The 260,683-nt window shown below is 49.7% G+C and overlaps 5 protein-coding genes, 1 long non-coding RNA gene and 1 other non-coding gene across 9 annotated transcripts; 2 read left to right on the top strand and 5 right to left on the bottom strand.

Annotated features, from left to right (window-relative positions):
* Positions 1 to 53,076: 53,076 nt before the first annotated feature.
* Positions 53,077 to 57,563, bottom strand: LOC116857621. Of its 2 annotated transcripts, none has more exons than XR_004380777.1 (4): positions 57,535 to 57,563; positions 54,906 to 54,997; positions 53,605 to 53,672; positions 53,077 to 53,261 (listed from the first exon to the last, which is right to left on the bottom strand). It is a non-coding gene; the product is annotated as an uncharacterized LOC116857621 (long non-coding RNA). The 2 variants fall into 2 exon arrangements; XR_004380776.1 differs by lacking the exon at positions 57,535 to 57,563 and adding an exon at positions 56,878 to 57,237.
* Positions 57,564 to 57,761: 198 nt separating this feature from the next.
* Positions 57,762 to 60,370, top strand: CEBPA (CCAAT enhancer binding protein alpha). Its single transcript, XM_032841874.1, has one exon. The coding sequence runs from the start codon at positions 57,905 to 57,907 to the stop codon at positions 58,970 to 58,972; it is 1,068 nt and encodes a 355-aa protein (XP_032697765.1). The 5' UTR covers positions 57,762 to 57,904; the 3' UTR covers positions 58,973 to 60,370.
* A 58,052-nt stretch (positions 60,371 to 118,422) lies between these two features.
* On the top strand, positions 118,423 to 133,360 carry SLC7A10 (solute carrier family 7 member 10). The gene is made up of 11 exons (XM_032841998.1): positions 118,423 to 118,673; positions 127,530 to 127,734; positions 129,650 to 129,801; positions 130,003 to 130,128; positions 130,198 to 130,351; positions 131,044 to 131,167; positions 131,249 to 131,352; positions 131,692 to 131,788; positions 131,957 to 132,106; positions 132,718 to 132,895; positions 133,140 to 133,360. Exons 1-11 carry the CDS (start codon positions 118,523 to 118,525, stop codon positions 133,268 to 133,270), a joined length of 1,572 nt encoding a protein of 523 aa, XP_032697889.1. The 5' UTR covers positions 118,423 to 118,522; the 3' UTR covers positions 133,271 to 133,360.
* A 1,193-nt stretch (positions 133,361 to 134,553) lies between these two features.
* LRP3 (LDL receptor related protein 3) lies at positions 134,554 to 146,291 on the bottom strand. Its single transcript, XM_032841872.1, has 7 exons — positions 145,875 to 146,291; positions 143,886 to 143,933; positions 138,687 to 138,825; positions 137,221 to 137,435; positions 135,720 to 136,830; positions 135,421 to 135,553; positions 134,554 to 135,206 (listed from the first exon to the last, which is right to left on the bottom strand). The coding sequence occupies exons 1-7, from the start codon at positions 145,945 to 145,947 to the stop codon at positions 134,622 to 134,624; spliced, it is 2,304 nt and encodes a 767-aa protein (XP_032697763.1). The 5' UTR covers positions 145,948 to 146,291; the 3' UTR covers positions 134,554 to 134,621.
* Positions 146,292 to 164,574: 18,283 nt separating this feature from the next.
* Positions 164,575 to 164,648, bottom strand: TRNAT-AGU. Its single transcript has one exon. It is a non-coding gene; the product is annotated as a tRNA-Thr (tRNA).
* Positions 164,649 to 166,393: 1,745 nt separating this feature from the next.
* Positions 166,394 to 211,210, bottom strand: WDR88 (WD repeat domain 88). Its single transcript, XM_032841957.1, has 11 exons — positions 210,869 to 211,210; positions 197,815 to 197,925; positions 193,029 to 193,117; positions 191,628 to 191,691; positions 189,205 to 189,343; positions 188,010 to 188,139; positions 182,826 to 183,013; positions 181,032 to 181,114; positions 179,699 to 179,767; positions 168,918 to 169,010; positions 166,394 to 166,772 (listed from the first exon to the last, which is right to left on the bottom strand). Exons 1-11 carry the CDS (start codon positions 211,172 to 211,174, stop codon positions 166,599 to 166,601), a joined length of 1,446 nt encoding a protein of 481 aa, XP_032697848.1. The 5' UTR covers positions 211,175 to 211,210; the 3' UTR covers positions 166,394 to 166,598.
* A 1,213-nt stretch (positions 211,211 to 212,423) lies between these two features.
* On the bottom strand, positions 212,424 to 256,563 carry GPATCH1 (G-patch domain containing 1). Of its 2 annotated transcripts, none has more exons than XM_032841832.1 (20): positions 256,453 to 256,563; positions 250,705 to 250,839; positions 248,724 to 248,809; positions 246,178 to 246,338; positions 245,208 to 245,305; positions 242,852 to 242,910; positions 242,232 to 242,474; positions 241,066 to 241,213; positions 237,242 to 237,321; positions 234,360 to 234,564; positions 232,078 to 232,374; positions 230,487 to 230,665; positions 229,677 to 229,804; positions 228,787 to 228,923; positions 228,095 to 228,261; positions 221,816 to 222,032; positions 220,116 to 220,223; positions 217,592 to 217,689; positions 216,311 to 216,459; positions 212,424 to 212,705 (listed from the first exon to the last, which is right to left on the bottom strand). In XM_032841832.1, the coding sequence occupies exons 1-20, from the start codon at positions 256,523 to 256,525 to the stop codon at positions 212,675 to 212,677; spliced, it is 2,799 nt and encodes a 932-aa protein (XP_032697723.1). In that variant the 5' UTR covers positions 256,526 to 256,563; the 3' UTR covers positions 212,424 to 212,674. The 2 variants fall into 2 exon arrangements, with proteins under 2 accessions (XP_032697723.1, XP_032697724.1); XM_032841833.1 differs by lacking the exon at positions 256,453 to 256,563 and adding an exon at positions 252,551 to 252,782.
* Between the last annotated feature and the right edge of the window lie 4,120 nt (positions 256,564 to 260,683).

Here is a 260,683-nt window from a genome sequence, read left to right as displayed (position 1 = left end):
ACTGGTAAGGGCTCTCTTCTTGGAACTAACCACAAACCATCCCTGACTAGCCTTAGCAGAGAGAAGGACTTGGTCAAAGATTTTAGGCCCCTCTTCATGAAATACCCAGGCCATATCAGAACCAAGAACTAAAATGCTCAAATGTCTTCATGTCTGTCTCTGCCTTTCTCTCTCTCTCTCTCTCTCTCTCTCTGTGTGTGTGTGTGTGTTGGTTTCATTGATCTTTTGCTTGCATATCAACTTTCTTCACCTAGTCACTGATAGCCTCAATGTCCACAGTTTTGGTCACTAAAGAAAGCCAACTCTCTTTTTAAGTCCCTATTACCAAAGTCTTAGGCAAGGACTCTGGGATCGCAATGCCCAGCTGGATCAAGTGTTCATCCCTGGAATTATCAAACAGCCAGGAACAGGTCACCATGCACTGACATGGCAGCTCAGGGAGGGCGCTACGATGCTGAACGGTTGTCCTAGAACACCCTAACCTTAGTAAGCAGGTCCAATGCATGAAAGAGAAAAATCTCACATGGTATAAACTTGAACAGTTACTAAGTAGTGTGAATGTCCATTATAAAGCACTTCACCCCATGTCGGACTTCCTTATCCCGTGAGTAAGGTGTCACCTGTGCCCTTAAGAAAAGTACTTATCATCTGTGTGCACAGGGGTGGCTGTGTACCATGAGAGCACAAGAGGATAGGTACAGACCGACCACACCCAGGAGAGCTGCATGCATCTGTGGGCCTGAGGCTAGGTACCTGCCATCTGTGCATATAAAGGTAGGTAAGTGCCATCTATATACATAAGAGAAGGCTATGGTGTCATGCATATCAGGAGAGCTCATCTGTATCTTTTGTGGGCCCAGAAGGGTCCTGTATCTTCCCTCCACTGAATATGCACCAATTACCTGCTACATAATAATTGTAATGCAAATTATTCCAGTGCCTATGAAGCACCAAACTGAAGCTAAATGGGTATTTGTTTTTGTCTTTTGTTGTTGGCTTATGTAAAATCTATAGGACACCGGCAGTGGGATGGGCTTTGGAGACCGATGACAGTGATGTTGGCTGTATCGGAGGTAGCTAAAGCTCTGTTCCTCATCTGTAGAGAAGGTGGGCAGTACACACCTCATACAGTTGCTATAACGATTAAGTAAACTGACATGGAAAGAAGCTAGCAAGGTGTCTGGCACATGGGAAGCACAAAAATAATTTGTCCTTCCAAAAAGCATTTGCTACCTGGGACCCAACTCTTGGTTTCTTTTCCAAGAGCGAGCATGTGACATGTTCATGCTGGGCAGGGGAAGGAGCAGAGGGAGAGGGAGAGAGAGAATCCCAAGCAGGCTCCACGCTCAGCTCTGAGCCCGATGCAGGACCAACCTCATGATCCTGAGACGGTGACCCGAGCCAAAATCAAGAGTCGGACACTTAATGGAGTGAGCCACCCAGGTGCCCCATTGTTTTCTTTTTCTTTGCAAAGGCTTCTGGGGAAACATCTGGGATTGGGAGAGACAAGCACTATTTAGCAGTCTTTATGAAGACAGGGACATTTCCCCCCACCGCTGTGAGTGACCCCATTTCTTCAGCCCTGGGGAGCTGCTTTGAGGCCTGGAGGATTTGTGTTTTTGTAAACATCAGGAATCTGCCCCCTTGGAGCGGGGGGCGGGGGGGGGTGGTGGATCAACTCTGCAAAGAAGAAGCCAAAGTAGCCCTTGTGCCGAAGGGCCTGTCTTCAAGAGAACTTGATGGTGGTCAAGGGGCCGTGTTAGTGGTGCAGGGCCTCATGGTGGGGCTCCAGGAGCTGGCACGAAATACTTGGTGAGGGCGGTTGGAGACTTATTCTCCTGCTGTTAAAGAGACCCGAACAAATCTACAGATGGCAAGACTTGGGGAAACTTGAGAACCATACAGAACATTTTCTCTTGCTTTATCTTGGCTAAACTACCAGTGAAACCAAGGGTACAGCAGCCAGAACAGCTTGTGGGGTCAGAGCATGTCTAGGACAGAGAGGAAAGAGGAAAGGAAGTGGGACATGATGGAGAAAAGCTAGAAACGCCCAGTATTCCTGCCTGCCACCACAGTGACCACTCCTTCCCTGTTCCACGTACCCAGATCCTCCCCACCCCTCAAGCCCCAGGCTGCTCTCAGTTTTGCAAACTCTTCCAATTCCTGCTGGCCCTCTTCTTTCTTCTCCGTGGCATAGGATTTAATATTAAAATGCACACTGTGGTGTTTTTTGCTATTCTCCCATCTGCTATACTCTGTTCTGATTTTATAGGAAGAGAAAGTTCTGTTTTATGCACATAACCCTGTGCCAGGTACTTATGAAGGATTAGAAAATGCATTGGGGGGCAGTGAGGGTATCTACGACGTCTACTGCAGTCCCCCTCTTACATGGCTTGAGTCCACTTATTACGTACAATAAATTAGTCCCACTTGTGAAGAGCTTCTCTAGGATTCTGAATGGTCCCATTTCCTGGAAAGATTTGCTGCCACCAACCTCAAGGCTACATCCATATTCGTCACTGGCCTTCCCTACCAGCCATACTAGAGTTTCCATACCATTGGCTAGCACCTCTTCTGGTCTAAGTATCTCACCCTCTGAATGGACCCACACCTTCCACCTTAAGAAATCTGTACTCTTCATTACCATGTCCTTTTAAGCCCTGGCTACCATGTTTGTCCATTTGCCATCAAGATTTGGCAGGGGATCATTAATGCAAAAGAAACACAGGACGAATAAGCCAAAAACTAGTGAGATTGGTTATCTACAAGGGTGGATGGAATTGGAAAGAAGGTAGAGTAGATGAAGGGGAGAGTAAATGTACCTTTTTGAATAGCTCTGACTCTGAGGACCATGGTCAAATTTCACACACCCCAGAAATAAATAGATAGTTAACACCAACCAGGATGTGGGAGGGACCCAAAGTAAAATACAAATAGTAACCAATGAACCTAACTGCACTACAAATGAACAACATAACCACACTGTGGCTAACCTGAATTTCTAAACTCAATAACTTTAGAAAATAGTATTTGGATTGGATAAGGGTAATGGCAAAAAATAACTTGACACAATTAATATGCACTAGTTGCTGATTTTTTTAAAAAGGGGTAGGATAGCAATTGTGCAACTATTTTATGTACATGCTAGGACCAAGCAAACAAGTAAATACATTTGGATAATGAGATCGAGTTTCTCACTGTTGGAGAAAAGTTACAAATAAGAGGAAAGGAAGGCTAGAATCAATCGTGTGGTGTTGGGTTGGAATCTGAGATTAGTAGCATGAATTCATGATTCGTAGTATATACACAGATGGATAGAAAGAGAAATAAATACAGATGTGTGTAGGTGTGTGTGAGAATGTACTTATGTGTGTTCTCGAGCCTTGTCCACTGAGAGGACCCAAAAGCACAAACAGCCCAGTAGTAATAATGCCCCCTAGGGACCAAATCATGGTTTCTAAATATCTTCCTTCAGTGAGCAGAACTAGGGTTTGTTGGTTAAGTGGTTGATTCCAGAATTGGGCAGGAAAACACAAGAATCTGGCACATCTCCTGGTGCCAGGAAGTAAAGAAAGGCTCCAAAACTGACGGAGACACATCAGAAGAACTTAGGAGTTAATTTGAAGGAGTTCCCAATGGCCAAATCTGGGACAACTGAGTAACCAAATAAATAATAGTAATGAATTGTAAGTTGCAGAATAAAATAAATAGCTATGAGTTAATATTGACATAAGTAAATAATTTGAATAACCAAATAAATCACAGAAAAGAAACAGCTCTTCCTCATAACAAATTCCAATTACTAAATGGGGGAAGAATTATTGAAATAGCAAATCACCTTTAGACAAGTACCACCATAATAACTGGTGGGAATGAATCATCAATGAAGGTTAAAATCAATGGGTGAAAATGAGAAACAGGATGTTTGCATATTCTCAAAGTATCTCCTCACAAGATACTTACTAATAACATAACTGACTGGTACTCTTAAAAAATGGTCAGGGGTGCCTGGGTGGCTCAGTCGGTTAAGCAACTGACTTTCAATCTCAGCTCATGTCTTTTTTTTTTTTTTTAATTTTTTTTTTTTTTTTTTTTTTTTAAGATTTGACTTAATTATTTGAGAGAGAGCATGAGAAGGGAGAAGGTCAGAGGGAGAAGCAGACTCCCCGTGGAGCTGGAAGCCCAATGCGCTACTCCATCCCGAGACTCTGGGATCATGACCTGAGCCCAAGGCAGTGGCTTAATCAACTATCCCACCCAGGTACCCTCAGCTCAGGTCTTGATTTCAGGGTCACGAGTTCAAGCCCCGTTTGTGCTCCGTGCTGTGCTAGGAGACTACTTAAAAAAGAAAGAAAGAAAGAAAGAAAGGAAGAAAGAAGGAAGGAAGGAAGGAAGGAAGGAAGGAAGGAAGGAGGAAAGAAAGAAAGAAAGAAAGAAAGAAAGAAAGAAAGAAAGAAAGAAAGAAAGAAAGAAAGAAAGAAAGAAAGAAAGAAAGAAAGAAAGAAGAAAGAGAGAAAAAAGTTAAGGTCATGAAAGACAAAGAAAAGCTGAAAGATTGTCCCAGATTAGAGGAAACTAAGGAGCATGATAGCTAAAGGCAACAAGGAATGCTAGATTGAATTTTAGACCAGAAAAAAGACATTAGTGGGCTCACTGGAGAAAACTGAACTGGATCTATAGATTTATTGCTAGTACCAGATCAATGTTAATTTTCTATTTCTGACCACTGTTCCGGGATCAGATCAGCTTTTGCTGGGGATTTGGGAGTAAGAAACAGCCACGGTGCGCAAGAGACTGGCGCCCCTCCCTCATCCCCTGTACCACCCACTGCATTGCTTAGGCAGATACCATTGGTTATCATTGGCAGGAAGGAGCCAATGGCTAACAAGAGGTAAGACTTCCCAAATACAACAGACAGCAAGAAAAATTTCCCTGCCCTACAACTCTCACAGAAGTTAGCAAGTTACTTCCCTGTGGGTTAGGAACCTGCTACGTAGAGGTTATTTAACTTTGACTTCCAGGTCAAAAACAAAGGAAATGACTGACAAAATTGATCACATAAAAACATATAAATAAAATTAGTAACAAATGAGAAACTAGAGAAATATTTGCAATATATAAAAGGTATCAATTTCCTTATCATATAAGAAACTCTTAAAAATCAATAGTCAGGGGCGCCTGGTTGGCTCAGTCGGTTAAGCAGCTGACTGCTGATCTCAACCCAGATCTTGATCTCAGGGTCTTGAGTTCAAGTCCCACATTGGGGTCCATTCTCTACGTGGAGCCTACTTAAAAAAAAAGAGAGAATCGATAATCTGAAGATGAACCCCACAATATTAACAAGGATATCAACAGGAGTTTCACAAGAAATACTAATGGCCTGAGACATGAAAAAATATCTTTTATTAAACAAATGCAAATCAATTCAATGAGATGCCATTTTCTATTTTGATTATAAATAATGAAAAAACATGTTAATAAATGGCAATAGCGGGAAGGTAAATTGGTCAGGGGAAAAACAATTTCATAGAATCTTTCTGGAAAGCCATTTGGCCATTTGCAATAAAAACCCTAGAAGAGTGCACATCATTTGACCTAGTCATTTCAATTCAATCATTTATTCTGAGAAGATCATCACACATGCAGGCAAAGATACAAGGAAGTACATTATATCATTGTTAACAATAGCAGATAAAGAACTGATCTAAATGTCCATTTTAACTAGCCCCAACCAGTGGTGACCAAATTCTCAAAACTCAGCAAGAAGAAATGAAGGTGATGCTTGGAAGAAAAGATATGCCTAACGTGGGTAATTGCTTAAAGGAACAGGATGATGACTTGAACTATTACTGGGTTTTGTCTGTATTTTGTTTTGTTTTGTTTTGTTTTCAGTCACCTTTCTTTCTTTTGTCTTTTTTCCCTTGAGGAACTGAATGCCTGTTTGTATGGATTGTGCTATAATTTGACCATTAGTGCACAGAACTCTATCCATCCCCACCTGATCTCAGGTGTTGATTAAAAATGTTCTCCTCTGGGCTGTCTGTTGTTTGAACAAAATCAAGATTAATTACTTGTGTTCTTCTTTCAAAGAGAGATACATACTTTGCTTTGGAAGAGATACATATGTTGTGAATTCTATATGAAGCTATGTTCCCATTTATTGAATTAGTTTATACATATATGTTATATATAGTTTTTATATATAGGTGCAGACTCTCAAGTAAGAATTTTATACTTCTAAGTTAATTTGACCTTAGAAAGATGAATCTTATTAGATTCATTCTTCTGTATAAATTAAACTGATTGATACCTAGTCTTATATAAGTGTTTTTACTCTTAACAAGGATTTACACAGTGAAATACATATGAGTTACATATGCATTCTAATGATAAAATTTTTATTAGAAAGAGTCGAATAACTTTATAATAACAAAATACTATATTTAATAAAGCCTCTTGTATTTCTAGAAAGCATATGTTTGCTTATATTATCTGAAGTACTGTATTTGAATGTTGTAGGGTTGGAAACTTATAAAAAACAGAATTATAAATACTATAGAAAACCATAAAAAGTCACCAATGGGTGGAAGCAACCCAAAAGTCCATCGGTGGGCAAATGGATAAACAAAATGTGTTATAGCTACACAGTAGAGTACTCTGAAGCCTTAAAAAGAAAGAAATCAATCAGAGTCAATCTGAGAAAGACAGTTATGGTAAGATTTCACTCATATATGGAATTTAAGAAACAAAACAGAGGAGCATAGGGAAGGGAGGAGAAAAATAAAACCAGACAAAATCAGAGAGGAGGACCCTTAGTCATAGGAAACACGTTAATCACCTTCTGTGATTAAGAGACCTTTAATCACAGGAAACAAACTGAGGAATTCTGGGCAGGAGGGGGTTCAGGGCATGGGGTAACTGGGTGATAGGCATTAAGGAGGGCACGTGATATAATTAGCAGTGGGTGTTACATAAGACTGATGAAGCACTGAACTCTACCTCTGAAACTAATAATACACTACATGTTAATTAGTTGAATTTAAATAAAAATAATAGTAAAAAGAAATAAAAAGAAAGGAAATTCTATAAACATGCTACGCGGATGAAACTTGGAAATATGACGCTAAGTGAAACAAGCCACTCACAAATGACAGAATCTGAACAATTCCATTCCATGAGGTACCTAAAGGACTCCAGTTCACAGATGCAGGACATAGGGTGGGGGGAGGAGAAGAAAGAGTAATTGTTGTGTGATGGGTATGGGTTCTAGCTCTGCAAGAGAAAACATTCTGGAGATCTGTTTCAAAACAATGTAAATGCACTTTAACTCTACTAAGTGGTACATTTAAAAATGGTCAAGATGGTACATTTTATGATAGATGTTTTTTTCACCACGATAAAAATAAGCAGCCTTCTTTAGTTACAAAAAAAAAAAAAAAAAAAGAAAAGAAAAAGAAAGAAAAATCACAGATGATGCTGACCTTCCAGGCTATTACAGGAGCTATTTATTCACTTATTTTAAAATCTATAGACCATCTGCCATGTGCTAGGCACTTTGCTCAGTGTCATTGTTGGATGGTGATTAGGAAATGATCCCTGCTCTCAAAGAGTTTTCAGTCTAGGGGCGCCTGGGTGGCTCAGTGGGTTAAGCCTCTGCTTTCGGCTCAGGTCATGATCTCGGGGTCCTGGGATGGAGCCCCGCATCGGCAGGCTCTCTGCTCGTCGGGGAGCCTGCTTCCCCCTCTCTCTCTGCCTACCTCTCTGCCTACTTGTGATCTCTCTGTCAAATAAATAAAATCTTTTAAAAAAAAAAAGAATATTTAAAAAAAAAAAAGAGTTTTCAGTCTAGTTGGAGACAGAGAGAAATACACAGTGTGATATGGTAAGTACCGCATAGTAGGGATAAAGCGCCAGGTGCCAGAGAAACACAAAGAAGGGGGCCTCATTTGGTCTTGGAGTGGTGCAGGTCAGGAAACGCTTCCCATCTTCTCGCTGGAGTCCAGGCAGTAAGTATGAGCGAGCCAGACAAAGGTGAAAAACGAAAGACCAGGGGAGGCACAGAGAGCCAGTCGCGGACATTGAGAAGCAAGGTGTGAGCAGAGCCTGGGGTTGGAGAGGGCTGAAGAGATTAAGGAAACTGACCACAGAGTCCTTGCCAAGGAGTTTAGATCTTATCTGAGATCAATAAGAAGTCATGAAAGCTTTTCAAGGAGAGGAGGAATGTGTCCAAATTTGCAACTTCAAAGGATTGTTCCGGCTGCTACAGTGAGAAACAGATTGAAGGAGGGCACGATCAGAGGCAAGAATATTAGTAAAGATTTAACAGGTGACAGGCGACCTTGGCAGCAGACAGAGAAACGAGTGGGAGGAGAAGAAATGATGAGTTTAGACAACTTTTTCTACAAGCGTGGCTTTGAGCAAGAGGAGATAACAGGATAGCTGCAGGAAGTGTGGAGTGAAAGTGTGTGTGTGTGTGTGTGTGTGTGTAAGGGTGAGAGGGACAGGCATGTTTAAACACAGATAGGGAGGATGGACAGGAGCAATTCCCTAAGGGGGATGAAGGGCATAGGACCACATCTTGCTTAATAGAGCCTGGGAGGGAGAGGGAAGGACTGTCCTCCCATTTTAACAAGAGGAGGAGAGGAAAGAATAGATTTAGATGCAAGTTTGTAAGTTTGCCATTAGGAAGTTGAGAAGTTCTCATATTATGGTTTGTTTTTGCAAATTAGAAGGAAAGTTCATCCCAAAGGAGTCAATGGAGAGATGGTGGTTTATAGAGATGCTTAAATGTGAAATTAGAGCTAACAAGAATTTAGGAAAGAGAACTGACTCTGGAAAAGTGAAACGTCAGAGCGTCATGGGGCCCAGAGGAAGCTGGAGGCAATAATTCTGTCCAGTGTATTTTCATGGTCCTTGCTAGGAAGGCTAGTACCAAAGATATTTCTGTAGAATCTATATGCTCTGCCTGGCCTTGGTTTTTTTAAGACTCAGAAGACCTTAGAAGGTACCCTCTGAACTCACCACAGGCCTAGGGAAAAATACTGAACAGGCACTTGTCCTACCCAAAAAATCAAAATATACCCTTAAGTCATAGCTATTAAAACAGTGGGATACTGGTCCAAGACTAGACAAACAGACCAGGGAAATGGAATAGAAAACCCCAAAGCAGCAGTTAAATGTGGGAATTTAGAAGATGCAAATGGCCCTTTAAGTTCCTGGGGGAAAGAAAGGATCAGTCAACAGATCTGAGAGTGACGGCTGGCTGTTTGTTAGATGCCTACCACACACTACTCACAAAAGAAGTTCTGGATGAGTCAAGGATCTAAGTGTTAGAAAAAACTTTTTCAATCATTACAGTAAAGCATTTTCCTATATACATGGATCAGGGAAGTTTCTCCTAAATAATTCATGAGACCTAGAATTTAAAAAGAAAATATCAGCAGATTTGACCATGTACAAATTAAAAAAAAAAAAAAGAAATTTTATAACTGAGAAAAGAAAAATTTAAGCTAAAGGGTTAAAGAATGATCTGCAAATGGGGACAAAATATTTGTAACATATATAACTCACAGAGGATGACTGTTAATATAGGAGCTTCTACAAACCAAATCCACTACTCTGTATTTGTCACTTTTATTATAAATTAAGAGTCTATATATGTGTGGATTTATTCCCAGACTCCCTGTTCTGTGCCCTTGGTCTGTTTGCCTATCTACCCTTGAGCTAATACCACAATAACATATTATGTTGACATAGTAATATCTTTATATCCGGTACTGTGAATCCTCCAAATTTGTTCTTCAAAATAAAAAGTGAAAAAATTAGTGATATGTTCCTTTGCTTAAATTTGATGGGTACATATTCTGATACTCATTATGCCAAATATTAATTTATAGCTGCTCAGTGTTTAAAAAACACCAAAATAGGGGCGCCTGGGTGGCTCAGCCATTAAGCATCTGCCTTCAGCTCAGGTCATGATCCCAGGATCCTGGGATCAACCCCCACATCAAGCTCCCTGCTCAGTGGGAAGCCTGCTTCTCCCTCTCACACTCCCCTTGCTTGTGTTCCCTCTTTCCCTGTCTCTCTCTCTTTCTCTCTCTCTCTGTCAAATAAATAAAATCTTTAAAAAATAAAAAAAAAATTTGAAAATAAAAAACACCAAAATAGAAAATAAACACCAAAATCAAAAGCTTTTATGCACCTAGTGACAGCACTGAAATTTGGAAAGCTGAAAGTTAGAAATATAAGGGGAAGAAAGCACAAAACCTCATTTTTAGTGGGATATTTTAATATAACTCTTATTTTTTTTTGACAGGTCAAGCAGATAAATATTTCAAAGGCATGGCATTGAAAGGGCCTACGTGGTGAAATAGACAAAAACTTCAAAGCTGCCATTACAAATATGTTCAAAGAACTAAAGGAATTCATACTTAAGGAATTAAAAGAGAGGATGATAGCAATGTCTCATCCAATAGAGAACAGCAGTGAGGAATAAAATTACTTAAACAGCAACACAGGGGCGCCTGGGTGGCTCAGTGGGTTAAAGCCTCTGCCTTAGGCTCAAGTCATGGTCTCAGGGTCCTGGGATCAAGCCCCACTTGGGGCTCTCTGCTTAATGGGAGCCTGCTTCCCCCTCTCTCTCTGCCTGCCACTCTGCCTACCTGTGACCTCTCTGTCAAATAAATGAATAAAATCTTAAAAAAAAAAACAACAGTAACAGATATTCTGGAGTTGAAAAGTATAATAATCAAAATGAAAACTTCACTAGAGAGACAGATCAACAGGAGATTGAGTTGGCAGAAACAACTTGTCGAAAATAAAGACAGATCAACATCCATCTACAGAGAGTAAAAAAGTAATAATAAAGAAGAAAACAAAAAAATAACAGAGCCTTGGAAAAAGTAAGATTCTATTATATGCACCAAAATACACATAAAGGAATTAGCTGGAAGAGAAGAAAGGAACATTAAAAGTATTTGAAAAGGGGCGCCCGGGGGGCTCAGTGGGTTGAGCCTCTGCCTTTGGCTCAGGTCATGACCCCAGGCCCCTCATCAGGTTCTCTGCTCAGCGGGGAACCTGCTTCCCCCTCTCTCTCTGCCTGCCTCTCTGCCTGCTTGTGATCTCTGTCTGTCAAATAAATAAGTAAATAATCTTAAAAAAAAAAAAGAGTTCACCATCTTTATTTAAGAAAAAAAAGTATTTGAAAAAGCACATCAATCTATCAGCCAAGAAGCTCGAGAAACTCCCAAGTATGATGACCAAAGAGATCCACACCCAGACACATCACAGTAAAAATGTTGCAAGACAAAGGCAAAGATAAAATCATTAAGGCAGCGAAAGAAAACAACTCATCGCACACAAGGAGTCCGCCGGAAGATTAACAGCTAACTTTTAATCAGAAAGAATGGAAGCCAGAGATAAGTGGGATGACACAGTCAAAGTGCGGAAAGTGAAGTATTGTCAAACCAATAATCTCATATCCACTAAAATTATCTTTAAAAACCGAAGGCCAAATAAAGACATTCTGAGATATACAAAACATGAGACAATTTGTTGATAAGCCCACCTGCCTGACAAAAAATCATTCAGGAAGAAAGTAGGTGACCTCAGACAGTAATTTGAATGCTCAGTCATGCACACGCACATGCACGCACACACACACACACACACACACACACACAGAGCTTCAGTAAAGCTAATTATGTAGTAATTGCAAAAGACAGCACATAATTATATATTTCTTTTCCTGTTTTCCCTAAACTGATTTATAAAGCAATGTGTATATAATTGTATTGTTGGGTCTATAATAAATAGACATACAATATATTTGACAATAACTTTACATAGAAGGAAAGTAGGAGAAAAGCTATGTGGGGGTAAGGAAAGGACACAAGGTGGTAATCTGAATCTGCAGTAATAAATGAAGAGAACCAGAAAGGGTTAACAAGAAGGTACTGTAACAACTCTAAAAATATACACAGTTGACCCTTGAACAATGTGTGGCTAGGGGGCATGGACACGCCCATACAGTTGAAAATCTGCATATAATATTGATTCCCCCAAAACTTAGCTACTACTATCCTACTGTTGGCCAGAAGCCTTATTGATCACATACGCCATTGGCTAACACCTATTTTGTATGTTCAATGTATTATCTGCTATATTCTTACAATAAAGGAAGCTAGAGAAAAGGAAGTGTTGTTCAGAAAATCATAAGGAAGAGAAAATATGTTTGCAGGACTGTACAGTAAAAAATATCCACATAAAAGTGGACCCATGCAATTGAAACTCATGTTGTTCAAGGGTCAAGTGTACTTGCTTTCCCTTCTTCTAAGCTCCTTGAAAATACGTGAGACTACATAATGCATTAATCGTAACAGTGCATTATTGAGTTTTTAACATATAGAGGAGTGATATTTATAACAATAATAGCATAAAGAGGGGGCAGAATGGAGTTTTTTAGGATTAAAGTGCCCTTTACTGGGACTAAGTCATTATAAGTCTGAAGTAGATTTCAACGTTAGATTAAAATTAGAATATAGTGGTGGTTGTACAGCCTCTTGAGTAGACCAGAAAACTTTGAATTGTATGCCTCAAAATCAGTGAATTGTATGAAATGTAAATTGTGTCTTTTATTTTTAAAAGATAAGAAAGTTCTGCATAGGAATATCTAACTGTGATTTAATGCATAAAATATATTAGTGCTGTATTGCTCAAAGAACACACATTCTTTTCAAACATTCATGAAGCCTTCACACACACACAAATTTACATTAGGCAATAAAGGACATGTGAATATACTCCAAAAAAGTAGAACATCTATTGTCTGACGTGCAATAAAGCTAGATATTAAATAAGAGGATCAACAAAACAATTGAATAACTTACAAATCAAGAGAAAAATTGTCTTTAAAAAAATCTTTTGGGTACAATAAGTCTTTCAGATATAATAAAAATGGCAATTTCATTTATGCTCAGAAAATAATTATGAGAACAGCATATAATAAAAATTGAGGATACAGCCAAAGCTTTAGTTACTCAAGAGAATTTATAGTTTTAGGCTCCAGTTCAAGATTAGTCTTGTATTATTGGGAAAGAATAAATGGGCCATCATTCAGTTCTGGGAAGTAAAAAATCCAAAGCCCGATATTTACAAAGTTGCTCAAAGGATCCAAGATAATCATAACATGAGAATATGAATGGCCATAGATGATGAATTTGCCATGGTCGAAATTAATTCTCCCTTATACATCTCCTGAGCCAACAGGGGAGTGATTTCGCCTTTCGTGTGACTCTCTCGAGGGGTGAGTCCTTTGGGACAATGGACTAGCATCCATGTACAATAAATCCAACCTGGTGTGAGATTGTAAAAAAGGGGGGGGACAGATTTCACAGTCTGTGAAAGTCTAGTGATTGCTTGTATCACAAGCAAAGGGCGAGATTCGGACAGGTGGCCAACCGAGGAAGGGAAATTGCAGGACAGAGGAAACGGACATGCAACAGAATGAGTTTAAAGCAAAGGGAAACTCTTGGGAAAATGAGTAAAGTGACTCTGTCATCTCACTGCCACAGTCTAAGGGCCAATCCGCAGAGTATCACCATGCACCATAAACAGAGCCTCGCCCTTCAACACCTGACACATTCTTTGTTCGTTTTAAGAACTGTACATGACTACGGTTTCACCCCAGGTTTTCTGAAACAGAAAGCAAAATTGACTTTTCCTGAACTATAAAAGAAAATATAAACGAAATGCTTGTTTAATATTCCAGGCAAACCCACAATCATAGCTTTTTTTCACTCTATTATGAAATTTTGATTCCTGTTTTCAGGAATTTTAGAATCACCCCAATCTTTTGTAGGGGTTGGCTTGGGTGGCATGTGATACTCTTTATCCTAGGATAATGAGGACCTCCCCCAAATTAACCTTTCCTCCACAACTGGTTGTGTAGTGTGAATTTCTTTTTCAGATTGTTGTAAAGGCAAGAGGCTGGGTCACTTTGGGAATATCTCCCCCATCAGAAGGGCTTGGTGCTGGGGCCACGGGCCAGTGGGCAGGAGTGAGGGGTTCCTTCGTGGTCCACAGTACACTGGAAAAAGGAAGATCAGCCCTAGACCATCCCCAGCGCCATTGACAGTGTGGCCTGTGTCGGACACGCAGGTCCAAACACCGATTTCCCTTGAATCATCAATGATCTTCACATGGGAGTCCATCTTTCGCCCCTGTCCATCTTCTGCATTAATACTGCCTTACTGCTCATCTCTCTCTCACCTTACACGGGCATCCTCCTTGGGCGAGACCAAGGATCACAGCTGATCGTAGGAAACACGGCTGGAAGATGCCCCATTGACAATAGCACCCGAACCCCACAGGGAAAAGCTCTCTTGCCTTTAGAAACCACTCGGTTCACACATGAGAATTATCGCGGAGCTGACTCCCAGTGTCAGGATCCAAAGTTTGGACTGACACGCAGTTCTTTCCCTGCGAGCCGTGAATTCCAAACTTCTGTGCCAAAGAAGAGATGCGTCTGATAGTTCCCGCGGCATGCTGTGGCCTGTTCTAATACTTCTTTTTGTAGTCGTACTCCAGACCTACATACCACCACTCAACTTTGACTTGGACGGAATTTATGGTGTTATTTTTTAACCTGGTGGACCAGGTCTTTTTAGGGGGTAAACTGTAAGGGTTTGGCTCTCAACTGGGAGAGACATACGGCTGCCACATTCTAACTTTTTAGGTTTTAAGGTCTTTTTTTTTTTCTCTTATTCTATTTTTAAAGTTTATCAATGCATGGAAAAATCAAGTATTTTTTAGGTTAAGTGCAAATATGAGTCATAAACGCTGCATTCCTTTTTTGATGCATGCTCTAATGCAGTCAGTTAGCTCCAAGTGAATGCCACTGGGCATGGGGGCATCTCTCCCATGGCCAACAGTCACTGGCCTTCGGCTTCCTGTGTATCATCAACTGGGAGGAACCCACCTCTCAGCTTCACCAGGTTCAGTCACCCATGATCTCTGAGCTGTACCATCCTTGGGACCTCCCCCGCTTGCTTTCCCCAGCTGTGGGATTTTCTAATCTAATTGGGGGTACAAAAAACCTCTCACATGATTGGATAACCCGACTTGTGTATTTTTGCTTCAACGTACTACCTCAGGATTTTAAATGTTTTACATCAGATATTGAATATTTAATACATGATTAAATTGATGAGTCACTAACAAACATAACTTGATTTCCCTCTGGGGTGCGCCTTCCCTTCTTGTAATTCACCCAGCACATATATCTGTCATGACCCAAAAGGGTGTATGCAATTATTTCAGTGTGGGAGAATTTCAGATGATTAGCTACAACCTCAGTGTTTTGAAGGTGTGACTGTTGTGGGCAAAGCCAGATCATTAATTAGATTTGAACAGTCTGTGTGCCCCATGTTTGTCCTTGAAATTAACTGAACCGTTTCCAGCAAGAAAAAAGGAGAAGAAGAAGAAGAAGAAGAAGGAGGAGGAGGAGGAGGAGGAGGAGGAGGAGGAGGAGGAGGAGGGGGGGGGGGGGGGGGGGGGGGGGGGGGGAGGAGGAGGAGGAGGAGGAGGAGGAGAAGGGATTACTTATGTCCTTTGGAAAATAAATCAAAAAAACTTTAAAATGTTTCAATAATTCTTAAAATGTCTGTAATTGCCCTAGTTCCCTGTGCTTAAAGGGATTTATTAAGAATTATTTTCCCATGACAACTTAAAATAAAAAAAAATTTTAAAAAAAACCCTGAGTTGAAAAAAAGGAACTGGGAATAATTGGCTTTGATGAATTCAAATTACAGTTGTACACTGTAGTTATGGGTGCAGGGAGGTTAAAGGGGTAGATGTGTCCAGAAAATACACTCTGGGAATTAACACGTGACACTGTGCAAGGTAATGAAGAGTGCTGGGGCGTGCAGCCTTCATTCACCCAATAAATGGGTCATGCCAGGCTTCATTCTTTGATGGTTTCAGGACCGGGCAGAGTGATGTGGTTTTGCAGATAAGATCTTATGCTCTGGGCCAAAATATAGGAAAGCCTCTCCCTGCATCATCCCACAGAGCAAGATGGGCAGGGTCCCCAGCGCCCTGGCGTTGCCCTCCTTACCACCCGAGCCGGAGCCCTGTTCAGCCTGGGGGCCTGAGCTCGCTCATGACTCCATGACTCCTGGTGGCTTCAGGAAACTTCAGAGGAGAACAGAATTCTTAGGTAAGAATCAGGCACACTCCAAATGATGGAATAAGTGAATACCCATTTCCTAAAAGGAGACTTCACCCTCTGATTCAGTGATGGGCATCCCTAGAATGGTTTTTCTCATGATCTATACCCATCCATGTTAAGTTCTAGATAAAGGGTAAAGGGAAAAACACACCTTTCCAGTCAAGACTGGACAAGAAATTTAGCACTTGTCACCTGCAAAGGTGATCTTTGCAGGTGGGAAGATCTCGCAGGCTTCAGGACTCGGGAGGGGTTGAACCTGTTCTCAAGGGCCTGTATCACTGACTCATCCCAGGAGCAGCCAATTGAGATGAGGTCCTTTGGTTTCACCTCTATCCATCATCGTCATTGCTGCCTACCCGTGGCCTGCCATCTTTGTGTCACTCACGCAAGACCCAAGGTGCTGGCCACTGGCTCCACACTTGGTTGTGCCATGCCTCCTCACACCCCACCAGAATCTAAGAGAGGAAGGATTTGCATCCCTGGTTTCCACAGAGGCTGGGGAAGGGAGGCGGGCAGGATACAGCGGCCTACAGTCACTCCTGTGCCGAGACCACACGGTGGGGAAAGGTCACTTCTCACAAAGACTTGAGGTGCCACTATGAGGGGGAGAGAGAAGCTGAACTCCAAACTCAACCTATGGCCCTGCCTGGCCGAGAAGGCAAAGGGGCACACCATGAGAGGGCCAGGAGCCCAGCCCATGGGGGTTCCTCCCTCTTCAGAACTCCCCTAGCATCCATGTGGGTCTCACTCCTCCGTTCACATGGTCTCCCTGGGGTGCATGAGTGCCTCCCAGTGAGATGGCAGGCTTCTTAGAGCGATCTCCAAGGAAGCCAACACAGGGCTAAGAACATAACAATTACTCAAAACATATGTGTTGACTAAGAATACGAAACCAATGACATATGTGGATATCACGTGGAATGGCATTGGGTGCTTTTCTGGAGAGCTAGCCAGCGTCTGTGGGGTAGACCCTGGGGCTGAGATCATGTGAAATCCATGTGACCTTGGGCCAGGTCGTTCTCCTTTTGGGTCCTCGGTCTCCTTATCTATGGTTGTGGGTGGTAACACTATCTTGAAGGGTTATTGGGGGAAATTAGAGGTCTGGCACACACCGGGCATCTTCTACACGGTTTTACCAATCGTAATGGGACATGTACTTTTCATATGCTGTTCCTCACACAGACACTTCATGCCGTGATTAAAGACAAATGTGTTGTGTCTTTGAGTTTGTCTTCAGAGAATCTTCAATTAACCCCAACTTTGCTTGACATCACAGAGGATGTATTTTTACATATGTAAGCTTTTTTTTAATTTCCAGAATTTTTATGACCTTCATATTAGATTAATATTTGTTAATAATGATGTATTTTAAATGGTGTTATAAAAAGGTAGGGTAGTGCAACCTGATCCCATCTCTGGAAAATGTTAGCATATCCTTTGGATAACAGCAAGGACTGGGTTTTTTTTTTTTCACCGAAGTAAAATTGACACACATGTTAGTTTCAGGGGTACAATGTAGTGATTGGACGGGTCCTTACATTATACTATTCTTGCCCCAGGTGTAGCTACCTTCTGTGACCATACAACACTATTACAATACCATTGGCTCACCTCCCTACGTCGTACCTTTCATCCCTGTAACTGATTCATTCCAAAACTGGAAGCCTGTACCCACCCCCTTCCTTCACCCATTTTGCCCAACCCCTCTCCTTCCCTCTGGCCACCATCAGTTTGTTCTCTGTATGTACGGGTTTAGTTCTATTTTCAGGAAAGACTGTGTAATCAAAGTTTTCAGTTTGAGCTGAGGCAAGATTAGGAGGCTTGGCATTTGGTTAATGAAGGTACTGAATTTTCAAATTGTCCCCAAGCATTTATTGAGTGTTTGTTATGTGCAAGGCTTGGTCCTAGGTGTTTAGTATGTACCAGGGAACAAATTGGAAGGAGATCTTTGCCTTCCTGGGGTCACATTCCTCCCTGTACTAAAAGGTGGTAAATCTTGGGGGTGGGGGAAGAGTATAAGGAGGAAAGGCTGTGGCACTGAGTACATTTAAGTAGGATGGTCAAGGTGGGCCTTGATGTGTGGAAGCAGATTTGTAGAGTAATTAAGATAATCAACTCCCCCAACCCCAATGTGCCAAGACAACACAATTATCTAGAATGGCTGTCCACAGGTGTCACATTACTCTGAGAGCTGTGAGGTTCATTTTTCCTCTTAGGATGCCCTATTGTAGATATAATCACAGTCATTCTTTGGGGAAATGTCTTCTCCCTTCCTCCCAGCCCTGCTTTGCAAGGATTATATGCGGACGTGTGCTCAGAGAGGCAGTCTACTTAGACTAAGGAAAAATTTAGTCCCTGTCTCTTGACATGAAATTTGTCCCTTCGGGGAGATTTTTTTTTTTTTTTAATTTGAAGTTTAAGTAAAAGCCACCCAAATGGCATACTAAATGAATTGTGTTTTAAAAGGGACCTATCGGTCCATTTTGTGTCTGAGCAAGAGTGAGAGGGACACATCTGGGAGTAGAGCGTGTTCTCTCCTATGGGCTTAGGAAGCACCATACTTCTTTCCTTTTTTTTTTTTTAAGATTTTATTTATTCATTTAACAGACAGAGATCACAAGTAGACAGAGAGGCAGGCAGAGACAGAGACAGGGGGAAGCAGGCTCTCCGCCAAGCAGAGAGCCTGATGTGGAGCTCAGTGCGGGGCTTCATCCTAGGACCCTGGGACCATGACCTGAGCCAAAGGCAGGGGTTTAACCCACTGAGCCACCCAGGTGCGCCCACCATACCCTTAACCCCTGCCAGGATTTTGTTCTCCTTAACATGAAAAAGCAAAAGACTTGTGGCCTTGGGCCAACGAGGCACATGTGTAGGAGGAAATCCCTACCAGCGATTCCTGGGTTTTTCATGAAACTGAGATTGTCCTGAAAATAATTCTGGTTTTGATACAGAATTGAATGAAAGAGCCAGATACTTCCAGAATCACATGAGGAACACAGATGCCAAATTTTAAGCATTCCAAAGGTAACTCAATTTTTTTTTTTCCTATTCTATCAAAACTAGAGACCACAGCTCCCAGCGCTCAGCTCTGCCCTGTGGGGTCCGGAAGAGGCGGGGAAGAGAGGGCTTTGGGAATGGGACTGCAAACTAATGCCTAAATTCAGCTGAATAATCAGTTGGGAATAAGGCATCTAAGCCCTTAAAAGGGATCCATGCTGAAAATTAGTTTTAGTTCCTTCGGGGATGAAGGCACCGCCTGGGTAAATTTGTTGGACTCTATTCTTGTCTTGTTTACCCAAGCTCTTTTCTCTCCTGAATCCTTTCTCAATGCCGTCATAAAAAGTAGTCCCCTTGCCTAAGCTCCCCTTTCTAAGAATAGTCAACTTAACATTTCTTTGTCCATTGGAGTGGTAGTCTCTGGGGAGAAATTTCCCAAACCTGCCGAGGAACTGAATTCAGAGTGGGGTCAGCACCTAGGAGAGAATAATGCCGATTTGTCCTCGCAGCCTCCTGCCTGACATGGACGGAAAACAGGGAACGTGGTCCTTGTTCTGATAAAAGTGGCTTTTTAAAAATCTGTTGCAGATGGGCACCTGGGTGGCTCAGTGGGTTAAGCCTCTGCCTTCAGCTCAGGTCATGATCTTGGGGTCCTGGGATCGGGCCCCGCATTGAGCCCCGCATCAGGCTCCCTGCTTCCTCCTCTCTCTCTCTCTCTGGATGCCTCTCTGCCTACTTGTGATCTCTGTCTGTCAAATAAATAAATAAAATCTTTAAAAGCAACAATTAAAAAAAATTTAAAAAATAAAAAAAATAAAAATAAAATCTGTTGCAGAGCGGGCTCAGGTTGGGTTAGGGGCTTTATCCTTATTACTGGGCTAATACACCGAGGAAAATTGCACAGACTTAAGTGCCAACTCAATGGAATTGCGCCAGGTGAGCACCCAGATCAAGGGACAGAAGCCCCCCTCGTGTTTCCCAATCCCTAGTCACTTTTCGTCTCTCTCCTGAAACACCTGAGCCATCCAGTTGCCCCTGAAGACAGGTTCTTTAAAGAGGTAATTAAATAGTCATCAGAGTGGCCTGGGATCTGCTATGACTGTCCTTATAAGAATAGGGAATTGGGGCCCCTGGGTGGCTCCGTTGGTTAAGCGACCACCTTCAGCTCAGGTCATGATCCTGGAGTCCCAGGATTGAGTCCCACATCAGGCTCCCTGCTCATCAGGGAGTCTACTTCTTCTCCCTCTGACTCTCCCTGCCTTGTGCTCTCTCTCATTCTCTCTTTCTCCAAACATAAATAAAATGTTTTAAAAATTAAAAAAAAAAAAACAAGAAGAGGAAATTAGGACACTGATATACACAGAGGAAGACCATGTGAAGACACAGAGAGAAGATGGGTCCATGCAAGCCAAGGAGAGAGGCCTTCGTAAGAAACCAACCCAGCGGACACTTTGATCTTTCACTTCCAGCCTCCAGAATTGTGAGAAAATAAATTTCTGTTGTTTAAGCTGCTCAGCCTGTGGTGTTTTGTTAGAGCAGCCCTACCAAACGGATATACTCCATTCTACATCCTACCATGTTGTATCGTCAGCCATTGTTATTTTAGCCATTCGGTGAAGATTGGGGGTTTATAGAAACAATTCATTACCCTGTTAGTTTGCCTTTCCCTGATACCTGATGAAACGGAGCCACCATTGCCAACATATGGGGTTTGGGCATTGTTTTTTTTATTATTGATTTCTAGCTTAATTCCATTATAGCAAGAAAACACATCCTGTATGATTTCAGTCCTCTAAAATTTGGCCCACGATATATGGCCAATTTTGGTAAATGTTACCACATTCTTAAAAAGAACGTGTACTCTCCGGATGTCAGGAACAATATTTTATAGACGTTAATTAGATTAATTTGTTAATCCCATTGGCATGTTACATATTCTTATTGGTTCTGTGTGTCCTCTCAGTTAATGAGAGACATGTGCTAAAATGTTCCCACTACGAATGTGAATCACCTTTTAGTTCCATTTCATTCGCTTTAAACATGGTGAGGCTATGTGACTAGATGCATACAAATTTAAATTGTCATATCTCCTTGGTGACTGACTCTTTTCTCATTAATCCTCTTTTTTTTTTAAGATTTTATTTATTTGAAGAGAGAGAGATCACAAGTAGGCAGAGAGAGGCAGAGAGAGGAAGGGAAGCAGGCTCCCTGCCTAGCAGAGAGCCCAATGTGGGGCTCCATCCCAGGACCCTGGGATCATGACCTGAGCAGAAGGCAGAGGCTTTAACCCACTGAGCCACCCAGGTGCCCAATCCTCTTTTGCTCTTGTAATGCATTCCGTCTTAACACAGATTTTGTCCGATATTAATAGAACTGCACCAAATTTGTTTTGGATGTTGTTCACAGTGCCATATTTCCCATCTTTTTATTTTTTAGTTTTTCTGGATCTAGATTGAAGGTGTGTCTCTTGTAAACAGCATTTTTGGGCGCTCTGTTTTTCAATCTGATCAGCTTCGTCTTTCAACTGGAGAATTTAATTCTTTTACATATTTTGCAATTAATGATACATCAAGATTAAAACCTACCATCTTAGTATTTGTCCCCCATTCATCCCATTCCTCTACGCTCATCTTTTCAACTTTTCAATCTTCTTTTTGATGAATCCAGCCATTTTTATCAATCCTTTTTCCCTTCCACTAACTTGTCAAATACATATAATTTGACTCTTTGACCTCTGAAGTTAACAGTGCCCATCTTCTGTTTACTAGAGTCTCATATAAATTCGTTCACTTATTTTTTTCCTGGATGATTAAAAATAAATTTTGAGGTTGTGAACTCCCTTGTTTTCTGTAGTACTTTCTTTGTCCCACCTAAACCCCCTTGGCATTTACCATTTCCATGCCCGTTGGCTCAATGTACAACTTCCAGCATCCATGACTTAACCTGGCCTGAGGGCTTTTTTGGGTGCTGGGGGCAGAGGAGACTAAAAGTGCCATGAAATTTAAAATTCCCTGAAGTAATCCTCAACCAATTACTAGCCGGAGAAAGTAAGCAACTATCCTAGCTCTTTTGCACCTGAAGTGGAATTAACTCAGGGGTGCCTATTCTCCTCTGGTCCTAGAGTTTCCAAGCACGATTAAGCTCCAATTACACACAGTGATGAATGACTGGATTATGTACATTTCATTGGTTTTTTTTCGCCTTCCCCACCTCACTTCCCCAGTCCCACAGTGATATTACCAGGCTAAACTTCCCGAATCAAATATTTGAACTCAGATCTTTGTTTCAGATCTGCTCTGATAATTTCCCTCCCACCTTTCATGATCTTGTGGCCATATGTTTTTATTCTACGTATATATAAAACTCATCAGTCATTATTATTTTGCCTTATGCAGTCAGTGTCCCCTTAGACGTAAACATGCATCTTCTCTCTCTGCCGCTCTTTGATCCTTCCTAAATTTCCACCCTTAACTCTGGGACTATTTTTCTCGTACTTCTTGAATTCTTCACCTTTTACCATTTGTACTACCGTGAGTCTACGTGTGATTAATTCTCTCTAAACATTTCTTATGGTTGTTTGTCTAAACATTTATTCACTTCACCTTCATTTTGGAAGCATATTTTCATGGGATGTGGAATTCTATGTTGGCAATTATTTTCTTTCAGTGTGTTAAAGATATTATTTTGGGGTTTCCCCACCCCCGGCTTTTATTCTTTCTATCAAAAACTAAGCTATGGGGGGGGTGTTGGCGCTGGGTGTCTCAGTGGTTTAAAGCCTCTGCCTTCAGCTCAGGTCATCATCCCAGGGTCCTGGGATCAAGCCCCACATTGGACTCTCTGCTCATCAGGGAGCCTGCTTCCTGCCCCCCTCCCCCCGCCTGCCTCTCTGCCTACTTGTGATCTCTGTCTGTCAAATAAATAAATAAAATCTTTATTAAAAAAAAAAAACTAAGCTGTCGGGGGCGCCTGGGTGGCACAGTTGGTTAAGTGTCTGACTCCTGATTTCAGCTCAGGTTATTGATCTCAGCATTGTGAGATCAAGCCCCATGTTGGGCTTTGTGCTGGGCAAGGAGCCTGCCTAAGATTCTCTCTCTCTCTCTCCCTCTGCCCCCAACCCCTCCTTAAAACAAAACAAAACAAAAACTAATCTGTGAATTTGGAAGATAATATGTCCTTTCTTTTCTCTAGATACTTTCCAGGTTTCTCATCTTCTTTAATTTGAGCATTTTCACTATGATGTGCCCAGGTGTGGCTTGCTTTGCAAATAGCCGACTTGAAATCCATTCTCTCATTCCTCTTGCTCTGGGACCCCAATTATATGATGTTAAACATTTTCAATATGTCTTTGACATCATTTGCTGTTTTCCCTCCTTCCCTATTTCTGCCCCTTGTCAATGTGGCAGCCACGCCATCCCTTAAACTGAGTGAATCTTCAAATAAAAACAATCATAATTCAACCTAACATGATACAACCGCTCTCCATACCACTGAAAACACATTAACCCCTTTCCCAGAAGAGGGGGTAAAGTCCTTGAGGGATGTTGACTCTTCTTGATATCCTGTAACTTAAATACTATGACTTCAAACGAACACTACTTAAATAGTATAATAGAAAGTCAATACACTTTACGTTACATTAAAGAGAATAAGAGGGAAGAAAACAAAGACATTTGCTACACACACATACACACAGTCACGCTCACACGTATTCATAATAAAATCAGGAGGAAATACTCGTGAAGGTGACAGCCTTCCTTTCTGTAACCAGCTCTATGGTTTTAGCGGGTGTTTGTAACTACCTTCTTCTGCTACTGTTTTTATACTACCTTTGCCTTCGGCAAGCACCTCAGCTGGTCCTGATTCTTTACCTGGTGGGGTGACCTGAACCCTCATTTCTGAAGGCTCTGCGCCATTAGTAATTCTGCCTGGACTGGGCTGTAGTTTTCCATTGACCTTTTAATCACAGGGCATGGTAATGCTAGGAGATGCCCTAAGGGATCTCCTTTATTCCGGACATACCCTTCCTTACCGCCCTGGTGGAGTACAGCCCAACTTCCCCTGGTGATCGGGACCAGTCACCCCAGCCAACACAGTAACTCCTTTCTTTGCCTGTTGATTCAGAAGAACAAGGAGTCCAAAGTGGCCAGGTAGCAGTCCTAACATCCAGATCAATGGAATCATTGTGTGTCCTGGTAGAAGCTTTCCCCTCTTCTGAACGAAGACCTCTGGGCCGGCCGAGCATGCCTGTGCAGAGCAGGAAACAAACATTTCACTAGTAGGTCACCAGGGGTAATACAACGTGGTGCCACTCCCATTTCCTCCCCCTAATTCCTGGACAGGTGACTCCTGGCTGTGGGGGAAACGGCACTGTATACAGGATGCTGATTCCAAGTACTCACACTCTTCTTGAGAACCTTGCCCCAGCCCTGCGAGATTTGCCATCTAGCTGGTGCTGTGACTGAGTCTTCAAAGGCCATTCTACCATTCTGTCAAACCAGCTACTTCAAGATGGTGGGAAAGCATGGCAAGGCCAGTGAAATCAACCAGCATGGGCCCATCGCTGCACTCAGGTCGCTGTGAAGTGAGTTCCTAGATCAAAGCAGTGTTGTGTGGGACACCATGATGGGGAATAAGGCATTCTGTTAGTCCACAGGTGGTTGCTTTGGGGGAAGCATGGTGCACAGGGAGAAAAAAGCCATATTCCCAGAGAAAATGGGGGAGAGAGAGAGAGAGAGAGCGTGAGCAGGGGGAGGAGCAGAGGGACAGGGATAAGCAGACTCAGGGCTCCACCCTAGGTGGAGGATCATGGGATCAAGGGATCAAGGCTTGATCCCTTGATCATGATCTGAACTGAAACCAAGAGTCTGACACTTAACGGACTGTGCCACCCAGGGGCCCCCATACCGGTAAGAACAAAACACGGCCTCCTCAGTATTGAAATCAACCCATCATCAGGCAGCCAGCTGACCACCCTGGAGGGGAGGGTGGTAGTACTGCCCATCTCTGCTGCTGGCAGACTGGGCACTCGGGGGCGGCCATGGCCAGTTTGGCCTTGGTGAGTGGGAACCCACGTTGCTGAGCCCAGGCATAACAAATTAACCCCAAATTTTGGAACTTAAAACAAGAAACACTTATCTCACCATTTCTGCGGGTGAGGAATCCACATGCGGTTTAACTAGGTAGATCTGACTCAAGGTTACCTCCTGAATTCAGACGGTCAGCTTTGATGGTGGCCTCATCTGAAGGCTCAGATGGGAAAAGATCAAAGTCCAGTGGGAGATCGTTCACGGGATTCAGATCCTTGGACTGAGGAACTAAGACTCCCCTTAGTTCCTTGCCGTATAAGCCTCCACACCGTGCAATTCACCATATGGCACCAGCTTCCTTCGCAGTGAGAAAATAATAGGGAGCAAGAATCTGGGAGGGAAGCCAGTCTTTTGCAACCTAATATCAGAAGTGACATTTTTACCACTTTTGTCACATTTTATTTATTAGAAGTGAGTCATGAGGTTCAGTCCATACTTGGGAGAGGAGAGGTAACTAACCAGGGACGTAAATACCAGAAAGCAAAAAGGACTGAGGGCCATCTTAGTCCCTACCTATTATATATGTCTTCTTTTGTCTCTGGCTTCTTTTGCGCAATATTATTTTTGTGAAATTTGTTCATATTGTTTGTCTGGTTATGGATAATTCATTCTTATCATGGCATATAGTCTTTCACTGATTTATCCACTCAGTGGTTGGGGGCATTTGGTAGCTTTCAGCTCGGTTGCAAAGAGTGCTGTTAGGAAATATTTTAGTGCATACCTTTAGGTGAACATTTGTGGGTATTTCTGATGGGTATATAGCTAGGCGGAGAATTGCTGGGCCATAGGTATGCACATGTTTGGTTATACCAGATATGGTCAAGCTATTTTCCCAAAGTGGTTGTCGTAAAGGATATTGAATGAGGTTGGGCATCTTTTCATAAGTTTATTGAACACTTGGATATCACCTTTTAGGATTGTCTTTTGCCCACTTTTCTATTAAGTTGTCTAGGTCTTTCTTAGTGGTTTGGAGATCTTCACATCCTCTGTGTATGAGTCTGTCCGCTGTACTGATGGCATCTATCTTTCCTCACTTTTGTGTGTTACCACTCTCCTGATACGGTCTTTGTTTCAAATTTTAATATAGTCAACTTTCTCAAGTTATTTTCTCTTACGGTCACTACTTTTTATACCCATGCCTACTCTGAGGTCATAAAGATACTCTCTTACAGTTTCCTTTAAAAGCATCATTGTTGGGGCGCCTAGGTGGCTCATTGGGTTAAGCCTCTGCCTTTGGCTCAGATCATGATCTCGGGGTCCTGGGACTGAGCCCCGCATTGGGCTCTCTGCTCAGCGGGGAGCCTGCTTCCTCCACTTTCTCTCTGTCTAATAAAGAAATAAAATCTTTTTTTAAAAAGCATCATTGTTTTACATTTGCATTTAGATAACCAATCGGTTTGAATTTGATTTTCATATAGGTAAGATAGAAGGAAAAAATTTTTTTTTTCTGTACAGGTATTTGATTGGCCCAACATCATTTGTTGAAAAGATCATTCTTCCTGGGGAGCCTGGGTGGCTCAGTCAGTTAAGCATCTGCCTTCAGCTCAGGTCATGGTCCTAGGGTTCTGGGATTGAGCTCAGCATCAGAAGGGAGTCTGCTTCTCCCTCTCCCTCTCCCTCTGCCCCTTCCTGCCACTTGTGCTCTTGCTTGTTCTCTCTCTCTCTCTCAAATAAATAAATAAAATCTCTTTTTTAAAAAAGAAGGGATAATCCTTCTTTCCTCACTGCACTACTCCATAACCTTTATCATAAATCATTTGATGTATGTGTGGCTGTTTCTGGATCTTACATACTTTTCCATTGGTTCATTTGTCTTTGTGCCAATACCACACTGTCTTAAGTATTATAGCTTTAGATAGGATGCAGGACTCCATCTCAGGACCCTGGGATCAGGACCTGAGTCAAAGGCAGGTGCTTAACCGAATGAGCCCCCCAGATACCACTAAAGTTATACCTTTAATTTCTTTTTCTTGCCTTATTGTTCTAGCTAGGACCTCAATCAGTTTTTTTAAAGTTCATTTCTGCTTTTCAATATATGGATCCCTTAAGGATCTGCTTATACTACTTCCTATGTACTATTTTCTTTTTCTCTCATTTTAAAATTTTACTTATTATTGTCTATTTTTCTATATGCTATCTAATTTGGTTATAACACATAGACATCCTGGTGATATTAGACTGACTACAAGTTACTATGTATGACAAATAATGTAAATAATTTGGCACTGTGGTGAATGTTATCTTCCTTCAAAAAGGGTTTAATTTTTCCTCCTAGCAGGCAAGTAGATAAGAGCTAATTACCTTAATCTAGATTGGGATTGAAAGACGTCTTAAGTTTTTGTTCAGTTTTTTGAGAGGGGTGTCAGTTTCCAGTTTACCCTTTTTGAGTGTAGCCCCTCCTGGATTTTACCTGACAGTTTAAATTTTTGGTTTCCCAGATTCCTAGTCACTGATTTCTGTTGGGCAGCCCACCTTCATATGACCTTGAATCAAGAAATGCTTCAAAGAGCAAAGGACTGCAGAATGTTGGGCTCATCTCAGCCTTCTTCCTCCTCCCTAGGACTCTGACCCACATTATCAGAAGTGGAAAATGACTGATGCGATTAATTTTTTAGGTATATGCTCAGTATGCTTACTACAAATAGAACAGCAAAGAGTATAAAGTAAGATGGTGGCCATATGCCCACAAATCAAAATCACCTATTAAATTACATTTATTATAGACATGATGCACACCTATTGAAATATGAATATAATGCAGAAATTTATAATGCAAAAAGTGAAAATTTTCTGCCCCTTTATCCGAGCTCTTCCTCCACAGGGGTAATTACTGATTTAACCTGGGTTATGGGAGTACATGTTTGCACATAGTGTTCTCAATTTTTAAAATGAGAATAAACCATTCTGTAACTTCATTTTCAATTAGCAATATATCCTGGATATACTTTCATGTCCTTGTAGACTGATCGACTTCATATCTTTTAACAACTGTACAGTGTTTTTGGGTAATGAAGTTATCATAACTGATTAGAACATTTACTGATAGACATTTACAATATTTCTGATATTTTGCTCCTACAAACAATGCTGCAGTGAGTATCTTTGAACATACACAATTGCTATGATGTGTGTGCTTGTGTGTGTGTAATTGTATTTTTTCTGTAGAATAGATGTATAGAAGTCGTATGTGTGGGTCAAAGGGTACATAATTATATTTGAATATGTAATGGAAAATTTGCCTATAAAATTCATGTTATCTTTTTTAATTACCTTTGTTTGTCATAATGAGAATATACCAGATAACTGGGTCACCAAAAAGGACTACAGATTCTTTTGTTCTTTTATCAGTTTTGGTCTAGATAAGGATTAGCAACTATGGCCTGTGGGTCAAATGTGACCTGCACCCTGTTTTTACAGACCCATAACTGAGAATAATTTTTATATATTAAGTTTTTTTTTAAATAAATAAATAGGGGCACCTGGGGGGCTCAGTGGTTTAATGCTTCTGCCTTCAGCTCAGGTCATGATCCCAGGGTCTTGGGATTTAGTCCTACATCAGGCTCTCTGCTCAGCAGGGAGCCTGCTTCCTCCTCTCTCCCTCTGCTTGCCTCTCTGCCTCTTGTGATCTCTGTCAAGCAAAAAAATAAAACCTTTAAAAAAAAAAAGATACTGTTTTTTAAAAAATAAATAAATAAGAAGAATATGCAACAGAGACTATCTGTGGCACACGAAGATGGCCCATGATGGGAAAAGTTTACTAACCACTCATCTAGTCCACGAAGTAGTGTCTGAACAGAGCATCACTTACCACATAGGAGAATCTCACTGTCACAACCACTGCTTACAAAAGAAGAGTCAAATGTAAGGACGGCAACTTGAAGATATATTATATTTTAATTTATAAATATATAATTATATAATTTATAAATAAAATAGTAGGAAAGTATAACCTGATTTGCCAGAAGAAATTTACTTGCATGTAGAGTCCAAGCATTTTAGATGACATAGAGTGAAATAAACTTGGGGAAATTGGGATTAAACATGGGTGGTGTGGATTTTCTACTCTTCTGGACCCGATCTGTTCTCCAAAAGGTCAGACAGGACAGGGAGGCAATATCCCAGAAGATAGTAGTATCTTGGGGTGCCTGGGTGGCTCAGTGGGTTAAGCCTTTGCCTTGGGCTCAGGTCAAGATCCCAGGCTCCCGGGCTCTCTGCTCGGTGGGGAGCCTGCTTCCCCCTCTCTCTCTGCCTGCCTCTCTGCCTACTTGTGATCTCTGTCTGTCAAATAAATAAATAAAATCTTTAAAAAAAAAAAAGATGGTAGTATTATAGGGATTAGTTAAAAACTACTTAACATTTTTAAAATCAAAGCCATATCCGAAGCCACTTAAGACGAATTAAATTCACAAGACACCAAGCTGGACGGTGCTGTCAAGAAGTGTTAGTGGGCCTTTGGGTGAACTCTGCTCATCCTTGTAATCCCTCATTTATTCTTTTGATAAGAGTACAGGATTCTTCTCTGGGGAACCAGCCTGGCCAAATTAGAGTCATAGTGATTGACTGCACGTGCGCATGGACACATGACCCAGGCTAGAGTGAGCAATCGACATTCTCTCTTGGGAATTCAAAGGGAGATCACATCTCCTGGTAATTCAAGCGGTGACAGGAGTGACACGCAGAGAATGATGGGAACTAATTCATCTGGACAGCAGCAGCGCCCTGCATGGACTGTCAGTGGGCTCCTGCTCTCCAGAGTCCTGGAGTTGCCCTGCTTGCTGTCCTTTACAAGGCTGTCCAGTTTTTCCTTGGGTTCCCTGAGCTCCTCCATATCTTTTCAGTAGGTTGTTTGCTTTAAATCAACCTGACTCGGGTTTTGCTGCTCATAAACGAAGAGCCCGCAGCATTCTGGGCTTACACGATGGGAAAATACACAAAGAGGTAATTTGATAACCCATCTCTGGATTATTATTCAGCAACATTAGATATAAATGAACTCAGACAGGTGAAATCTGGCCCATCTGTGCAGAAATAGTGTACTCCACACCGTCACCTATGAGGACGCTGAATGTTAGGCTCAGTAGGTTAAGTGTCCAAATCTTGATCTCGCCTCAGGTCTTAATCTGAGGGTTCTGAGTTCGGGCCCTGCACTGGAACCTACTTAAAAAAAAAAAGAAAAAGAAAGAAAGAAAGAAAGAAAGAAAGAAAGAAAGAAAGAAAGAGCGAGCTGAATGTACCTACCAAGAAGTTCTTCCATTTAAATTTTCAATTTTTGAACTAAATTCATTCAAGGTTATTGTCTCATGGCATATTTATTAAATGTTAGGGATCAAGAGTGGTAAAATATTGACAGAACGAGGAGTGCATGAGTGTTCATTATACTATTTTCTCTACTTTCGTCAAGTTTGAAAATCTCTACAAGCTGTTCTTGTTTAAATGTTTACTATGTGTATAAACATGATGGTCATATTGTGGGAAGCTGAAGACAAGGTCCTACCTTCAAAGGATGCATAAGGTAAAAGAATGAACAGAATATTCTGGACCTATGCAGAAAAGCTTTCATGAGCACAATCCTAGACTCAGGCTCGTGCAGATGCAGATGAATATCTTGGAGGCACTTAGACTGGCATGAGGAAGCCAGACAAACACACAGATAATAAAGATAAGTGCATTTTGTGAGGTGGGTATAGGGGCTGTGTGTTAGCTACTCACAACACTCCAACTTTATTTTTTTTTAAGAAATTTATTTATTTATTTGATAGACAGAGATCACAAGTAGGCAGAGAGAGAGAGGGAGAAAGCAGGCTCCCTGCTGAGCAGAGAGCCCAATGTGGGGCTTGATCCCAGGACTCTGGGATCATGACCTGAGCTGAAGGAAGAGGCCTTAACCCACTGAGCCACCCAGGTGCCCCAGCCACCCAGGCATCCCTCCAACTTTATTTTTATTCATTTTTATTTTTTGAGGGAGCGAGCACTCGAAAGCAGGGGAGGGTCAAAGGGAGAGAGAGAATCCCAAGCAGACTCCTCTATGAGCACAGAACCCAATGCTGGCTCAATCTCAAGACTCTGAGATCATGACCTGCGCTGAAATCAAGAGCTGGACGCTTAACCGACTGAGCCACCCAGGCACCCAGAGCCTCCAACTTTAATAATAGAGGCTGTACTTATGTTAAACGGATTGAAGGTGGCCCAGCCAGCAGGCTGGAGGGGCTATGCTCCTGAGGGTAAATGGAGTTACAGAAATCGCTTACGAGAGCATCTCTGGGCAGAGATGGCTCCAGGGGCGGGGTGGTGGTGGGGGGAGATGTGCTCTGAATGTACATTTAAGGCATCCCCCAGTAAGCTGCTTGGGTTGGGGAATGGCATCTCCAAGGACTTGCTCTGGCAAGAGCGGGTGACAGATAACCTGCCATCTGAAGTGCAAGGGACCTCTCACCTATAGGGCTAGCATAACCTAGTGTTAAGAACAGGTATTGTCATTGGAGAACATGGATTTGGATCCTGGCTCCACTCTTTGTTGCCTTTTTTAAAATTTTTCAAAGAAATTTTTGATTGTAGTAAAATGCACATACAGAATTTACCATGTTTGCCCTTTTAAAGTGTATCATTCAGTAGTGGTAAGTACACTCACATTGTTGGGCAATGGATCTCCGAAGTCTTTTCATCTTGTAACACAGAAACTCTACACCTATTAAACAATTGCTTTCCACCCCTGCCTCCCCATAGCCCCTGCCCACCAACCCTTCTACTTTCGATCTCTCTAAATTTGACTACTCTAGGTTCCTCGTATAGGCAATACCATACATCGTTTGACTGGCTTATTTCACTTAGCATGATGGCCTCAAGGTTCATCCAGGCTATAACACATGTCAGCATTTCCTTCTTTTTTAAGGCTGAGTAGTACTCCATTGTATGGATAGAAATACATCCTGAATACCCATTTGTCCATCAATGGAGATGTGACTTGCTTCCGCCTATTGGCTACTGTGAATCATGTTGTTATGAATATGGGTATAGAAATATCTCTTTGAGGCCCTGCTTTCAATTCTTTCGATGCTGTGCCCGGAAGTAGCATTGATGCATCATGTGACAATTCTATTTTTAATTTTTTGAGGAACCATCGTTCTGCTTTTCACAGCAGCTGCACCACTTGACATTCCCACCAGCCATGTGTCAGGGTTCCAAGTTCACTACATCCTCGATGACGCTTGCTGTCTTCCTTTTTTAAAAATGGCCATGGCCACCTGAGTAGGCAATCCTGGATGTTCTAACACTCACATCTGATTTGGGAAGGGTAAAACTATAACCTGTAATCTTTTCAGAGGGTTCTGAAAGTAGCCATAGTGATCGGGAGAAGGTCACAGAGCAGCTAGTGTCAGAGAACCCGAAAGAGACAGCCAGAGCCATGGCTGCCCAGATGAGGGAAGGCTAGTGGAGCCACACCCAAAAAACCGTGCTTAGCGAGGGCTGCTTTCTACCACAAGTATGTAGGGAAAAGGCTGACGGGGTGTAAAGAGGAACCAAAGTTATTAAAAGAATGGAGGAATTGGCCCATAGCAAAGACGAAAGCTCCAAGGGGGAGTTTGGGTCATTGGTGTCCCCTGTTTACAAACACACGATGGGCAAAATCAGCAGGGAATTCTTTCTTGAAGAAAAGAAAGGCATTAAGGAGAGGGGGGAAATGTCCTCGTGTAAGATCACAAAGCCTTAAAAAGAAGAATCTGGGTTCCATATTAGACGAAAATACTAAGATAGAGCTGTCCCAGAAAGTGAGGAAGTGCTATTTTTGGAAATCCCTCTGCTGAAAGTAGTTTTGTCTTATTGGAGGGAAAGTCAGTCTCTCTACAGGTCAGTCAAATTGCTGAAGAATGTTCCATCTATGGCTTCTTGAATCTATATTTTTTAAACTTTGTCATTCAAAGCAAACAGTTCCCTGTTCCAAATTAAGTTCAGAAAACCCTAAAATTCCAAACTCAGCGTGTCTGAAATCAAACTCATACATTTCCTCCCGTCCCACTCTACCTCTTTAAAAACTCCCACTGGCCACAAGGCTTTCCCTGCCCACATGAGGCACCTCCAGTCCTCCTCCTCACCTACCCAGTTGAGTGGCTTCTTCCAAATGGCTTTCTGAACCTGCCTCCTGCCTTCCTTCTCCCCTGCCCCGAATCTGATCCTGGCCAAGCCTGATCTATATATAGAGTGGCAGTGACTTCCCCTCCCGTGAGGATTGCCCTGAGTCTCCACCCTCACACCCTCCACCTCCATGCTCACCTCCTGCACTCCCAAGCCCCAAACCCATCCACCACTCACGGCTTCCCAAAGAATAACTCGAAAACCTTAAGATGGCTTTCAAAGTGAATTAACCTTTACCCCCTAAATCACCACCACTTCCAGGACTCACTCCAGGTGTTTTTAAAAACTTACACTATTAGGGCACCTGGGTGGCTCAGTGGGTTGAAGCCTCTGCCTTCAGCTCAGGTCATGATCCCGGGGTCCTGGGATCGAGCCCCGCATCGGGCTCTCTGCTTGGTGGGGAGCCTGCTTCCTCCTCTCTCTCCTCTCTCTCTCTCTTCCTTCCTGCCTGCCTCTCTGCCTACCTGTGATCTCTGTCTGTCAAATAAATAAATAAATCTTAAAAAAAAAAGTTACACAATAGGTAAAACGATATTCTAATAGCAACAAACATTCAAGGCAAAGATCTCCCACAATGCCATCAGCTCTCTAAACCACTATTTCTATACATTCTTGTCCATAGGCTCAGTCCATGTTGGCAGGTTCGCAGTCATGTCCCTAGAATTTTCTATCTTCCTATTTTACTTAACATGACATTGGGAACAATTCTCCATTTTGTTACAACCTTTTTCTAATCTCCCCTTTGATTTCTGATATTGCAAACAGTTGCTAAAATACCATCTTGGGGGTAAATATACTTCCAGGCTGGTCATTTTATACCTATAAGATAGATTCTTAATAGTGTCATTTCTGGGTCAAGAGGGACATGCATGTTAATTTTAATAGATGTCGCCAGATTATTTCCCCGGAGCATCGCTGCAATTCATGATTCTACCAACGACGTGTGAGAGTATCTGGTTTCATACATTCTCGCCAGCCACTCTTTTATTTGTCCCAACTTCATGAGCTTAGAGAAAGGAGAGTACCTCCGTTTCTGCACATGCTTATTAGCTCTGTGACTTTCTCGTCCTGTGGAAATCCCGTTAGATCCCTTGCTCATTTTTCTATTGGATTTTTTTTGTGTTTTTCCTCCCAAGTTGAGGATCTTCCCACTTGGGGATCTTCACTTTTCATCCACCATGTGTATTCCAAGGACTTTTCCGGCAGAGATCTCTGGGGCCCCTTTTAGTCCTAAGTCAAGAAACTAAATACCCCTCATCATGTCACAGGAGAATGCGTCCGATCTGCTGCTTCCTTGGGCACCTTGTTCCATTGTCCATCTCCTCTTCAACAGGTAAATTTCCCACAAAATGGGGTGATGAGTAAGTCCTTGCTGGTGTGAAAGGTGGGAAGTAAAAAGGCTAGGGGGTGGGGGGTAGAGCTCTAGATTGGCACCATGTGTCATTAGAGGGATGGAAAGGAGCCGGACCAGGCAGGAACTTGTAGGATTTATTTTAAGAGTAAGGGGAAGCTATGAGCTGGATTGTGTTTGGGGGAGGATGTCTGTAGCCGCTGGATGGAAGATGCATCGTAAGGAAGCAGGACAGGAAGCAAGGAGCCCAGCTGGGGGGATGTTGTGGTCCGTGGGAGAGTCCGTGGTTTGGACTAAGGTAGTGGCCCTGAGCATAAGGAGAGCTTGATACATTAACGCTGAGTCATAATGATATGGTCCGTAGATGATGCTACGGGATCAGACATGGAGCAGGAAGAGATAAGGAGGCGTAGGGATCGACTCTGGGATTTGGGCTTAAATAAGTGGAGAGAAGGAGCAGAATGGGGGGGAGGGGTGCTCAGAGGGAAAGCAAGGTCCAGACTTAGACCCCACAACTCTGAGATCCATGGACAGGCAAGATGATAGAAGATGGAACTCAGACTTGGCACCGGGCTGGAGGCTCAGATCTGCAATTAAACAGCAAACATGGTGTTGAACACCAGGGGAGAACCTGAGGTCGCCCAGGAAAAGAGCGTAGAGCGAGAAGATGGGGCTGCTGCTGCCTGAATCTCAGAGACGAGGAGCCGGTCAAGGAGATGGAGAAGCAGCAGGTGGAAGCCGAAAGAAGAAAGTGCTCCGGCACAAGAGGCCAGAGATGCCTTCGGGAAGGGAAAGCAGGTGAGGGCTGAGGGCTGACTGCAGAGCGCGGCTGGAAGGCACCTGCCCAGAGCGGTTTCAGGGACACACCTGCTCTGCGGGGAGTACTCTGGGCTGTGTGAGCAAAGTGATGACAGGCGAGGAAGGAGAGTGGGGACATGGAGACACCTTTGTCAAGAAACTAGTTGTGAATAAAGAATTGAGAAATAGGGAGGTGGGTGGAGAGGGTGTGGAGTCAAGAGAGAGGCACTTGGTTTCCTTAAGTGGGAAGAAGAGCACGTGGCTGAGTGTTCATGGACGGGCCCCTGAGAGGGGAGCAGTGGGTCCAGAGTAGGAGAAAAGGCCTGGACCCGGGCAGGAGGGGGCCACCTGCCTGGTCACAATGGAGGGGAGGAGGGCGAGACAGGTAGGTGAGGGGGTCCTATCCAGTGAGACTAGAGTGGGGTGCTGGCACAGTTAAGGGACAGGAAGGGGAGCAAGAGGGGAATGGAGAGAGGGGGGGTTTCGGAGAGAAGCATTTATAGAGCAGACGAAAGGACATGGCCCTTAGGTTGCTAAGAAGAGTGAAGAAATAGCCCATCTCATGAAATTCAGAATACCGAAAACAAAGATAAAATCCCCCAAAACGGAGACGAAGGAGAGGGATTACTGGAGTCCCCACACAGGAGTGACCATCGTATCAGGCTTGTGTCTCATTGGCAACACTGGCCACTATGAGACAATGGAACACCACATAGATTGTTCTGGAAAAACTGGTTTTTAAACCTAGAACTGAGTAGCACCCAAATGGAAGACATAAACTAAAGATATCTTTAAGTCATCCAAAGATTCATAAAGTCACTCCCAGACAGTTCTGAAAATTTGCTAGAAGATGAATTCCAGCAAGTCAGAAAATGAATCCACGAGAAAGATACGTGATACTAAAACCAGTGATAAGCAAAGAATCGGGGGATAAAGGATGTGCTTATAATTAAATATAAATAATTTTTAAAATTTAAAGATTTTATTTATTTATTTATTTATTTATTTATTTATTTATTTTAGAGAGCTAGAGAACATGAGTGGGGGAAGGGATAGAGGGAGAGGGAGAAGCAGACGCCCCGCTGAGCAGGGAGCCCCATACAGGACTCAATTCCAGGACCCTGGGATCCTGACCAGAGCCAAAGGCAGACACTTCACCGACTGAGGCACCCAGGCCCCTGTAATGAAATATAAATAATTGCTGGCTATTTTTTTTTTAAGACAGTCTGAAACTCAAGCTCAGATCAGTTAACATGAAAGATGGTGGGGAAGAGAGGGAGGAAGGAAGTGAAAGTTCACTAAGTTCTTCATCTTGTTCGGGGAGGATATAGATACTGATAGAAAATGTGAGTTAGAAAATGTAATCGTAATCCTAGAAGAACAGAAGATGTATAAATTCTGTATATTTCAAATACCCAGAGGGAAAAGAATGAGACAAAGGAAATTCTATTAACTCAGAGCAACGAAAAGTTTTTTTTAATGAAAAAAAAAAGAAAAAAATATATATTTCTATTCAGAAATATAAAGATAAAACCCAAGAGAAGATGGTATAAACCGTTCTAAACATATCTCATTGAGGAACGTGGATGAGTGACTTACTACAAAAACATAAGAGAGGGGCACCTGGGTGACTCAGTGGGTTAAGCCTCTGCCTTCAACAGGTCATGGTCTCAGGGTCCCCGGATCAAGTCCTGGGATCAAGTTCTGGGATCAAGCCCCGCATCGGGCTCTCTGCTCAGCAGGGAGCCTGCTTCCTCCTCTCTCTCTGCCTGCCTCTCTGCCTACTTGTGATCTCTATCAAATAAATAAATAAAATCTAAAAAAAAAAAAAAAGACAGTTTCTGAGCTGGGTTGCCTTCTCTTTTCCATCCCAATTGGATGGTATCGAGGAACACTGCTAAGCCTATTTTTATTAACAAATAAACCAATGACTATGGCTGCATAATAAATTATCCCCAAACTCAGTGGCATGAAGCAACCTTTATTTTGTTCATAGGTTCTGTGAAGCAGGCACTGGGGACAGGACACAGCGGAGATGGACTGCCTTTGCTCCCAATGTTTGAGCCTCAGTGGGAAGACTCAAAAGCTGGGCTGGCAGTCGGTGCGGCCTGTGGCCCAGGAGCCCCCTTGCCCCTCATGTGGGCCTCTCTGTGTGGGCTGAGGCTGGGCCTCTCACGTGGCCTGGGCTTCCTCACATGAGGGCTGAGTTCCAAGGGAATCATCCCAACAGGAAAAGAGCCAGCTGGAAGCGGGAAGGGACACAGCATCACTTCCGTCTGTTAGAGATGAGTCTCTGAGGCCAGCTCGTGTTCTAAGGTGGGGAAATTAGACTCCACCTCTCATGAGAGAAGGGTCAAAGAATTTGGGGACGTGTTTTTCACAGTGGAATTGTTTATGATAAAAATTTTAAATGTTCTATATAAACAAACTTTGTTTTTTTGAAGATTTTATTTATTCATTTTTGCGAGACAGAATGTGCACGAGTGGGGGCGGGGGTTGGGCAGAGGGGGTAGCAGACTCCCTGCTGAGCAGGGATTCCCAATAAGGTACTGGATCCCAGGACCCTGGGATCATGACATGAGCTGCAGCGGACGCTTAACCGACTGAGCCACCCAGGTGCCCTCTATATAAACAAACTTTAAAACTTTAATTTTGTAGCAAAACAGAGATAACATACAGTTAGCTGTACAGACAGACATATAAACATTAGTCTTAGCGATTTGTCATTAACAAACTCTCGTGAAGTTTTGCAAGTCTCCTTTTCTCCAGCTCTCAGATCAGGCAAATCGATGTAATCTGCAATCAAGAAAATCTAACTATTTGTTATTTACAAGAGATATGGACGAAATAAAATCCAAAGATAAATGAAAAGGATAAAAAATATTTTAAAGGGTTGTTAAAAAACATACCAGATCTCTTAGGAAAAATAACTCAGAGTGAAAAAACATTAGGGAATTCAAATTCATTAACCTTACAAGTATCAGGAAAACAGAAGTTAAAGCAACAATGAGATATCAAACAAATAATTTTTTTTTAAACTCTCTGATTTTTATTTATTTATTTGACAGAGAGAGAGGTCACAAGCAGGCAGAGAGGCAGGCAGAGAGAGAGGAAGGGAAGCAGGCTCCCCGACGAGCAGAGAGCCCCATGTGGGGCTCGATCCCAGGACCCTGGGATCATGACCTGAGCTGAAGGCAGAGGCTTTAACCCACTGAGCCACCCAGGCACCCCAAACAAATAAAATTTTAAAGTACTAACAATGTCCGTGGTTTGCGTGAGTATAGAGAAGGAAATATATATATTCACTACTGGCGGGCAGGTGAAAATTTTCAGCTTTTTCAGAGGACAAATGGCAGTATCCGCCAAATTTCAGACCCCATAGCTTTCAACCCAACAATTCCCCTATTACATGTTCAGCCTACCTATGTCTTTACTGATGCAATACTTTACAGGAGGATCTACACATAATGATATGGAAGGATTTCCAAAACACAGTGTTACATGAAAAAAAAGCAAGCATCAGAACAATACATAGAGCATGAATCCTCTTATTTTTAGATTCCAGAAGTAAATTATGAATCTACATCTTGTTTATGTTCATGCATGTGCAAAGACAAAGAAACATGTGAACAAGTATTTGCATTAAGCTGATAACAGTGGGGGCACCTAGGTGGCTCAGTGAATTAAGCACCTGCCTTCATCTCAGGTCATGATCTCAGGGTCCTGGGTTCCAGCCCGCATCGGGCTCTCTGCTCGGCGGGGAGCCTGCTTCCCTTCCTCTCTCTCTGCCTGCCTCTCTGCCTACTTGTAATCTCTCTCTGTGTGTGTCAAATAAATACATAAATAAATCGATAAAATCTTTTTTAAAAAGCTAATAACAGCGACTTCCTCTCAGGACTGCAATAGGATTAGAATTTGGGGTTCAATGGCAATTTGGTGTTTTGTCCCTTTACATCCTGCTCTATTTGGAGTGTTGTAAGTGTGAAATATACATATATTAGCTGTATAGTTTTAAAAATTGTAAAAACTATTTTAAAAAAAACGAACTTTTCCCTCATTTTGTAATGTTATCGATAACTGCTTTATTGAGATGTAATTCCCCTGCCATACAATTCAGCCATTTAAAATGTGCAGTTTGGTGATTCTTACATTCACAGAGTTGTACCACCATCCTCACAATTATAGAACATTTTCTTAAGACTCAAAAAAGGCCACATACCCTTTAGCTACTACCTCCAACCCCATCCTCCCATCTTCCCTGTCCTAGGTAACCACTAATCTATTTCACATCTCCATACATTTGCCTAGTCTGCACACTTCGTATAAATGGTATCCTGTAATATGGTCTCTTGTAACTGGCTTCTTTCCCTTAGCATAATGTTTTCTCCTTTTTAAGATTTTATTTATTTATTTGATAGAGAGAAAGATCACGAGCAGGGGGGAGTTATAGAAGGACAATCAGACTCCCCGCTGAGCAGAGAGCCCCATGTGGGGCTCGATCCCAGGACCCTGTGATCAGGACCTGAGCTGAAGGCAGAGGCTTAACCCACTGAGCCACCCAGGCACCCCTAACCTAATGCTGTCCAAGTTCATCTGTACAGTAGCATGTAATAATACTTCATTCTTTTTATGGTCAAATAACATTCTGTCCTGTGGACAAACCACATTTTGTCTATCCATTCAGCAGGTGAGCATTTTGTCTGGTTCCACCTTTGGGCTATTATAAATAATGCCACTGTAAACATTCGTGGACAGGTTTTTGTGTAGATGTATGTTTTTAATTTTTTTAAAAAATTATTATTATTGTTTGTTAAGATTTTATTTATTTGACAGAGATCACAAGTAGGCAGAAAGGTAGGCAGAGAGAGAGAGGGGGAAGCAGGCTCCCCGATGAGCAGAGAGCCCGATGCAGGGCTCGATCCCAGGACCCTGAGATCATGTCCCGAGCTGAAGGCAGATGCTTAACAACTGAGCCACCCAGGAGCCCCTGTTTTTAATTCTCTTAAGTATATACAAAAGTATGAAGTTGCTGGTCAAGGGGCAGACCTGTGTCTAACTTTATGAAAAACTGCCAAGGTTTTCTCATTGGCTGCATCATTTTACGTTCCCCCTGAGCAGTGTATGAGTGTTCCAACTTCTCAGCGTTCACACTAACAGGGGCACCTGGGTGGCTCAGTCGGTTAAGCATCTGCCATCAGCTCAGGTCATGGTGTTGGGGTCCTGGGATTGAGTCTCTCACAGGGCTCCCTGCTCAGCCGGGAGTCTGCTTCTCCCTCTTCCTCTGCCTCTCCCCCTGCTCAGGCACTCTTTCTCTCAAATAAATAAATAAAATCTCCTTTTTTAAATTTTTATTTTATTTTTTCAATGTTCTAAGAAGAAATAAAATCTCTTTAAAAAAATTCTCACCAACGCTTATTATCTGCCTTTTAGATTTTAGCCATCCTAATCTTGTGATCTGCTTTCTCATTGAGGTTTTTATTTGTATTTCTCTGGTAATTAATAATATTGAACATCTTTTCATGTATAACTTCTTTAGAGATATGCTTATTCAGATCATTAGCCCATTTTTAATGTATTAATTTCTAAGTTCTAAGAGTTTTTTTTGTATTCTAGATACAAGTCCCTTATCAGACATACGATTTGCACATATTTTTTTTCCAACATGTATGTTGTCTTTTCACTTTCTTAATAGGGTCATCTAAAGCACAATTTTTAAAATTTTGATGAAGTCAGGGGGCCTTGGTGGTTCAGTCATTAAACGTCTGCTTTTGTCTCAGGTCGTGATCCCAGGATCCTGGGTTCGAGCCCCACGTTAGGCTCCCTGCTCAGCAAGAAGCCCTCCCTCTCCCGCTCCCCCTGTTTGTGTTCCTTCTCTCGCTGTGTCTCTCTCTGTCAAATAAATAAAATCTTTAAAAAATAAAAATAAAATAAATAAAATTTTGATGAAGTCAAATGTATCATTTTTTTGTTGTTGTTGCTTGTGTTTTTAGTGTCATATCTGAGAAATCATTGCTTAATCCAAGGTCATGAAGATTCACCCCTGATTTTTATTTTCCTTTTAGCGTTTTTGCTCTTTCATTTAGGTATTTGATCTGTTCTGAGTTAATATTTGTATACGGTATGAGGTAGGGGTACAACTTCATTCTTTTGCATATAGATATCCAACTGTCCTATCACCATTTGTTGAAGAGACTGTTCTTTCTCCCACTGAACAGTCTTGTCACACCCTTATCAAAAATCAATTTACCATAGATACTTGGGCTTATTTCTAGTTCTCAGTTTTATTTTATTGATCTATCAGTCCTCATGCCATGACCACACTGTCTCAATTACTTTTGCTTTATAGTAAGTTTCAAAATCAGACAGTGTAACTCCTCCAAGTGTTATTTTTCTTTTCAAGATTGTTTTGGCTACTCTAGGTTCCTTGAGTTTCATATACCTCAAGGATCAGTGCATCAGCTTCTACAAAGAAGCCAGCCGAGATTCTGATAGGGGTTGTATTGAATAAAGCAAACTTCTAGGGGCGCCTGGATGGCTCAGTGGGTTAAAGCCTCTGCCTTCTGCTCAGGTCATGATCCCAGGGTCCTGGGATCGAGCCCCACATCAGGCTCTCTGCTCAGCAGGGAGCCTGCTTCCTCCTCCCTCTCTGCCTGCCTCTCTGCCTACTAGTGATCTCTGTCTGTCAAATAAATAAATAAAAATCTTAAAAAAAAAAACTTCTAAATGGCGTATTAATTACTATGTTGCTATTATTATTTTATCAAAAATGGGAGTGGGGTAGCATTCACCAAGTGGCTTCATAACACAACTTCGAGAGTTAGTAGATGTCAGTGTGTCATCTGGATCCAGAATTGCCGAATTCTCACTATAGTGCTTCTGAAGGAACCTTTCAAAGCAATACTTCTTCTCATTTATCTTCTCCTCTCCCAGTTTAAGCTTCTAGCATTTCTAATCTGCATTACTGAAGCATCTTCTAGAAGTCACTCTCCCCTTACTCTGGTCTCCTCTAACCCATCCTCCAACTTGAAGTCAGGATCTCAGAAATGATCCTAATGACCCTCCTTCCCCCCCCCCCCCCCCCCCGGCTCTCTCCTTTTGAAAAACACCTCAATGACTACCCATGGCCATAAAGATAAAGCTCAAATTCCTTAACATACATATAAGGCTCTTCTAAGTCTGGCTTCTACTCATCTGCTTCTTATCTTCAATCCCTCCTCAGTAATTCCAACCCAACTCTATATTTCAGGCATGCCAAAAATCTATGGTTCCAGAACACACCAGGTGCTCTTCTGCCTTCCTCACGGGCACACACATGACCTTTGTCTGGAATGCCTTTCCCTCTCATCTCTCTGGAAATCTATGATGATGGTCATGATGATGATAAAACAGGCATGTATTTGGTATTAAAATTTAAACCATAAGAATTATATGAAATTGAAAATAAAAGATCTCCTACTCTCAACCTTCAGTCACATCATTTTGTTCTACCAAGTTTTACTTTATGTATTTTGAGGCTCTATTTTCAGGTGCATACACATTGATGATAATCATATCTTCATAATGTATTGATCTTTATATCATTATGGAAAGCCCCCTTTTCTGATAATACTCTCTGCCTTTAATACTATTTTATGTATGTTTTTATAACTCTACCTATAACTTTATCACTCTAATCTTCTTATGTTTAAGGTTTACACAATATATCTTTTCTCACCCATTGATTTTTCAACCTGAGTCTTTCTATTTAAAGTGCATTGCTTCTAGACAGCATATAATTGGGCCTTGCATTTTTATCCATTCTGACAGCCTCTGCCTTTTAATTAAAATACTAATCCTTTTTATTTAATATAATGATTTATATAGTTAATTTAAGCCTATAATTTTACTCTTTGTTTTCTGTTTACCCCTCCTGTTTCTTTTTCTGTTTCTGTTCCTTCCTTTTGAGTACTGAGTATGTTTTAGAAATTCCATTTTAACTTGTTTCATAGCTATATTTTTTGAGGATTTTTTTTTTTAGTTATTGCTCTAGAATTACAAGATACATCCTTAATTTTTCAATTGTCTGCTAAGAGTTTATATTGCACCACTTCACATAAAATGTAGAAAGCTTGCAATCATATAGGTCCATTTATAGCCCCTAAACTTTATGCTATAATTGTTATAATTATTACATCCGCATACATTATAAACCCCATAATACCATGTTATATTTTTTTGCTTTAAACAATTATTTATATTTTAAAGAAATTGAGGATAAAACTATATTTTATAGTTCTCCACGTATTTATCATCTCAAGTGATGTTCATTTCATCTTACAGATCTGGGTTTCCATCTGGTTTTAGTTTCCTTCAGTGTGATAGACTTTCTATGGCATTTCTTGTAGTACAGGTCTATTGCTGAGAAATTCTCTTAGCTTTTCTTTAATCTAAAAATGTCTTTATTTCACCTTTATTCTTGAAAGATATATTCACTAGATATAGGTTTCTGGGTTGACTTATTTTGCCTACCAGTATTTTAAAGATGTTCCACTGCCTTCTAGCCTCCTTTGTTTCTGATATAAGTCCAAGGTTGTTTGAATGTTTGTTCCCCTGTATGAAATGTGTCATCTTATCTGACTACTTTCAAGATTTTGTTTTCATCCAGTTTTCAGCCATTTGACCGCAATGTCCTAGGTATGTTGTTGTTTTCAAGATCCCTCTTTGGAGTTTTCTGAGCTTTTTGAATCTGCAAATGTATGCCTTTATCAAATCTAGCCATTTCTTTAAATTATTTCTTCAAACATTTTCTTACCCATTTTTTTCCTCTCTTCTCCTTCTAGGACTCCAATTACATGTATGTTAAATCTTCTGGCATTTAACCATGGTCTTTAAGGCACTGCTCATTTTTTCCCAGTCTTTTTTAAAAATGTAATCTTCGGGATGGATAACTTTTATTGATTTTTTTCTTCAATCTCACTGAGTCTTTCCTTTGTCATTTCTTTTCCTCTCTTAAAACCCTCAAGTGGATTTTAAAATTTCTAATACTGAAATTTTCCATTTCTAATATTGACTTTTTATTTCTAGAATTTCTATTTGATTCTTCTTTATAATTTATATTCTGTTGAGATTTTCTATCATTCTATGTATGGACAAACATGTTGCCTGTATATCCTTGGGCATAGTTACAATAGCCACATTAAAATCCTTGTCTGCTATTCTAGGGGTGACTAAATGTCTCAGTTGAGTAAATGTCCAACTCTTGATGTCAGCTCAGGTCTTGATCTCAGGGTAGTGAGTTCAAGCCCTTGCTGGGAATGGAGCCTACTTAGAAAAATAAATAAAAACAAGTAAATAAATAATTAATATAAAAATAAAATCCTTGTCTACTATTCCAGCATCCGAATCATACTGGAGTTGGTCTCTAATGGTTGTTGTTTTGTTTTGTTTTGTTTTGTTTTGAATGACTGATGTTTTCCTGTTTCTTGGTATGTTAGAGAGTTTTGATTATATCCTAGACATTGTGAATGATACATTGTAGAATTTCTGGATTCTGTTATGTTCCCTTGGGGCAAAAAAAAAAAAATTGATTTAGATTTTAGCTTTGTGGTAAATCTGACTATATTCACACTGTAAAATCTGTCTCCTCTTTGGTGGGTGGCCTTAGCTGGCTGCTTGGTATCTGTCCCATGCCTGTGCAGCTTTGGAGTCAACCAGAGATTTAAGTAGAGTTTATGCACAGAATTTGGGTATCACCCATCCATTCTTGGATCCCTTTCCCTACTTTCCAGTGACTGTTGTTGTCATGAATTATGTCCTCAGGTTCATCAAGCCAATAATATTACAGGCTTCCTATCAGAATTTTAGCTGCTCTGCATGCACAGACTGGGGCCTGCCTTTAGGCTAACTGCTTCTTTAAAAGAAAGAAACTCTCTCTGTAATGTTCTTCTCGTCTAAGTGTCAACCTTCCTCCAGGATCTGCCTGCTTTTTTCATTCTCCAGTATCTCTAGTAAGTGATTTCATATCTCCAGTAGTTGATTTTTAGATTTTTTTTTTGTCCAGAGCTTGTAGTTGGATATATTATTTTATTTTTGTTGACTGATTGTAAAGAAGTCTATGGCCAGGAAAAAAAAAAAAGTGTGAGGAATCCTTGATCTCATTGCAAAAAGGATTTTGGTGTTTAGTACTTATAATAAGGAATTTTCTAACACCTCACATTAGTCTTATTTTGTACCTTTACTGAGAAAGTTGATCCTCGACATTTAAGTGCTCTTAATGGCTTATTGTATTTAGTCCTCACAACTCCTCTGTTGGGCAAGATGGCTTTATTACCCCATTTTAGAGATGATAAAACTGAGCAAGAAAGCTTAAGCTGCTTGTCGAAGTCACTGTGCATGAATGGCATTCAAACCAGCAACTTATTCCATTGTTGTCCTTCTCCATCTGGCTATGAGACATGGCTCGGAAAGAGGGCAAGGTACCAGGACCAAGCCATAGCTGGAGAGAGAAGGTGGAAAGAGCCATTTGCGACTTTGATCTTGGCCCAGTTCTCGTTAGTCATCCAAGGCAGAGACTTATCCCAGCTGGGCATAACCAACAGAATCCACACTAACTAGCTAGAGAGAATGAAATTACAGAAGAGTTCAAGAAAATATTAGGAAGTTGGCAATATCTCTAGAAGGACCAGAGGATCCAGAATAGAGGCTGTGTGGCCAGCTTCCATGTCCATAGCCCCCTAGACACTATTGGTTGTTCTCCCAGAGTGAAGTCCAACGGCACCTGTTCCTTCACACCTCTCAGTCCATGCCCATGACTCTCACCAGTGTGTACGTTGTGAACTCTTCTTCACGGGCCTCATCCCAGCTGTGAGAGGGCAGTTCTGGCTTCTGCGTGGGGAGGTGGGACATCCCCAGATGTTGGAAGGGTGTTCTAATGGTGCTGGGGAACCAAAGAATTCAATCAATGTGCACATTCCATGTCAGTGAGCCATTGGGCAGATCCCGTGTGACCTGCTTTTCTTATAATAATTTCTCCCAGTAAGAGGCCAGAACAACCCCTTGCTATGCTGCCTGACTTTGAGTTTCCCTCATTCAGAGAAAAGCCAAACTCTGTAAGCAGACAGTTTTATAGGAGCATGACTCATGCTGGTTTTTGTTTAACTGTTATTGTACTTGACTATGATAAAATGCCTGCATTTGGAATGTAAGCTGGATTTTCTAATCGATTATAATAAAAATCAGATTCTAAAGATACACTTGTTGAAAGGCTCCTTTTGCTCAGGGTCACTTCCAATTATCGACCAAGTGGACAAGGCTTTGTAACAGCATTCCCCTGGTTCCCAAGATTCTGTGCTGGGATCTGGGCCGTGGGGGGTTATCTAGCCAAAAGGGAGTGTCTGGACAGCTTAGTGGCTTATGTGCTTTCCAAGTGACCTTTGGAATTTTGACTGAAAATGGCAGAGACGGAACCAATTGGAGCGATGGGAAGGGATAACCCTACCCCGCCCACAGGCCCTGAACTGCTTAAATCAATATGGACAGGAAGCGCAGCTCCATATTTGGGGTAAATGAGTTCATGTTTCATGAAAGAATTTTACTGTAACTGATTGGTTTATAGATTTTCTGGGGGACAGCAATGAAAATAAACTATGGTTTGAGCTGTTGCGGTCATTTAGTTCTCTTCAATTTTGTAAAAGCTAAATCAAACTCCCTTCTTATTATCCCAAAACTACTGTTTTGGGGGAATATTCAGCAATCATGTTTTGCAATTTTTGGAGCAATCCCAATTCCTCATTATGTAATTGTTGTTTAATTCTTTTATATATCTTAATGTATAATAAAAATTTCTCACCCACTTGCAAGTCCTTCTCTAGTCTCCCTGTTTATGTGTCCTTCCTGAGATGTACTAGGCCGAGATGAGCCTGTATGGAGACTTTCCCCCTTCTTTTTACACAAATGGGGACATATTATACACATTCTCTGCGCTGTATATGTAAATGTATATATTCATATCCATGTTATATGCGTAATTTATATGAATCATTGTGTATGCATGTATGTATTTTATGTGTACGTGTATATGTATTATATGTATGGATAAATGAATGTATCAGCACTTTCCCATATGTGTTCCTACAGATTTCCATCCTTTTCAACTGAGACATAAAGGTTTTTCTTTTTTTTTTTAAGATTTTATTTATTTATTTGACAGACAGAGATCACAAGTAGGCAGAGAGGTAGGCAGAGAGAGAGGGGGAAGCAGGCTCCCGTCTGAGCAGAGAGCCCGATGCGAGGCTCAATCCCAGGACCCCGGGATCATGACCTGAGCCAAAGGCAGAGGCTTTAACCCACTGAGCCACCCAGGCGCCCCTGAGACATAGAGGTTAATTAACCACCCATCTGTCGTCACTTAACCAGTCTCCTATTATTTTTTTTTTAGATTTATTTATTTATTTTAGAGAGAGAGAGAGAGAGAGCAGCACAAGCAGGGGAGGGGCAAGGGGGGAGAAAGAGAAATCCTCAAGCAGACAACCCACTGAGCTCGGAGCCCGTGGTGGGGTTGGATCCTAGGACACTGAGATCATGACCTAGGCTGAAATCAAGAGTCAGACGCTTAATCAACTGAGCCACGCAGGCACCCCAGCCAGTCTCCTGCTAATGGACAGACATTCTATCGTTTCCAGCCTTTTGCAATTATAAAGTGTTTTGGTCAATATCCGTGTATGTAACATATATGTACATATGAGAGTTTATGGGATTAAATTTCTATAAGTGAAATTGTTAAGTGAAAGGAAATGTCACTTTCAAATTAGACAGGCATTTTTAAGTTGTCCTCCAAAGAGTTTGGATCAATATATAATGCTACCTGTTTGCTCCATGTAGCTGAACAACATACTACCCAATGTTTTTCTCTCTTTTCATATTATCCAATGTTTTCCCCAACTGACTGGTGTAGCTTTAATTTGTGTATCTTTTATTCAGAGAATTTGTATTTTTAAACACGTTTTAAGATGCATTTGCACTTACTGGTTTTTTTTAATTGATAAACTCTCTGTATATGCCCATTTTCTTTTGGACTGGGATTCTCTGTCACATGGATTTATAGAAGTTTATATACAAATACATGCACTTTTCTCATTTAAGATAAGGCTGACTTGTGAAACACAGAAATAACGTGATTCAGGGTCTGCAACTAGGTATGGTTCTCTGTATGAGCAAATTCACAGATCACACCATAATTTATGCTTAGAGCACATGTCTGGATTTCTCAATTTGGAAAATAGGGCCATTAAAAAGCATTTTGAAGTTATTTACAAAACTCTGCAATCCATTATGGCATTATATATTTGTAGAGTAAATTAAGGTGACTTTAAAACCTTTTATAGTTTATAAAACTATAAAAATTATAAAACTGTAAAATTAGGGCGACTTAAAATATTTTTATAGTTTATAAAACTATAAAAGTAATAAATACATACTCCTCTGTTTAAAAAGTCCCATATACACAAGTGTATAAACAAAAAGAACAAGTTCTCTCCTGTCTTACAAAGGAGGAACCACTTTTAACAGCTCCGTGTGTATCTCTCCTGACTTCTTTCTGTACACGGACTATACATAGATATTTAAATAATTTTTCCCCAGAGAAGTAGAGGCAGCATACTATTCCCAACCTTGCTTTTTTTTTTTTTTCCAGGTAAGGATTAATCCTGGGTGCCAAGAAGGGTAACCTCTGCAACTCCTTTTTTTAACTCCAGAAGCTGACAGTACCTTACCGCAACCCGGAGCTGATCTCGGCTTTTTTGGGGAATCATCTAGTGGGCTACACCGGAGGGGGTCTTTGGAGAGCCTGGGTAGCCCCACTGTGTGCAGCTCGCTTCTCCTGTTAATTCAGTGTCTGTTTTACCCACAGTGCAGAGAGGCTCAGACTTGGGGGGAAATGGAGTAATAACCACAAAGAAAGAGGACTAAAGTTGAAGCCTTCATGAGCCGGTCCCTAAAATCTCTTTCTTTGATTTTCAAAAGATTTCATTTCTCTCCTCGTTTAAGGGTTTGCCTGTTTGTTTGTGCTTAAAGATGCGCCTAGGGGCGCCTGGGTGGCTCAGTGGGTTAGAGCCTCTGCCTTCTGCTCAGGTCATGGTCCCATGGGATTGAGCCCCACGTGGGGCTCTCTGCTCAGCGGGGAGCCTGCTTCCTCCTCTCTCTCTGCCTGCCTCTCTGCCTACTTGTGATCTCTCTCTGTCAAATAAATAAATAAAATCTTAAAAAAAAAAAAAAAAAGATGCACCTTGAGGCTGATTCTTGGAATCACCAGGCAGAAGAAATGGGGTCAAAGATGTAGGTGCGTGGGAGAGTGGGGGGAAGGGTACCCCATCTCCTGGGCTGTGGGGTTGTCGGATCTACATGCTGAAGTCGCTGCTGCCTTCCATGTGAGCCCACAGGGACGAAGGTCCGATCTCCCAGGTGGATCTGATGTCTGCTCATGCCCCAAGGATGATGCCTTGCCCTCCTGGGGCGCCCTCCCCACAGTGACGTGCAGACAGAGGGTGCTCAGGAGCCAAGGTGCAGGGGTGATGGAGGGCTGAGCATTTGTACTACACAAAGGAGCCCAGTCCAGGAGGCCCCCATGCACCGAGCCTTGTGTCCTGGCTGAGCTGCATCTCTCCAGAGAAAGGGGCCCTTTTCCCTCCTGGCAAAGGTACTTTCTGCTTGGCCAAGCCCCTGGGGGGCCACATCTGCCTGAGGGGCTTCTGGCCCTGTGCAGACTCTCCAGGCCTTGACAGTCTTGCCTGGCAAGCCTTCAAGAAGCTCTATATGGGTCTGCCCTGAGGGGAGCCCTCACTTAGGTCTTCCCAAGCATCTTTGGGGACCCCTGCTGCCCTCCTACTCTTGGTAAGGAACCGAGTTCTGGGAGGGGTGGCCGGGTAGCAGTTTTCTTGAATAGAATCCATTCTGTGTTCATTGGACAAATATTTGAGGCTCTCCCATATGCCAAGACCTGTTCTAGCTCTGGAAATAGGCAGAACAGGACAGACAAGGTCCTGTCTTTGTGGAGCAGGCATTCTAGTGAGGGGGGAGGGGAGCCAGACGGGGCACAAGTAAAATAAGTAAACAAGACCATTTTCCAGAGAGTCAGCAGAGGAAACAAGAACACACAGTGGCCTCAGGAGGGACGGGAGGGACGGGGGAGGGTTGGCTCGTGTGCCACTTGTACCTCAGAGGAATCTCTTGGAGAAGGTGAGACACGGATGACAGGAGAGGAGTGGCTCCAACATCAGGGAGCAAAGTGCAATGCCCAGAGGCTGGGAGATGCTCAACTTGGCAAACAGGGTAGTGGGGAGCCAGGAGGAGTATGGAGCATAAGGAGAGGAGGAGAGAGCCAATTTCTGCAGGAGCTCGGGGCTAGGTTGAGACATTCATTGCTGTCTTGTCCCACATTCGGTGGGAGGGCACAGGGGTTGGATGAGGTGAGTGACACAAACCAAGTGCCTGTCTAATGGGGCACTTGGGCTGCTTTGGGAGAGGTGGGAGAGCTGGAGGTCAAGGAGGCAGGGAGGGCAGCAGAGAGACCAGTTACGGGCTACCACTGTGGGACCAGTGTGGAGGTGGGAGCCAGGATAATCGGAGGGAGGCAGAGACAAGGGGCAAACTGGGGATGCGGGTTGAAGCCTTGTGCTGGGAATCTACTCCCACTCAACAAAGGACCTTTCCAGTGGGCGATGGCACAAGGGGTGGGCAGAGAAGGGGATTGTTGGCTCTCCCAGCACCACCATGTCCCGGAGATTCAAATTCTAATATACTTTTTTTTTTTTTATTTATTTGACAGACAGAGATCACAAGTAGGCAGAGAGGCAGGCAGAGAGAGAGGAGGAAGCAGGCTCCCCACGGAGCAGAGAGCCTGACTCGGGGCTTGAACCCAGGACCCTGGGATCATGACCCGAGCCGAAGGCAGAGGCTTTAACCCACTGAACCACCCAGGCGCCCCCCGAGAGATTCAAATTCTAAATGTAAACCTGGCCTTCTAGGACATGACAGAGATGTATTTGTCAAGGCAGAAAGGTAGAACATATTGGATCTAAGAATTTGTTCATCTGACTGATAAGTTTTAGTGTTTAAACAGATGGTATGTGGGCTACCATTCGATTTCTTGTCCCGGATCCCACAAAAATGTGGAGTGGGCCTGCCCACCTCACCCACTGTTTGCTTTCTGGAGTGTTCTCTGAATGTGGGTGGGGAGTTCTGGGGTCCATCATCTACCAAGGGCGTTTTCTAACAAAATAGAATACGAGACTTTCCCCCTAATTTGCTAAATAAACATTAAGGCAATGGATAGAATTCTCTGAATTTTAAATTTTTTTAAAGATTTTATTTATTATTTGTCAGAGAGAGAGAGAGAGGGCACAAGCAGAGGGAGGGCACAAGCAAACTGCAGGCAGAGGGAGAAGCAGGCTCCCAGCTGAGCAGGGAACCTGATGTGGGACTCGATCCCAGGACCCTGGGATCATGACCTGAGCCGAAGGCGGCCACTTAATCGACTGAGCCACCCAGGCATCCCTGAATTTTAAATTTCAGCTCAGTTTTCTCTTTCTAAAATTTATGGTGCCTGCTACTGTTATCTGCTAGCAGTTGCAAGCAGATGAGATAAACAAACAAGGAGGGGAAAAAACATACACACATCACAGTCAAAGAAAATTAAGAGAAAACTGGAAACCAGCTGATTCTCATGAACCTGACAGCATAGGTCTTCTACAGATCAGAATCCTCCCGGTTACGATTTCACCTGGTATACGTATAATCTAGTTACAATTCCTAACAGCTCCATAATTTCTAGCTCCTGCTGATGCAGTCAGTTATGCCTCGTGTGACTTCTGTGTGCTTTGCCCTAGAACAAGCTGAGAAATGCATGCGTGCACAGAAGTAAGACAGAGGCTCAGAGATATTCAACTTGCCCAAGGTCTTCCAGCTAGGAAGTGGGGAGGGAGGGATTGTAACAGGTCTGAAGGATCCCGCATATCACCAGGCCTCCTGCTGGGACGGGGTGTATATAATCTAATAAGGGATAAAAATGGTTTCTCCAAGTGCCCAGAGACTGTTGGTAAGAACACTAGACTCTTGCTTGACTGTCCCTTGAGTTCATACACTGTATCTGCCAATATCTAAAACATAAAACGAATAAGTGTAAAACTCATTCACCAGTGCATTTGTCCATAAAGTATCCATAGAGTAAATTGCGCTGTGTTTTGCATGTCTACATTTTATTCTTTTTTTATTTTATTTTATTTATTTATTTGACAGAGAGAGATCACAAGTGGATGGAGAGGCAGGCAGAGAGAGAGAGAGAGAGGGAAGCAGGCTCCCTGCTGAGCAGAGAGCCCCATGCGGGACTCGATCCCAGGACCCTGAGATCGAGCCCCATGCGGGACTTGATCCCAGGACCCTGAGATCATGACCTGAGCTGAAGGCAGCGGCTTAACCCACTGAGCCACCCAGGCGCCCGCGTGTCTACATTTTAGGAGGATCTTTGGGGGTATTTTACTGAATCTCTGTGTTAGACATATTGTATGAGATACTCATGGCCCCTAGTCAGAGCACAAATTGTCCTGGAAAGTGTAGTTCTTGTCTTTTGTCTTATCTTCATTAGGCCTCATAATTATCTTAATTAGTCCTGCTTCCAGTGACCGATCTTACATCCATTAAGCTGTTGATAAAAGAATCAGAAGGGTTGGGTTCCAGTCTCGCTCTTCAGAATGTGATTAAGTTTCACACTTACATATGAATTCTTTTGTGTGTGTTACATTAGGAAGCTTGACTCAGTCAACCCAAAACTTCCCAGGGCTCTGTTTGTCTTCTCAGAATGGTCAGCATTGTGAATGACCCTGGACTCGGGCTCCATCCCAGAGCACCCATCACTCAGCACCACAATATGTGGAGGGGAGGGCTGTCCTCACCCCACCCAACCTTCTGTCCCCCAGCTCCAAAGAGCCTCCCTCCTCTTCTGCGCTCACTGGAGCACAGTTCACACCTATGAAATGCAGTTTCACCTCTGTTGCTGATTTTCTCCCTTGTACAAAGGACAGCCAGGGACAGAGCCTCTTCTCTCCTCTGGCCCCTGTGAGGGCGGAAGTCAGGCGGGGTGAGCCTGTGGCATGTCTGATTGGGGCTGGGTCCCTGTCCCCTCGGCCTCCCTGCTGAGGGCATCCATGCCAAAGCACACTGGAGAGTTCTCCTTCGGGTTTCTCCTTAGGAACTGCCCAGTGTCATCGATTACGACAAAAAAGAATAGTAAAGGTGGTCGGAGATTTCCATGCAGCTCTTATTACTGGTTCTGTCTCGATTCCACACGAGCCATGCAGCCATCTCCCGCCCGAGTGATTCCAGCCAAGCTCTGACTGCACACACGTCCTATCAGGCCACAAACCCCTGCCCCCCATGGGCACCTCCCATGGAAAGCGACTCCACCCACCCCGGGGTCTCACCCAGGAGCTGTAGCCAGGTCTTGTCAGGGCTCGGAGAGCTCCAAGACTCCTGCTCCAGGCTCCTGGACGCTCCCACAGCTCAGCCCCACAGACCCACCCAGAGACCACGACTGGCTTTCTCCTGTCCCCACGTGTTCTCTTGCAACAGGGAAAACTAGAATACGGCCCGGTAGATCCTGAAAGCCATTCCTGGGCGACTGTCCTCTTCTCCAGAGCCACAAAGCAGACAGGTAGGTATCCCTGAGGGGTTTTTGGAGCAGCCACTCTATTTTCCCCGCATTGCATATGTTGGCAAATGGTAGCCCCAGCCAGAAGCCAGGCTTTCAGCTCCTACCCAGACTCGAAGTCCTGACATTCAAATCCATCATTTCCTCCACCCTCCTCCCAGGGCCTCCGGCCTCAGATCTCCATTGTTTTTCCTGTGGTCCACCCTCCGGTCTCTAGCTCCTACCACAGTCTCCTTTCAGGAGTCCAAAGTGGATCACAGTGCTCACCTGCTAAGAGCTGAACAGCAAAAGCTTTTGAGATAGGCTCTGTCCTTACCAGAAGCGGCCTTGGCCGTGAACCCAGCCCTGTCTGTGGATCCAGCCTTATCTAGGCCCCTCCCTAACAATCCCTGCACTCCGGCCCGCCACACATCTTGTCCTTTGTCACCAGAGCATGCCATGCACTCGCAGCCTCTCCACCTTTGCACCTGCCATCCTGTCTGCCCATCCTTCCAGCAAATCCCTGCTCATCCTTCAAGGTGCAGCTCAAAGGTCTACTTCTGCATAAAGCCCTCTATAACCACCTGTCTTAGCTCGGGCTGCCATCCCCAAATACCACAGACAGGGGGGGTTTTAACAACAGACATTGATTTTTCTCACAGTTCTGGAAGCTGGAAGTCTGAGATCGGGGTGCTGGCATGGTCAGGTTCTGGTGGGAGCTCTGTTCCTGGCTTGTACATTCTGCCTTCTCTCTGCGCTCACATGGCAGAGGGAGGAAGGGAGGCGGGGGGGGGGGGTGCAAAGAGAGAGAGAAATAGCTCCTTCTTTTCCTCTTCTTATAGGGCCATGACTCCTATCAGATTAGGACCCCAACCTTATGATATCCTAAAAACCGCATCACAGAATACAGTCATATTGGGGGTTAGGGTTTTATCCTACGAATTTGTGTGGGGGGGGACAGTTTAGCCCAGGGTAACTCCCCAGACAAAAGTAGTTGCTGCCTCCCCGCAGAGACCCATATTCACCAGGGGAGGGTGTCCCTTTCTTAGAGCACCCGAGCCCTCATCCCCATTTGTGTCTCCCAAACCGAAGGACCAAGTGCTCCTGCCCCGTCCCATCCCCTGTTCTTTTGGGGTCGCCTACTCTGTGGGAAGGCCACTGTCTCATAGCACTTTGTGTGCTGACCTGTCTCCCCAGCTGCACCTAGAACTCTGAGAGGGCAGGGCCGCCTCTGTCTTCTCTGGGCACTGAGCTGGCAGGGGGAGAATTCTGGTTCCACTGTGGGTGGACCGGGGGTACTGGGAGTGGGCCCCACTTGGTACCTCTGCCCCCCCCAACCACACTCCCTTATTATAGAGCCCTTATTCCTCCCCAGTGCAGAGAGCATCTGCGGTGTCCTCCTGTCCTAAAAGGGGACATTCCTGCTGCCTATCCTGGCGACAGCAGCCCTAGGAGGCAGACCAGGTGTGCATCTGAGGCACAGGACACCTTCCAGAGCCTGTGCTTTCCTACTACCCTGTGACGGGCCATGTTTCTGATCGCAGAAAAAAAAAAAAAAGAAGAAGGAGAAGGAGAAGGAGAAGGAGAAGGAGAAGGAGAAGGAGAAGGAGAAGGAGAAGGAGAAGAAGAAGAAGAAGAAGAAGAAGAAGAAGAAGAAGAAGAAGAAGAAGAAGGAGGAGGAGAAAAGAAAATTACGCTGAGCGTTTTTGGGTTTCTCTCCAGGTCCCCCCACAGGGGCATGGTGTAGAAGTGGGTCCTGCCTCTGGCCCAGAGAGCGGATCCGGGAGCACAAAGGTTATTTATTTAATATATTTACTTTTACTCCCAGGCCAAAAGCTTAAAATACACTGCGTATGAGCTCTGGACCAAAAAAATAAAAAATAAAAAAATGAAGCAGTTGGGCCATTAATCATTGGGAATATGTTGAATAGGAACTTGATTAAAGCACAGTATGTGTTCGCCAGACGAAGCTACTTCTTTACAGTGACCACAGTGGAAGCCTGGCCTCCCGGGGCCTGCTGCGCTTTTGCGGGGCCCCTCCTCGAGGGCTCCTGGGCGGGCTCTGGCGTCTTGCCAGGCTTAGGAAGGCCGTCGGCAGGGAGGGGGTCTTGACCTGCGCAGCCCGGCTTTTCTCAAACAGGCACACCTCCAACCCGCACCGAGGCGGTGTCCGGCTCCAGCTCACAAAGTCGTAAGGGGTGGTGGGAGGGGTAGAGGCGGGGCGACCTGCCGACCCCGGAGGCCCCACGGGAGCCGGGCGGCGCCCCCCGCCCCCGCCCGCGATCCCGGGATAGAACCGCGAGGCGCCACGTGGCTGGGGAGACGCTCTGCCTTAAACCCATTCCCCCAGCAGCAGTGAATGCGGAGGCGGCGGCCAAGGGGCACCCGGGCCTGGCCACCTTGCTCATCAAGATCGCGGGAACCAAGCACCCCGCGAAGCAACGGCAGGGTCTCCCAGTAGGTGCTCGGATTCTGGGAGGCCGAGATTCCCGAGGCCCCGGTTCCCTCCGCACCCCTCTCCCACCAGAAGGGGGGTGGACAGTGGATCCCGATCCCGTTGACCGCCAACCCCCGCTTTGGGATCGCTGTCCCGAGTCAATTTCGCCCTCTCCCTCTATGAGCCCCATCTCACCCCGGTACTCTAGCCCTGGAATCCAGCTCGGCCCGTCCCGCCAGGAAGAAACTGGCGGCCCAGGGGCGGGTGGCAGCGCCAGCCCCGCGCGCCTAGCAACCCTAGCGCCCCGGCTAGGAGAAGTAATTAAAAAGAAAAAGTTTTCCAGCCCAAGCGGAGGAACCGGCCGGGTCCTCCTGGATCCCCGGCCGCAGCCGCCTCCCAATTCCCTCCGCTCCCCGCGGGGTCCTAGCGCCCGGCAGTGCAGAGCCCGTGGGACCCCAGAGGGCTGGGAGAGGCGGAGCGGGAGAGATATACTTCTTCGAGGAATCTGTGGGGTCCCCTGCAGATCAGAGATAAAGAAGCAAAATCACCCGCGCTCCGGGACGCTTCCCTCGGCCTCCCTGTGCCGCGTCCCAAACTGTTCCCTACCTCCCACCCCCGGCTCCGGCCCCTTCTCCACGCCGCCGCCTAGCAGAGACGCAGGTTCCGAACCGAACTAGTTCTAGAGCCTCCGTAGCTCAGAGACCAAGACTGGCCCTCCACCTACCCCCCCCCCGCCACGCCCCCCCCAGCCCCGCCACGCCCCGCGAAGCGTCTGGGTGCTCCCGGACTCCCCGACCGTTGGCTGGAAGTGGGTGCCTCGGGGAAGCTAGAGGAGGGGGCCCAGTCACCGACCACGTGTGTGCGGGGGCGACAGCTCGGCCCAGGGTGGGGCATCGCTCGCGCCTCCGGGTCCGGCTGGCGGGGCAGGGGGTTAGTGGGCGTTGCGGCGGGGCCTCTCTGGGCCAGCGCTGCGCTCCGGCCCCACTCACCACCCCCTCCGAGAGGCAGGCGCTAAGACCCAGAAGGCGCCGCTCCGCCGTCGGACTCTAAAGGGCGACGCCCCCGGTATAAATGCGGGGCCCGCGCGGGCCTGGCCATTCGCGACCGGGAGCTGCGCGGGCGCGAGGGAGTCGGGGCTCCGGGTGGGCGGTGGCAGCATTGGCGCCCCGCGCAGGCTGGAGGCCGCCGAGGCTCGCCATGCCGGGAGGACTGTAGCTCCCCCATGGAGTCGGCCGACTTCTACGAGGCGGAGCCGCGGCCCCCGATGAGCAGCCACCTCCAGAGTCCCCCGCACGCGCCCAGCAGCGCCGCCTTTGGCTTTCCCCGGGGCGCGGGCTCCGCGCAACCCCCCGCCCCACCTGCCGCCCCGGAGACGCTGGGCGGCATCTGCGAACACGAGACGTCCATCGACATCAGCGCCTACATCGACCCGGCCGCTTTCAACGACGAGTTCCTGGCCGACCTGTTCCAGCACAGCCGGCAGCAGGAGAAGGCCAAGGCGGCCGCGGCCCCCGCAGGAGCCGCCGGCGGCGACTTTGACTACACGGGCGCCCCCGGGGGCCCCGGCGGCTCCGTGATGCCGGGAGGGGCGCACGGCCCCCCTCCTGGCTACGGCTGCGCGGCGGCCGGCTACCTGGACGGCAGGCTGGAGCCCCTGTACGAGCGCGTCGGGGCGCCGGCGCTGCGGCCGCTGGTGATCAAGCAGGAGCCGCGCGAGGAGGACGAGGCGAAGCAGCTGGCGCTGGCCGGCCTCTTCCCCTACCAGCCGCCGCCTCCGCCGCCGCCGCCGCACCCGCACCCACCGCCCGCGCACCTGGCCGCCCCGCACCTGCAGTTCCAGATCGCGCACTGCGGCCAGACCACCATGCACCTGCAGCCCGGCCACCCCACGCCGCCGCCCACGCCCGTGCCCAGCCCTCATCCGGCGCCGGCTCTCGGCCCCGCTGGCTTGCCAGGCCCGGGCGGCGCGCTCAAGGGGCTGGCCGCGACGCACCCCGACCTCCGCGCGGGCGGCGGCGGCAGCGCGGGCAAAGTCAAGAAGTCGGTGGACAAGAACAGCAACGAATACCGGGTGCGGCGCGAGCGCAACAACATCGCCGTGCGCAAGAGCCGGGACAAGGCCAAGCAGCGCAACGTGGAGACACAGCAGAAGGTGCTGGAGCTGACCAGTGACAATGACCGCCTGCGCAAGCGGGTGGAACAACTGAGCCGCGAACTGGACACGCTGCGGGGTATCTTCCGCCAGCTGCCCGAGAGCTCCCTGGTCAAGGCCATGGGCAACTGCGCGTGAGGCGCGGGGCGGCGGGACCGCCCTGGGCCGGCCGCTGGCTGTGACCCAGGGAGTGGTTTCGGGTCTCCGGATCTCAAGACTGGCCCCGCGGCGCAAGCCGGGACTAGGAGATTCCGGTGCCGCCAGAAAGCCTGGCCTGCAGCGCGCGCCCCTTGCCTTCCTCTGCGCCAGATTCCGTGCGTCTAAGAGAAGGGTCAGGCGGTGGTTTCTCCCTGCAGGAGGGGAGAAGTGCCATGGGGCTGAGCCGGAAGCCCCGGCAACTCTAGTATTAAGGAATAACCTTGTGCCTTGGAAACGCAAACTCACCGCTCCGATTCCTACCGAGTAGGGGGAGCAAATATGTGCCTTGTCATTTTATTTGGAGGGTTCCTGCCTCAATCGTGAGGCTGCAGGGCCCCAGGAGAGAAGGCAGTGTGCAGGCCCAGGGCAGGAAGGAAGGTCCAGGGAGCAGAGATCGTGACAAGCCGGCCCTAGCCGCTCCTCCAGCGCCTGTCCTTGGAAGGGAGGAAATACAGGGACTTGGAAGGCTGTTTCCCTAGTTCTGCACGAAGGTGGAGGGTGCCTAGTTCCTTGCCTCTAATTTCCCAGCCTACAACAGGCTGGGCTTCCCTGGGCAGAACTCACTTAGATGGGGGTCACCGGGTGACCCGTGGGAGCCCCCTGCCCCCAGTCAGACCAGAAAGCTAGGACATGGGTTACCTCTCCGGACATGTGTTCATGGGAGTGGCGTCCTGGTGGCGCAGGGAAACCTAGAGCTCTGGTCCGGGGAGGGGGTGGGGGCTGGGGTGAAGGGACCCTGGGACAAGGCGCCTTGTCCTGTGTGTTGCCAGCATTGCCATGCAAACACGGAGCACAATCTGCCCATCCCAGAGGGACCGAAGTTATGAGAAGCTTTCCAAATATTTTGCTTTATCAGCCGATATCAACACTTGTATCTGGCCTCTCTGGGTCCCAGCGGTGCCTTGTGCAATGTCAATGCGCACGTCTATGCTAAACCACCATTTTATTTGGTTTTTGTTTTGTTTTGGTTTTGCTCAGATACTTGCCAAAATGAGACTCTTTGTCAACAGCTGCTGCAAGGGGGGTCCTCGGCTCTCTTTCCTTTTGGTTTTGGGGGATTGCTTTTGCCCCCCGGGGGAACCAAAGAGGTGAGGTGGGCTTCCTCTTTCCCTGGGGGGAGGGGACCTGTGGGCCTCGGTGCCCTCTGGCCTGGGCCGCCCACAGGCCCGTCCCTGCAGAGGCCCTGGCTCCTGGTCTGGAAGGGAGGCGGCCTCCAGCCAGATCGCCGGGGCCGGGAGCAGGGAAGGACAGCTTGGTTCTCTTCTTTGGGGGAGAACGTAGAGTTTCATGCTAGATGTTTTATGTATTATATCTATAATATAAACATATCAAAGTAAATTTTGGTGTCTTTTTAAAACCAGAAAAGCTACTTCCAAGGTTTTCTGTGGGCCAGGTCACATTTGTAAGTAATCACAGCATATCCCCTGGCTGAGCTCCTGACTTTCATTGGCCCTCCCATCCTGAGCCCCTCTGTACATTAAGGGGGTGACTTCTCCCAACCAAGGCAACTAAATGGCAGAAGGAAGGCAGGCTCCCAGCTGAGAAAGCCCAAAGCCGGAAGAGAGAGTCTCCCAGGGGTTGGGGGGGCACGTTTGAGGGGGGTTCACAGGGCCTTGGTGTGGCCTCCCCTGGGCCCCTGGGAGGAGCAGGGGGGGCTCAGAGAAGGATCCTCCTGCCTGACGTGGCCACGGGCTCTCTGGGACTTGAACAGGCCTGGTCCAGTGGCTCCAGGCTCCGGGGGCCCTTCGGCCATGTTTGCTTCTAGATCATTCACAGCTCCAGCCTCTGTAGCAGCCTTGCTCATACCTTTCCTGCCATCCCCACTGGCAGGACCCTGAAGGGCAGGGAGAGGCTTCAAGCGGGCGCCCCCCCCCCGCCCCTCCCCACTTGCTCTGGGCTGTGTGGCTGTAGCCTACCCCAGCAGGGCCCTGAAGGGCAGCCTGAAGGCCAAGCACCCCTCTGCCCCACTTTCCATTCCTTCTCCAGTCAACCCCGGGAAGTCCTTCACCCAGACCACCCGGCAAGGAGACAGCTCCTGCACCCACCCTCCCCACTGTGCCCACCCTGGACCAAGCCCCCCACTCAGACGACTGCCCTGTGAGGACAGGCGCCCCCGGTGCCCCCTTGGCAGCAACAATAGCCAACCAGAGGGGTACACGCTCACGCCTGATAAAACAAGGCCTGGCAGGAAGTAGCACAGGGGGGCTGGCTGGCCTTTCAGCGTTTACTGTCACTGAGGGTAAAAGGCGGACACTCTTCACCTTCTATTTTCACCCCCAGAGGACTCACTGGAGCAGCTTACGGTGTACGCCACTGTGGGCTGGGACAGTTTCAAGAAATTACACACTCCTTTTCAATTCCGACGGCTTTAAGTTTACCTGCCCAGTGTGGTTAACAGGGGTGCCTTGCCCCCTTCCCGCCCCGGCCCCCGCCCTCTCTGTCCTGTGTCTTGCCGCCTCCTCGCCTATGGCTGCTCTTGGCAGAGGAAAGGCCACGAGCCCAGTGTGGAGGCGGCTGCCTGCCCCACCGCCCTGGGAACCAAGGAGGCAGAGCCCCACCACCTGCCTAAGGCCTAGGGCAGGCCCTGGCTTGCTAGGCCCCAGCAAACCCTCTCTGAGTTCAGTGCTAATTCCAGTTTTTCTTGTTTGAGGGGGCCAAACCTCAGCCTCCCCCTTTGCCCCCAGAACGAATCCCAGGATGAGCAGGGGAGGGCCACCCCTCCGGCCTGCCCTCCTCCCTCTCCCCTCCTACTGCCTCTTCTCCCAGGGTTTCCTCTTTCAAAGCTGTCAGCCAACTAAGAGGCACCCCTCCTACTGTAGACCCTGAGATCCAGGGCAAACTTTGTTGGGGACAAGACAGATCTCACCAAAGCCAACCCCAGGGAAGGAATGAGGCCAGCAGGGCACCCCCGGGGACAGAGAAGCAGGCGGAGCGGAGGGGGCAGTGTGGGGTGAACCTGCCAGCCATGTGCTCTGTGCCTGGCCAGAGGGGCCTCCCGGGAAGAGCTGCTCCTAGCCACCCACTGCTTCCTGCAGGGCCCCCATGGTTCCCCTCCCGATTGCAGCCTTTGTGAAGAACCCCTCCAAAAGCCTGGCACTGAACACACCCCAAGTATTTATTGGATGCCTACTGTATGCCAGGGCCTGTGCTAAGGATGGGTCACTCAGCTGGAGATAAGCAGACTTGACTCCTACTCCCCGCAGCTCACAGTCTTGTGCTCCCAAAATGTGTTTTAAGGGTGACAAGTGCAGTAAAGGGAAGCTCGAAGTGTGACTAGATGCCATCAGGGAAGGCTTCCTGGAGGCAGCGGTCTGATCCAAGACACGGTCATGGACCCAGTCCAACATACCCGGATGCCTCTGCCTCATACTCTCTCGGGAGAGGTAGCAAGGACCTCACCCCCTCGGTGGGCCATCTGAGCCTGATGGCCCCTGAGAGCACTCTTCAGAGGAGCCAGGCTCCAGGGAAGAGGCAAAGGTAAAAGGGAGAGAGGGAGGTGTTCCTTTGCTGCCAGATGCCTCCTGATGGTTTAGCACTGTCATGGATGTCAGCCTTATCTCCTGGATCTCCTGGGAATTTGTGAATATGGGGTTTGGCCCTGACACCTGTGATGAGCCACTGGGACTGGTGAGGAGTGTCTGCCCCTCCCAGCTCTCCCGCCCCCTCCTTCCCAGGCAGGAACCTGCCAGGCCTCCTCCAGAAGCTGTTGATTTCATGGGAGGACAGGGGGCAGTGGGGAGAGAAAGGGAAGCCGGTGGAGGAAGAGCAGAAACCCTGACCTTGCCCATCCATGAGGCCTGTCCTTCCAGGCACCCACAGCCTTTCTGCAGACACAGGGTAGGGTCCTTGCCTGGACAGCGGCTCTGCCCCATCTGTCTAGTTCCTATACTGGCGGGTGGGGGAAGGCCTTTCTCTTCCTTAAATAGAACTAAACCACCAGCACCTTTGAAAGATCTTTCTTGTCTCCGTGCAAGATTATACAATCCCTCTTCTATCGACACCCACCCCCCCCAACATCTCCCCTCCCCCAGCCCCTCTCTGTGCGTGGAGCATTTGACGTAAGCAGGGACATAGGAAAGATACCAATTCACTATCAAAGCATCCTAGCCCCATCCCAGAGCAATTAAAAAGCCAGATGGAATCTCTGGGAAAACGGCATTAATAACGCAAACAATCTGTGCAGGCCGGCAGGGACCCAGGAGCTGCGGGCGGGGGCGGGTGGGGGGGGGTTGGTGGAGGCTGAGATGCAGGAGCGTGAGTTCGCAGCAACGCGTCAGCCACGTTGTGGCCGGCCGGGGATGGGGCCATCTCAGGGGTATGCCTAGATCTGGCCGCAGCTGGGCTCTCCCCTCCAGCCCTCTGCAAGGCCCGCTCTGCGTCCGGAATCCTGGTGGCTGCAGACAGAGCCAGACAAATGTGGAACCCATTACTCAGCCAGCCACAGCCTCCGCCAGCCCCATTCTGGCACCCAAGAGCTTTGCTTCCCTTCACTTTTGTTTTTATTTATTGTTTTTCTAGCCTTCTGGCCCCACCCACTGGGAACAGGACTCTCACACGATAGTTTCCAAAGATTCCCCCTTTTTCTTCATTCGCTGTGTCCAAGTCCACCCCATGCCCGACAACAGCAGAAGGTGATGTCGGGCACCCCATGGGGCCTGAACCCTAGAGATTCCCCTTTGATCGCAGAGTGGGTGGGCACTTAGGGCAAGAAGACCTGCCACGTTCCCAGAAGGAGGCGCAATTGCTAGGGGAGCAGGGCACCGGGGTTCACACTGCCTGACTGCCTTGGGGGGCCCCAGGGACTGGACAAAAACCACAGAAAAAGGATCTTCTGCTGTTCAGAAGCCCTTTCTAGGCAGAGCCAAGAAGTAGGACCCTTTTTTTTCCCTTTGGGTAATGGAAGTAGTCCTGTTTATTTTACTTCATTTAATTTAATTTATTTATTATTTTATTTTATTTTATTTTATTTTATTTTATTTTATTTTATTTTGTTTAATTTTATTTTACTTAAGACCCTTTCTTATCCCCATACTCCAGACCATGGCTGAGGGCCCACCTGAGCCCAGCTGAAAGATATATCGTTTTCTTCTAGCAATCAAGCTGGGATAGAAAATGGTGGTGGTGGTTGTTGTTGTTGTTTTTTAAACATCCTTTGTGGTTTTTAAGTACCCAGAGAGCCACTTTCTGACCTTCATCATCCCTGTCCCCACCCTCCACCTTCACCCTCACCCTCCCTGGAAACTTCTCCCCAAGGTCACCATGAATTCCTGCAGCCAAATGACATGAACTTGCCTGGGATCCTGCCTTTCTTGGCTTCCTGCTAAATTTGGCCCGCGTCTGGCCCACCGCAGGCCTTCAACACATGTGTCTGAATGCATGGATCTCTCTGCAGCTCCTCTCTCTCTCCTTGCTTAAGAAACAACCTCATCCCCTCCTTTCCACGCGAGGGTCCACTGGGTTGGCCTGTGGTCCACTCGAGGGACTCAGGGGACCTGGGTTCACCATTATGGGAGCAAGGAAAGGTCTAAGAAAGGTAACCTATCTGATTCTAGATAAGCCTCAACATCTCTGTGTGATTAGCTTAGCACCAGAAGCAGCAGCTATCGAGGCGCCAAGAGATGGTCAGTTCCATAGGGAGGGTGCAGAGGAGGAGGCGGGCTTTCCAGAAGGGAGGAGAGGGCTGGGGATGGGCAGTGCAGTATTCCCCAAGCTTGCAGAGCTCCTCAGACACATGGGCACCTGGGATCACGGCATTTCTGCTATAAAACTCTCAAAGGTTTCTTTGTGTTCTTCCTCTTGTCCCCACTCCAGGATGACTGGCAAAGTCAATATTGAGGGACCACGGCCTGAGGACAGGATCACTAGTGGCCTAACATGGTGGCCTAGGGCCAGAGCATGTCACCCAGTGACCCAGACAGGGCCTCAAGGGAGCCATCACAGCCTGTCCCAGGCCTTCTAGATCTGATACTTCTGCTCCTTGGCAAGTAGCCACCAACCTCTCACCAGAAAGAAAGCCTCTCCTCCCGAGCAGCCTTTGTCCCTTATCCTGCCCAGCCATGGAGGCCTCAGAGTACCCCCTTCCTCCCTCCCTCCCAAGCCAACCTGAGCACTCTTCCGCTGCCCCCCAGGAACCCCGGCCGGTGAGGAAACATGGCTGAAACATGGCAGCCCTGCCCTCCAGTCCGTTGGGCAATGGTGTCGGCTGGACGTGGGGCATAACCCCTGCCCAGAGAGCAAGCTGGTGTCAGAGGTGTCTGCCTGCCCCCAGAGAGGTGCTGTGACCTTCCACATCAGGTTCGGACCCGTCTGAAGTAGCCTCCTGGAGTGATTTACAATTTGCAAACACGTTTTATTTGATTCCTCCGTTTTGCTAGAGCAATTACAGTGACTAAGCATGACAAATCAGTCCTATCACGGTGTCTACTTGCTGTTAGGAAATGTGTTTGCTTCACTATTTTGCCTGGTGCGGCAACATTTTAAAAATAGACTCATTCACTGTACTTGAAGGCAATTTGTTCCAAATTTTCCCACTAATTTGATTTTAATCTGATATTTAAAATTCGTGTGACCACATTCCCACTGATTTATAGGGAATAAGCCCTACCTGGAAGCAGTTTAATTGGCCTTAATCCAGAAGTCCGCAGGACAAAGGCTTTAGCCCCGAACAATTTGGAAACACCATGTCAGTGACCCTTAAATGTCTGTCTAATTCAGCATATGGCAAGTGCCACTGGCCTGGGGCCACTAGCGATGAGTGTGGGCCAAAGACCTCTGCCGCTCTCTTGCAGGACCCTGGCATGTAGTAGGCCAACAGTCTTCTCCAGGGAGATGCATGGAGCCCAGATGTCCTGGCATGGTACATGCCTGGCGGATACACAGAATTGGGGTCTTGGGGAAAGCCCTTGTTCCCAGGTGATAACCAGAAGTTTCCTCTTTCTCCCATCCCATGGTCAGGTTGGGTCCCGGGAGAAGGGCCGCGCAGCTCGGGCAACAACTTCGTCCTGGCTTTGCCTGGTACTGACTGACCCTATGGCCCTCACCACGTCTGTTGATTTGTCGAAGCTTCCGTCCGCTTTTAGGCAAAATGCATGCAAAACTAGCACCCCGTCATTCATCCAATTGTTGTGAAAGGTAAACAGGCAAAACTTGTGAGACACTTGGCAGGAGGCAGGGTGGGTGGGGGAAGACACACCTCGGTCCCTGAAAAGTCCCATGGAAGGAGACAGTCGGAATAATTAGGACAAAATCCTCGTACCCAGAGTAACCAAGCTCCTGAAGTCATTTTAATGTTGCTTCGATTTGTTTCGTTTTTTGTTTTTTTATTTTTTCCAGGGGTGCCTTTTATTTGCTTAGAAGCCACTTAATGAGATTCTCCCAAGTCCAGAGTCCTCCTGCCTGTGACCTTGAAGGCTGAGCACGGTGATCAGACCCTCCTTCACTGAGAGCCCCCGGGCCAGCAAGGGTGTCCCAGGAGAAGGTTCTTGATCCAAGGGCAGACTCCTCAGTAATGACTTCTGGTCAATGAGAACATTCTCCCTGGGGCATCAGCCTCCCCAAATCCTGAAAGACCACCGCCCCCCTCTCCCTGCCAACCCTACAGACCTCCTGTTAACTCCTTTCTATTTGGAAAGCTGGGACCTCAGTGGGTGCAGTGGCCCTGACTCCCTCTCAACGGTGGCAGGAGAGAAGGAGGACACGCCATGCGTCTTGGGGAGACACCTCCTGGCCCTTTGCCACCCTCTGTTCCCCACTGGGTCCTCTCAGCCCTTAGCCAAACAGCTGGTTCCCATTTGCCAACCCAGCTCGAGCCCAGGAAGTGAGGAGGGAGGCTGCCCTCTGCCCTGTGGGGAGAGGCCTGACTGGGATCCCAGAGGGGTGAGGAGGGGCCGCAGAAGCAGGTGGGAGGAGGCCTGGGCCAAGCTTCCTGGGAGCTGGGGCCACCAGCAGCACAGAGCTCTGGAAAGTGGCCTTGCTTTTCCCCTCGCTGCCAGGAATGCCAACAGGAGAGTAGCTCAAGTTAAAGAGCAAACTCCTCAGGCAAGGAAGGCAGGCGGCTCTCAGGCCCCTGCCCCCCTCACCCCTACTCAGGCACAGATAGCAGCTGGATGGCACTTGCCGAACCAAGGGAGGACAGCAGGTATGGAGAGAGGCCAGGAGCCCTGAAATCATTGGCCAGCTGGGCTGGGAGCAGGGCAGCTGCTGGAGAAAAGGCAGCCACGGGCTGCCGGCAGCTCCCAGGGGAGAGGGGTACCGCCCGGGCACAGGTGCAGGGGTGTGCGGGGTACGTACGAGCCCAGAGCTGATACCGAGCCTTGGGCTGCAGGAACGTTTGTGCCCGGGAGAGCAGAAGGGTCCTCCCAAGAGCAAGGCCCAGGTTCACCAGCGCTGGACCTCTATTTGCGGAGTGGTCTCACCTGGGAGAAGTGGAGGCCCGTGAGTCATGGGCCAGGCCGCTGAGCCCCAGGGAGGAGGGAACGATGGCTCCCAGCCCCAAATGTGTCAGGAGTGCGATGAGCATCTTGAGTGATACGCAGTTTATGTAATTAAGTGGGGCAGTGCTCTTCGGCGGGGCGTGTCAGAGACAAACGAGAGAGCAACATCGTGCCTGGGTCCCCTACCACCCCGGTGGTGCCCCAGGCTCAGAGAGAAGCCATCTCTCAGGACCGGCAACGAGACAGGGCAGGGGCGGAATCAGCACCTGGGCTCCTACCCATGTGGACTGGTGGGAAGAGTTTGATCCTCTCCACCCACACATCCACCCAGGGAAGGGAAACACTCATGTTTTCCTAAGACTCTCTTCTTTGGCTTTAGTCCACGACACCCTCCGCCTCCCCCGCCTCCACCCAGCATTCCTCGACTTAATTTATTTTCTTTTTTTTTTTTAATTTAAAAAAATTAAAATCAACTGCATATTATTTGGAACATCTTGGAGATGTTCAGAAATTGGAATGTCATGTCGGAAACATTGCAGAGCCGGATCTGGGGGTGGGGGGGCCCACATGACCCCCCCATCTTCATGCATCAGGGGCTGGGAGATGGCTGCAGCTGGTGGTCTCTGCTTTCCCTGCGAGACAAGCCTTTGTGGCTGGTACCCCTAAAGCAAAGCGGTTTGGAGGCACCTGCTACCAGAGATGCGGGAATCTGGGGCATCCCAGAGGGCCAGGGTGGGACTGCGGCCTCAGTGAGCCTGCACTAGGGCTGCTCACAGAACTCAGGTCCCGATGCTAGTTACACAAGGGCTTGGCCTGCATTCCCGCCCACTGGAGGCGTGAGACCATGTGTGTCCTGTCCTCGCCACACACCTGCTGGGTGACCAGGCGCAGGTTGGGCAGCCTCTCTGTTTGAGCATGTCTCGGAGGAGTGCCGGGATTCCCAGAGGCAAGATGATGAATGGGTGTCCCTCCAGAGCAACCACAAGAACCTGATCCCGGGACGAGTCACACTGAGAAGGACCGGCACCAGACCTCCTGGAAGGCAAGAGGGGAGCATGAGTCAGAAACAAACTACCCACCTGCCAGCCCGGTCACTCTTCTGCTCAAGAGAGCTCAGGGGTGGGAGCCAGAAGCCTGTAGGACCCAAGCTTGGGTGATTCCTCTCCTACCTCTGGAGCCCAGCTTCTAGATGCTTGCCATCCAGATCATAGGTGGTGCTGGTGGGCTGGACAATGAGGGACATTAGTGCTCCTTGGCCCATGTTAGAGGACCTTCAGGTGGGGCTGGCATCATCATCAAGCCTTCTTCAGCTATGGCAAAGAGACATTCTAGCATCCTCCTCTTTAAATCCTCCTGCCCTAGCCAGGACTGGACAGTATCTGCCAGCTGGTCAGTAAGTCTCCCCCAAGAACCCCTGAGAGCCCAGACTGGAGAGCAGGTAGACTAGGGTTAGAGAAGAGAGACGCACATTATCTAGGAGGAGGATGTCTCCATTTGTACTGAATCAGGGAGGGACAGAGGCCTCCCTCATCCCACCCAGCCATGCCACTGCACCCCCCAATCGACTGTAGAGGGACCCTGGGGAATGGCATTCTGCGTTGTCCCAGTGACTGGGAAGTAAGACCTGTGGGAGGTAGAAGGAAGAGGAAGATGCAGCTGGGGGTAAGCTGCAGAGGCAGAGACAGGCAGGAGCTGATTTCTCACCCTTTTCTTGTGTCCTTGTGTCTTGTGTCTTGTGTCCAAGAACAAACTGGGTCCAGAATCTCCCATGAGTATCTTTTGAGCTCTGGATTGTCTGAAACATGGAGTTCTACCACCAAACCATAACTGACCATTAAATGGTTCAATGCATCCCTTCAAGTATTCATTCATTGGTTCCAGAAAATTCTTGCCTATTAATGCTTAAAATACTGCCTCTACTCCATTTCCTCTCTCTCCTCTCCCTCGGGAATAACATTAAGCATACATTAGACCCTCTCTCTCTCCTTATCCCATGTCGTCTCTTCCTTACTCTCCTTTTGTCTCTACATTTTTGATCATTTCTTCTGACTCCTCTAATTCTCTAATTCCCTGCTCAGCTATGCTAACTGTGTTATTAAATCCATCCATTGAGGTTTTTACTTTGGTCATTGTAGCTTTTATTTCTAGAAATTCAACTTGATTCTTTTTTCAGATCTGCAATGTCACTTTTTATGGTTTCCCATCCTCTGCAGTTATTTCTTTTTCTTTTTTTTAAGATTTTATTTATTTGATATACAGAGAGATCACAAGTAGGCAGACAGGCAGGCAGAGAGAGACAGGGGGAAGTAGGCTCCCTGCTGAGCAGAGAGCCCAATGCGGGGCTCGATCCCAGGACCCTGAGATCATAACCCGAGCTGAAGGCAGAGGTTTAACCCACTGAGCCACCCAGCCAGCCGCCCCTCTGCAGTTATTTTTAAGCATGTCTTATTTCTTTAAACTTTATTTGAATTGTTCTTTTATATTCAATAATTTGAAGTCTTAAGGGTCTATTTCTGTTTTCTGTTGATTCTTCTAGTTTCAACGCATATTGTCTTATTTTTCTTGTGTGTCTGACCATCTTTGACTGTGTGCTGGTCATCATTTTGGGGGGGGGGACATTTGAAAGAAAAATTTGAGATTTAGGACAAAAGCACCTTCCACCAGAGAGCAATTTTTACTTTCTCCTGCCAAACACTGAGGAATACTGCTAGTCCAAGACCACCTTAATCAACCTTAAGGCTTGAGTTTCCCTGACCCATCCAGATGAGAATTCAGATTGCAAGATCATATGAGGGCTGGTCTTCTTCTGGTTCACCCTTATCCTGAGGGTGTAGCCCTTTGGAGTTCCACATCTATGTGGGATGGTATCTTATTATATGCCCCACCTGTGTGTGCCCTGGGGTTTGATATCTATCTCTTTCATTCCATGAGGCTGTCAAAATAGATCTCAGTTTCACTGAAATCAGAAAACACCTCAAGAAAAAAAGTGGCTTTTCTTCTTGCCTACCTGTCTGGATTCCTTTTCCTACTCTGTTTTGACCCGGCGATTCCCTTTGACACGGCCAAGCCTTCAGTGCTTAGAATATATATATGTATTTTTTAAATGTATGCAGCATTCTTTATCTGATTTTAGTGCAAGGTAGGCCCAAATAATCTGGCCTGCCATCACTGGAAACTGGAAGCTCTCCCTTCAGTCATTTAGTATTTTGGAGTGCCTACTATCTGCCAGGCACTGTGCTGAGGCAGAGAAGGAAACCAGACAAAGCAGGCTCTTGGGGTACTCACAAACTCTCTGGGGAGACAGACAATAAACAAACAGTTACTCAATTGATTATTTCATTCCAGTTGTGACGCATACTGTGAAGTAAGGAAGTTCAGGGGTGATGAGAAAAAGACTTTGCCTACTTTGTGGACTCAGGGAAGTTGTTCTTGGGAATGTGACTTTTAAGCTGAGATCTGAAGGACCTATAGGGATTTGAAAGTCACTGGGTGTTGAATCAAGAGAATCCATGCAGAGGGAGCAGCAAACACGAATCTCAGAAGTGGGAAGGGACAGGACATTCTAGGTATGGAAAGATGTCCAGTGTGGCCACAGTGCATGGAGCAGGGCAGGAGGTGGAGGCCAAGAGGTGAGGCTGGAGGTCAACTGCGTCAGACTATCAGACTCTCATGAGCAGGGTTTCAGACTTCAGTCAACATCCCAGGAGCTACAGTAGTCAGAGAGGGCACTGGGGTCGGGCTTGCTAATGAGGATCAATGTGCGAAAGAGTTGTGGGCAGACTCCAGTGGGCAGCAGGACATTTGTGAGGCCAGTGAGGGGGCTTAGTGGTACAGAGGTAAATGGATTCAAGAGATGTTTACAGGATAAGATGATTCACCACCAAGCCGGACCACAGAATTGTTCCAGAAGGCCTCCCCCAACCATGCTAACTAGTCTCAATTTGCCCTCTGGATTCACACCATAACTAGTCTCTGCCCTAGTCTAGGAGTCTGGCTCGGGTGGGCCACACCGAGGGCCTCCTGTGCCTCTAGGGCCCTGTTGGGTTAGGCCAACGGTAGGCACCAGCAGACCAGAGGGAGGAGAAGAGAGAGGTTGGGTGTTCCTTCTCTACTCTCTGCTTGCTTTAGTGCCCCAACTGCACACCCCCAAGGCTACAGTCTCTGTTGGGTAGTCTGGCCTCTGCCCTCCGTGGGACCCATTCTCACGAGGCTCTGAAACTCCTAGTGCCTTGCTTTGCCCCTCGAGCTTGATAGTGGTGACGGTCGCTCCTGTGGCTAGTCTCTGGCGACTTCAACATTCCTTCTTGATTCCCTCAACCCTCATCACACCCCCACAAACTGTTCCTTTGTTAACCTCCCTTCACTGGAACCATCAGGGGTGAGTTTGGTTTTCTGTCAGGGTCCTGAGTGATCACCAAACTCAGTGTTGGGGGGGGGAGGTTTGTGGGTTTTTTTGTTGTTTTTTTGTTTGTTTGTTTGTTTGTTTGTTTTAAAGAATCCAGGAGGCAAATCTGTCGGAGAACCCTGGAGGGGGGGCCAGTCCCTCGTGGCAGCCAAGGGGGTGGCGTCAGAGCCCACATGAAGGCCCGCTGCCGTCTGTGTTCCGTAAACAAACACCCGCGTGTGTGCACAGTGAGCCGGAGCCAAATGACAAACACGGCTGTGAGGATTTTATAGAGCCCCAGTATCAGAGAGGACAGAGGTGATTAGGAATATTATAAACATAGCCGGTGTCTTCTGTCTGGCCACACAATTCGGGTGTGTGTCTGCTGGGGTGCTGCTCGGCATCCGCCTTCAGAGTCGGGGTCCAGGCATTCTGAGAAGAAGTGTCCGAGGGACTAAGGTCGAGGGGGTCTGGTTTCTGGGGTGACCTGGTGCCACGCATGGTTCTGGGAAGGACCCCAGCTAGGCTTGGCTGCGAAGCTCCATTCCCTCTCTCTCCTCTGCCTTTCGCTTCCCGCCTCCTGAGAGGAAGTTCGTTTCCCTTCACTTTCACTTTGGAGATGGGAGCTGCGAACACAGGCAGATGCCAGAGATTCGTGTTCCCAAAGCCCGTGGGTTCATTCCCTCTCTCTCCCCATGCCTGCCTCCAGGCTGAGGCCTCAGGCACAGAGCCGAGCTGGGGGAGGAAAATGAAGCTTGACCCAATGGCTGAGGTCACCCTGGTGGTCAGGGAAGGCACCCACCCGCAGTGTTCAGTGGAGACCAGGGTGTCGAGAAAGATCCTGGCACTCCAAGAGCTTCTCCAGGTAGGGAAACAGAGCAAAGTCCCAGGGGAAGGATGGAGGGGCTGTGGAGGGGGAGGGGCAGAGACCAGCTCCTGGTTTGCTTGAGGCGGTCCTGGTTTACTCCCACTGTTTTAGCATTACCGTTGATAGCATGCCTTTTAACCCTCAAAAAGGGTCCCTGATGGCTTAATAAATGACATGGTTACCCTCCTTCAAGGGCACAGGAAGACATCTAGGTTTCATTTTAACTGCAATGGAAGCCATTGGAGGATTCCAACCCGGGGAGTGAGGATACCAGACTTTTCCTTCATTCAGCAAATACCGACTGAGTGCTGGTGTCTCCTTCACTCCAGGACACAGTGGTGAGCCACACTGAGACAACATCTGCTTATATTCCGGTGCTAGAAATGCCAACAAACACCCAACAAAATTACCTGATTCTCTGCCATTCTCAGTGGCCCCCGGCAGGTCAGGTTGCCCGTGAGACAGAGAGAAAGACGAAGGCAAAAAATGCCTTGCTGGTTCCTTTTCTAAATTTAATCGTCCGAACATCATAGACTATTTCCCGGGAAGCCTGCTTCCAAATTCACCCTCAAGGGTAGTGTCCGCAGGGAGTCCCATACAGCCTGGGTCTCCCCTGACCCCCTCTCACCCACATATCCAGGCTTCGGTGGTCAGTGAACCCAACTGTGTGCTGGCTGCTTGGACGGGGTCTTCCTGCCAGGCTAGGCCTCAGCTCTAGATAACCGGTCACCCACGCTTATAGAACCCCCGCTCGAATGGCCTGAGCAGACAGGAGCCCCTGATGCTGGCACATCTCACCGGAACTCCTGCCTCTGTGCCTGGGACTCAGGCATAGAACTGAGTGCAGTCGGGAAGGCAAACCATGAAAGGGTATGACTTCAGGCATGGCTGGATCCATCAGCCAGACTATGTCATCAGGAGTCCTGGAGCACCTGGGTGGCTCAGTGGGTTAAGCCTCTTCCTTCGGCTCAGGTCATGGTCTCAGGGAATAGAGCCCCGCATCGGGGTCTCTGCCTGCCTGCCTGCCTATTTGTGATCTCTCTCTCTCTCTCTGTTAAATAAATAAAATTTAAAAAAAAAAAAAAAAAAGAGTCCTCTGTCACCCCTGCCATCCTTCATGCCAGCTCAGTCTCCTGCTGGAGGTTCCCAGTAACTCAAGGCCTCCAGATTGACACCCAGCAACCCAGAACAGAGCTCCAGTCTCTGAATGGTCCCATCTAAAGTCCTATCATTGCATTCTGTTGGGACCATAGGCTCGTCATGGAACCAGCCACCGTACCCTGGAGGAAGAAGGAGGAACTGGCCAATCCTGAGTCATGTCCTTACCAACCCCCCTCCCCCAACAAATAATTTGGCAGATGGTCAGCCCCACCCACAGTGCCTGGAATGAGAGCAGGGGAGGGGAGGTTCTCCAAGGAAAATCCCGGTGCTGTGGCTAGAAAGAGAGAGGATGAGGCGGGAGAGCAGCTTGTGTCTGCTGTGCCAGCCGGTGGCCCTGGGAAGAAATAGAACTTGTGCAGAGTAAACCTTCTTTACCATTGCTTCCAAAGGAAAAAAGCAAGTTCACGATCCTGGTGGAAGAAGGTGGCAGGTTTCTGCAATCGGCAAAGCCCAAGTGATTCAGATCCCACATTTGTTCCTGACTTGTGCCCTGCCTCAGGCTTCCAGCAGTCTCTTCCCGAGGGCAACACCACTCCCCGGGGCCCCAGGTTGTCCACAGGATCTGTAAGTCCAGCCCGAGGAGGTGGGGCTGCAGGGGACACGGTGCTGCAGGGGACACGGAAGAGACTTCAGAGGGGCTCTAGGCAGAACCGCTCCTTGCTGTTCCCGCCCAACAGCTGCCTGGGAGGAGATAAGGGGTGGACAGCTGTAAACTGAGGCCTCGGAAGCTCCTCGTGGGGCTTTGGAGCTCCATGGCCCTAACCCTCTGAGTCCTCCAACCCTTGGGGTGGGGATTCTGCCTCCCCTAGGACCGGAGCTGGGGGAAGGGTCCTGGGGGGGGCGGGGCTTGCTGGCCACAAGGGAGGTTAGGAGAGGACCCCTGCCCTTCTGGCTTCTAAAGGAACAGGTTGACCCTCGTGCCCCTCATCACTTGTACTCAGGGCTGCTGCTTGATGGTGGGGAAGGAAAGCCTGCCGCTGAGCCCCAGTGGCATGCTCCTGCTCTCTTAAATCTCTCCTTGTACTCCATCTGCTGCTCCAGGGCTGGTCTCACACCCTATGCAGTCCTATGGATGTGGGGTGGGAGGCTCCCTGAGCACCCCTGGACCTTTCCCAGATTCTCAGACGGTGAATGGCGGCTGGCGAGGGCAGGACCCACCACGAGGCCACCACCCTTCACAGCCGCACTCTAGGGCTCCTAAAAGAATGGGCAGCGAGGTTAGTGGGGGAGAAGGGAGAGGCCTAGGGGGTGAGCAGCAAGGCCTCCAAAGCAGCCACAGCCCTCACCTCTTCTGGGAGGCTGACAGCCCCCAGCTCTGGGAAAGGAGGGAGCTGCGGCAGCCCAGGCTGGCGAGCAGGGAGCCCCGCCAGACACCAGGAGGAGGGCTCTCTCAGTGTCTTCATGCCACAAGATGTAAAATAATCCCCTCGGCTCAGAAAAACAGAATTTTATGGCTGTCTGACTCATTTCCCACAAAGCTAGGTTCAGCGGCCCCCCCAAACCCCACGTATAGAGCTTTTGTTTTGAAAAATAAAAAATATGTTGAAAATTTCAAGATGACTTTTAGCCATAAATAGTTCCCTTCCTCACCCTAGTCCCAGGCCCCCCTCACCTAATTTCCCAAACGCTGGCTGCCAGAGCCTTGAGGGGAACCCAGTCCAAGTGGGTGTGAGATGACTCTGGGCAACACAGCCCCTGGGGCTGGGCCAACAGATGTCCGCTGGGCACTGAGATGGGCTAAGGGGCCCTCCAGGGAAGTGGGCCTCCCTGGCATCTGCTGCTATGTCCCTGATTCTCAGTTTTGGGGTCCCAGGTGGGCCCCAACAGCACCGCCACCCACTCCCAGCCTTATAGTCTCTCCAGGCCTGGGTGCCTTTCCATAGCTTCCAAGACGCAGGTAATATCCGCTCTGTGGCTCTCCATCCTGACACTCTAGGCTGGGGGGGAGTTCAACCGAGTGACCTCAGACACCCATCTGGGACATACCCCCAGGCCACGCTGCTGCATTTCCCCCCACCCCCAGGTCGGTGAGGAGTGACGTTGAGTCTCACTTCCCCTGGAACCCCACAAGGGAAACATAGAGGTCCTCCAGTCCTACAAATACATCAGGATTATCGATTGCCTGCTCCATACTGGGGCTTGTCCTCCTAGCTGCCCCCAACTCTGCCATTCCTTTACTTTCCCAGCAATCCTGGACCATGGGTATCAGCATCCCCATTTCTCAGGCAGGAAACAGCAGCAGACGGCACATGACCCGTGTCAGCTGAGGAAAGCCTCATGCTTCCTGCTGACTCCCCAACCACCCAGAAAGAGCACCCAGGTCGGAAGCGCGGGGCTCAGATGGAGGGCCTTCCCAGGAGGTCCCGGGCTTCTGGCGCACCGCATAGACATGCCTGGAGCACACAGCCCCCATAGAGCCGGCCTCCCCTCCCCGCTACACAACTGCTACAACCTGGTGCACTCGAGGCTCTCCATGCTGCGCCCAGGTGACCCCCATGCCTCATCCCCCCTTTTCCCAGAGGACAGCCTCCAGAAGCCTCCGGAAGGCTCCAGAAGCTTTCTAAGCGTCACCAAGGGAGGGGAAACAGCCTGCAGCCAGGCAGGGACACTGACCAACACCAGAATCCATTGAACTGGGAAACCTAGCCAGGCAGGAACCTGCTACTCCCCGGCCAGTCACCCCAGCCCATGGACTCAGGCTCCTCAGATCTGGGTTGAGACAAAGTCCCCATCCCTGACTGTAGTGACCCCCACTTTGGCCCAAGACAATTGGCCTGTGGGCCCCCAGAACAGGGTGCCCAGAGATCTGCCTAGGCCATAGGTCTGCCCATGGTCCGCTCTGGGGTGCAACCCCGGTTCCTGGTTCCCCAGGGCACCCGACCTCCACCTAGAAGCAGGAAGTGGCTGCAGAAAGCAGCAGGAGGGCAGGAGGGGGGGGGGGCGTGGGCATCTTACTGTCAAGGGCTCTGCCAATAGGACCCTGGGGGGAGCTGGGGACAGACATGGGGGTGGTGTGGATTGGGGTCCCCCAGGCTGGCTGGGCCACGGGCATCAGGGGAAGGGCCAGAGGTGATCTGGACTTCCTTAGCCACGAGAAAAATGACTCAGCTAAATTGAGGAAGATTTCCGTTTCGGCGGACTACTTTTTCCACTATGGTAAGAGCTTTTACCCACAAGCTCCAGAGGGGCTGGGTACCCCAGAGAAGGGTTTGGGGAGTTTCGATTTGAATAGTCAATGCTGATTCTTAATCATTATTTTGAAAAGACAGCTCTTGGTTTTCCAGCAGGTGGTTGGGTCCTGGGGAGCAAAGCCAGCTTGTGTGTGTGTGTGTGTGTGTGTGTGTGTTTGCAAGCAAGTGCATATTTGTGCCTTGAGGATGGGGCTGCCCAGGAAGAGGGAGATTTACCAAAGCCTTTCTCCGTGCCTGCTGGCAGGCCTGGCCCACCTCTGCAGGAATGACCTGGATTCTCCAGCCCTCCGAGCTGGTTGACCAGAAAAGGGCTATGGACTACCCTGATTGAGGGCTAAGTGTGTGCCAGGCAGCAGGCTGGGCACTGAGCCCCATTACCCCACACCTCTGGGAGGTGAGACCCTCTCCAAATATCAGGGGAGACTCTCAGAGGGAAAAGCCGCCATCAGACCCCTGGCCAGATGTGAACCCAGGCTGCCTGACACTGCCCCCTCCCCCAGCCCGCCGCCCTTCCTTTAGTTCTTGGCATCTCCTGACACTGCCCAGAGTCACCTGCTGTAGCAGCTAGCAGCCCTGGATTCAGCGAGGGCCAAAGGCTTCTTTCTAGGGGCCTGGCTCAAACCCCAGCCCACGGTGATCGGAAGCTGGGCCTGGCCCCTGTCAGGGCATCTCCACTGCAGCCCCGATTCCCACCGTGCAGCCCAGCCCCTCGGCCAAGGCAAGCTGGATGGCCGATGGGACCTTCCAAGAGTGGGGCCCAGCTCTGTCCCTGCAACTTCCACCCTAGGGAGGATGAAGGCCGGCTGCTTTGGGCTCCCCTCACTTCTGGTCCAGCCCAGGAGAGCTTCCTGGAGGCAGGTGCCAGCAGGCTTTGGCCAAGATGGCAGCAGTGAGCACAGTGAGGGCCCCCAGGACAGTGACTACCCAGGCTGGAAGGTGCTTCTCCCATCCCACCAGATGGAGGCCCTTGTGTCTGCTTCCATTCTGGCAAGATCCACGGCTATGACAAGTTCCCTGTTTCATGCTCCCCCTTACTGCGCAGGATCTTCCCAGAGGCCTCACTGAGGGGATGACAGGATGTAGGGTTTCTCTTCCCACCGCACTGCTGGCTGGACCAGGCTTCTCCTGGGGGCCCCTCCACCCCCTGCTTTGCCCTGACTCTTGCTCTGAGCAGGGCTCAGTTTCCCAGCCTGAAGGGAGGTAGGAGTCCACAGCAGCCCAGGGCTGGGGGAGGAGCTTGGCCCTGGGCTCCAGGGATTTCAGGGAACAGAGCTGGTTCTGAGAGGTGTGGCTCTGCAGCCCGGGCAAGGGTTCTGCCTGGGGCCAGGACATGTGTCCTGGCTCCGTGGCCTCCCCGCAGCCCAGCCATCTGGCCAGCCTCCAGCCAAGCAGCAGGGGCTGCAGCAGCTGGGGGGCGGAGGCAAGGCCTGCAGCCCCCCTGGGTTGCTGGTAGTTCCAGGGCAAAGGGCGAGAGGGCTGTGGCCAGACTGGGGAAGCAGGGCAGGGAGCAGCTTCAGGCAAGGGCCGGGTGGATGACTGTGGGACTTGAGGTCCAGGCCTGGCTCCTCTCTCTGGTGCCCCTTCCCAGAGACAAAATGAAAGCATCGGAGAGAGGAGAGGTCAGGAGGCGGAAATGGGGAAGGGGCTGTAACAGTCCACAGCCAAGGCAGGGAAAGGAAGAGGAACAGAGAAAGACACCAGCAGAAGAGCCACTTGGCAAAAACTCCTAACCAGCTGCGAAGAAGGTAGAGCCCCAGGGGTCAGTCAGGACCTTGGAGGTGGGCTTCCCTACGGATTACCCCTGCTCCCCACCCATGCAGAGGGCCCCTACCTTCCCCGCCCCCAGGGCTCACAGCTGATAGTGATCCGAAAGCGCGTCATGCTGGTGCCGTGTGTAAGCACACCCGTGTGTGTCCTCATGTAAGCATGGTTCATACCTGTGTCTGAAGCCCTCTGCCTCTGGGACTCACAACTGCCCAGGCATAGAGGCAGCCTGGACCCCAGGACAAGGACCTTCCCTGAGCCCGGCCCCATGAGCCCTACCCCATGAACCCCATGAGGCCAGCCCTCCTTGGGCGCCGTGGGGATCTTCAGTGGGGCTGAGTCTCGGCTCCTCCAGAGGCCCAGATGTCCTATCTACCCTAGAGTGGAGTAGAGGAGATGACCCCTTCCCCTCGGGTCTTCCCTGCCTGGTGTGGCTCTTGGGCTCCCAGGAACCACGCAGTCCCAGGTAGACAGAGGGCTCCACTGACCAGAGACTCCCAACTCACACGTTTGCAGAAGAAGCTCCAGGCCTCTGCAGGGGACAGACAGCCCAAGGACTCCCACAGTGGACCACAGAATGTTTCTTGCATGCAAAACTCAAGTGTGTGTGTGCACGTACGTGTGTGTGCAAACACAAGTATTCACAATCCCCCCTTGTTGTCAGCCTCTACCATTTACCCACCATCTCCTCATTCAAAAAACCCTCAGTGGCTCCCAAGGGCCCAAGCTCTCTGCCTGACACTGACCTGGCCTGGCCTGGCCCTTCCCCACGCTCACTGACTCCCCACTTTGAGCCCCTCACTGCAGCCAGCTTTCCCCACCAGCCCTGTTCTTCATTCCTGTTTTCTGTGCCCACGTGAGCAGTGTGTGTACCTGCCGTTACCGTGTGTGTGTGTGTGTGTGTGTGTGTGTGTGTGTGTGTGTGGCATCTTCTCCCTGCAGGCTGAGTATAGTGTGAGAAAGTGTGAATGAAGGAAAAAACCCTTCCGAGTGCCCCTTGAGCAGGAAAGGCACATGACAGCTCTTGTAATGGAAAAGCCGGGGGATGGGGTGCGGGTTGGTACCAGCTTCAAGCACTGCTCCATCCCAGTTGTGGAAATCCGTGCTCTGTATCAGCTTTTCTTTCCCTTCTGTCCGTTTGGCTTTCCTACAGGCCCCCAACCAAGTAACCACAAGGCTCCCATTCCCCTGCTTTGCCACCTAGGAAAAAGAAACCCATTTCTCCAGGTAGTTCTAGCAAAAGTCTCGGGGCAAACATCCATTGGCCGTGCCTGGGGCACGTGACCCAATTCCGGAAGCCCGGGCTACAGCAGCCTTGCCTGTGCAAACCAGGTGACCTGAGAGAGGGAGAGGTCTGGTGCACCAAAGGAACACCAGTAAGGCCCTAGAGGAAGGAAGTGGATGCTTGGCAGCCAGGGATGCAGGGGTCCACAAGATGACAGTCCATGAGTCCTTGGGGTAGTGTGGGACGTGTGCCGTTCCCGTCCCGGTCACCCCAAATGGGGTCCAGAATCCTGGAGCTGGCAAGCCCTGGATAACTGCCATTTTTTTTATTGTACAGATGGGAAAACTGAGGCCCAGAGAGTCAGAGTGTCGGCCAAGGCTCACACAGCCAGTTAGAGGAGAGGTGGAGCTAGAACATGGACTGTTGATGGGTGATCCTGACTGTCCCTGGGGCCGCACACTGGAACCCCTTACCTGGCCTGCCCCCGAGAGTCTGACCCGTCACGCATATCCTGGACATCAGAGTCCATAAGAGTGACGGCGAGTCCCGCTCCAGCCACAGGAGCTGTGCTGAGCCCCCAGATGACACACCCGTTGGTAAGCCCCCATCCAGAAGAGGCACTAGCCCCCAAGGCCATGCAGAGGCAATAGGGTCTGAGGTGGGCATAGGAGGGAGGCAGACCCGGCGCAGGCCTCTGAGAGGCCAGAGCATCCAGACCACTGGTCATTGCCCCAGCGCCACAGCTGAAGAGGGGGAAGGAGGCCTGGACCACAAGGTCAGAAAAGGTCAAGGGGCAGAGAGGCCATGAGGGGCCCAGCAGGCTCCAAGAGGCTCAGGACGCTTGGCCAGAAAGGCCTGTTTGCTCAGAGGCCCACGAGGTCAAGGCCCAGGCCCAGGGTTAATTATTAATGAACAGCTCCGGACTCGTGGCTGCCCAGCGTGGTGTGGCCAGAGCCAGGAGCCCCGGCACCACCCAACCCCGTCGGCCTCTGCCCCGAACCCTCCCTGGGCCCTGGCTTCCCAAGGCACCGATGCTCTGCAGCCTCCTGGGACTCTTGTACCCTCCTCCCCAACTCAGGGCAGACCTGGGCCCAAATCCTGGGGGCCCCTGAGGTGGGCAAAAGGGGACCCCCTCAGGTTCCTGTTACCTCCCACAGCCTAGCTCCTGGGCTACCACGCACCACAGGGGTGGAAATGGGCAGAGGAAACCTCTTTAACAAGGAGGATCAAAATGGGTGCGAGGGGTTGGGGAAGCCTGTTTTTCTGGCAGGGGGCAGACTTAGTGGCAGTGCTGTTGGGGACAGGCACCCTAGGCCTGAGCTCATGGGGCCAGGACTAGAGGTTCTTTGGGGAGCCCCGTGGGCACCCTGCTCAGGAACAGCTGAGATCCAAATCTTCGGCCTGGTTCGCACCACCTCCCAGGAGAGCAGGACCTCTGGCTCCCCACCCCTTGGGGAGAGTTTCTTCCCAGTCCTGGGAGCTGGTGCTGACAGACAAGCAGAGCCCAGGCGCATTAGAGGCCTTTGGGCTGCAAATCCCCACTTTGTCCTGCAGATTAGGGCCTCACCGCAGGCGGGCTGGCTGCCCACCTTCTCCAGCCTCCTGAACCCCACCCCTTCAGCCTCTGGGAGCAGAGGGAAGGCCACGCCCCCCTCCTGGCAGCCTTGCCCTCAGCCTGACCTGAGATGGGGCTTCTGCAGGATGGGGGAAGGCTGGGGTGTTGGGTTCAGCGGTTCCTCAAGGGGACAGTGTTGAGGGCCCGGGGCTGACCCCATGAGTCCACATGGCCCAGGACTCTGCATTTCTCCAGAGCTCCTGCTGGAGCCAAGGTTCTGAGTCTTCTTGAAAGAGCCAGGGCTTCAGACGGCCTCCACAGCATGGAGCTCTCCTCCATCTTTCACTCCCTCTTAGATTGACAGCCTGGAAGATTGTCGCCTTATCTGTTGAGGCCCTGTAGGGTAAAGGGCAGGAGGAACCAGATAACCTGGGCTGGCCCCGTGGGGGGGACGAGGGGCAGCCAGTGGGGAGGTTGGAGGACTGCCTTCACTCATGCCTCGCTGTCTGTGGGGTGTGCTGGCCTCCTCTTCACACCTAGAAATGGGGCTCCAGGCCAGGCCCTCTCATCCCCGCCACCCCCAGCTACATGGCTGTGGTAGGGGGGGCGTTAGGAAAGGACTTCAGGGCACGGCCTGTGGGATAGCTCATGGGAAAAGCCTTTCTGTATGGCCTCTGGAAGCCCAGCCTAGGCGGGCACATGGCCTGGTGGCCTTGGACAGCACAGGGCCCTGCACAACCCAGGCCCTTCAGCATCCACTTAGGACACAATTGTTCCCTTTCCAAGGCACCACTTCTCCCCAACCAGGAAATCCTGAAAGAAGGCTGCCCTTCCCTCCCTGAGTCAACACTTGCTGCAAAGAGGGTGGGGGGAGCAGGAAAACAGTCCCCGGGACTCTGCTCCAGGAGTGCGGGCCGCACATGCACACACACACTCGCCGGCACAGCTATGCACCCAGGTATGCACACACACAGACGTACGCACGCACAATGCTCACGGCCCCCCACGCCGCTCACAGTCACAGACGCACACACGTTCCGGCCCAGAGGTGCACGCACACACACACACGATCCCACACCTTGTCCCAGTGCTCATTCAATCACACACGTCCACACGGACCCGTGCATGCCCAGCCCTTCCTGCCCCCAGAAGCCTGACACCAGGACTGGGTCCTCAAACCTCACCCAAGTTTCTGTCTTCGGGGCCACATGCTGCCCAGGATGTCCTGGGGCCCCTGGAAAATGGGGGTGCTGGGAGGAGGAGAGGCAGCAGCTGACGTCCCTCAGCCTGGCCAAGCCTGGGCTGGGGCTGGAGGTGCAGGGGTGCAGGGGGGCTAGACCCGAGGCAGATGCTGTTCCCTATAGGTCTGCAAGGCTAGATGGACCCTGGGGCTGGGCTGGCGCACAGTAGGCCCTCAGTAGGGAGTGGGTGGATGACAGAACAAAAGCCGGGTAAGGGTGAGAGGTACTCTGTCCCCTAGGCTGGCTGGGCCCAGCGAGGTCCCTGCCACCCTGCACCCGCCGCGCCTTCTCATTGCTGAGAGCCGGGCCCAGGTGAGCCAGCCTGCCTGTGGCTCCTATCTCCGGGCGGCGGGCAGGCAGCCCCGGGACGTGCCCACACATAGCTCCCCCGCGGCCACACGCCAAGCCAACGCCAGAGTCAGGCCAAGAGCAGCAGTCTCTGGGCCTGCCCACCGCCCACGGCCTGCCCGGCCTTCTGCGCCTGCTCCAGCAGGGAACCCGGCCCTCCACTCCCCGGCAGACTCCCGTCTGTGCGCTGGCCTCCTGGCACGTCTGGGGACGGGAGTCTTACCCTGCAGTCCCGTCCTCGGGTCCTCACACGGACAATGGCAGCGTCCAGGAATCTGGGCAGACATCAGTGGGATCCCATTCCCAGGCTGGCTCTGCCCCTCCCCACCTCCACACTCATCACTCTGCCCCTGTCTCGGGCTGCCGCTCAAGCGGCTTGCTCCTGCTCCAGGACTTGGCGCTGGCGCCCCGTGGATCTGTGTGGGGCTGGGCTCTGCCGCTAGGGAGGCTCTCGGGAAGAGGCCCCAGTCACTGCCCAGTCACCGCCCAGGCCCTCACACTCTTCAATATGGCCCCACTCATGGCCACGCGGACGTACCCATCGTTCTGCTTCCCTGTTAGTCCCAGGAGGCGGGAGCCATGTCTGTGTCTTCCATAACCTCCACGGGGCCTGATGGGCAGGTCACTGGGGGTCCAGCAGTGTTTGGTGGGTGAATGACGGTCTGAGAGGGAAGGCCACCTGTTAGAGGTGGGAGCAGGCCTCTATGAGGCACGTAGGGGCCTTCTGGGGCCCATGGGTTCACTCCCGCCATCCGGGAGTGGGGTAGGGTTTAACCTGAGTGGATTAGCACTAGAGTTAGGACTTGGACTCACCCACTTTGCTCCCTGTGGGATTAGGCTTGGCCCTGGCTTCAGTCAGCCGGGACAGAGAGGGGCCCGTTGTATCTAGTCTCCTGGGCTGTGGTCCCAATACTCGGGCATCCTACCTCTCCACCTTTGTCTAATACATTCTGATGCCTGGAATGTGTCCCCTGGCATCCCTGACAATCTTTCCACTGCCCTAAGGTACAGCCAGGTCCCCCCCTTCTCGGCCTCAAATCCCCCACAGCACACACAAGCCTGAGGCGGCTCCCTGCTCTTCCTCCCGGCCGCACCCTTAGCCTGGTAGTGATGACTGCCCGTGAGCACCTTCTAGGCACTCCGTGGGTTTCTCTCGAAGTTCTCATCACCTTGGGCTCCTTGGGGGGTGGATGAGGGCCTGGCCAGAAGTCAGGAGGGCGACAGCTGGGCAAGAGATCAATGAGACTGGTCAGAGGACAAGGAGTCCATCGGGGCTAAAGAAGCCCAGAGATGAGGCGCCTGGGTGGCTCAGTGGGTTAAAGTCTCTGCCTTCAGCTTGGGTCATGATCCTGGGGTCCTGGGATCAAGCCCTGCGTGGGGCTCTCTGCTCAGCAGGGAGCCTGTTTCCTCTTCCCTCTCTCTCTCTCTCTCCCTGCCTGCCTCTCTGCCTACTTGTGATCCCTGTCAAATAAATAAATAAAATCTTAAAAAAAAAAAAAAAGAAGAAGAAGACCAGAGATGGGAAGGGGTAACTCCAAGCCCAAGAGCTAAAGGCTTGGTTAGCTGGTGACTTGGTTAGCTGGCAGGTTAGTCAGCCCCCTCATGTGTTCGCGTCCTTCATCTGTTGAGTGCACAGCACGTCCGAAGTGGGGGCCGCAAGGAGGACTGACCAGGCCCGGCTCAGACAGGGTGGGGGAAGCATCCGGAGCAGGCTGGCCGCCAGGCTTGGCACAGCCGGGGCGATAACGTTGATTTTTACATTTTTTTTTAAAGATTTTATTCATTTATTTGACAGAGAGAGATCACAAGCAGGCAGAGAGGCAGGCAGAGAGAGAGGAGGAAGCAGGCTCCCCGCTGAGCAGAGAGCCCGATGTGGGGCTCGATCCCAGGACCCTGAGATCATGACCTGAGCCGAAGGCAGCAGCTTAACCCACTGAGCCACCCAGGCACCCCGATTTTTACATTTTTTTAACGGTGAGAACAAGTCAGAAGAAGAGTCGTATTCCATGACCCGTGAAAATGATGTGAAATTTATAAATAAAGTTTTATTGGAACGCTGCCACGCCTGGTTGTTTATAGACCGTCTGGATGCTTGTGCCCCGAGATGGCAGGTGATGGTCACAACAGTGCCTGAGTGACAGAGAGCAGGGTGAAGAGCCCTCGGAGAATGGGGGTGAGGATTCCGGGGGTTGCAGGCTGTCGCTGGGTGAGGCAGCTGTCCTCTTCTAGCTCACTCGTGTCCTTCACTGCCATAAGTAGGAACTGAGCACTTTCTCCGTGCCAGGCAGGTGGCTGTCCCGATCCCCAGGACCTGCTCTCAAGGACCACACACGGGGCGGCGGGGGGGGCGGTCATGGGGACTATTTTGGGGTGGAAGGAGCAGAGTTCATAGAGCACAGAGGAAGGACAGAGAACCTGGCCTGGAGGGTAGAGACACCTCCCCGGGAGGCGTGAAGACCCAGCGACATCTTAACATTTCAGTAGAAATGTGCTAGGAAGAAAGGAGCAGGGAAAAGTATTGTGGGTGAAGGGAACAGCTTTCGCAGAGGTGAGAGCGACAGGCCTAGAACTGGTGAGCGTAGAGGGGAGCCAGATAATGGGGGGTTTTGGACGATCAGAGGTCACCCCTCATCACCAGCGCCCCCTCACCCCAGCCTGGGTTTGGCTCCAGGCTGGCAATGGTGCCTGCCAAGGGAAGGATGCCAGGATCTGGCAGGTGAGGTGGGGCACTGAGGACATCCTTAGGACCTCACTCCTGGCGCCCTGCCCACTGCCAGGGTGTGTGTGGGCGGGGGGGGGGGTGCGGAACCACAGCAGTGAGAGCAGACAGCTGGTGGGTGATCTGGGGGCTCAGCCCAGGAGCGTGGGGGCTGCTGGGGCAGGGGCCGCCTGGTCCTGCCCCCGGCCCAGGGGAGTCCAGGAACCAGGCAGGCTGCCACAGGAGGGGAGCTGGCAACAAAGGCCTATTCTTTGGAGTTTAAAAAAGTCTTAAGACCCGTCCAACTTTCTTTTGTTAGATGCTCCAGGATGATTCCCCTTTGGAGGCTGCTAGAGATACCCTTGCTGATAAGGGGCTGATTTGTGAAGACTTAATTATGGCCCCGAGCCCTCGCTGTAAACAATCGGTGAGTGTTTGTTCGACTGCCTCCCCTCCCTGCTCATGGGGAGCACACACCAGGTGCTGAGTAGTGGGACTTGGTGACCCCGGATTCTGGGGTTCCCTGAGCTGTCTCCCCTGTGGGAGGAAGGCAGCCGGGCCCAGAGTCTGGCTGCCCAGCTTGGGATCCAGGCACCGCAGATCCCCGACAACTTGCTGTCCACCTGTAAGGGACAAAGATGGTCATCGGACATTAAAGGAGACGTCAGGCCCACAGCAAGTGCTCAGGAAATGCTGGATAGCAGTGCTGGGGAGGTAGCACTCTCCCGACCTTGACCATGGCCACAGCCCCTGGGAAGAAGCATCTGGATCCTCGGGTCCAACCTGGGCCCGCTGGGTGAGCGGTGAGGTGGCGTGAATTGAGGTTCTCAGCAGCCCTGCCCACGCGTGCCCCCATGCCCCATCCCCAGACTACCCAGGGGTGTCTAGGAGGTACCCAGGCCTGCATGCAGCGGCCCTTTTTTACTGGCCTTACGTCCCCCGGGGATCACGGTGGTTCCAAGGCGGCACGTTGGAGGACTGCCCTGTGTACCCTACATGGCACACGCCAACATATCCTGCCTCCCACGCCCTGGGCCCTGTGCAAGGCTGGGCCCCACACCCACCTGAGGCACCCCTAAGGAGTCAGCGGGGTCAGGGAAGCCCCCTCCCTTGAGGGCGGGCTCAGGGGCTCTTCGAGACACAGCTTACCTTCATTTAAGGGGCAAACTCTGCACAGGGTGCTGGTTAGGAGGAGAGAGGCGGTGCCCTCTAGACACGCAGGAAAGCACGCTCACCCAGACGTGCACGTTCCACAGGATCCCACACGCTCACTGGGGCACGCACGCACCCAGGCACTCCCTGGGCCAGGCCACCCTGCAGCTCTGCTCCCAGTGGGGCCATGCTGCATCCACACCCACAAGGCCAATGCCTTGCTGCCCACGAGCAACTCTGTCAAGTTCTAGTCAAGTTCTAGTACGCCTGAGAGGAAGCAGGAAGACAGGGAGAGCGAGAGATCCTCCTGGCCCTCCGTCTGAGGCAGGAAGGGGACACGGGGGCTGCTCGAGGTCAGTCCAGCAGGACCCAGCCCACCTGGGCCCTGAGCAGCACTCACGCCAGAAGCTGCATCCAAAGAACCAGCAAAGTTTGTTCAGGGAGACCTGTGGGAGGGGCCAGCTCACACCTCCATGGGCCCACCACATCCGGGGATACAGAGCCCCTCTCTCCCTCTCTCTCCAGCTGGCTGTTGGGCTGGGGTGACCAGCCCCCCACTGGGCCTCCAACTGAGACCAGCAAGCCATTTTGAACTATGATGAGAAGAGGAAGTTCCTGTGGCCCCAAAACAGAAACAGGAAGCTGGGAGGGGGTATATGGATAGGGAACGGGAAGGGGGACACGAGCACCCAGCAGATGTACCCAGAGCACCCTAGCCTGCCTGGGCCCGGCCTGCCCAGCCGTGTCTGGGCATCTCTGCCTGACCCCCGCACGGTCATCCTCGTCCATGCGTAGTTTCAAACCCCTGAAGGGCAGACTCAAGGAGGCTTTCTCAGACGCTGGCTAATTGTCCACCTCCCTGTGTTCGACTGTCCACGCGCATCTGGTTCTGCTGAGGGGGCTCCGTGTCACCGCTGGAAACTTCCCGTCCACCCAAGCGTGTGTCTCTGGCCCCACACCTCTCCCTGGCCCCTGAGTGTTGCCTGGAGGACTCCCATCCTGCAGGGCCGGCCCGACTCTCCTCCACCCACCACGTCTGTGTGATCACAGGACCACTCCCCTGACTGAGCACGCGACTGTCTATCTCCCTGGCCATGAGTCGGGTGACTCTGAACCCCGGCTCTGTTTTCCCAGCAGCCCCATCCCCAGCTCCGCCCTTGCTAGGTAACCGCACACAGGACTGTCCCAGCACCCTCAGCAGAGGCAGGAAGCTGGGGCTCTGTCCCACTGCTTCACCCTGCCCCCTGGAGCGGGAATGTCCCCCCTCTGCTATGTGGGGTGGGAAACGGAGGGTCTGAGGAACACGCAGGACCCCCGCCCACCAAACCCGACCAGAGAGATGGCGGGTGAGGATCTCACCAGCCAGGCCAGAGTGGGTGGGGGTATGAAAGGCAAGAAAGCAGGGCTCACCCCGGGAGGACATAGCATGCTGTTCCTCCCAGGTCTGGAGGCTCCTGCAGGATGACTCTGGGGTGAGTGGGCGGGGGCCAGAGCCAAGGGGCCAAAGAGACAGATGTCACCAATTTCAGTTCTGCCCCAGCTGGCCTGAGGGTGCTTGGGACTTCCCAGGGTAGAAGGACAAGCTGGGGGGCCAGGCCACGCGGAGGCACCTTGTGGGGCTTGGAGGACCCCTTCCCCAGCCCAGCTGGGTGCTATCTGTGGGAGAGGCATCGGAAGTTCTAGGGATCCATGGTGGGTGGGTATGTCCCCCTCGGGTCCCTCCTCTCTCCCTGAACCCCCACAGTAAGTCCCTCTAAGTACCACTGCTAGTCAGTTCCAGCCCAAGAATATGGCAGTAGAAGAAGTTTTTGGCCTTTTTGTCTCCACAAAGGAAAGCTTTAAGGGGACAGCTGCCCCAGGGACATCTGAGAAACATTTCCAGAATGGGAGTGAGAGGGGCCAAGTAGATACCTCATCGGATGCCACAGCCTGAGGCAGAAACCCCAAGAACCCCCCCAAATGTCTCATCTTCGAGCCCCTTGAGCTCATCCCCCAGGGAAGGAAAGCGGGGAGCAGGTGGGGTGGGCGGGTGAAGGCCCTCACCTCCGCCTCGGCCCTCCCCTCTGGACCCGGCAAAGGCGGGGGGTCAGCACCGGAGCCAGCGGGGAACCGGGCCCCCGGGCGGGGAGCGCATCTGACTGGACCATGTTCTTGGGAGATCAGTTGTGAAACTTGCTTCAAACCCCCAAACCACAAAAACGGCCGATTTTCCCAGCCCTGTTCTCACGTTTCTCAGATCAGCAGAGGAGTCTTCAGCATTTCCATCCAAGAGACGCCCGGCCAGCCACTAGGCCTTGTGGGGGGATGAGAAAATGGTGTGAGGAGACTTGAGCCCCGTGGAAACCCCTCCTGCGTTCACAGGAACCCCACGGTCCTCACCAATGTGTCTGTAAACGTGGGGTCTGGGAAAAGGGCGAGGCCTGGGCCTGATCATGAAAGCTGGAACTCAAGACTGAGGGACCCTAGAAGACGCTAGGACTGCCTTGGAAGGAATATTTGAGAGCACCTTCTGCAGGGGAAGACGGTACAGGGCTGGTGGACGGTCAGAAGCCAGGGAACTGGGCGATGCCCTTCCGTTTCCAGAAGGGGCACAGAGCCATCCCCCATGCCCGGTGGACAGCGGGCACACTGGGCCCCAGTTCTCTTTGTTCAGGGGCCGGTGAGAGCAGATAAGCAGCCTCTCACCAAGCAAGCATGAATCAGGGGACCGACCCCCAGAGATGAACAGAAACCCGAGGAGGGACTCACCACTTTTCTCAGCTTGGGGGTAATGACAGTAAAAAGCATCTTAGAAAATGAAAAGCTGTTGGTAGGTTCTGGGGATGAAAAGCTGTCTTGAAGCTTCCAAGCCCTATTCCTGCTGCCAGAAGTACAGGCCACCTCGTCTGGCTTTTCCGACCAGACGCCCGTCCACCTGCCCTCAACTGGAGCCAGGGGAGGCCCCTCCACGTTCCACCTGGGGGCCCTGCCCCACCGCCCTCCTGCCTCCCGTCCTCACCAGCCACTCTGCCTGAGGGCCTGTCCTCTGCAGAGACCACCGTCCCTCTCCAAGGCCTGGCTCTTCACCCTCGTCGGCTGCCTGTGTCCAGCTGGAACCTCGTGGGGCTGGGACAGAAACGCTGACTCATGTTCACTTCGGCGCTGAGGCTGCTGGGAAAACGGCCACCGTCGGCACTGTGCGCGCTCGCCTGATCCTTCCCCTGAGCTGTCGCGTTTCTTTCAGATGCTATCCAAGAGGTGCTTGATGCCGCTGCACTTGGCGGACCTGGGACCTGGGACTAGTTCTCCGAGGCCAAGGCCACGGCAGCCGAGTCCGGGAAGCCGGCACTGACATAGATCCTACCTGAGGGGCAGGGCTGGGGGCCCACCAGCTGGTGAGGTGCCTGGAGTGCCCGGAAGACAGCAGGAGTGCGTGCATGCGTGCATGTGTGTGTGCGCGAGTGCATGTGCGTGTGCGTGTGTGTGTCCTCCTGTCTGTGCGTCCACCTGGGCGTCTACTTGGGAGTTTCTGCACATGGTCTGCAGATGGGTTTGTGTGTCTCCGTGTGCACACCTGGTGTCCATGTCTCTGGGTGTGTTTGTACGTCTGTCCACACCCCTGTCCAGTGTGGCCAGGTCCAGCCCAGATACTGGACAGGCGGGGGAGGCTGTGATCTCGGCCTCATTGTCCATAGTCTGGAGGGAGATGGCCAGTAAGGAGTCCCTCCCGGAAAAGCTTAGTCTCTGCGGGGAAGGAAACCCCGAGCTGTGAGGGCAGAGTGTGAGGGGCCAGGGCCCGGAGACAAGGGACCTGATGGGGACTCTTTTTTTTTTTTTTTTAAGATTTTTATTTATTTATTTGACAGACAGAGATCACAAGTAGGCAGAGAGGCAGGCAGAGAGAGAGAGGAGGAAGCAGGCTCCCCGATAAGCAGAGAGCCTGATGCGGGGTTTGATCCCAGGACCCTGGGATCATGACCCGAGCCAAAGGCAGAGGCTTTAACCCACTGAGCCACCCAGGCGCCCCTGATGGGGACTCTTGATGCTCTGAGGGGGTGACATGAAAGCTGGGTGAGCAGAGGTGTATGTGTGTCAGCCAGGTGGGAGGCAGAAGAAAGTTTTACAGGCAGAGGGAAGAACACGTGTTGAAGCTGGAGCACTAAGGGGTAGTAAGGAGACCTCAGCTGTGGAACCATGACAGTTGAGGGGCAGAGGGGCGGTGGCAGGGGTGGGACAGAGTGGGGGCCGGAGCTAGACACACAGGCCTGGAGGCCACAGTGACAACGGTGGGCTGATCCTGAGGCCCTCTGGACGGCTTGGATAGGAAAGTGGCCAGTCCCGTGGCTGTTTGACGGGGCCCCTCAGTCTGCTCAGAGAGCAGGGCCGCAGGGTGCCCGGGACGAGGACTGATCAGAGCAGCCACCCAGGGAGGAGTGAAGGCAACCAGGGCCCAAGGATGGGCTTGCAAAGGCAAGACAAGGATGAGGTGTGAGGCTTGATGATGGGTGAGATATGTGAGCGTCCCAGAGGCTCCCCTGTGTGTGCACGCCTGTGAGTGTGCACACACCTGCAGAGGGCTGAGGGCCAGGCCCTCTCCAGCCTCATGCCCGTGTCCCCACAGCCTTGCAGCGGACATGACAGTGACGGTAAGAAGGGTCCGGTGTTGCAACTGCATTTCCTCTCGAACCCAGGGCCGCCCGAGATTAGCTGAGAGCCCTGTGTGCACCGGGCGATAACACCCCCACTCCCCCGTTTCCTAATCTCTGATTCATTTCCAACTGATAACAGGATGAGGGCCCGTGGGCAGCTAAGAAATGCCCCAGCGGGGTCCCGCCAAGCGTGGAGCCGAGCTGCCCGGTGGGGGGGGGGGGCTCTGGACAACAGAGACAGGAAGATCAGGGACAGGGTGAGCATGGGGGTGGGAGACAGGGCAGGGGGACAGGGAGACAGACACAGACTCAGAAGAGCCGGGGTCAGGGTCGGGTGATGAGGGAGAGAGATAAGGAGGGAGAGAAACACGGACAGCAACAGCCAGCCAGACAGATGTATAAATATAGACAGAAAGGAGATGGGGGTCCTGGGGTTGGAGGAACTTAGTGAAAAGAAAGAAAAACAGAGAGACAGAGAAAGAGAGAAGAGGTGACCCAAGGTCAAGAGAGATGAGGAGAGTAAAAGGAGGGGGCAGAGATAGAACGTGGGGGTGGGGGTGTGGGGAGCCGGGCTGACCTGGCCCTCCCTGAGCACAGCCCCAGGTCTGAGCACGGGGGGGAGGGCAGGGTGCTGGTCCTGCTGACTTGACCCTGCCAGGCACAGGTCCCCAGTGGGACCTGGGAGGCAGGAGCAGCAGCTCCATCCCCTACACCCCACCCCACACCCACCCTCACCTTCCAGGGAGCCCCGTCCCCTGAGACCCTCAGGAAAAGAGAAGCATCCTGGGGACTTGATAGAGCCAGGCTCCTGTCCACAGGGTTCAACCAGAGCAAAAGGGACAGAGTAGCCCCCACACCCAGGGTTTCTTTGTATCCCGATGGGGTCTGGTGGGGCCAGGATGAGTCTGCAAAGTCAAGGTGGGGTGGACCGAACTCAACCCAGAGGAAGACAGCAGGGACTAGCAAGCAGAGGGCCAGCAGCCCTCCTGGCTGAGCCTGGCGGGAAGCCAGTCGCCCCTCTGTTACCCTCCTGGACCAGGCACTCCTCTGGGCTCAGCACCTGGGCTCATGCTCTGCGGTGCTCAGAGGAAGGAAGGTGGGCGGCGGGGACTGTGGAGTCCCGGCCACCTCCCTCACAACTCAGGCTCTGCTCTAGTCCTCTCCCTAACAGGGGACTGAAGGTACAGACAGCTGCCCGCTCTCAGGGGCACAAGGGGCACAGAGCAGGCTATGGGGCTCAGGCCTTCCTTCTGGGAAGGATGGGGTCCCCAGAGCAGCCAGATCAGGGGCAGAAGCCTCCCCAGAGCAGAAGTGGCCATGGGCCTCCCCTCGGCGTCTAGGGGCAGGCAGAAAGAGGTGTGTGAACAGGACAGGCAGCATCTAGAGATCATGAGAGGCAGGGAGCAAATACCCAAGCTCTGGTGGGCAGAAAGGAGCTCCAGGAGCCTCCCCGACAGGGGCACCCGTGGTCCCATGGGGTTTCAGGGAGTCCCTCAATCCCCAGGGCCCCCAGCCCGGGCTGTGAAGGACAGCAGGAGAAGTGCCCCGCCTGGGTCCTCCTGGCCTGCGGACCAGGGAGGGCTAGCCTCGCCTCCTCCCTGGGGTAGGCCAGCCACCCCTCTGATTTGCCGTGCCCGCCCTGATGCCCTGACTGCCAGCGACCACAGGAAGCGCTGCCCCAGCGCAGCACTTCCCTTTTCTGAAATCTGTCCCCAGCAGCCTGGTGGCCAGGGAAGGCAGACTTCCCGCTGCCCCCACCCCTGGGCTCTTCCCACCAGTCACAAGTGGTTTGTTCCTGAGTTTCCCTGGGCAGAGGTGACCTTCTTGCCTCAACCACAGATCAGTTATTTATCAGAACAGGAAAGATGGCACCAGAGATATATCGTCCCCCAACCCAGGAGGGCCTGGCCTGCTCCAACGACCGCATGCCTGCTCCCCACATCACACGGGGCCTGCTCCCCACATCACACGAGGAAGTGTGCCCAGCGCGTGCAGGCCGCCCAGGGGAGGGAGCCGAGCAGGAGGGCTCCTGGGCAGGTGGGGCAGAGTGTGTGACTGAACCTAGCCCCAGGCCCAAGGAGGCTCTGAGTGTGAGCTGGGAGCAGTGTGGGCCTGTGGTGTCCTTCCGGTCCCATAAAACTCACCCCTCCACAGACGTGCTCTCGGCCCGCGGCAGGTCCTAGGGCTCCTCTGTCCTCCCCCAGCGGGGAACACCTTGGGTCCCGGGTGTCAGGCTGCTCTTCTGCCCATAGCAAACATAGGGCTCATCCCCTGAGGATTCAGAACCCACTAGTGAGTGGGTTCCAGTAGCAGTCCTACTCTCGTTCTAGGCTGGGTCATGCTTCGGTATGGTTAGGGTTGTTCTCAGCTTCAGAGAATCTTTAGCAGCGACCCTGGGCTCTGTTCACTAAATGGCAGGAACATTCCCCTTCCTCCACCACCATCACCAGTCACAACGACCAAAACTGCCTTCAGACATTGCCAAATATTCCCTGGGAGGACAACGTCCCACGTCAAGAACCACTGATCTAGCTACAACGGAAGGCCCCAGCTGCTGAGGCTAGAAAGTGTCAGGGCCTCTTAGAGTTTTGTGCTCGAAGGTCATGGTCTGAAGGGATGGTAACTGGTCAGAGTCTGGGGATCTTGGAAGCAGGAGGGTGTGTCTGAGGAATCTGTGTTTCGGGGCTCCCTCTGGGGTTCTGGGTATAACTGCATCACAGAAAGGGGGGGCTGGAGAGGGGAGCCCCTGGGACTGGAAGGGAGATGGTGACGCTGGGAGGTTTCCTTGAAGGGGAGATAAGATGTGCTACTGGAGGGTGTGAATTGAGTCACCTTAGCCCCATGGAGGCAATCATTTTTGATATAGGACAGAAAGAGTGGGAAAGACTTTAGAATCAGGGTAGGTGTCCTGGATTCCCCGAAGTGGCGAGCTGGAGCTGACCCCCTTCCAGAAAGCCCAGGGCTGAAAAGACTGTCCCATGCAAAGGGGACTTGCAAAGCTGGCCCAAGAAAGTGCATTGAAGCCTTTCATCCGAAAAAGTCATCACCTTTGAGAAATCAAAACCCTAGCCAGAGCCATGAAGAAATGTGGGATTCAAATGACGCAATCCAAGCCTTCTAGAACCCCAAACCTAGAAAATAACATAAAAATAGATATAAGACCATGAAAGAAACTTACTTTCACCGACTTTGTATGGGTACTTACATAGCCCAGGACAATGACCACAGCGGGGAGGGGAAAATCCTGATAAAGATGAGCTCACAATAAAAAGAAGTCACGAATGACCCCAAAAAGCAAATCACTATGTCAGCAGGAGATCTTAGATCTAAAGATATTAGTGCAATTTGAAAAAGACGACATAATACATAAATTTTAAATTATCCAGGAGATAGAAGAGGGAGTAGGAAACATAATGAAAATATTATCTAAAAATAAAAGGCAGTTAGATTACTAAGGAAATGAAATAGTCATGAAAGCGTAAAGTAAAAATTCAGGGGACAGATTCATCACAGACTAATGGTGGGCAAAGGGGACTGGAAAACCGGATAACACTTTTGAGGAAATTTTGTGAAATGCAGCACAGAGACATAAAAACAAAGGAAAATGAGACTGTAAGGATCTTTGAGGAAAAAGTCAAGTGGTCCAAAGAAGTTCAATACATATAATAAGAATTACAGAGGTGAAAACAGGAAAAATTCAAGATGTGATGACTGAGAAATTTCCAGAACTAAGGAATGAGTCTTTACAAGGGACCTTAAGAAGGAGAAATAAAAATAAACTCATACCAGAGTAAAACTGCAGAATACTAAAAACAAAAAGACAATCTTAAAAGCGCGCGCCATACTGCAGATATATTGCAGTATATTGCAATAAAGCAAGTCAAATGACATTTTTTGGTTTCCCAATGCATAGAGAAATATGTTTACACTATGCTGCAGCCTGTTAAGCATGCAATAGTATTATGCCTTTCAAAATGCACATATCTTATTTTTTAAATTTTATTTATTTATTTGACAGAAAGAGAGAGAGAGAGACATCGAGAGAGGCCACAAGCTGGGAGAGTTGGAGAGGGAGAACCAGGCCTCCCGCGGATCAGGGATCCCAATGCGGGGATGCATCCCAGGACCCTGGGATCATGATCTGAGCTGAAGGCAGATGCTTAACGACTGAACCCCACAGGTGCCCCCAAAATGTATATATCTTAATTAAGAAAATACTTTTTTGCTAAAAAATGTGTACTATCATCTGAGCTTTCAGCACATCGTAATCACGGATCACCGTAACAAACATAATAGTAACGAAAAAGTTTGGAACATTGTAAAAATCACTCAAGTGTGACCCAAAGATTAAAAAGTGAGCAAATGCTTGGAAAAATGGCACAGACAGGCTTGCTCAACACGGCGTTGCCACAAACTTTCAATTTATTTATTTTTTTTAAATGGTATCTCCACGGTGCAGGAGAGTGAAGCATAATAAAATGAGGTAGGCTTGTGAATGAGGAAGAAATGAGGGATTGTGCCAAAGGAACGACATCTAGACTGACAACAGACTTCTCCTCCACAGCAATGGGATGCCAGCGAAGTAGAGACCATCTTCCAGGTGTTCAGGGAAGTAACTCTCCACAAAGAACCCTCTATTCCACTAAACTAGAATGGCATAAATAATTGGGTACAAAAAAGTGGGTTTGAGGCACGATCTGGGGTGAGAAGTTTCTGTTCATTAGGTCGGGAGTAGGACTGATGATCTTCAAACCAGGTTGTGGGTGGCGGTGCAGAGTGGGAAACGTGGGCTAATCTGGTTTTTTGGAGGGTGGCTTCACTTTCCTTAGGTCAGAGACTGAGATCTAGTCTGGAGAAGAACAACATCAAGTGGCAAGAGAAGCCCAGGATCTGGCAAGATCAGGAGGAGTAGGGTCAAAACTACAAGTGACCCTTTTCACCCTGGAGCCATACTGGCTTCCAAGGAGAGCCACATCTTCCCTCATCTCCATGTGACCCATTCCTTAGACTCCACTTAGATGTTACCTTCTTTGGCGTGTTTTCCCCAACCCCTCACCAGACACACCTTCTCTCCCTGTGAACTCCCCTATGAACTATCTTAGATAATAATATCTGGACTTCTATGTTCTCTTTCCCTATGAGACACCCACCCGGGATCTGTGGAAACTCACCTGTACACCCCACACAAACTCCTCTGGCTCACCTTCCCTGGTGGGCAGGCAGGAAGTGTGCACACTTCGGCCACACTCTAGCTGCCTTTGGTCCAAGGAAGGCTTCCGTGGAGCCAGAGAACCAGAATGCCTGCCACTGCCCAGGGAGTGCTCTGAGAAGCTCCCATCTCAGTGCCTGAGACACGGGGTCAAAGGGTCCTCTGGGTTGCCCTGGAGAACGGAGAGTAAAGGGTCAGCAGCCCATTATGGCCTAGGCCAGCTGTCATCACTTCCTATTGTCCCCAGCCTGTCCTCCAGGAAGATGTGGGGAGGAAGTCCCAGTCCTACAACATACCAATCCTTGGATGCAGAAACTGTCCATTCACTGCAAGGTCCAGCACACCTTTTCTGACTGTAGCTGGAAATGGCAACATAGGCCTATGGACTGACACCCAGTCCACTTAGATCTGGGGACTCAGATGACTCAGGTCACCTAGTTGGTGTGGCCTATATCTTGGAAGCACTGTTACCTGGCTCCTGTCTGTTCTTGAGACACTCCAAATCTATTCCTGCCACAGGGCTTTTGCACTGGCTATTCCCTCTCCTGGTACACACTTCCCCCTTATATGGACTTGGTTGGCTCCTTCCAAGATTCGGGTCTTGGCTCAAGTTATCACATCTCAGGGCTGGGCCTCACCCTCCTTACAATTGGTTCCTTGGCTGAAACAGTCCTAAGTTCAAGTCCTTAAACTGCCAGTGATTGGCTGTGGGACCTTGAGCAGAGCTCTGGGCCTTGGCTTCCTCATCTGTAACCTAGGCCTCCCTGGCAGGGATCCTAGGGAGATTAATTGGAACAAAGAGCAGATGCCTTCTGCAGAATTAAGTTCCTAAGGGTGCCCCATAAGAGGGGAGGGTCAGGAGGCAGCTGCAGACTGACAGGGCCCCCGGGGCTGGAATGGGCTTTGGCGGGGTGGTGGGGGGGGTAGTCCAGCTAGGAACGCAGGGTTCCCAGCAGCCGTTGGCGGGTGACTCAGGCCCTCCAGGAGCAGCCACCCCCACACCCGGGAAGAAGGGCAGGCAGCACCCGCCTGGCACCGGAGACCACTTCCTGTTTTCATCCCATCCCGGCTGTGTGGACAGGCTGACCTCCATAAGGGCCAGAGCTCAGGGTCTGCAGCTGACCAGAAAGGGGACCAGGGACCTATCAGATCCAGGCATGGGGGCTTCCTAAGAGAAGAGGCCTCTTGCCTTCAGCACCCCATGGGGCTGTGTCCCCTCCTGGATCTTGTACCTGTCAGGGGGCTCCCCTCAGGAACCCTGAAGACCTTTCTATCTTTGTGTGTCCAGCTCCTTACTCTAGAGACCCAGCAGCTGCTACCACTGCCATCATTGGCCCCCAGCTCTGCCAAGAGGGCGGGGAGGGTGCCCCGAGAAACACCGCATCAGCTGAAGCCCAGCATCTGCTCCTCCTTTTGCAAGTCTGGGCCCCAGGCAAGGAGGGGATAGCAGGCTTGATGCTGCAGAATCCCACTGCCCGCCACGCCTGACCTCTGGGAAGACCCCCACGGACTGATGAAACCCAGATCCTCCTGGGACCCAGCCCACACCAGGCCCCACCTGCCTTTAGCACCCCCGGCCCTTCACCTCATTCACGTATGGCCCTGGAGGCATTCACGTTGTAAAGGAGCCTTGGGTAATTTGCAACAGAAGAATCTGGCCCCGGTGGTGGAATGTCCAGCAGAGGGAGTGGGCCAGAGGTCTCTGGGGCCCTGCTCTCCAAGAGGGACCTCTGTCTCCACCAGCTCAGGCTGGCCTGGCCATGGGGTCTGGGAAGGGCCCTCTTCCTGTCCTGGAAGCAGATGGTGGGTCTTTGCCCAGGACCCTCATTCTGCACCCAAGATGTGGGGACACCTCCCCCTGGACGCCTGTGTTCCAAGCCGCGTCAGCAGGGTGGTGGCTCGGGAGACCACCTCAGATCAGCTATGACAAAGTACGTGGGGAGTCAAAGACAGGGACTTTTTTGTGCCCACCTGCCCCCCAGCGGAGTAGAGAGAGTTATTTAGCCCTGGAGGGGGCAAGAGGTCCCTCAAGGCAGGCCCAAGGAGGTGACAGCCCCCACCCTGAAGGATGCAGGGGATCCTTCATCCCTCGTCCCAGGCCTCAGCACCCAGCTGCCCACCCCCAAAGTATGCCCTAAGCCTGCAACCACCCCATCCCCACGCCGCCAGACATCCTTCCTGGAAGCACCCACTTCCCCTTGAATTTCTCCCATTGGGCATTCGGCTGGGCCCTGAGCTCCAGGTTCTGCCAAGTGGAGGCTGAGGAACCTCTGGGACAGGGGAAGGCCTGTGGAGCCCCAGAGCTCCCGCAGGGGGACTGGGCCGCTCTGAGTCTGCGTGACAGACGTGGGCCATCAGAGCTCCGTCCGTGTGCGTCTGGGGGCCAGGGCAGTGTGTGGTGTGTCTGTCGGTGTTTGGTGTGTGTGTCTGAGTGTGATGTGTGTGTCAGTGATGTGTGTGTCAGTGTGTGGTGTGTGTCAGTGTGCTGTGTGTGGTATGCAGGGTGTGGGTGTGTGTGTGTGTGCGTGCGTACCATCTGTGTGCATAAGGCAGACCACGGGGTTGACCCCCTGGGCTGGGTGTCTTGTGCCAACACCGGGACTCTGCAGGGAGCACCAGGGGCCCTGGGGGTGCTCGTTAGAAGGAGGAAGAGCTGAGGTTCCCCATGTGGCTGCCGAGCACCCCCCCGCCGGCCTCACGTCCTCACGGGGGTGCAGGGCATGATGGGCACACCTCAGGGGCCGGGGCTCTGGCTGTTCGCACCCCAGTCGTCTTCTGTCCACATGTCCAAAACCCCAGGGGCCCGGCGAGCCACATGTGTCACCTCTGCAGCCCAGACAGGGTCCTGGGCTCCGAGCAGGGAGAAGAGCGCGGCTCACGCCCACGCCCCACCCCGTGACCCTCCACCCTCGTGGCTCGGTCTGCTCTTCCGGCGGGATTTCCTACACAGGGGCCTGCGACTCCCAGCCTCGGGTTCGAGCCCAGCTCCGTCTCCGGGGAATCTGTCATCCTTCCTCCGAGGCTGCGTTCCCTGGGCCTGGGTGGGGTCACCAGGCACCAGGCTTAGCCCAAGGCGGGCAAGGAGGCCTGGCTCAGCACAGGGAACTCGACTGTTGTTTTCCTGACCTGAGTCCGGCACCCCGGGCTGTTCCCGCCTGCCTGGCCCAGGTCCCAAGTACAGAAGAAAGTAGGCCCCCAGACAGCACAGAAAACTGCCTGGCGTGGGACGGGAGTGACAGCAGGATGGCCAAAGGCCTCAGAAGGCTGTGCTGGGAGGGGGGCGGGGGACGCCTGGGTGGCTCAGTGGGTTAAACTTCTGCCTTAGGCTTGGGTCATGGTCTCAGGGTCCTGGGATCGAGCCCCACGTCGGGCTCTCTGTTCGGTGGGGAACCTGCTTCCCCCTCTCCCTCTGCCTGCCTCTCTGCCTACTTGTGATCTCTCTCTCTCTCTCTCTCTCTCTCTCTCTCTGTGTGTGTGTGTGTGTGTGTGTGTGTGTGTGTGTGTGTGTTAAATAAATAAATAAATAAATCTTTAAAAAAAAAAAAAAAGGAAGAAGAAGGCTGTGCTAGGACCTTCTGGATGCCCCAACCCCACCCACTGACCTCAGGGTCTGCTGCCCACACACCCACCCAGCCTGTGCCAACATGACCAGTCTTCTGCCTCAGGCCTGGTCATCCCTCCTGGCTCCTGAGCAAGGCCCAGGGTCCCTGCAGGGGGTCAGAATCCACCCTCTCTGCCCCCGGGGCACCTGCTGGAGGTCAAAGGGGAGGCAGAAGGAGTCGGGGGAGAAGAGAAGACTCCATGACCCGGGGGTCAGGCACACCTGAGCCCACTTCCCAGCTATTCTCCTACATGCCTCTCTGTCCCTCCTGCAGATGCAGATAGACCCAGGCCAGAGGGCTGCTGGGCCCCATGGCTCTCAGAACACCTGAATGGGGTTCGGGGTCTCCTCTTAGAAGCAGGAGCCCTTAGAAGCAGGGAGACACTCCAGGTACCAAGAAAGGCCCCCAGGTAAGGATGACACGGTGTGTGACCGGCCCATCCTATTGTCCTGGCCAGACCCTCTAGGACCAGAGTCTTGGGACACTGGTGGCTGCCTAGGAGCCCAGGACCCCCCACTCTGCCTTCCAGGGTGGTTCGGAGGATTTCAGTGGGATGACAGGTTGCACCAGGCTGGAAGGACAGGCCAGAGAGCCCAGAGCAGTGATCTTCCGGCTGAGCTAAAGGGGTGGGGCTGCTTTGGGGGCCTCTGCGCAGCCCCTTCCTCTTTCTTGGTTCAGGGCCGCTGAGACCATGACTGGTCAGGGGGACTGGCTGTAGGGAGGGAGCCCATGGGATAGGAGGCAGGCTCCCTCCCACCCCCCAGACGCTTATGGGCTTGTGCCCTGGCTATGGGGCCATGCCTGGGTACATACTCCCTAGCCTGGGGGTTCATCTCAGCCAGGACTGTGCTAAGGGGGGGACTTCTGAGCCTCAGGCCTGTGGCCTGGGGCAGAGTAGTTTGTGGGGGGTAGGGAGGGACACCTTTGTCAGCCTCAGATAGGCGATAGGAACCCCAGAGTCCCTTCTCTGTCCTCCCAAGGCCCCCGGGGCCCCAGAAAGGACCCAGAAGGGACCCAAAACCCTTCATGAACAGCATTCGGCTGTTTGGTACATTTGCTCCAGGGCCCAGCCCATTCCCCTGCCAGGGAGGCCCCAGGGGCAGCCGCTGACTCCGGCCCTGAGTGTGGCGTGAAGAGAAGAGGCTGGGCCTTGGAGGCTGACAGCCTCACTCCCTTCCCCTCACAGCCTGCGCTGCTGCTGGGGGTCACCTCACCTCAGCCACCCCAGAGACCGGGGCAAGGATTGGTGGAAAGGCAGATGGGTTCAGGGGTCACAGTGTGTGGCCGGGTCAGAGGTCAAAGATTTGCTGACAGCAGGCTCAGAGGTATTGATTCTATGGGGGGAGGTGACCGAGTTCTACCAAGGGCTGTGGGCACGGGCTGGTGTCAGCGAGCTGGACACAGCAGAGCCAGAGCAGGCCCCTCGGGATGAGGGCCCGAGGGCTACAGAGCACCCCTCTCATGGCTCTAGGTCCCTCGACACACAGGGGCTCAGGGGCTACACCACTGGGGATGTCAGTTATCACTCTTGGGCTGATGGCCCAGCATGCCTGGTCCTGTGTGGCCAGGGTACAAAAGAGACCAGAAGGTCTTGTGCCCCAGCCCCCAAAGCCCTCAGAGGTTTGAGGTGACCATCACTAGGGCAGCTTCCCCTTGGACAGGACAGCAGGCTGAGGGCTGGACTGACTTCCTGGGGGGAGGTGGTGACAGCTGTAGGGACCCTCAGAGCCTCCTCCATCTTCCCTGCCCCAGGGAATGGGCCTGGGTGCTTCCAACACGACAGCACCTCCAGAGTCAGGCAACCCCCACCCCACCTCAGGCCCCACACCCTGCTCAATTCCACGGGAGGCAGGCGCAATCTCAGAACCCTTCCACTCCAGAGAGATGTCCCCGAGGTGGCCAGACGCTCCAGGGGCCCCTTCCTCCTCCCACAAACATCCAGCCACAGGCCAGGCTGGGACAAGGCTGACCTGGAGGGGAGGAGCTGCTGTCACTTGGAGGGAGAAAAGACACCTCCCCCAATGGAACTCACCCCAAAGGTGTGGGGAGTGGGTGACCGGGCACCAGTGCGTGTGGAGTGTGTGTTCTGTGTGTGTGTGTGTTTATAGGCACCAAGGACACGTGTGAACACGTGGTTGTGTGCACATGTGAGCTGTGTGATTCTGCGCACACACGTGCACATTCTGTGTGTGTGTGTGTGTGTGTGTGCGCGCGCAAGTGTGAGTGCACTCACATGTGCTTGGCCCGAGCCCAAGGCTGGGCTGGCCCCCTTCCAGGCGCTGACTGGAGAGACACTCCAGCTGTCCCTTGGAATGGCTGGATCTGGGCTTCGCCAGAAACCCTTACCCGTCCCCGTGGCCCCAGCCCTGGCAGCTGTCCGAGAACTGAGGGCTCCTGACCAGCCCTCGCCAAGCTGGCTGCACAGCCAGAGGGCAGCTCTGTCCTCTGGGGAGGCATGCGGTGGCCCCTGGCACAGAGGAGACCTGGGCAAGAGGTCACTGGCACCGAGGCAGAGGTACATGCCCCTCCCCCAGGGGGGGCGGAGTCTGGAGCTGTCCTTGCCGCCACCAGGCCTGGCTGAGACCCACCTCCCAGCACTGACCCTTCCTGGGAACATCAGGTAGTGCAGACGGGCTTTAGAAGCCATTGCCAGGAGAAAGGGCACCCTTCACTGCAGAGCTGTCCCCCACTCTGCAATGAGCAGAAGGTTGAGGTCTATGGTTCCAAACCATGCTCCCTGGAATCCGTGGGGGGAAGTCCCTTCAGGTCCCTCCAAGAACTCCCAGAAGTTGATGCTGCCTCATCTTCCTCCTCGAAAGAGCACTGTTTTTTAAATATTGGGCTTTTGAAGATATTTCCCCCCAAATATTTTTAAATTCCCAGGTCAGGTTTTGCCCTTTCGTCTCTAGGAGTCCGTTTATGAGGGCATAGGAGCCAGATCTTCTTTTAAACAATTCACTGAGTTTTTACCCCATCACCTCCTGCTAGGTGTTCAATACTACCTTGAGGTGGTGGTGGGGGGTTCCAATTTAAATACCTCTTGGAAACCAGCCATCAAATGCGATTTGCAGTTCACAGGAGCGTAAAACCGGGACAGATCCTCTGTGGTTGGTGGGTCAGTCAGCCACCCTGGTCCCAGTCTGACCTGCCACTTCTGGCTGAGGTTGGTCCTAGGAAGCTCCTTAGGGAATGGGGGGCCACCTCGCCCTCTCCTATAATTCCCTCCAGGGAAGGTGGCAGGACCCACAGCAGACCTGGCAGAGCGTGACAAAACCTGGGGACCGCCGGGGCCCTGCTCGAGGAGGGTGGATATCCCGTGATGGCCAGACGGGGTCAGGAGGGATGGAGACAGGCTCGTCCCCACTCACATCCATGAATTCTTTCATTCAATCATTCCTCAAGGATTTGTCGCTATGTGCCCGGGGTTGTCGCTCCAGGGGACAAAATGGATCATTTTGGTCAGGGAGAAAAGCAGGACTTCAAAGGGAGGCGATGTGATTTGCAAAGGAAGGGACAGAACGTACTTCCCAAGAAGAGGCTATTCGAGCAGCTCTGAGGGAGCTGAGGAAATGAGCCAAAGATACCCGGAAAGAACATTCTAAGCAGAGAGCACCCCGAATGGAGGGGCCCCGAGGCAGGCATGCTTAAGGAACAGTGTGTCTGGAGCCAAGCAGGTGGCAAGGAGGACATCGTACAGGGTGAGCAAGGTTAGGGGGCTGCATATAAGGCCATTGCCATGGTAAGGTCTTTGGATTTACTCTGAAGGGGGCAGAGACACTGCAGGGTGGTAAGCAGTCAAAAGACTTAGGACGGGAACCCTGTCACCTTTCCTTCCACCCTACCTAACCCGTCCCTTTGCTCCCAGCCAAAAAGACTATCCAGGAGCCTGGGAACTGAGATAGATCAGCCCTGCCCTTGTCTGCTCTGGGGAGACCTCGACCCGTGGGAAAAGGCTCTCCTGGGGTTTTAGCTGCTCCTCAGACCGCCGGGATAGGAGGGCTGGGTCCTGTTAGATTCCCCCTTGGGCTGTGGTGCCTATACTTTACCAGCCACGAGCAGGTCCGGATGGAACAGGCCCTTCAGCCACATCCCAGCAGGAAGATGCAGAGGGGGTGGCCTCTGGGTATCTCGCCCCACCAAGTGTCCTTGGGGAGAAGAAGGCATTGTGGCCAGGAGCCCTTTCTGGTCTCTTTCCTCCCACCCTCCAACCTCTGTCCCTGCACCCTGCCCACACAGGCCTCCATGTTTCACTAATAACAGGTTTGGCTTCTTCATGCCTCAGGGCCTTTGCACATACCGTTCCAGCTACCCTGAATGTTCTTCCATCTGGTGTTCACATGTGTAACATGTGAACATGAGTCTCCTCTTTACCTGCCCGGAACCACCCCCCAACGTCGCCATCCCCACAGCTCTCCCAGTGACTTCATCATCTATGTCCTCTGTGACTGTGTCTCCATCACAAATTCTCTGGTTAGTTTATTTGGTGACTTTAACATTCCGTAGCTCCCAAGCTCCCTGGGGTGGAGTCCAGTTGTCTTGTCTGTGGCTGGATCCACAACGCCAGGCACACAGTAGGTCCTTGCTGAGCGCCGCGTGAATGCGCCGGTGAGTGGGCGAACACATCCCCGAATGCATGGCGGGAGGGTGGGGCCTGGGTCTGAGCGGGCTCGGGAAGGCTGAAGAAAGCTGAGTGGGGCTTGGGGAATCTAACTGCCACGCCAGCAGAAAGCAGGCCCTCTGCAGCAGGGCCCGGTGAGGGTGAGGGAGCCGGGAGCTACTCCCCACCCCAACCCCCCCCCCCCCCCCCCCGCAGCTATGCCCTCAGCCTGCCTCTGTGTGGGCAGGAGCCACAGGCAGGGCAGCCTCCATGGAAAATGTCACCTCCTGGCTGGGGCTTTGCCACCCCCTAGCTCGACACTGCTAGTGGATGATTGCACAGACCCGGGAGTGTCCCCACTCTTTGGAGTGGACATACCTGGGAGGACACGGGGCTCGGGCCACTCACTTGGAGCCCTTCTTCTGTCCCGTGAGCTGGTGTCCTGGTGACACCTAGTGGCCAGTGTTCCCGATGCACTGTTTCCCTGATCCTCAAACTCCTTCCCCAGATCTGTCCCCCTCCAAAAGTAAGGACACTCCTGCCCTGAGTCTCCACCTACGCACGTTCTCACGGTCCCCAACCCCCCCATGCGGGCTCTCCGGGGCTCCCACCCACACATTCACTCTCACACCCTCTCTCAAGGCTCATCCCTCCCACACACCGTGACAAAGCCACATGGGGCCCCTTGGGGGGACCCTGAGTACCTCTAGGCTGAGGGTCTTTTTCCAGCGCCTGCAAGGACCAGCTCCTGCCCTCCGTCCGCACACCATCCCCAGGTACACCGTGACCAGCTAGACCACCCTCGGGAGGGAGGCCCAGAGGACAGACCCGACTCTGCCCATCTCCTCCCGCTGGGCCTCAAAGACAATAAAAACAAACGTGGGGCAGAGGCACAAGACCAAGGTCAAGAACCAGCGAGAACCCAGGAGGCTGGCGCCCTGACTAGAAGCCTAGGGAGAACCAACCCCCAGGCAAAGCCCACATGAACAAGGAAGGGGACCCTTGAGGACAGCAGGGAGGGCAAAGAGGTCTGGGAACCAGGCCTGGCCCGGGAACCGGCATGTCCACATCGGCCAAGAACAACTTCAGCCAAAGCCAGGGCTGGGCTGTCTGCGTCATCAAGAGGAGCCTTAGGAACTAAGGGAAAGGCATGGTAGGCGGGGTGCCTGGAGCCAACTGAGGCAGGGGGCACGCATGATAGAGCAGTGCCTGGAGCCTGAGACCCCAGATTTCACGGGCCTGAGAAGACCCAAGGCAGGTACACCCCCAGCCTTCTCAGTGCCACCGGGAGAGGAAGACCAAGGTCACTTTCCCATTTCCCAGTTGGGGGCGCTGGGCCTGGCAACAGAGACAGGACTCACTTCCCGGGCAGCTAGGCCCCAGGGTCTCCACCATCTACATCCTCCCAGGACCCCGGCATCCCTCACCACTGTGCACCCAGCCCTGCCAGCTTAGAGGTGGCCTTGGCCACCAATGCACCTATCCCTGACCCTCCCCCCACAACCGGCCTCCAGTCCCTGCACCGCACTGAGAAGCTGGTCCAGCCAGCAGATACCCACAGGACAGGACGGAGTCTCTGCCCAGGGCTGAGGAGCGGCGTGACCCAGGTTGGGGATGCGCAGGCTGGTGGGCGGATGACAAAGAAGGTGAAAGCCAGCCCAGGGCCCTTGAGTCACTGCCTGTGCCCAGTGCTCTGTACCCCGGGGACACCTTAGTTGCTGGGAGTTCAGGCTCCACAAAGGGTAGGCACCAGGGGCTGGACTGGAGGCCAGCCTCCTAAGGGGTCCCCTGGGTAAGAATTGGGGTGCCCCTCTGCCTCCCTAGTGGTTTCCCTCAGCCCCACTTGGATTGGAGCCAGTCTTCCCCAGTGGGCACTTCCCCCTGGAGAAATCCCAGTGTCCCTCTAAAGCCACTCCCCCCCCCACCTCCATAGGAGAAGGGGGCCAAGCACTGGGCAGGGAGACAAGATTCCAGTCCCCCCCACCCCAGCCTGCTGTAACCCATCGCTCTCCCAGACCTGCCCCTTAGTTTGAACCCCCTTCCGATTCGGTGGGGGGACATAGGAGTCCTCAGTGAATGAAAATAGAATGGAACAGAACCACAGCCTCAGTCATGCCCCCTTCTTGGAGCCAGACTCTGATGACAATGGTGGGGATGGGGCAAGGGACCTAGGGGAAAGTGGTTTAGGTGGATGACACCATGGGGACCGGGACACCAGGAAGGAAAACCTGCCCAGCTCATTGCAGGGAAGGGGGCAGCTCAGGGAGGGTTCCCCAGAGAAGGACGCCTCCTTCTGGAAGAGAAAACTCCTCCAGATTCTGACAGAGAAACTCAGACTCTGCTGAAGAAAAGACAGAATCCGATCCCAAGCCGCTAGAAGGGGGAGGCAGGACTTAGGGAGCAGCCAGAGGGGCAAGGCAGGCAAGGACGAGGCGGGAGCATGGAGACAATGGGGGCTGTGGCAGCCATGGGCCAGTTGTCCCTGCAGGAAACGGTGAGGAGGTGGCGACAGGCCCCACGGAAGAAATCAGGACAGCAGGGCTTACAGAGTGGGCAGGGAAGGGTCTTCTGGGCATGGCTGCCCGGACCCCTGGATTGGAGAACCAGGGAGATGAGAAGCTGGTCACAGGGGCTTGCTGCTCCCCCGGGGGAATTTCAGAAATGGCGGGAAATGTCACCATGGAAACGGGGTGCTACAAGCATTCGCTGGCTGGGGGGGGGGGGGGGGGGGGGGGGGGGGGGGGGGGAGTGCTGGGAAGCTAGCGGCATCCTGCCCAGCAAGGGTGATTTTGCCAGCTGGGGGTCTGGAGATGGCAGGGAAGCCACCAGAATCCTGGCGGCAACAGTCTGGAAGCTTCCTCCACTTTCCAACACAGAATTTCCTAGGGATACAACACACCTGAACGTCTAGTGGAGATGGAACCTCATTTCCTTTGGAAATGTACCAAGAGATGTTTGCTGTTTGGAAAAATCAGGTCCCTGAGACGGCACAGTGGCCTCAGCAGGCATGCGAGCCTGTCTTTGCAGAGGCTACAGTCCGGCAGCTTCTGTGTGCCCAGCATTGGGTCCTCTGGAGGTCAGACCCAAGAGGTTTTCAAAAGCAAATAAATACACATTATGAAGTTACATGTTACTTTCCTTTTATTTCTCCCTCGTTTTAAAGTTAGGACATTATATTGATTTTTTTTTTTTTAATTATGAAGGCAAGTTATAGTGGCTACAAATTTTATTTTGGCAAGAAGACATTTTAAGATTCTTTATAGAAGGGGCAACGAGTCTGATTGGATGGACCAGATTGAGGTGCTCCTGGGAGGTGAGGGATAGGGAGATGAGGAGAAGGAACACCCCAGGGTTCTTGCCTGAGCAGTGGAGTGAGGAGGTGTCTGGATAAAGGTAAGAAGGGAGGCCTAAGCCAAATCCATGCGTGGAAGTTCCCCAGGGCACTCTGGGCCCCGCCCCATCTCCCCCAGACAATGCCCGGTTCCCAGGGGCAGGCTGGAGCTCCCTGAGGCCCTGAAGACCCTTGCTTCACATTCCTCTCTCCCTGTGAGATGAATCCCAAGCAAACACACCGTCTCCATTTGGGAAAGTTCCCAACAGACTGAAGGGCCCTGGGTGACGGTGCTGGATGGACCGGAGGCTCCCAGCCCCGCCAGTATTGCGGGTCAGGACGGGGGCGGAAGGAGAGATTCGCAGCCTCCTCTGTTCGAGATCTCAGCCCCACCCACCCGGAGTGGCCGGTGCCTGTGTTCAGAGAGGTGGTCCCAGGAGGGTGGCCAGGGGCCAACAGTAGGATGACCCTTCTGACACTGAAATCGTTCCTCTTCAGATCCTTCCGGGGGGCACCCAGGGACAAGATCCCTGGAGAAGTGGGACCCTGTTTCTCCGGAGTGGCTCAACACCACAACCCAAGGCAGCCAGACCCCCTTGCCCTCCCTCCCAGCCCTGACACTGGTCAGCACAGCAGACATCCCCACAGGAGGGGGACCTTGGTGTGGGTGGGCGGTGGGGGTAGCCCAAGGGCCGTCCTGTCCAGCGCATCATGCTCAGACCTTCCGTGTGGTCCCCGGGTGACGTTCCACACACAGTCCCCAAGTCCCCCGCAGGACTAAGGACAGTCCCCACCTGTGGAATGACACATCCCACAGCGTCCTAGGACCCGATGCATTCTCAAATCCGAACAGGACTTGGGGATGTGCAGTCTCGTTTTTACATTTAAAGTGCTAGTTTGTTCGAACTACGCGCTAGAGGGCCTCCATTTTTTACAACTGGTGTTTGACCTTTCTTGGTGTTTTGAGACACCAGAGCTCCTCGGAGGGGCCTGCCGGGCACCCGCTCCCCTCCAGTGGTACACATTCCGCCGCCCGCGCCTTTCCCAGGCCCACGGTCTCCCTGCCTCTTGGGCAGGTGGGGAGGCTGGGCCTTCGGGGCCTGCAGAGCCCCTGCCCACCGGGCCATGGTCGGCCTGTCAGGGCGGCTCCACTGAGCTGTGAGAAAGGCCGGGGCCCATCAGATAAGGCTCTGGGCCCTCCCCACGCCACCTCCACGGCAGGCTGCTCTCTTGCCTTCCAGTCCCTCCCCAGCCCCGGCCCAGGCAGGTGCGCTGCACGGAATGAATTTCACTACAAGATGTCTCTGGTTTCACTATGAGTTTCCTGACCCAGGCCAGGGCCCACAGCCCTGGGGGCCTCCCCTGTGTCTCTCAGGCCCAGGAGGCAAGCGGCAGGAGGGAGCCTGGGCAGCCCTTGGGAAGGACTTCCCTGCCTCCAAGATGACTCCAGTGGTCCCAGGAGAAGCTGGGTCCTGGTCCCAGGAAGCCTGTCCTGCCCTGCCCAACCCCCTAGGACCAGGCCCAGCAAAGGCTTGGATTATTTGACATCCGAGAAAGGCGGCCACCACCGGGGTTCATCCCAGGGAGAGGGAGGCTGCCCTCTGGTGGCACCCTTTTGGAATGGCAAGTGTCCTTGAGTGAAGGCCTCCTGGCTGGCCCCCAGGACCCTTCTGGGAGGACCAAGAGAGAGAAGAAAGCCCAGTTCCACAGCAAGCAAAGACCCAAAGCCCCAACTTTTCATGTTTCCAGCTGGTCCCTGTTCCCACACCTGTCACCGACAGGAGCTACACAGGGCCAAGCTTGTAGGGACCTCCAGGGAGAACAAGGATGACATAGGAAGACACAAGAGTCCCAGACTCCCCCAAAGATCACCTGTCCCCTCCATTTCCCTCTTCTGACCAGGGGGCCCAGGAACCCCAGGGTCTGGACAAGTTTTCTCCCCACTCCCACCCCCAGGACAGCTCTGGGCCCTGAAGGCTCCTGTACCTCTCCCACTCCCTTAACCTCACAGATGCTAAATGTCTCATTCGGTTTAGAAGTCAGGGCCACAGCGGGACCAGGTCAGACACCAGGCATCATCGTGAAAGACCTACTGCGTGCTGGGAGTAAGGCCAGGCCTCTGCCTTCTAGGAGGATCTGGCCCAGTGGGGGAGAGAAGCAGCACACAGAGTTGGCCACCTGGGCACAGAATAGGCCCGCCATCCAGCCTGAGGACCAGGGTGGGGTTCCTGAAGAAGGCGACAACCAGGCTGACTCACAAGAGACAGATGAACATACAGGTGGGACGGGGGTGGGGGGGTGCAGGCCTGGGAGACAGCGTGGGCCAGGCCAGCGAGGGGCCAACACCTACACAGGCCCAGCTGGGGTCAAGGGCCTTAAAGGCACCGACCCCACACTCCGGCTTGCTCGGCCTCCCTGGTTTACACCTGTGATCCTGGTGTACACTCACAGAACCTCCTTTCATTTTTGAAAGTGTCCCAGGGCAGTCTCCCTGCTGAGGTAACAGCGTGAAGGACTGGCCTGCACCCCAGCTGGATGCACTGAACCAGGCCAGCTGAGTACAGCGTCGGGGGCAGGGGGCCCTCGATTTGCCCTCTGGAGATATCCTGGGCTGGCAAAGAAGCTGCTGTCAGCACAGAGGAAAGGGTGGGTGGCGGAGAGTGTCAAGTGCCTGGGTTACGTGGTACGGAGTGGTAAGGCCCAAGGTGGGGGCAGCCTGAGTTCGGGAAGCAGAGACAGCAAGGAGTGGGCGAGGATCCTATGGGGCAACACAGCCTTCCTTGGTTCATTCTAGAAGCCCCACATGCGCAAATTGACCCCTTAGTCCTGGGCAAGGGGATCCCTCGCCATAGAGCCCCCTGACACACACACACACTGGCCACAATGTCACCAGCATCAAATATGAAGATTTTTGTTGTAAATTCAGTGTCATAGGACATTTGAAAGTGTGGTGACTCTAACTGAACAAAGGTCAATTGTGGGAGAGGAACAGGTGTAATACAAGCACCGCCCCCCCCGCCCCAGCTGGAAGATGCTGGGCTAAGAGCAGTGAGTGTGTGTGGGGGGGGTGAGTGTGAGTGAGTGTGAGTGAGTGAGTGTGAGTGAGTGTACGGACATAGCCTCTGCCTGGGAAACCAGAAAAAGCGATGGTACTTTCACAAAGCTAGCTGCCCCAAATCACCAGGAAGAGCCATCAGGCGGGCACACTCCCCGTAACTGTGCTTCCTCCACTCTCTGCCCCTTGGTGATGTCTGGAGAAGGAATTAGAAACGTCTGGAGTGGAGGTGGAGAAACGAGGTGGGGGGAAAGGGCGCCCAGGCCAGCCCCCATCCCAGGTATGGCCTCCTGCCCAGTAGCCTGGGGCACTGCCCTAGCTCCTGCCTTCCCCTCCCTCAGTTGACAGTGGCCTTCAGGACTGGCCTGGGGTGTGAATGAGGGCTGGACCATGGCAGAGTTTCATTTATAACTTCTAAATAGGTAGCCATGTGAAGGGGCGCCTGGGTAGCTCAGTTGGTTGATTTCGCCTCAGGTCTCATGGGTCACGGGACCGAGCCCTCCACTGCTCCTGACTTCCTCCCTCTCCCTCTCCCTCTGCCCCTCCTGCTCATGCTTTCTCTCTCTCTCTCTTTCTAAAATAAATAAATCTTAATATACATATCATTTGTACTTCTGCCCAGGGCCTGCCATCGTTAGACATGAGTTGGGGCTGTCCAGGGAAGGGGCAGAGGAAGGAGAGAGAAGGCAAGAAGGGACAGCCACGATGTCTGGGGCTGGGAACCCCATGAGACAGAGGCAGAGAGAGGTCCCCAAGAGGTGTCATTGAAAAGATGCTTGAGACTGGGACAGGGAGAAGGGAGATCAGGGCAATCAGGGAGAAGCTGAGGTTGCACAAGAGGATCCTGGGCTGGAACGTGGAAGCAAAGAGGGGTTGAGGCTGGGACAGCTGTGGGAGCCCTGCGAAGGCTTCAGTGCCCATGAGGGGCAGGCAGAGAAAGAACAGGCTCAGAGACACCCCCCAACACACACACACACCAAGCAGATCCTGTCCCACCCGGGGACCCTGCCTAGGACACGCTGAATGTCCTATTCTTGTAAAATGAGTGGAACCTACCTACAAAAATATTGCACAAATCCTTAATGTTCTGCTCGACGAGTTTTCACTCACTGAGCATACTTTTACAATCAGCACCCAGAAAAAGACATGGACTGTGACCAGCACCCCAGAACCCCCCTTCTTGCCCCTCCCCCAAGCCCTTACCTCCAAGGGTGACCTCCACCTTAACTTTTAACAACATGCATTTATTTTGCCTGTTTTAGAACTTCATGTAAATGGCATTACCTCAGAATATAATATCACATTCGGCTTCTTTTGCTCAACATTATATGTCTGAGATTTATGGACGTTGTGACCTGGTAGCCATTTGTTTATCTGTCCATCTGCTCGATGCCCGTTTCCTGTGTTCATCTATTCCGGAACCTGAATGTACTTGGAAGTGTTTATCCATTCTATGGATAATGGTTCAACAGGTTTCCAGTCTGGGGCTGCTTGGAAGAGCACAGCCATAAATACTATTGTAGACGTCTTTCAGTGCACTTATACATTATTTCCTTTGAGTATGTCCCTGGGAGTGCTTCTTAGCCAGGGCCCTCCAGAAATAGTCTCTGGCAAAAGTTTAGTTGGTGTTTTTTAATTAAGGGATGCAATCACGGGGAATCAAGAGGGAGGGGGAAAGGGAGTGAGGAAGGCAAGAGAGCCGATATGGAGATGAGTTTCAGAGCTGGCCATCACGGGGCCCCAAAAGTATCCCCCTCTGGGCCGGCGGGACCCTCTCACACGAGACTTTCTAACGAATATGATTTGTGACAGTCCATTGAGACAAACGAGGACTGGGAAGCATTTATCCGAGGGCTCCCGTCTGTCATCACCAAAGATTAAGCCCAAGTGTGTTAACTCCCCTGCACTTTGGTTACAAGTTTGTGGGCACTGGGGGAGGTCCTTCATTATCTCACACCTCAGGGCTCGCAGAGAAGCCCCAGGGCATGAGGGGAGGCGGCAGGAGGTTGTACTGGAAATGGGAAACAAAGTAGCAAGGTGAGGAGAGAGGATTGGAGGTGGTACCCACAGGCAACTGATACAGAAGAGAGATGCTGGGCCATGGGCACTTGGAGATACAGCACATGGTGCCGGGCATGGGGGCGCCAATGGACACCCTCCCCCGGCACCATATGGGAGTCCTGTGTTTCTCCACACCCTTGCCAACCGCGGGGCTGAATTTTAAACCCTCTGGTGAATGTGCAGTGGTAGCCCTTTCTGGTTTTAAGTGGCATTTCCCTGACGACTAATAAGGTTGAGCACCTGTTCAGGCCCCTTGGGGATCCTTTTTTTTTTTTTTTAAATGAAGCACCTACTGACTACTGATTTGTAGTGACTTTCATATTTTTTATATACAAGCTCTTTATCAGATCTACAAATTGAAATGACTTCTCTCACATGGGATTTACTTTTCCCTCTTTAATCACACTTTTTTTTTAAAGATTTTATTTATTTATTTGACAGAGATCACAAGTAGACAGAGAGGCAGGCAGAGAGAGAGAGGGAAGCAGGCTCCCCGCCGAGCAGAGAGCCCGATGCGGGACTCGATCCCAGGACCCCAAGATCATGACCTGAGCCAAAGGCAGAGGCTTAACCCACTGAGCCACCCAGGCGCCCCATAATCACACTTTTTGATTAACAGAAGTTTTTAATGTTAACGGAGTCCAATTCTTTTTTTTTTTTCCAGTAGTGCTTTCTGTGCCTGTTTAAGAAAGTGAATCTATTCTCTCCCCTATGTCTTCTTCAAGCTGCTTTGTTGTTTTTACCTCTCAGGCGCACACTCCACTCACACAGCCAAGGACTTTGTGTTAGGATGTGGTATAACATAGAGATAAAGGGTATTTTTTTTTCCAACATGGATACTTTCTCCATTGCTCAGCAATGTCGGCTTGTGGTGGTACACCAGAGCTGAATGGGTTTATTTCAACAATGTCTGCTTGGTGCCACTGGTTGATTTGTTTATCCTTGTACCATTAACACAGTTGTTAGCGGTAGTAAGTCCTCCAACTTTGTTCTTCTTTCTATGTATTTTAGAATCAGCCTGTCAAATTTCACCACCCCTCCCCCCTTCCCCAAATCCAAGCAAATAACAGCAAAACCCCTTGGATGAATGAGTGCTTTGGGTCTCTAGATCAATTCTATAGATCAACTTGAAGAAAACCATCTTAAATTCTAATCCACAAACAGAGTATACTTCTCAATTAATTTATATGTTTTACAATTTCTCTCAGTGATGTTTTATAGTTTTCTGTGTAGAAATTGTACACACGGGGCGCCTGGGTGGCTCAGTGGGTTAAAGCCTCTGCCTTTGGCTCAGGTCATGATCCCAAGGTCCTGGGATCGAACCCCGCATCGGCTCTCTGCTCAGCAAGGAGCCTGCTTCCCTTCCTCTCTCTCTGCCTGTCATCTCTGCCTGTCAAATAAATAAATAAAAATCTTAAAAAAAAAAAAAAAGGAAATCATACACATAATTTACTACATTTGTTTTTAGGTGTTTTATTTTTATGCTGTTACAAATTGTATTTTCTAATTATTGTTGGTACAAACAGATACAATTAGTGGGGTGCCTGGGTGGCTCAGTTGGTTGAGCATCTGACTCTTGGTTTCGCCTCAGGTCATGTTCTCATGGGTCATGGGAGTGAGCCCCACATGGAGCCCTTCATCGGGCTCCACACTCGACAAGGAGTCTGTTTGGGATTCTCTCTCTCTCTCTCTCCCTCTGTTGCTCCCCCTCTCGTGCTCTCTCTCTCTCTCTCTCTCTCATGCTGTCTCTCTCTCCCTCAATAAATAAATAAAATCTTTTTTTTAAAGAGATATGTTTTTACCCATTGAACTAGTATCCAGTGACTTTGCTAAATTAACTAATTAACCTTAAATTTACTTGTTTTTTATTTTTTTACCCAATATTGTCATATGTGAGAGATAGCTTTATGTCTTTTTTTTTAAAGATTTATTTATTTTGAGAGAGAAAGAGAATGAGGGGGGCAGGCAGAGGGAGAGAGAAAGAAAATCTAAAAGCAGACCCCCTGCTGAGTGCGGAGCCCAACGCAAGGCTTGATCTCACAACCCTGAGCTGAAATCAAAAGTTGGACACTTCGCCAACTGTGCCACAAGACAGTTTTATGTCTTCCTTTCCTATTTTCATGTCTTCCTATTTCTTTTCAGATTAGCTTCTTTCCCTTAATAACATGAGCTTACGTTTCTTCTCTCTTTTCGTAGTTTAACAACTCATTTCTTCTTAGCACTGAATATCGCTCAACTGTGTGAACAGACCACAGTATATCCATTCACCTAGTGAAGGGCATCTTGGTTACTTCCAAGTTTGGGCACTTTTGAATATAGCTATTATAAACATAAACATCCATACACAGGTTTTTGTTTTCAATTCCTTTGGGTAAATACCCAGGAGCGGGACTGTCAGATTGTAGGCTAAGAACATGGTTTGTAAAAAACTGCCAAACTGTCTTCCAAAGTGGCCATACCATTTTCTGATACCCCCACAATCAATGAATAAGCATTCCTGTTGCTCCACATACTCACGAGCATTGAGATATGTTTTTACCCATTGAACTAGTATCCAGTGACTATGCTAAATTAACTAATTAACCTTGAGTGTGGTCATTGTTCTAAATTCTGGCAACTGAACGGTGAACCCTTTTACTTCTTTTTCTTGCCTTATTGCACTGGCTAGGACCTCCAGCGCAATGAATGAGTTAACCCTCTGGAAGCTAACGTTCTTCCTCATGTCCAGGCTCAGTGGAAAAGTATTCAACATTTCAGCATCAAACGTGATGTTACCTGTAGGGTTTGGGGGGTTTCGTTTGTTTCCTGCAGGGCTTGGGGTTTGGGTAGAAACCTTTATCAGTATGAGGAAATTCTCTTCTGTTTATAATTTGCTAAAATTTTTTTGTTTAAATCATGGATGACTGTTTTCTGAATCTATTGAGAAGACGTTATGGTTTTCCTTGCTTTATTCTGTTAATGTGGGGATTACTGATTGAGTACTGGGGAGTACTGATTTAGAGGCAAACCAATCTTGCCAACTTTTTATTCCAATTGGGATTTGCAGATTCTAGTTCAATTCCACTAAAATGTCCTCTTGAACGGTGGGTCTGGACAATAACATGCAAATTCCATCCTACCAGTGCCCTAGAGTCACTCCTTCTCTCCAAACACATATTCTACATTTCAGGATCCAGGCTCAAAACCCACAGGCTCCTGGCCCGTGCGTGGGGTTCGCGCCAACCCCTGAACGCACTAGCCCTGGCTGGACGCTCTCCCAGCAGACCCTAGCGTTGCAAAGGCAACTGGGTGGGGAGAGTGGAACCAGCAGGTCGACACCCCAACTCCCCCACCCCACCCAGCGACACCAGGCCTCTCCGGAGCCGTGCCGCCGCCCCCACCCCTCCCCTGCGCGAGGCTCCTTTAAGAAAGCCGGCGGCTGAGCGCGTCTCTGGGGCGGGAGGCAGAGGGCGCCAAGAATGCCGGACTCCGACGGGAGTGCGAAGGCTGAAGCTTCGCCGGTGGCCTCCCCGCCGCGTCCCCCAGCCCTCCACCCGGGGTCGTCCTGCTCCTTACCCCCAGATCCCCGCCCCCAATTCGAAGTTCCCTCGCCCGCAGCCAAACTCCCTGCACCGCCCGGCTCACACCTGGATGCTCCGCCCGCAGCCCGGGACCGGACCCCAACCCCCACCCCAGCCCGGGGGCTGCCCGGAGGCCGTCGGACCCAAGCGGGGCCTTCCGCCAGCCCCGAGGCCGCGGGCTAGGGCAGGGGGGGGGATGGGGGCGCCCGGAGCAGCCTCATCCACATGCAGGGGACGGCGCGGCGCGGCGGCCGCCAGGAAAGGACAAAGGCTGTTCCGCCGCCGGCCGCACCGTGCCAGGCTCGCCCCGCCCGTCGCCCCGGTGGCCCCCGACGCCGCCCCCCTTGTGTCTGCTTCGCGGGCCCGGGCTGCACAGGCCGGAGGGCTTCCGGGAGGAGGCGGCCTCCTTGTGACCCTGCACGCCCGACATCGTCCGTGACCTCAGGAGCCACAGCCCCGGGTGGCACGGTCTCCTTGAGCCGGGCTGGACTGGTCTCTGGCGAAGGCCCCAAGTTCTAGTCCACCGAGCCCCCACTCTCACCTGTGACCTGGCATCTGCAGATGGGACCTGCCCGACGCAGCCCAGAGTGCAGCAGGACGGGGCTGGGAGATAGGTGGGGGAAGGGTTGGTCAGAACTTCTTCCAGGTCTCCCTAAAGGGCTCTGAATGAGGGTTAGAGGTCAGACTTGTGATGGTGGGTGCTTAGGGTCTCCTGACCTCTCCCAGAGCTTCCTGGACGCGCCCCTCCTAGAGCGATATCTCACGCCCCCCATCCCGTCTAGAAGCCAAGGAGGCATCAGAAAGGGTTTGGTTCTGGGCCTTGCCACTAGCTCTGTGATTCTCCTTAAGTTATCTCTGGGCCTCAACTTCCACCTGTAGAATGGACGCAACCTCCACCCTTCCGTCAGCCCGCGAGCACTCGGGGCCCGCGCCAGGATTTAAGAAGTTTGGAAGCGCCAGCGCGCAGAGGGTCCCAGCACACAGACAGCTATTATTCTGGCCAGCTTCCTCAGTCTCCTTGAGGGCAGGGACAGTCTTGCCGTTGAGCTCTGCTCCCCCACCCCTACCCCACCCCACGACTAGATGTAACTCAGGCAGTGAGAGGGCCTCTTCCTTAGTTCAGCTAGAAAGTTCTTCCTAGGTCTGCCCCAAGTCCTCTCCTTCCTCCCCCCCCAGGCAGGGGGGTGGGGGCAGTTCCCTTTAAGGGAGGTGGGGGAGGGGGGCTGCCAGCCGGTCCTCCTTCCGCCCCTCTCCGGCCGCGCAGCCTGGGGCACTTGGTCCGGGCCCCGCGCCAGCGCATGCGCCCGCCTGTGGGCGCTGTCCGGGCTGCGAAGGCGGCGAGAGCCGACAGACGGACTGACCGACGGACCCGCGGCGGGTCGGACAGACTGGGCAGCACAGGGAGCGGGGACGCGGCGGTTGAGCGACATGGCCAGCCACACGCAGCAGCCGAGCGGACGCGGGAACCCTGGCCCTGCACCCTCGCCCTCCCCCGGCCCGGGCCCCGGCCCCGGCCCCTCGGAGCGGGTGGCGCTCAAGAAGGAGATCGGGCTGGTGAGCGCCTGCACCATCATCATCGGTGAGAGGGGCCGCGGCAGGCGGGTGCCTGGGATGGTCGGGCTAAAGGCTCGGGGTGCACTGCTGCCCAAAACAAGGGGCACCCCCGCTCCGGGTGCTCCTACCGATCTGCGACTGTGGGACACGTGAGGGGATGGCCAGAGCACCTATGGGTGTCTCCCCTCAGACAGCGGCAGGAGGGCTTCTTGTTCCCACCTCCCCAGGTCCCCCAAAGTTCTGCACCTGAGGGAGGTGAGGGCCCCATCCACCGCTGGAATTCCCCTGCTGCCTTTATTTTGTTGTGGGTTTCAGCAAGACAGAATGCTCTTGGTTTTCTCATCTATGAAAGGGAGGTGAGGATAATCCTGCCTTGAGTGCCAGGAGCCCTGTAAGTGTGGGGACTGGATAGGCTGACCCAGGTTAAGGCTCCAGGTTCTGGACTGTGGCTCTAGTCCCAGGTGCCATGCAACGAGGGTGATTAATTCTTCTAAAGCAGGAGACCCCCAGCCCACTGGGTACACTGGACAGGTAGAGCCAGCCCCAAGGGGGAAGAGGTTCAGAGTATATGATTACTGCAGAGTTTGGTGGCAGGACCCTGGGGAGAGGGTGGAGCCGTCAGTGACTGGAAGCCAGCCACCGGTGGGCACAGCAAGCCTGCAGAAAAAGCCAACCTGCTTCCTGGGCTGGAATCCCAACAGGCACTCACATCTTGTGGCCTCCTCTTCCCCACTGGAGAATGGGTCCCCCATATGGGGACTTCTGAGTAGCCACAGGACTCGGGACAAGGCGCAAGTCATGGATGCTGACTCCTCAGGAACTAGGTAACCCAGATCTGTGTGTCCACACCGAGGGCCTCAGAGACCCTCCTGGGAGTGGTCGGTTCCATACCGTGTCCCAGGAGACACAGACTGGGTGGATGGATCCGGGCATCTTGACTGCTTTATTCTATTGCCAGCCGGGTCTTCTCCTCCCCAACCAGTAGGATCTCCTTGTGCACCCACTGCCCACCCATCCTCAGACCCCTGGAGATGGAGAAGGTTGGAGACTCAGGTGGGAGGACAAGGGTCTTCCCCTCCTCCTCTTCTGCCCCCAAACTGGGAGCTCCTGCCCTGGGGCTGGGATCTGGCTCTGAGCCACCCCCACACTCACACTGGAAGTTGCCCTAGAACACAGGCCTTGTGCTGGTAGCATCCCTGCTTCACCCACTTGCCCCTGGAATGGAGTCTTCCAGGAGTGGCTCCTGCAACCTTCTTGGCGTTGGACATCCCTGCTCCATGATCTGCTGGGAGGAAGGGCTGGGTCCAGGGCTTTAGCCAGGATACTGGTTAGAGTCTTGCCCTGGCCCACACCCTCTCCAGGATCTGTGCTCCCAGGGACAGGAGGCCCACACATGATGGAAGGACCATGGAGTCAAGAAGCTGGCCATGTCTGAGTCAGCTGCCGTGCCAGCAAGGTGCAGGGAGAGACACAGTTCTTCTGGGGCTGTCTCGGCTAAGCAGCCATCCTTGAGCTGTATTTCTGCTCTGCTTCCTCCCACATCCTATCAGCTTCAGGTCAGGTGGAGGCTGCTGGCTCCTCTCTCCTGGAAGGAGAGCCCCGGGTGGTGGTGGTAGGAAAGGAGGAGGCCTAGCTGCACCATCCCCTGCAGCCTGCGGGACAGACCCGCGCGTCCCAGCTCGGCCCTTGCCGCCCCCCCATTCTTCAGCCCATCCCTGCTGTTCCAGGTCCACTGCTCCCTTGGCCTCCAGACCTTGAAGTCTGAGCAGGGGTAAGAGGTGGCTTGGCCGAGGGCTGCAGACTTGGGAAGGGAACCCAGAAGACCTGACCCCAGCACGGGACACTCAGGGGTGGTCCGACGACCCTGCTGAGGGAGCTTCGAAGAATTCCAGCTGGCAAGAGATGGACAAGGGGAGAATGGATGTGGACCAGAGGGGACAGGACATGAGGGAGGAAGCATCTGTGGGCTGAGTAAGGGTCTGCCCAGCCCTTCCCACCTTATGCCCTGGAGGCCCCGCTCCCCACCCACTGTTCCTTTGTTACCAGCTCCTACAGTTGCTCTCTGCAAAACTTCAAATAGCCCCTCCCAGAAGGTCCTATAATTCTCTCTCCTTGTACCCTCTGCCCCCTCGTAGACCGAGGAGTGGGGCTTTCTGGAATGGGATGATTCGGAAGGGCTTTGGGTTGGAGGAAGACTCCACCTGAAGTGTGTTTGGGGCAGCACCTGCTGGCCCCAGCCAGCACACCTGCAGGGAGATGGGCCAGCCTTGGAGGGAGGGGAGCCAGCTGAGCAGGGCTCCATAAGACACTGCTGCATCTCATACCTCTTCTGAAAAACACTTCTTATTACATTATGAAATCATGTTCTCCCTTTATCCCATTTGATTCTCATGCCCACCTTGTAAGGCGGGAGTGTTTATACCCATTCTACAGACATAGAAACTGAGGTTGGAAGTTAAATGGCACTTCTGCAAGCAGTAGACCTTGGGATTTGGAACCAGATTTGGACCCAATCTTCCAATTCAGTGCCCTTCCCCATACTATTCTGGTGCTGCCAAAATTGGGGCCAGGTTCAAAGCCCTCAGTGGGGGAGGGTTGGGATTGACCCAGCTCCCCACTTCCCATGGTTGGATGAACAAACAAAGGGACAAAGGAATCTCCCCGACTAACCACCCCCGCCTAGGGCTGTATGTACAGAATCTCTTGTCCTGACTCAGGGCCCCCAGCCAGCGCCCTCTCCCAATCCACACCTAAGGAATGGGTGTGCCCAGGTCCAGCAGAGTGAGAATCACCCTGGATCTGCTGACCAGGCTGCCCCATCCTCCACTCTCTCCCTTCAACTCAGGGATCCCACATATGCTGGTCTTCATGTGTCAGGCTCAGGTATGTTTAGAGACTCAGAGGTCTGCTTTGTGAACCCCATCTCCTTAGGTGACAATCCCTGCTCCTCCAAGGATGGGCAGGCCCCTCTCTGTTGTCTCCAGGGCTAGAGGTGGCTGGGCTGCTCAAAGGATGGCTCTGTCCACAAGCTCGGCCCCTCCTCATAGGGACCCTGAGAAAGACCCTGTCTGTGTCTCCCAGCCCTGATGTGCAGACGAGGAAGTGCTAAGGTGAAAAAAAAATAAGGTGGCGGTGGGGAGGATGGTGGGGAGGAAATGAGTCAGGAGTGGGATGGGGCCCAGTTGGTGGGGACTTTGCCGATTGCAGTGAGAAATTTGTCTCTTTTCAAGGTGGAAGAGGGCTTTGAGCAAAAGGGGGTGGGAATGGACAGGATCAGACAGGATGGCATGAGGCGACATGGGATAGGGTAGATGGGATGGGATAGGATATGGGATGGGATGGGACAGATGGGATGAATAGGATAGGATATGGGATGGAATGAGAGAGAATAAGATGGGATGGCATGGGGTGAGAAGGGATAGGATGTAATAGGGTATAGAATGGGATGGGATGGGATGGGACAGGATGGGATGGGATGGATAGGAGAGGATATGGGATGGCATGGGATAGGATGGGATGGGATGGCAGGGGGTGGGATGGGATGGATGAGATGGAATTAAGTGAATGGAATGGGATGGGATAGGCTATAGGATGGGATGGAAGGATGGGCTGGGACGAGATGGACGGGACGGGATATTTGGGATTGGACCTAGGATGGCATGGGATAGGCTATGGGATGGGATGGGATAGGATAGGATGGCATCCACCATAGAGAAGAAGCTGTGGGCACCAATGGTAGAAGCAGGAAGCTTGGTCAAGAGTGTACCTGAGTCCCTCGTATAAGAGATGATGATGGTTGAGAGCAGGGTGGCTGCGATGAGGTGCTGAGGGGAGGTTCAGTTCTGGGTGTGTTTGGAAGACAGAGCCAAAGGATTTGTAATGAACAGGGTGTGAGGTGTGGGAGAAAGAGAAGAATCAGGGGCGACCCCAGGTTTGGGCCTGAGCCTCTGGAAGCCCGGTTTGCTGTTTATTGGTCTAGAAAGAATGAGAGGAGTAGGTCTTGGGGGCAGGGGGTTGAAAGTCGGGGATTTCATTGCAAACATGTGAAACTCGCAATGCTGTTTGCTGAGTAATCAGCTGGATACCCAGGTTTGGTTCAGGGAAGAGGTCCATGCTAGGCATATAAATTTGGGAGTTGCCAACAGAATCTGGGGGTACTGGTGGAGGCCTTGAAGGAAGGGTGTGTGGAAGGAAAGGGGCAGAGGCCCCAGGACTGCGCCATGGGCACTCAACGTCTGGAAGTCAGGAAAGAGAAGGACCAGCAGAAACATCCAGAAGGAGCAGCCCACAAGGTGGGAGGATGGGCAGGAGGCTGAGTGTGGAGGAAGGGCTTAACCTGCCAAATGCCACTGATGAGGCAGGCAAGATGTGGTCTGCGGGTGGACGGTTGGGTCCAGTGGAGTGGAGCTCATCGATGACCTTGACCCAGCCTGAGACTGGGCACAGGCGAAATTTGCTTGGCGGGCCGGGCTGGGCTGAGCCAGGCAGAGCAAGCTCCACACTTCTGCTCATCCCTCTCTTGAAAGGAAAGTGGGTTAGGCCGGAGGTGCCCGCAGGCCAACTGGCAATTCCAGACGTGTCCTGGAGGCATCCCCACTCACCTCCCTGGGGTTCTGCCAACACCCTCAAAGGGCACTTCTCTCTCCTCAGAGGGATGCCCAACACATGCTCATTAAGGACACATGTGTGTTTGGGGGACAGCAGGGCCCCCAAAGCGGAGCTCTGGCCGTTGACCCCAGCATGTTTGAGGTCCCTTGGGGAGTCTGGTTTCCAAAGGCCCGATTGGGTGGCCTGGGGTTTCTCCAAGCTGGAAGACAATAGTGAGATTAATAAGCACTTCCTGGGGCCTCTGATGAGCAAGGCAGAGTGGGAGCGCACCCCCTCACTGCCTCCTCTCCCCACTTCACAGATAAGAAGACTCTGAAAGGCCAAGTATCTTGTCCACAGCACCCCACCACGAGGTATCTGGGATTCGAACCCAGATCTAGGGAACCTCAACTAGCACCATAGTCTGTGGCCTCGGGGACCTACTGATGGGAATGTGGAGCTTTTTCCCAGAGGCCTCATGGGTCATTCCCTAATGAGAAGGTGCTGGGACTCGTTGCCCAGAGCAGAGGAAGGAGGCCTGGCCTATGGCCAGCCCCTGATCAGACCCGAGAGCCCTAGAGTTATTCTGTCTCGGGCCAACAGGCCAATGTGACAGGAAGAATCCCCATTGTGGGCCTGCTAGCTAAAAGAGGCACAGCTAGGCAAGGTGTATGTAGATGACTTAGGCCTTATGGGTTCTCTGTCCTCTGGGGGGCTCCGGCTCCTCATTGCAGCAGGCCGGGGCACCCATGCAAGGTGGCCAATGTGGAATCCCTTCCTCACCATCCTCTCGGTACCATGGCAGTGGGCCAAGGTGGGAGGTCAGTGAGGGCTTCCTGGAGGTGGCGCAGCTTCTGGGAATCCAGTGAGCTGAGGAGAGTTCTGCCACCATGTGGGACAGGGGCCCGTAAGCAGACTGTGTTTCCTTAGGCCTTCTGCAGATGTGCAGAAAGTGTCTGCCCTGCCCAGCGGGGACTCCACCAAAGTCAGGGTTGAACCAGCCCTCTGCTGCCCCCTAGCTCAGTGGCCCTACCTCGCAAATGGGGAAACTGAGGCCCAGAAGGGCAGCGCTGGCCTGAGATCACACAGCTGACTCCCCAAAGTGTTTCTAGCAATGAGGGGTTGTGCCAGCAGCCTGACCTGCCAGGACCTCCCTGCCCACTCCCAAATCAGACTGCACTTTGCCCCCATCCACACCCAGGGCAGCTGGCTCCTTCCACCACCATGACCTCCACCGTCTACCCTGTGACCTCCACGGTCAGCCCCTGAGTCCCAGAAATAGGTCAGCACACACCGAAACAGCCAGGAGAACAATGGCCCTTTCTTCGTTCCTCTGTGGAGCCGACTAAGCCCCATCAGGCCAAACATCTTAATGTGATAAAAACCACCCAGTGTGGACTGAGGGGAGAGGGATGGGAGGGGACTAGAGGGGCCTCCTGGTGGGCGCTCACCTCCTCACCCACCTGTGTGGGAACTCTGGCCCTGCAGGGACCACAGAGCACCCATGCCACTGGGTGAATGGGACTGCAGAGGCCTTGGAACCTGCATTTCTCCAACCCGCTGCCCTCAGACACCTGACTGGGCGCTCAGTAGTATCTCACAGCCCATCCCATGTTCCCTGATTCCTGCTCCTCCTCTTCTCCAAGAGCAGGTTCCCCAAGGGCTGGGCTTTCCCACTGCTGTGTCCTGAATCCAACAGGGCTGATTCCACTGGACTTGAGCATGAGGGCTGAGAAGGGAGGCCTGAGCCCACAACCACTGGGAGGGCTGGACAGGCCCCCCTGCCATAACCCTTACAGCTCCGTGGTCCCTCCTCCAGGCCTCCTGTAATCATTCAGATGCTGGATGTCCCCACCCCTGTCCCCAGTGTCCTCGTCCTGCCCTCTGCCACTCACCCAAGCTCATGGCCCCTGTGGCTCCTTGCAGAGCCCCACTCAGGCCACGTGGTCCCCAGAGCGGCCAGTGGACCTCAGTGGGGTCTTCTGCCACCTTCCGGCACAAACCTGGGGCAGATGCCAGAAGTTGTCCAGGGCCAGAAGGAGAGGCCCCCAAGGACCTCAGAGACACCAACTGGCACACATGTTCCTTTCAGCCACATGGGCCTGCACTATAGGCCAAGGCCATGTGTCCACACAATCACGATCCCCCGGCCCATCCCCCAAGTGCCAGCATTGGCGTCTCCAGCTCCTGGGCACAGGCTAGTGACACGTCCCTTCAGACCCCAACCTGGGAGGACAGGATGCTAGGTGTGTCTTTCCCAAGGGCTAAGCCCATGAGGCCCCGCCATGCTGAACTCTAGAGAGGGCCAGGGTCCCCATGGGCTGGGTTGCTTGGGTCCCTGGATGCCCCAAGCCTGAATGCACCCGGCTCCTTCCAAGGCCACCCAGCCCCCGCTGGCTTCCAACCTCACTGGCATTTGGCAAATCCCACTCCACCGAGCCCTGAGAACAGAGGCTGTGCTGCTGGATAGCGCGAACTCAAAGACCCTTTAGAAAGCAGAGCCAGGCCCCAGCCCCTCAGGGTAGATAAGGGAGGTGGCCCCTCTCCCGCTGGAAGCAGGCTGACGGCTCAGCTTACCTCTGGGGGCTGGGGGACAGGAATTCTTTGGTCCTTATCTGGATGTATTTAGGGCTCCTGGGATGTGACTAGAAAACCAAGTGGGGCACCGTGGCCGTCCAGACTGGAAATCTGTGTCGGCCGGGGGTGGGGTGGGGGGTAGCACCGTGGACAAGGAATGCATGCAGATTGGCAGCCGCGGCCGTGTCCTTGGCCAGGCCCGCCTGTGGGCCTGGCAGGTGGAGCAGGCAGGCTCTGCCTCGATGGGTGTACATTCTCTCACCGGACCTGGCAGGTGGGGTCATCCTGTCGAGGGACAGAGCGTCCGCTCCTAGCAGCGTTGCTTTTTTATTCATGGGGCCTGGGCATTCTGGGGTCATTTCCTCTTGGGCAGGTCCTCGTGCAAACCACCAACGATGAGACCTCATTTGTGTGCACAGAGGGTGAGACCCAGGTCCCCCAGAGCATTGCCCTTTTTACCCTAACTGCCAGGGAGCTTACAGCTCAGTGGGCACTCAGTCTTGCTCACCCTGAGAACCTGCTCTGCAGACCATGGCTTGGCCCTCTGAGCATTCAGACTGCACATCCCCAGATGCTGCGGATCAATGGAGTACCCCCAACACGTGTCACAGTCCGCAAGACTCCGAGTCAGCCCAAGGACAGGGCAGGCCTCCGGTGACCCTGGCAGACTCCCTTCACGTCTGAGCCTCGGAAGCTGTGACCACCCCCCTCCTCCTCTTTGCAGTGCCTCTCTAGGAGAGCTGAGCAGAGACGGCTGCCCCCGCTTCACAGATGGGAAAATCAGTCTTTCAGGTTAGGACTTCGGTGCCGCTTTGGGCATCGGGCCATCCGTGCACCCATTCAATTTATTCGACAGATGTGTAGTGAGCACCTACTATGTGCTGGGGGTTGGAGGTGAGTGAGACCAGGTACAGCAACAGACGCACCCACAATCACGCAAGGATGCCGAGTACATCTGGGTCGAGAATGAGCGGATGGCTTCCTATATGGTATCTTGCCGATGCCTCACAGAAACCTCTCGTACAGGTAGATCTTGAGAGGTGACCTGAGCCCCAGCTGAGGTTTCCCACTGTGGTGCTGGGATTAGAGCATTGACTCCTCTCTGCATCCAGCAGGCTGTCTCAAGGAGACAGGCGGTCTTATCCAGACCGCGGGCTGGCCGCGTCTCTTATCAGCCTGCCATTGCCATCCTTCCATGATGGCTGTTGACCTTCCCCAGCTGTATAAATGCACTCGTTCCTGTCCCTCTCCCTCAAGGCCCACCGGTCCTTGCCCAGGACTGGAAATATTTCAGCGGTGCCAGGAAACAAGGTCCCTTCAGCATCTATGTCTGCAGTCTGGGTCCTAGATCAGGGAGGAGTCCAGCAAGCAGGTCCCCGAGCTGCTGAGCCCCCTCCCTCATGCTTGCCCACCTTCTGGGAGGAAGCAGGGGCGATAGAGAAATGAGAGCAGGACTCATGTCCCCGAACTGGGTGGACGAGGTGCCTCTTCCCATGCCAGGGCCTGGGGAAGGGGAGATAATGAGCCCAGATGGGATTTGCAGGGTCTGAGGCCCCTAGTGGCATCCACAGGCCTGTAGGCCCACCTTCCCTCTCCTCGTCCTCCTCCAGGGAGCAGCCGGGGTTTCCTTTCTCATTGTAGCATCTGGGAGCCTGAGAAGGCTGGGCTGTCTAAGGGGATCCCAGACCTGATGCCTCCCCATCTCTCCCCACCCCAGGAAACATCATTGGCTCGGGCATCTTCATCTCCCCCAAGGGGGTCCTGGAGCACTCGGGCTCTGTGGGTCTGGCTCTCTTCGTCTGGGTCCTAGGTGGAGGCGTCACTGCCCTGGGCTCCCTCTGCTACGCGGAGCTGGGAGTCGCCATCCCCAAGTCTGGTGGGGACTATGCCTATGTCACTGAGATCTTCGGGGGCCTGGCTGGGTGAGTGTGGGGCACCAGCGGGGTCGGTGGGGGAGGGGATGACAATCTGGAATGGAGGGTCACTTGGGCCCTGGACTTCAGTTTCTTCTTTTTCTCACATCTCAGGGAGGTCATGGGATGCATAGAGGAAAAGAAGGTGGGGGTGTTGGGCAATCTTCCAACGCCAGAATGGGCTGGACACTCTGGCTGGCCCCTTGACCTCTCTGTGCTTCCTTCTAAATGTTTCTTGAAGCCTACTCCCCACCTGGGTGATTCCCGCAACAAAGGAAGGGCAGCCTTGATTTTAGTCAACCCACATGTGTGTGTGGGGTGCATATAATTCCTACCAGCGCCCTGCAAGAGGTTCCCTTTAAATAGCTCCACCCCCCACATTCTTTTATTCACCGATCAACATTAGCTGAGCACCTACTGTGTGCTGGGGACTAGAGATAAAAGGATCTATCCCTGTTCTCAAATTGTTCACAGGGCAGAAGGGAGAAAGCCCCTCTGTACTTGGGGAAGACCTAGAGAATTCTTGCTCTGTGGTGTGCGTGAGGGGCAGTGGTCCAGCGGCCAAAAGAATGGGGTTCCATCACCTAGTGAAGGCTTCTGGGAAAAACAACATTCACACCAGGGCTTAGAGGGCGAGCCTGATGTCTCTGGTATGGCCAGGGGCAGATCAGATCCACGGCAAGTGCCAGGGTTTGGAGGCCCTGGGTCTGCCTAGGGCCACGATGGGGGATTAGAGCTATTGCAATTAACCCCCTGAGCCATGCCGAGGGTCTGAATAAAGGTATAGGAAGTTTCTAGAATCATCCAGAAGACATGATAGCCAGGGTGGCCCGAGGGAGAGGTGGGGGCAGGAGGTGATAGCCACTTTCCCACTGGATGGACTCCATGGGAGGGAAAGTGTTGGGGTTGGGTTCCCATGCTGGTGGGGTCTGTGGCATATCTGGGGAGATGGTCTAGTCCGGTCTGGGCAGGAGGGTGTCTGGAGCTCAAAGGAAAAGTCTAGGCTAGAGTATCCAAAATTTGGTTCTGGGGAATGTGGGGAGGGGCCTTAAAGGGGTAGCAGTAGATGGGGTTTCAGGGTGTGTCCATGAGTGCTCTGCTCTGGGGAGAGGGTCCTCAAAGGAGACTGGGACCTGAGAAAGCAGAAAAATTGGGCTATGTGGTTAAGAGAATACTTGAGAAGTAGGAGCCAGGGAGGGCCCAAGGCCCAACCCTGGGGGGCCTGTCTTCTAAGGCTGACAGAATGGAGCAAGGGGTAGGCCACCAAGTAAAGGAGAGGACCAAGAGGAATCTACAAGCCCAGTGGTCCAGGGGTCACTGTGTCCCTGGATGCGGCAGTCCCCATCCTCAAGGTCTAGGAGCGTCCCCACAGACAGGTCCTCCCGAGGGTGCAGGCAGAGCCCCTGGGAAGAGGTTGGGCCTCACAACATTGAGCAGAGTCCGGGCTTGCATGTGGGTACCCCACAGTGGCAATATTTGGGCAAAAGGGACATAAATCGCTCCCTAACCCCTGCCGGGGCTCCTCGTGAGGTCTTATCCCCCAGGGGCCACGGCTCAGAGCCAGCTACCTGCAGCCATGGGCTCTGCTGAGAGACCCCACTGAGACCATAACCCAAGGTCCCGGGACAGCCTGCCCCAGCTCAGCAAACAGCCTGTGGCCACAGCTCATCAGCTATTAGAAAGGTGGCTGCTTCCCCAGTGTTTTTCGACACCTGCCCAAGGGCAGCCTGGAGCTCTTTAACCGTGCTAAATGTCATCTCTGTTGCAAAAGTCCATTCTTAGAACAGAATCGGCCCTGCCTTCCTGGCGCATCGCGCACCCTCGCCAGCCCCGGGTGCCGCGGCCTGAGGGGCAGCCCCCACCTGGGCTGGTTTGGCTGGGAGGGCGCTGCTGCCTCTGCCAGTGGGGCCCGTCCTCGTTCCAGCTTCCTGCTGCTCTGGAGTGCAGTCCTCATCATGTACCCAACCAGCCTGGCTGTCATCTCCATGACCTTCTCCAACTACGTGCTGCAGCCCGTGTTCCCCAACTGCATCCCCCCAGCTGCCGCCTCCCGCGCACTCTCCATGGCCTGCCTGAGTGAGTGCCTGCTCTGAGCCCGCGTGCTGCTCGCTGGTGTGGGAGGGCTGTGCATGTTCGGGAGGGGGCTTCCCTCCACCTGCCGGCCCCCTGGGAGCTCAGCCTCAGGGGGTGGGCTGCTGGGGGTGGGGGCTGCCGCTCTCCTGCAGCTTGGGCCAAACTTGGCCATGGCCTACCCGCCCTCTCTCCCTTCCTCCCCAGTGCTCCTGACCTGGGTGAACAGCTCCAGCGTGCGCTGGGCCACTCGCATCCAGGACATCTTCACCGGCGGGAAGCTGCTGGCCCTGTCCCTCATCATTGGCGTGGGCTTTGTCCAGATCTTCCAAGGTAGGGCCGGGGTGGGGCCGTGGACAGGGCTGCGGCGACAACACTGACCCCTGACCTCTGGACCCCCAGGACACTTCGAGGAGCTGAGGCCCAGCAATGCCTTTGACTTCTGGATGACGCCCTCTGTGGGTCACCTGGCCCTGGCCTTCCTCCAGGGCTCCTTTGCGTTCAGCGGCTGGAACTTCCTCAACTACGTCACTGAGGAGCTAGTCGACCCTCGAAAGTGAGTGGGATGCCTGGCCGAGTCCTGGGAAGGGAAGGGGTGCAGCGGTGGGAGAGGCAGCCTCCCTGTACAGGTCCGCTGCCTCCCGGGGCCCCGTCTGGTCATCTGCCTGACCGTGCTGCTGCTGGGACACCAGTGCTCCCTGCGAGGCTGTGGGCGGCCATGGCCCCTTGCCGTCAATGCAACCAGCCATCAGCCTTTAGCCAAAATTTATACGTGTGCGCACGACATGCCCTATGGATGAAGCCGATGGCTCCCTCTGATGCTTAGCCAGGGATCTCAACAGTGAACCGCTGGGAGCTGGGGCTGGGCTGATAGGGCGTTCGTGGGGGGGGGGGGGGAGATCTATGCACAGGACTCTAGGGGCACTTTGCAAGGATTTTTGAGGATTTTCAAGGCTGAGTTTGGCTGTATGCACTTTTCTCTTTGTGTACCGACAGTAGAGGTGCCCCTCGGGGTTTGATGTGGCCCTCCCCCCATCAGTCCCTCCTCCCACCTGCCTGTGCCCAGGCTCGAGCTGGGGGGCAGCAGGGGGACAGTAGTGCTGCCCCTTCCCTGTCCCAAGGCCCCCAACAGACCCAGAGTCTGGAGATGGAGACTCCAACTGCTCCCTTGCTGGGTCCTCTGGGTCCCACCTCACAGCCCCGCCACCCACCGGGACTGACGCTGACATACTGCACCGCTGCCCCCAGGAACCTACCCCGTGCCATTGTCATCTCCATCCCGCTGGTGACCTTTGTGTACACCTTCACCAACATTGCCTACTTCACTGCCATGTCCCCCCAGGAGCTGCTGGTCTCTAACGCGGTGGCCGTGGTGAGTGGGGTCCCACTTGTGCCTGGCTCCTGCCCACCCCTCCCTGCCTCACGCATGCCCTCTTCTTCTGTGCCCACTCAGACCTTCGGGGAGAAGCTGCTGGGCTACTTTTCTTGGGTCATGCCCGTCTCCGTGGCACTTTCCACTTTTGGAGGGATCAATGGCTACCTGTTCACCTCCTCCAGGTGACTGGATTGGGGAGGGGCTCAGTCAAGGTGAGGCAAGGCAGGTGCATGCAATCTGGCCAGGGGCCAGAGGGAGACAAATCCTGCCTGGTGGGTCTCATGTGAAGCTGGGACGATGAACTCCCCAGTTACAGGAGTCGGACCCCAACTCTGAGGTCCAGAAAGCAAAAGGGAGGTGGGGCAAGACAGGGAGGAACTGCCCCGTGGGGCTGCTGGGGCCCAGAGCAGGGGTCAGAGGCGACAGCTCAAGAGGGACATCACGTCTGGAGCGGAGGTCCAGGATCTGGTTGGTAGGAGGCCCGTGGCCGGACTCACGGCCGCCACCCATCTCTGTCCCAGACTGTGCTTCTCGGGGGCCCGAGAGGGGCACCTGCCCAGCCTGCTGGCCATGATCCATGTCCGACACTGCACCCCGATTCCTGCCCTCCTCGTCTGTGTAAGTTGTGGGGTCATGGCTGGCTGGGAAGGGAGCCGGAGCCACCCAGCAACGTGGGGAATGGTGGGGATTTGTCTCGGCCCTAGGGGGCAGCCCACAGAGGCAGCGGGGAGGGCCGGGACTGATGGAGGCAGGTGGGAGGCCACGCTCAGCCCGGTCCTCTCCCAGTGCGGGGCCACAGCGGTCATCATGCTTGTGGGAGACACGTACACGCTCATCAACTACGTGTCCTTCATCAACTACCTCTGCTACGGCGTCACCATCCTGGGCCTTCTCGTGCTGCGCTGGAGGCGGCCGGCATTGCACAGGCCCATCAAGGTAAGGCCCGGGAGTGGGGCCGGGCTGGCACATGTGGTCCAAGCCCCACGGTCATTTGTGCTCAGGGAGAGGGGGAGGGGAGCAGGTGAGGACAACGACTAGGATTCCAGTTTTAGCCACGTGCCTGGCCCTGCTCGGGTTGTGTGTGCACTGATGTATCCAGCACCCCCAACAGCCCCACGAGGGGTTGCTGTGTGCACTCTCAGCTTCCAGACAGGAAAGTCAGGCTCAGGTGCTTGCTCCCCGTCACATGGAACCCCAGGAGCACACACAGGACAGGAGACAGGAGAGCCTAGCCCAAGCTGAGTGCACATATTCTGTGCGTATAAATCCTGGAGCCGGACAAGGGCTCAGTGCCTAAAAAAGGTGACACACCGAAAAAGACAGAGACGTCAAGCCAAACAGCCAGGGACACATCGTTGCTGTGTGCAGCTCAGGGCCACGGAAACTTCAACAAATCCTTAACCGTTGGGCACCCTGGCCATCCCCTGAGGTGGCTTCTAGCTTGTTGGGCTGGAGGGGGGGAGCCCTCACGCCCCAGCAGGTGGGAAGCACGCGGGACCCCCCCCGGGGTGGGGGTGCCATGGGCAGTCCGGCTGGCTCTCCCCCAGGTGAACCTCCTGGTCCCCGTGGCGTACTTGGTTTTCTGGGCATTCCTGCTGGTCTTCAGCTTCATCTCGGAGCCCATGGTGTGTGGGGTCGGCGTGATTATCATCCTCACAGGGGTGCCTGTTTTCTTCCTGGGGGTGTTCTGGAGAAGCAAACCAAAGTGTGTGCACAGACTCACAGGTGAGCCGGGCAGCCTCCCCACGGCGGTGGGACCCAGGGATGCGACCCTCTTAGGGGCTGGCCCTGGAGCAGGTCCCCCCCACCACCCCGGCAGCTGCGGTGGCAACAGGATCCAGCCACCACCGGAAGTCTCCCCAAGAGGTGACCCCAGAGTCCAGGATCTGCCTGAAGGGAGCAGCTTCCTGAAGACCCCTGCCCCACAGAGTCAGACCCAAGGTCTATCTATTTGTCCATCTGTCCTCAGAGTCCATGACACGCTGGGGCCAGGAGCTGTGTTTCGTGGTCTACCCCCAGGGTGCCCCCGAGGAGGAGGAAAATGGCCCCTGCCAGCCGCCCCCACTGCCCGCCACAGACAAGCCTTTGAAGACACAGTGAGACATTCGCGGAGCCCGAAGCAGCTGTTTCTGTTTACATGTTGTTTATTGAGGAAGTGTTTTTGCAAAATAATTTTTTTTTTTTTGGATTTTTGTTCTGTTTTGTTTTGTCCTGGAAAAAAAAAGAGAGAGAGAGAGAGAGAGAGCGATCCGACATTTGGAGGCCTAGGCTGAGGGAGCCCTGCAGACGTGGGCTGGGCTCCCGGTCAGCACTGCCCCACTGGCTTCTCCTGCAAAGGTCTATGAATAAAACAGGGCTGGTGGGTGGTGTGCTTGTCTCGGGTGAGTCCCTGGTGGTCATCACTCAGCGGGGCTCGCATGGTGCTGGCTGCGGGCGGGGCCCCAGCAGGCTCTGGAGGAGGCCTTTGGTGTTTGGGGACTCCGCCTCCTGAGCCGGACACTTCATCTCTCCCTCGTGGGGTCCGGAGCCAGCCCTGCCCCAAAGGAACGCCGGGATCGGGAGACCCACAGGGCCAGCCCAAGGGTCAGCCACTCAGGAGGGTCTGGGCTTTTCTGTGGGAACTGCCTTTTGTTTTTGTTTTTTTCCATAAATCTCCGTGGAGTATCAGGACTTGGGAGCCCGTGGTCTCGCTCTGGTTTACAGGGAGAAACTGAGATGGGATGGAAGATGGGATGGAAGTGGCCACAGTCAGTTGGTGCTCAGCCGCTGTCCCTCGAGAAAGCATCCAGCAGCCTTTCCCAGGTCGGGGTAGGGGGGTTCGGGGCCTGCAAGAGACCGTAGGCTTCCTCTACCCTGTGCCCACATTCCCAGCCATGCCCTCCTGCCCTTGAAATTAAATCTTCAGCCACAGGGCAGAGGGCAAAGGGATCCTGCCTGGCTAGGCCCACACTGACACCACAGGCATGAGGACGGGGACAGAAGCCTCTTTGCCTCTCCTCTGGGCTGGCTGGGGGGATGGAAAGAGGGCTGAGCACCGGCCGGGGACCCTCCCCGGACTAGTCCATTACACCCACGGTCCTCATTTGGTCTGGCACAGCTCTGGCACCCCGGAGGGTGAATGAAGTGAGAAGCCACAGAAAACTCTCCACAGAGCCCTGCCCTAGCCCTCCTGCTCCCCGGAAATAGATTCCCAGAATGGAGGAGAAGGAGGGAGAGGGAGACCCCAGGAGGCCTGCCTCAGGGATCCTGACCTTACCCGCCTCCTTGCTCCAGCCCTGTGTGGCCCCGCCCACCATGCCCACCAGGGCTGGGGCTGCCGATGCAGCGAGTGGGCAGCTGGGCTTCCAGGCAGCCTCTCTGCAGGAAAGAAGGACGCGGAGGCAGGGTAGAAACGACTGTGTATTCCCTGGTTACAAAGCGGGGCTGTGGCGGTCACCAGCAAGTCCAGCGGTCAGCAGACCAGCAGGGCCTCATCATCACTGGCCTCCAACGTTGGGGAGCAGGGCGGTGGAGGACTCCTGCAGACACCCAGTGGCTCTGGTGGGTGGGGGCCTAGGGTGCTGCTGGCAATGGGAACCGGGGGATGAGGGTCCTGGGCCGAGCAGGGGTCCCGAGGCATGTCCCCAGGGGCCGGGCTGTCCACCAGAGGGTCCCTGCCGGCTTTTCTGTCCTTGTCCACCAGCCTGCACTCCGGGTCCCGCAGGCCCGAGGAGGGTGGCACAGCGGATCCCACTTCTGGCCCGTGGCCTGGGGCACTGGGGGGCCCATCCCCAGCCGCCACGGGGCTGCCTGTGTCCGTGAGGGCTGCTGGGGGGTCCGGGGTGGTCCCTGATGCAGGCTGGAGGAGCCCATCACCCAGCACCGTCTGTGAGGTGCGTGCGGCCGTCAGCAGTGGGATCTGTCCCCGCGGCGCCCGCGGCCGGTGAAAAAGCCTGTTCCAGAGGCGGCCAAGGCGGCGGCGGGAGGGCCCTCGGCGGGAGGCATGCCTGCGCATCTGTCTCCGCATGGCTGTGCGAAGGTTCTGTAGCACCGAGGCCTGGAGGGCAGGGTGGATGGCAGACAGGGCAGAGGTCAGTGCCACCCCAGGAGACCAACTGATTTCCCCCAACCTGGCCGTGGCACCCTCTCCCGCTTCCCTTGAGCCTTGGGCCATGCAGTGTCCGACCTGGTCCTGCGGTCTGCCCTTCTGGCCGTTCTCAGGGGTCCAAGTGGGAGCCTGGGTCTCAGGGCTCTCACCCTCAGGCACTCACCTGGGATGCACTGTAGACCGGGAAGTCCTCCACGGGTGGAATGAGGCCCTGGGCGATGAGCTGCCCGTAGGATGGGGGAGCCTCCCGCCGCACAAACTCAGCCTCCAGGCGCGTCATCTGGGTCTCGAAGGCCCTGACGGCAGCAGAGGGCGGGAGGGCGGCATGGCGGGGCTGGCCAGCACCGCACCCCGCCCACCTCCCCGCAGGCACCACCGCCCTCCCCACCCCGCCCTCCAGCCCCACCCCGCGATGCCCCGGGGAAGCCCCACCCGCGGACCGCGCAGCCGGCGCCCGCCCACCTGTACTCCTGCGTGCGCAGCGAGTAGAGCTTGAAGGCGCAGCCCAGCGCGATGACCAGCAGCAGGCCGCAGACCAGGCTGCCGATGAGCGCCGCGGTGATGACCTTGCGGGGCACGGCCGCCAGGCAGCCGTGTTCGTCGCTGCCATCCTGGCAGTCCTCCTGGCCGTCGCAGCGCCACGTCTCGAAAATGCACAGGTTGGTGCCGCAGTGGAAGGTGCCGGGCTGGCAGGAGAAGCAGTTCTTCTCGTCGGCGCCGTCCGGGCAGCTCTTCTGGTTGTTGCAGCGGTCGGCGGGCGTGTAGCACAGGCCGCTGCCGCCCTCGCAGGGGTACTGGTCCGGCGGGCAGGCGGGGCAGCCCTGCTCGTCGCGGCCGCTGGCGCAGTGCCACCAGCCGTCGCAGCGCTGAGGCTCGGAGAAGCAGCCCTGCTCGCCCGCGTCGCCGCCCTCGCCGCCGCCCCCGCACGGCTGCTCCCACGGGAGGCAGTAGCCCTTCACCTGGTAGGTGGCGTTGAAGCCGTGGCCGGCGCTGCGGGCGCGCGCGTGGTAGGCCACCGTGAGGCGGCCCTGCGCGGCCTCGAGGCTCACGGGCCGGTGGTTGCTGCGGTAGGACAGCGTCTGCAGCAGGCGGTCGCCGCGCTCGCCCAGCCCCTCGTACACCTGCACGTAGTCGTCGTAGCCCAGCCGCAGCTCCAGCTGCAGCAGCACGCGCCGCGGGTCCTGCGTGTCCACCAGCCACGTGCAGTGCAGGTCTGACGGCCCGCGAGCCGCGCCGAACAGGTCCGGGGAGGCGAAGGAGCCGTAGAAGCTGCCCAGGCGCCGGCCGCACGCCAGGTCGGGGCAGCCGGCCTCGTCGGAGCCGTCGCCGCAGTCCTGCGTGCCGTCGCAGCGCCGCTCGGCTGGCAGGCAGCGCGTGGAGCGGGCCCCGCTGCAGGGGAAGGTGCCCCCAGGGCACAGGCTGCCCGGCGGCTCAGAGGCAGGCGCCGAGCAGTTGCCCTCGTCTGAGCCATCGCCACACTCGTCCACGGTGTTGCACTGCCACGGGCCTGGCAGGCACTTGCCGTTGTCACAGCGGAACTCGTCGGCCTGGCAGGACGCCTGGCCCAGCTTCCCTGTGGGGTGAAGAGTGCGGGGTGGACAGTCACGGGAGAGCAGAGCCTCCCTCCAGTGGGGACCGGGGCCAGGAACAGGCAGGTGGCTCCCCTGTCCCAGCCCGGCCTCTGCAGGGCCTCTCCATGCCCACTCGAGGGGCGGAGACCCCTCAAACGCCAGGGTGGCTCCTCCCTGACTTGAGCCAAGGGTGAGGGGTGAGCAACCCGCTCTAGCCAAGTCTGTGAAGTGGGGTCCATGAGCTCCAGGGGCTTCAAGGCACCCCGAGGCCCAGTCCCCCAATGGATGGGGCTTCTGGGGGAGACCCAGGAGGGAGTGGGCCAAGAGAGGGTGCTTGTGGGGACCTTGGGAGTCCATGCACCCATGGTGCCCTGCCCTGCCGCCAGCATCACCTCGGATGTACGACAGACGGAAGCCCTGGGCCTGGCCGGAGCTGGAGGCATCAGAGTGGAAGAAGATCCAGACGTGGTCCCGGGCCGAAATGAAGGCAGGTGGGATGGCGGAGCCGCAGAGTCGGAAGGCCTCCTGGCGGGGTGGGGCTGCTGGGCCCAGCATGAGCCAGTCCAGGGAGCACTGGTGGGACTCCTCCACGTCAAAGTTGCGGAAGCTGCAGGGACACAGAATGAGGACCGCTGGGGTGGGCGGGCAGGCAAGGAGCCTGAAGCCCTGAGCTCACAGCAAGGGTGGCCCGAACTCTGGGCCTCTCAGTGGGACCCCTGCCGCCACCCAGGGGTCCAAGGGTGGCTCCAAGAAGCACCAGCACAGCTGTGGACAGCCCCACTGTAGCTCTGTGAAGGTCTCACCTCGTCCCTCGCTGCCCTCCATCAGCACACTCAGAGCCCACTCCAAAGCCAAAGTGGAGGGGGCGTCAGAATCCCCATCAGGAGCAATGCCTTCCCCAGACACTCCAGATCCCTCCCATGCGGGCTCTGCTGGGCTAGACCCAGCACACACTCACAGGTCTATGCAATGAAGGAGTAGATGCCCACGGGGCTGGCCTAGCCTGCAGCTGGGTGACAGCTTGTCACCTGGGGAGAAACACCAGGCCTGGGTCCCTCAGCCCAGGTTGGGGGGCAAGGAGGCTACGGGACCAGGGAGAACTCTATAAGTGGCGAGTAACGGTGGAATCTTTGAAGGGAGAGTGCTTGGGAGCCATGGCCCTGGGGCCACAGGGAAGCAGGCACAGAGACCAAGACAGCCCCTGTTGGCGCCCATCATGCCCCTGTGCTTTAGAGCCAGGGAGAACCCGGGCCCTCTGGGCTTTGGCACCCTGACAGGATACCCCACAGCTGTCCCAGGCCAGGGTTCCAGACTCTGCAACCTGGATCTTGCCACCTGATCCCAAGCCCCCTCTGCACGTCCCTGCAGCTGGAGCTCCTGGGCCCTTGCCTGGCTCCCTCCGCTGCCCAGACTGCCCTGAGGCCCCTGGGGAAACTCTGCTCCGGGCTCCATGCCAGCCTAGCCTCAAGCCCCTGCCGGACGAAGAAAACGCTTCCACCACCTCCAAGCCACCAGGCCACACCCCAGTCCCCACGGCTCATCTCCCTGGCCAGGCTGAGGGGATCCATGGCCCCACGGCCCCTCAGAGAGGCTCACACAACAGAGGTCCAGCAGGAGAGGTGGCCCACTACAGGGGCTCACAGACACCCGGGGAGTTGGGCACGCTCACATGCTCACACATGTGTACACGCAGACGCGCACATGCACCTGTACTTACACACACACCTGCCGTCGGCACCTGCTCACGCACGCGCTCACACACAGGCGCCATTACACACGTGTGCACGCTCTCACACCCACACTTCCTCAGCACGTGCCGGCCCACGGAGCTCCCTCCTGACGCCCTGGGCCCCCTCACCTGATGGTGATCATGTCCCCGCGGTCACCCTGGATGTACCAGCTGCAGTTGGTGCCCGGGGGGTAGTTGAGGGGCCAGGCCGGGCTATAGATGACACCGCGCCTCTCCGTGTGCTGCTCCAGCTTCCCACTGCAGGCGGCTGTGGGAACAAGGGGAAGTGCTGGCCTCCCCTCTGGGTAGGAAGTGAGGTGGGGGTGCCCTGGAGCCCTGCCGTGGCTTGAGCGCAGGTCTTCCCCGAAGTGGGATCAAGACAAGGGCCACACAAGGGTGGCCATGGCCAGGGTGAGACCAAACGTAAGACTTCACGGAAGTGCGTATGGGGGGCCGAGGACCCACAGGGGCTCAAGGCAGCCTTGGGCCCAAGCCCCACCCTGTGCACCGGAGGGTAGGTCCTATCCCCCAGCCCCCCTGGCCCCTCCAGGATGCAGCCTCCTGGCCTCAGCTCAGTGGAGAACTCTGCACCCCTGGGCCTGTCGGGCCTGCCTGAGCAGTCCGCTGTGGTTCCCTGCCTGCCCGCAATGGGACAAATCCAGGCCTCAGCCCCGGGAGGGGAGGGGCTTTGCTCCCCCAGCACGGATTGACTGAGTACCTACTAAGCGGCAGAACAAGTGCGAGGCATGCTGAGTAAGAGACTCAAAAGCCCCACTCCAGGAGGCTGCAGGGAGAGCAGACGTGCTGATCTCCGGCGGGGAGTGAAGATCATGAGACAGGCCTGCACGGAGCCGACGTCCAGTTGGGGCTGGACACTCATCAGTGGGAAGCCACTGGACGTCGATGTCATAACCAGACAAGGAAACAGGCTCAGCGAGGGTAAGGGCCTGCCCATGGCCACACAGCACTAAGTGACAGAGTCAGGAGCACCCGTGGTCCCCTGGTGGGATCAGCCTCTCCCTGCTGGCCTTGAACCAGTGCATTTATGAAGTGTGGACCATCTGCTGCATCAGCGACCCACGCAGGCTAGCATCCCAGCCAGTGCGATCGAGGAATGCCACCAAGCCCAGCCCTGCGGGCCTCACTTTACCCACTTCATTACTCATGCCTCTGCTTCCTGGGGAGCCAGTCCAGCCAGAAGACTCCAGAGCCTATGCTGGTATGCCCTGGCATTCCCAGGACAAGGCAAGTCCTCTGCACTTGACCACACCTGCCCCTTCCAGCCCCTACAGCCACCTTCACCACACCATCTCGTCTGATCTGCACAAAAGCCTGTGGTAAAGGCAGGGTCCATTATACAGATGGAGAAACTGAGGCTGCTGACACCACATCTTCACTGTCCCCCTGCCTGGCCCCTTCCACAGTTGCCCTGCAAGCAGGAGTCTCTCTGTTGGCTCTCAACAAGACTCTTTGGGACCCCAGCCGGCACGGCTGCAGAAAGGAGACTGGGGAGTAGAAATCCTCAGCTGCCTCCCGTCCTCTTAGGACTGTGACGATGGAGGTCCAGGTGATCCAACACTCTTAACAGGGAAGGAGAAGCCCCTGCCAACAGCGCATGAAAGCATCGAAGGACTAGAAGAGAAAACACCCACACTTGACCCTAAAACAAGGCTGGCCACCCATGGGTTGCCATCAGAGCTTCGAGAGTCTCTGGTCAGCAAGGCACCGGCCAGACTTCCTGCTTGGCACTCACCCGTGGCCTGGAGGGCCGGCCTCCCCGGCCTGCAGATCTCTCCCCCGTCAAACAGGAGCAGTAAGAGCACGCACGAGGGGAAGGACTAGAGCCCCTTCCCTCTGACACGTGAGGCCATTGGCTTTGTGGACCTCACAGAGACCCTGGGTGCTGCCTGGGGACCTGGGATGTGTGAGGTTACAAAAGCCAGAAGAGGCTTCTCCTCCTAGATGGTGCTGGGCAAGAGGTTCATGGGCCAGGGAGCCTGGCACAGCCAGGGTGCCTCTTCCCCCCACATCAAATCCACACGGTAAACCCAAAGTCAGGAGACTTGATCAGCCAAGGCAGGAAGCACCCTTTGCTGCCCTGTCCTCTCAGCCCCTAGGACAGGGCCAGGGGCACAGCAGGGCCTCGTCACATGTACCCTGGCTGGGAAGCCTTCCTCAGGCACAAAGAGAAAGGCCAGTTTCCTCACCCGCGAAGCCTACGGGCATCACCTGCCCCAACCAGAACAGGCTTCTAGACCTATGTCTGGTCCTACTTTCCAGGTCTCTTGGACCAGCAGTCACGTCAGGAGCAGACGACTAGAAGCTGCCAGCCCAGCTCTGCCTCTCAGCAAAGCCCCTGACAACATGTCCCTCCAAACAGCCTCCTCCTGAGTCGCCCCCAGGGCTGCCCCAGAAATTCGCACATAGGAGACAGCGAGAGATCACGATTTCTGCAGTCATCAGCCTGGACCACGTGGAGTGCACATGCAGCAGGAGAAAGAACAGAGTCCCTGTGGGGCGCTGGGAGCTCTGGTCAGGGCCTCCTGACTGGATACCCGCTTGGCCTTGAGCCTGGAGGCGGTCCCCAGCTCACCCTCCGTGTTGGCAGCCTCGCTCCCAGCCCAGAATCCAGGCACAGGTGAGGGAAAGGCGTCACGAGTGCACCCCCAGGGCCCACACAGCCAGGCACGCTGTTCCACGCCAGGCCTCAGCTTGTCCCAGTAGTAAAACGGAGTCCCTGGGTGCTGCTTTTCTGGGCAGGTGGTTGGGAAATTCGAGAAAAGAGGCAGTCTCCAGGCAGACACTCATGTGCCAGGGGCAGTGGGGGTCCGCCCTGCGGAGGTGCGGCTCTGACGGGGTGTGTGATGCTGGGTGGGCAGTGAAGGATGCTGGGAGGACTGTGTGTTTGCAGGACAGGATTTGGGGGTGTTTGGGGGCTCTAACTGCTGGTGACCTGTGTTACTCCAGCAGAAAACGACTCGGCCCTCCGGTCAAGGTGCGCTGCTCAAGGGGGAAGGGATGACCAAGCACTTTCAGACCAGTAAGCACCCTTCTTTCGTGGTCCCAAGAGTCAGGAAATACTCCCGAGGCAGCATGAGCAAGGCCTGACAAGAGCACAACCTGCAGATCCGCTTTCCAGAGGCAATCCATGCTCTAGACAACCTGCCTGCCGTAACTACACGGCCGGGAGCTGGGAGCCCCAACCCAGCGCACCTGGGGCAGGACAGGCGCTGGGAGGCAGACCTCATGAGGTCTCCAGGCGGTCCACCCGGGCCCTCGGGAGTGTCTGAGCGGGCAGCTCAGGCAGCCAGCAGCTGGTGTCCACTGCTCTGAGCAACGCTAGAGGCACGGAGCCAAACTCTGGGAGAGCTAGGGCCCCAGACCACTGCCCGTGGCCATGCAGGCCGTGCACATAGCTGAGGCCACGGGGATGCCTCGCATGGACATGCCGGCATGAATGGCGGTCCCAGAAGTTGGGCAACGTGGGCCCTGCTAAGAACGACACCGATGCTGGCTAAGACCTACTGAACGTGCAAACCTGAATGCTATCTTTCTCTCCCTGACTGTCTTTCTCTCTCTGACTCTATGAGCAAAGCTTGTCCCTAGAACATCACTTTCTAAACCCAGGGCACAGGCACGTGGCAGACATCTCAAGGCCACGTGGCCACCCCCCCACACCAGCAGGAGGGCTCTCCTGGGGCTCACATCTGTAAGACCTGACCCCCCCACCCACAACCCTGCCAGGTCCCTACCCTCCCACTCTCTACCTAGGCCACAGACCCCTGACTCCAGTCCGTCTCCTCCTGGAAATTGGGACGGGGCGACTGGGCAGTTCACTGCGGGGGCCAGGACACCAGGTGGCGCTGAGGCTGGCTTGGCGCTGAGCAAGTCAGGGCCCTGGGCCAGCTGCGTCAGCAGAGGAGGCCAGACTGCTGGTAGCAGGAGCCGAGGCACAGGGGAAATCAAGAGGGAGCCCGAGGAGCTGAAAGTGAGAGATGGGCCTGCAAAAGCAGCTTCTGTGGGCCCCAGGCCTCCCCATCCCAGAGACCACGGCCCACAGAGATCCCTCTCCCTGAGCCAGCCACAGTGGCTTTTGGCTACAAGGTCCTGAGAGGAATGAGAAAGCCCGGGTGCCTCCAGCCCACCAGGCGGCACCAGCAAACAAGTCGCAGGCCTCCCACACCAGAGACTGCACATTCTCCCCAGCTCCCTAAGGCCCTTCTCAGACGTCTCCCGGTGGCCCCAAGGGCCACGAGGCCAGGGCTTCCCCATGGCAGTCCCCTCAGCAAAGAGCAAACCCCCTTGGATGGACTCAGTCGCCCGTCCCATTCCTGACAGTCTTCGAGGTGCCTGGCACAGGGCCCAAATGCAAAGATGGTCTATGGATGGTTGGACCCACTGAGACAGGCAGTGGGAACGGGTGGAGTTTGGCCCGTGTTTCTTAGATCCTGCGGGCCACCACTAATCCCAGGGCCCAAACACCAGCCAAAGTGTGAATCTCTGTCCAGCACACCAGCTTGCCTGGGGCCTGGTCTTGCTCAGACAGACCAGCTGAACCCAGGCTGAGCCACCTTCTTTCCTAATTTGCATACCAAGCTGGTGTTTCCCCTGCCCTACGTGATCCCAGGGCCAGGTACCAGGCAACCAGAGACCACCCCTGTAGCCTCAAGCCAGGCCAGAATTCTTCAAACTAGCCAGTCCTGAGCTGTTTCCCCAGCCCTGCCTTGCCTTTCCCATGGAAACTCCAAGAAAGGCTCTGGCCTGGGCCTTCCCCCGACTCCTGCATCTGCCTGACCTGGCGTTCTCCCTGTGTCTCTTCCTCTCAAGACACATAAAAATCAAATTCTTCTGTCAATGGCATTGGCTTGTGTGTGTCATTGCTCGGCCATACCTTGATAAGCTGAGTTCCAGGTATAACTTTAAAACAGGCCAGCATCTCATGGTGCCTCGTGGCCTCGGGGCACCCCACAGCCTACAGGAAGCACAATGTGTCAATTACGCTAGACCCGTGACAGTTCGCTAGTGCCATTAAGCCACCAGGTGTCATGGCCATGCTGAACACCTTGCTTTGCGTGCCCATTTGACCCTAATAACCGGGCTTTGAGGTAGGTCCCATTATTGCACCCATTCTACAGAAGAGGAAACTGAGACTCAGGGAGGTGTAAACTTGCCCAAGGCCAAATGACTCCTTCATGATGCAGGAAAAATGCACAAGTGCTGAGGTTGGAAGGGGGCAGCTGACTGCAGGGGTGGAAGGGTCCTGAAGGCCCGTCCTCAGAGGTCACGAAAACCAGAAGGGCAGGGAGGAAGGAGAAGTATCTGACTCACCTAAGGCAGGAACTGCGCTGCTGAGTCGCCCGGTGAGAACGATGTTTACTGTGGGAGACACAAGGAGGTGTCAGTGGTGGGGGGCAGTGGCACTTGGGGCCCAGACACCTGCCGTGGGCCAACAGCAGCCCTAGATGGGCAAGCCAAACTCTGGGCCGCCTCTCTTCATCTCACAGGGCCGGGCCCAGAGTGCTGCCAGAGAATTCCACTCCCACCCGGTCCTGCTGGGATGGGCAGAGGGGAGGACCCTTGAGGGTCTTGGGACCCCACCCTCTCCCAAAGACAGCCAAGGCACAAGCCTGGCTCCAGCAGACCACTCCTGCTGCCCTCTGTGGCTGCCGACTCTGACTTGTGTGGGAAGGGGTGTGTTTCTACCTCGCCTCTCCAGCTTGGAAACTCATGTGTGGGCCACCCTGGTTCAGCCTGGGTAAGGGCTCTGCCTTCAAGGAGGCCCTGACCTCTTGGAGGAATCCCTCTGAGGGGCCTTGCCAGCCACCTGGTCTACCGGCAAGCCAGGGAGGGAGGAAGCAGTTCTGATTACCCCATTTTATAGGGACGCACAGATAGCAGGATTCAAGGTCCCCCTCGCCATGCCATGCTGACCTTGAGAAGAGGGGCAGAGAACTTCCCTGCCACCCACCCCCTCAAGTATCCACCTCCATGAGCTTTGCCCTTTGCTTTCATCCATGGCTTTCCTGCAGCGGTTTACAGGACCAGGACGAGGATACAGGCAAACTCAACTTCCCAGGGTTCAGGGTGCCCCCTTCCCCCAACATCAAGGATACCAAGGGAGGCAGAGATCATCTCTGCAGGGTCAGCCCCCACCTGGTGAAGATGCAGGGGCAGATGCCCTCTCTGAAAACCCCAGGCTCTGCTAGGCAGAGCCCGGGGCCACATCTGGGAAGTGAACGGGCCTGTCCTCCTGCCCTGCTCACCTGGGCAGCCCAGCACCCAGCAGCTCAGAGCCCAGAGCACATGACCACTAACAGACTGGGCAGTGGGCACTTCACCGGGGGTGGGGGTGGGGGGTCCCATCCATCACTAGACTTTCCCACACCTGAACCAAGGGGCCTTCCACAGGACTCAGAGCTCCCTGATTCTGCACCCAAGAAGAGGGTGTAGCTAAAAACGGACAGGTTTCTTTTTCACTGTGTCCTTTCAGTTGCTTCAAGCAAACTTATTGGGCTTACAGAATCTTCACTAGTGTCACAGTAGGGTGTCCCCTAATGACCCCAAGCTAATGGCCTCCCTCCTTCATCATGGTAAATAAAGGAGCCATGTGGGTTGAGGATTTAACTCCTTTCTTCCCCTCTCCCCCAAACAGGGCCCTGGAAAGGTCGACAGAAAAACTCCTGGACAGGGCAGGCATCCCTCCCACCCAGATGTCAGGCCTAGACAGGTCCCAGCACCCTCCCCAAACACACCCCACTGAGCTGAACAGGCCTGCCCCGCTGGGTCTAAGAGACACAAAGGGAAGACAGGAGTCCCTTTCGCAGCAGCCTCCGGCCCCGGCATCCTGACCGCGGCTCCCGCTGGCACCCGCCCCCACCCCAAGTCCCAGCAGGAAACAGTTCCTTCTTCAGGGGACAGCCGGCCACAGACCCGCCCGCCTCGCCTTTGTCCGCAGCTCCGGAGGCCCTAACCCCGCCAGGCCCGGCGGAAAGCCACCGCCTGCCCACCCCGGCCACCCTCACCGCCCCGCCGCCCGCACCGTCCGGCGGTCCCGCGCCCCGCGCCCCGCTGCCCCGGGCTCCACGCACTGTTCCGAGCCGGGCGGGAGCCGGGGCTAGGCTGCCAGAGTCGCCTCCCAGGCGGGAGAGCACGGCAGGCCGGGGGACGCGGGGGGCCGCCCTCTCGCGCAGGGCCCGCTCCGGGAAGCCCCGGCCCGAGCCCGGGGGAGCAGAGCGGGGCAGGTCGGGGGCCGTCCCGGGCGCGGCGCGGAGCTCGGAGGCGGGGGCCCGACCCGCCCGGCCTGCGCGGCCCACTCACTCAGGCAGACGACGGCGAGCTGAGCCCGGGCGCCCGGCGCCCCCTCCGGCCCCGCGGCCGCCCGCTTCTCCATGCCGGGGCCGGCCGCCCGCGGGCGCCGCCTCCTGCCTCCCCGGCTGCGGCAGCGGCTGCGGCTCCGGCTCGGGCTCGGGCTCCGGCTCGGGCTCCCGCGGCGGCCGCCGGCCGGGTGCGGGCGGCGGCTCCGGCGGCGTCTTTGTGAGGCGGCGGTGCAGGCCCGCAGCGCGCGCGGGGCCACATCGGCCGCGGCGTCACGGGCCCCGCGGGGGCTCAGCGGCGGCCGCCAGGGAGGACCCCCGCCCGCCGCTGCCCCCGCGCCCCGGGCGCCTTGCCGCCGCCGGCCTGTGCCCGGGGGCCCCCGGCGCGCCCATGCCCCGCGGCGCGCAGCCGGCCCGGCCCCGGCGCCCCCCGGCCCACGCGGCCGGTGCCGTGGCTGGTGCGTCGGTGGGTCTGTGGGTCCTCGCGCCCGCCGGGAGCCAGGAGGCCGCGCGGCGCCAGCCACGTGACGCGCCCGCCGAGCCGCAGTGGCGCTGGCCGTGGGCGGGGAGGCGGCGGGGCGGGCCGGGGGCGCGCGCCCCGCCTGGGTGCTGGACAGCTCCGCGCGGCCGCCCCGGCCGGTCGGCGCCTCCAGCCGTCCTTCGCCCTGGAGCCAGGGCCTCGTCAGCTCCGGCCGGGTCTGCTCCCGGGCCCACGAACTGGTCCCTCCCGGAGCCCGCGGGGCCGCCGTGCCCGGGAGGGGAAGAGAGTGGAGGGGGGAGAGGACTGGTAGAAGGCGGCTGCTTAGAGGACCCCAGGGCAGGACGGCGCGAGGTGGCGCAGCGCGCAGGGCTGTCTGCCCCGTGAGGTGTCCCTGTTCTAGCCGGGGGGGCCCTGGCACATCCCTGAAACGCATCCTTCTGTGCAGAGTAAAGCTTGTGAGGAGGGGAACACGTTAGGCCTATGGAAACTCACCCCTTTGGGGACCCTGAGCCCACCTAATCACCCCATCAGGCCCCCGCGGAATGGGAAGAAGACACCAGGCTTGGGGCTGCCACCTGGGAGTGGTGTCAACCAAGGGGCTGGTCCCGAAGAGGCAGAAACCTGGGACAGAGACAGGAGCCAAACAGGGTCAGCCCTCCTTTCTTGAGACTAATGTGAGATCAGAGGTCCTGGCCTGGAGGCTTGGTATGAGCCCCCATGCCTGCCCCGAGCGGAGGCAGGACCTCCTCTTCAGTTACCACCACTCCGTTCCCTAGTCTCTTCTGAGAGAAGGTATAAAGGAACTGATATTGTATTAGTGAAAGTTGTAGACCGTGTAACTCGCTAACTCATTTTTACTGTGCAGGCCAACTGGATTTTAATTTCAAAAAAAGGGGGGGCCGGAGGGAAAATACCTTTTAGTTTTTCTGGGTGGGTGGTGTGTGTTCTCTCTCTTCTAATTTCTTTGGTGATTTTTCAAAAGACGACTTCTTGAGAGATGTAGCAAATGATTGAAGAATCAAATAACAAGATAAATGACTCATTTATGGTAAAGAGCGCGAGCCTACCATAATCTGGTTTCAGAATTTCCCGAGACTGCTGACTGCTCAAGTAATGGGCACTTATGCGTGGCAAAAATGTTCAACAGAATTGCAGAGCTGGCAGGGAGGGTCTGAAGTCTGAAATTTTGTTTCTATTTGAGGATGCTTTCTAGATGCATGCTTTCCAAGCTATGAGAGGGATCTATGTTGAACACTGAGGCCACGGGGAGTCCTACTGGAGCCTGAGGCAAAAAAAAGAAAAATGTAAACCCCTGTAGATGTTTATCAGAATAACCTCTCATATTCTGAACTGAGTGGAAAGATCAATAAAACCTCTACAATCACAAAGTTGCCCAATTTGTCCACACCCCATTGTCAACCCTCCTAAGCCCACGCGGCAGGGGACAGCCCAGCTAGCTACTGGGAACTTTGGGCTGGTTAGAAGCAAGTGTCCATGGCACAATAGTGCAAGACCATAAAACAACCAAGCACCACTTACCTGACCTTAAGCTTTTGATATTTTGCTCACTGTGAATTTTTTGCATATATTTTTTTTTAAATAACTTTAAAAAAATGGTTTGTCTTTATTCATGAGTTTTTTGGCAGAAAGCTACTCCTTGCTCATTCGGAGATCTGAACCACCTGATGCCCCATTTCCAGTTTAGCTCCCTCTAGAGGCTGCCAACCCAGGCAGAGGCCTCGCTCAGGTTCCCCAATGTAGCCCTGTTCTAGTCCTCATCCCCAACCGAACCAGCCACCTCTGGAATGGTTCCTGGCAGCCCAGTCTCTGCTGCAGGACTGGACACCCCCGCTCAGTGACCCTGCAACTTTTTAACAAACATGTACCCTCCGCTCCAGCATCAGTTGTAACCACGAGTTTTCAGTCTATCACAACCCAGACTCTTCCAACTAGGTGAGAATTCAGTGCTGGAAAGAGGGTGATGTCAGTAATAGCCCCAAGAAGTTGCACACCGCTAGGGCAGATGAGGGAGGTACAGGGTAGAAGGGCCGAGGCAGGGGCTCAGGGTCCTCCTGGCAGGAAGCTGGTCTTCGGAGATAGGAGGAAGCAAAGCTGCATGTATTTCATGACACTCACGTGTATTTCATGAGACGTGGACTGTGGACCACTGAGGCCTTCAGCTGATCTGCTCCAGGAGTGAGGAGAGGGAAGGGGCACAGAGTTGTCCCACATAAACCTCCATCCAGAGCAACGGGGTCATTGCCAATACTCACGTGCCCCAAGACCCCTACAGGACAGGGAGGCAGCCAGGGAGGAGCTGGAGAGCTCCACGTATCTTCCTCCATCATTTGCCTGCAGGAAGACTCAAGTTCAAGCCGGCTTTTATCCAACTGGTTGCCAAGGTGGATGGTCATTGTCTTTCTTGATTTCAAATAGTTAGAATTTACTTGGGGATCAAAGGCTAAACATGACTTCGGCAAGTAAAGCCAAAGCAGGTGTCTTCCAGAAGGGCAAACCCTTTCTTGTCCAAATTCACTGTAGACTAGATACTTCTCACTCTGCAGTCTACACCTTCCCCTTGGGCCCCACTCCGTTCATGGTCACATCATTTACTGAGTCGATAATCCCTACCCCAATCTCCCAACACCAATTCATCACTAAGTCTGGATGGCTAATCCCTTCCATGTACCTCAAATCTGCTCCTTCTCTCCATCACCACGGCACCTTCCTGGCCCCAGCCATCATCTATTTCCTCTCCCGTCGATCTCTGCAGAAGCCTCCTACATGCAACCCTGCATCCTAATCAGCACCTCACATTTTCAACGTGCAAAATGGATCATGTCCCCTGCGGAAAATACTCCAGAACAGACCTCAAAGTTCTTAACCTGAGCTTCATGACCCTGTGGGACTAGCTCTGTCCATCATCCTCTCCAAACAACCCCACCTGCCCCCAGCTCATCCTGGCCTTAGGACATCTCCACTCTCCCCAGAGCGAATTTCTACTCTTCCCTCGTTCTGCCAGGAGGACAGCCAGGAGGCAGAGCGGAGAGCATTTGGAGAGCTGCGCTCAGACCTGTGAGCAGCCTATCCAGCAAGTGGACATACTGACTGACCCACCAGGCTTCAGGCCCCCCTTGGGGAGAAGCATTCAAACCCCCAGGCCAGCTAAATCACTCAAGTGATGAGAAGACAGTTGGGTCTGCATTTTGAGCCAAACTCTCCTTAAACAGAACCTGTCCTTGGGCCCTTTCCAAGACCCCTTTCTGGGACCCCAGGGGAGCCTCACAGGTCAGTGTCTCCTAAATGGCTATTTCGCTCCCATATACATTAGAACCCATGTTTCTCAAATGGCATTTTGAGAACTCAGCCATTTCGGTAGAAAGTAGCATGAAAACCCATGTCTGAGGGATTTCTGAATGGTATGACTTTTGGAACAGGATGACAGGAGGACAGGAAAAGAGGTAAGAGCAAAAAAAAAAAAATAGCTTTAAAGAGAGGGAGTTAAATGGTTTATTTGAATTTAAAATACTAAAAATATCAGGAGCACCTGGGGGGCTCGGTCCGTTAAGCATCTGACTCTTGATCTCGGCTCAGCTCTTGATCTCCAGATTTTGAGTTCAGGGACTGCGTTGGGCTCCATGCTGGGCATGGAGCCTACTTAAAAAAGAAAACACTAAAATTATCAAAAGCACAGTAAAATACCACTTTCTGTACATTAAAATGACTATAGTTCAAAAAGGGAAAGGGGCACCTGGGTGGCTCAGTTGGTTAAGTATCTGCCTACAGCTCAGGTCATGATCCTGGGGTCCCGGTGATCAGGGATCCAGCCCAGCACTGGGCTCCCTGCTCAGCAGGGAGTCTGCTTCTCCCTCTCTATCTCTCTGCCCCTCCCCCTGCTCATGCTCGCTCTTTCTCTCTCGCTTGCTCACGCTCTCTTTCTAGTAAATACATGTTTTTTTAAAGATTTTATTTATTTATGAGAGAGAGAGAGAGAGAGAGAGCGAGCACAGGCAGACAGAATGGCAGGCAGAGGCAGAGGGAGAAGCAGGTTCCCTGCAGAGCAAGGAGCCCGATGTGGGACTCGATCCCAGGACGCTGGGATCATGACCTGAGCCGAAGGCAGCTGCTTAACCAACTGAGCCACCCAGGCGTCCCAGTAAATACATTTTTTAAAAGGGAGAAAGAAAGAACATAGCAAGAATTGGCGAGAATGTGGAAAAGTTAGAACCCTTGCACACCGCTGATGGGGACGTACGATGGTGCAGCACCTTGGAAAACAGGTGGGCCGTTTCCCAAAAGCTTCAATATAGAGCGGCCACGGAACCCAGCAATCTATCCCCCAAAGAATGGAAAGCAGGAGCCTCAGGGGGTCCTTATACATGTTTATAGCAGTGATAACGCACGATAACCACAGGGCTGGAAGCCACGCGGGCGTGGACTGGATAAACAGGACGTGGAGAATCCACACAATGGAATATTCCTCTGCCCTAAAAAGGAAGGACATTCTTTTTTTTCTTTTTTTTTAATATTTTATTTATTTACTTGACAGACAGAGATCACAAGCAGGCAGAGAAGCAGGGAGAGAGAGAGAGGAGGAAGCAGGCTCCCCACTGAGCAGAGAGCCCGACGCAGGACTCGATCCCAGGACCCTGGGATCATGACCCCAGTGGAAGGCAGAGGCTTTAACCCACTGAGCCACCCAGGCACCCCAAGGAAGGACATTCTGACACATGCTGCAGCACGACTGAATCATGCCAGACGCAAAAGGACCAATAGACAGCATAATTCCACCAATAGGAGGGACGTGGAGGAATCAAATTCATAGAGACAGCAAGTAGAATGGTGGTTGCCAGGGGCGGGGTTGGGAAGAATGGGAAGTTGGTGTTGAAGGTGTACAAGTGTCTCAGCTTCAGGGGAAGGTCGAACAACCACATATACCTATGTCACTGACCCGCACAATGCAAGTGGTTAAAATGGTAAATTTTGTGTTATATATATTTTACCGTAGCAAAAAAAATCGCTAAAAATAAACTGGCAGAAGAAAAGTCAGGTTTGTGACCACTTTTCCTCCTGTGCTTCATGGGGTGCAGCGGCTAGTCTGGGTCCCGTTTTGGATCAAGTGTGGCTTCCTGGTGCCAGGTGCCCCCCTAGAGCCTTGGTCAGACAGTGGATACAGAAGGAAGAGCAAGGCTAGGGTCCGAGTGCCAACCCCGCCCTGCAGGGTCCCCAGGCACCAGCCCCAGCCAGCCTGCTGATCCGGCCCCCACCACACCTGCAGACGTGTCCCTGGGGATGGGCTGGGCATGGACACAGACACTCTCCAAGGCAGCGCTGATTCTTATGACTTTAATAGACCAGCGGCAGTAAAACCATTTTGCCTTCAGCATTGAGCAGTAATTTAAAAATTATAGGCCTGGAACAGTGATGGTAAGTATGTCGTAAAAGCACCACTCCAAAAAAAAAAAGTAGAGGAAGACTTTTATTGCAATAAAAATGTTAGCACCAGGTCACCCCTCAGTTTACATAACCCTCTCCACAGTAATTTTGGATGATGAGTGCAATTCCAATTTTCAATCAAAGAGCTCCCCTCGGTCTTGCTGAGCACTCAGAAGTGCCCTGAAACAATAATCATTTGTGTATTGATTTGGGGGAGAATCAATCCAATTCAGTCCACCTCACTGAATTATTAATGGAGCAAAGCACATCAGAGCCCGGAGGAGGGTAACGGATGAGGTCCATTCCTTTAACCCTGTGGCTGCCAGAGGATACATATGACAGGTTGCAAGAGTCTGAGTCCAGAGGGAACCCCAAGGCTGCAGGGATGGATTAGGAAAACCAACGGGACAAGCCCTCACACCCCCAGGCGTGGGTCCAAGTCGGGTAGGGAGGAGGCCAAGCTCACTTCCATCCTCCAGGTGAGGGCCCTCGTCCCTGTTAGAGCTCCTAGGACCTCCCCCCCACCTCGGGGGACACAAGACAACTAGTGCAGTGCTCCCCACTCACCAGGGCTTGGAAGCGCCCTCCTCCACATGGTGGGCAGCAAACCTTTATTATGGACTTAACGGTTGTATTTCAATCAGCTCATTTTACCCTATGTAAGCCCTTCTACCTCAAAAGGAAATTCTATGTCATCACCTTGAAAGCAGATCCAGACTCTTGCTGTAAATAGAGAACCAGAAATAGAAGCGGGACCCTAACAAAACATTGCACACTTTCTTGCCTGCATCCCTGTTTGTCTGTCTGTTTCTGTCTGTCTGTCTGTCTCTGTGTATGTGTGTTTATCTCCACCAAGGAGATTTAAGAAGTAGTCGGGAGCATTCAAGGCACAGCTAGCATTAAAACTGAGAATTTCTCCTCTGTCCAGTGAGAAAAACTAGAGGAGAATTGAAGATCAAATAATGTCCTTGTATTGCGGCTTAGAGGTATTTTCTGCAAGATGTGACAGTCTCGACCCAGATCATTCAGGTCCCACTGAAAGTCACCTCAACCATCCCACAAGCAGGAAAAGAGGCCTGATTAGGCACAGACACTGGAACTGACCAGCAGAGGATTCGATCTGGCTCCCCAGCTCACTCTCCATGTGGCAGGCTTCTGAATTTTTATGAGCCTTGGCTTCCTTACCGTTTAATAGGGGCACGACAGGATCTACCTCACTAGGTCACGGTAAGAACTGAAAGTGTTAATGCCCACAAGGCGCTTACAACAGCGCCTGGCTCAGAAGTAAACATGAGCCATTATCCAAATGCGCCCCTCTGGGAAAACTCCCATTCAGTCTTCAGAACCCAAGCCAGTCATCTCTCTGCCTTCCCCACCTCACTGCTCCTTCTCTACTTTGAACAGGCTTCTGGGGCTGCATACATCATCCTCTTGTAATGTACAGGCTCATTTTCATGGCCTTCTGTGTCCTTCAGCCATCAACTCCTTCCTAGAGGTGTTAGTATGCCCTCTACATCCCCATCATCCAAGGCAGCTCTGCTCACACCTAGTGGGAGATGGTCAGCAAATGTTTACCTACATCAGTTGAAGCAGACTATCGCGTGGCTCTGGCTGTGTCCAGAAATACCGTTCTTTCTTCCTGCCTTTCGTGGGAAAGAAGTCCCACCAGTGTCCCTGAGAATCAGGGGACACTGCCAGTGAACCCCATCCCATCCCATTCTCCCTCCCTGACTCAGCCAGAGCTCAGTTCGCATACTTCTTCTTCTTCATTGTTATACTTTTACTACATACGATGTACCCACGGCCAATGAATCATAAGGCTTTGTGTGCTTTAAACTTGGATGTAAGGGGCGACATACAGCTTGTATCCTCTGATAACTTGCTTTGCCCACCCAGCATTTTGTCTTCAAGCTTTATCCACACTGATCTGCGTGGATCTCATGTATTCATCCAGGAGCCATGAAAATGCATGACTCCCAGTCACACTCCTGTGCCACTCCCAGCACGCTGCTGAGCATGGCAGGGGTTCAAATGTCAGCCCACTGCTGCGAGACTTGGGACCCAGCTAATGGCTGGCTGACAGCTCAGCCAAACCTTCCTTGAAATGTGCCATGGTGGGAACCTCTTCCTACCTGCTCCTCTTCTCGGGCTGGGGTCACGTCCACATCAGACCGGGCGGCTATCCCTCCTTTATTGTTCAGGAGTTTTTCCCCAGAAAATCTCTTACAGATCTAATCCCATTTTAGTGTCTGATTCTCAAAGAATCCAAACACACGATTCCTTTTACATTTTCATTATTACTTCACTACACAGAATGCCGCCCCCTGTGTATGCAGTATACCCTGAGGACATTCACTGTTTCAGTGTTTTGCTATTGCCAGGAATGCTGGTACCATGCGATGGTGTCTGAGCCGTGGAGATGCACAAGTGGGCTTTTCCTCTTAGGCTGGTGTCAGGGGGTTGGTGGTCCACAATGGCCCTCATGGATCCCAGACTCCTGGGGGTCATGCTGCTGTGGCCACCTCTCCTCTTGAGCATAGGCTGTGTCTAGAGATTCTTGTCTATGAGTAGCAGAAGTGATGGATGTCACTTTCAAGATTAGGTTCCAGAAAATCATGGGCTCCGTCTTGGGCTGCTCTCTCCCGCCACCTCTCACCCAGGCACTTGCTCACTCTGCAGGAAGCCATGCTGTGAGCTGTCCTGTGGACTGGTGGCAAGGAAGAGGGAGGTTCCCGGCCAAAGCCACCGAAAACTGAATCCCACCAACAGCCAGTGCGTGAGCTGGGAAGACGACCATCCCCCAGTGGAGCCTTCGGATGAAACTGCAGCCCCTTGATTGCAACCTCCGGAGAGATTTTGAAACAGAGGCACCCAGAAAAGCAGCTTCTTGACCCACAGAAACTCTGAAAGCTAAAAACATATCAGTTTTGGAGCCACTAAGCTTTGTAATAATTTGTCATGCAGCAGTATGTAACTAATACCAAATCTAAATGTATTCATAAGCATCTGTCCAACATTCCAGAGCTAGTAATTGCTCCTAGGCTCTTGTCTGTGATGAGGTATGGCCACTATCCTCTTATAATTAAAGTTTCATTTCATCCTCACCCAGCCTCAGAGGTTTCTGAGGACAGCACCACCACCCTGCTGGACGCACCTGTCAAGATCTTAACTCCATTGGTGCTCGCCCTCCCTCCTTCTCTTTCTTTCTTTCTTTTCTTCCTTCCTCCCTTTTCTTTCTTTCCTTCTTCTTCGTTCCTTCGTTCCTTCCTTCCTTCCTCCCTTTTTTCTTTCTTCCTTCCTCCCTTTTCTTTCTTCCTTCCTCCTTCTTTCTTTCTTTCTTCCCTTTATTCTCCAAATACCTTTGAACCTTTCTCATGCACCAGGCAATGTTTTAGGCACTTCCTCTCTTCCACACAATGGAGGAGAGACCCAGAACCCTGCTTGAGGACTGCTATGGGACGAATGGTGTCCTCCCCAAATTTGTATGTTGACATCCTAAACCCCAAACTCAGAATGTGACTATATTTGGACATAGGGTCTTTAAAGAGGTTTAAATTAAGTTCCACTGAAACCATTGTGATGGACTCTAATCCAATGTGATCTGTGCCCCTCTAAGAAGAAATGTGGACAGAGATGTGTGAGCCCGTAGACAAAAGGGCCACTTGAAGATACAGTGAGAAGATGGTCTCATGCCTCGGTTTTCTTTTGAGGCTGCTGTGCCCCTTGCCATTGCAAGAAGTCCAGAGGGCTATTGATCAACATGTTCAATCCTGCTCCCTGCAAGCACTGACATGCATGTGACCAAGGTCAACCAGTCACCCTCTTTCAGGTGCTGGCTCCAGAGCAGAGAGAGCAGGGGCTGGAAGTGGGGACAGGCAAGGGGACAGCTCGTCCTTGGGACCACCCATTGGTTCTGCCAGTGCCATGCTGGTGGTGCCAAGCTGGTTGCTGGGAGTTTTATGAACTGCCCCCCAAATGTCCTCCTCTCCCCAGCAAATTCCCCCAGTGGCTAGGACAGGGAGTGGTGCCCACGTGGGTAAAGGCTGTCTCCAAAGGCTGAGACTGAAGATCTCCTGGGCCATGTGTCGGGACCCATGCCCGAGTCTGTCCCCTCAGCCACTCTCATGTAGAAGTTTGGGGAGGGCATGGAAAGGTAAGGGGGAGCAAGAATTAGATATTTGCATTGCAGGGTGAGTTTGACAAACAGAAACACCTGAGGGAAGGTGTGGAGGCAGGATCCAAAACAATATAGAAAAACATATAAACAAAAAATACAGCCATTCGATGAATTCACAGCTCACGGAGGGGCCAGGAGAGGCTCACAGAATACAGAAGTAATAGAGGCTTGTTGTAAAGAAAACAAACAAAAACTAACCACACAGACAATAACACTGTTATTTTGGCAAATATCCTCTCACCTACCTACAAAAAATTTCAGGATGGTTCAGTTGGTTAAGCAACCAAATCTTGATTTCGGCTCACATCATAATGTCAGGGTCCTGGGATCAGCGAGCCTCGAATTGGGCTCTCTGCTCAGCGGGAAGTCCACTTCTCTCCTCCTCCCTCTTCCTCTGACCCTCCCCCACTCACACACGTGCGCTCTGTCTCTGTCTCTCTCTCTCTAAAATAAATAAGTTTTTAAAAAGATTTTATTTATTTATTTGCCAGAGAGAGAGAGCATGCACACAAGCAGGCAGAGTGGCAGGTAGAGGCAGAGAGAGAAGCAGCACTGAGCAAGGAACCCAATGTGGGACTCGATCCCAGGACCCTAGGATCATGACCTGAGACGAAGGCAGCGTCCCAATAAAAAGTTTTTTAAAAGATTTTATTTATTTGACAGAGATCACAAGTAGGCAGAGAGGCAGGCGGAGAGAGAGGGGGAAGTAGGCTCCCTGCCAAACAGAGAGCTCAACACGGGTTTCAATCCCAGGACCCCAGGATCATCACCCCAGCTGCAGGCAGAGGCTTTAACCCACTGAGCCACCCAGGCGCCCCCCCAATAAAATTTTTTAATTGTGGTAAAATCTACATAATATAAATTTACCATTTTAGCCATCTGTAAGCATCAGAGGCATTAGGTACATTCACATCGTTGTGCAGCCGTGACCTCCAAACACCTCTAGTACTTTTCTTCTTCGCCCCATGAAACCCTGCACCCATGAAGTGAAAACTCTGCTTCCCACATCCCCCCAGCCCCTGGAAACCATCATTCTACCTTCTGTCTCTATGAATTTGACCCCTCCAGATGCCTCGTGTAAGTGGAATTTGTCATTCCGTGCCTGGTTGGGCTACCTTTCTAAATGCACGTACAGGTTGCTTGATGGAAGTGGAGTCACAGAGAAGCACAGTTTTGGAACTGCTTTTGCTTGTCAGTACAACAGCCGTCGCCACATTCGCATACAGAGCTCTGCCCCCTCATTCTTTGGTGCCTGCCCCGCACTCCGAAGAGAGCCCTCCGTGTCATTTGTCCAAACCTTCCCTGCTGATGGACATTAGGTTGTTTCTAGTCTCTTTCCCAAGCCATCTCAGTAAAAGACCTCAGTCTTCATCCCTACAAAGGGATCCGGTCAGGTCTTTAAAATGCATGCCCACAGTGATAGTTTCTGAGCCAAAGGGAGCAATTGAAACATGGATGACCATTGCCAGTGTACCTAGAAAGCAGAATATAAAAATGCTCATTTTCTCAGTATCTCTGGGAGTTACCATCAGCCTTTATATAACATTTTCTCGTATGGCTGGAGAAAAAAAAAATCTCACTGCTTCAATTTGCTTCTATTCAACTGAACATCTATTCATATGTTTTCTTGGCCATTTGCCTTTCTTCCTCTGTGAATTGCCTATTTCTACTTTTTACAACTTTTTCAAGGAGAAAAAAAATATTCAGAAATAGAGGGGTATGTGTGCTACCCTCCGGGCCAAGACCAAATAAAACTGTGCCTCCTAAAGCTTCTCATGAGGGCACATTTGTCAAGAGAATGAACGTGCCTTGAAATTCCTCCTTTAGCTGGTTTCTGGGGCATTTTATTTGTTCAATATGTGAATCATTAGCATCACAGCAGCTGAAATCATCAGAGCCAAGAAGCTTAAAGGTTTCCTTCCAGCTCCTAAATCTCAGATAACAAAGAAAAAAAGGCAAGTTATCTACACTGGAAATACAAATTTACATTTTCTCAGGTAGCTGAGGCCAAGTGCAACTTCACATCATGTGGGCACCTCATGAGCTGTGTGCAGAGAGGAAGTCACTGAGATCCTTAGGTGCGCTTTCTTCCACTTGAATCCCTCTACTGTCGACAAAGGAAATTGTGTAAAACACAAGGGAGGCATGTGGGTGGTTTTTTGTTTTTTGTTTTTTTTCTCAGAGAATGAGAATCAGAAATGCCCATCACAAAAGTTCACTCAAATATTTATTTAGATAACATTCTATGTCACTTAGAAAATGAAGAAATAATAACTTTTACATTTTCCTTTGTTGTTTTTTCCCCCATTTTTATAAAGAGGAGAAAACAAGCCCAGTTTTCCTAATTTTGTTGGCAAGAGCCAAAGTCTCACTGGATTCCATCTAAACTGTGGCCACAGGTAGCCGTGTTTGAAGTAGTCAAGTGTAGGAGGCAGAGAGAACACGGACACACTCAGAAGCACCACCATGAAGTCAGTGTTCTGTCAAATCTAATTGCAACAATCACAACAATGACAGTAACAGTAATATTGTTCTCAAGGGAGTTGTCATGACTTCAAGGCAACAGGTGCATTTTCTGCTCCAAGGTAGGCAAAAATCCCAAGTCATTATCCCCATTGTCATTGTCACTCTTTGATACGTCTCAGCCCCAAATTCAGATCCTCTCCAGGCGCGTCTTGGTGTCCTTCCTTACAACAGCCTTGTCCTGGATGCCCTTGGAGCACCTTCCCTGTGCAAGATCCCTGCAGGCAGGAAGTCAGAAAGGCTTTTCTTCACTTTCTGAAAGATAAAAGTGAGGAGCACTGGGGTGTGACTTGGTCACAGCTGCCCAGCACTTAGACTAAAAAGGAAGGAAAGTAGCAGGTGATGTCGAAAAACTCCCCCTCTAGAAGAAAACAGGATGGTTTCTATGGACATTCATTTGAGCATTAGAATACTTTCAGCAGCAAGTCACAGAAACCCAACTCAACTCTTCCTCAGGGACTCTGGCCTGGGGTGTGTCCCAAAGCCTAACACGGGAATGTATGAGAAACCTGGCAGCAAACTGTGGCCTTTGGGTCTCTCATCCCAGCCTCTCTCCCTGTGCCTGAGCTCACAGCACCCGGGTCTGCACATTATAGACACTCAAGTTCCAAATTCTATGGAAGGGCTCTGATTGGCCCAGCCTGGCTAGCTGCTCTCCTATATAGGTAATCCTGGGTCAGGTTCCAGCTGTGGGCAAGGGCTAGCATTGTCTGGTCTTGAAGTCCTGGGAATTGGCATCAAGCAGGAGTCATTCCTTGATACCCCTGCAGTGTGTCCTACAACTTGCCATGAACCTCTGAAACGAAAGTTTTTGGTGTGAACCCAGATTTTCAATTCACCTGGGTAAGACTGGCAGGCTGTTTGGTAAATGTATGTTTAACTTTGTAAGAAGCTACCAGAGCTCACTGAAGAAGAAATGGATAAAGCAAATAGTGTTGTATCTATCAACAACATTGAATTTTTAAGGGAAACTTTCCAACAAAGAAAGCTTCATGCCCAGATGGTTTTGTTGGTGAATTCTACTAAACAATTAAAGAAGAAGTCTTATCAATCCTACACAACTTTTTCAGGAGCATAAAATAGGAAGGAAACTTCCCACTTCACCGTATGAGACCAGATTTATCCTGATACCAAAACCAGAGAAAGACCTGCAAGAAAAGAAATATGCTATACATAGATGCAAGATTCCTCAGCAAAACAGTAGCAAACTGTCCAGAAATATATTAAAGCAATACCATGTCACAACTAAATGGAGCTTATCTCAGGATCGCAAGGCAGGTTCAACACTGGAAAATCAGTCTGTGTGATTTGTCAAAAATCCATAGATCTTTATACCACAAAGAGTAAATTTTACTGTGTACAAATTTTTAGAAATCACCCATAATGTCAGGGGAGTCCAAGATGAGATGCACACAGTGACAAATGACCTGTTTACAAACGGATGGCTTAAGCACACTCAACCCGGTGAGAAAGGTAGGAGGTAAGATGGTCTTTTGACCAGATTCTCTAAGGAGAAAGAAAAAAAGAACTACACATAAACTTGTGTTTCAGTTGGTAAGTTTGTTTCTCAAACAGATACAGGCTATGAATTCCAAAGCTATTTTACAGGTACAGTAGAGTTGAACAAATAAGTAGATATTTGGAGATGATATTGGAGATAATAAGAGGTTTTTAATTGACTGAGAAAGAAGTTCCCAAGAAAAATCAGTGGGGGAGGGGATGCCAGAATGAACACCATGGTGCTGGATTGGAGTCAGAAATATCAATATGAACTCACTTGTTGAAGTACGCACACAGACAGAAATAGAGATACGTGTATTTGCAAGTTTAGAATACATAGCTAGACGTTCCTAACTCAGGGAGCCTGGGTGGCTCAGTGGGTTACGCCTCTGCCTTTGGCTCAGGTCATGATCCCGGGATCCTGGGATCGAGCCCCACGCTGGGCTCCCTGCTCAGCAGAAAGCCTGCTCCTCCCCCTCCCTCCGTTGCCCGCTCTGCTTGTGCTAACGCTCTCTCACTCTCTTCCTCCACCCCCAACAAATAAATAAATAGAATCTCAAAAAACTAAAAACACCAATAGAAACCAGTACACACTTAGAACGGCTAAAATAAAAACAATGGCGATACCAAATGCTGGTGAAGTCGCAGGGTAACTTGAATTCTCAAAACTGTTGATGTGGCATTATGGAAAACAGTGTGCAGTTTCTCATAAAGGTAAACATACCCTTGCCCTGTGATTCAGCCATCCCACGTGTAGGTATTTTCCTTGGAGAAATGAAAACTTAGGTACACACATACCTGTATGTGAATATTCATAACATTTTATTCATGATGACCCCAAACTGGAAATAACCCAAATCTTCTTCAATAAAATCAACTGTGGTACAAAACAAAATGGAATATTACCCAGCAGAAAACAAGGAACAAACTACTGATACATAACAACATAGGTGAATCTCAATCTGGAGGAAAGAAACCAGATTCAAAAGGGTATGTACTGTATGAGTCCATTTATATGACACTCTCTGACAGAAAAAACTGTGACGGACAGTAGATCAATGTTTTCCAGAAGCTGCGATTTGTGGAGGGGTTAACTCCTAAGGGGTTCACCACAAGAGATTTTGGGGGCTGATGAAACTGTTCTTGATCATGACGGAGGTGGTTATATGACTTTGTGCATTTGTCAAAACTCAAAACTACACACACACAAAAGGTGAATTTTATTATATGTAAACTATTTTTAATTAAATTTTAAAATTTGTCCAGTATATTGGGACGCCTAGGTGGCTCAGTGGGTTAAAGCCTCTGCCTTCGGCTCAGGTCATGATTCCGGGGTCCTGGGATCGAGTCCCGCATGGGGCTCTCTGCTCAGCAGGGAGCCTGCTTCCTCCTCTCTCTCTCTCTCTCTCTCTCTCTCTCTCTGCCTGCCTCTCTGCCTACTTGTGATCTCTGTCAATAAATAAAACCTTAAAAAAAAAAAATAAGGGGCGCCTGGGTGGCTCAGTGGGTTAAAGCCTCTGCCTTCGGCTCAGGTCATGATCTCAGAGTCCTGGGATCCAGCCCCACATCGGGCTCTCTGCTCAGCAGGGAGCCTGCTTCCTCCTCTCTCTCTGCCTGCCTCTCTGCCTACTTGTAATCTCTGTCAAATAAATAAATAAAATCTTTTAAAAAAATAAAAAATAATAATAAATAAATAAATAAATAAATAAATAAAATTTGTCCAGTATGTATAAAGCCAAAGCCCTCTTGACACCTCATCCCAGTCTCTTCCCTACCCTTCCGGAAGTAACCATTAAAATGAAATTAACATAGGTGGTGGTGGTTGTTTTTTTTACATACTTACATGTATACGCATCGATAATATACTATTTGTGGTTTTTTTAAGCATAATGAACACGGTCACATTGTATATATCCTTCTTCCTCTAGTTTCTTCCCTTAGTAGTCGAGGGGATTTTCAAGGGTCCCTTCGGAGCTCTCTGAAGTCAATGGGGGGAGCAGATGCTGAGGAGGACACTGTGAGATCCATCCACCCTCCCTCCTTCCTCTGGGCCTTCAACACCTTCCTCTGGGCCTTCAACACTCAGCCCAGGGGGTAGGGGGAGCTGGCCAGCCACATCTCAGGGACCTGCCTGTGCGGCCTGTGCTGATCACCGCACATTTCATATGCCTTCCCCTGGTCTCCAGAGAATACATTCAAGGAAGACCTGAGGCCCCACCCTGCTCTCAAGACTCAGCCCAAGATTTCAGAGCCATGGAAAACTCTCTACCCTGAGTTACTGGGGCAGTGGGCTGTCAGTCTAGAGCCACCAGCAGCCCGTTGCCCCCTGACATGGAGCCAACCGCAATGGAAGCAGAGTCAAGGGTTGGAGAATGAGCTCATGGGTCCTGAAAACATTGCTGGAGACCATGAAGCCACCAGCAGGAAGCCAGCACCACCTTTGGACTTCCCAGTGTCAGGAGCCAGTGAAGGGCTCGTTTTCTTCAGCTGGAGGAATCCTGAGGAACACGCATCCCATGTACCAACCGCAGAGCCCCAAACCAAGCTTTGGCTCCTGGTCACCTGTCCCCCACCCCCACCCCTCCCACCCTGCCCAAGAAGAGCCTGGCTTTAAGCCCTTCTCCCAGAGCCTGTCCCCATGCCCTCCATGTGCCTTGACACCCTCCCCTTGGATTGGACCCGCCTCCAAAGCCACTGATGGCAATGCAATGATGTTAAATAGTCAGTTACACCTCAAGCAAAAATGGCACTTTATGAAAATTGTGGCCGTGTCCGCTAACAACTCAGTCACGAGTACTGCTTCTCGAAACAACTCCTGTACCTCAGGACTCTCACAGACGTGCTTTCTGCCTACGTCTCATTTCCTCACGCAAAGGATTAAAAAATTGTGTTCTCAAGTTTCTAGATTTAATAAAACTAATAATGTTTACTGCTTCATAAAAGACATTCTCAAGGGAAACTGGCTTTTTCCTTTTCCCACAAAAGTGGTGGTGAAGAAAAAACACAGTGACAACTGGGGCCCTCTGGTGCCGCTGCCTTGATTCCTGCTAGGGTGCCAGAAATTTTCCTCACCATTGCTTTCGCACACCAGTGCGATTGTCAACATAGTAAAAAGGGCAACAAACATCTGTGTATCATTATGAAAAAATTGATTTGACCACCTGAAAGGGTCTTAGGTGCTCTTAGGGACATTTTGAGAAGTGCTGCCTTACACTATTTGAAAAGATGGAGTAGTTGTCCGAAAACCTCAGATTATGTAATCCAATCAAGATAATAGGATCCATTTTTTTAAAGTCACATGTCCACAAATGCCTACCATGTTTCAAACACCATTCTGTGCTGGGGGTACCGAGGTAAATATAGGCATATGTGGCTCCCTACGCTTTAGGGCTTAATTTTATTTGAGGAGACAGACAATAGACAAAAAAGACAAGTTTAGACTATGAAAAGGCTATTAAAGGACAGAGTCAGTACAATGTACTGGAGGCTGGCCTGGGGGAGTCTTTGTCTCCTCCAGGAGAACGGCCAGGGGAGGTTTCCCAAGGCATACCCTTAAGGAAGGCTAGAAAATGAGAAAGACCCATTCCTGCAAAGGGCCCAGGAAACAGCATTCCAAGTACAAGACTTAGAAAACACAAAGGCCCTGGGACAGAAATAGCATGGCATTTTTAAAGAACAGGAGGGGTAGAGTTAACCCTATTTCTCTTTCCTGACTTTTCTCACTGCCTAAGGGTGCTCACCCAATCCGATGGGTTCAAAGTCATCCGCTGCACGCAAGGCTGACGGCCACAAATGCTTTTCTTCCACTGACCCTCCCCAGTAGCCAGCCTTACGCACCCAACCAACATTGGCCACCAAACAGGCCAGTGCTCAAAACTGACAGGCATACCTCAGGCTAGCAGTAAAGATGCGCCAAGGAAAACCACAATCCCACAAAGACCCAAGCCCTATTACCACTAAACTCACTTCTGATTGGACTGGGGAGAAGGCGCCCATCAGAACTGCAACTAACGGACCCCCAAAACAAGAGAAGAAACAGACAATAACCTCAGACGCATGGGAGAGATAGAGAGAGAGATGCTGCTTCTGGAGGAGATGAATTTGGCTCTTAGGAACACTGGCTGATCCCGGAACTGCCATCTCTGCAGCTCCTTGGGACTGTCCTGTTGCTTCTGACATGAATTTTGTTGAGTCTGACCTGCGTGTTCCTGGGTAACTGTTCAAAATTCCGATGCCTCGCTGCACCCCTAGGGACTCCAGTGCAATCGATCAGGGTCAAGGCCTGCAGCCCTGTATTTGTGCAGCAGCCAGAGCCCCGGGCCTCAGGGGTGTGCTTCCCACCTGGCCCCCTGGAGATACCGACTCTGATTGCCCTGCTCAGTCCAGCAGCGGGGAACGCTTGCCCTCGCTCACCGCGGACGCGGACGCCACCGCCCGCGGAGACCTGAGGAAAAGACTGCGGCGGCAGAGGGCGAGCGAAACTGGCTTCTCAGGTTCACCTTCACACACCCAAAGTGATAGGGGCGCGGGGTAGGGTAGTAGAACAAAAATGTGCAGCGGTAAAAAGAGAGCCGGGACGCTCGGTTGAGGCACCGCTGGGATTCGAACCCAGGATCTCCTGTTTACTAGACAGGCGCTTTAACCAACTAAGCCACGGCGCCGCCCGCACGAATACCGCGAGAATCTGCGCCCCATCACCATTTATTCCATCCGCCGTACGCTTGCGCATGCGTGCTGCCTGCAGCTGGCGCATGCGTGGTATCCAGTTCGGCTCACACCCGGGGCTGAAGCGAAGGGGTCGGACGCGGAAACTCTGGAGCAAGTGGAGCGAGAGACGCCGGCGGGCTGGTCTTCCCGGTCTCTGCAGCGTCTGCCCGCAGGCGCGGAGCCCCGTGGCCAGGTGTTTGGGGGACGCCCGCGCAAAGTCGGACCTTCTGCCCTCCAGACCAGGCGCGGGAAGCCCCCCAGCCCGTCCTGCGAGGCCGAGCCCCGGGGATCGGGTCGGGGCTCACACCCCGCGGTGGCTCCGCGGTGACCACGCCCCGCAGTGATCTCTCCGGCGCCCTGAGCCCGGGAGGCGGCGGCGCTCCGGGGACGCCCTCGGGGTCGGCGGCCCTTCCCGCCCTGCGGGCGCCTCCAGCCGTCTGGCGAGACCGGCCCTTCCGTCGTGCCGCTTCTCCCAGGACACCGCGGGCGCCTGAGCTTGCCCTGTGGGACCGGGAGCTTCGAGGGGGCCCCCGACGCGGCCCGTGGGGAGGTTTGTGCTGCAGGAGCAAGCGGGGCCCTCCCCGCCCAGGCCTCTCGCCTGCTGCTTCTGGGTCTCCTCTCCCGGACGCGGTAGCCACCTCGTCCCAACACTCGTTAGAGGGCCTGCGAGCAACGACAAAACCAAACGCGGCTGCCCCCTTCACCCAACGGCGCCTCCGGCCGGAGAGCCTCAAACACGGAAATGTAAGTTTCTGCAAGTAGGGATGCACGGGCCCGGTCACCGGAATGACCTGCAGTAGCAAAACCCGAGAAGCCACGTGTGTGCCCATCAGTGGAGCGCTGTTGGCACCTGCAGCCCGGCCGCGCCCCACAGCGGAGAGGGGGACGGCATCTGTCCGGGGCCAGGGAGACTGCTTAGCAATGGGACTTCCCTTTCAAAGACAGCCCGGTTGCTGGGAGGGCGCAGAGTGGAGCTCTGACATGTTCATCCATCATGGACGTGAATAAATGGAGACATCCTGAACAGCCAGCCCCAGTCTGACCAGTCACCAGGGTGACGACTGAGGAGGGCAGCACCCAGCCCAGGACCTGCCCAAATAGTGACCAGCTTCTGGTGCCCCTGGGCAGAGTTATGGGATGCCAGTCAGTTGACACGAAATAAACCAGGCCTGTAGTTAAGTTTTTAAGACAAACCAAGGGGCATACTCCTGATTGATGGAAATCGCGTGAGCCATACCAGATGGGAAAGGAAGCCCTTCCTGTTAACTGAAACCTTTGTGCCTTCCGAAGTAATTGATTTGTGGAGTGTGGGGTGCACTGTGGAAGCAGGGGGAGGACTGTACATCCGCCTGGGCATTCTGGAAATGGAAAAGTTTGGGGTGGAGAGCATGAAACATTCTGTGATGGCAGTGCCCTCCACCCACCTGCCTCTGACCTTCCTGTGTCCTGAGTCGATGGCCATCTTGGAGCACTAGCCAGTGAGGTACCCACAGTGCCTTGCCTCCTCCGCAGAGGGTCCCACATATCTTCCTATTCATTTGACCAATCTTTCCTCAGGAGCTGTGGGTGCTGGCCTGGCTGCCTCACAGCGCAACACCAGAGTCCAGAATGTGTTCGTAAAAGGAGACAGAATGAAAACCAAGACATGAAAGCTTAGGGGCAGGAAAAGTGCTTCTAGAACTCACATGCACACTTGTTTTCTAAAGGAATCGAGATTTATTCTGCATGAAATCTAAAAACAGTGTTTGATCCCCAGGGGGGCTGTGGAGCTGAGGCCATGCCCCTGCCCCAGTCTGACACGCTCACCTGGGCTGGGTCTAGCCGTAGAGAAAGGTTCCTTCAGAGCCCCAAAACCTGCTTCACACGGGACCCGAGCTCAAGTCAGTCAGCAAGCCCAGTGAGCATCAGTCATTGGCGATCGGGCTGTACTCCTGTGACGGTGAGTCTTCCCCTCCTAATGATGATGAGGCCTCTGTTAATGAGCCTTTTGCATCCATCCGGCAGAACACACATTTGGTGACCGTTTCAGAAAAGATGTCACTTTCATAGTTGGAGAAAGGCCTGTCACATACTTCACACTGACATGAAATATTTAAAAAGAGTAAAAGCAAGTGCTGGTCACAGGGAACCAAGGCATCCAGGTAGGATTCTCCCACCAGAGCCAACCCCTCTGGCCAGGCCAAGGCAAGAGCTGCCTCTCCGCTCTGTGGTCTCTGCCCCCATAAGCGTGGACATTGCAGGCCACTGAGAGAGAATGCACGCGGGCTTCTCCCTCTCTTCCCCCCACAGAAACTATGCAGGTACAACCAGCCCATCCCCTGCTCTGGGAATCCTGGGGGCAGGAGTGGCAAGCCACTGGACAGTGGAGAGGACGGGGGTAGGTATCTAACCCCATCCTCTGCCCTTCACAGAGCACAACTCTGGGGCTGAGGGGCTATCCTAACCCCCTGACATCCCGGGGACCTAACTTACAGAACCATGAGAAGCAAGTAGGCAAGATTTCTGAACAAAGCCGTACTTTTTACTAGATGATGAGGGTTCTGAGCCTCCTCCTCCATCTCAGCCTGTTTCTGGCTACAGCGCACAGAGAATAGTGGCTACAGTGGCACAGCTCACCCGCCCTGCCTGCTTCCCACACACAAGTGAGCAACACCACAGGCCAGGCTAACAGGCCATGGGCAGGGGTCTCAGGGATGCCGCCCGCAGCAACATCCCCCTACAAAATGGCATGCCTCTGCCCTGGCACGCCAGGCCTCCGTGCTCTGCCACCTTTGTCTACTCAGGGCACTAAGGCCTTTGGGAGAGGCAGCCACATCCCACCCAGGGCAGGCCCTCTGGGAAATCTGGCTTCTGAGGTTTCTTATATTGATTTTGAGCAAGACAAACGCAGAGGGCTCATCTGTGGAAGAGCTTCAAGTATGTCTCTTTCTTTGTTTTGTAAGAAAGAAATTTGTTCCTTTACCTACCTTATTCTGCAGCATAATTTCCCATGGCCCAACCCCAAAATGGCAGGGCTCAGAGCAGGCAGCCACTGGGGAACCTGTCCCAGGGGATAGGTGGAGGACACGGGCAATCACTGCTCTGTAGCCAGTCAGCTTCTAGGGTCCAAGGGCCAACATGGCCACACAGGCCCTGAGGACCAGCTGGCCACAAAGACAAAGTCCATGTTGGTCCCACCCCTCATCTCCCTGCCCTACAGATTAGCCATTTCTAGCAGCCCCTCCTGGCCGGGCCTTCTAAGAGGAGACAAGCCTAGGTGGCTCCCCCTGCAGGGAAGGAGGACTCAGAGGACCAACCAGGGACTCCGCAAGCCTCTCAGGGTGCAGCCAAGTGTCTATACTGCAAGACCCTCATAGGGACTGGCCTCCAGCACCCAGGGATAGACTCTGTGGCCATCCCTGGCCAACACCTGGTGAAGCAGATGTGTCCACCCTACTACCACCGTCCTCCACTAAAGAAAAACAGGCAGCTGAGCCCCTTCCCTGGGAAGGCACTGGGCAGTGGGGGCCTGACCAAGGAGTCTGCTGCTCAAGCATGGGAGGCTAATGCCGTGTCCAGCTGTGTGTCCAGCCATGCCCCTCTGACTCATTTCACTCCTCAGATACCTCAGGCTCACTCCTGCCTCAGAGTCTCCATACTGGCTCTTCCCGATGCTGGGAAGTCCTTCCCCTAAACATCTGCACAGCTCACTCCCTCACCACCTCAGGTCTTCATCAAATGTTAACCTTCTAAGTGAGAGCTATCCTGGCCATCCTTTCAAGTGTGACCAGCAGGAGCACCTGAGTGGCTCAGTGGGTTGAGCCGCTGACTTGATTTCAGCTCAGGTCATGATCTCAGCATCCTGGGATCAAGCCCGGCATTCAGCTGCCTCCCCTCTCAGCAGGGAATCTGCTTGAGGATTCTCTCTCCCTCTGCCCCTCCCCCACCTGTATGTGCTCTTTCTCTCTCAAATAAATAGTCACCCGCATTCCCATCCATTCCCCTTTCCCTACGTTATTTTTCTCCAAATTATTTATTGCTATGGGATGTAGGACATATTTTTCTTGCTGCTTTTTTCATGGCCTCCTCTTTTAGAACATAAGTTCCCTCAGGGCAAGAATTTCAGTCCGTTTGTTCATGGTTTTATCCCCAGTTGCCCAATAAATGTTGGTTCAAAGAATAAATTCATTTGTGGAGGAAACTAATGAAAGCCTTCGTTGAGCTTAATATTACCCAGTACCAACCTGTTTCACCTTTAAGCCCAGGGCCTTTTTGCACTTGATTACCAGAGGAATTTCGTCAATTTCTTCAATATTCCATAGTCTCATGGTTTTGTCCTAAAACAAGTTAAACAGCAAACCAACAGTCACAAGATGGGCCCCTTCAACTGGGAGGCCCCAGGAAGGCGCACTGCATCCACGTTACAACGTGAAGAACCCCATCGTGCAGAGGAGCAGAATCAGGGTGACCTGCTTTCTCCAGGACCATCCCGCCTTTCGCACCATCAAGTCCCACATCCCAGCAAACCCATTCCAGGGTGCAGAAGATCCCACTTTTCAGCAATGGATGTGGAAGTTTGAGGAAAAAGGACAAAATCCCTACAGTGGCCCCAAAATAGGAACTGAAGGCAAAACTATGTTTAATGACAAATGGATATGCATAGCTACATGATCCACCTTCCATAGTTGCTGTCCGTTTTCCATGGCTTGCAGTTCACCCTGAGTTCCTGCTCATGGGCCATCCATGACTGCGAGTCCCACGGCAAAACTGCACTGTAACCACAAGTGTTAATGGGCTGCCTTTGATTTTACCTATGCAACTGGTGTGCTGTGTTTCAAGATCTTGCTAGCAAAATTTTTAACATTGTGAATATTATCATGTTTTCTAAGAGTTCAAATCGTGAAGATGAGAATAATTACAAGACAAACGCCACCATGACACAGACATCACCAGAAGCAGAGGCTGAACAGCTGTGTTTAATGACAGATGGCCAGACAAATAAAACTAGATTGGGAGCAGGGGCAAGGTGATAATTAACCAGAACATGTCATACTGCAGGATATGAGGAAAAGAATTTGGAATTGGGTATGGTGGAGAAGAGAATGTGAAAGTACATATGGACACTGAATTTCACAAGCCTGGTATGAGACGCGCAAGTTCTAAATCAGTTTTTCCATATTCCAAAAAGACACCAATGTGAAAGAAAATAAAATGTAAGCCATCCGGATTGGAAAAAAAGTAAAACTATCTCTATTTGAACATTACATAACCTTGCATATAGAAAATCTTAAAGAATCAACTAAAAAACTATTAGAACTAATAAATAAGTTCAGTAAGGTTGCAGGATACAAAATCAATACACAGAAATCTGTTGTACGTTTAAAGACTTGCAGTGAACAATCTAAAAGTGCAATCAGATACGCAATTCCATTTAGAATAGCATCAAAAAGAAGAAAATGTTTAATAATAATTTTAACAAAGGAAGTGCAAAACTTATAGACCAAAACTAAAAAAAAAAAAAAAAAAAAAAGTTGTTGAAAGAACCTAAAGGTGTAAATGAACAGAAAGATATCTCATGTTCAATAAATCAGAAAACTTAATATTGCTAAAATGAGAATAGTCCCCAAAATGTAGTACAGATTCAACACAATCTTTATGAAAACCCTAGATGACTTCTTTGCAGAAATAAATACACTGATCTTAACATTCATATGAGGAGCACCTGTGTGGCTCAGTCATTAAGCATCTGCCTTCAGCTCAGATCATGATCTCAGGGTCCTGAGATGGAGTCCCACATTGGGCTCCCTAATCAGAAGAGAGTTTGCTGGGACGCCTGGGTGGCTCAGTCAGTTAAGCAGCTGCCTTCGGCTCAGGTAATGACCCCAGCGTCCTGGGATCGAGTCCCACATCGGGCTCCTTGTTCGGCAGGGAGCCTGCTTCTCCCTCTGCCTCTGTTGCCACTCTGTCTGCCTGTGCTCTCGCGCTCTCTATCTCGGACAAATGAATAAATAAAATCTTAAAAAATATATATATAAAAAAAAGAAGGGAGTTTGCTTCTCTCTCTCACTCTGCCCCTGCCTGCCACTCGTACACAAGCGCTCTCTCTCTCTCTCTCTCTCTCAAATAAATAAAATCTTTAAAAAAAAAAACTGAAACAAAAATTGATTAGTGTTCCTAGCTAACAAGAAGAAAAGGTATACATAGTGGGAAAGAAGAAATAAAACTCTTTGCTCACAGATGATATGATGGTCTATGTATAAAATCAAAGAACCAACAAAAAAATCTTGGAATTAATAAGTGATCACACTGGGTTGCAGGATACAATGTTAACACACAAAAGTCAATTACTTTCCTATATGCCATCAATGAACAGCTGGAACTTTAAATTAAAAACGCTACCATTTACACACACCTCCAAATGAAGTACTTAGGTATATATATAGCAAAATATGTACAAGATCTATATGGTGAAAACTACGAAACTCTTCATTAATATGAAGATTGAATATTGTCAAGATCTCTGTTCTTCCCAACTTGACCTATGGATTCAATGCAATCACAATAAAAATTCCAGAAAGTTATTTTTTGGATATTAACAAACTGATTCTACAGTTTTTAGAAGAGGCAAAAGATCTAGAATAGATCTTATATTATAGATCTTATAATGACGAAGACAGGAACAAAGTTGGATGACTGACACTACCCAACTTCAAGATTTACTGTAAAGCTACAGTTATCAAGACACTGGTATTGGTGATAGAACAGACATATCGTTGGAACAGAATGGAGAGCCCAGAAATAGGCCCATATAAACATAACCCACTTAACAAATGAGCAAAGGAAATACAATGGAAGAATTACAGTCTTCAACAATCAATGTTCGAACAACTGAACATCCACATGCAAAAAAAAAAAAAAAAAAATCTAGGCACAGACCTTACATCCTCCACAAAAATTAACACAAAATGGATCACAGACCAAAATGCAAACTTATGGACGCCTGGGTGGCTCAGTGGGTTAAAGCCTCTGCCTTCAGCTCAGGTCATGAACCCAGGGTCCTGGGATCGAGCCCCACATTGGGCTCTCTGCTCAGCAGGGAGCCTGCTTCCTTCTCTCTCTGACTGCCTCTCTGCCTACTTGTAATCTCTGTCAAATAAATAAATAAAATCTTTTAAAAGAATGCAAACTTATAAAACTCCTAGAGAATAACATAGTAAAAAATCTAGATGACCTTGGGTTTGATGATGACTTTTAGCTATAACATCAGAGACATGGCCCACGAAAAAGTTAATAAGCTAAACTTCATTAAAATTTTCTGCTCTGCAAAAGACACTGAGAGATACTATCTGCAAAAGACCTATCTGATAAAGGACTATTATCAAAAATCTATAAGGAATTCTTCAAACTTAACAATAAGAAAACAAAAAACCAAGTTAAAAAATGGACCAAAGATCTTAACAGCCTCCTCACCAAAAAAGGCATACAGATGGCAAATATACATGTGAAAGATGTTCCACATAATATGCAAATTTAATCTGCAAATCAACGTAACAAGATACCACTAAGCACCTATTATAATGCCCAAAATTTGGAACATAAACAACAATAATGCTAATGAGGATGGGGAACAAAGGAGCTCTCATTCACTGCTGATGGGAATGCAAAAAGGTACAGCCACCTGGTGGCTTTCCTGCAAAGCTAAACATCCTCTTACCATGCAAGCTATCAATCAAACTCCTTGATATTTATCTAAGGGAATTTAAAACTTATGTCCACACACACAAAAAATAACCCTCCACAAGGATGTTTATAGCAGCTTTATTCATAATTGCCAAAAGGTGCAAGCAACCAAGGTGTCTTTCAGTAGATGAACGGATAAACAGTGGTACAACCAGACAATGGGCTATTTGTACTAAAAAGAAATGAGGTATTAAGCCATGGAAAGACCTAGAAGAAGAAGACATTAAGCCATGAAAAGACATCAAATGCATATTACTAAGTGAAAGAATCAGTCTGAGAAAAGCCATATACATACACATCCAACTATTTAACATTCTGGAAAAGGTAAAACTATGGAGACAGTACAAAGATCAATGCTTTCCGGGGGTTTGGGAAGGGAGGGATTATAGTCTGTCAGTGTAGGTTCGTCAGTTATTCTAAATGTCTCACCTGGAGGGAGATACTGATAATGGGGGAGGGCCACATATTTGTAGAAGCAGGGAATATATGAGAAATCTCTGTACCTCCTCTCAATTTTGCTATGGACCTAAAACTGCTGTAAAAACACGGAAGAGGGGTGCCTGGGTGGCTCAGTCAGTTAAGTGTCCAACTCATGATTTTGGGTCAGGTCATGATCTCAGGGTCATGAGAGCTAGTCCTTCACCAGGCTCTGAGCTTGGTGCGGAGCCTGCTTGGAATTCTCTCTCCCTCTACCCCTCCCCTCACTCGTGCACTCTGTCTCTCTCTCAAATAAATATTACTCAGGCACCGAAAAGAATGAAATCCTCCTATTTGCAATGACGTGGATGGAACTAGAAGTTGTTATGCTAAGTGAATAAGTCATTCAGAGAAAGACATATCATTTGATTTCACTCATACGTTGAATTTAAGAAATAAAACAGATGAACATAGGGGAGGGGAAGGAAAAATAAGATGAAATCAGAGAAGGAGATAAACCATAGGAGACTCCTAACTATAGGAAACAAACTGAGGGTTGCTGGAGGGGAGGCAGGTGGGGGGGATGAGTAACTGGGGGATGGGCATTAAGGAAGGCACACGATGGAATGAGCACTGGGCGTTATATGCAACTAGTGAAAGTGATCACTAAGTATTATTAGGACCTGTGAACCTAATAATAAGTAAATATCTTTTAAAAATAGAAAAATAAAAACACAGTCTATTAAAAAGATTAGTGGTTGCCTAGGACTGGGAAGGATAAGGTGATTGGAGGTGATGGCTCAGTGGTGCAGGGTTTCTGTGGGGGGTAATATGTTCTAAAATTGATTGTGGGGATGGATGCACAATTCTGTATGATAAGAAAAGCCATTGGGGGGAAAAAAGAAAAGCCATTAGGTTGTACATTTTAAATTGTATGGTAGGTGGATTATATATTAAAGAAACTGTTTAAGAGAGAAAAGGACACTTGGACAGTTCCTTACAAAGCTACACATGGTCTTACCATGTGATCCAGCAATCACACTCCTTGGTGTTTACCCAAATGTCTTGAAAACTCACGGCCACACAAAAACCTGCACACAGATGTTTATGAGCAGCATTATTCATAATTACCCCAATCTGGAAGCAATCATGATGTCCCTCAAGAGAATGGAAAAACAGGGGCACCTGGGTGGCTCAGTGGGTTAAGCCTCTGCCTTCGGCTCAGGTCACGATCTCAGGGTCCTGGGGTCGAGTCCCACATCGGGCTCTCTGCTCAGCGGGGAGCCTGCTTCCCCCCTCTCTCTCTGCCTCCTTATGATCTCTCTCTGTATCAAATAAATAAATAAAATATTTTTTTTAAGATTATTTATTTATTTATTTGGCAGACAGAGATCACAAGTAGGCAGAGAGAGAGGAAGGGAAGCAGGCTCCCTGCTGAGCACAGAGCCCGATTCGGGGCTCGATCCCAGGACCCTGGGACCATGACCCGAGCCAAAGGCAGAGGCTTTAACCACTGAGCCACCCAGGTGCCCCATAAATAAATAAAATCTTTAAAAAAAGAGAGAACGGACAAACAAACCATGGTACATCCTGACGATGGGATATTTTCAGTGATGTTTAGAAAAATGAGCTGTCAAGTCATGAAGAGACATGAAGGACCCTCAAATGCATATTGCTAAGTGAAGGAAGCCAGTCTGCAAAGACCACAGACTTCATGCGAGCAACTATATGCCATTCTGGAAAAGACACAACTATAGACAGTGAAACGTTGCCGGGGGTTCTGGGGATGAAGGGGAGGGATGAACAGGTGAAGTACAGGGGATTCTGAGGAAGGGAAACTTCTGTATGACACTGTCATGGCGGGTACATTGCATGCATTTAGCAAAACCCATACAACATAAAGAGTGAAATGTAAATTACGGACTTTGGTTCGTAATGATGCATCGATATTGGTTCTTTACTTGTATCAAATATACCACACTGAATGCAAGACATTATTACCAATAGTGGAAACTGGGGAGAGGAAGGGACTATATGGGAACTCTCTGTACTATTAGCCCAACTTTCTGTATACCTAAAACTGCTCTAAACAACAAAATCTATTTTTAAAAAAAGACACCAATACTCCTGAGACAATGGTAACGGATGAATTTGTTTGGGAATACTGCTCAAATGATCATCCATTATCCTATCATTCCTCCGACTGTTTTTATGGAATGGAATGTAGGCAGCAGAACAATGCCCAGAAGTCCTCACCCTAATCCCCAGAACCTGTGAACATGTTAGATGACATAACAAAGGGGAATTAAGTTCGCTGACCAGCTGATCTTCCAATAGGGACGTTGTTCTGGGTTATCCAGACAGGCTAGACATAGTGATAAATGTCCTTAAAAGTGGACAACACAGGGACGCCTGGGTGGCTCAGTCATTAAGCGTCTGCCTTCAGCTCAGGTTGTGATCCCAGGGTCCTGGGTTCTAGCCCCGCATCGGGCTCCCTGCTCTGTGGGAAGCCTGCTTCTCCCTCTCCCACTCCCCCTGCTCGTGTTCCCTCTCTCATTGTGTCTCTCCCTGTCATATAAATAAAATCTTTAAAAAAAGAAAAAGTGGACAACACAGTGAGAGGAGTATGTTCTATGGAAGAAAGGCACAGAGAAATACGATGTTGTTGGCTTTGAAGATACAGGAAGATGAACAAGCCGAAGAATGTGGTGGCTTCTAGAAAGGGTAAGGAAATGGATTATCCCCTAGAGCTACAGAAAGGAATACAGTCCTGTGGATGCCTTGATTTTAGCCCGGCAAGACCTTGTCATACTTCTGTCTCACAGAACTGGAAGATACTCGGCTTTTGTTGTGTAAGGGGTAAAGTGTATGTGTGATTTATTATAGCGGCAATAAGAAACTAAAAAACTGAGTAATGTTCCATTTCCTGAATCCGCATATGCAATTAAATGCAACTAAATGACATGTGGGAGAAGAAAAGGGGCCAGTGATCCCATCGGTGTTGGCCCCTTGCTGTGTGGAGCTGTCAGAGGCCACCAACAATCCCTCTCCAGGCATTGTTGGTGATTTGCCAAATCCCCACAACCTAGTCCTTGAATATTCAGAAGTTGGGAGTTTCAGATCATCTTCTTGATTTCTATGAAGATTTTAGTGAAAATGCAGAAAACATAAAAGCGTGTTGACATCTTATCTGAATACAAACTAGACATTGCTCATCTATCCACATGTTCAGCAGACAACACAGATGTAAATTCTGGAAAATTCCATTCAGCCTATTAACTTCTTTCCAAAGCAAATGAAAAGAGCTCACCCGCTAAATGGATGGCACGTCATGCACACCACACTGCACAAAACTGTGGGATTTGCTCACCTGTGATGTTGGGTCTTTTTTTCTTTCTTTTTTTGGGGGGGTAGAGAGAGAAAAAGAAAGTGTGGGGGGGTGGGCAGAGAGAGAGGGAGAGAGGGAATCTTTTTTTTTTTTTTTTAAGATTTTTATTTATTTGACAGATCACAAGCAGGCAGAGACTGGAGGGAAGCAGGCTCCCCGCTGAGCAAAAAGCACGATTCGGGGCTCGATTCCAGGACCCTGAGATCATGACCTGAGCTGAAGGCAGAGGCTTAACCCACTGAGCCACCCAGGTGCACCAAGAGAGGGAATCTTAAGCAGACTCCCCACTGAGCATGGAGCCCAATTCAGCTCAATCCCATGACCCCAAAATCAGGACCAGAGCCAAAACCAAGAGTCAGACATTTGCTCTACCGAGCCACCCAGGAGGCACCCCCGAGGTCTTTCTTAATAGTTTTTAGTCTCCTTTCCTATTCCTCAAAAAGTAGAGAAGCACTTTATTAAAATGATGACTTTGTGGAAATGGAAGAAGGTGTGTTGCTTAAACATTTACCTCCAAGATGGCAGTTATCACTGTGAGCTCTAAAGAAGATATTTAAAATGTGGGCCTGCCATAAAATTGTATGTTTAATGTGTGGCATAAGAAGAATGTCCTCTGGTTTTGAAATGCATTGAGGATGAGAGTGGAAGAAAGGGATTACAGCAGAATTACAAGAAAAGGTATGGGGCGTTTGGGTGGTTCAGGTCAGGATCCCAGGGTCCTAGGATGGAACCCCACATCAGCCTCCCTGTTCAGTGGGAAGACTGCTTCTCCCTCTCCCACTCCCCCTGCTTGTGCTGCTCTCGATGTCACTCTCTCTGTCAAATAAATAAATGAAATCTTAAAAAAAATAATTAAAAAAAAAAAGGTATACCCTGTTTCTCCAACACCGTTTCAGGATCTTCGAAGAGGCCACAGTGAGCCTAAAGAAGGATGAAGTGACCGACTGCCCCTTGGATGCAGGTTGTGACAAAAATTCATACAGTGAAAATAGGGGTCACTTTTTTTTTTTTTTTGAAATAAGACCGCTTCAGTACTTTATAAAAAAAAAAAAAAAAAAAAAAAATCACCAGAAAATGGCAGTCATGCCAAACAAGACATTCATTCTCGGTCTCTGTATCTGGGATCCAACGTTATTATCCCAAGTTCAAAAGACCTCTGTGCTTTAAGGCCATTTCCCAAAAGAGAGGCTGGAGTCACGACGGCGTGCACTGTACTTCAGAGCCTTTTACAGTAATGGCCACTTCAGTCACGGCCGGCCTACACCATCCACTCTTGTGGCAAAGGACCCGGCTGACTGACAAAATGCCTTGGCCACTGAAAGGTTTGCAGACTGAGTACCTTCGGACAGCTTTGGAGAGCTGGAAGTGAATTCCTGCAAATCTGAAAACCTGTGAGCTCTAGAGAGACCCTGAGGACTCCATGACCCGCGGCTGTTGCTGAGAGGATGTTTTCACCTGGTGGCCTCCCAAGGGCTGACACAGGAATCGGTGAGAAGTGGGCTTGGTACGAGCAGAGCTGCAGGCCCAAGTGGGGCTCACAGTTGTCAAGTGTGTGGTTTTGTTGCTACCTCAGCAAAAAGAAGGGTGTCCGGAGGTTGGGGCAGTCCAGGGCACACCGTGCACCCCCTAAACTTAGGCCATGTTATGTGTCATTTATAGCTCAATAAAGCTGGGGAAATAAATACATGAATAAATAGAAATATGTTTATTGATTCAATCGTATTATATCAATCTTATTGTACTTGTATTCTTTTCTTTAAATCTTACATTTATGTATCTTCAGCACACATGAAGTCCAAATAAATTGCCATAAGAAAGAGATATTATAAAATATATTATCAAATACATAAAAACATTATAAAATATAAGATATATAAAAGAAACACAGGGTGCCTGGGTGGCTCAGTCAGTTAAGCATCTGCCTTTGGCTCGGGTAATGATCCCAGGGTCCTGGGATCGAGTCCTGCATCGGGCTCAGCAGGAAGCCTGCTTCTCCCTCTCCCACTCCCTCAGCTTGTGTTCCCTCTCTCACTGTCTCTCTCTCTCTCTCTCTCTGTGTCAAATAAATAAGTAAATAAAATCTAAAAAAAGAAAAGAAACAAAATGTTTTATATAAAAATAAAAACATCACAAAATATAAAACATTATAAAATATAAAAATAAGGGCGCCTGGGTGGCTCAGTGGGTTAAGCCGCTGCCTTTGGCTCAGGTCATGATCTCAGGGTCCTGGGATCGAGTCCCGCATCGGGCTCTCTGCTCAGCAGGGAGCCTGCTTCCTCCTCTCTCTCTGCCTGCCTCTCTGCCTACTTGTGATCTCTCTCTGTCAAATAAATAAATAAAATCTTAAAAAAATAAAAATAAAAAAAAATAAAAATAAAATTAGTTCTATTATGAATTACTCCTAATTGCTGCCGTTAAGTAGTTCAATTATTACTGTTTCAATACTAGCATTGATGTAACAGAGAAGTAAAAAACAATGAGACATGCATTTCAAATAAACATTCCTTTTTCTTATTTTGGTTTGCACTTTCAATTTTCTCCAGCTTTACTGAGATAGAGTTGTCATAATCATCTTTCATATTTTTATATTAAAACAATAACACGGGCGCCTGAGTGGCTCAGCGGGTTAAAGCCTCTGCCTTCGGCTCAGGTCGTGATCCCAGGGTCCTGGGATCAAGCCCCGCATCGGGCTCTCTGCTTGGCAGGGAGCCTGCTTCCCTTCCTCTCTCTCTGCCTGCCTCTCTATTTGTGATCTCTGTCAAATAAATAAATAAAATCTTAAAAAAAAATAAATAACACATCAGCATAGAACTTTTATTAGGTGTTCTGTTATTATGGTATTGGGGTCGTGTGTGGCAGTGTCTGGGTTGGCTAACACGTTGGTCATGGCAGGCTGAGTCTTACTCATGGTCCCATGCACCCAGAAACCCCCAGACCACAGAATGGCATGGTTCTAATAAAGGTCAGCAGGGAGCAAGGTGGGACCCCCCCCTTCCACCACTCTTGGGTTCACCACACCTGAAGGACAGCTCTTGGGATACCCTTGGGCTTGCTCTTCTGTGCCACTGGCATGGGAATTCCAGGATATCGTGGTGCAGAGAGGGAAGGCCCACCTGGGAGCTCAGGGTGGTCTCTGCTGCTTCCCAATGAGCTTGACGTCTTCCCCCCAAAGGCCCCCTGTTGGCTCCATCACTCACTGGTCTGGGCAGGCCCTTGCTCCAACAAAGCTCAATGTCAATGGTCGCAGACACAGAAATCCCTGGCAACTCCCCACTTAAGCAGACATAAGGACCTGCTTCCCATGGTCCCGGCCACCTCCCTGCATTGAGGATGGCCTGGCGTGGCTGGGGGTGGGGGAGGGGCGGCGGCGGGGCCCAGACTGAGGCAGCCCAGGAACTTAGCTTGACAGTAACACTTCCGTGAACACCAGTTCTGAGCGTGGGAGAGACTGGAAGTCACTCAGAGACTGGCCACTTTTACCTTTGAAGCAGACAGGACCCATTTCTTGTTGTTGCTAATGGCAACGTCTGTCACCCAGTCACTATGGCCCTGAAGAAAAATAGAATTTTAACAAGCACCTAGAGGAAAAAACCTTGGTAAGCACAACAAAGACAAAAAGGCAAAGTCAGGATCCCAGGGATGCCTGCGTTTAAGAGCAACTGATTGCGCTTTCCGGACGTCACCCGTGACATGTAACACGAAGCGTAAGGGGTGTCAATGCACGTGTGCGTGACGGCACGGCGCTCTTTAAAACAGAACTCCAGTGTTGAGCAGGATGGAAGAAGAGTGACTATACTCCCAGCTGGCCCCAGAGCACCTCTTGCAGGCTTTCCTTTGCCTTCTCTGTTCTAGGAAATAACCACTCGGAGGTCCTCCTGAAGAGGGGGATTTTGCTTCGAGTCGCCGCAAACCTATGCCCTGTGGCCTGAGCAAATGGGGGGTTATTTTCCTCAGGTAAAAAGGAGCTCAGAGGAGAGAGATGCTTAATGACGTCAGGGCTCTGCGTCAGCATCTGGACCATTCTTTAACCTTAGGGAAAGAGATGGAAGGCGAGCAAGTGTGGTATGGTAGGAGGAAGGAGAGTAGGAGAGAAGTGAAACTGCTGTGCGTAACAAAGGATGGGAGCTTGAGGGACCAAGATGTATGGATGCAAGCCAAGCTTTCACAGCCAAACTGTGAGATCACAAGACCAGGGAGGCTGCGGGAATCTTGGGGTAGGGGGTACTTGGCACGGAGGTGCTGCTGTAGCCAGTCCTGGGACTGCCTAACCTCTCTGGGTTCCTGCCAAGTTGGGACAATCCATCCCCTCATCATAGAGACACTATGAGTCGAGTCTCCTCTAACTTGTAGGCAAAAGCACTCAGAGACCCACCATTCTAGAGCCCAGAGCTATCTGTGCAGGCCTCATTATGGCATTCATCTTTCTGCAGAGTAATTTCTACTGTTCTTAGACACTTTTCCACCTCTGAGTTTTTGCATTTGTTGTTCCCTCTGCCTAGAATGCCCTCCCTGCATTCCTCATTCACCCAGTCTTTCCTCGCCTTCAAGTTCTCAGGTCAAATGCCACCTTCTCCAAGAAGCCCTCCCTGCCCAACCATTGTGGGTTAGTCCTTGGGGTCTATCTCTTTCACATCACCCTGTTGTGATTTCTCTGTTTCACTCATCATGGTTAATGATCTGCTTGTTGGTTTCCTGTCTGTTCTTGCCCACAGAGGTGTCAGCTCCAATGGGGACATCTAGGTCTGTCTCACCTACTGTATCCCCAGCACCCAGCACCCAGCATGGACCCTCTATCTGATGTTGACATCGGTACCTTCAAGGAGAGCTTCCGGTAGCCTTCTCCTACATCCCAGATAGCCACAGTCCTGTCGAACCCTCCAGATACGAGAACAGAGGCTACAACACAAAATGATACCATTTCAGAGAAGGGGGGGTCATCTTCCCCCTGCCAAGTGCTCCCCCTTTCAGCAAGGTCAAAGCGGGCTGAGGTTGCATTGGTGTGGTGATACCATGGTTCAGTCCAAGGACACTCCAACCCCTTCCTAGGGTGGCTCGATGACCCCCAGCCAGTTACAGTCTATTTTCATTATTCACAGCAGTGACGTTCCATAAAGCCACCACAGATGTTGAATTAGACAATGGTGAACAATTTCTCCTAGGGGACCTATAGGGTGAGGTTCCTAGGAGCCTCTCTGGTCCCAACTTTTCATTAATCGATCAATACATAACCTCGTTTTAGATCTCCTTCTAACAACACACTGTAGTTGACACACAGTGTTTATTCATCAACGTTAAATCCACAGCCATCAGTGCAGGAGCTGACGCCTGAACCCGGCTTATCCAACACTTGTGCTTTCCCTGTAAGCCGTGTCACCACCTTCTCGTGCTGAGGAGCACCGGACAGCAAGCACTCCGGCCCTGTGCTTGGGGGCTCTTTAAAGAACAGAGTTTCCAACCAAGTCCACCAAATGCAAAATAACTGGGCACTCAAGGGCCCGCAAAATGGACACTTGCCAGAAAGGGAACTGGAACAAGAAGGCAGAGGGCCGCCTTGTTCAACCACAGCTAGGAGTGTGTGGGTAGGCCAACTCAACACTCTTCGCTGCCCTGCATGTGTCCACAGCCCCTGCCACATCACAAAAGTGCCACAAATGCTGATTTTAGGGTTACGAATAAATTTTATCCAGTATGGTAATTCACAAATGCGGAACGTGTGAATAAGGATAATGGCCAGTATGCAACTCTGAACCCCAAAAATACAAGGACAGAAACTGGTGGGATGCCCCCTAATGGGGTCTAACTCACAGAGACTGCTTGTGAAGAGGTAAAGTTGTTCAAAAACACTCTAGCATTTCGCAAGCCAGGCTCTGATTGTTTCTGTACTGGCTGGGGGCCCCTGAAACACACACACAGAGCAAGCCCCACTTCCCAGGAGAATGGAGGAGGAAAGCCATGGACTGTCACTTCCCTCACTGAGGCTAGTGGCCTGAGGCCACTTCCTGTCATCATCTATATTGGCATCTGTGCCCCTTCATTTGTCAACAATGCCCTCACTTCCCATGAGGAAACACCCCACACAATCCTCTCATTCCCTCTGGTTGGAGGGTACTGACTCCGACCTCTAGTTCAGAGGGGTGGGCAAGTCACTCAAACCTAGCCAATCAGAGCCTTTCATCCTCTGGTAAAGTGATTGGTTCTGAGGTAGGCGTGTGTCCCAAGCTGAGCCAATGAAGCACTGTCCTGGGACTTGCACTAGTACCAAGGAAAAGAAGGGTCTCTCTTTCGCCAGGACTGGCTCCCTAACAGCACTGTCTTGAGTGTCTGGACCCAGCCACACCTGAAGTGAGATCTGCTCTTGGACTTCCCCATTCCAGGGGCTAGTAAATATCTTTGGCTGCTAAGCCACGTTAAGCTGAGTCTCTGCTACTTGCAAACTTCTGCCTATTAATGTCCCTCCTGGCTTGTGTGTTCTCATAGAAAACAAATCCACCCTCACCATTGGTGAGGAATTGCCTCTCTTTATGATGGCAAGCCCAGGGGAATGGAACACAAGATCTAACCCAGCACTCCCACAGGTGTGAAATCTTTCTATGTGTTCATTACTCACTATCTCTGGAAAAGTGGCAGGAGCTCACAGAACCTTCATGGCCCTTCATCAGAGTCACACAGGCTCCAGAGTTCCGAAACTCCCCCGTATGGACATTCCATATTTTTAAGGTTTTATCCCAGGAGCTCGTACACAGGAAATGGCCACTGAAGGTAAAACAGCAGTTTGAGATTGCACCGGAATGTGCCCTGAAACACAGATGGGAGGGTGCACACATCAGCACCTCATGCCTGGAGAATCTGGGAACAGAGCTGAGGTGAGGGGCACTGGAGCTGACCTGGTCCCCTATGACCTAATGGACATCATTCCTTTGATCACTGCCTACCATGGTCCAAATCTTTTTTCCCCCCATTTTATAAAAATTTAAATTCTAGTTAATTAAAATATAGTGTAATATTGGTTTCAGGAGCAGAATCTGGTGGTTCATTACTTACATACAACACCCAGTGCTCAGCACAGCAAGGGTCCTCCTTTATGTCCATCACCCATTTGGTCCACCCCCCACTCACCTCCCTCTATCAACCCTCAGTTTGTTAACAGTCTCTTACCATTTGAGTCCCTCTTTCCTCTCTCTTTTTCCCCTCTTCCCCTTTGCTCATCTGTTTTGATTCCTACATTCCACATATGAGTGAAATCATAAGGTATTTGTCTTTCTCAGACTGACTTATCTCACTTAGCATAATACACTCTAGCTCCATCCATGTCATCACAAATGGCAAGATTTCTTTCTTTTTGACGGCTGAGTAAGATTCCATTGTATATGTATTATCAAGGTCCAGATCTTAATTGCTCTGACTATGCAATATTCTAGGATTTCTCGATCATGGCAACACTGGCATTTGTGCTACCCACAATTCTTTGTGGTAGGGGGTTGTCCCATACACTGTAGGATGTTGAGCAGCGTCTACCAGATGCCGGCAGCACCTACACTCAGCTACGACAACTAAAAATATCTCCAGATATTGGCAAATCGTCCACTGGGGGTCAAAACTGCCCCTGGTTAAGAACCACTGCACTACTTAGAGCTACCTGAGACTTGAGGGAAAGGGGCATCAGAAAATCTATTAGCAGTGGTCAACAGAAAAACAGCCCTTAGGGTCTCATCCTGGGTCACACTTTCAAAATGGGTTTCTCCTGCTCACGCTCCACCTCCTTTCACCCCAAGACCTGGAAGCCCCTCCTTCCCCCATCCCTCTCTTACCACCTTCTCCCAGTGCCCTTGTCTTTTCTCTCCCTCTCCCTTCATCTGTCTTCAGTCATTAAAGCATATTTGAATGCTGTGCATTTAGTTAAGTTTTTACTTATCCATTCTCAATTTTTTTTAAAAGACTTTATTTATTTGACAGACCGAGATCACAAGTAGGCAGAGAGGCAGGCAGAGAGAGAGGAAGAAGGAGGCTCCCCGCAGAGCAGAGAGCCCGACATGGGGCTCGATCCCAGCACCCTGGGATCATGACCTGAACTGAAGGCAGAGGCTTTAACCACTGAGCCACCCAAGCGCCCTCCATTCTCAATTTTTATGTCTTTTTTTTTTAATCTGTCAGAATTTGTCTGTTTTTGTTTTCTTTGTGATCCTCCAAGTATTTCCCCCATGAATTTCATCTTCCATTATAAACAGTTTTCAAGAATACCTATGAACATAGATGAGCAGTGGCCTGGATCATAAAATCAGTCATTTTACTTGAAGGAAAGCTTGAACAAAACTGTTTTTTCTAGAGCTCAGGCCAGAGCTTTCGTTCTTTGTAGTGCACAGACTAAGTGCAAAGGAGAAGAAATGTCAACTTCCCAAGGTTAGGAAAGTCATACTTTCCAAATCCCTGTGGCTGTTAGGCTAAGAGCCATCCCAGCATATACTGGAGATGGGTAAAAAGCTTTTGCCAGAATCCAAACACAGTGTTTGGGATTTAAACCAGGGCTATCTCTATTTTCCAGGAAAATAGAAATTCCATTTCTCATAAAAGATTATGGTACTTAACAACAGTTTGGGGAAAGTGCTTGCACTTATGTCTGGGCAGGATGGAATTAATGCACTTTTCCCTATTCCTCCTGCTAAGTACAACTAACAATCCTGGGCATTTATAAAGCAAAGAGGAGACTGGGAAAGATGGGGATAAGAATGCAGACCAGCATGACATCTTGGTACCCAAGAAGGCACGCTGTGTGTTCCTAGGGTTTTATTTTCTTCACCTATCCTGTACTGAATACCAGGAAAGCCTATAACCCAAGAAACAATGGGGACCATAAAAAGACCCTCAAGAAAAGCCTGTTCTTTCTAGCCAGATAGATAGCTGAGCAAGACAGAAAACTTGTAGCCATGACCCACTTTATTCCAGCCAAACATCTCAGGAAAACCTGCATCCCATCCCCACCCCTGCCAGCAAGATCCAAGAAGTAAGCCTAGACTGCCATCCTTGCCAGACTCTACTGAGATGGCCTGCTAGAACAAGATTTTAGGACTGAGAGTTTTCTAATATAATTAATACACACAACATCCACAACACAACAGGAAATCACTCATCATGCTAAGAGCCAGGAATATGTCATTGCGAATGAGAAGATAATCAATAGATGCTCAACAGTGAGATGACACAGACATTAGAATTATCTGACAAGGATTTTTAAGTGGCCACCATAAAAATGCTTCTATGGACAATTATAATCATGCTTGAAGCAAATGAAAAGATAGAAAGCCTCTGCGAGGAAATCGAAGATGTGACAAAGAGCCACATGGAAACTTTAGAACTGAAAAATAGGAAATTAAAAATTAAAAATTCAATGAAAAGGACAGAGAAAAAGAGTCAGTGAATATGGAGACAGACAATATAAATTAAACAGTCCAAAAAATAGACTGGAAGGAGGGAAAAGGAAACAGCTTGAGAGACTTGTGGGACTATAACAAAAGATTGAAAATTTGTGTCATCAGAGTTCCAGAGGGAAAAGGGGGTAAGCACTGAAAAAGGAATCAAAGAGATTATATCTGAAATTTTACCAAATTTTCCAAAAGAAATAAACCCACAGATTCAACAAGCTAAATGAGTAGGACAAACCCAAAGAAATCTATCCCCTGACACATCATAATTAAACTTCAAATGCAATACTTGATCTCTAGGTCATGAGTTCAAGCCCCCTGCCGGGGGTAGAAATTACTTTTAAAAAATGAAATTAAATAAATACTTAGTTAAACTTCTGAAAACTTAATACAAAGAAAGAAATCTTGAAAGCAGCAAAAGGGAAATATAACTTGAACGGCAGGAGATTCTTCATCAGAAACTGTGAAGGGGCGCCTGGGTGGCTCAGTGGGTTAAGCCGCTGCCTTCGGCTCAGCTCATGATCCCGAGGTCCTGGGATCAAGCCCCACATCAGGCTCTCTGCTCAGCAGGGAGCCTGCTTCCCCCTCTTTCTCTGCCTGCCTCTCTGCCTGCTTGTGATCTCTGTCTGTCAAATAAATAAAAAAAAAAAAAGAAAAAAGAAAAGAAACCATGAAGATGAGAAGAAAGTGACAGGAAAGATTTCAAATGATGAAAGAAAAAAAAGAAAGAAAAAAAACCCATCAACGCCGATTTTTATATCTGGCAAAAATACCCTTTAGGAATGAATGGGAGGGGTGCCTGGGTGGCCCAGTCAGTTAAGTGCCAGACTCTTGATTTCAGCTCAGGTGATGATGTCAGTGTTGCAAGATCGAGCCCTGCCTGGGGCTTGCACTGGTCATGGAGCCTACTTGAGATTCTCTCACACCCCACCTCCCCCGCTACCCCGCCAGCTCCTTCTGCCCCTCCCCCCTCCTCTCTCTCCCTCTCCCTCTGCTCCTCCCTGCCACATCTCTCTAAAATAAATAAATCTTTTTAAAAAATGGCTCAAATGAAATTTTTATGTTATATATAGTTTTACCACAATTTTTAAAATGTGATATTCCCCAAAACCACTTAACTGTACACTTGAAACGAGTGCATTCTCTGACTGTGAATTATATCTCAATAAGGCTGTCAAGAGAATGAAAGACAGGCAGGAAGGAGGGAAGGGGAAAGTGAATGGGTAGATATAAATGGGTAGATAGAAAGTGAATGAGAGATAGGTAAGAGCAATTTTTCACTAGAGACCCTTTTGTTCCTTTTTAATTTTGTACTGTGTTGCACATTTTACATTTTTGAAAAGTAATTTACATACTTTTGGAATAAAAACATGCAAGGCCCCTTGTTCATAAACTAAGAATTTAAGGACGTAGACAGCAGAGCGTGACATCAAGTGTGGGCTGCTCTGTATGGGGGGCTCTTAATCTCTTCCTTTATCTTTTCTTGCCAAAATCTACATTCTCCCCTCCCAAAATCATACAATTGGGTTGATCAAAAATACCAATAAACATTTTGCTCATTTCTCTTTCCATCCCCATGGGGAAAACAGAATGCAGTGGGCTGTGATGCCCACAGCAGGAACCTCAGCCACCTTCGCTCCCCACAAGCCTCACTGCCCCAGGGAAGTGGCCCATGGCACCCCCGACCCACGTATCCCTGAGAGTCCCTCTCAGTAACAGAGCATGTGCTGAGCACACACTGTGGGGCCCGTGCTGAGGACCTGCATGTGCCGTCCTGCTCAGACCTCACCTCTGCTCAGTTTGCAGGTGAGGAATCTAAGGTCCAAAGTCACAGAGGATACAAACCTGCACACTCTTAACCCCTGGCCAGATCCCCAAGGGACAGCCTGTTCCAGGCCCGCAGCACTCGTCACTGAGTGAAGCTGGCAGGGTGATGGGGCATGTATACATTCTGGGACCCTGCCTTCCAGGGTCTGCTGGAGAGGATGTGGCCCCCACCTGGTGGGGGCCACCTGCCAGGAAACTCTCACGCGCCCTAAATGATCAGATTTTCCCCTTCTACAGAAGATGCTCGAAAATCACATTTGGGAGGGAGGTGGGGGAGCTCTGCACCGTGTTTCCCAGAGTTGGCTCATATGGAAACAAATGCACCTGAGTCCTGTCCCCACTCACAAGCCACAGCTAGTGATGCCCACCGCCCCCGCCTCCCTCCTTCCCTTTCTCCATCTCCAGCCTCCTCTGAGCACCCTTGGCCAAGCTGGGGATGCCCCATGTGGACACCCGATCGCAGGCCTAAGGTGTGTAGGCCAAATCCAGGAGGGCATGAATGGGGACTCGGGCCCACCTCCCAGCTGCAGGATTGGGCCCCTCCTCACTTGGTGATGGTAAGCAGCGTGGCCCGGGATGTAAGATCCCAGATCTTGATGCTTTTGTCCAGTGAGACAGAAGCCACCTTCTGGCTGTCAGGGTCAAAGCAGCATGCTGTGAGAGACCGGTTGTGATGATCTGAGGCACAGGGAAAGCAAGTCATTACCTAGCATTCCACCGGCCTCCCCGGAGGCAGCGACCATATCACACAAACACAATTCTTGTTTCACAAGACACTCTACACTCACACAAACATTTCCCAGGTGCCGACCGTGTGCCGGGCTAAGGCTGGCCCGGCCCTGAAAGGTTGAGAAGGGACCTTAAAAGTTAGCGGGGGAACCAGAATGGGAAGAGGGCCTCCAGAAGAAGGAACGGCAGGTGCGAAGGCCTGAAGGTGGGACACAGCATGGAGAAACGAGGTGTGCAGCTAGAAGCTGGAGGCTGAGGACAGGAAGAGGATGAAGTGACCCAGGATGGAGAGAGGTATAGCCAGGGGACAGCGCCCACGTGCCAGGTCCATGCTCAGCCAACAGAAACACAAGGTACATATGGGAAGTAGGTGTGGGGTGTGTGAACACTCCTGTAAGGTCAGGAAGGCCACCCAGCAATGTGTTGTTAAGATCAGACACCCCAGCGAAGGAGACAGGACGCAGAGAGCAGCCTTTCACTTCTTAACTTTATATGCTTATCACATTTGTTACGATGATTACATTTTTTTTATTATTTTACTTTGAGATAACCGTCAATATGCATGCTGTTGTCAGGAATAAGAAAGGGAGATCCTGTGTGCCCATCACCCAGTTTCTCCCAATAGAAACAGCTTGTATAACTGCCGTACTATATCACAACCAGAAAACTGGCATCTGATACGTATTATCTTTATAATTGAAAAATACAGGTAAAAATGTTATGAAGGCTGAGCCTCCATTCAAGGAAAGGCTCGGCTTTAACTGTCCACGTGGCACTGGACCAGAACACTGTTTCATCTATGACAAGCTTGGGGCTAATTCTGTCATTAGCCTGAACCGATGAGACTCAGGCCAGGTCTTAGCCGCTGGTGTTATGTCAGTGAGGGTCCCATCTCTCATCAGGTGGCTCATTACAGCCTCAACAAATAGGGCCACTGAAAGCCACTGTTGGTCAGGAGACAAGTGGCTGGTACCACAGCAGACAGAACAGAGCACAGCGCCCCTGCAAACTCACTTTTGATGTATGACACGGTGGTGGCGTTTTCTGCATCCATTATACAGATGGCCCGGTCCACGTCCAAGGCTGAGACCACATATTTGCCATCAGGAGAAACCTTGCAGGAGGCTATGAAGGTTTCGTAATTGATCTTCCACTGAATAGGGCAACAATCAAAAGGTGATTTTCTCTCTAGCCCCTCGGTCCAGTAGAACTTTCTTGGATGACAGAAAATGTTCCATCGATGCACTGTCCAATACATTAACTAGTCTCTGGCCACACGGGGCCATGGGGTACTTGCAATGGGCTGGTGCAAATAAGGAAGTGAATTTTAAATTTGGGTTGGTTTTAATTAATTAAATTAATCAATGTAATTAATGACTTTGTGTCCAGGACAGATGGACAAGGATAGGTACAGCATCTAGTGGAACTGGCCACAAGGCTCTCCTAATGGCCAACATTTGTCCTACTCAGTGGGGTAGGCAAGTGTTTATTAAGTGTCTGTTCTGTGCCTCGCACCATTGACAAGACACCACAGCCCAGCCCCTCAGGCCTCTTACATTCCTCCAGGAGAGGCTGGCAGCAAACCTCAAGAAGGGGACAATGAGCCACTCAACATTCTAGGAAAGGAGGTCCCCTCTGTACATTACAAATGATGGTATTGCCACCATGACAGTTATAAAATACACCCACAAATTCTCTGACAGTCTTCCTTCCAAAAGGTAGAGCCTAATTCCCCACCCCCTGAGCCTGGGCTGGACTCATGTCCAATAAATAGAATATGGCAGAAGTGACAGTGTGGGACCAGGTCATAAAGGAAACCATGCCTTCCCCCTTGCTCTGTCTTGGATCGCTCACTCTGGGGGAGTGAACTGCCATGTCCTGAGGACGCTCAAGCAGCCCTACCGGGGAGAGCGACTGAGGGCTCCTGACCAAAACCATGTGAAGGCGCCATCTTGGAAGGGGAGCCTTCGGCCCCAGTTGAGCCTTCAGATGACTGTAACCCCTGGTGACCTCTGAACTGTGACCTCATAAGAAACCTGAACCAGAACCACCCAGCTAAGCTGCTCCTAGATTTCTGTCAGAAAGTGGGAGATAATAAGCATTTGTTGTTTCAAGCTGCTAAGTTTCAGGCTAATTTGTCAAACAGGGGTGGATAACTAATTCAGTTAGTTGGCAAGTGGCACAGATTGCTGGTGCACCAAGAATAAATCAAAGCACTAACAAGATGTTTAAAGAAGCAAAAGAAAAGCATCTCAAACAGCAAAACTGGCTGGAGACAAGAGCAGGAAATATACAAGAGAAGAAACAAACATTTGGAATAAACGCTCCAAGCTGGGAGTGATCAACGCTAGACTCATTTTTCCACCAACCCAAGTGGCTAAAATGTTTTAAAAACCATGCTGTCTGGCTGGTAAGATAGTGAGTGCCCCTCCAGTGCAGTGGAGAGGAGCTGGCACACATGTCCAGAGGATAATTTTTAAAAGGCCATGTTTCTACACCAAATTAGCAGTAAAATCCAGCTCTATTTCCTTAAAAGTATTGCATCGTGTGTATAAAAAATTACACACCAAGTTTCCCCTTCGTAGTGTCGCTTATGATAGAGAAATGTAAAAACAGCCTTAGTGTCCTATACCACGGAATAGTGCAACACAGCCTGACTTATCCACGCCATGGAATCCACGCGTCCATGAGAAATGATGACGTCAGTGTGTCCTTACCCACCATTTATTTTTGAGGGAAAAAAAAAGTCAAGATCCAGAAGGTATGCACAGAGTGATGACACTTTGCTAACAACATACTCACCTGTTCACCTGGAAATGTGTGCGGACAAAGGAGAAGAGATGTCAAGATATCAACTATAATGTCTGGAATGTTTACGGTGAATCTAAGTGGATCTTTGCACGGAGAAGAAACAGGGGGCAAAGGGAAGGTGACAAGCTCCCCGGGGAGCCCCTTTGGCAGGGCGGGGCTGCAGGGGCACCGGACAGAGAGGGAGGGAGTCTCAGGCTGGTTCGGATGGATGGATGGCGGCCCATCCAAGCTCCCCAGAACACTCGTGTTTTCACCACGTGGCCTTTGTCCCATGGCCTCAGCTCTACTTCTGGCCCCATCAAATCCCAACACCCCCATGGGAGAGAGAGACATTTCCTGCACAGTCCCCTTAGCCTGGAATGCCATGCCCCATTCTCCCCCACTCCCCCTCCTTGTGTATCCAAACCCTTCCCATCCTTCCAGCAAAAGCCCTCCTCTGCCTGCCCCAAGAAGCTTTCCTTCCCCAATGCGCTCCCCCCGCCCCCCGGCATCACCTGGTATCCCTGAGAAAATTCTCGTTTTCTGAAAGACTGGTTTCCCATCCCATCCCAGCCTCCACCCCCCAAGGAGTCCCTCCCAGGCCCAGTCAAGGAGCTGTGCTGCCATGCTGGGTGGGCCACACTCACCAGCAGCTTGCCTGTCTCAAGGTCCCAAGCCTTCACCGCTTTGTCGTAGGACGCTGTGATAATTCTGCCAAGAAAATGACCCAGACAGTTATAGCTATGAGCTCTATGAAAAAAAGAAAATACATAGAAAATTCTTCATAGAAAATGTAACTTCGGACCAAGATTGCAAGTAATGCCTGAATCTTTCTCAAGATGTTCCCTGAGCCCCTTCCATGACCTCCCTGGAACCAGATGGAACCCCACGCCAGGCACTGTACACTCTTCCTCAGTCCCTCAGCCACCCAGATACGTTCCTCCATCTTCAGGGCATTAAAGGGACTGTGTCTTCTCTCCCGTGGATGACGGTCTTCTTCTGAGGGGACACCTACCACGGACCACCCCTTTCCTTCTCTGCTCACGGGGCTGTCTTTTTACAGAAACACTCTGACAGCTCACTTCATTCTAAAATGTTTTCTTGGACATTTAGCAACATAACATAAATGTACCTTTGTCCATACTAATATACATGTACCTCTCTCCCGTTGCATGTTTCTGTGACAATCCGTGTGCCCTGTGGAAGATGGATTCCCATGCGAGTTTTTACTGGCTTTGTAGCTGCTGCCCAGGGTACAAGCAAATCTATTTTAAAGCAAGCCCCTTGGGACACTGGGTGGCTTAGTCAGCTAAGCATCTCCCTTTGGCTCAGGTCATGATCCCAGAGTCCTAGGATCAAGTCCCACATCGGGCTTCCTGCTCAGCAGGGAACCTGCTTCTCCCTCTGCCTGCCTTCTCTCACTCTCTGTCTCTGTCAACCATATGAATAAAATCTTTTTTTAAACAGTACCTTGTGTTTTATTCATTTTTTAAAAATGATTATATTTATTTATTTGTCAGAGAAAGAGAGAGGGCATGAGCGAACAAAAGCAGGGCAAGTGGCAGACAGAGGGAGAAGCAGGCTCCCCGCCGAGCAAGGAGCCCGAAGCGGTACTCGATCCCAGGACCCTGGGATCACGACCTGAGCAGACACTTAACCAACTGAGCCACCCAGGCATCCCAGCCCCTTGTATTTTAAAGGCCATCTTGTGTCCTGGCCTCCGTTTTCCCTGTGAGATGCCACCTAGGACTCAGTCCTCATGGCCCCCTGAAGCTTCAGCGGGCCACGGGTGTGACCACGGAAAAGCACCTCTGTGAGGGAAACGCAGACTGGCTTTGTCTGAGCCACCACACACACTGTCTTTTCAGTACTTTTTCCAAGAGTGGCCATATCCCCTGGACCCTCACAGCAGAACACGGGAACTGTGGCGACAGAGGTGGGAGAGGGGGAACGTAGCTGCCAAGAGGACAGAGCAGCGTCCCTGGCGTGCTGCACACGGGCTTGCGCCCTCACTCCACCTGTCCAGCGCCAGACGAGGGAAAGGTCACCTTCTGCTGTCAGCCGTCACGCTGCACTCCAAGACAGGAGCTTTGGGCTTATGATCGAAATCCCGAATGACGAAGCCATCCACAGCATCCTCAAACCAACGGGAGAGAGGGAGAGAGAGAATGAGGTCGCTGAGCTGCTGGTGGACGTCGTGCACTGAGCTCGACAGCAGCCCTGAGCTTGTCCACAACAGCAAAGTGGGACAGCCCCTGGTCCCATGCCCCGCACCCCGCTCCAAAGGGCAAAAGAACTTTCCAGCTTCTCCCCAGAGCAGCAAGGGCACCCTGCCCATCACCCCCGCCCATGGTGTCCCTGGAGAACACCCCCTCCACAGGCACAAGACCCAAACAGCCCCTCTGGGGGGCAGGGCCGGAGACAATTTCCTCCATCTCTACTGGCCCAAGGGGCTTGGCAGAATCTCACAAGACATTTCAAGAACTTGTTAAAAGTTCACACCCTTTGACCCAGCAGGGCTACTCTGCGTGGTCTCTCCTAATAGGCAGAACTGTGGTCAAAGACTCGTGTGGAAAAAGTTCATCGGGCGTTAGAGGGGATGGCGGGTACACCGGCCCGGGCCACCCCAAGGGAGCAGTTAAATGAGTTTCAGCATGCCAACGGTGGGTGCCAGCCACGATTAGCAAGCCGGCAGTTGGAGAATACGATGAGATCGAAGCCAGGCAGTAACTGGAGAACAGGGAGAGAAGAAAAAGGGCGCCGAAGTGAAAAGCACCCGTTGTGGCAGAGGTGAAATATTTTCAGTTAGAAACGTGCCAGGAGCTTTTCAGGATAAGCTGCAGGGGAAAGTCCCCGTGAAAAACAGATTAATGGTAAAGCAATGAATTCCTAGAAAGGTGGTGGGTTGCTGGGTGAAAATACAGAGCTCGGGAGTCTCTGGGCTGGTGGGGGGCAGGACTGGGACAGTACTTCCTGACGGGCAGAGCCCACTGTGCGTTGAGAGCCCAAGTCAAGGGGCGCCTGGGTGGCTCAGTTGGTTCAGCATCTGCCTTCAACTCAGGTCATGATCCCAGGGTCCTGGAATTGAGTCCTGCATGGGCTCCCTCCCTCTGCCTGCTGCTCTCTCTGTTTGTGCTCGCTCGCTCTCTGACAAAGAAATAACTAAAACCTTAAGAAAAAAAAAAAAAAAAGAGCCCAAGTCGTGCTGGGGGGCAAAGAACCCTATGTCAGGGGTCCCCAAGACCACCCCCAGGCTCAGTGATTCTCCAGGACCCCCACAGGACCCTGCAGATAGTCAGACTCACAGCTAAGATTTACTACAGCAAAGGACACAAAGCAAAATCAGCAAAGGGGAAGGAGCCTGGGGCGGAGACCAGGACAAGCCTCTAAGAGTCTCTCCCACTGGGTCGGTCACACGGGACACGCCTAATTCCTCCACTTACCAACCCCATTGCGGTAACACATGTGATGTGTCGTCTATCTAGGAAACATGCCTGAGCCTTGGGGCCCGGGGTTTTGGGGGGATTCTCTAGCATACACCAAAATCCAGACTCCCAGAAGGAAAGCAGGTGCTCGGCACAAACTATGGCTTATGCCAACAGTCTGGGTACCCTGAGCTCTCTTTATCACTTAGCGGATTGCAGGACACCATGGGCCAGTCTGGCTCCCAGATGCCGGCCAAGACCAGCCTTGCAGGCAGTCTCACACCTGCTATGTGAACCCTATTCTGCACAGACCCAGGCCCTCAATCCCCTCTCCGTTAAGACCTGAAACAGTGGGGGATCGTGTATGGGGGACCCAGCAGGCCCTAATCAGAGGCACGGAGAGACAGCAGGAGACCAAAGAGGACCTCACCAGGACAGGACAAGCTGTAAGCCTGGACTCACAAGTCTACTAGTTCAGAAGGAGAGAACGGGTCTAGGCAGCCTGCGTGCAATCGATCCAGCCTCCCTGGCTGGTGTGTGACTCTAGCACAAACATGGAACCAAGAAAAACGATCACTGTGGGGCCTGGGACTCCCGTCTTTGCAAAGTCCCCGGTCAGGCTAAGGGCAGCCCTGTGCCCCGCAGGGTCCATGTGCAGCTTCAGCATTTGATAGTGACACCTGCTGGCCAGGACAAAGAACAGCACCCGCAGACTGAGAACCCTGTTGGAACAGGTGCACTGCTGTGAAGAGAATCCTTCCGAGAGAGGCAGATGGCAAACAAGCCAGATTTTGTTAGGGAAATCCAGAGCAGTGGAAATGTCTCTGTTTCGTGCTGAATGTTTCTTGAAGTAAATAAGCGCCCTCTTCACCTGGCACTGGGAGGCAAGAACCCCTCTGCGGACTCAGATAATTGACTCAGATAATTCAAGGTGGGGGAGGGGGGAGGAGAGTGGTCAGAGTTTAAATGAAGTTTAAATTATTTTTCCCCAATAAATAGTTGGAAAATAGGGAAATGTGACAATACCCACAGCTCAAGTTTGAAACGGTTATATAAACAGTGTTTCTTAATGGTCTCAATTTCGTAAACATGGGTATACATGTGGAAACAAGAAAAAAATAAACTTATATTCCAACATTCTTGTAGCACTTAACTCCAGGGTTGTGCAATGATGGCTCTTGTTTTTCTTCTGAGTTGTGAGAAAAACCACCAAAGTTGCTATTTCTTAATGACTGGAAAGAGGCATGCCAATACATTAGAGGGATACTGGATTAACAATGATTTTTCCCAGGGCACCTGTGTGGCTCAGTCGGTTAAGCATCTGACCCTTGGTTTCGGCTCAGGTCATGATCTCACAATTGTGAGACTGAGCCCCACTTCAGGCTCCGCACTCAGCACAGAATCTGCTTGAGATTCTCTCTCTCCCTCTCCCTCTGCCCCTCTGTCCCCCCACTCTCTCTTTCTCTCTCTCTCAAAAAGAAATGATTTTTCCCCCAGCTTCTTCATATATGTATGGACTTTGCAAACTATTCACAATGGTCCACAATGAGGATGAAGGGAGCTTCCGAAAGATTAAATCAGATGCTTGGGTTCTGGATGGGGCTCAAGAGGAGGGACAGGAGATGGGAGGTGACAGGAGTGGGGAGAGGAGGGAGAAGCAGGGGGACATTTTGGCAACAGGAGAAGGCAGTGTACCGGGCAATGGCAGAGAGGGCTCAGGAATGGCAGCGGCACTGGGGCAGGGAGAGCCATGGGAGGAGCCATTCAAAGGGCAAAGGTGAGGAAAAGAGAACCAGGAAGAGGAAAGAGAACTTCTTGGAGGAGGTGTCAGTGGGGCTAGCCAAGGCAGACAACTGGTGATTCTGGTGGGGGCCAGAGGTCGGGGCATGGTGGGAGGCACAGGGAGGGACCTGGGGAAATTGGCAGAAGCAGGCAAGGCCATGAGCAAGGCTGGTATTGGGACACTGGGACAGGCTGAAGCGACTGTATCTTGGATACACTGGTGCAGGCCAGGCACCTGGCCACTATGCAGAACCAGGGACATCTCAGTGGATGGTCTCTAATCTTGGGACAACAAGAGAAAACAAGTGGATCTCCCCTTTTAGAGACAAGAACCTTTTGGCCCCAGAACAGGCAGATCTCCCCTTTTAGAGACTTTGGGCCCAAAAGGGAGTCCTTCCACTAGTTCAAAAGGTGAGAAGAATGGGGGGGGGGCTGAGCTGGCTAAGCACGATGCACACTTGTAAGCTGTTCTCCCCCTCACCTGGGTGATGACAACCCACAGAGCCCCTCGCCCCTGGCTTCTCAGTCTCCCCAGAGGGTTGGGAAAGGCTTTAAGACTCTCAGAGGAACCGAAAGTGTTCCCAGAAGGAGCTCGTGGGCCATAGCCAAGGTGAGGAGTGGATGCCTGTTGGGGCCGGGCATGGGCCAGGCAGGCCCTGGGGTAGTCCCAGCACGAGCTGGACCAGGAGAGTTTCAGGGAGGGCCAGGAGGTCATGTGACCAGCCAGAGTCACACAGCTGAACAACTTGGACCATCCCCAAACCCTCCTGCCTCATCTGCCTGGCCTTGGTACCCACTGATGACCCAGAAGATGACCAGTGTGGTCATCTGGAAGGTGAGGAGCTATCCTTCACCTGATTACCCACACCAGAACCCAGGAACCAGCCTAGATTCCTTTCTATCCCCTCTTGCCCCAGAAGCCAGTGGAGGTGGCACACAGTCATCTGTGGCCTGGCCCCTGAGGGCCAATGCCATCCCCTATCCCCGCTCCCTCATCCTCCTCACTGACCAGCAATACCCCCAGAGAGGACTTCCAGCACCTGCTGGCTATGCCCAGAGGCTTTGAAAGAGTTCTCGGTGGCCACATCTCTGCAACCTCATCTAACCATCTCACATCCCTGTTCTTTGTGCCGCTTCCGGGACGTTGGGGCACTGAGCCATACTCAAGCCTGCCCCTCCCAACCAGCCCTCATGGACAGGTTCCCGGCCTGGCCACTTTTCTGTCCTCTGTGACCACCTAGGCCTGGCCATACCAACCCTGTGAATGGAAGTGAATTTTCCAAATGAGAAGAAGACCCAAAGAGAGGCCACAGTTCAGAGATCCCAGGCACAGTGGGAACTGTCCAACAGTAGGTGGGGCAGGGGGCAGAGTCCCGCCAGGGGTCCCCATCCCCCACTCCTACTGTTTCCAAATCAACAGGCCGCCAGCAAGTGCTTTAAATTCATCTCTCTCCAAGGGCTTGACACTAGGGTTGAACCCTCACTTGTCTTCTCCTTCTGCATTTTGCTCAGAAAGTTCTTTCCAAGTCTTTGGGATTCTTGAGCATCTGGAAACTCTCCATAAGATGGGGCCCAGCTTCTCTCCCCTCCTGGGACGTTCTCATCCCACCCACACCAGGCCACCTACCCACAGCTTCAGGGTACTGTCATGGGAACAGCTGAGGAACTTCGTATCATCCACACAGAAGCTACAGGAGCTCACAAGGTCCTTGTGTCCCCTCAGAATTTTAAATGGGATCTGAAAAAAGAGAGAGATTGAATGAGTGCAGCAGGTTACAAAATACGAATTAATAGCGAAAAATCAATCATTTTTTATACAACTGGAAAAAAAGCACTAAAAAATTCCATTAAAGGCATCAGAATAGGAATACATTTAATTTAAAAATACAAGTGTAAAACTTACACTCTGAAAATCACAGAACATTGTTGGAAGAAATTTTAGAAGACCCAGAGACATGAGAAAGCAGCCCATATTCAAGGATTAGCTATTAGCTTACTATTGTCAAGATGAGAATACCTTCCAAGATGATCGACAGAGTCAGCAGTGTCCCCTCAAGATCCCAGCTGACCTCCTTTCCAAAACAGACAAGCTGATCCGAAAACTTATATGCATGCTCAAGGACAGCAAAATAGACAAAATACTCCTGGAAAAGAATGAAGGTGGAGTACTCACAATTCCCAATTTCAAACCTTATCACCTAAAAAAAAAGTGACCATAATCAAGACACAGTAGTTACTGGCCTAAGAACAGACATAGGAATGGGTGGAACAGAGTTGGGAATCCAGAAATAAGCCCTCATGTTTTAGGTCATTTGCTTCCTTAACAAGGGGGCCAAGTGATTAAAAATGGAGAGATTTGTCTTTTCAACAGATCCTGTTGAGACAAATAAAATCCACTGCGAAAGAATGAAGTTGGACTGTTGCCTCACGCCATCTACAAAGACTAACTCAAGATGGATCAAAGATCTCAATGTGAGAACTAAAACCACGAGCCTCTTAGATGCATACATAGTTGTAAATCTCCGGGAACTCCTGTTAGACAGTGTTTCCTCAGCTCCCATGCCATGTGCACAGGCGGCGGCAGCAGCAACAATGTGAAACTGGGCATTATCAAAATTAAAAACCTTGCCCTTTGGAGGGCACTATCAGGAAGGTGACAAAACAGCCCACACAGTGGAAGAAAACTTTTGGAAATCGTTTATCAGATGAGACTTGTATCTAGAATACAGAAAGAACGCTCAAAACTCAACAATAAAAAAAAAGAAACAACCCGATTTTAAAATAGGCAAAACATCGGAATAGGCATTTCTCCAAAGAAGTATGCCAATAAGCTTTAAGCACGTGGAAATGTGGTCAACATTATTAGCTATTACGAAAATATAAATCAATTGTAAATTGAGGGGCACCTGGGTGGCTCAGTCTGTTAAGCATCTGGTTTTGGCTCATGTCATGATATTGGGGTCCTGGGATCCAGCCCCAGTTTGGGCTCCCTGCTTGGCAGGGAGTCTGCTTCTCCCTCTCCCTCTGCCCCTCCCTCCACCCAAGCTCACGTGTTCTGTCTCTTTCTCAAATAAATAAAATCTTAAAGGGGAAAAAGAGACCATATTGAGATACACTTCATATCCACCATATCCACTAGGATGTTACAGTAAAAAAGTCAGATAATAACAAGTGTTGGTGAGAATGTGGAGGACTCAAACTCTCACACATGGCTGGTGGGAATCCAAATGGTGCCGTTCCTTTGGAACACAGTTCAGGAATTCCTCAAAAAGTTAAAACGTATGTATTCATATATGATCCAGCAGCTTCACTTCTAAGTGTACACCTAACAGAAATGAAAACATGTCCACACAAAAATTTGAAAATAGATACTCACAGCAGTATTATTTGGAATAATAAAATAAATGGAAACCATTAGAATATCCATCCACTGACGAACGTAAAATGAGACATTCCCACAATGAAATATGACTAAGCAATATGACAGGAGGGAAGGACATCTGATTTTTGGGCTGCCATGCGAGAAGCTTGGAAGCCACTGCTCCATTTGCACAACTAATTAAAAGCCAAGCAAACTGAGAAATCAACAACTCTTCCTAGATTCATGACTGCTGTCCTCAAAATTGGAGAAATGAGCAAATACAAAGAATCCCATATTATAGGGCAGAAATCCAAGAGCAGCGACCTCCATGGGAACCAGGCCCAGGATCGGGAAACCTGACCTGTAACAGACAAGTTGCTGGGGGTGCAGCATGGATAACGTTGAGAGTTAAAAACTCCAGGGGAACCCAGCCATGAGGGGCCCTCACTCACATTCATATTAGCGTTATCTCCAGTGGCAGACCTGGTCCTCACAGTGGCTGGAAGAGGGGGTAAAGAATTGCTTTGAAATATTCCATGCAGCATTATCAAAGCCTACTTGACCTGGGGGAAAGGGAAATATTCAACCCTTGCCAGCTCTAGCTGTACACGTAGAGGGAGGGAAATACCCAGCTCCCAGCCGCTCTAGCCATCCAATCCCACCTAACCTCAGGGTGGGGGGGGAGGAAGTGCAGACGGAAAAGCACCCATGACATTCACAAGCCTGAGGCAGAGACCCACTGAAAGACTGAGATGTAGTCATAGGACTGTAGACTTCTTCTCTGCCCACTACATGGTAGCATCACGTTACTAAAGGCTTATTTACAGCTGTTCCTTTTACCCAATACGTTATGTCTGGATATCAAGAAAAAAAAATGCAATCCAAAGAGGCAGAAAACATAGCTTGAAGAGAAAGCACAAACCTAAAAACAAAACCAGACCCAGATGTGCCAAGGATGTTGGAATTATCAGACCAGGAACTTAAACACCTGTGGTTAATATGCTAAGGGCTCTAAGAAATGTAGTAGACAGCATGCAATGTAAGCAGAGATGGAAATTCGAAGATAGAACCAAACAGAAATGCTAGCGATCAAAAACACCATAACAGATCAAGAGTATCTTTGATGTGTTCATTATTAGACTAGACATGTCTGAGGAGAGACTCTCTGGGCTTGAGGATATATCAATAGAAACCTTCAAAACTGAAAAGCAAACAGAAAAAAAAAACACTTAAAGAAATGAAACAGAATTTGCCAGAACCAGGGGAGAACTACAACAGTGTAATATATGCACAATGAAAATACCAGAAGGAGATGATAGAATGGAAGAGAAATATTTGAAACAATAATGATTGAGAAGTCCCCCCAAATTAATTTCAAATGCCAAACCTCAGATCTAGGAAGCCCAGAGAACATGGAACAGGATAAATGCAACAAACAAACAAACAAACAAACAAACAAAACCCCACTATACCTAGGCATATCATTTTCAAGATCCAGAAAATGTAAGATAAAAGGACATTGCTGAAAGCAGCTAGAGGAAAATCATGTCTTGCCTATAAAGGAGCAAAGATAAGAATCACATCCACCCTCTCAGAAACCATGCAACCAAGAAGAGACTATAGTGAAATATTTAAAGTATTAGGAGGGGAAAATTCCACCAACCTAGAAATTTGTATCCTGTGAAATTATCCTTCAAAAGTGAAAGACAAATACTTTCTCAGACAAAGAAAAATTGGGGATACTTTGATACCAATAATCTGTCTTGCAAGAAATGCCAACTTTTCTTTAGAGAGGAGGAAAATGATATAGGTGAGAAACTCAGATCTACACAAAGCAAGGAGAGCACCAAAGAAGGAATAAGTGAAGGTAAAATAAAAACTTTGTTCTTATTCTTAATTGATCTAAGTTTGTTCAAAATAATAATAGCAATAATGTAAAAAAAGCAACAATGTATTATATATGATTGATATGATATATAGTCTTATAAGAGCAATATATTATATGTTATATAATTAACATAAGATTATGTGTATATTATATATGTATATGTGTATATATATATACACACACATATATAATGAGTGACAGCAATAATACAGTGGACATGAGGGAGGACTTAGAAATATTTTGTTATTTTAAGTTACTGACACTACCCAGGAGTGGTATAGTGTTGTTTGAAAGTGGACTTGGATTAACGGCAAATGTATGTTGCAAATTCTTGGGCAACCACTGAGAAAAGAAAAAAAAGTGTATCTGATATCCTAAGAAAGGAGAGAAAATGGAATCACATTGAATGCTCAGTTAAAGCCTTAAAAGCTAGAAGAGTGGAAGACCAAAATAGGAACAATAACCAAAGGCAACAAATAGGAAACAGTAACAAATATGGCGGATATTCATCCAACTAGATCAATAATCACTTTGAATGGTCTGAATGTACCAATTAAAAGAGAGATTGTCAGAGTGGATGAAAAAATAGGACCCAATGATATATTGTCTACAAGAAACTCACTTTAGATATAAAGACACATTCAGATTAAAAGCAGGAGCGTCTGGGTGGCTCAGTTGGTTAAGCATCTGACTCTGGATTTCGGCTCAGGTCACGATCTCAGGGTCATGAGATCGAGCCCCTCGTCAGGTTCCACACTCAGCAGGGAGTTTACTTGAGGTTCTCTCTCTGCCCCTTCCCCCCCACTTTCACTTGTTCTCTCTCTCACTCTTTTTAAAAAAAAATGTAAAAGGATGGGGGAGACTGGGTGGCTCAGTCAGATAAGTGTTGACTCCTGATTTCAGATCAGGTCATGATCTCAGGATTGTGAGATCAAGCCCCATGCCAGGCTTTATGCTGGGTTTGGAGCCTGCTTAATATTCTCTCTTTCCAGGGGCACCTGGTGGCTCAGTTGTTAAGTGTCTGCCTTCAGCTCAGGTCAGGATCCCAGGGTTCTGGGATCGAGCCCCACATGGAGCCCCGCATCGGGCTCCCTGCTCAGCGGGAAGCCTGCTTCTCCCTCTCCCACTTCCTTTGCTCCTGTTTCCTCTCTTATTGTGTCTCTCTCTGTCAATTAAATAAATAAAATCTTTAAAAAAGACAAAAGGATTCTCTTTTTCCCTCTGCTCCTACTCCTCTCTCTCCTTAAAAGAAAAAAAAAGGTAAATGGGTGGAGGAAAAATAGACCATACTAACCCTAATCAAAAGAAAGCAAGACTAGCTATATTAACTTCAGATGGAGGAGACTTCACAGTGAGAAAAGTTATCAGGGGTAAAAGGCGGCATTCATAATGACAAAGTGGTTAATTCTCCAAGAAGATATAATAACCCTTAACATATATGTGCCTAACACCAGAGCACCAAAAATGTTAGGCAAAAGCTATTAAAACTGCAAAGAGAAGTAGATGAGTCCATTATCATGAAGACTTCATCACCCTCTATGAGAAAGAAACAGATCCAGCAAGCAGAAAATTAACAAGGACATAGTAGAACACAACACCACCATCAGTCAGTTGAATGTAATAGATATCTACAGACTACTTCCTCCAATAACAGCAGAATAAATATTCTTCTCAAATTCATATGAAACATTTACCAAGACAGCACATTCTAGGCCATAAAACACACCTTAACAAATTAAAAAAAAAACAAAAACAAAATAGAAACTATACAATCACGACCCCAATATCAAGACCTGAGCTGAGATCAAGAGTCAGACACTTAATTGACTGAGCCACCCAGGTGCCCCTAAACAACACACTCCTAAATAACACATGGTTCAAAGAAGAAATCTCAAGAGAAGTTTTTAAATGTTTTGAACCTAACGAAATTAAAATATGAAATCAAAATTTGTCAGGTACAACGAAAGAAGTCCTTAGAGGGATATTTATAACAATGAATGCATTTATAAAAAAGAAGGATCTAAAATCAATCATCTAAACCTTCACTTTAGGAAAATAGAAGAAGAGCAAATTAAATGCAAAGTATGCAGAAGAAAAGAAACAATGACAATTAGAGCATAAACCAATTAAACTGAAAGCAGGAAATTTACAGTGAAAAATCAATGAACCCAAAAACTGTTCTTTAAAAAGGATCAATTAAGGGATGCCTGGGCAGCTCAGTCGGTTAAGCATCTGCCTTCATATCAGGCCATGATCTTGGGGTCCTGAGTTCGGGCCCTGGGTTGGGCTCCCTGCTCAGCAGGGAGTTTGCCTCTCCTTCTCCCTCTGCCCCTCCTACCCCACTCATGCTTTCTCTTTCTCAAATAAATAAATTCTTTTTTTAAAAATCAGTAAAATTGATAAGCCTCTAGCTAGGCTAAGTAGGAAAAAAAAGAGATAACCCAATACTAGTATCAGAAATGAAAGATAGGGGCACCTGTGTGGCTCAGTGGGTTAAGCCTCTGCTTTTGGCTCAAATCGTGATCCCAGGGTCCTGGGATTGAGTCCAACATCGGGCTCTCTGCTCAGCAGGGGGCCTGCTTCCCCCTCTCTCTGCCTCTGCCTGCCACTCTGCCTACTTGTGATCTCTCTCTGATAAATAAATAAAATCTTAAAAAAAAGAAATGAAAGATATTCTATTGACATTAAAAAGATAGTTAAGGAGTATTATGAATAACTCTATTTCCACAAATTTCATCACCTGAAATGAAATAGACTAATTTCAAATTTGAAATGAAATGGACTAATTCCTGAAAAGACACAATTAGGCAAAAGTCACACAAGAAAAATCAGACAATCCTAATAGGTGTTTACGTAATAAAGAAATTGGAATAGTAACTAAGGTAATTAGTTCAGGCCCAGATGGGTTCAGTAGTGAATTCTACCAAACCTTTAAGGAAAAAAATTATACCAATTCTCTACAACCTCTTTTAGAGGATAGAAGCAGAGGGAATACTTCTTAACTCATTCTGTGAGGCTAGCATTACCCTAATACTAAAACCAGATAATGACACTTAGAAGAAAAGAAAACTACAGACCACTATCTCTCATGACCATAGACGTAAAAATCCTCAACAAATATCAGCAAATTAAATCCGACAATGTATAGAAAGAATTATGCATCATCACCAAGTTGGATTTATCCCAGGTGTGCAAGTCTACTTCGTTATTCAAAAATCATTTAATGTAATTCATCACATCAGTAAGCTAACAAAGAAAAAATCACATGACTATATCAATAGGGGCAGAAAAAGCATTTGACCAAAATCCAATAGCCATTTATGGTAAAAACTCTCAGCAAATTAGAAATAGATGGGAACTTCTCAGCTTGCCAAAGACTATCTACAAAAACCCTACAGTTAACATCATACTTAATGATGAGAAGTTCTGTTTTTCCACTAAGATCAGGTACAAGGCACAGGCTTTCCCTCTCACCACTCCTTTTCAACATTGTCCTGGGACTTCCAGCTCATGCAATAAGACAAGAAAACAAAATAAGAGGTATAAGATTGGGAAGGAAGAAACAAACCTGTCTTAATGAACACATGACATTAGCACCTACATAGAAAATCCAAAAGAATCAACAAAAACTCCTGGAACTAACAGCAGAGTTGGCAAGACTGCAGAATATGAGATTAATATAAAATACAAAAATCAATTTTTGCTATGCCAGCAATGAACAAGTGGAATTTTTTTAAAGATTTTAAAAAAATGTTTAAAAGACTTTATTTAGGGGCGCCTGGGTGGCTCAGTGGGTTGAAGCCTCTGCCTTCGGCTCAGGTCATGATCCCAGGGTCCTGGGATCAAGCCCCGAATGGGTCTCTCTGCTCAGCGGGGAGCCTGCTTCCCTTCCTCTCTCTCTGCCTGCCTCTCTGCCTACCTGTGATCTCTGTCTGTCAAATAAATAAATAAAATCTTTAAAAAAAAAAGACTTTATTTATTTGACAGAGAGAGAGACAGTGAGAGAGGGAACACAAGCAGGGGTAGAGGGAGAAGCAGGCTTCCCGCAAAGCAGGGAGCCCGATGAAAGGCTCCATCCCAGAACCCCGGGATCATGACCTGAGCCGGAGGCAGACACTTAATGACAGGTGCCCCAAGATTTTATTTTTTTGAGAGAGAGAGAGAAAGAAAGGGAGCACAAGCAGGGGGAGGGGCAGAGGGAGAAGCAGACTCCCCGCTGAGCAGGGATTTCCCCATGCAAGGCTCAATCCCAGGACCCTGGGATCATGATTTGAGCTGAAGGCACACGCTTAACCAACTGAGCCACCCAGGCACCCCAAACAAGTGGAATTTTAAATTCCACCCCACAAAATTAAATATTTAGGCATATATCTAACAAAATATGTGTAAGAGCTATATGAGGAAAACTACAGAACTCTGATGAACAAAATCAAAGAATTAAATCAATGGAGATCTATTCCATGTTCATGGATAAGAAGACTCAATATTGTCAAGATGTCAGTTCTTCCCAACTTGTTCTATGAATTCAATGCGATCCCAATCAGAATCCCAAAATGTTATTTTGTGGATATTGACAAAGTGATTATAAAGTTTATGTGGACAGGCAAAAGATCCAGGAGAAGAACAAAGTGTTGACACTACACCACTTCAAGACTTACTCTAAAGATGTAGTGATCAAGGGGTGCCTGGGTGGCTCAGTGGGTTAGAGCCTCTGCCTTCGGCTCAGGTCATGATCTCAGGGTCCTGGGATCGAGTCCCACATGGGTCTCTCTGCTCAGTGGGGAGCCTGCTTCCCCCTCTTTCTCTGCCCACTTGTGATCTCTGTCTGCCAAATAAATAAATAAAATCTTAAAAAAAAAAAGATACAGTGATCAAGACAGTGTAATACTAGTGAAAGGACAGAGAAACAGATCAATGGAACAGAATAAAAAGTCCAGAAATGGATCCACGTAAATAAAACCAACTGCTCTTTGATAAAGGGTCAAAGTCAATACAATGGAGAAATGATAGTCTTTCAACAAACGATGCTGGAACAATTGGATATCCATATGTAGAAAACTAAATTGAAACATCCACCTTACATCCTTTACAAAAACAGAAAATGGATCACAGACCTAAATGCAAAATGTAAATTTTAAAAACTCCTAGATAATAGTATAGAAGATCTAGGTGATCTTGGGTATGGCAATGACTCTTTAGATACAATGCCAAAGGCACAGTCCATGAAAATAATAACTGATGAGCTGGACATAAAAACTGAAAACTTCTGCACTGTGAAAGACAGTGTCAAGAGAATGAGAGACAAACCACAGCCTGGGAGAAAACATTTGCAAGAGACACATATGATTAAGGATTATCATCCAAAATTGTCAAAGTTTAATAAGAAAATAAACCAACCAATTAAAAAAAAATGAGCCAAGACCTTAACAGACACCTCACCAAAAAAGATACATGTGAATTACATGTTATTTTACAAATAAGCATGTGAAAAGATGTTCCACATCATTTGTCATCAGAGGTTTGCATATTAAAACAACAGTAAGATACCACTACACACAGGGGTGCCTGGGTGGCTCAGTGGGTTAAGCCTCTGCCTTCAGCTCAGGTCATGATCTCAGGGTCCTGAGATCAAGCCCCGCATCAGGCTCTCTGCTCAGCGGGGAGCCTGCTTCCCCCTCTCTCTGCCTGCCTGCCTCTCTGCCTGCTTGTGATCTCTGTCAAATAAATAAATAAAATCTTTAAAAAAAAGATACCACTATACACATACTTAATGGCCAAAATCTGGAACACTATCAATACTAAATGTTGGCAAACATGTGGAGAAATGGGAACTCTGATTCATTGCTGGTGGGGATGCAAAATGGTACAGGTGCCTTTGAAGACAGTTTGACAGTGTCTTATAAAATCAAACATACTCTTCACATACAACGCAGCCATCATACTCCTTGGTATTTATCCAAAGGAGTTTAAAACTCTGTCTACACAAAATCCTGCACACGGATGTTTTTACAGCTTTATCCATAATTGCCAGAACTTGGAAGTAACCTTGAAAAACCTGAAGATGTCCTTTGGCAGGTGAATGGATAAATAAACTATGGTACATCCAAATAATGGGATGTTTTTCAGCCCTAAAAATAAAGAAGTCCCCAAGCCATGAAAAGATATGAGTCATTAAAAAAAAAAAAACACACATTCAGGAAACTTAAATGCACGTTACTAATGAAAGATTCAATACATTCATTCATAGACTCAGGACACTCATTAGCAGACTTCAAATTACTAATGAAATTACTAGTGAAAGAAGCCAGTCTGAAAAGCCCACATCATGTATGCATCCAGATATAGGACATTCTGGAAGCTAGAGAGACCGTACAGAGATCAGTGGTTACGAGGGGTTGGGAGCTTTGGAGAGAGAACAGGCAGAGTCCGGAGGATTTTTAGGACAACGCAATTACTCTCTGGGATAACATGACTGCACATGTCAGCATATATTTGTCCAAACCCACACAACGTACAACACCCAGAGTGAAGCTGTAAGGTAAACTGCGGACTTCGGGTATCATTGTAGGATCGTCAATTTTCCATGTATTTCACTTAGTGGAGAGTGTTGATGAGGCCGTGCATGTGTGGAGGCAGGGGATACAAGAAATCTCTCCATCTTCTGCTCACCTTTGCTCTGAACCAAAAACTGCTCTCAAGAACAAAGTCTATTTATGATCCATAGAACATGTGTTTATTATACGCATATATATGGACTTTTTTTTTAAAGATTTTATTTATTTGTCAGAGAGAGAGAGAGAGAGAGCACAGGCAGATAGAGTGGCAGGCAGAGGCAGAGCGAGAAGCAGGCTCCCTGCTGAGCAAGGAGCCCGATGTGGGACTCCATCCCAGGACTCGGGGATCATGACCTGAGCCGAAGGCATCCGCTTAACCAACTGAGCCACCCAGGCGTCCCTATATATGGACTTTTAATTAAAGGAGGTACGAGTACCTCCTGCAGCATGGATGAGCCTCGAAGACATTATTAGGAAGGAAAAGGAGCCAGTCACAAAAGCCCACATGCTGTTTGGTTCTCTTTCTAGGAAAGTTCTAGAAGAAGCAACTTTATAGAGAGAGAGTGAATCAGTGGTTGGCTCGAACTGGGAGGAGGGCCTGAGGAGAAATGGGGATGGGGCTTCTTTTCCAGACGATGGAAGTGTTCTACAGTGATGTGGCGCTGTTGCAGGACTCTGGGAACACGCCGAAACCCCACACTTTATATGGGTGAACTGCGTACTGTGTGAACTACATCTCAATAAAGAGGTATTTTTAGAAGGGGGGGGTAGAGGGAGTAAGCCTGAAATGGTCCACTGCCCACCCCCCATGGTGTGCAGGGGATGTGTGTCCCCCAGATGCGACCCCTTCTGTCGTGGGTGCCTGGATCCCTGGCCGTCGGGTGGCCACCTCCAGCTCCATGTTCTGCAGCTGCCTTGGTCTCCAGGCCCAACTCGTGGTCTTCATTCTCTCGTGGCAAAAAAAAAGCTTAATTATGGGCATAAAAACCAGCAGGGGGGCGCCTGAGTGGCTCAGTGGGTTAAGCCTCTGCATTTGGCTCAGGTTGTGATCTCAGGGTCCTGGGATCGAGCCCCGCATCGGGCTCTCTGTTCAGCAGAGAGCCTGCTTCCCAATCTCTCTGCCTGCCTCTCTGCCTCCTTGTGATTTCTGTCAAACAAACAAATAAATAAAATCTTTAAAAAAAAAAACAAAAACAGCAGGAACGGGGTGGAGTGTATCCATCAACCCCATCATCCTTTCTGGGGACACCCATTCCGCGTTTTTTTCTGGGCATAGTACTTTCGGGGTTCACTAGGGAAAGAGCCGAGGCACTGTGGAGAGATGTTCCAAATACACAGAGACATATTCGGAGACACTAACAAAAATGGCATATAGAGGACAGTCTACTTTTTGTAAAAACCACAAAAAAAATCAGTTTTGTTTTTTTTTATATACGTAGCATTCCTTCACTTGATCAATAAAGACGTCATAGCCTCGTTGGGCCTTGATCTAGGCACTGCAGGGCCAGTGGGAACCGAGGGGAAAGACCCCAGGTCGGGAGCGAGAGTCCAGGGCTCATGGGCATGGCAGGCTCCTCCTGCTCCCTAGGGGAGGTGGCATGGCAGTCCCACAGCCAGCATGCAGGGGCAGCTCAGGGCCCAGAGGCGCCATACAGGCCTTGATGTCCACAGGTCACACGGCAGGCGGACAACAGGGTGATGAACCATTTGCAAAACAGAGCACAGGGGTGGGGGGCGCTGCAGAGGGAGATTTTTTCTCTTTTTTTCTGTTTTCTGGAGAGCTCCCCTGAGTAACTTTGTCCTCAAAGAGAAGCATCATTTCTTGAGTCTTTGCAGGTCTGAAGAAAATGTCCTTCTGTTGCCTTCGCTGGGGATCAGCAGTTGGGTCAGGTAGAGAACGCTTAGGTCAGAAACTTTCCTCTGGGAGAAGTCACAGACCTTCTCAACTTCTGTCTTCTTCATGGGTCACAAAAATCTTAGGTAAAAAAAAAATCGTAAGCCACCAGCATGTGCATCCACAGGAGACTGGTTAAAGTCATTAGAAGACGGCCAGCTGGTGGGATACTACCAGTAAAAAGGAACAAGGAAGTTGCTTTTTTATGATATGGAAAGATCTCTAATATATGCTAAGTCAAAAATTTTAAAACTATGTGCATAAGGGGTCTAGGGTAAGGGGTGGGGGGAGATATACATGTATATACTCAGAAATGCATAAATTATCTCTGTAGGGATACAGAAGAACCTAGAAACATTTCTTGCCTCTGTAGAAAGAAATGGGGCAGTGAGGGCAAGGCTGTTATGTTAGGGAGACCTACTTTAAAAAAAAAAAAAGGCAGAACATTTGAAGTCTATTGAATTTGAATCTTGGGGGTGTTCTATTGAGAACTTCTGTGCTGTCCTTTAATTTTACTCAAAAATCAGAATAAATATCATGACTAAAAGCGCTGACACACACTTTGCTGGAAGAGATCACACAGCCAGTCAACAATCCTCGTTGCGGGCTCTGCTCCCAGGTGTCCTGAGGGCCAGCCACAAAGCCAAGCATCTCAAGCTGATCTGTTGCTTCTGGACCTAACTGCTTCATGGGTAGGGAGGGCTCCTTCATTGTCCCTGAGGTATGCACTTGGCAATGTCACCACGGGGACATTTGGAAGGCTCTGCCAGAACCACAATCTGGGTGGGGTCAGGATCCCCCACTTTGGAACACTATCCTCCCCCAGGACAGCCTTGTTTTCGCAGAGACAGCAGCCCAGGGGCTTCACTGGGGGTCCCTGGCAAAACCAAGTGGCTCCCCACGGCTCCCCTTAGCCAGCTCACTGCGACCTCCCACGTATGGGGTTCAAGTCTGCGTTCCTCACCCCCACCCCTGTGGTCTGACCTTGGAGAGGGTCTCCTGGTCGCCCCAGAACCTCTTCTCAGACTTCGGGTGCTCCTCGGGTGGTGGAGAGTCCTTGCTGACCTCTAGGGGGTCAAGGGGAGCCAGCAGCCGGTTCTGGCGCGCCTCCAAAGTCAACAGCTTGAAGCGGCCACAGGCCCTGATCACAGCCGGCAGCTTGCGGAAGAGGGGCTCAAGGTCGCTGGAGGGCATCGAGGGCAGCTTCACTCTACGCAGCTCGGACACTGTCTTCAGGTCATCATCCAGGGATTCCGAGCACAAGGGGGTGGACGGCGGTTGGGAAGCCATCTCCGAGCCCAGCCTGCTGGTGGCCGGCAACCAGCACCCAGCCCGGCTGGAACCGTGGCGCCGTGCGCCTGCGCCCTGCGCCCGTCTCCGCAGAATCACGTGCCCTCCCCGGGCGCTGCGATCCCCCTGCGTCCTCTCCACGCCGAGCACGCTCACTCCCAGAAAAACGGGGTTTGAGTCCAGGCATAAAAGGGTTGAGGCCAAGCGTGTGAAACCAGCAGCCCCATCCCCACGGCCTCCATTTGGCTCTTCCTGGCTCCGTCTCCCAGGATGGTTTCTGGGTAGCCCTCTGCTTGTGCGGGGACTCCTGGCCAACCCACTTGGTGTCAACAACAGAGAAATGGACACTAAGTTACGGAATGGGCCCTGGATGAATTCAGATGCAGCTGTCCGGGGCGGGGACACACAATATATAAGAGCATGAAGGAAATATCTGTCACGGCTGTTAATGACAGGGAACAAATGTCACCTCTAGCCGGGTAGCAGCGTCACTGACAGAAAAAGACTGGGTGGGGACACCTGGGTGGCTCAGTTAAGCGTCTGCCTTCCGCAGGGGTCATGATCCAACGGTCTTGGGATCAAGCCCCACATGGGGCTCCTTGCTCAGCGGGGAGCCTGCTTCTCCCTCTCTCTGTAGCTCTCCCTGCTCATGCTCTCTCTTGTTCTAATAAATAAATAAAATCTTTGAAAAGAAAAATATTTTTTCTTTTTGGATATTCCCAAATACTAAGGGTTATCATCTCTGGGTAGTAGAAGTAGAAGCGGTTTTCTCCTTCTTTCTACTTTGGAAATTGTTCTGCTCTTTCTATAATGTCACTTTGAACCCCTGCACTTTTCTCAAAGATCTCATCAGTGCTGATGAGGCAGCACCCAAGCGGGGACCCAGGGCTGCAGAGCAAGGACCTGGAGACTGTGGGACCCAGGGTGTGGGCGCGCACTCCCTGGCTCCTGCTCTTGGAGACTGTCTGGGACACTTTGGTGACATCTACCCGGAAAGGCTGAGGCCACCCGCTAGGACTGATGCTGGTGCTGGGCCACCCACTGGGCTCCTGGCCACCACCACCCACCATGAGAGGCAGGAGCCCTGTGCCTGAGAAGCAGGGAAACCACCACCTCCTTCTCTCCCATAAGCCCTTAATTAAGTCCAACTGTCCTTATCTGGACTCGGCTTTCTTCATGAACAAAATCAGAGAGAGCCCTTCATTTCTCATTTCTTTTTAAAAGTTTCAGGAAATAAAAAAATCAAGAAGAAAATAGAAAAATTCCATTTTAATTAAACTGTACAGTCTGAATTATTTCCTCTGACACTAACTAAAGTTAAAAATAGAAATCAATTTCTGCAACCTTTCAAGGCAGCCTTTGAAATGTCAAGGTCTTAAAAATTATTTTACAGCATGAATTTACATATAAATACAATCTGTACAATGTATTAAGCGAGCAATCAATGGGTTCCCATCACGGAGGAGATCTGGTACTGGGACAGGCCACGGCAGAATCCAGTTACTGCTTCCTTAGTGGAAGACTTTTCAGCCTGGAAAAAGAAATAAAGGGGAAAGGACAATTAGGGAAGAACAGAAAGCCAGACAGCTCAGTGGGGGCCAGGCATGCCAGACCTCCCCGAGTCCTGGTGGCACACAGGTACCCACAGAACACAGAGGAGGGCCACAGGCCATGGAAGCATCATTTCATCTGCCTTCTTCAAATGCTTCTCTGTTGCCCCCAGAACACACGGGGAGACTCACACCCCACACCTTGTATGAGGACCTGTTTATAAAAGCAAGTTCTGATCCTGGTTTTACCTATCTCATGTAGGAGCTCTGGGAAGGAACTGGGGAGGGGGGGAAGAAAAAACATGTCTGTTTCCCGAGCAGACAGTCTTCAACCTCGGCTTTCAACGCATCATGGCATTCATCGAGTAGGGCTGGGCCACACTGGCTCTAGATCCTTCCTCGACAGCCCCAGAGTAAAAAACCAGATGTCCCCAACAAGAAAAGAGATGAATACTCTGTGGTCCCATAAAGGCACACCCCGCAGCAACGAGGATGAGGATGAGGACGAGCCAGCCACCGCTGCTGGAATCACGTGGGGGACTCCCACAAGTCCATGCAAGAGTCCGACTCCACAGTTCCTTTAGGTTAAGTCCAAGCGCTAGGGTAATCAGCGGCGGCAGAGGCCAGTAGAGGGGCTAGCTGTGGGAACGGGGGTAGGCAGGCTAAGCGGGAGGAGACACAAGTGGCCGTGGGCTGCTGGGGTGTCCCTTGATCGGGTGACAAGAATGCATGCAGCTGAAGCGTATGGTCTGTGCACATATATGTATGTGTGTGCACTACAGCATTTACTGAACTGTCGGATTCTAGGTCTATGAAGTTCTAGACTGGGCAAGACAAATTGACAGAGACAGCAAATAGGCCGGTGTCTTGGGGGAGATGGGTGGAGACAGCAGACTGCGACTCCACTCTGAACCAAGCTTCACGGTCCCAGAAGAAAAGCACTGGGGCCCTTCCCGAGAGTGACACTCCATGCCAGGTGCTGGGAATGAAGACGAGACCCCTGTGGTTGTGAGCCTCCCGCCACCCCTTCTAGAAGATGGGTGCAGACAGGCAACACACAGAGGGGAGCGAGACACAAAGGACGGGGGGCCCTCCAGGCTCCCGGGGGAGAACCTAGGAGGCTCACGGTCGAGGAGCGGTGGGGACCATCCCTGTAGCAACAAGGTTCAGATAAGGGCACGCCACACTTCTGACCCTCCCTCCCTTGGAGAGAGGTGCTCTCAGGGGTGTATGAACTCTCCAGCCCTCTTCCTGTGCAAGGATGTACATATATGTGCACGTAGGGAAAGCCAAAGGCCTGAGGACATTTGACCATCCACAGCACCGCCTGTATACGCTGTTCCGCAGCTCTGGATCTCTTGACAGTAAGTTTTATATCCAATCAGTACAGAACTGTGTGCCCAGTTTTCCACCTGCCGCACAGTGCCCACAGCAAGCCCCTGCTCCGGCCCTCCCACCACGCCCTCCAGAAGGGCACGGACAGGCTTCCCCTGCAGGAACAACTCATCAGATGGCCCCAGATGCTTAAGGGCAAGACCCTCCGGTGTTGGTGAGGTTCCATGGGCCTGACCACGTGACCCGGCTTCCCTGGGCCTGGCTGTCCCACCTACGAGACAAGGGGCCCCAGGTGTCTGCCTCACAGGGGTGCATGCAGATTAAATGAGCCATGCCCGGGGTGCGCTCCTCCCCTGCCCCCCCCCAACCAAATGCTGGTGCGCAGGACGACAGGGAGACAGGAGCGGGCAGAGCCACTGTAGGAGGCTTGGGATGAAACTGAAATGCTCCTCTCCTTTGTATTTTTGAGTCATGGGAACGTATCGTTCATTCTGAAGAAGTAAATGGAATAGAATAAAGGGGTGGCGCTTGTATTTCCAGACACAAGATATGCTTACAAGGTCAGAGTAATTAAAACAGGGTGGACAGAACAGTATCAAATGGCTAAAAAACCAGAGAAGAGCGGCCCTCAGGTGGCTCAGGTGGTTAAGCATCTGCCTTCACCTCAGGTCATGATCCCAGAGTCCTGGGATCGAGCCCTCCTTGCACAGCAGAAGTCTGCTTCTCCCTCTCCCTCTGCTCCTCCCCCTGTTCATGCTCTCTCTCGTTCTCTTTCTCAAATAAGTAAATAAAGTCGAAAAAAGAAAAAATGAAACCAGAGTAGGGAATGGAGCAGGCCTGCACAGGGACTGAGTACCTGACCAAGATATTCTTCCTTTAATGAGCTGGTTCAGCGTGTAGCGCTGATATGGCCAGGGCTCACCCGTGCCTCTCCCCCTTCACCCTGAGCCCGAAGCTGGACTTCCCCTGCCCAGCCCCATGGTGGCCAGGCCATGCGGCAGTAAAGGCTGCGACATCCAGGCAGAACCACAACCACCCCCAGCGCCACCCTCCACCCATTCCCTCCTAGGAGGGCTGTGCACTGAAGCTGAACAAGCTGGGGTCCTGAGTACCTTTCTTGGTTTTCTTTTATTAATTATCCATCTCTTTTCTTTAATTAATTAATTTTTATTTTAAGTACTCTCTACACCCAGTGCAGCTCCCAGTGAGCTCAAACATACAACCCTGAGATCAAGAGTCATATGCTCTTGAGCCAGCTGGGCGCCCCCCTGGTTTTCCTTACCCTCTACTGTGCCACTGGGATGCCAGAATTCTTCCTCATTGGCACTAGTTCACTCTCCTGACTAATACAACCAGCTATCCATTTGGGGAAAGGGAACCTAGATGCCTACTTTACTCTGGTCACCAAAAAAAAAAAAAAAAAAAAAAATCCAAACAGGTTAAACAAAAAACTATAAAAGCCGGAGACTAGCTACATACATATATAACATCTTGGATTAGGGGAGGCCTTTAGGAGACAAAAATATGAAACATAACCCCCCTCCACCGCAAACATCAGTAAAACTGAGGGCACCAAAAATTAGAGCTTCTGTACAACAAAGACAGTTAAAATCCACATGATAGGTAACACACTAAAACACAGGCGGTTCATATCCGGAATTATTCTTTCTTAATTCCTAAAAATCAGTAAAATAGTACCTTACTTGACTGACACAAGTAAAACAATGTAACAGAAAACACAACGCTGTGCGAAGAATGTGAGCAAGTTACTCACAAGACAGCATACGGGCAAAGGCTGTCCTCCAGCCACTCAAGCCCAGTACTACCCCCAGAAACACAAATTAGAAGTCAGATGCCATTCTTCGCCCATCGTGCTGGCAAACATTTCTGAACTGTTTGTAACTGAGGTAATAACAAGGTGAAGTGGATTCGGCCACTTCCGGAAGTAATCTGGCAGTATTTCTTCATTCCGCATGCTCATCCTCGGTTGATTTACGCCAGATAAAACTGTATTACTTATTTTAAAAATGCGCAGCAACAAAACGTGTGTGTATGCATGGTGTGTGTGTGTATGTGTGTGAAACACTGAACAAAAAAGTCTTGAAATACACAGGAAGAGAGAGGTTTGAGGAACTGCTCAAGAACCACTTGAAGCTTTATCTGTAAGGTCTGAATTTTCACAGTGGTAATACATCAAGATTCCAACAAGCCTCCAGAAGGTTTCTGAAGACCACCGTCCCGCACTGCCTACCTTCTCAGCAGCTCCTGCGGTGACAGGTCTGTAGGCCCCTCCTCATCGCTCTGGCTGTCGGTGCTGTCCGTACTCTCAGAACTACTACTCTTCTCTGACTTTTTATTCTTTTGCTTGCCTTTGTGTTTGTGCTTCCGGTGCTTCTTTTTCTGAAAAAGAACAATGAGGCAGGGGTAGGGGTGGGGAGGACAGATGGGTGTTTCCCACGGGGATTCCTACTGACAGGCTAAGGAGGCATTTGGTTGCTGGAGTCATCCAAGAGCAAAGACAGAGCACCTCATTGGGAGTGAGCCTCCTATGGGACAGCTCGGGACACAGGGCTGTGCGCACTCTCCAGGGCTCTCACACACTCAGAACTGGTCCTCTGGTGCAGACACAGCAGAACCAGGCGGATGCAGGCAGCACGCCATCTTGCCACTTAGCCGCCATCTTATCCCAGGTGACCCTGCCACCTTCCCATGACCTCACTGGTCCATGTCTTTAGGCATCTGTGATCAACTACGTATCAGAACAACAAGCACGGTGGAAAAGCACAAAGAAAAAACCAGTATAAGGTCAGAGAAGTGCAGATACACTGGTAAGAAACAAATGACTTTGGTTTTCAACCTGACAGCACCAGTTTTTTTGTTTTTCCTGTCACTACAAAAGATCTTCCATCATCTTCCATGCTCAGGAATGCTTTCTGTCGGGTAGCCAATCATGTAGCTGTTTGTCCTCCATTTCACCACTGCCCAGAGCACTCTGGGACCCAACACTCACATTAACCGAATTAAAAGCCTGGGCCATCACTGAAACACATGGATCACAGGGGCAGAGGTGTCAGTGGAAAGCACACACACCTCCTTCAAGTTTCCCTTACCTCAAATAGCAAGCTATGGACCCAAATCTCTGTTTGTAATGATGACAAAGTCGTGGAGAAAAAATGTTCAAAATAATATCCTCATTTAATATTGAATGAATGACTAATTAATGTTATTCTATTAATATTCAACCCTTACTCTAAAGTATTCAAATGTCTTTTTCACAATGTTCACAATAAAAACTGTTCTGAGTGCAACTGAATAATTAAAATATTCTGTCTGAAAGAAAAACAAAGTTCTTGAAAATCAAAGCCTTACATGAATGTCAACATTTCTGCCAAGGTGTGCAGAGGCCTGCCTGCCTCCATCCGGCCAGGAGATATGCTGGCCAGATGGGAGGGCGGGGCGGAGCTTGTCTGCAGGACAGAAGCAGGCGCATCAGAGCCTACATCCGGTCCCAGGACCCCCAGAAGGTACTCACCTTCTCTTTCCTCCGTCTGTGCTCTTTCTTGGTCTTGTGTTTTTCTTTGTTCTTTTTATGTTTCTCTTTTTGAGGTGCCTCAAGCGTCTGACGGACATCTGAAACGCAAATGTAACATACATGATCTGCTGGGGGAAATGAAGACTGATTTACAGAACTGGGAAGGTGACCTAGGTAAATGTTTAACATGAAGGTGGAACTCCTGCCCCACCTCACTGATAAACAGATTAGCCTACCTGGTGGCTCTATATTTAGAAACCGCCAGAAACCTCAGTACTCCACCGGTGTCCAACCAGTCCCTGGCCACAGCCTTATCTGCTGGATGAGTCAGATGGACCAGACTGCACAAGCCTATTTAACATCCGAGGGCAAGCTCAGAGACACACCAGAGTCTGAACCTCAGCTCGAGGTTGTCAGCAGCGGCTCTGTGACCTTCCGTTCATTGGTCAAATTCAAGCCTCAGTCTCCCCACCTATGAATAGAGACAGTAAGAATCCCCACCCTCTCAACAGAGGGTTGGACGGAACCGGGCCCATGAAACCCAGAGCCTAGAATTAGGCACATAAATGTCAGCTCCTCTCACATTATCCTCCCTTTATGAAAGCACATTATATATGAATTTGTCTTATAAGCTTGAACACTAGAAAACAAGCATCAAAAGAACACAATGTATGTAGTCATCAAAAATGACAAATCGGGGCGCCTGGGTGGCTTAGTGGGTTAGAGCCTCTGCCTTCTGCTCAGGTCATGATCCCAGGGTCCTGGGATTGAGCCCCGCATCGGGATCTCTGCTTAGCAGGGAGCCTGCTTCCCCCTCTCTCTCTGCCTGCTTCTCTGCCTATTTGTGATTTCTGTCTGTCAAATAAATAAATAAAATCTGTTTTTAAAAAATGACCAATCAAGCGGCATAGGCCTCAATTCTCCACCCCCAAATGCTCAACAAATTGTTTTCATAGGGCATTAATTTCCAGGGAACCAAATCAGCAGAAATTAACAATTGTGGAAACAGTGTAGATCATTAAATCAGCTTTTTCCACCTAAAGGAAAGGTGTTTCAGAAGCTTGGATATTTTCCAAACCCAGGTAACAGGTGCCTATAACTCTCCAGACCCATCATTTGGTCAGATATTTTAAATCTGACCTCCCAGGCGCCTGAGTGGCTCAGTGGGTTAAAGCGTCTGCCTTCGGCTCGGGTCATGATCTCAGGGTCCTCGGATCGAGCCCCGCATCGGGCTCTCTGCTTGGAGGGGAGCCTGCTTCCCTTCCTCTCTCCCTCTGCCTGCCTCTCTGCCTACTTGTGATCTTTGTCTGTCGAATAAATAAATAAAATCTTTTAAATAATTAAAAAAAAAATCTGACCTCCCCAACCTTTTTTTTTTTTTAATGCTCATTTTTTAAAAGCCATTTCCCCTTGATAACCCGTAGACAAAATCAAGTTATTAACTATTACAAGGCTCTCAAGGATGGTCCGGAAATGGGCGTAAGTAACAGCTTTAGATGTCGAAGCAGTTATTTTAAGCTGAAGATCTGAACAACTAAAGCATATCAGAAATACATTCACCGCAGCTTTTCAAAACCTCACACTTTTTTTTTTTATCACCTCTTTGAAGGCTAGCTTCATAAATCAGTATTTATATGTGGGTGCTATAGGAAACTATAAAGTAAATAACAGAAATATATCATCTATATTCCTGGGCTGGGTTATCAGATGTTTGCTAAGCTGGCCTTCAAGGAGAGGATAAGCCAGTCTAAATGCTTTAACGAGATGTTGATTCAAGCCGTTGCTGACTGATCCTGGGGGAGGAGGATGGGCCGGTTTACTTCTGACAGAATTACTTTTACTGTATTTGCTACATTGGCCAAACTAAAAAAAAAAAAAGCCTCCGAAAACCCTTCTCTCTGCAATTCCTCACCTATCTTTGTGTCCTAGATTTTTACTGTTTTTATTTCTCGAAGTGACCTCTGAGACGCTCAGGACGCTACTGTACTTATCTAGGTGTTAGAAAAAAACCTGAAAGGTTTCTGAGGCTATAAAGCAAGAGCTATCATTTAGGCACTCAGGGGAAGCAATGAGATTCAAAATGTGGCTGAGAACAAAGAAACCAGAAACAGATGTGTGGATTGTTTTCGATAAGCCCAGTACTTTACAGTTATTTTCTCTCCTTATGATTTTCTTAACATTTGCTTTTCTCTAGCTTACTTTACTGTAAGAATACAGTATATAATACATATGAAATACATAAGAAGTGTTAACCAATTGTGTGTGTGATTGGTAAGGCTTCTGGTCCACAGTAGGCTATCAGTAGTTAAGTTTTAAGGGGAGTCAAAAGTTATATGGCAGATTGCCAACTGTGCGTGGTGTTGGCGACCCTAAATCCCGCCTTGCTTAAGGGTCAACTGTATGTACGTGGTTGGCCGTGTGTTGGATTAGACGGGTAGAGGTGATAACATGGTTAGAGTTGTCGCAGCTCAGGTGAGACACAGGTGCCGACGCAAACGGGTGAACCAAGGAGCTCTCAACTCACTTGGGCAGAAGACGGGAGGCAGCCGAGGGCCGAAGGCTTCTCTTTCATCTATCTGCAGCTTTTGTATTGGGAAGGAAGGTGTGGGCTGCTGGGGTGCCGGCTCGCTAGCTGGAAAACACCAGGGTATTAATTTTGTTTATTTATATTAACAGTAAATACTATTATACTAATACTAATGTGTTTGATTCTTCAATTAATACCTGTTGCCACCAGATAATGTGTGCTTTTTTTCACCACTTTGCTTAACGAGCTCACGCCAGGCGCTGAGGATACAGCTGTGAGCATGTGAACCTGACCGCCAACCTCGCAGACATCTGAGCTGGGAAGTCAGTGCACCAAGTGCACCAGTGGCTGCAACACAGGGGTCTGCACAGCACATGCCCGGGACCACCTCACTGACACCTGAAGGGTTAAAAGATGGCCTCAAGGAAGATGTCGTCTGAGGATAACAAAAACTTACAAACAGGGATCTAAGACTGTCCCAGCTCAGAAAGTTTAAGCTCACTCAAAATAAATTATCAAAGAGGGGAAAAGCTGAATACAAATAAATTACCATATTCACAGTAATAATCTCTTTTTTTTTGAGAACTGTTTTCAGATAGTGGAAAGAAAAACACAAAAGTACGGAAAAATACACATCAAAGTATTAACAATGTTTATCTCGGGGAAGTAGGATTCCAAGGGACTTAAGCTTTCTCCGTTTATATATTTTTAAGCTTTTACAATTTAAGCGTAAATCATTTTGAAATAAAAACTAAATTGGGTGGCTTTTTCCCCCACAGAAATGTGAAATAGGCGTTTGCAAATCACATAAGAATAAACAGTATTTTATACCTCTCTGTAACTTTGTGGTTAAAGGCACTAAAAAAATTACACCCAAGTCCACCACAGATTGACAGAGGCAAGCAGACCACCCAAAGGCTGAGACGGAAAATTTAGTTCACCCACCCAAGCATCTGGAAAGTCTCTCACACTTGCAAACACCAAATGGTCTCCTTTTCTGTGCCAAAACTCCCGGCACAGGGAAGAGCCCCTATATACCTCAGACCCAAATGTTGCCCATAATCCTAGTATCTCATCATCAAACAGGTAAAAAAAAAAAATAATAATCTATTTCTTAAACAAAAATTTTACTAGTTTTAAATTCTTCTCAACTAGGGTAAATAGGAAAATCAATATTATCAAACACAGCTACCCTAAAAATACACCAGAAATTTATATCTGATGCCACCATTAAAAATGTGAAAGATTTGGGGCACCTGGGTGGCTCAGTGGGTTAAGCCTCTGCCTTCGGCTCAGGTCATGATCTCTGGGTCCTGGGATCGAGCCCCGCATTGGGCTCTCTGCTTAGTGGGGAGCCTGGTTCCCCCTTGCCTGTCTCTCTGCCTACGTGTGATCTCTCTCTGTCAAATAAATAAATAAAATCTTTTTTAAAAAATGTGAAAGATTAAAACACCATTGTTTGCTAATTATCCTGGGTTAGAACTGCACACTAATACGATGTGATGAGCACTGGGTGTTTTACCCAACTGATAAATTGTTGAACCCCACCTCTGAGACTAATGATGTACTATATGTTGGCTAATTGAATTTAAATTAACAAAACAAAAAAAAGAACTCTACACCAAACAAAGAAGCAGCTTCTCTAGAGACATCCTCATTTGCTTATTTCGATCCCCAAAGCTGAAGTATCCACGCACCTCGTGCCGCAGGTGAGGTTTCCGCCGAGTCAGTCTGGTGGGAGCTTTTGAAGTCGCTGTCCCCAGGACCTGCCTGATCATCCTCGCTGTTGCCCTGCTCATCGTCAGAGGATGAGGACTTCTCATCCGACGAGCTGGCAAAGATGGCCTTAAATAAGTCCATGGATGGACGGTTCCCTTCTCCTTCAGTCTGTGAATCCACACCTTTGCTGATATTCTGTATTAACAATGAAATAAGAGTCAGGAATGAAGTAAGGGTGAGGGGAACCAGACCTTCTGGATGGACAGACACACAGTCAGAGAGACACACACACATTTATGCCCAGGTACATGGGTTCTACACCCACGCTCTGCCTAACTAAACAATGACTGCTCACGTGACATTTATTCTTGTGATGTTTCTAATACAGCCACTACAGAACGAGCTGACTGGTAGGAGCAGCTGAAGACTTTCCTTGACATCAGTCATGCATCAGAGAGGCAAAAGACCCACAAAAATGCAGGGCGGACTAGCACAGTGCCTCTGGTCTGCTTTCAAGAGTCAATCAAGTCTTCAGAGGCCCAAGATTCATGAAGGCCGTTGGAAAAAATGCTGGTGAGAAAACTGGAAGGGCGCTGGGAGCACATGGCTACCACAGACACAGAACTTCCCTCTGCGATCACACATGGCCATTCCTACAAGAAGCCCAGCTGTGGACAATCAGATTCGCCTGAGACACAAGCCGTGACTTGGGACAAACTCAATTACATCAACAAGGAGCAAAGGCATGAAGAAGACACGACCCCTCCCCGCCAACAGCTTCTCCCCAGACAGGCGTGGGGTAATCCGATGTGCTAAGTGCCAACAGCAGCGACCAGACAGAGAGCCCCAGGTCTCAGAATCCACTCCAGTCCTTCCACTGTGCCCCCTTAAGAGCCCAGGCCAGACAAGGTTGACACAAGGACACACTCATAGTGCAAATGTGTGCCGGGGCAGAGGGTCTGGACTCTCCCACCTGGTTCTCTTCACTCTCAGCGGGGTCACTCCCCGTACCTTGTCACCTCCAGTTTCTGGAGCAGAGTTACAAATACCTGCAGGAGGAAAACTGGTACCAGACAGTGATGTTTGGAGTCTTAGAGTAAACTCTCTTCCCAGAAAAAAAACTAAAGAAGAAAAGTATACCATTCCCTCCTAGAAATAACCAGGGCACCTTGGAGAAAGGACTGATTCCAGAGCTGGAATTGAGAAACAACACAAAGATGAGCCCAGACATCACTGTGCCCAGACAGCAAAGACAAACTCACGGAGTAAGAGGGGCATCCCGAAAACACACAGAAGCCAACCTAAAGGAGCTCCAGTCGGCCAAACTAGGACCATCCAAGCACTGAAATGAGTAAGGAGAGTACTGAGTTAGCCCTTAAATAAAACAGGAAACCATGGGTCCACAGTTTGATAAGGAACAGGATATGTATATATTTCAATGCTCCTTGATGGTCATTAAAATAACTTAGGAAAAATTAGGAATGAATGAATGAATAAAAGCACTTCCTAAGTACAGAGGGGGGAAATTAATTAACTCTACCATGGAGAAGACTGGCAGACACCACCTTACTCAAGTGACCAAAGCAAGCACCAGCAATGGGACAAGTTGATGCCACACACCACCTGACGGGAGGCAGTGCGAGCCCAGCCTTGGCCCCTCTGAGGTAGTCCCCCGCTAAAGGGCAGAACCTGAATCTAATCCCTAGGAAACATCAGAGAGGCCCAAACTGAGGACACTCTACAGAATACGGGCCTGTCATCTTTTAAGCCTCAAGACCCTGCAAGACTGAGGAACTGTACCAGGCAGAACGAGACTAAAGGAGTGTGACACTAAATGCTACAAGGGACCCCGAGCTGCATTTTCTGCCATAAAGGACATTATTAGGACAAGTGGTGGAACATGAATGGGTCCGAGGATTAGACACAGCAGGAATGCATGGGCACCGATTCCAGACCCTGATGGACGAGGTACTGTGGTTCTATAGGGAACGCCCTGCCTTGAAGGAAACACAGCAGAGCCCGGCACCTGGTTGGCAACCTACGCTCATGGTTTGGGGACGAAAGTACCTAAATTATATTTAAACTTCTGAGACTGCTTGAAAATTGTTCAAAATTATATAAGAAGTCAGGAGAGAGAGGCTGACAGGGAAACCCAAGGACTCACAGCAACAATTCCCCAGGAAAGCCAGGAATCTGCGGTCTTTCTGGCAGATATGAGAGTCACGTGTGCAGGCTGTAACTGAACGCCAACTGGCATATACCCGTGTTCACAGACAGTTCTGGCCCTTTATGCTACACTAACTCAGAAAGCGTTTTCGAAGAAAGAAATTAAATAACCCAGAGAATGGAAGCCAGATTCCTAAGGTCATCTGGCTAATAAGTGAGAAAGTAAGAACCAAGACTTTTTTCAGGCAAACTTATCTAAAGACTATCTCAACACAATTTCTGGGAAAATCTAGAAGGCTTTCTCACCCAACCACCATAGCACAGGGCCAGAATCCCTTAGTAAGGTTTTATGCCATTTAAAAAATAACAGTCAAGGGGCACCTGGGTGGCTCAGTGGGTTAAAGCCTCTGCTTTCGGCTCAAGTCATGATCCCAGGGTCCTGGGATCGAGCCCCGCATCGGGCTCTCTGCTCAGCAGGGAGCCTGCTTCCACCTCTCTCTCTCTGCCTGCCTCTCTGCCTACTTGTGATCTCTGTCAAATAAATAAATAAAATCTTTAAAAAAAAAAAAAAAAAGAAAAGAAAAAAAAATGTTCCAGATTTGGTGAAAGACAAGATTCAGAAGTTCAGCAAACCCCAAACAAAAGAATCTCAAAGAAATCCATGCTCAGACGCATCATAATCAAACAGTAGAAAACCAAAGATGAATTGAAAATCTTGAGATCAGCCAGAGAAAAAGTCACGTCATCCTAAGGAGAGGAAAGACCAGCTGAACAACCAGATTTGTTATCAACAATCAGAAAGGCCAGAGGGAAGTGGCACAACATTCTTAAAAGGGCTAAAAGGAAAGACCTGTAGACCCAGAATCCTATATCCAGCAAAACACCCTTCAGGAATGAATACAAAACACAGACATTCTCAGATGAAGAAAAAATTAAAAGGATTAGTTACTGAAACTGCTCTAAAATCTAATCAGGGCGCCTGGGTGGTTCAGTGGGTTGAGCCTCTGCCTTCGGCTCGGGTCAAGATCTCGGGGTCCTGGGATCGAGCCCCGAGTCAGGCTCTCTGCTCAGCTCTCTGCTTCCTCCTCACTCTCTCTGCCTGCCTCTCTGCCTACTTGTGATCTCTGTCAAGTGATCTTTAAAAAAAATTAAATTTAATTTAAAAAAATAAAAGCTAAATACATGGGAGTTCCTCAGAGGAAATGGTAGGAGAGAAAGCTGGCTCTTCAGGAAGGAAGAGCAACAGCCATACTTTTAAATATCCAAGTAACACTGATTATCAGGGGCGCCTGGGTGGCTCAGTCATTAAGCAGCTGTCTTTGGCTCAGCAAGGTCCTGGGATCTAGCCCCATATCGGGCTTTGCTCAGCAGGAAGCCTGCTTCTCCCCCTCCCACTCCCCCTGCTTGTGTTCCCGCTCTCCCTTTCTCTCTCTCCCTCTGTCAAATAAATAAAATCTTAAAAAATAAATAAATAAAAAGGATTATCAGCTTATCAGTTCTTTAAACATGTATAACAACTGAAAGCAAAAACTAAAAAACTCTCCTAAGGTTTTCAGTGTGTTTGCATGTAATACATAAGGCAACATCATAAAAAGCTAGGAGAGTAAAGGGACCTAGACGTAAAGATTCCACACTCCTCTTAGGATGGTACAATATCAACTCTAAGTAAACTGTGAAAAAGTAGGCATGTATATTGTAGAACAATCGTTAAAAAATAGATCTAGGGGCGCCTGGGTGGCTCAGTGGGTTAAGCCTCTGCCTTCAGCTCAGGTCATGATCTCAGGGTCCTGGGATCGAGCCCGGCATTGGGCTCTCTGCTCAGCTCTCTGCCTGCCTCTCTGCCTACTTGTGATCTTTGTCAAATAAATAAATAAAATTTTTTAAAAATCTAAAAATGTAATAAATGAGTTAAAACAGTAGACTAATAATTATTCAAGTAATATAAAAGAAGGTAAGAAAGGAGAAAGAGAGCAACAAAAAAGAGTGGGAACAGACAGGAAACAAAACTGTAGACCCAAATCCAAATATATCAACAAATTACATTAAATGCTAATGGCTAAACCACACAAAGTAAAACATACAGATTATCTAAATGTATTATTTAAAAAGGACACACGGACAATGACATACTCTTTACCAAAAACCCACTTTAAACACAATGAAATAAATAGGCTAAAAGTAAAAAGATGAAAAAATACAAACTGCAAATTGCCAAAAATAAAGAGTAAGGTTACATAATGATAAAAGATTTAATTCAGCAAAAAGATAAAATAATACTAAATGTGTATGCACCTAACGGGAGAGTTTGAAATACACAAAGCAAGAACTTTGGTATAAAGTTTGGCAGTTTCTTTCTTTCTTTTTTCTTTTTTCTTTCTTTTTTTTTTTGGCAGTTTCTTATAAAGTGAAATCTACATGTGTACATTACCCAGCAATCCCACTATTGGGTATTTAACCTAGAGAAATGAAACTTATAGTCACACAAAACTCTGCACACGAATGCCGAAAGCAGCTTTACTTACGAGAGCCAAAAGCTGGAAACAACCCTACGTCCTTAAAGGATGAATGCCCAAAAAACCATGGCTCACCCACACAACAGAGTAGCAATAAAAAGGAACGAACTATTGATATTACACTACTGATGAATCTCAAAGATATTGATATTGAGTGGAAGAACCCAGTCTCAAAAGGTTATATATGTATATTGTCTGATTCCATTTAAATAATATTTTGGAAAGAACAATAGTAGAGAGGGCCCCTGGGTGGCTCAGTGGGTTAAAGCCTCTGCCTTCAGCTCAGGTCATGATCTCAGGGTCCTGGGATCGAGGCCCACATCGGGCTCTCTGCTCAGCAGGGAGCCTGCTTCCCCCTCTCTCTCTGCCTGCCTCTCTGCCTACTTGTGATCTCTGTCTGTCAAATAAATAAAATCTTAAAAAAAAAAAAAAAAAGAACAATACTAGAGAGACAGAGAAGAGATCGGTGATTGGTAGGCTTTTGCAGAGAGGGGAGGGTATGACAGGAGGGAGTTTTTTGGGGTGATAGTACCACTTTGCTTCCTGATTGTGGTGATGGTTCCACAGGTTTTTTAAGATTATTTATTTGAGGGGCACCTGGGTGGCTCAGGGGGTTAAGCCTCTGCCTTCGGCTCAGGTCCTGATCTCAGGGTCCTGGGATTGAGCCCCACATCAGGCTCTCTGCTTAGTGGGAAGCCTGCTTCCCCCTCTCTCTCTGCCTACCTCTCTACCTACTTGTGACCTCTCTGTCAAATAAATAAATAAAATCTTAAAAAAAAAAAAAAGATTACTTATTTGACAAAGAGAGAACACACAAGCAGTGAAACGGCAAGCAGAGAGAGGGAAAAGCAGGCTCCCCACTGAGCAGGTAGTCCAATGTGGCCTTGATCTCAGCCCCCAGGATCATGACCTGAGCCAAAGCCAGACGCTTGGCCGAATGAGCTACCTAGGCGCCCCTCTACAAATCCATATGTTTATAAAATCTCATTGAACTATACTTTTTAATGCATGTTCATTTAAAAAATAAAATAATAATTTTAAATGAGGCTATTAGAAATGAAACTTTTTGTTAAATTCAACTTGTAACTATTAAAGCAGTAATAAAAAAAAAAAAAGCCCAATGGATATTTCCTTTATATTCTCCACAAAAGAAAACATATTGAATTTTATTTCAGTGGTTGATGCTGAGTGAAAGCCATTCTTGGCAGAGAAGTTTATAATCTTTCCTCATGATCAAAGATATGATTGAAACTACTGTAATGTAACGCAGGTGCTGGCGATTACAGCCTATGGGTCAAATCCAACCCACTGTAAGCTTTGTAAATAAAGTTTTATTGGAACATAGGTGAACCCAATCTTTTTCACATTTCCTATGATTTCTTTCACATTCAACAGCAGAATGGAGTGATTGTGATAGACACGATATGGTCCACAAAGCCTAAAATATTTAATATCTGGCCCTTCACAGAAAGTTTGCAGACCCCTCCTATCCAAGGATGACAAAGCACCATCACAGAGAAGGACAAATACCACAATCAGCCTGGAAAGAGAACCTGGGAACCCCCCCAACCCCGATACCTTATCTGAGAGTGATTCCGTCACACGCTCTTCCTCTTTGATTACTAATGGACTGGACTCTTGTTTAGGCGGACCAACTTTTGATCTAGCCAAACTTAAAAATTCACTAATGGAATCTTCTTTTTTTTCTTGTTTAGATGTATCCCATCTGGATGGTTTTCTTGATTCTGAAAGGTAGGACACAGATGTAATATCAGAATTAGCAAGCAAAGGGTGCCTGGGTGGCTCAGTTGGTTAAAGCCTCTGCCTATGGCTCAGGTCATGATGCCAGGGTCCTGGGATCGAGTCCCGCATCAGGCTCTCTGCTCGGCAGGGAGCCTGCTTCCTCCTCTCTCTGTCTGCCTGCCTCTCTGCCTACTTGTGATCTCTGTCAGGTGAATAGATGAAATCTTAAAAAAAAAAAAAAAAAGAATTAGCAAGCAAAAGAAAAGCTCTCCATGATGGCTCTTTAATTCATTCCAGAACATCAGCAAACCTGTAGGTGTTGGGAAGGTGGCAGATGCTGAGGCACTGCCCCGACCTCAAACAGCAGACATCTGAACTCCTACAACCTGAGCTAATGTATTCACATGAACAAGTCTCTTGAGAGAGAGCTTGCACTATGTGTACCCTTAAGACTTTACTTCTGTTTTCGCGATGGGATAGGAGTTGAGAACATGGTCAGCACATGGACCCAAGGAAGCCCCACTCACTCTCGGGACCTTGGTGTTTTGGTACTTTTTCACTCGATGCTTGAGTTGTTGGTGAGGATGCTGTCTCTGGGAGCGTCAGAAAGTTGAAAACTGAGTATTTGTCACGTTTTACTCTTGGTAAGCCAACCAAAGTTGAACTGTGGGTTGAAAAGAAAACATACATACATAAATTTAATAACAACTCATGTTATGAAATAACATCTCACATTTTCCACCACTAGCTCATCTACCTGCTAAGAGGTCCCTGAAGGTTATTTTGCTTCTCAAAGCAGTATAAGAATTTGGTTGACTGACTTTAGGGCCAATGAGGTTTTCCCTAGTAAGAACCCTAGGTTTTTTTCTAGTAAGATCTAGAATTTAACTTTGAAAATATATTTCCAGAGTGCCTGGGTGGCTCAGTCAGTTAGGCATCTCACTCTTGATCTCAGCTCAGTTCTTGATCTTAGGGTTGTGAGTTCAAGCCCCGTACTTAAAGAAAAAAAAAAAAAAAAAAGCTGCGCTGCTAAAAATATACCTAAATGTTCTGACAAAACCTCTGATCAGTTTTATACACTTTTTGGTAGTGTTTATAATCAAATAAGTATCAAACTTTTATAAAGAATTAGCACAAGTAACCTTTTAAATGTAAACCTATGTGCATCATTAAAAAGGCAGCAAATGAGACATACCTGAGTTTTGTGTCTTCAATATAGAATAAAGTTTGCTTCCTTGATGTTTACTTAATTTTTTAGTAACAAACCAACGGTAGTTAAATCTACAAAATTTGCAACTCTAAGCATTTACAAGTAAATTCTTCTAGAAAAGGGGAATTTACGTGAGTTGGTGAAAGGGAAAGAGAGCTTTAGTATGGGAGAGTGAATACTGATGTAAGGGCAGATTTCCTCACTTACTCTGGATAAGGGTCAGGGACGTTAAACCTCTTACACAGAAGCTTGTCAGGGTGCCACTCAAATGTGTCTCGGGTAAGCTTCCCGAACATCTTCATTTTCACAGCCGACTGCTTGTCGTTGACATCATTCTGAGAAAAGACATTTATTCTCTTTCATCAAGTGGTCACGCCATTAACCTGACTGCTCTTCCACTGAAAGTTTTCAAGCAATCTTTCAAAATTACAAAACAGCTCTTATGCTACAACGTTTTTTTGCTAAACTATATTGAAAGCTAAAAGCAGAAAATCAGTTCTTATTCTATAATGCTGTGTATATTGTCATCATTCCACTGAGGGACCTGAAATACTTGTTTTAATTTTAAAATTCAAGGGTGCCTGGGTGGCTCAGTTAGTTAAGCCTCTGCCTTCAGCTCAGGTCATGATCCCTAGGTCCTGGGATCGAGCCCCGAATCGGGCTCCCTGCTTCTCCCTCTCCCACTCTCCCTGCTTGTGTTCCCCCTCTCACTGTATCTCTGTCAAATAAATAAATAAAATCTTGGGGCGCCTGGGTGGCTCAGTGGGTTAAGCCGCTGCCTTCGGCTCAGGTCATGATCTCAGGGTCCTGGAATCGAGCCCCGCATCGGGCTCTCTGCTCAGCAGGGAGCCTGCTTCCTCCTCTCTCTCTCTGCCTGCCTCTCTGCCTGCTTGTGATCTCTCTCTGTCAAATAAATAAATAAAATCTTTAAAATAAATAAATAAATAAATAAATAAAATCTTAAAAAATAATAAAATGCAATAAAATTCATCAGGTAGGGACGTGATGGCGACAGACCTCTTGGTCTCGAGGGACTTCCACCTGATCTGAATCCTCCTCCTCCTTGGCATGCGTGAACCTGGAGGATAAGGTCGAATGGGAAGACACGTAGAGTAGAGCCGCCCGAGCAAACTCATCCCGCTCACGGCCTCGCTCCCACTCTGTCATGCTGGGGTCCAGACAACGTTCCAGGGCATCTATGGAACAAGAAACAAGAAATTGCTTCACTCTTAAGAAGAACATAGGGCTCAAAGGAGAATATCCAGTGGGTCCCACTGTATCCCTATAGATTTTACCAAAAGGGACACCAATCCTTACCCTGGTTTCGGAGAGCATGGTAGGGAGTACTCGTCAGGTAATAGTGCTCTCCCCTTCAGCATGATTCTTTTTTTTTTTTTTTAAGATTTATTTATTTATTTATTTGACAGATCACAAGCAGGCAGAGAGGCAGGCAGAGAGAGAGAGAGAGAAGCAGGCTCCCTGCTGAGCAGAGAGCCCGATGCGGGGCTTGATCCCAGGACCCTGAGACCATGACCTGAGCTGAAAGCAGAGGCTTTAACCCACTGAGCCACCCAGGTGCCCCGATTCAGCATGATTCTTTTGTTGAATTCTATCTACCTCACAGAACAGAGAAAAACATCTGGGGCCTAATGCTTGTTCAATCTTCGAAGCCAGGGACTTGGTATCACTCCCAGACAGTGAAAAGTTCATCCCAAGTATCTTCCTAGGTTTTGGCAGAAAAACACTCCTTTTTCTAACTTTTTTTTTTTTTTAATTTAACAATTAACATCAGTGGGTGGGTTCTTAGCAGGCAGTAAAGACATAACAGACCGCCATCTGCTTTTGAAAACTGATGTCTCAGGGACACCTGGGTGGCTCAGTTAAGTGTCTGCCTTTGGCTCAGGTCATGATGTCAGGATCCTGGGATCTAGCCCCATGGTGGGCTTCCTGCTCAGCAGGGAGTCTGTTCCTCTCTCTCTCTCTCTCTCCCTCTGCCCCTCCCCACCACTTGTTTTCTCTCTCTCAAATAAAATCTTTAACAAAAAAAAGAAAGGAAGGAAGAAAACCGATACCTCACATTTGCTGATGACTCTTCCAACCACTACTGTGAATGACAGCAATCCCTCTCCTCACTCTGCCCAAATTTACCCTGTAGACTGGAGAGTGATTTTTTCCCCCCTCGTAAGGGTTCAACAACCAGCTACCTTTTTAAATCAAATTTTAGACCATGATTTAGGGCTGGCTAATTAGGATTTTAAGATAAAGTGGGAGATGACCTTGTTCTCTTGGTGTGAAATGCAACACTTAGAGAAGGCAAGCATTTGCAAACAGTACACGGTCTGTGCTTCAGCATTAGCCATGGCCAAGGCGTGTTCTGTACTTAAGACAGCTATCTTTGGGACCTGAGATATGGAGAAACACAAGCTACTTGTTCTTACTTTCTAAGGTCAAAAGCGAGGGACGACAATCTTTGCACTGTTTGCAGCTGGACAAAGCCAAACACTGGCAGAGTGGGGGACGCTGCAACTTCAAATCCAGGACTCGGGCAGGAAGAGCAAGAGTGCTTGCTCCCCGGCCAAGAGGTGGGGAACCCAGACCTAGCACCCACCTTTCTGACCCCGTTTCATATTTACTAAAAACTCTTCATATCGTTTTTGCTTTTCTGGATCTTTTGCGAAAGGTTTGAAGTTGCTGGCTCTCGTGGAGGCTGTCCCACCACTCAGGGCCATCTGCCACGAGCAGTGTCCGACGTCTGGAGAGGAGGACTGGGGTCTGCTGCGTGAGGCATTCTGGGCCAGACTCCTGGCCTTGAGTTGAGCTGCTTTCAGGTCAGTTGCCTGCTTCATTTCTTTGATTCTCTCTTTGTCTTTTTGGGACAGAAACTCCAACACTGAAGTAGTCGAACCTAACAAAAATAGTAACAGGAAGAGAAGTGAAGTATCCTAAGACAGGTATATTGACATGTCATGGTACAGACGTGTTCAATATCACAAAGGTATGTCGCTGGCATATTTTACACTGAGTTTCTCATCTGTATTCCTATCATCCCTGTGAACTACACAGTGATGAAGTAACAAGACTCATGTTTCACTGCAAACAAAAGTGCAGGCCAATTTGTTTATGGATGTTTACGGAGTGAGTGAGTGGTCCTAGAATGAAGGAGCTGACATCCCGGGCTCCAGATGCCAGCCCGAGCAGCCACCACCTGACAGTCCCACCTGGCACAAGCCCCGGTTCACAGCCAGCCGTCCCTGCAGTGTTCACTCCTGTCACAGCGCCCCCAGAGCACTGGCCTGGGCCGCGAGGACACCACGGACAGGGCCCCGCTGTCACTAGCTGGCGGCGTGGGCCTCAGAGAAGCCCAAAGTCAACCCCGGAGGATGGCTACGAGAGGAGGACCATAAAGGAAACAGGGTGACACCACCAAAGGAACTTAGAGACGAGGGCTGGGACTGGGGTGTGAGGAATCACTAGCACATGTGGGGGCAGGGAAAGCCTGGAAATTCCCTCCAAAGAGATCATAGCTGTGGTGAGTTAAGTAAAAGAAAGAGCTGAAGTTTGAGGGAAGAGCAGAGGCAGAAGAGACAGTGAACGTCAAGGCCCCAGTGGCTGGCACGTCATGGTAGGTGGGGTCAGACGGCAGAAAGCAGGGTCACGAGACTGCACCTCAGGGGGTTATGGGAGAGGGGGACAAGACATGGCCTGAAAAGGAGGCGGGGCTGGATCACACAGCCTTGGGCAGGGGCGGGAGGGGGGTCGGTGTCTGGATTTGTCTTCAGTGTGAGAAGGACTAGGATGTTTTAAGAGGGGCAGTGATAACGATTCAGTCCATCCCGCTGCCAGTCAGGGAAACAGACTGCAGAGAGGAAGGTGGGGAAGTAAGGGGACCAATAATGAGGCCCCACAATGGTCCAGGTGAGGGAGGATGGGCGCTCGCTCCTGGATGGAAGCAGCGGAAATGCAGACACGGTGGGGTCCCCCGCATGTTCGGGGCAGCGCTGAGAGGACTTGCTGGTGGACATGGGGTGGGGGCAGGAATTAGGATTCCGACATTCTGGTCTAAGCAGTGGGTCACTAACAATGGGAAGATCGGGGGAAGAACAAGTCTGGAATAGGAAGTGGGGAACCACAACTTCTGCTCTGGTCTATTATATTTGAGATACCGATCAGGCTCCCAATTGCCAAGTCCAAGTTCACCTCTCAGGTGGGTCTTTCTGTGCCGACCGGCAAGAGATTCTCCATACTTGTCCGCACTTTCAGACTCACTTGCTCCTTTTTTAGGCATTCAGGAAAGAGCCATAGTACCCTTTCTCCTGAGGAAAAAAATCGCATGTTCCCAGGCTCTGTAGGGACAGGGGAGGCACCCATATCCTGGTCGGTACCACATTCCTGGCAAATATTCCCAGTCTGACAACTGCTGAGCTTAAGACCAGGGTTGAGATCTCAAAAGCACACCGAAACTTATGTTAGAAGACAACAAGTCTCAAGAAATATGGGATACGGGGGCACTGGGGTGGCTCAGTCGGTTAAGCATCTGCCCTCAGCTCAGGTCATGATCTCAGGGTCCTGGGATTGAGCCCTGTGTCTGGCTTCCTGCTTAGCGGGGAGTCTGCTTCTCCCTCTCTCTCTGCCTGCCACTCCCCCTGCTTACGCTTGCGAGCACGCACATGTGCTCTTTCTCAAATAAATAAATTCTTTTAAAAAGTAAGGGATACGTACACTGCTATCTGTGCCATTCACAATACACAATCTCGTTCTCTCCGTGTGGGAATACTAAACCACCTAAAACCACCTAAAAGGTTGGTCATTGAGAAAACAACTGTCCATTTTGATTTTGGTAACTCCAGTCCCTATAAATGTAACGCTCTTCACCTTCTTCGTGGCACCTACCTTGAACAGGTGTTTCTCCCAGCAACTCCCCTCTCTTGGAGGCATTCAGTTGGTGCCTACTGCAGGTCCCCGGGTCAGGCACTGGCTTTCCGGCTGACTCGGATGATACCTGGAGTAAGTGGGAGCTCTCTGAGGTTGCAGGTACCACAGGTCTGAAGTAATGTACTGGTCGATAGTCTCTTGGCAATTCAGGTGGTGGGTAAGTCTTAAAAAAAAAAAAAAAAACACACAAGAAACAAACCTCAGAAAAGACAGGCTGTGAGATGACTGTGTTTGACTTAACCAAGAAAACCCGTAACCTGTGAGTGTTGTTAAGCCTGCCCTCGCCGGCCCAGCCTCCAGCAGGGAGGCCACACTGGGCACAGCCCCTCCAGGTGTCCAGCCAACATCCATTCTGGATGTGGACGGCCACTGGGAAATGCATCTTTGTAATGGCCACACATTTCTAATGCTACCCCTGCCCACTTCTACAGAGAGATGCCAATATGCTCCTTCTGTGTGATAAGAAAGATGACAAGAGTTAACACAACGTACTGGCTCACACACAGAACTGGCCAACTGCAAATCAGAACGTAATTAAGAAAAGTATGATTCAAGACTTAGGGGAAAAAAATAATAACTTTAAATAAGTTGCTTTTCAATTCAGATTTTTTTTTCTAATTATGTTTCAGTTCCAAATTAGAGCTTGGGGACTTATTTTTTGATCTGAGGTAGTTTTAATTCAAAAGCTGGAATTGAAATGTATTTGAGGAATTCGGGCACTGATGAGGACAGAACAGATACATTACAAGAAAAGTATCGGGCACTTTTATGAGACTGACGCGCTGCCTACTGCGCTAAGAAGGCACTTATCGGGCACTTTTAAATCACTGTGCTGAACGGTCTTCCCTGCTCTGAGTCTAACAAACGTATTTACAGACAGTCTTACACAAGCCATTTTCTAGAGTTTCCAGCTACCGGAAACCCTAACCTCTGTAACCAGGGCCGCACCAAACGCTCTCTGGCTGCGGTTCTGGGGCCCGGCTGCACACAGGGCTCCCCTGAGGGTTTAACGACACTGACGCCGCGTCCCACCTCAAGAGCTGGTGCCCAGGGGGGTCCCCAGGTGGCTGAAAGACGCAGCCGGGGTAAGCACCTGGCACCGTGACAGCCCACGGAAGAGGGCTGGCATCTCTGCCAGGAGATCTCATTTCTTTATCATCTCAGCTTGGCCACCTTCTCAGAATGCGTGGACTCCCATAGCAGCCAGCAAACCCTCCGTTGCGGCCATGACACAAAAATCCAGAGGGGCTGGGCAGCAAGTGTGCAGCCCGGCTCTTCTTAATGCCCTCCGGGGGGATTCAAAGCATTCCCCCCAGCTCTGCCCAGTCTCTGCTGTTTGGCCTCTGGATGCAGAGGCTGGGCTTCTGGACACGGTGTAGAAAACTGGCCTGTCTGTGAAAGGCTAGGTGAACAGAGCCCTTCTCTGAGTCGCTCCCGCCCAAAGCACTACTCCGGCAAGCAGTGCTTCAGGAACCGCCCATGGCTATCACCCCGGTCATGAACCTGGGCCTCACTAGAGTCAATTCGTGCTTCGGGCGCCCTCCCTGGGGGAAGGCTGCACTTGGGGGCCAGGAGTTGGTCCTACTGAGCCCTGGGTCAAGCAAGTACTTCTCAGCCTTTTTCCTGCTCTCCTTTTAGACACTTAAAAAAAAAAAAATTCTCCTTTAATGTTACTTGACATTTCTGGCAAGAACAGCGGCTTACGACGGGCCCGACGCTGTTCTGATTATGTTCTGCTTGTTGTTACAACACACCATCACAGCTAAACAAATCAAAGCTGCTGTAACCCAGAAGGTGGTTCCTGAGGCTGAGCTGCCCCTGGTCTCCCCTGTTCTGAAGAACCACAGGCCAAGTCACAGGGGTACTAAACAAATGTTTGCTGAATTCAGAAACAAAGAGCAAATTAAAGTATGGAACCATCTAAAACGGGCTGCCAGGGGTGCCTGCGTGGCTCAGTCATTAAGCGTCTGCCTTTGGCTCCAGTCATAATCCTGGGGTACTGGGATCGAGCCTTGGGCTCCCTGCTCGGTGGGAATCCTGCTTCTCCCTCTCCCACTCTCCCTGCTTGTATTCCCTCTCGCTGTCTTTCTCTGTCAAATAAACAACATCTTTTAAAAAAAATTAAAAATTAAAAAATGAAATGGGAAGCCAACAAGGCAAATGGCCAGGAGCCCCACCTGAGCCACCAGCACCCATCACCCCATGATGCCTGCCCGTGAGCACGGGGCTCCCGTGGGCAGGGAGAGTACTACTCGGCCTAAGCTGTACAACGATCTCACAAAACAGGACTCTCTGGAAACGTGTGAGGAGCTCTCCATGGGGCTTGACCTGCAGGCACGTGGCCTCTCTCCCTTCTGTTTGCCTAGACAAGGAGTCCAGGGAACCCTGTCCACACTAGCCAACACTCTTCATGGCATTCAGGAGGAGGCAGGACGGGGGAGTTTGATGACTTCTTGAAATTTTCTACGTTTCCTTAAGTTACACTGCCCTTGGAATTATATCAATTCCATTTTCCCCTCCCCCCCAGTTTGTAATGTAATTCTTTTTTTAATGGAAATATAACCACTTACTTGGAGCTTGGATTCAAAAAACTAGCAACTTAAAAAAATAAAAGATCAGCAATTAGATAATTTGGATGCAATGTGATTACTGACTGACATTTCTTATGCAGAATATGTTTACCTAGATACTTGGACAATCACTAGTAATTATATTATTGCTTTTTAAAAACAGAATTTACTTATTCTTCAATCGTTAATACAATAGCTCAGATTACATAGCAGCAAATGTTTTAAGAACTAAACCAGTAAAATAAAGAAATAAATAAATGTTTTCCTTACTTTCTTGGAAGATAAAGGTTTAGAAGCCAAGGAAAATCCATCCAAAATTTTGCCAATGTATCGAAGATCTTTCTCTGATTCTACAAAATGATGTCATTGATTAATTTCAGAAACAGAGAAGATTACAGTAAGACAAAAGACGTCAGTTTTTTATCTCCAAGAACACAAATACTACGAGTCACACATGATTAACTCGCAGAGATAAAAGTCAAGGGGAGAGAAGAATGGTACGTCAAGCCCTCACACCTCTGTTGACTCAGTGACTGGCAGTCTGGCCACAGCACCCTCGGCTGATTAGGTGGCCCCGGATGTGAGGCCACGGCTCTCCCAGACAAGTATCTCAACACGGTTTCTAGAAAAAGTACCTTAGGTCCTAAGCTAAGCCTAGGGGCACCAAAGAATAGACTCTGGAGTAAAAGATCTCAAGAAAGGGGGGCGTGGGTGGTTCAGTGGGTTAAGCCTCTGCCTTCCTGGGATGAAGCCCCGCATCCGGAATCTCTGCTCGGCAGGGAGCCTGCTTCTCTCTCCTCTCTCTCTGCCTGCCTCTCTGCCTACTTGTGATCTCTGTCTGTCAAATAAATGAATAAAATCTTAAAAAAAAAATCTCAAGAAAAACCATGAAGAGGACAAGTATGGTTAAAAATAAAATCATAACCATCAAAGAGCCATTTCTAAAACCAGGTGAAGAACCAGGGGGAGACTACCCTCCCCCAATTTCTTTAGCAACTATTCAAATAAAGCCACAGAAGACAATACAACCAGGTTAGCCAGTAATCTAATCCCAGCTCAGATTAAAATGTGCTTTTGCTTTTTTCCCAGACGAAATTCTAACAAGAGATAAAGATCACCAAAGATCACTCAGGAAACAGAATGACCAATCCCCTCTTGACCTGGAGCCAGGGATCGGCCATTGGTTATGGAGACAATCTCATGGATGGGGCTCTTTGATTCTCAAAGATTTCCAGAGCACAGCGGTTATGTCAAAAACCCATATGCAGGGGCGCCTGGGTGGCTCAGTGGGTTAAGCCGCTGCCTTCGGCTCAGGTCATGATCTCAGTGTCCTGGGATCGAGTCCCGCATCGGGCTCTCTGCTCAGCAGGGAGCCTGCTTCCCTCTCTCTCTCTCTCTCTCTCTCTCTGCCTGCCTCTCTGTCTACTTGTGATCTCTCTCTGTCAAATATATAAATAAAATCTTTAAAAAAAAAAAAAAAAAAAACTCATATGCAGGGGCGCCTGGGTGGGCTCAGTCAGTTAAACATCTGCCTGTGGCTAAGGTCATGATCCCAGGATCCTGGGATTGAGTCTCGAACAGGACTCCTTGCTCAGTAAGGAGCCTACTTCTCCCTTTCCCTCTGCTGCCCGCCTCCCCCCGCCCCCTGGCTTGTGCTCTCTGTCAAATAAATAAATAAAATCTTAAAAAAAAAGAAAGAAAGAAGAAACAAATGTGCATAAAGACAGAGCTACAGAATATTCAGAATATTTATTATAGCCATAGGGACCGTGAAAAAAAAATGAGTAGTTTAAAAATCAACCATGAAGGTACCTTGGTGGCTCAGTGGGTTAAAGCCTCTGCCTTTGGCTCAGGTCATGATGTCAGGGTCCTGGGATCGAGCCCCACATCGAGCCCCCCACATCTGCTCAGCAGGGAGCCTGCTTCCCCTCTTTCTCTGCCTGCCTCTCTGCCTATTTATGAACTCTCTCTGTGTCAAATAAATACATAAAATCTTTTAAAAAAAATTAAAAGTTAAAAAAAATAAAAATCAACCATGAAGATTGGCTAAATTTAGATTCACTCAATGAAAAACCTTAAGGTTAAAACTATAGTTGTGCCTGGGGTGGGAGAGGAGAGGGGACCATAGCAGAGAGGGGATAAGAGGAGCCTGGGGAGGTTGGGGAAAGTCACCAGCTCAGGCTTGACGAGGGGGCTTGATGAGGGGAAGGGTAGAATTCAGTCAATAGGCACAAAGGTGTTGTATAAAGGAAAAACCAAGGATTTGCCCCAGGAGGCAGATTTCAATATGCGTATCTATTACAGATTCATAATTATTATGTAATCAATATATAATGATATTTGTATTACATAATTAATACATATTAATATATTATGATAGAGTATTATGTTACTGTATTAACATAATCAAAATAAATAATTAACATGTTAGTATAATCTATAATACTAATATATTAATTTTTTTCTTTTCCTTTTTTTTTTTTTTTCCAAGAGGGGGCTGGGGAAGGGCACACGGAGAGGGAGAGAGAGAGACTTAAGCTGGCTCCATGCCTAGCAAAGGGCCTGATGCAGGGCTCCATCCCACAACCCTGAGATCATGACCTGAGCTGAAATCAAGAGTCAGACACATAACCAACTGAGCCACCCAGGTGCCCCACACATTTTCTTCCAAGTTATAAAAATACATAGTCTTAGTAGCAAATTTTGAAAATAGAGGTAATGAAAAGGAAGTGGTGACACCAACTAACATTCGGATGCATGCTCTCCCAGCATCTTGTGTAAAACCCTAGATTCTTTTTTGGTGATGAGGACAGAGGCCACCAACACTTATAGAGGCGCCCGGCATGTCTTAAGCCTTTTCTGTCCTTTACCAGCCCCGTGGGTGTGCCCTGGTCATGCCCACTGTGCAGGCAAGGACACTGAGGCACAGGGAGATGAAGCAGCCTGCCTGAGGTCACGACTGAGAACCGGGCAGAGCCTGGGCTGACAGCGGAGGTGGTCTGTCTTCAGAACGTGTGTTCACAGCCATTAAGCAAACTACCTCTAAAAACTGTTTTGAGCCTTTTTGTCTTCCAGACACGCAAAATGGGTATCCTTTCGGGAAGTTACGCTTGGCTCACTTAGATTATTCCAACATGTATGTTTCAGATATATTTTACAGGAGTTTGATCAGATTTGATGTGAGGACAGCTAGAAATGTCTCTGTAGATGGTTTATCTCAGCAATCGCCTCCTTACCTCACTTAGGTGCTTCTTACTATTCTAACCAAAGAAGAGAGGGTGCTCTTTATTCAGTCTTTGGCCAGGTACTGTGCCCAGCATGGAGTTATGCCACTTAACCCTCACAATGACCCTCAGAGTGGATGTGATCGTCACTTTACAAATGATGCCCAGAGAGGTTATGAGCCTCACCCAAGGTTCCCCCCTCACCCCCGCCATCCAAATCCAGTCACGTGACACCAATTCACATGTTACTCACACCAGTCCCACGCTATCTCCTCCCTACACCTTTTCTGGAAAGAAACACTGAACTACTACTTAGAACTATACGATCCAAATCCCAACAGACTCTTACTTGAAATCTAAGTTGCGTTGAGAGGTGTCTGCTTCCTAGCCCAAGGAGAGCCTCCTAAGAGCCAGGGACTCAAGTGGGAAGACAGGCTGGGCACCATGCTCCCCTTGCTGTAGGCCCCAACGTCCAGCCTCTGACCTGCTGCCTGAGCTGGCCTTCCTTGGCCCACTGCCCAGGTCCTCCAGCTTCCCTCTGCCCCCATGCTACCTCTACCCCACAGCACAAGCACCTGCCCTCATACTCAGTCCTTCCCTGATTCCAGATCTCTTCCCCCTCCCCACCTCGGCCTCGTCTCAACAGCTGGCTCTGGCTTCCCCCCAACCCCACCCCCGGTTTATATCTAGCTTCTGCCTTACCCCTTGCCCTGGGCCTCTCTTCTCCCCATCTTGTTTCTCACCCTGCATCTTTTACCCACAACTCCCAACTCCACAGAGGCTGACACTCCAGCATCAACGCTGCAACCCCTTCTTCCTATAATACCCTGACATGTGGTCCTACCACCAGTTGTGGGTCTGTGGAATTACCTTTCTGACTTTTATATTGCCTGGGTGCTGTCCAGCCATACAGTCCATCTCCAGGCTCCTCATCCTTCAAAATGGTGTCATATTTGGATAAAGTTTCCATGGCATAGATGTCATCATCTTCCTCTTCCAGGGCACCAACACCAAAAGCCTTCAAAAACAAGGTTCTGAACTGAGCAATTACAGGTTTTAGGGTGTGTCTCCGTGGAAGGATAAAGCTACTTTAAGGATGTGACCAAACAGACCACATTAGCACCCCAAGGTCACCAACAGACAAGAGAAGTGGGAGACTAGATTGACACACAGAATCAAGTTATCTTGGAAACAATGGCCAGAAGTGAATGCAAGGCCTCCAGCAGTGGGGCTGTCCTCTAGGCCCAGCAGCAGCTACCAGTCTGGGTCCTAACACAGGAAGGTGTGGAGAACACATCCAAGCAGCAATGCAGGAGGAGAAGAGGGCCTCCAAAAGAAGAAAGGCAGAATATTCATCTACTGTTCAGTGTAGCCAGGGCTGGAGAGCAAGATCTGAAGGCTACCACTACTGAAACAGCTATTGTAAGAACTCCTAATTATCATGGGACACAGCCTTCAACAAGCATCTCTTTTTGTTTAAAAAAACTGGGAGAAAACATGTATAGGAAAGAAAAGGCAATGACAAAATCTGCTAAATATAATTTAAGAAAAAGCCTCTAAATTAATGTGAGAGCACAGGCCATCAGGGAAAGCCCTGCATTTCCTCAAAGGTAAAAAGCAAGTCTCCCAAGTGAAATGTACACTCATGTTCCCAGTGTGGGGCTGGCAGCACTAGGAAACAGTCTGACAGGTAGTAAAACTTAGACTTGAACTTGGAGAGACAGATTGCAATTGGACTATTAATTAAATCAAAGGGGGAAACGTGCTTTTTCTGCTCAGCCCCACATGGGTGTGGGAAAGCAGTCCTCAGTCCTGGGAACACACAACTCCAACAAGAACATTAGGTCACAGGATGTCAGCGGTAAAATCAGGAAGGTGTGCTTCACATGTCTTCAGAAAAGACTGTACAGAAAACAGAACCACTTCTAAGTCTTCCTGTTAGTCAATGAATAATGAGTGACTACCGTATATATAATATGATATGGAAAGCATTCTCACTGTTAACGTTTCCATGTTCATGAAACAGAAACTTCTACCTGGCCTGAGATTCCCAGTTTTCTTCCTTTATTCACTCCAATCTCTCCAAGAAGATTGCTGGTCCCCTGGGGTCCCCCACCGAAAAGATTAAAATGTTCTCCTAAAGTTCCAAACAATGCTTGGTGGGGATCCAGGCCCTTGTAAGCCAGTCCATGCACATTATCTTTAGGTGTGAAATCCACAGGTGTGACATCTTTAGGGGCAAAGGTCACATTTTCAGGCACATAGTCATCATCTTCCTCCTGCTCACAATGAAGAAAAAGTGCAATGAAGGTGACTCACTAACTGGTGCAAAGTCCTGTAAAATACTATTTTCAAATGATTAATTCCAAACAGAACACTGACCGAACTTTCTTTTCCTCTATCACAAATCACTAAATCAAGTTCTTGATACTAACACAAACAGTGCCATTTTAACAATCTGAACAGACTTGGATATGTATGGTGCTGGCATGTTGCCGAATGCATTCTCTGACGTGAAGGTAGTTTTAGGGTGGGGGTATTTCAATGTTATGGGATCCAACTGATTTTTAAAATTATTTCCGACCCTAAAATTTCATGTTCATAAGGAAACAGATGTTTCTATACCAAATTCAAGGTCAGTCATCCCATACAATACCTCAGATCCCTCAGAGCCTCCAGGGGGTAAGGCACAGCCATAGATTTTTACTCCAGGATCTACAAAAGAGATTTCAGATACATTGGTTGCAAGCAACTGAAAATAAAGAAACCGGAATTACCGAGGCCATTTAGAGGTTCATGGAAGCCCTTATAAAAGCTGTTCTGGCTCTAGGGTCAGAGACGAATCACTCAGGAATTGTGTGCCACCCACACTCCGGCAATAATGTGCTCCATGACTCACCACTACTGCCCCAGCATCACGGAGAACCCGAAGGAAGCTATTTCTGTCATCTGGCTGGGGAGACCAAGGGCAAGAAATCAACAGAAAATCACCCTGTCAAACTGTGACACAATTTTGACAAGAGTAGGAAACGGTTTCACGTGGTGCTAGCAGGAATACAAACTGGTACAATGCTTCCAAAAGGCTGTTACGCACGACACACAGAAAGCCTCAAAATACAGTTGACCTCTTGGGAATATAAACTGGTAGAGCTACTGTGGAAAACAGTATGGAGGTTCCTCGAAAAATTAAAAACAGAAACACCGGGGTGCCTGGGTGGCTCAGTGGGTTAAGCCTCTGCCTTCGACTCAGGTCATATCTTCGGGTCCTGGAATCGAGCCCTATATCAGGCTCTCTGCTTGGCAGGGAGCCTGCTTCTCTGCCTCTCTCTGCCTACTGCTCTGCCTGCTTGTGGTCTCTCTCTCTCCCTCTCTGTCAAATAAATAAATAAAATCTTTTAAAAAATAAATAAAAATACAAATAAAAATAAAAACAGAAACACCATGTGATCCAATAATTCCACTATTGGGTATTTATCCAAAGAACAAAAAAATATTACTTTGAAAGGATACAGGCACCCCTATGTTTATTGCAGCATTATTTACAACAGCCAAGATACAGAAGCAGCCTAAGCATCTGTCAACAAACAAATGGATAAGAAAGATGGGGTACATCTAAGTATGCAATGGGATACTACACAGCCATAAAAAAGGATGAGATCGTGCCTTCTGTGACATGGACAGACCTAAAGGGTATTATGCTAAGTGAGATAAGTCAGACTGAGAAAGATAAGTATCATATGACTTCACTCATATGTAGAATCCAAAAAAAAAAAAAAAAAACAAATAGCAGAATCAGGTTTATAAATACAGAGAACAAATTGATGATTGCTAGAGGGAAGGAAGCAAAATGGGTGAAGGCAAGTGGGCGATATAGGCCTCCAGTTATGGAATGAGTAAGTCACGGGACTAAAAGGCCCAGCACAGGAAACAGAGTCAATGATATTATAATAGCATTGTGTGGTGACAGATGTAGCTACGCTGGTGGTGAGCACAGCATAATGTTTAGACTTGTCAGATCACTAGGATGTACACCTGAAACCAATGTAACACTATGTGTCAACTGTACTCAAATTTAAAAAAATGTTTAAAATACAGTTGACATTTGAACAACATAAGTTTGAACTGCACGGGTACATCTATACACAGAATTTTTACAGTACAGTTAATGTAACTATATTTTCTCTTCCTTCTGATTTCCTTAATAATTTTTTTTCTATAGCTTACTTTATTCTAAGAATAAAGTATAGAATACATATAACATACAAAATACATGCTAGTTGACTATGTTATCAGTAAGGCTCCTGGTCAACAATAGGCTATTAGCAATTAAGTTTTTGGGGAGTGAAAAGAAATATGTGGAAATATAACACTGTATATTAATTATACTTGAAAAGAAACAAATGAACAAACAAACAAATAAACATTATATGTGGATTTCCGACCACCCACAGGGTTAGTGCCTCTAACCCCCTTGTTCAACAGTCAACAGTACAGGCATACAACTTGACCCAGCAATTTTATTTCTAGAAACATGGAGCCATTAATAAGTATGCTATAGGGGCGCCTGGGTGGCTCAGTGGGTTAAAGCCTCTGCCTTCGGCTCAGGTCATGATCCCAGGGTCCTGGGATCAAGTCCCACATCGGGCTCTCTGCTCAGTAGGGAGCCTGCTTCCCCCCCTCTCTCTGCCTGCCTCTCTGCCTACTTGTGATCTCTGTCTGTCAAATAAATAAATAAAATCTTCTAAAAAAAAAAGTATGCTACAGGGGCACCTGATGGCTTAGTCAGTTAAGTGGCTGACTCTGGCCCAGGCCATGACTTCAGGGTTCGCAGATGGAGCCCTGCATCAGATGCCCTGCTCAGCAGGAAGTCTGCTTCTCCCTCTGCCTCTGCCACTCCTCACCTCCCCACCCCCCCATATCTGTTCATGTTCCCTCTCTCACTCTCCCTCTCTCAAAAAAACAACAACAACAAGAAACTATGCTACATTATGAATGGAAATCAATATACATACCAGGTTTCTGTCGGCGTGGTTTTCTCTTTACTCGAGGTCCGACTCCTTGTCCTTCCTTCCAACCCATTTTTCTCAGCAATTCAAAACCAATAGATAATCTAGGATATCAAGGTACTGCATGTGAACTTCCTTTTATGATACTAGAGGACAGTAGGAAATAAGCAGCCTTTCGGTCCCTGTCTAGCTCACACCCTTGTCGTGTCTGAGCCCTTAAAACACAGCCCAGGGGCACCTGGGTGGCTCAGTGGATTAAAACCTCTGCCTTCAGCCCAGGTCATGATCCCAGGGTCCTGGGATCGAGCCCCATATCGGGCTCTCTGCTCAGCAGGGAGCCTGACTTCCTCCTCTCTCTCTGCCTGCCTCTCTGCCTACTTGTGATCTCTGTCTGTCAAATAAATAAATAAAATATTAAAAAATAAAAAATAAAACACAGCCCAACCTCCCTCCACATCAGCCCCACAAGGCCCTGCTGTGCCAGCCACAGCTGACCAGATTTGGGTGCACGCCCAACCTGGGGAAGTTGATCGGAAGCCCCCTCTGCTGGGCCTTTGGAATGGATACCTGGGGACTCTATATGGTCCTTGTCAAGTCTGTGGCCTGGGAAACCATGCGTCTGAGGCAGACACATCAGGCCACATGCCTAAGAGCAGAATAAGGAGATACGCAGAAAGAGCAGGTAGGATGAGGCAGACAGGAGAGAGCCCTTAAGGCTTCTGAGAGAAAGGGAGGGAAGGCACCCCAGTTCCTAACAGCACACCAGCCTCCATAAACCCCAGCAGCATAGCTACTCACTGGAGCTCTAGAACACACCATAAGCAATAAAAATGCAAAGATCCTCTTGGCAAAACCCCCTTGTGCACTCAAGCTAGGCTTCTCCCACTTGTAACCAAACTACTCATAATTAGGATCATTACACATATGCGAAGCAGTGATGCCAAGATCAGAAAAGTTAGAATTAAATTCTTCTCACTTTGCTGGTGTTATGAGGTCATCAAGCAGAGTAGCTCCAGGAATGGGGGCAGTAGCAGCTGCTAACTGCCTGGCCTTTTCTCGTATTCTATCTTTGGTTTTGGAAGCAAAATCATCCGTGGTAACAATCGCTTTAGGTGCTATCCCAAATTCACTAAGATCCTTAAAAAAAAAAAACATTCAGACAGAATTACTTACATCATTTGGTAAGTGATTAACTGTAATACATCAGATGCCTTTATTTCTTAAAAGAAAAAAATATTAAAACTACACAACTGATGGGTCACCTGGCTGGCTCAGTCAGAAAAGCATAGGACTCTTGATTTCAGGGTCGTTGAGTTTGAGCCCCATGTTGGGTGTAGAGATTACATAAATGAGTAAATAAAAACTTCAACAAAAAAACAAACACACAAACAGAAACTACACAGCTGAACTGGAGATCAGTGGAGCAGCTGACTTTACATCTGACTTTGGCACCCTCGCCTAAGCTAAGGACAGTGGCAGAAGACGGGGCATGACAATGGCCACTCAGTGAGCCCACAAGAGGCACAGCCAAGCTAGGAAGACAGGAAGTAATTAAAATACACTAATTACTTTTACAGTAAGTAAGTGTGTTCCTCTTGGACAATATTTCAAAGGTTAGAGTGCAGAGGGCAAATAGAGTCACAGCCAGCAAGCATTCCTCAGCACACCTACATGCTACTTTGAAGTGTTTTTGCATTTCCTGTTGGCTGCCTTTCCAGCAGTCTGTGCCTCTCCCGCATTTCTCACAGAGCTCTGAAGTGTGCAGGTGTCTGCCTTCCTCTCTGCCACCATGCACTCCCCGAGTGGTGTGCCAGTACATGTGCTGGGACCAGAGAAAGGCTGGCAAATGGGGGGTTCATGTCTTTTCTAAGCCAGTCTTTGGAGCCCATTTCCTTTGCCAAAGACTGCTTTAAGAATCAACAGGTAAGGGGCGCCTGGGTGGCTCAGTGGGTTAAAGCCTCTGCCTTTGGCTGAGGTCATGATCTTGGGGTCTTGGGACTGAGTCCCGAATCAGGCTCTCTGCTCAGCGGGGAGCCTGCTTCCCTCTCTCTCTCTGCCTGCCTCTCTGCCTTCTTGTGATCTCTGTCAAATAAATAAATAAAATCTTTAAAAAAAAATTTTTTTTAATTAAAAAATTTTTAAAAATTGAAAAAAAGAATGAGCAGGTAAAACAACCTGCCCAGGGCACCTGGGGCGGGGGGGCATGCCTCAGTTGGTGTCTGACTCTTGGTTTGGGCTCAGGTCATGATCTCGGGGTCAGGAGATGGAGCCCCACGTTGGGCTCCCACTCAGCGGGGAGTCTGCTCAAGATTTTCTCTCTTCCTCTCTCCCCTCCTCGACACTGTGCGCTCTCTCGCCTTCTCTAAAAATAAATAAATAAATCTTAAAAAACAAAAAAAAAAACAATCTGCCCAAGCAGACATGAGGGAAAATCCATGGCAGGACTCATGTGAATGGTTTCCTTGCTCCCAAGAAAAGATAACCAAGGAAAAAAGTCCTCCTTCCAGTGGATATTGGCATCCTGGATGTACCATCTGGAACTCCTGCTGCCACGGTGGCACCACAGGTAGGGCTAGTATGAGGACAAGCTGACTTGCAGAATATGGCTGAGAAGAGAGGACCTGGGACCTCGCTGACATCTAGACGTCTTGTTGCATGAGTCATGCTTCCTTATAGATTATGCTAATCAAATAGGAAGGGGACCTCGGCTTGCCTCTTACCTACAGCCTAAAGCATGTTAATAGTGTTTGATTTAATCTTTATCACAAATGAATCCACAACTAGGTTTTAAGGCAAGAGAGGTTTAATTTTAAAACAAACTGGAGCCCATCCCGCAGGCCAGTAGGACACCTCCCCCCTACCAGCCCCAATTTACCCTTAAGAAGGTGGCAGTCATCATTGCTTTAATGATGGGCCCAGATGCCTGCATGTGGCTCCCTTTTGCTCTTTGCTGGTCTAGTGGCTCCCAGTTCCTTCAACTGCAGCATGCCCGGCAGTTACTGTGGAAGCTCCATGGGTGCTGCACTGAGGGGGCTACTGGGGCCTTTTCAAGGAAGTTTGCCTATAAACGACTTTCCTCTCCACTCTTTTTTTTTTTTTTAACAGATTTATTTGTTTATTTATTTATTTATTTGACAGACAGAGATCACAAGTAGGCAGAGGCAGGCAGAGAGAGAGAGGGGAAGCAGGTTCCCTGCTGAGCAGAGATTCCTGATGTGGAGCTTGATCCCAGGACCCCGAGATCATGACCTGAGCTGAAGGCAGAGGCTCAACCCACTGAGCTACCCAGGCGCCCCTCCTCTCCACTCTTAACTTTAGAAACTGGCCCCAGCGTAAGATGTTCTCCCAGTGAACACGAATCCATTGATGTACAGAGCACACTAGTCCAAATACGTAAAAAATAAAGCCTCGCAAATAAAGAAGGCATTGTCCACTGAACGTTCTGGGGACAGCATAGGTGCTACAACAGCCAAGTGTACACATCCCACTGGCTAAGTGGCCATGAAAGTTCTGCATACCCACCTCTTCATCCATAAAATCTTCTGGACCAAGAACAGCTTTGTCTGCCCTGTTCTGTCGTGAAGACACAAAAGAAGAGGGAGTCCATCCTTGGAAGAAAAGCATTTAGAATATTACAATTTTGGTTTATAATTAAATTATTCAATAACACTGCAGTTATGGGCTGAAGACCCCCTGATACCTATAAACTCTTAGCTCCTTCCCATCTCCCTGCTCCTACGGACATAATTACATAATAATTAAATTATTACAGTGAACTTGGCAATCTTTTCACAAGTAGATGTGAGTAAAAAGGTGCAAGGTCACCTTAAAAGCAGGACTACTCTGAGAGCAGCATGATAGCAACAGATACCAACTTATTTAGCATATCGCCGGAATACTATGTCAGGGTACCTGAGTCAGCAGTGAAAGGGTGTCTAGAACCAGAGTCAGAGAAGCAACACAGGGAACACTCAGGGCCCCTGGCCCAAGGACTCAACCTGGCTAGTCTGAGGGCAGCTGTGCCCACCCAAGGCCCCCAGTTCCGTCCCAGTCCCGAGTCCTGTAACACCACTCCTGCTCCCTGTCCACAGTCACCAAGCATGTGCCATGCTTACACTGTGAGAACGGTCTGGAGGTCAAAGATGTCTGTAATCTTCTAAGATATACTTTTTTAGTTTTCTCTACAACTGACACACCTCCTCTCTCATTTCCTATGAGAGTCTTATGGACCTAAGGAATATGGGGCAGATCCCCTGTTGGTCAGTGGGTAGAGCAGGTTTCTGGGCAGGCATGGGAGACACCCCCAGCTACCCAGGAATGGGGATCAGCCTTCCTCCACTTTGGAGTTCTGGAGTTCTGCCTGATTTCTGCACAGTCCTCCTCAGGGTAGAGATACTGCAGAGTATTAACCTATCACAGTCTACCTGACAATCACTTGAGCTGGTCTTACTACAGCGGACAGCACAGCTATAATTGCAACAGTCAGCAGTGTATCCGAGTCCTTCTTACTTCACAAACCCTACCGCCATTTTTTACATTTTAATGTTAAAAATAAGTACACTAATTTAATAGTGCCTTAGTCACTTACCTTGGCCTTTCCTAATAGTAAGGCTGACTATTCCATAGCTTTTCTAGCATTTCTGGGCTAGAGTTTCAAATACCTTGATCATTTGCTCACTGAACTGCTCTTTCTGGATACTAAACTTGAAACCACCTATTGACCCCAACTATTTTTCTCACGTGGCTTGTTCTTGCTTTCCTGCACTGCTTTTTTCATCTCTATCGTACTGTTGTTCTATACAAGTTATTGTATATATCTATAAAAGAACTGCTCCATCTTCTTCTTAACAGCTGCTACAGGAATGACTCGGTTCATCCTACCCTTGTATCAGACATAAAAAAGCCATTTTCCTCCAGTTCCTGTGAGAACATTTTAAAAAACATGCATTACTTTAAACAAGGCAGAGCTTATTAACTACTGCGTAATGTGAAAATTGTAACTGATTTTTTCTTCAGGTCGAGAGCAGGCGCTGACAAGTGCTGCTGTGGTCCCCAGTGTTAGGAGGGAGCATCTCTGACCCTCAGTGGCCTCATCCACACAGCAGCTCTGACACCTGTCCTCCTCAGTCACTGAGTCATGTGAGATGAAGGTTACCTAAATGAATGTATGTGAAAGCAACTTCGTGTATTGCCGGCAAGATGGGATAGACAACGGAAGTCATGATCATCACTTAAACATCTGGTTAGAATGCATCTTTTTTTTTTTAAGTGAAGGAAAACTTTCCCTCTCGGATTGTAATGAATGACACACCAGTGGACTCTTGCAAACATGCCAAAGGCTGAAAGAACACAAAAGTCTATGGTGTGTGTATATTAAAGTGTTTAAAGAAAGTTTTTTGTTTGTTTTTGTTTTTAAAGGGAGAGGTGGAAGAGGGGGAGAAAACTTATGCTATTTCAGTCATTTGCTTCAGCAATTTTAGAGCTCCAAGCAGGAAAATCATACCTTCCTTTGAGCCAACAGTATTGAAGTACCCAGCAGAGAAACCTCCGCTAAACGCTCCATGAAATCGTTTATATCTTCCTTTTTCATCTCTGACAGTCTGATCCTGAAGAGGAATTGGTTTCTTTGGTCTTTCACCTGAAAAAAATATTTCGGGTGAGAGAGAAGGGGATGGTGGATTAGAAACTCTTTAGACAAAATGTCATTTCTTGAATATAATGAACTGTTCACTTCTTGTAATTTCAAATATAACAATTTTTTTAAAAGAGTTATTTATTTATTTGAGAGAGAGTGGTGGGGAGGGACAGTAGGAGAGGGAGAGAGAATCTGAAGCTGACCCCACACTGAGCACAGAGCCCAATGCAGGGCTGGATCTCACCACCCTGAGATCACAACCTGAGCTGAAAGTAAGAGTGCTCGACCGACTGAGCCTCCCGGGCGCTCCCCAGCTGTAACAATTTTAACTAAGTTTTTTATTCCTAGACTTTACCTGCTTATACAGTTTAGAAAGTAACACATGATATCAAGCTTCTTTAGAGTTCTAAGGCAAATATAGATATTTCTTATCTGCATCAGATAAACATTTCAGCAAGAATGGCCTGATTCCCACAAAATTCTAACATGTAAACTGAATTACATGCTGGTTGGTGGGGAGGTTCCAACAGATGGAGGTAAACTCCACAGGCAGTGCTGGAGACAAGTCACTGGGCTGACACTTGGCACTCAGAGCTTTGGGACAGAAGGAACCCTTCTGTATTTCTTCTAGAACTTCACAGCATCCCGAGTCCAGATTTTTTCCTTTGATATTGCCTGTTCTCCCCAAATCTTAAGAGTTTCCTTATTTCTGGCAATCTCCTGATTCCATAGTTACTACTCTTTAGACTTAATCCTTTTCCTGCTCTCCTGAGCAAGGACGGGTTGCTACAACACACAAGCAAAAAGGAACTCAGTAAAGTCTAAAAGTTCCTTAAGTTTAAACTTTCAGGCCCTATGACATATATCACGGCCTCATTTTATCAACTGCAATTCAGAATCCTGAATCTATTTAAAATAAAAAGTAACCATCAAGTTATTTTCAAACATTCAGCACAGAAAGCAAGTAATAGAGCAGTTAAAGGCGGGGAGCTGAGAGCCACAGAGCTCTCACCCGACCTTCCCAGCACCAGGACTTCCATCATCTTGATTTCTCTCTGCCCCCTGACATGAATAGCAATAGCTATTTCATAGAGTTGTTATGGAAATGGAGTAGGATAATGCCTATAAAATGCTTAGCAAGAAGAGATACACAATAAACACTTTTAAAATACTAGCTGCCATTATTATTATTACCATTATTGTTATTATGATATACAGTAGGAAAGCCTATGTGTACCTGTTATTTCAATAATTAAGCCAGTTACTCCTTCTGGAAGGTGGAACAACAAGTAGAGGAACTTATGGCCTTGGAGTCCTAAATTCTTCCCAGTAACTTTTGAGGTCTTTAAGTCATTTCTGGAGTATAACCCAGAGCAGAGCAGTCAAAAGCTCAGGTTCTGAAGACCAGGAGATCTGGGTTCAAATCCCCCTCTCTTATTACTGCTAGCTTGGTGAACTTGGGTAAGTTACTTGAACTCTCTAAGCCTCACCCCCCACAACTGTAAAAGTAGGGAAGGGGGCGGTGGGGGGATGAGGTAGCTGAGTGATGGATACTGAGGAGGGATGTGCTGTGATGAGCACTGGGAGTTACACGCAACTAATGAATCACTGAACACTTCAACAAAAAACTAATGATGTACTCTACAGTGGTTAACTGAACATAATAAAAAATAAATAAATAAGAAATAAAGGTAGGGTGAGGAACAGAGCCTACCTGGTAGGCTTGCGCACATGCAGAGGCCTGAGCACAGTGTCTAGTCATAGCGAAGCTCGGTCAATATCAGCTACAATTTCATTTCACTCTAAAGAGCTGAATTACAACTTGGGCCCCCTAATCCAAGATTGTCACTGTTGCTTAGAAATGCGTTTCACGCGATCCACTCCCACGCGTGCCCCTGGCATGATTCCTGGCTAAGGCAAGGTTTCTCAACTTCAGTGCTATCGGCAGTCAGCACCAGCTGATTCTTTGTGATAGGACGGTCCCGTGCACCGTGGGACGGTCAGCAGCACCCCTGACTTGGAACGCCAGACCCCAGCCAGGAAGCATGGCTCCCCCCGCCCGGCTTGACAACCAAAAATGTCTTCAGACTTTGCCAAATGTCCTCCAAGAGGCAAAATCAGCCTCGACTGAGAACCACTGGGCAGGGCCTGCCAATGCGAGGTGCTATTCTTACTCGGCTCTCAAGATGCTCTTAATCAGGAGGGGGGATAAGATCTGCAGACAACTAGGTGGAACCTGTGGTGGCAGATCCTGAGGGCCGACCAGCACGGCGGGCAGGAGCCCCACAGGAAGACGCCACCTCTAATCACATCAGGAAAGAACTCCGGGGAGGAGGTGACATTTTAGCCAGGCCCTCTTATAATTACTGCTACTAATAACAACTAATCCCTTCTTTTCACACATATTATCTCACTCATCGTACCCGATAAGGGTGCTCTGACCTGATTCAGTAACTGCCCCAATGTCCACAGCTAATAAGCACAAAGTTGCAATCAGATCTCAATTCTGCTTCCAAGCCAGGAACATCACCTGGACTGTCTTTCACCATGGAAGCAGCCCTGTACTAGGCTCTGGGTGTAGAAAACCAACCACAACCCTGTCCCTGTTTCCAGGGCCCTCAGAGCCCAGCAGAGGAGACCTGAATATAGAGGAACTCTTCCGATGATGTACAAGAACCACTTCATAGTCTCCTTCGTGAGCAGGATCTGATAGCTACTGACAGAGACACAATTCCCAAAAGAAGCATTAATTCAGTAAACAGGAAGTCTAGAAAGATAACATCAGATGTTTTGAAAAAGTAGTCTAGTCTGACTGGAAGGCAGGCAAGGAGCAGAAGATGGAACTAGAAGGGCAGATAGTGCAGAAGGCCTTGAACTCAGTACTTCAGGGTCTGTGGTATGTCTGGGCAGTGGGGGGAAACCACAGACAGTCTTAAGTGGGAGAGTCATAACGTCAAGGAGGAAAATTGTCCTTAAGTTAATCTGAGTACAGGATGAACCAGAGATGAGAACTCCAGAGACAACTAAAGTATCTAATGAGAGAGGTAAGTACTGGTGCCCTCTTCCCTCCAGGCCAGAGAGCCTATGTGTCTAGGGTCTGTGTGTGACAGACAGTTTGGCCGCTGTCTCTTAACCAGTAAAACTTCCTCTCAGTAGCAGCAACTTTAATTAAGGAGTAGAGTCCCTCCTCTACCAATGTTTATCTAACCTGTCACTAAAACTTCAAAGCAGAAGGAAAAGTGATTATTGGTCTAGTATGTTATACCGTAAAATGCACTCAGAGGGCATTTACACATCAAAGTGCATAGGAAACAATGTCTCAATCTTCAAAACTACCAATGCTGAGAAGTTAAAGAATGATCTTAGGCTGGGGGCATAAAGGGTCTACAAATCCAATGCCCCTTCCTTCCATTTCAAAAGCGTGGTTAGGTCATTAGACTTCATTTCAGATTCTGTGCATCACCAAAGAGGAAGAATTAGAAGAATGTAGGTCAAATAGTTGATGGCTTACAATATGTCACTCACAAGGAAACAAGTGTAAAACCAGAAATATAGAAATGTATTAACAGCTGCCCAGCCTGGCTGTAATAACCTTCACCCATGCATGTTTAACCCCTGCCCTCTTTCTGAATAGCGAGATCTACCAGTTTTCAAGGAATCCTATCCTGCTGTCTCAGGGCTCTCTGACAGCTTGTGTAGGCTATTTCCTGTCTATATCATATAAGGTAGCACTTACAAAACTCCTACTTTTGTTTCAACTAGATTTAAAACTCTTCCAATACAGGATCTCTGTCAACAAATTCTTTGAGATCATGAGGTGATGTGTTTGCCAGTAAAGTTAATGTGATCTTAGCCTATGTTAAAGAACTACAGTCTAGGGCACCTGCGTGGCTCAGTCGGGTAAGTAACTGGCTTCAGCTCGGGTCATGATCCCAGGGTCCTGGGATCAAGCCCCACATTGGGCTCCCTGCTCAATGGGGAGCCTGCACTCCTTCTCCCTCTGCCTGCTGCTCCCCCTGCTTGTGCGCTCTCTCTCTCTCTCTCTCTCTCTCTGTCAAATAAAATCTTTAAAAAATAGTAAAAATAAAAAATAAAGAAGTACAGTCTAGAATGAAGGACATACCAATGGTAGCTCTGCTCCACCCACACTCTGGTCCCATATTTAGAGAAAGGCTCTGACAAATTGGGGTTTCAAGGGCTTTAAACTGAATATATTGGGGTGCCTGGGTGGCTCAGTCATTAAGCATCTGCCTTTGGCTCAGGTCATGATCCCAGGGTCCTGGGATTGAGCCCCACATTGGGCACCCTACTCAGTGGGAAGCCTGATTCTCCCTCCACTTCCCCTGCTTCTGTTCCCTCTCTCACTGTACCTGTCAAAAAAATAAATAAAATCTTAAAAAAAATAAACTGAATATATTAAAGGGTGTTGAGTGCAGTACAGAGATGTCTTAGAGGAAATCCAAGAGCTGTCTTTAAACACATAAGAAACTTTCAGAAGACTAGTGTCCCTCTGTCTTTGGTAAGCAGAGAGTAGAAGTAGGGCCAGCGTCCAGTAAAATTTTCTAATGATTGGAACTGCTTGTAGGAAACAAAAGGGTAATCAGTGGAAAGTACAAAAGTACAACTAACCTGGTAAAATGTGATCAGGGTGGAAAATAAGATCCCACCAACAGAAGGCTTGCAAGTAACTCCTAGCCACCACGCCTCCTTGGTCCTTCCCACAGGACTAGAACTGCCATCAGTCCTTACTGGGCACTCATTGCTGAACAAATCGAGTCATTAACGGATCAGCCCAGAAACATGAGAGAGAACCTTACCTCACTTTACCCTCACTTCTATATTTCAGCAGCAAGTCTGGTCTGCTCTGCCTTCAACCTACACCTCTACCCATACCATTACTTATCCCCTCCACTGCTAACACCCCAGTCCAAGCCATCATCATCTCAAGACCTCTTTTTCTTTCTGCTAATCTCCCTCAATCAGTTTTGCCCACCACTCCCCAGCCCGCCTATTCTCAAAATCGAGGGCTAAATAATCTTAAAAATATACATTTCTCCCCTGTGTAAAACCCCGCAATGACTCTGCAACACTTAGTATAAAATCCAAACATCCTTACACACTACGGAGATGCAGCCCCTGCCTCCCCCTCTGACATCATCTCTACCAGTCTCCCACTGGTGTCGGCTCCACCCACACCAGTCCTGCCGGTCCCTCAATTTGTCAAACTGGCTGTGACTTCAGAAATTTTGCACCCGCTGCTCCTTTTGATTGAAATGTTCTTTTACCCAAATCTTCATATGGTTGGTTCCTTCCTCAGTTTCAAGTCTGAGCTCAAACGTCCTCTTCCAGGGAAGACAATGCCCGACCACCCACCCCGGTTCTCACACGAGCCTGTTTCGTCATCTTTCTGTTTCCCACCCCTCAGGGTCTCTTATCAATCCCTCCAGAACGTGAGCACCCCAAAGCACACCGCACGTCTCTCGTCTCTGTTCCCGACACCAGTAGCGAGAAAGCCTTGCCCGCGGGGCCACCCGAGGCCCGGCACAGGGTTGAGCGGTTTTGCCCGGAATCCTGGACCTGTTTCTCACAGACCCCAGCGACCAATCTGGCCCGCACCTTCTTCCAGCGGTTCCAGGCCTGTCCCATAGCTGACTAAGTCCTCATCGCTGTCACTGTCCAGCGCCGCCATGCTGCTCCCTTCCGGGCCCCGCCCCCTCGCTACGGATGCCTCCAAGGGCCTAAAGCCTTCAGCCCTTTCTCCGCGAACCTAAACGAAGCTCTGAGTGCTGGTACCGGAGCGTGCCGGCGAGCCAGCTCTCGCCCGGCGCTTGGTAGTTCTCCACCCGGTCTTAACCAGAGCCGGACGCCACAGGAGTTGCCTCGGGGGCTCTGGCAGCCAGGACATCCCATCCTAGCTCCGCATTGAGCTGGTCAGGAGGAGGCGCTTGGGAGAATCTGGAAGTCACCCAGAAGTCCCGCCGCGGGGCTGGTGCCCGATGTTGTATGCCCGCCCCCACCCGCTGGCCCCCGACCGCCCCCCCACCTCCCTGCCCGCAACCCCCAATCCCACCTTCACTCCCACTCCCACCCCGCCACCTGCTGGAAAAGTGCCTGTCCTTCCTGCTATGCACACGCGCTTTGTATATATCACTCTTAGGTTTGCATAGGTGGAGTCCCCTTCCAAACCTGCGGAGGATTCCCAATCTCTGGAACTCCGATGTCCATGGTTAAGGGAACTCGGGAGAAAGAGAGAAAGAGAGAGTGTATGTGAGAGAGGAAGGAGGGAAGGAGGGAAAAAGGAAAAGAAAAAGGGGAAGAATATTAAAAAGAGAAAGAAGACGAGAAAAGGGAAACAAAAAGCCAACAGACCTGTAAAAGGCTGCTGTGAGGGGCAGTGGGGACCCTCAGGACGTCCCTATGGAACCTAAAGAAAGAGCCATCTCTCAAATGGGGTGCTGTCATCCCAAACTCCCAAACTCCTTTTTACAGAGGGGAAAGACGAAACTCAACTAGTAAGGGGTGAGGTTAAGATGAAAACCAAATCTGGAAGCCCAGGTTTTCAAAATGAGGGTCAGGAGCTGGGATGAGTCAGAAACACCAAGGTGTTGTTAAAATTTCCTTTATCCATCCCCCAGGGCTTCCAAAGCAGAATCTCTGGGAGTGGGGCTGTTGCTTGAGCACTCACTCTAACCACCCGCTGATCTCAAAGCCTTTGCGTTCACTCTTCTCTTGTCTTGGAATGTCCTTCTCCCAGATGCCACATGACTCATTCCCTCACCTTCTTCAGTTATCTGCTCAAAGGTTACTTTCTCAGTGAAGTCTTCTATGACCCTATTTTTAAAACAACCCCTATTTTTTCTGTGCTCCGTGGGGAGTCTGCTTCTCCCTTTCCCTCAGCCCCTCCCCCACCCCTAGTGCAGGAGAACGTGCGCCCGCTCACGTTCTCTCTCTCTCTCTCTCTCTCTCTCTCTCTCTCTTTTTTCTCTCTCTCTCAAATAAAATCTTTTAGAAATAAATAAAAACAACTCCCATTTTGCAACACTATCCCACCTTACCCCACTTTACATTTTTCCACAGCACTTCTCACCTTTAATACTCTGTAATTTGATATACTTATTTATTATGTCTATTGTCTTTCTGTCTCCATTCAAACCACAAGCTCCACAAGAACATTGATTTGGATCGGTTTTTCTTATTTTCTTTGCTGTATCTTCAGAGCTTAGAACAATGCTTGGCCCATAGTAAGCACTGAATAAATAATTTTGAAAAAGAAAAGGGATGAATAACTAGCCATGTACCATAAATCATGGTTATGGTACATGACTTAAAAAAACAAAAAATGTTTTAAAACGAGTTTTAAAAATAGCCACAGAATTGTTTGACCCCTCCCACTGAGAATAGAGTCTATGTCCCCTTTCCTTGAATTTAGGCTCCATAACTGCTTAACCGAAAGATTGCAGTGAAAGTCGTGACAGTACCTCTCCTATACCCAAGCTTTAAGGAAATTTGCAGATTCAGTTTGGGATGCTGGTCCTGGAATCCAGTCTCCCCGCTGTGAGGAAGCTCAGGCCACAAGGAGAGGCTTTGTGTAGGTCTGTGACCTAGCCTGGCCCCAGTTAACCATCAGCATCTAAGGCCAGATGTTTGCGTGAAGGAGATTCGAAATGACTCCAGTTCCAGCAGGAGCTGCATGCATGTCTACAGCTGCATGCAAGACCTTGTGGCTGAGTTCAGTCATCTCTGGGAACCCTGAGAGATAACAGTAAGCTAACTGTTCGTATTTTAAGCCATTATAATTTGGAGTAATTTGCTAACAGCCATAGGTAACTAGAATAACCCATGTGCTGGAATTGTCTAAGTCATTAAAAAAAATGCTGGTGAGGCATGATCTCCAACATTTGCTGTTAAATGAGCAAAACAAGGGCTGAGACAGAGTACACAGGGTGCTGCCAGTAATAGTGAAAGAAAACACAAATAGCCAAAATTTATTGTGGCTACCATATCCACAGTGTGGGTACATCCACATATGTACTACGATAAGCATAGCGTATCTCCAGTAAACTCCCTGAAGAAACTAGCAACAATGGTGGCCACAGATCAAAGGAAACCAGGGTAGAAGGGATGCACGTATACAACATTGTACCATTTGAGTTTTTGCTTTTGGCTACAACTCTGGGTTGTTTTTTGTTTCCCCAAAACATTTTTATGTCAGTGGCTCGGTTTTGATTCTAAATGTGTGTATTAGTGTGTACCAATGTACTAAGGGAAAGGCATCTTTTTGTTTCTTGAACCTGAAGGGCTCCAGGGTCATCGGCCCATCAACTGTCATTATGAGTCTAAATGTAGATATTGACAGTAAAGAAGATTGGCGACTAATCCATATACCCAGACAAATCATGAAGGTCCATGATTTTATTTCTAAATTACCCAAATCTATTTTCTTACAGTTTATAGCTTTTAATGAGGCAAGAAAAACCCAATAAAGTCATTATTGAGAGTTTTACTCAATTGGATCCCTGACAATCATTAGCATTTGGTAAAATGGTAAGAACCACTCTCTGATTCCTGATTGCTAAGGTTCAGGGGAACAAGGGCCGTTCAGAGTCCCTGTAGCTTCCTCAAAGAGTGGCTCTCAGTTGTCTCCTGGGTATTTTTAGGTGACTGGATGCTCCATCTGTGACCCTGGTCCCTTACAGCCTCATATTCCTGATTGTCAGCAGGAGGAACCTAAAGGCAACATGGTTTTATACAAGCTGTAGCAGCCCAAATGCCCCAGACCCTTCCTTTCTTACTTAGACATGCAAAAAGGGACAAATCTCAGGATCTTATCAGAAAACTACAGATAGGAAGATGTGCTGAATCACCTAGGTATGGAGTAATTTCTTCCTCATGGTCCATACATCAGTGCTGGTGGTGGGATGGTCATTTGTGACAAAGAGGAAACCTGCTTTACATACTTTGGAATCAGTGTCATTCATTTTCCTGCATTGAGTTTTCTTTTAAGATTTTATTTATTTACTTGACAGAGAAAGGGAGAGGACAAGCAGAGGGAGAAGGAGAAGCAGGCTCCCTCGCTGAGCATGGAGCCCTACAAGGGGCTCCATCCCAGGACCCTGGAAACATGACCTGACCCAAAGGCAGACACTTAATGACTGAGCCACCCAGGTGCCCTCGCATTGGGTTTTCTTATTGAACTATCACATATAGGGCTGCCTGGGTGGCTCAGTCAGTTAAGTGTCGGATTCTTGGTTTCAGCTCAGGTTATGATCACATGGGTCATGGGGTGGAGCCCCACGGAGGGCTCCATGCTCAGCGGGGAGTCTGCTTGAAGCTTCTCGCCCTCTGCCCCTCCCCCTATTTGTGCACACTCACGCATGTGCACGTGTGTGCGTGCGCTCTCTCTCAAATAAATCACTAAAAAAAAGAAATATCACAGGGGTGCCTGGGTGGCTCAGTGGTTAAAGCCTCTGCCTTCGGCTCAGGTCATGATCTCAGGGTCCTGGGATTGAGTCCCGCATCGGGCTCCCTTTGCCTCTCCGTCTCTCATGAATAAATAAACAAAAGTTAAAAGAAAGAAAAGTGCAGCTGTGAACATTCTTGGACATGTTTTACCATGAACACAACCCAGGCAGGCATTTCCGTGAGTTATCTACCTAGAGTTGGAAATGCTGGATCACAAGTTAGGCATATATTTACTTTAGATATATTTAGAAAATGCCAGTTTTCCAAAGTGATCCTAAGGATTTATACTCCCACGATGTATGAGATTCTGGTTGCTCCACATTGTCACCAATACTTGGCATTTTTTGCCACCTGTCACTCATTTGTTTTACTCCTTAATCAATTC

The sequence above is a fragment of the Lontra canadensis genome, unplaced genomic scaffold (assembly GCF_010015895.1).
Source record: "Lontra canadensis isolate GAN:19392208 unplaced genomic scaffold, GSC_riverotter_1.0 scaffold125, whole genome shotgun sequence".
NCBI classification, from domain to species: domain Eukaryota; kingdom Metazoa; phylum Chordata; class Mammalia; order Carnivora; family Mustelidae; genus Lontra; species Lontra canadensis.
Note: the sequence above shows the minus strand (reverse complement) of the source record. Positions and strands in the feature narration are given on the sequence as shown.

Coding starts and splice junctions, on each gene's coding strand:
- CEBPA (XM_032841874.1), top strand. CDS start 57,905: ATGGAGTCGGCCGACTTCTACGAGGCGGAGCCGCGGCCCCCGATGAGC.
- SLC7A10 (XM_032841998.1), top strand. CDS start 118,523: ATGGCCAGCCACACGCAGCAGCCGAGCGGACGCGGGAACCCTGGCCCT. Junction 130,352..131,043: donor GAGCTAGTCGACCCTCGAAA/GTGAGTGGGATG, acceptor CGCTGCCCCCAG/GAACCTACCCCGTGCCATTG. Junction 132,896..133,139: donor GTGTGTGCACAGACTCACAG/GTGAGCCGGGCA, acceptor ATCTGTCCTCAG/AGTCCATGACACGCTGGGGC.
- LRP3 (XM_032841872.1), bottom strand. CDS start 145,947: ATGGAGAAGCGGGCGGCCGCGGGGCCGGAGGGGGCGCCGGGCGCCCGG. Junction 137,436..138,686: donor GGGGACATGATCACCATCAG/GTGAGGGGGCCC, acceptor GTGTCCCTGCAG/CTTCCGCAACTTTGACGTGG. Junction 135,207..135,420: donor CGGTCTACAGTGCATCCCAG/GTGAGTGCCTGA, acceptor CCTGCCCTCCAG/GCCTCGGTGCTACAGAACCT.
- WDR88 (XM_032841957.1), bottom strand. CDS start 211,174: ATGGCTTCCCAACCGCCGTCCACCCCCTTGTGCTCGGAATCCCTGGAT. Junction 193,118..197,814: donor ACAGTACCCTGAAGCTGTGG/GTAGGTGGCCTG, acceptor CGTTGGTTTGAG/GATGCTGTGGATGGCTTCGT. Junction 183,014..188,009: donor ACGCTGCTTACCATCACCAA/GTGAGGAGGGGC, acceptor TCTGTGTTTCAG/GGCACATTCCGGTGCAATCT.
- GPATCH1 (XM_032841832.1), bottom strand. CDS start 256,525: ATGGCGGCGCTGGACAGTGACAGCGATGAGGACTTAGTCAGCTATGGG. Junction 242,911..245,207: donor ACCACGCCGACAGAAACCTG/GTATGTATATTG, acceptor TCTCTTTTGTAG/ATCCTGGAGTAAAAATCTAT. Junction 228,924..229,676: donor GTCCCTGACCCTTATCCAGA/GTAAGTGAGGAA, acceptor TTCAACCCACAG/TTCAACTTTGGTTGGCTTAC.